The sequence below is a fragment of the Suncus etruscus genome, chromosome 14 (assembly GCF_024139225.1).
Source record: "Suncus etruscus isolate mSunEtr1 chromosome 14, mSunEtr1.pri.cur, whole genome shotgun sequence".
In the NCBI taxonomy this organism is placed as follows: Eukaryota; Metazoa; Chordata; class Mammalia; order Eulipotyphla; family Soricidae; genus Suncus; species Suncus etruscus.
Genome location: NC_064861.1, coordinates 62,792,244 through 63,058,723, shown reverse-complemented (window position 1 = coordinate 63,058,723; position 266,480 = coordinate 62,792,244). Strand labels below are relative to the sequence as shown.

The 266,480-nt window shown below is 47.4% G+C and overlaps 4 protein-coding genes and 1 non-coding gene across 5 annotated transcripts; 2 read left to right on the top strand and 3 right to left on the bottom strand.

The window, feature by feature from the left end:
• The first annotated feature begins 82,245 nt into the window (after positions 1–82,245).
• On the top strand, positions 82,246–160,756 carry SMPD3 (sphingomyelin phosphodiesterase 3). The gene is made up of 8 exons (XM_049786381.1): positions 82,246–82,406; positions 150,095–151,589; positions 155,577–155,652; positions 155,759–155,914; positions 157,152–157,241; positions 157,375–157,438; positions 159,779–159,941; positions 160,089–160,756. Exons 2-8 carry the CDS (start codon positions 150,282–150,284, stop codon positions 160,188–160,190), a joined length of 1,959 nt encoding a protein of 652 aa, XP_049642338.1. The 5' UTR covers positions 82,246–82,406; positions 150,095–150,281; the 3' UTR covers positions 160,191–160,756.
• Positions 160,757–163,287: 2,531 nt separating this feature from the next.
• Positions 163,288–205,097, bottom strand: PRMT7 (protein arginine methyltransferase 7). Its single transcript, XM_049786374.1, has 18 exons — positions 205,070–205,097; positions 196,552–196,743; positions 193,313–193,349; positions 186,364–186,513; positions 183,978–184,086; positions 180,511–180,623; positions 178,954–179,195; positions 178,018–178,198; positions 172,252–172,379; positions 171,402–171,537; positions 170,723–170,806; positions 170,227–170,274; positions 169,377–169,466; positions 166,826–166,987; positions 165,698–165,772; positions 164,213–164,373; positions 163,610–163,706; positions 163,288–163,510 (listed from the first exon to the last, which is right to left on the bottom strand). Exons 2-18 carry the CDS (start codon positions 196,644–196,646, stop codon positions 163,319–163,321), a joined length of 2,100 nt encoding a protein of 699 aa, XP_049642331.1. The 5' UTR covers positions 196,647–196,743; positions 205,070–205,097; the 3' UTR covers positions 163,288–163,318.
• Positions 205,098–205,204: 107 nt separating this feature from the next.
• SLC7A6OS (solute carrier family 7 member 6 opposite strand) lies at positions 205,205–213,969 on the top strand. Its single transcript, XM_049786497.1, has 6 exons — positions 205,205–205,428; positions 205,587–205,859; positions 206,454–206,468; positions 211,155–211,358; positions 212,812–212,926; positions 213,649–213,969. The coding sequence occupies exons 1-6, from the start codon at positions 205,231–205,233 to the stop codon at positions 213,747–213,749; spliced, it is 906 nt and encodes a 301-aa protein (XP_049642454.1). The 5' UTR covers positions 205,205–205,230; the 3' UTR covers positions 213,750–213,969.
• Positions 213,970–218,413: 4,444 nt separating this feature from the next.
• SLC7A6 (solute carrier family 7 member 6) lies at positions 218,414–265,321 on the bottom strand. Its single transcript, XM_049786401.1, has 11 exons — positions 265,250–265,321; positions 263,518–263,642; positions 245,758–246,311; positions 229,352–229,477; positions 225,786–225,930; positions 225,110–225,233; positions 224,618–224,721; positions 220,963–221,059; positions 219,524–219,673; positions 219,240–219,423; positions 218,414–218,723 (listed from the first exon to the last, which is right to left on the bottom strand). The coding sequence occupies exons 3-11, from the start codon at positions 246,275–246,277 to the stop codon at positions 218,626–218,628; spliced, it is 1,548 nt and encodes a 515-aa protein (XP_049642358.1). The 5' UTR covers positions 246,278–246,311; positions 263,518–263,642; positions 265,250–265,321; the 3' UTR covers positions 218,414–218,625.
• Positions 232,254–232,360, bottom strand: LOC126029109 (U6 spliceosomal RNA). The gene has a single exon (XR_007502762.1). It is a non-coding gene; the product is annotated as a U6 spliceosomal RNA (small nuclear RNA).
• Positions 265,322–266,480: the final 1,159 nt, after the last annotated feature.

The following is a 266,480-nucleotide window of genomic DNA, read 5'->3' as shown; positions in this document are numbered from 1 at the left end:
GCATACACAATAAATAGTGGAGCTACATGGTAAATTGCCTGTTTCAATCCTTGGTGATGCGTGGAAGAGGGGGGATAATATCTCCCCTGAGAATTTGGAACTACAACCTAGTGTCTATGAAAATTTGCAGCCTAAATTCCCAGTCCCTGGGTGCACTAAAGAGCCGTAAACTGAGATGTTAGTTTATCTTGATGCCAGGCTAATTGTGTTGTTTCTTGCAGAAACAAATCCTGCTTGGAGAAACCTACTTTCAACTCAGGCTTCAAAGAATTTCCCCAAATATGATCACACAATCAATATATGATCTCAGTCTTAAAACATAAGGGGGTTGGGGCACCCCTTTGGAAAAACGGGGCTGGGCAATAGTTTAGCAGTTAGGGTGTATGCTTAGCACGAATTGGGCCTAGGTTTGATTTTCAGCACCACATGGTCTTCTTGGCAGTGCTGACACTAGGGAACTGCTGGGTGTGGCTTTGGAGACCTCAAACACTGCCAGGGTGGCGAGGTTGAGGTGACAGAACCAGAGCAGCATCGCATCATCGGATCCCTATATTGAACCAACAGCCCAGTTGACCAAAATCACCAATAGCGCTCTTAAGCCTCATAAGTGTTCCCCCCCAAAAGATATAGGAAACAAGGAACTATGTATGACTATCAGAAAACCGAAGATTAAATTCATCAATTCAAATTAGGAAATTCTTAGAATTTATAATATGTCTAATATGTTTCAAACATTAAATAAGCTATAGTAAAATGGATAAAGAATTGGATTATAGTCAAATACAACTTGTTTGTTTTTAGGACACACGTTGTGGTGCTCAGGGCTTACCACTGACTCTGAGCTCAGCGATCACTCCTGGTGGGAACTGAGGTTCAGGGGACCACATGTGGTACCAGGGATAAAATCTGTGGTGGCCACATGCAAGACAAATGCCCTACTTGCTGTACTATTGCTCCAGTCCCCTCAAATATAACTTTTACAAGTTAAAAAGAAAACTATAGCGAGTTATAGCTTCACACAAAATTAATAGATTAAATATAGCTGAAGAGAAAATCAATGAATGGAAGACAAACCCGAGGAAATTATCCACAAAAGAAAAAGAGGAAAACATGAAGGAAGTAGAACTGGGTTCCTGAAGATGGGGACTGAGGGAATATTTGAAAGGATAAAAGCTGAGAAATTTAAAAATCAACCAAAGATATATTTATATTTGTAGATAATACACTGAGTTCCAAACCAGGTTAAAAATGACCACTGAATTTGAACCTCACCCCTTTCCCACCCACCCCCAAAATTATTTTACATGGAGGCCATTATAGTGAAACTACACACCAATTCCCCATTTTTTCAACATAAAGTAATGGAAAAATCTGTAAAGGAAAACAAAGGAACATTAACATAAAAAAGATTTCTAGGCAGAATCACTTTAAGCTCTCCGGTCTCCATGACAACCGTCAGGGCGTCAGTTATTGGCAGTGGAACAGATCAGCTCCAAGATCCTGTCCAGGTCTCCAGGACAGAGGGGTGGCCCAAAATTTCATCACGGATTATGGACAGGAGGCCCCCGTCCCCTCCGCCAGGGGCCACAGTGTTTCTCGTCCCAGTGTGGGCTGGGGACTCCTAGATCATGCAAAAGGCCCTCTCTGTGGCCTCTGTGTCTCTCCCATCCCCGTGGACTTGGCTTCTTCCCTCACGATGCAGATTCTGACCTATGACTCCTCTTTCGTTCAGCGGGGCTCCTGGTCTTCCCTGCAACACAAGAACAAGCACGTTCCAGTTACTTGCAACGTTCCTAAGACGTTCTCTTAGAGAACACAGGATCCTGTGACAGGCATTGGGCCCCACGAAAGTTGCTCACTGAGTCCCGATGCTCTGAATCCTCCAGCCACAAAATTCCGTTTCTGTAAAGACTCTTCCTAGTCGTCTGGGACTGGGAACAAGCGCCCTGCCTGGACAGCTTCGGTCCTCTCTTGAGACAGAGGCTGAGCTGCGAGTTTGACCCGGGAAGTAAATCGCATCCCGGGAAGTAAATCGCATTCCGGGTTACCTCGTTCCTACCTAAGGCCATGCATCACTGACTAGCAGCTTCTGGTGAAAGCAGAACTAGGGCTCTAATAACAGGAAGTATTCTGGGGTAGTTTTTTGTTTATGGCTCATGTCCAACATTTGCAACCCAGTTGAGAATTCAGGGTCCTAGGCTTGGATGCCCTCAGGTTGAGACCCTCAGAGCCCCAACTACAGAGACATCCAACTCCTAAGTAGTCTCTCCCACTCACAGATTCTCACATAGCCAATAATCCTGTGCCCAGTGTCAGGAGGAAGTCAGAGAAGGCTTTGGTTTATTAGAGAGTAATAGGTCTTGAGATCAAAATCAAACAAACAACAAAAACATGTTGATTTTGGGACACACCTGGCTATGATCAGGGGCTACTCCTGGAATTATTCCTGGTGGGCTTGGGGGACCATCTGGAATGCCAGGGATAGAACCTGGGTCAGCTCTGTACAAGGCAAGTCTCCTGCCAGCTGTACCATTTCTTCAGACTCAGCATTTTCATTTCATCGAGAAGACAGAAGCTGAGAGAGGCGAAGAAAAGAAAGGAAATGATAAAGGAAGAAAAAGATGCCTGTGATCTCCTGAAGAGAATTCTGAAGTTATAGCGTGTGTATACATATATATGTATACACACACACATATATACATATATATATATACACACATACATATATATATAACTACCTCAACAGGGGAAATTTGAGATTTAAACATTTTAACTTAAAATTTAAAATGACTAAGTCAAAAGAAGAAACAAGTGAAAAGTACTCCACCATTGCAGGCTCACTTTTTTTTTTTTTTGCGGGGGGTGGGGGTGGGGGGGAGAGTCACACCTGGCTGTGTTCAGAGGACCATATTAGATGCCAGGAATATCTGGGTTGGCCGCATGCAAGGTAAATGCTTTACTCACTGTACTATTGCTCTGGCCCCCAGATTCACTCTTTGATTGGTTGTCATCAGCTTCGTTGTCCATTGTTTTAGCTGTGTTTCCAGGACTACTGTTGCACTTGTATTCAACAATATACCCTTCCTGTTGTTTTTTTCCCCTGGGTTTTTTTTTTTTTTTTTGTGATTTTTGGGTCACACCCGGCAGTGCTCAGGGGTTATTCCTGGCTCCATACTCAGAAATTGCTCCTGGCAGGCACGGGGGACCATATGGGACACCGGGATTTGAACCGATGACCTTCTGCATGAAAGGCAAACGCCTTACCTCCATGCTATCTCTCCGGCCCCTTCCCCTGGGTTTTTAAAGGTAAAAGGAAAAATAGGTTTGATTCAATAAAAAGCCCCACATTTTATCCCCTTTCCCCAAACTATCAGGTGCTATTGGTGCAGAGGTGACCTGCTGGGAAGTGAGAAAATAGGAGAGTGAAAATCAATTTTGTTTTTGCCTAGACTGTTGCTTGCAGCTGTGGGCTACAGATACATCCCTCTTCGCATCCAGGATCCTGGGCATGGGGGTAGTTCAGCACTTGACCTCCATCTCCTAGACCTAGAGATTAAGAAACCGGCTCCTTGGTTACCATGGCGACCGCTGACTGATTTGGTCTCGGTTGCCCCCTACTGGATATCTAGGACACCTGCAGCTCTGTCTTTCTTGGAACTTCAGGCTACTGTCCTTGGTGGCTCCTCTGTTAGATCTGGTACAGGGACTTGACTTCCATGCCCCCCACCTCTCTTGCAGGTTCACTTTCTCTGGCTTTGTCCCAACCTCCCTAAACACCCATCCCTTACAGCTAGAGTCCTGATATCTTAAAAATGACTTTCACCCAGGGCACTTCCAGAATCTGGGGTGCAAATATCTGATGTAAAACCACCGGCCACCCCCTGCCTCAGTTTCTGAAGTCACTTCCCCAGATGGACCAGGACAGCCTGGTCAGAGTCCAGGGAAGCACTAGTGTGGGGTGCTATCTCCGGGCATCCCAGCTTCCATGAGGAGAGACAACAAGAAGGTGATAACAAGGCTGATGGAATGGGGTGCGCTCAGAACATAGTTGGGAAAAGGGGGTCACAAAGGAAGGCTTCCTGCTCATCAGGTAACTTCCTGTCCTCTGGTCTGTCTCCCCAGATGACTAGCCTCTTCTATGCAGGGAGCAAGCAGAAGCAAAGATATATCTTTTCTTTTCCCCCTTTTTTCCTTCCATGTTGTTGCTGTGAGGACAAGTCATAGGTGATAGGTTTGGTTATGGTGCTTACACACTTGATCAAGGTGCTTGCACACTTGGTCTTGGTGCTTGCACACTTGGTTGCAGGCTTGCCAAAGGCTGCATGCTTTTAATCACCAAGTTTGCACTTTCACCCTCAGGGGTCATTTTGGTGCTGACATGCTTGCTCATGGGCACGGGGAATGGTCCTGGCCCCATATCTGGGTTGTGGTGTTTAGCGGAGTTACCCCCTTCATAGTGGTGCTGGCACTCATCTGGCTGCAGGGCATGGGCATTGGTGCAGTCTGGCTCTTATACCATACCTGGGATGCGATTAATGGGTTCCTATTTGCAACGTAGGTGGTTTAAGTCACTAAATAGTCTCCCAGACTCTCTTGTTGTTTAATTTTTCAAGTCTTTTTTTGGGGTGAATCATAAATGGGGGCTGTGGGGGTGAGTCACACCTGGCAGTGTTTAGGGCTTTCTCCTGGCTCTATGCTCAGGGTTCTCTTCTGGTGGTGCTCAGAGGATTATATGTAGTGCTGGGGATCTAGCTGGAGTTGGCATATGTACATCAAGTGTATTAACCTGTACATTATGTCTTTGGTCACAATTCTCAAGCCTTAACATCATCTCTGAGTGTACAGGAGACAATATTAAGCACTGTACCACCCTAAAAAAAAAAAAACAACCAGAAACATTCCCTAGTTCAAAAGACTAGAATTCTCTGACTCCCAGTTCTGCCCCTGACACTGTCCCAGAGGAAAATGACCATATGTTATTCAAGAGAATTAAGATTTACTTTAGATAACCACAGACTCCCCCACTCCCCGGAGCTTGCCATGGCCAGATTATAGCTCCTCCAGGCACAGAAGTTTGACATTTCACTGCAAAGTCATTTTCTCTCATTTCCTTCTGTTGCTGAAATATTCTGTTTCTCTTCACTTCCCCTTGGTGTCCCCATTATTCACGTTTAGTTAAATTTATCTGTTGCCATTTAATCATTTCAGATTGGTTTGCTGGTGTGGACATTCCTAGGGCATTGCTTGGCCTTCGAGACCATATGTCTTCCTGGCTCACTCAGGACAGGACCCCAACTTCTTTTGCAGGACTTGCAGATGTGGCCTCCTCTAGGCAGGTCCAACTCAGCAGCCTCTCTTTTCTACATCTTTGACCTTCTCCCTCCTACTTTCTCCTCTTTTGTCTCCTGGTTTTGTTTTCATTCTGCCTCTCAGCCTAGCTCTTCCTTAGACCAGTGGAGTTTTCTGATGCTTTCCCCAGAAAGGGCTCCAGACATGAGAGCTAAATGGGGCTCTAAGGTCAATCTTAGAGCCCAATGGCTGAGAGAAGTAGGGGTTTGGACGATGAGCTGAAAATGACTGAGGCCTGTCCTGCTCGGGGAAGCATCACAAGAGAATTAGCTCAAGATTCATCTAGGAGTTGGGGGCTGGAGAGATAAAGACACTTGCCTTGTATGTAGCTTCTGGGCTGGTCAACAATCTAGCTCAAGTCCCACCCTTGAACAGTACCAGGGGTCACACTTTAGCACAGAGTCAGGATTAGAGTCCAAGTACTGGCCTCTCAAGAAAAGTTTATTCAGGGCTGGAGCAATAGCACAGTGGGTAAGGCATTTGCCTTGCACCTGGCCGACCTGGATTCAATCCCATCATTCCATATAATCTCCCAAGCCTGCCAGAAATGATTTTCTAGGCACAGACCCAGGAGTAACCTCTGAATGCCACTAGGTGTGACCCAAAACCCAAACAGGGAAATTTTATCTAGGGGCAAAATGTTCTCTGTAGAGAACATTTAAAGGACAAGGGCAGACAAAGACAAAGTGTGTAATAGTTCTATTTTATGAGTCATGTTTAGAGGGTTATGAATAAATTGCCTTATTAATTTTTTCCATAATGAAATGTACTTCATTATTTTGTAAATTCTAAACAGATTCATCTTTCTCCAATCAGATCACATCTCCAGTCCATGCTCATCCACACTTGCTGGGATCGCTAGTAGGATCTAGGTCAGGAAGATCTATTAGCATTTATTTCCCAAGGAGCTCCTGCTTCCTAACTCTTCTCTTACTCATTTGCACAACAAGCCTGGAAGGAAAATGCTTGTGGGCCTGGTCTAGGCTGGAAAATCAGACCTGGAGAAAGGGGCTCCTGGGCACATTTCATCAGATACCCACCAAGCCTAAAGGAAGTGGAGGGGTACAGATGGTGCCGAGGGGTGACTGGTGCCCTTCAGTGGCTTCCCCACAAATTTTAATTTCCTGTCCCATTCCTTTTGTTTTGTTTTTGTTTGTTGAAGGTCTCAGGGGCCTGGGTGGTGCCAGGGTCACAGCCATAATGGACATTGGGGACACTGAGGAAGGAGAATATCTTCCTTCCTGTACTATCTCTCCTCCCTTCTCCAAAGGTGTTTAGATTCCAGGTGGAGCTTCCTGACAGTCCTGTAGCAACCTATGACTTTGACAAGGTACATGGCACTCTTTGTCCCCACCCTACCCCTGGAAACGCCCACAAAGGTGCCAAAGGGAATCTCTCAAATACTAGGTCAGATGTCATGACTAGAAGCAATGACTGCAGGGCCATGCTGTGTGAGTTGGGAATTGGGGGAGTGTGTCTGTGAGGAGGGGGGCTTAGAGTTAGATATGGGAGAAGCTGCAGGGAGAGGTTGCCCGAGCTCAGACAGGTCCAAGTCCTGGAAGAAACTGACATTGGCTGCACTTCAGAATATCCTTGGGCCCCACAGGTATGTATTTCCCCAATAACCTGGGCTTTTATGGTTCTATTCTGATGTCCTGTCAACACGCCTCTGATGAAACTCCAAACTAACTAGAGTTCTGTAAAAATGGACGATTCCTCCATGCACTGGCCCTGGTCATATTCTTCTTTCCTATTTTCCTATTTTTTACTTTTGGGGGGTGAAATAGGGGTGAGGGGAGAAATACTAGGTAGTGCTTATGCTTGGTAACTACTTCTGGCTCTGTGTTTAGGGCACTGTGTTGTGCCAGGGATCGAACCTGGACTTTCTATATGCCAAGCCTGTGTTCCGCCTGCCAAGCTCCCTCTGTGGCCCAAGATTCTGCCTTCCTTCTATCACTTCTCATTGGTCCAAGAAGATCTGGGCCCTGCCTCATCTGTCAGCCTCCTCCCATCATTTTCCTCCTTCACTCCACTGGGAAAGTGGCCAGAAGCACATCGGCAGCCTCATGAAGACACAGGCTGCCACCTGCAGTGGCCAGAATGAATCTCTGTGGGGGGCCCTCAGTCCAATGACAGCTGCCCAGTGGTAGGAGAAGAAATCTGCCAGGGGACAGTCGAAGCCGACCTTGGAAGGTGTCCAAAAGAGTTTGGGTCTTATGTTGGCATTTTCTGGGACTTTACAGGCAATTAAAAGTGGTTCTGGGGGCTGGAGCTATATAGGGCATTTGCCTTCCATCTGGTTTGACCTGGGTTTAATTCCTGACATCCCATACGGTCCTCCAAATACCAGCAGGAGTGATTCCTGATTGAAGAGCCAGGAGTAAGTTAGGAGCATCACTGAGTGTGGCCCCAAAACAAAAACAAAACAAACAAAAAACAAAATAGAAGTGGTTCTGGAAGAGATGCATCATCGATGTCTGGTGTCATTTTCAATCAGCAGGGCCCCTCTTCCCTTTATCCCACCAAAAAGGTTTCAGCAGGATTGGGCAAGCCTCAGTGACAGAGCAGACACTGAGGTGACAGGGAATGTCTGCCAATTCTTCTGGCCTGACGCCTTTTCCTGGCCAGGACAACTGGAGCCCAGAATGACCATCAAAGACTGGATTGATGACTCCAGGGCTTCTGTCTCCAGCTCCCTTCAGCCTGAGGACTGAAGCAGAATGGGAGAACTCAGCCAAGGATTCATTCACCCCAGGCACGGGTGTGTGGTTGAGGGGATTGGTTTTGATTATGTTTGAAAAGCCCCGGAAAAATCACTTCCTCCTACTTTCCACCATGAGGCCACGAGGTGATTTATTAAGCATGAGTTGGGCCGGGCCAGTGCTTCTGGTCAGCTAAAATTGGCCTGAAAAATAAAGTAATCTCTGCCTGTCAGATCCTAAATTAAATGATTCAAATACTACTGTGGCTGATTAAAGGATTTTATTCAATTTCCTCTCGACCACATGCTCTTCTGTGAGGGCAAGAGAGAGACAGAGTTTCTGGAAGAAATGTGATATCCCAGCACCACTGATCTCACCAAATAAATGTGTTTATTAAAGATGGTCCTTCTTCCCCCCTTTTTAAATGAGAGGTGAAGCTAAAGAGGGAGGAGGAAATAGATTACTGTTCATCTCTAAAACCTCCCTGCATTAGGCCACGAACCTGAGGGATTTCTTGGGACCCTTGAAAGACACCCCACCCCCAAGGCATGCATGTCAAGGGTCAGCAAATGAAATTCAAGTGATACAAAGAGGAGAAATGGGAAGCTGGACCTGGTGCAGATAATCTCTGACCACTCATAGATGGACAAGCTCCTGCCAGTATCCTTCATGCCATCCCTTCTGGGCCTTGCTGATTGGGACAGGACATGACCCCAAGCAAGTCAATCCTGAGACAGATGCGATGCTAAGACAGAAAAAGCTAAGCAGGGGCTGGAGAGATATAGATAGTTTAGCGAGCAGGGCACTTGCTTAGCAAACAGCCAACCAAGCTATGATCCCCAACATCCAGGGCACCCAGGAGTAATTTCAGACTGCAGAGCCAGGAGTAACCTCTGAGCATGGCTAGGTATGATGCCCACCCCAAAATAAAACTAACAAAAAACTCAGCCAAGCAGCTTGGGGACTCTAGCTACAAAGCTGCAGTGTGGAGCTGGCACGAGGTTGCAGAGAGCAAAGGGAAAAGCCAGGCAATGCTCAGAGCAGCTGGATGTTCAGAGTCGAAGCAGCAGAGACTGTTGGGAAACAGGTCAAGAGGCAGTAAAGGGAAAAAAAGAAAAAGGCAGCAAAGGACACTCTGGGTGGAGGGGCAAGGCCATTGGTGGGTGGAGAAAATGCAAGTGATGGGGGGTAAGAGACCACTGGCCCTGGGGAGAGAGGAAGGAAGCTGGGGTCCCTGGGGTCCCTGAAGTGTCCTGACCATCTGGCGTGAGCTTCTGTTGCAGGTGTATCCTGTCCTGTGTTCAGTTTGTTTTTGAAAAACAAGCTCACTCCTTTGTAATAAGTAAGGTGGTGGCATAAAGAGACTTCAAGAGAGTCAAGGAGGCACCAGATGCAAGAGAGGCTTCTACCTTCCACACAGAACAAGGCAGTTCACCACAGGAAGCTAGTATGAGTCAGAGTTACTCATCTTTTCTCAAAAGGGAGTGAGGAAGGTCTAGAGCCACACTACATCCGTTGGGGTGCTTGCCTTGTATGCAGCCAACCCAGATTTGATCTCCGGCATCCCATATGGTCCTGATACCACCAGGAGTGATTTCTGAGAACAGAGCCAGGAGTAAACCTGAGCATTGTCAAGTGTGAGGCCACACCACCTTCCCCCTATGTTTTTTTTTCAAAAGGAGTGTGATAAGACTGAACGAGTGGGTTGGGAAATGGCCTATTGGCCACAACAAGTAGAATATCGGGCACTCGGAAAGAAACAGCTTTGCCTTTCCTTTCTGGATTCTCACTGGTCTGACTGTGGGCTTCTGTCTGGAGGAAACGTGGCCATGCAGATGACATTTGGGCCTGATTCTCATTCAACAGCTTACTGGACAGGAGTGCCCTGTGAGAACATTCTCAGTTACCAATGTGCCTGTAACATGCAGTGAGGTAGACATAGATGCTGAGAGAAAGCAGGTAGGAGAGGGGGGATGTGGCCCCCTCAGAGTCTTATATTCCCCTCAGGTAATCAAACCTCCCTCAATGCTTTGTAACTGGGCTGATTATTTTTTGGTGGGCAGGTCTAAGCAACATTTAGCGGTGTTTAGGGGTTATTCCTGGCTCTGTGCTCAGCAGTCAGCCCTGGAGGTGCTCAGGGGTCTGCAACATGCAAGGCAAGAAAGGGCCTTCTTCGCTGTTGTGCCTCACCAGCCCAGAAGCCTGGAGTCTGAGTTAGGGCCTGCCCTCCCATTTCCTCAGATCATCCCACCCACTGCTGAGACAACTCCGGGGCCAGTTGTCAAGGCAAACTAGTTGTAGGGGGTGTGAGGAAGTGTACAGGGCAAAGACAGGCACCATTCCCAAAGCAGTCAGCAGGCAAATGTGTCCTTGAATACACAATAGAGGCCTGAGCTTAGACAAGGAGCATACTGCCTCCAGCCCAGCCTGACAGCCTGCTCCCACCTGGCATGTCTGCCCACAGGGTCACAAGCCACTTCCCCTTAGGTGCTTTTGTTTTTAGCTCAGAGATCTGCCTGACCAGCTCGTTTCAGCTTTCCTGTGTCTGCTCAGCCTAATTAATGTTCCTTTAAGCCAGTGGTCCTCAAACTATGGCCCGCAGGCCACATATTGTATTTGTATCTGTTTTGTTTCTTCATTGCAAAATAAGATATATGCAGTGTGCATAAGAATTCGTTCATCCACTTGGCTGATCTCATGTGACTTGTTGCAGGCAGTGTGTACCTATGAAAATTGTTTGCTGCTGGTCCATTATTTTAAGTGTTCTCAGAGGAAGTAACTTTGTTTTGACTAAGTCTTTCTCTTTCTGGTAACACATGATGAATGTATAAGCAGTAGAAGTGAAAACTGAAAACCTTGTTTACTCTTTATGCTCCCCCCAAAAAAGAATTCGTTCATCCAAAAAAAAGGGGGGGGGGGCTTGGAGAGATAGCACAGCGGCGTTTGCCTTGCAAGCAGCCGATCCAGGACCAAAGGTGGTTGGTTCGAATCCCGGTGCCCCATATGGTCCCCCATGCCTACCAGGAGCTATTTCTGAGCAGACAGCCAGGAGTAACCCCTGAGCAACACTGAGTGTGGCCCAAAAACCAAAAACCAAAAAAGAAAGAAAGAATTTGTTCATAAGTTTTGTTTTTACTATAGTCAGACCCTCCAATGGTCTGGTCTGAGGGACAGTGAACTGGCCCCTTGTTTAAAAAGTTTGAGGACCCCTGCTTTCAGCACTTTTCATGCCTCCATAAGTCTGTCGCTCACATTTGTTTACTGACTGTATTTATATTTGTCCACGCCCAGCAGTGCTTAGAACTGTTTCCACATTCACTAGGGCTCCCTTCAGTGCCAGGGGACTGGACCGGGACTTTCATTTGCAAAGCAGCCCTAGTGCCACCACCCTGAATCTGAACATCTGGTTCTGTAGTGTGTGGCTCATAGGAATCCAACACACACATGTGGAATACATTCTTATTTTTAAAGATAAACTGATCCGGTTTACACTTTGGTTTTTAGTCCCAACATCTTTTTTCATAGGTCAAGAATCAGGCTTGGGGGGCCGAAGAGATAGCACATCGGTAAGGCGTTTGCCTTGCATGGAGGGTCTGTGGTTCGAATCCTGGCATCCCATATGGTCCCCCGAGCTTGCCGGGGGCAATTTCTGAGCGTGGAGCCAGGAGTAATCCTGAGTGCTGCCAGGTGTGAACCAAAAACCAAAACCAAAAGAAACAAACAAAAAAAAAATCAGGCTTGTGTGGTAAGGTAGGAAATGCTGGTACCCGACTGTGGGTTTGGATCCTAATTCTCTTATTGTGTGGTTGGCCCCCAAGGCCTGGGTCACTGCAGATCTCCCTAGCACCCGTCACCTCCCTAGCACCCGTCACCTTCCCTAGCAACCAGGATGAGAGATTTAGAAGAGTTGAGGCAACCAAGCCCTAGCAACAGCTAGCTGCCTATGTAAACATCGGTGTAATGTTTCATTGGTCATTTGTGCCTCTTTACAAATGTTTCTGTTCCTGGGGAATACAGGCACAGTGGATAGGATGCTGGCCTGATTCCTGGCACGTCATAGAGACATTCCATTCCTAAACCCCACTTAGGAGTGATCTCTGAGCTCGGAGCCCGGAGTAGTAAGCCCTGAGTACCACCGGGTGTTGTCCCCATTAAAACAAAAGCAAACAAACAAATAAAATGTTTCTGCTCCTGCCCTTTGCCGGGTTTTGCGGGCCCGCGCCCTCCTGGGATGGTGCTGTGGCCTACACGGCCTCCAGAGGGCGCCCGAGACCGCGAGCGAAGAGATGGGGAGCAAGGCCAGGGCCTTCTGGGCTGATCCTCAGGCCCGTCCCGCATCCTCATCCATCTCCATCTCAGGCCCTGGGGCGCCTGATAGCGGTCCCATGCGGATGGCGTGCACCGTACCTGGGAGCGTAGTCTCCCCGATGGGTCTTCGGCGCCTCCCACCATGGTATAGATATAGAACATCGAACATCAGTCCTCGTGTTAAACAGTTCCTGGAAATTTCCCTGCCTGCCCGCCCGCCCGCATCTCCTGGAAAATGACGTCCTGGTCCTTCATCCGGAGAGGCCACTTGTTCCAACGATCTCCCGGTCCCTCATTGATCCCTGCCTCTGGGTGGGGTTCCTGGCAGGTTGTCCTGGGCTCAGGGCAGGGGCAGGGACACTGGGCAGTGGCCCCCAACCCAGCCCAACCAGGCATGGGTCTGAGGAAGGGAGATGATGGGGTCCATTGGTGGAACATAAGGCAGAGAGAGGGATGATCCCGGGGTCCCAGGCAGAACCAGAGAGTCCTGGAGGTGGTGAGGGGCTAAGGATGAAGGAGACTTGGGGTGCTGGAGGCGACAGCAAGTGAAGTGGAGGGGCACCAAGGAAGCTGGTGATGCTGATGGAGCGGGGGATCTCCTTAGATTCCCCAAGGGCAGGACAGGTCTTAAAAGAGAGAGAGGTGGGCCAGGGTAGGGAAGGTGCAGAGGCAGGGATGGGTTTGTTTAAGGGCACAGGAACCTTGGGGGTTCAGGAGAATGTAGGACCCCACTCTCCAGAGCTGGGGAGGGTGTGGATAAACAAAGCACTAGGAAATGGCCCGGCTTATGAGGTGGGGAGATCAGCAGAAGGGGTACAGGCTGCATGAAGCAGGAGAGCCGGTGGGAGACCGGACAGGCCTAGGCCCAGACCACAGTGCAACCTCTCCTCCCATTAAGACGCCCCTGCAACCCCGCCAGCTTTTCCGAGGGAGTCGAGGGCTCTCGGCGGGAAGCAAGGGGCACACTGGAGAGCCAGTTCTGGAAGCATTAAGTGCTTTCCAAGTCGCGGCTTGGTGCTGCGGCCCTATTAGCAGGAGCATTTTATCCGGGCGAGACTCAGGTAGGGTGTTTGTGGTAATTGCTATCCGAGCCCATGGAGAAAATGCATCACAAACCCACCACAATTAAGTCAAGTGGTCACCTCCCCCACTTTTTTATTTTTCTGAGTTAGAGCTATTTAGAAATATTAGCAACTGACATTGCTTCTAGCTTTTTTTTTTTTTTTTCACCCTCGACAGAAACTTTTTCTTTTGATTCTCATAAAATATTCTAAGTGCGCCAAGGGGGGCGCGAGGAATGAAAAGATGTTTGCCTTTCCAGTTTTGCAGCCAACCACTGCTCAAATAATACCCTCTGTGCCTAACCTGGGAGTTTAATATCCTCAAATATTTATAATTAGACAGAAATAGCCCGAAGAAATGTTCCGCTTACTCACAGCCAGGTCGTTTTGGAATCCACCATCTACCACCTCAGAGCTGCCGCTCAGAATCTGGGGGAGGACATAGGGTCCCTGGAATGTGGAAGCCACCCCCAAGGGGCAGAGAGCTGGCAGGAGGGCCTCAACTCCCTGTCACAGCACATGGCAGGAATGGCCCTCTGAAGCCCCAGGGAAAGTTCAAATTGAAGTGCCCAGAACAGCCCACATTTCTGGCAAGGACAAGTGACCCTGTGCTAGGTACCCTACACAACTACAATCTGCGGTGTTCCATGGATTCCCAGATGCCCCCCACAAGCACACAAGGTGAGATGGGGCTAGACCCATCCCTATTATTGCTTGGGCTGCTACCCCCCCCCTAAACACCCTCTATTCAGATATTCCCTCTTTCTAGTCTCTCTCCTGTTGCTCCCTCAGCTCCACGCACATTCCCAGAAGAATATTGAGAAAAGTCTTTTCCCTGCATGATCACCGCCCCCTCCTTCATGCTTTTTTCCAGCTTTCAAGCGCAGCTGCATGGATTCCCAGAAGTTGCCCCATACTCTGCATTCAGCTGTCAGGTGGGGCTGCTCCAAGGGTGGAGAGAGGATGCAGTGGCCAGACACCCCCAGAAGTACAATCCCCACCCCTGGTTTCTCTATCCACAGGGTGGCTCCCTTCTTTTTTTTTTTTTTTTTTTTTTTTTTTTTTTTTTGGTTTTTGGGCCACACCCGGTGACGCTCAGGGGTTACTCCTGGCTATGTGCTCAGAAGTTGCTCCTGGCTTGGGGGACCATATGGGACACCGGGGGATCGAACCGCGGTCCGTCCAAGGCTAGGGCAGGCAAGGGAGGCACCTTACCTTTAGCGCCACCGCCCGGCCCCGGTGGCTCCCTTCTTATCTCTTCTTGCTGGGTGTGCAAAGCTGTCTTTCCTGAATGGGTCACCAAAAAATTGCCTGCCTGGTCCTCGCACCATGAACCCTCCTTCCCCTGAACCTAGATTTTGTTTTGTTTTGTTTTGTTTTGGTTTGGTTTCTGAACCTAAATTTTGACCTTACAAGAGATCTCCTCAATCTTGACCTTACCAGCTGACTGGAATCCCCTCTTTTTTGGGGGGGAAGATAGGCACATCTAGCAGTGCTCAGGCATTACTCCTGGCCGGCTCAGGGAGGCATATGGGGTGTCAAGGATTGAACTCTGGTAGGCTGTTACTCCACCCTGGATTTGCGTGTAGCGACCTGAGACCCACCCATTTCTGGGAGGGGTCTTGGGAACCCGATAATAGGTGTGACCTTAATTGCAAGACCCGGCCCATTCCTGGGAGGGGTCTTGGAATAGGGAGAAAAACCCGGAAGCCAAGGGATTAAGGGGCTTTTACCTTTTGGCCCTGCTGGGCTCTCTGAGGGAGATGGCTGAAAGAGGATAAGACGCAGGGCAAGCCTAGAATGGCTGTATGCTTGAAAGGTTATGAGTAGGCCACACACATGTGGTGGCTAGGGCCTAAATAAAGATGATTCTTCCTGAAGCCTGCCTGTGAGTGAGTGATTTCGCGTTTCACCTGGGCCTGAAACTCGCCGGTTCATGGGGTTGCTGAGCCACGTGGCCTGGGATGGCAAAAAGAAATCCATCGCCATCCACCGCCATCCAGCCTCATCTTTAATTATGTAATGCAAGAGTAGGCCACATACAAGACAAATGCTCTACCCACTGTGTTATCACACCAGTCTCTGGAATCTTCTCTTTAGGGATATTGGGCAGCAAGCTCTGAGTTGCAGCTTCTGGGAAAACCAACCAAACCAGTGCCAACTTTAAAGCAAGTGGTTTTTTGTGTCATTTTAGAGTCTGGGGGTGGTTGTGGTTCAGGCAGGGCATTGAGCTCGGTGTTCTCAAATTCTCTCCCTGGCCAGCCCAGCCCTGGCTCTTTGCTTCAGACCTAGGCTGTCCCACACTAGGCTAGAGATGCTTTAAATCTCTGTTCCAACCACTAATGACTTACCAGGCCTTTCTTCAGGTGGATGCGTTTAGCCGCCCAGCCCCATGTCTCCCTGGAGAGGGAAGGACCCTAGAACCATGCCCCTCTACAAGAACTGGCACCCATACCCTGCAAGGCCCTGGGGCCACTTGAAAAAACTTCCCTTCTACAGGGCTGAGTTCAGGGCAGTGACTCACAGAAGCCCCGTGAGGGTTGAGACACACATCAGTTCAGAAGCTAAGACCAGTTGGGTGTGGGGACTGCTGTAGAGGGTCCTGGAACACAGGTGTGGGTTCAAGCTAAGGAGCTTTGCCCCAGTGTCATTGAAAGGAAAAGCCCAAGTGCCAGAGGATGGTGGAGGGTTCTGACCAACACAGGAGGGCACTGGACACAGTTAGAGGGGTAGACACCCCCAGGGCAAGGATTTTGGGGGGAGACAAGTCTGGATCCAGGCCAGAGAGGTCTCACATGCAGCCTCTGCCCAGCCACCTGGCTAGTTCCGAGGCCAAGACGCCCCCTTCTCTGCCCCTTGTGGGGGGCACATGTGCCCAACTGCCATAGGGTCCTACTCCGGACAGAGCAGGGCTAGGGCTGGACTGGGCCGCAGGGGTTGGCACAGGACCAGGCTCAGTTCTAATGCTGCCCCTTAACCCATTGACCCTCATCCTGATCCCTGTATGAGTCACTGTAACTGTCCCTGTTCTACAGCTGAGTAAAGAGGACTAGAAATTAAGTTGTCCAAGGTGACACGCCTGGCCAGCCTGGGGCTTGAGTCCAGGTGCTTTGGATCAAGGGTCACTGCAGTGCACCTGCACTCATCTCTTCTGCTCACACTCTGGCCCTAGCTCTCAACATCCAAACACGCTCCCACTCCTTCCAGTGGAGGACCTGACAGGCTTCGTTTGGCCTTTGGCCATGACCTTAGGACTTGACTGAGCCTGGACCTCTAGACACACAACCTTGGCTCTTAGGACAACCTCTAGCTTCTGCACTAAGGTAGGAGTCTGGGATGGCCCTGCTATACCCACTTGGTAGTCCTTTGGGGGGTGGACAAGAGATGCCACAGGCACACTGACCCCAGGAGGTCAGATGAGGGGACAGCAGGGCCCATGGTGTCCCTCCCACCACAGCCTTGCCACACATATAGGCCACAGACCACAGTGGGAGAAGGCCTTGTCCCACCCTGCTTAAAATAAGCCAGTCTTGGTTAGCAGTAAGCGCCAGCTCACCCCAAACTGCTTGTGTGGCTGTGATGAGGTGACCCACTGGGGCCAGGCTGACTCCTGCCTCTTGGGACTGTCCCCATTCCAGACAGAACTGTCCTCAGCTTGGCCTGCTCACTTGGGCCTGCCCTACCTCCAGGTTAAGTGGGCACTACAGAGACTCCCTGGGCCCCCAGAACAAGGGCACAGGGGTTAGGACACTAGGGCCAGGACAGCTCCAGTATTAGACTCCCTACTCTTGCAGTCAAGCTGTCATTTATCACCTCCAAGAGGCTGTCCCAGGACTGTGCACAGTACAGCAGAAAGGGCACCTGCCCTGTGTGTGACTGACATGGGTTCACTCCCTGGCACCTCACATGGTCCCCCAGACAACCAGGTTAAATGTAGAGCCAGGAGTAACCCCTGAGCATTACCAGGGGGTGTCCAACAGCCCTCCAAAGTGCCTTCAGCCTATCAGAAAGTAGAACAAGCCTTTGTCCCACCTAAACAGTCAGACCAATGGGCCTGGAAAGACAGGACCAGCCCAGGAAGTTAGAGAACAAGTGGCAGCACCCTGTACCATGAGCACTCACAAAAAGACCCAGAAAAAAACCCCGGGACACCCCAGACAGACCACCAAGGCAGCAAACATGCATACAGCCTGCCAAGTCCTATGCCCCTCAGTTTTTCCTAACCACCCCACCGTGATTCCCCCCTTTCATTACTTTTTCCACACATCACATGGAGAGCACATAAAACCAGCATAATAAAAGAGCTTCCAAATTGGAGCTGCCCATAATGGCAGAGAAGCTAAACTATAAATAGAAAGTCTGATTGGGCAGGGGACCTTACCCCCTCATTAAGCAGTGCTACAGGGGGCACTGAGGTCAGGGGTGGGGTAGTCAGTGGTGCTGGGCACAATCACAGACATTTGGGGAGGGAATTCTGGTGGCCCATGGATGGAGTCACTGAAGCTGGAATCAGATGCTGGTTGCCTTCTCAGGACACTTCACCACAATGTTCAGGCATGACAGAAACAGCTAGTGTGGCTCCTAGCACTGGCAGTCCACCAGGATGGCACCCCTATGCCCGCTCACTCCATCACCACCACCTAACTGCCCACCTGACAGATGAAGCACAGAGGCTCCACTCTTCACCAGGGCCACACACTAGCCAGAGACGGGGACAGGCTCTGAACCCAGGAAGATCTCAGCAGTGCTTTTGAGTTCAGAGGCCCTGGGTGCTATACCTTAACAAAGGAAGAAGCTCCGTGACTCTCTGGAAGTGCCTGAATCTGCCAGGAAGCTGAACAGAAGTGAGTGAGGGACAGTGATGGTTGACATCAAGGAGAAGCTCAGGGTGCTCAGAGCTACCAGGCAGGACACAACTGTTCTGAAGGGTACTCAGAAGCAGGATCCAATGTGGGATAGAGGCTGGGTTGTGTCTAGGCTGCACATGTGTGGGGTACTCCCAAAAGGGATACTGGGGATGGTATTGTACCTACATACCAGATGGGGCCAGAGTCAGTAGGCCTTGGGGGCTCTGTGTCCTCTTCCAGGTTGAGGATGTACAGAGTCACAGGTCACTTGGGTTATCAATCTTCAAGTTCATGGGCCAGATCTGGATGCTTGTCTATCACACACTAATGAGCATGGGTTGACTTGGCTGACATGGTTGGCTAGGCAGAGATTTTTTTCACCCTCACCTCAAAGAAGATGGCCTTCCCTGAATTGAAACAGACATTTTTGGGGACGACAGTTATATGTGTAGCTGTGCTACCCCCACTAGCACCTCCAAATAAGCTCCCAAGTTCTTGGATCTTCAGCATCCCTAAGTTCAATGGTTACCAGTCTCAGAGCCCAGGTTCTGGCTTCCTTCTTCCTCTACCTTGCTGAGCAGAAAACCAGAGATTCAGAGAAACAAGAATCCAGAGGCTGAAGCTGTGGTCATGGAGCTGAAGGAAGCTGGGAAGGAGCCATAAGGCAGGAAAGATCCAAGCTAAGTCAGAGTGGGTAGTTCAGCACTCCTCTGGCCACATGGACAGAGGATGAAGCTGGAGTCTGATTCGAAGACCCAGGGAGCACAAATAAACAGCACCTGTGAGATGGCAGCACCTGCAAGAGGCCCTGAGGTTAGGCTTTCTATATGGTCCATCAAGCAGCTGGCCAGGAATCTCAGGGTGGAGCTTGAGATCTGGATGAGTTCAGAACACATGGTCCTGAGGAGTAAGCTCGAAAGCAAGAGAGGGGGCCACAAGTGAGTCTCAACCTCATCTGGGCTCCCAGGGACCAGCTCCAGGAAGCTCGGTAGGTGGTAGAAGGCGAGATTCTTTCTCACACATAAGCATAATGCACTGGGACTAATAAGGCCACTGCTGTGCAGATTTACAGAGCCTCTGATTTTGTAATCACCCAGGGCCTTGAAAGTATTAATTAAGGCTGAAAACCCCTGGAGCCTGGAGCGGATTCTCATTAACCTCGTTCTGCAGAGGCTAGACTGCTTCCCTCTGAGAGCCCCATGGATGTGGCAAGGTCTGGCGCCAAGAGCCAGGCTGGTAGAGCTCCTTCCCCACGTCACCGGATGGCCCCAGAGCTTCCAACACTCATGTCAGGAGCCGTATCAGAATGGACATACCACAAGTTTTGACAACAGTAGCCAACACTGAAAGGATTTCCCTCCTTTCAGCTTTGTTTTAATATTGGGCCACACCCGGCTGTGCTCAGGATGCTACACCTGGCTCACTGCTAAGGGAGTCACCCCTCCCCCCAATAGTGCATTGGGGACCATGCAGTATCAGGCTCTGCAGCAAATCATGCACTTCTGCCCTGTGAGCTGTCTCCTGGGTCTCCTCAGTACTGTTTTGTTTTGTTTAGTTTTGTGGCCACATCCAGTGACGCTCAGGGTCTCTCCTGGCTATGCGCTCAGAAATTGCTCTTGGCTCAGGGAACCATATGAGATGCCGGAGATTGAACCTAGGTCTATCTTGGGTCAACTGTGTGTAAGGGAAACACCCTACTGCTGTGCTATAGCTCCAGCCCTCCTCAGTGCTTTTTTACAGACACACCGAGATAAGTCAAATCCCTGAAGACTCTGATTCAAAAGGTTCTCAAATATCCAGAGCATGCAGCCGTAACTACAATCCCTTTAGAATACTGTCATCACCTCAAAAGAAAACTCTACACCCTTCAGCCATTACACCTCAGCCAGCTCTAGGAAATTAAGACACTATTTCCCTCTCCAAAGATTTGCCTATTCAGCTTGTTTTATTTATTTATTTATTTATTTATTTGGGGGGGGGTCACACCTGGCAGTGTTCAGGGGTTATTCCTGGCTCTACGCTCAGAAATCTCTCCTGGCAGGCTTGGGAGACCATATGGGATGCTGGGATTCGAACCACCATCATTCTGCATGCAAAGCAAACACCCGACCTCCATGCTATCTCTCCAGCCCCTTATTTACTTATTTATTTATTTATTTATTTATTTATTTTTGGGCCATACCCAGCAGTGGTTAGGGGTTATTCTTGACTCTGTGCTCAGAAATTATTCCTGTCAGGCTTGGTGGACCATATGGGATGCCAGAGATTGAACCCAGGTAAGCTGTGTGAAGGCAAGGCCTCTACTCCCTGTGCTATTGCTCCAGCCCTGTTTAATTTATTTTTAAATAAATCATGTAAATAATTCCCATGATTTACAATTTTGTTGATGACAGTGTGGCACACACAGAGACATTGTTCCCAACACCACACCCTCCACCAGTGTCCTGTTCCCTAATCTTGTTCTAACATCCATGGTAAGGTGGGCTCTGGGGACCAATTTTCAGGCTTTGTAGCCTTTGACCATTTGTTAATCCCTTACTATGTTCCTTTATATCCCACACGTGAGAGATTACTCTGCATCTGTCCCTCTCCTTCTCACTGATTTCTCTCAGCATGATACTCTCCGAATCTATTCATGTAGCAGCAAATTGCATGATTTCACCTTTTCTTATAGCCAAGTAGTATTCCATTGTGTATATAGACTAAAGTTCTTTATCCAGCCATCTGTTCTTGAACACTTGGGTTGTTTCCAGATTTTGGCTAATGTGAATAAAGCCATTTTAAATTTATTTTTATTGCCACTAATTTTTACCATTCTAATCTTTTTTTCTGGACAGGGGAGGGATTATTGGGTAACACCTTTTTTTTTTTTTTTTTTTTTTTTTGGTTTTTGGGCCACACCCGGTAACGCTCAGGGGTTACTCCTGGCTATGCGCTCAGAAGTCGCTCCTGGCTTGGGGGACCATATGGGATGCCGGGGGATCGAACCGCGGTCCGTCTCCTAGGCTAGCGCAGGTAAGGCAGGCACCTTACCTCCAGCGCCACCGCCCGGCCCCGGGTAACACCTTTTGTGTTCAGGGGCTTTTCCTAGTTTAGGAATCAGTGGTTGGTTTTAGCACAGTGCTCAAGGGACCATGCAGAACCAGGGACTGAGGGGGCCTCTGGCATGCAAACCTCACCCCACTGAGCTCTCTTCGGCATCTCTAACCACTGCTAAGTGTAGTTCAGTGGATTAAGTGCATTCATGTTATAAAGAATCATCATTACCGTCTACCTCACAAACATATCATCTTCCCAAATGGAAACTCTCACTCATTAGACAACAATCTTCCATCCTTCCCTTCCTCCTCCCCTTTATTCTAGAATCCACCATTCTACTCTATAAATTTCAAAGCTCATCTCAGTGAATTCAATGCTTGTCCTTTGTACTTGTTTTTTTTTTTTGAAGTTGGCTTACATTTCTCAGAGTTCATTCTGCCTATTGTTGTTGTTATTTTATTTTTGTGGTGCTGGGTCAAGTCCAAGACTGCTGAGCTACATTCTTGTTTGCTTTGTTTTATTTTGTTTTGAGGTCACACCTGGTAGTGCTCAAATAATACTCCTGGCTCAGGGATCACTCTTGGCAGTGCTCATGGGATCATCTGAGGTGCTGAGGATTGAATCTGGGTTGAGAGTGTGCAAGGCAAATGCCCTACCTGCTATACTATTACTCTAGCTATACTTTTTTGTTGCTTTTATTGGTTTTGTTTTTGAACACATTCAGTGGTGCTCAGGGTTCACTCCTGGCTCTGTGCTCAGAATATTACTCCTGATAGGCTTGGGGTACCATCTGAGATGCTGGGGATTGAAACCAGTCAACTGTGTGCAAGGTAAATACCTACCTGCTGTGCTATTGCTCTGGCAACTACATTCTTTTTGTTTGTCTTTGGGCCACACCCAACAATGCTAAGGGATTACTCCTGGCTCTGCATTCAGAAATTACTCCTGGTAGTGCTCAGAATTATATAAGATACCAAGGGAGTAAACCTGCTTTGGGCACATGTCAGGCAAGTGTCCTGCCCACTGTACTATTGTTCCAGCCCCCAAGCTACATCTTAACCCTCCAGCTTGTTTCTAATATGTGCGGGTGTTTGGGCACACCCAAGCAAGAGCTCAAGGCTTACTCCATGCTCAGGGGACCATATGCTGTGCCAGAGATCAAACTGAGGTCATCCATGTGCAAGGCAAGCACTTTAACCCCTGTACTATCTCTCTAGACCCTTGGGCTCGTTTTCAAATCATAAAATAATTAAACCAAAAGTACATGAAATAAGTGCCAAATAATCTTTTATTCATGCCTCTAATTTATTAAGCCTATTCGTTAGTTTTTGCCACATTTGCATTATTTTCATTTTTACTAATGCCTCCTCAGACCAAATATACTTCTGAGGTGAGTGGGTGTCTTTCTTGTTTATGTTTTTGTACTGTCTTACCTTTAGGTAATACCTGGCAGTGCTTAGGGACCACTCCAGGCAGTGCTCTAGGGGCTATGATGTGCTCAGAGTCAAAATAGGGGTTCCTTCACTTCAAGTGGTGAGATTCTGTATAGCCTATTTTCATGTCTTTAGGACACAAGTTCATAGCCATAACAATATATGGCTTGATCTTGTGTCTCTCAAATATAACTCGATAGTGTTGCATATTGCCCAGCCTATCCTTCATGTCTATGCCACACTGTTTTCAAGTGGATCATGTCGGGGCATTCTGCTCTGTCAGCGAGCCTGTGCTTGTGAAACCACTCTGGACTGATTTGGTGGGGAGGGATTTCCACACTTGGGTTCTCACCAGAGAAGCCAGAGCCACCCCCATCTGAGCTCAGCAGATGCAGAATACCCTAAGCAGAGAACAGTCACTTTGCAAGAAAACTGAACACTTATGTGGGCCCTGAGTGTTGAACTCCACCACAATCTAGGCTCCATGCTGAGCTAGGGAGACATGAGCAGACCCCTCCCAGGCAGTCACAATTCATCACCTTGGCCCCCTCATATTGCTCACAGATGCCTCTATGAGGCTGGCAAAGCAAGAAATTCTCCCCATGGAAATGTGCCCGCAGAGGACCCCTTCATGCTCGGCTCAACTTGGGCTCTGGCCAAAACTTCCTGCTATTGCTCTGCCCCACTCAGGGAGGTCACAGCTGGGAGGCCTTTGGGAGGATTAAGTGGACGTGGTGCTGCACCTGGTGCAGGTGTCAATAGATGCTTGCTGGATGAGTGAGCACATGAGGGGAGGGATGCGAGAGCACACAGTGTCCTGGCGCAGAGCCTGGTAGGTACCCAGAAATGGCAGCCATGATTAGTGTGTTTTCTCACAACCAGGTTTAATGAAGTATTCTTTGCATACAATAAACTCCACCCTTTGTAATCTATGCAACTCTACATAGCTTGCGAAGTGTTAGTCATGCAATCACTTCCACAAGAAGATGCAAAATACTTCCATCACTCCATCACTTCCATCACTCATCACTCTGGAAGGTCCTTGGGGCCACCTAATAGCCACTCCTCTGTTCATTTATAGACCCTGGAAACCTCTAATCTGTTTTCTACCCTTTTAGTTTTGCTGCTTCCAATAGGTAAATGGAATCAGTGGTACAGATTGGGTTTCTGGCTTCTTTCCTACATACATGGTGGACCCATATGTCTGATCAGCAATGGGTGTCTCTGACTCCTGAGCTCTAGGATGTGCCCTCACTGACTCACCTGGGTGCCAGCTGAAGGACACTTGGGTCATCTCTCCAGCTTGAGGTGATCATGAATCAGACCTCAATACATGTTCGAAGGCAGATTTTTATGTGAATTTAAGTTAATATATCTTGGGTAAATATCTCCAAGTGGAATTTCTGGGTAGCATTGTAAGCGTAGGCTTAACTTTGTAAGATGATGCCAAGTGGCTATGCCATTTTACGTTCCCTCCAGCATGGCTACGAGTTCCAGCTGCTTTGCATTCTGACCATCTGACCAGCAATTGATATTGCCCTTATTTTCTCTTTGGTTTTGGGCCACAGCCAGTTGTACTCAGGACTTAATTTTGGCTCTGCTTCAAGATTTACCCCTGGTGGTGTTCGGGCATGATATGTGGTGCCAGGGATAGATCCAAGGTTGATTATGTGTGAGACAAGTACTTAAATATCCGAACTATCTCTCTAGACCAAGTTTTGTCTTTAAAAAATTTTTTTTAATCATTTGAAAAGGTTGACTTTAATCTGAATTTCCTAATGACTAATGATATTGAATTGATGTGTTTTATTGCCAGTTGACAGGGTGACTTATGGTGTGTGGCTGACCAGGTCTCCAAAGCCTTGTTCAAGTCTATGCTCAAGACCCCATTTTGTCTCAAATGAGTGGGTGTCTTCTGACTAGCATGTTCAGTTCCTCCCCTCTGAGGGGTCCTGTAGGGCTGGGCAATGACTCAGGCTAGACTGTGACAAATGGGCTGAGAATACTAGGGTCAACCAAAGCCCTCCTAAGGTGCAGAGCCCAAGTGAAGGGTTCTGTGCTTGTCTCCTATGAGATCCCTCTCCAGGACTGTGGTGTCGCCCCGGCAAAGGGGCATGTCTTAAACAGGGGTGTCTATAGCACCCTAATGAGATCTTCAGTAACTTCTGCTCTTGCTCCATCTTTCTGCTCTACTTTCCACTCCTAAGGGATGCTGCAGTGGTGGGGCTAAGTCTTGGCCTCTAGACCAGAAGGCCCCAGCCTAGATTCAGACTCTCCCCAGCCTCCCATTCCTCCATTGACCCAACCCGACTGGCTGTTCTGGGCTGGTCCTCTCTGGAAGGCCCCACTGTCCATTGGCCCTATGCCTGACCCTTGCTGACAGATGCCAGATGCCATACAGATGAGCATCCCTCAGGCCTCCTTTCCCAGGAGCCCTGACAGTCTTCAGCTTCTCTCTGGACCCAAACTCAGCTGCAGATAAGCTGACCAGACTCTTCTCCAAAGTCACCACACCAGCTCCCCACCAGGCCTGAAGAAGTCAGAAGCAAGTCAAGACAAGACAGGAGATTTGCAAGGATGGTGTAGCAGGGGCTTCCTGACAGGGTTAGGGCTGAGCTAAACCAAGGTGCTGGAAAAGTTAGGAAGGGAAGAATAATCAAGAGACAGAAATAGGAGTGCTGCTGATGGTACAGGGTATGAAGGGAGAGTGTCTGCCTGCATTTGAGGGACCTGACTCTGTTCTTCAGGCCATACCCACTGGTACGCTGGGGCTACTGTTAGTTCAGTACTTGGGAACTGCTCCTGGTGGTGGTGGGTGGACCAACCAAAGCTGGGGATAGTATCTGTCTGCAGAACCAGCACCCAGTGTTGAAATTTGTCTGTCCCAGAAGGGCCTAGTTCTTGCTAGTAAAAGTGCTGGGTTGCCTTTGAGAAAACCAAGTTCAGGGGTTGGACAGCTGGTGCCAAGGGCTTTGCATGTTGGTTTGATCTCCCACCCCACAGAGATCTCTAAGCATTATAGGGAGCAGTCCCAAGCCCCAAGGGGTGGGGACCCCACAAATAAAGTCAAATTCAGAGGTTCCTCTAGCCTACGCATTTCTTTTTTGTTTTGTTTTGGGTCCTACCCAGCAGCACTCAGGGGTTACTCCTGGCTCTACGCTCAGAACTTGCCCCCAGCAGGCTCAGGGGACCATATGGGATGCTGGGTCTTGAACCACCATCCTTCTACATGCAAGGCAAATGCCTTACCACTGTGCTATCTCTCCAGCCCCTAGCCTACTCATTTCCTTTTTTTTAAAATATCTTTATTTAAACATAGTGATTACAAATATAATTGTAGTTGGATTTCAGTCATGTAAAGAACAACCTCCTTCACCAGTGCAACATTCCCATCACCAATGGCCTACTCATTTCTTACTACCATCTCCCCACCCAGACTTTCTGGAGCACTGAGCCCATGTCAGATGGAAAGTGGGGGATGAGGACCTCTCTCATCTGCCCTTCTCTCCCATCCTGACTCCTGATGGGGGGTGTTTCTCTCCCCTAGTAGGTAGTACATGAAGAAGAAAAGTGAAAAGCCAGTAGAGGCTGAGGGGGTGACCCATGCCTCAGGGCAGGGTACACCACTCTGGGCAGTGCACCCACATCTGCACCAGGAGGCTTGCTGGAGGTGTGTCTGTAGCATAAACACAGCCCATAGAGGCAGCCAGGCTCCTGACACACCCAATAAGCCCTTCCGCATTCCTCCTCACTCATCCAAGGCTGCAAAGTCACCCCAGGGGCCTCCCAGCACAGCTGCTGCGAATTTGGGGGTACTCCTCTGCTCCAGTGATCAGAAGTAGTGGCAGGAATTTATGCCCTGAGCCCAGAGATGGGCTGAGGCTGAGCAATCTTCACCCAGCCTCTTTCTCAGTGTTCCTCTGTGCCCCTGGTTGAGAAAAGGGTTGGCTCCCTCATCAGCATCATCTCCAGCGTCATCATTAGGCACTGGGCCTGCCCTGCCCCACCCCTTTAAACAGGGACCATCCTCCTAGTGTAGCTGCAGGACCCCTGTCATAGCCAGATGGGCCAGAAGGACAGGAAGTGTACATCCCTGGCTTGGCCTGACCAGGCAGGCTCTTTTCTCTCATGGCTCAATGAATAGGGCAAGAAGGACCTGTCCTGAAGCAGGGAAGATGGCCAGGATGGATCCAATCACACCACTGGGTGTCCTGCAGTGTGGCTTAGAATACTGAGCACTGGTATACCAGTAGGCCTCCTGAAGCCCACCTAAATGAGTATGGACATTTCTGCTAGGGCTTCAGTGGCTCTTCTGATTTCTTTGGGCCTGTTTCATTACAGGTCACACGAAGGATCCAGTGAATACCTTCAAGCACTTTCCCAGCTCTGACACTAAGGCTGAAACTCTAGCTGATTCAAAATCTAAAGACCCGTGAGCACAAGTAGGGTAGGAGCCAATAATAGACAAACCCTTCTTCATGACCAAATCAAATATGCCATATCTGGGGCTGGTGGGGAGGGAAGGGCCTCTGGTTTAGATGGTTAGGGCCTCATTCATGGCAAACCCTTGATGCCTAGTAGTCCCTAGGAACTGGCATCCTGTGACCTCTTTTTGGGTCACACACAGTAACAGCAGCATCCGGGCACATTCCTTTCACAGGTGACTTCAGAACAACATTTCTTCACATGACTGTGCAGTGGCAAGGGGAGAAGAGGGCTGGATTGGGTCTTGGGCAGAGCCACTGAATATGTGTGATGAGCAGAAAAGCATGACTGTGACTACTGGCTGGGCAGGGGAAGCCTGGAGGTCCAGGTACAAATCCCTAAAAATTTCTGCTGGGCCACCATGAATCTCTTTACCTGGGTGAGCAGACAAGGTCACTGATCATGGATGCTGCAAGTTGGAGTCAGGGTCTGAGTTTCCTCTGCCCTGCCCAGGCACAATAGCACAAGCTGCATTTAAGAAGATTTAATATGTTTACAGTGGTTGTCCCTGCTCAGTAGTCCTCTTCCACAACTGGGTGGAACTCTGATACAAGATGAAATAATTTATTTATGCAAGACACCAAAATTACATTTATGTGGAAATTGAGACATTCCCCTGGAACTTTAGCCTGTACTATCAAAATGAATTTTTTTAGTGCTGACCTAGAAGCACCCCTTGTTGACTTTCCTGGAGTCTGATTCCATTTTCCATCCTCTGGGACAGTAGCAATGCCAAATAAACATCCCAAGGTGATGTAAAGCTGGATTCCCAGGGACTGTTGCTTCTTCCTGACCTATAGCCAACAGGAGCCTGCTTTTGGGGCTGCTGGAGTCAAAGGGTACAGAGCCAATGGCCTCCTCAGTTCTAAAGGGTTGTCTTACCTTTTTTATTTTTGTTTTTGGATCATATCCTGCAGTGCTTAGAGGTTACTCTTGGCTCTGTGCTCAGAAATCACTCCTGGCAGGCTGGGAGACAGTATGGGATGTTGGGGATAGAACCCAGGTCAGTCTCGGATCAGTCACATGTAAGACAAATACCCTAGCTGCTATGCTATTGCTCTGGTCCACATTTTTTCTTTTCTTTTCTTTTCATTTTAGGGCCACACCCTGTGATGCTCAGGGGTTATTCCTGGCTATGTGCTCAGAAATCACTCCTGGCTTGGGGGATTATATGGGACACTGGGAATCGACCATGATTCGTCCTAGGTCAGTTGCATGCAAGGCAAACGCCTTACTGCTGCACCACTGCTCTGGCCCCACAAATTTTATTCTTAAATACACACGTACTTCATGTACTTCATGTATTCAGAATATTCCTTATTCTTATGTTATGTTTTGCATATACAGAATGTTTATTTTGTATTTTGCCCTTTCCCACACCCATACAAAGCTTTTTTTTACTCCTTAACTCTCTAACCCCCTCTCAAACATCACTAACCTACATTACTCTTTTTAACTTCAGTAGTGTACAATCTTAATCACAGTCCAAAGCTGTGCATTGTGTGTGACAACCCCAAACTGTTTCAAGATACATAAAATGGACATGTATTTCTTTAGAATATTTTGTTTTTTTTTCAGACAGCTATAATTCTTGCTGAATTTTGTCTTATACCGTGATGATTCTAACCACTTTTTATCTTCTCTTTTTGAGCTGTTTAACAAGGAATTCTGGTGGAAGAGTCCCCCAGTTTAATGCTTATGATTGAACCATGTCATGGGAATCATTGGAATTGTTCTTATGGCCCCCATATGCGCCAATAACACCACGTTGCATTGCTTCTTATTTGCATAGGCACATTAAAATGGGAAAATACTATACATACAAATAAGATCCTATCTAATAGAGATTGGAACACACAAATCTTGTAGTGCAGAGGGACCTTACACCCTGAACATTGACATAACGACCTGGCACAGACCTCAGAAGAAAGGGCATAATCCATTCTCCCCTGAACCAGGGAAGCCATCCACGAAACATCCAGGCTGGTCTATAACATTACCTGGAAGCAATCCTCTACCACGAAAGACCTACACTGCTCAGAATTTGACCTGCTTAAAAGAGACTTCCCTTAACACTGAGAAGACTTAACAACAACAACGACCTGCTTACAGGACAGGGCTCCTTGTATTGCCCTTTGATTGTGAGGTGAAAGGAGAGGATGCTCCACATCCTGACTTCAATGTAAGATATGCAGATTCCAGGATCTTTAATACAGAAACATGATACCAATAACAGAGACTGTGTGAAAAATAAAAGTGTGTTGGCACTACAGACAATGTATTGGACTGGACGATCTAGCTTGCCTGGAGCCTAGACTTGGTCTTGTGCCAGGAAACTTCAGGGGTCGGGTCTCTTTGTACTTAGGCCAAGGTTATTTCTTTCCATGTCCCTCATATTTTGGTGGGCCTATGCAAACAACAATTGCCACTCTAACACCATTTTTACTGTGCTCCTTTGACTCTAATCCTTAAAAAGAACTCACTTAAAATTTGAGGTTAACGTAAGCTAATATGCATGTATATGGAAATGTAAGAAAATACTATGCCTGTAATATTTAAGGAGTTACGTAAGTTTTATGGCTTTAGATTGCTTTGTGTACTGTTAAGAAATATTATAATGTGTTACAATCTGGGGACTTGAGGGACAAAGTAATTGTACATGGATTCTGTCTTATTTATCTTAATGTTCTTTGGCTGAAATTTCAAAGTTAAGATATCAGCAAGGGGACTTCTGAGAATTATGTTATGGGTGATTGTCCTTCCACTGTAACTTTACCTTGTCCTCTTTCTTTATACCCTTGTTCTCATAATTAAAAATAAAATAAGATAAAAAAAAGAAGGGAAAAAAGAAAAACATTACGAAAAGAGAACAGAAAAAGAACAACAACAACGACAACAAAACTCAGCAACTACAAAAAACACAATTTGTTCTGCCTTACAAATTGGGGGATGGGGGGAGAATGGATGGTACCAGGACCAAACAGTCATGTGAATATTGAGTAGAAATAAAAAATGATCAGACTTAAACACCAAACCCAAAGTCAATGACAACAAAATCGAAAACCAATCTACAACAAGCTATACACAGAGGGGACCGGTTATACTAGCAGCCCAGGGGCCAAAGGAGGGAGATATGGGATGCATGCTGAGATCAGGGGTGGAGGGAGGATAACACTGGTTGTGGGAATGATCCTGATTCATTGTCACTATGTACCTGAAATATTACTATGAAAGATTTGTAATTCACTTTGGTCACAATAAAAATTATTTAAAAAAAAATTGTTTTGGGCCCGGAGAGATAGCACAGCGGCGTTTGCCTTGCAAGCAGCCAATCCAGGACCAAAGGTGGTTGGTTCGAATCCCGGTGTCCCATATGGTCCCCTGTGCCTGCCAGGAGCTATTTCTGAGCAGACAGCCAGGAGTAACCCCTGAGCACTGCCGGGTGTGACCCAAAAACCAAAAAAATTGTTTTGAACTTCCCCACCAGAAAACCCAACAGCCTCCTCCGCCCACACCCTCTATCTTTCCAGCAGAAAGACAGTTCAGCTCCTCTATTAAGATCCAAAAGAAAACAGAGACCCCTGACTCTTCTCAGGTAGTCTGATTCTGTCTAAAACCTCTGGGGCCTTCTCAGAATCATGGGGACAGATTCCTCTTCCTGCCTGAATTCATAGTAGTCCACTGACATACCCAGTGCCTTCCAATAGAAATGGTCCAGCTCCTAACCTTACCAAAGTGTCAAGTCACCAAATTAATTTCAGATCTATAGCTCCTGAACCATGTGGCCACAAGTAGCCATAGGGCACTTGCAGAGCACTAGCACAATGTTAGGGTGTTTGCCTTGCAGGTGGCCAATCTGGGATGGACCTAGGTTTGATCCCTGATATCCCACATGGTCCCTGAGCCTGCCAGGAGCAATTTTTGAGCAGAGATCCAGGAGTAACCTCTGAGCACCACTGGGGGTGGCCAAAAACCAAATAAATAAATAAATAAAATAAATCGGGGGCTGGGCGGTGGCGTTAGAGGTAAGGTGCCTGCCTTGCCTGCACTAGCCTTGGACGGACCGAGGTTCGATCCCCCGGTGTCCCATATGGTCCCCCAAGCCAAGAGCAACTTCTGAGCGCATAGCCAGGAGTAACCCCTGAGCATTACCGGGTGTGGCCCAAAAACCAAAAAAATAAAATAAAAAATAAAATAAAATAAAATAAATCAAGGGGCCAGAGAGGTGGCAATAGCTGTAAGGTATCTGCCTTGCGCTCTAGACTAGGATGGACCACAGTTGATTCCCCCAGTGTCCCATATGGTCCCCCAAGCCAGGAGCGATTTCTGAGCACATAGCCAGGAGTAACCCCTGAGCATCACTGGGTGTGGCCGAAAAACCAAACCAAACAACCAAAATTTCATAGTAGTGTCAGCCTAGTTGGATCACAGCTAACCTGACAGAAAAATTACAGAGAAGACCACCAATTCAGTGAACCTTAAGAGTAAAACAGAGGGCCCGGAGAGATAGCATAGCGGTGTTTGCCTTGCAAGCAGCCGATCCAGGACCAAAGGTGGTTGGTTCGAATCCCGGTGTCCCATATGGTTCCCCGTGCCTGCCAGGAGCTATTTCTGAGCAGACAGCCGGAGTAACCTCTGAGCACCGCTGGGTGTGACACCCCCCCCCCAAAAAAAAAAGAGTAAAATAGAGGGCTGGAGAGCTAGCATGGAGGTAAGGCATTTGCCTTGCATCCAGAAGGACGGTGGTTCAAATCCCGGCATCCCATATGGTCCCCCAAGCCTGCCAAGCGATTTCTGAGCCTAGAGCCTGGAGTGACCCCTGAGTGCTTCTGGGTGTGACCCAAAAACCAAAAAATAAAAAAATAAATAAAAAAGTAAAACAGAAAGCTCAATTAGCATCAAGCATAGCTCAGTAAGTCCTTAGACAATGATTTCAGTAACATTACTCAGAGATATAACGATGATTTCAAATTGACCCTTATTGATCTAAAGTTTGATGATTACATTTGCCTTTGTATTGTAACAAACAATATAAAGTAAAATTTTTGTACCTGTGAGAGGGCAGGCTAGGGTGGTGGGTGGAAAATTGGGGACACTAGTGGGGGGAAGGTCATACTGATGGTGAACATTTAATGCCTCAACTAACTGAATTCTGAACAACTTGGTTAATCATATTGTTATAATAAAATTTTTTAAATTCCTTTTATTTTTTTTGTTTTCTTACTGTATCATAAAGTTATAGTCAATCAAGAATGGTTCAGCAGAAATAATTAATGAGTTCAGTAAAGTGGTAAGATGCAAAATCAATACACATAAATATATTGTATTTCTATACACAAGCAAAGAGTTGGAGGATAAGGAATTATTTTTTGGCCACACCCAGTAGTGTTCAAATCTTACTCCTGGCTCTGTACTCAGGAATCACTCCTGGCAGGCTCAGGGGAGCAGACAGAGTGCCAGATATCGAACGCAGGCCAGTTGCATGCACCACAAGTCTCCTATTGCTTATATTATCATTCGACCTTATGGAAAGCAAAATTTAAAAACAATTCCACTTGTGATTTCACCAAAAATGATAAAATACTTTTGTTAGGAAGTAAGCCTAATAAAGATAGTTAAAAACTTACACTGTGGGGGCCGGTGAGGTGGTGCTAGAGGTAAGGTGTCTGCCTTGCAAGCGCTAGCCAAGGAAGGACTGCGATTCAAGCCCCCATTGTCCCATATGGTCCCCCCAAGCCAGGGGCAATTTCTGAGCGCTTAGCCAGGAGTAACCCCTGAGCATCAAATGGGTGTGGCCAAAACCCCCCCCCAAAAAAAACAAAAACAAAAAAAAAACTTACACTGTAAAAACAGTAGACATTTACTATTTAAACTTTTACTATAATAAATAGAAGAAGGGAGGTATAGGGGAAAAAATAGAAGAAGGGAACTATAGTACAGTGGGTAGGGATTTGCCTTGCTCATGTCTGACTGGGGTTTGATCTCCAGTATCCCATATGGTCCCCTAATCCCACCAAGAATAATTCTTGAGTGCAGATTCAGGAATAACCCCTGAGCACTGCCAGGTGTGGCTCCCCTCAAAAAACCAAACAAACAGGGCTGGAGAGATAGCATGGAGGTAAGGCGTTTACCTTTTATGCAGGAGGTCATCGGTTCGAATCCCAAATCCCGAGTCCCATATGGTCCCCTGTGCCTGCCAGGAGCAATTTCTGAGCCTGAAGCCAGGAATAACTCCTGATCGCTGCTGGGTGTGACCCAAAAACCAAACCAAACCAAACCAAAACAAAACAAAACAAAACAAAAATAACAAATAGAAATTGGGACTAGAGAGATAGTATAGAGAGTTGCATTTGCCTTGCACAAAGTTGACTCAAGTTGTATCTAGGATTTATCCCTGAACATCAAGCCAGAAGTAATCTAAGAATACATCTAGGTCTGACCCAAAGACCAAAAATAAAAGCAGTAAAAGAAGTCATAAAAAAAATGGAAAGACTGGGGATGGAGAGATAGCATCGAGGTAAGGCATTTTGCCTTGCATGGAGAAGATTGGTAGTTCAATATGGTGTCCCATATGGTCCCCCAAGCCTGCCAGGAGTGATTTCTGAGCATAGAGCCGGAGTAAACCCTGAAAGAGAGAGAGAGAAAAAGAGAAAGAGAAAGAAAGAAAGAAAGAAAGAAAGAAAGAAAGAAAGAAAGAAAGAAAGAAAGAAAGAAAGAAAGAAAGAAAGAAAGAAAGAAAGAAAGAAAGAAAGAAAGAAAGAAAGAAAGAAAGAAAGAAAGAAAAAAGAAAGAAAGAAGAAAGAAAGAAAGAAAGAAAGAAAGAAAGAAAGAAAAGAAAAGAAAAGAAAAGAAAAGAAAAGAAAAGAAAAGAAAAGAAAAGAAAAGAAAAGAAAAGAAAAAAAGTCTCCTGGGTCAGCTCTAAGCACTTGTCTTGCATACATCTGACCCAGGAATGATCCCAGAGCATAGAACCAGGGTTAAGCCCAGAATATAGCTAGGTGTGACAAAATAAAAACTAAAAAGAAAGGGAAGTCAGAAAGAAATGAAAAGGCATAATGTGTTCATAGACTGGAAGACTAAGCATTATTAAAAAATACACATTAGAACAAACATTATTAAAATATTATTGAAAGCAATTTAAAGATTCAATGAAATCCCTGTTAAAATACCAGAAGATAATTCAACCATTAGGTTGCATGTCTAGCATGCAGCCGATCTTCAGAACCACATGGTCTCCAAGCATTACACTGTTGGGTGTGGCCCTGGAGGTTCCATAATACCAGCATTTTAGGGCCTGAGCAGCATCATATCCTTAGATCTCTGCATTGAACTGCCAGCCCAATTGGAAGAGAAGCACTGGTAGACCTCTGAGCCTTCTGAGCACTGCCTGGGGGCTATTTTAAAATCAAGGAGCCAGAGAGATATAGTACAGGAGTTAAGATGCACACCTGGCATTCAGCCAGCCCTAGTTTGTACCTTTGAATGATATACTCTCTGAGCACTGCTGGATGCAGCCCTGGAGACTCTCAGCACTACTAAGAGTGGTACTGGGGACTCCAAGCACACAGTGGTGGTCCAGGTCCCAACAATGCAGGCCCTCACAGTACCGAATCCCCAGGCCTCCACATGGAACTGTTGGTCTGTCTGGTCAAGAGTCCTTGTTAGGAACGCTGAGCCTCCTAAGCTCTATCAAGAAGGCCCCCAAAATATAAACACGAAAACAAATTGGTGGGAGTTTTCAAGGAAATGAAAAGGCAAGTCTAAAATTTGTAATGGAGTCGTATGACCCTGAAAATAAAAGAAGCGTTGAAAGAAAAGAAGGAAACTGAAGATTATATTCCCCGACTACAAACTTTGTTCCCAAGCATGGTAATTAAACAGTGTGGTACTGGAACAAAGTGAGGCACACAAAACAATGGAAGAAACATTCCAAAAATCCCCCAACACACTCTCGCACAAACATCTAATCTCTGATAAAAGAGCCAACATCATACAACAAAGAAAGAAAAGTCTCTTCAACAAATGGTACTGAGAAAACGACATACAAAATGTGATACTAGGCCACTATTTAACACAACACACAAAAAGTAAGTAATATGCATAAAAGATTTAGATATGAGACCCCAAACCCCAAACAAAATACATAGAAGAAAAACTATGCATCTATGTAGCCAAAGTAGGTAATATACTCCAGTCCCTCAACATCAGAAATGTGTTTAGAGACTCAACTCTAATGACAGTGAAGAGAGAAGCAAGAAAAAAACAAATGGGACTATACAAAATTAAAAGAGCTAGAATGAAGGCTCAAAGGGCTTGCACACATGCTCAGCAAGTGGAACCATCTGTGGGTTTCTTCCACACCACCACACAGATCCCTTCAGCACCATTAGGTTATAATGGGGCAGGAGCAATAATAGTTCAGTGGTTAGGGTGCTTGCCTTGAAGGTAGATGACCCAGGTTCAATCCCCAGAATCTCATGATACCCTGAGCCAGCCAGGAATGGTCTCTGAGCCACAGAGCCAGGAGTAACCGCTGAATACCACTGGTATGACCCAAAAATCAACCTCCCCAAAAAGAATATCATACCAGGATCAGCCCCTGGCCATAGCCAAGTATGATCGAAATAATTTACCCTCCCCTCTAAAATGAAATAAAAATAAACTACCAAAATTACTAAATCTAAAAACTGGGAAATGATATTTGTACATCATACTCTGACAAGGCATGAATACCAAAATAAAGAATTTACAAAACTAAACAACATAAAAGCATGCAAGAAGCCAATACATAAACAATGTTCAACTTGGGGCCAGAGAGATAGCACAGCAGTAGGGCGTTTGCCTTGCATGCAGAATGGTGGTTCGAATCCTGGCATCCCATATGTCCCCCGAGCCAGCTGGGGGCAATTTCTGAGCGAGCCTGCTGGGGGAAATTTCTGAGCATAGACCAGGAGTAGCCCCTGAGTGCTGCTGGGTGTGACCCAACCCGCCCAAAAATTCAACTAGTCCCCCAAGTCAGGAGTGGCTTCTGAGCTCATAACCAGGAGTAAACCCTGAGCATCACTGGGTGTGACCCAAAAACAAACAAACAAACAAACAAAAACAAAAGTTCAACTCAAGGGCTGGAGTCATAGCAAAGTAGGTAGGGTATTTGCTTTGTAGTTTGATCCTCCGCAGGGTTTAATTCCCAGCATCCCATATGGACCCCCAAGCTTGCCAGAATAATTTCTGAGCCTTGAGCCAGGAGTAACCCCGAGCTGGGTGTAGTCCAAAAACAATAACAATAAGGGCTGGAGAGATGGCGTTTGCCTTGCAAGCAGCCGATCCAGGACCTAAGGTGGTTGGTTCGAATCCTGGCATCCCATATGGTTCCCCATGCCTGCCAGGAGTTATTTCTGAGCAGATAGCCAGGAGTAACCCCTGAGTGCCGCCGGGTGTGGCCCAAAAACCAAATCAAAAACAATAGCAACAAAAGTTTAATTTATATCTCTTTCTCCAAAGGAGACAGATAGATAGCCCACAGACACATGAAGGTATCTTAGTCTGAGGGAAATTTACATAAAAACTGTTTCAGTCTAGGTATGATCAAGGCCAGTGTTCTGGGAGCTGCCTATGAGAACACTCCAAGACTAAGGCAAAGGAAGGCCTTAAGCTTCCCTTAAGTAATGTGGGCCGGAACATATGGATCCAACTGACTCTGAGATAAGTTGCACTTTATGCAGACATTCTGTATAGCTGACACTTTGTCTTCTTGCAACACGCAAACACCCATATCTTTGTTCCTGTTCATCTATGATCTTCAAGATTAACTTCCCTCTTGCCTCATGTGTAACTCCCCTTTTTGTTTAACTTCAACAGATTTACATGGGCTGGCCATCTAGACCAGACCAATAGAATATAAAAAAACAGAGCAATCCTACTAACATTTCTATTGACCATGAGTCGCTAGTTTGTCTCAGGCAACTGACTATCAATGAGCAGTTCATTTAATTCTTTTAACTCTCAAAACCCGGTACCCTTTTGCTGGTACAAAAACCACAGTAAGATATTACCTCATATTCATAAGAAGGGCACTGTCAAAATATTAAAAACAAGTATTGGCAAAGATATGGAGCAAAAGGAATACTGATACACTGTTGGTGTGTGTATGTGTGTGTGTGTGTGTGTGTGTGTATGTGCATACAGCCTCTATGAAAAATGGTACAAAAACACCTTTAAAAAAATAAAAATGGGGGCCAGAGAGATAGCATGGAGGTAAGATATTTGCCTTTTATGCATAAGGTCGGTGGTTTGAATCCCAGCATCCCATATGGTCCCCTGTGCCTGCCAGGGGCAACTTCTGAGCATAAAGCCAGGAGTAACCCCTGAGTACTGCAGGTGTGACCCAAAAACAAAAATAAATAAATAAATAAAATGGGGTTGAAGATATGGTTCAAACATGCTCTGCATGTGGAAGACCCACGTTCTATTCCTGCCACTGCCATTTCTGGGAGTAATCCTTGTGCACTGCTAAATGTGGCCCCCAACTCTAAAAGTGTCTTTTTGTGGGGGTACACACTCAGTGGTGCTTAGGGTTTACTCTGGGCTTGTTCAAAGATCACACCTTGTAGACTTAGGGGACCATATGTTGTACTGGAGATCTAAAAACCTGGGTCAGTCGCATACAAGGCACGTACCTTACCTGCTGTACTATCTCTCCAGCCCCATATAAAGATCTTTTTGGTGGTGGGATGGCACAGGAAGTTCATTGGTGGGTTTGGTGAGTCAAGCACCAATGAGGTGTGAAGCTAAATCCCCAAAAACTCTAAAATATTATAAATAAAAAATACTCAATAAAATAATGGTAAAACAAAATTTTAAAAAGAACCAAATGTGGGCCAGAGCAGTGATGCAAACAGTAGGGCATGTTTGCCTTGCACATGCTAACCTAGGACAGACTGTGGTTCGATTTCCGATTGTCCCATATGGTCCCCCAAGCCAGGAGCAATTTCTGAGCACAAAGCCAGGAGTAACCCCTGAGCATCACTGGGTGTAACCCAAAAAGCAAAAACAAACAAACAAACAAACCAAAAAAACCACACACACAACCAAATGTAAGAAGTAGAAAGGACAGAAGGCAGAGACCACAAGGAGAGGCAGATGGCTTTCCCAGATACATGGAAGGTGGTCTTGGCAGAGTTCAGCTGGGGCCTCAGAGTAGGAAGGGACTGAGTGGAGTGCACTCCCCTCTTCCCAGAAGGAGTCATGACAGAGAAGGACTGGCTCTGCACTCTCTACAGAGTGGGAAGTGGCTACAACCTCTGTTACAGGGTCATCAGGTGGGCATGGGCTCAAAGGACAACATGTCCTTTCTCTATACAACATGACGACCTAGGCCCCCTCATGCAGCTCCAATCTAAAATGAGTCGGTCTTTGTCCCAGGAGCCATGCAGGCAGATGAGAGCTCTCTCTAGGCCTACATCGATCAGGGAACAGTGCCCAGAACAGCAGGCCTGGGAGACAGCAGTCTTTGGGGATCAAATCTGGGAGGGCAAATACCCAGAAATGATGCACCACAGCTTCGAGCTTGCTAAGTAGAGACATAGACATGTGCTGGAGGCTTAGCATCCTTGTCCCTCATAGCACCATGTTGGGAAAGGAGGGACAGTTAAGAGCCAAAAGCACTGTCTGAGGAGTAACAAGTATGAGGCAGCAACGTCCAGTGATGATCAAACTGCTTCCTAACACCACAGACAGACAGCCATTTATGCAGGACTACTGTCAAACAGCACCACTCAGAACCATTGCTATTGAACTTGAGCAAAACCAATCATGAGCTGGTTGGTCTTTGGTCTCATCCTAGCTGGCTGAGTCGCTGGTTTCCCACTATGGGGCTCATTAGAGAAAAACACAGCCCCTCCTACAGATGCCCCATGACATCTCTCAGAGATGGACCCTCTAGGGAGACATTATTTAAAAAATTTTCAAACCCACACAGTTTCATTTAGTTATTAAGACTCAGCATTGCAGTACTTTCCAGTGTGAAAAGTCCACAAACCATCAGCCTTTCATTCTACAGGTAGAATTGGGGTAGCTGCTTTGGGGAAAAGAGGAAAATCCAAAATCATCAGCGCATAGTATGGTAATCATGGGACCCAAATGAAAATAAGCAAATTCAAAAAAAATCAGTTTGCTAAGGAGGTGAGATGGGAGTTTGGGAACCTTGCTGTTGACACTGATGGTGGGATTGGTGTTAGACCATAACAGAATACCAGAAGCTTTGTTCAAGAACTTTGTGACTAAATAAATAAAGCTCCTACTAGCTGAAGTCTTGCAACCATAATCCACAACTTGAAGCACCAGGTTTGGGGAAGGCCCCTGGGAAATAAGATTGAGTATGGGTTACTCAGCATTGTTTTCAAGGCAGTTACAGTACAGGGAAAATATTGAGGCAAAACAATTCAGAGACCTGCATGAGCTGAGCAAAGAATGTTTTAGGGATGGAGAGATAGTACAGCACTTAGTACACATTGTTTGTCTTACATGTAGCTGTGAACCTGGTTCAAATTCCTGGCACCACATATGGTCCCCTGAACACCACCAAGCATGTCCCTTGAGCACAGAACCAGGAGTAGCCCCAGAGTACAGCCAGGGGCCATCAAATCTCCTAGAATGTTCTAGAACAGGTATACTGGGAGGAAAGTAAGAACAGCACCTTCTAAAGTCCTCCCCATTCATAGTTCACTCTCCTGCTTAACTCTCTGGACTCTTTTGTGAGGTGACAAGGTAAGAGTTGCTTGAACAAACTCTGATGAAGACAAAGAGGTTTCCAGGGCACTTAAAGGGTAGAAGGGCAGCCCAGGGGCAAGGGAACAAATATCAGATAAATCTCTTCAGATATTAGGAAAGAAAAACACTAAAAGTACAAACTTTGTTATTTGAGTTCAAAGAATTCTGAGAAACTCTCAGACTTGAAAAAAGATGTAGTCATTCTTGCCTCTTGATTCAAGAATGTGTGCTTGAGTCTGGCACTAGTCTAGTTCTCTTCCCATTGCCTCTAGAGGGAATTTCTTGGAGACAGCTCATGCTAAAAGCCTTTAGTAATGTTTTCTTCTGAAGACACACTGATTCCCCACTGGATAATTAGGATGTAGCTGAATCTTTGGAGAATAGTCACCTTCCCTGAAGAGTATAAACTGTATCCACTGAGACCAACGTTCCATAACTGATATCTTTTATCTACATTTGAATTTCATTTTATATAATATAAGGATTTACACTTTTTTCTTTCCTCCTTCCTTTTAAAATATGTTAAAAGGTGGATGAGCTTGTTTTAAAAGTAATCTAGTGAAATTATGGAGATAGTTCAGAGTTTACTGTGCTTGTTTTGCATTCAGCTGAATCCAGTTTGATTCCCTATTACAACATGTGCCCTCCCACAAATATGAACCCAAAAACTAATGAAATAAAAAGTGATCTATTAGCTAGGGATATAGCTCAGTGGCAGAGCTCATTCTTTACATGTATAGGAATATGAATTAGTTCACCAATAAATAATAAAATAACTAGAAAATTGAGAGATTTTACAGGAGGTAAGGAGCTTTCCTTGCAGCATTTGGCCCTCCCCAATTTAAACACTTAGCACAACATCTAAATCTCTGAGCATGGTCAGGGTGTGCTGTTGAGCACTGCTAGGCATTGCCTCCCTTTATTTTATAAATTTAAAAAAAATAAAACCTCTATTTTATGTACTGCATAGTGGTGAAATTATAAAAGTACTGTGTCTGGGATGAGGCTTCATTCTCTAAAAAATTCTATAATTATTTAGGACATCCAACTCTTCTAGACCTGATTCACTCTCTAGCCAATGCAATGGTTTCCAGTGCTCTCTACTCCACCTAATTCTAAAATCTAGAAAGGTCTTTCTGGATGAGGCCCCTGGAATGCATGTATCAGAGTGAACATGGAGGTGAAGCTTCTTGGGAAACTGACATAAGTGCCATAAGCACAGAAATGATGAAAACTTGGGCCAGAATGATAGCACAGTGGTAGGGCATTTGCCTTGCATGTGGCTGACCCAGGACAGACCCTGGTTTGATTCCCAGCATCCCATATGGTCCCCCAGCCTGGCAGGAGTGATTTCTGAGTAGAGCCAGGAGTAACCCTTGAGCACTGATGGGTGTGGTCCAAAACCAAAAACAAACAAACAAAAAATACTGAAGCTACACTTGGGGAAGGATAGGAGGTTAGGTTTCCAACCAACACCAGCTTGGACCAAGAGGGCATTATACAGCAGTGCCATTCTACCCCAAATTTAGGCAACTCTCCTTGGGGAAGAAAATGCTATCAAGGGGCCAGAAAGGTGGCGCTAGAGGTAAGGTGTCTGCCTTGCAAGCGCTAGCGTAGGACGGACCGTGGTTCGATCCCCCTGCGTCCCATATGGTCGCCCCAAGCCAGGAGCAATTTCTGAGTGCATAGCCAGGAGTAACCCCCGAGCATCAAACAGGTGTGACCCAAAAACAAAACAAAAAAAAAAAAGAAAATGCTATCAACAGAAAGCATCTGATCTATTGTCTTAAAAACACAGTAAAGTCTTAGTCTTCTAGCACGAGGGAAATTGTAGGGTCCTGGAGTGAGGGCCAAGAGGGAGGGTTGTATGGTACAAAGAGGAACAGAAGAATCAGGATAGATTCTGGGAAAAGCTTCCAAAGCCAATATTTAAAAAGGAGAGAGAGATTGAGACATTTCCAGAATCAAAAGACACTCACAAATGTTATGAATCCCAAGCAATTCTAAGTAGTATTTAAAAAGTAGTAAAGAGTATCTAGAGATAGCTCCTATTGCTGGAATGTAGGCTTTGATGTAGGAGTCTGCCTTTGATCCCCTGGAACCTGAGGATCTCCTGAACTCTGCCAGGAGTGACCACAGAGCTGGGAGTAGTTTCTGAACTGTGCCAGGTATAAAACAAAGACACACACACACACACAACACACACACAGGTAATACAATAGGCTGCAAAAACACATACATAAAAGGGAGAAAGAGATGAGATGGAGGGATGGAAAGTCAGTGTACCTTCAACAAACAGCTCATTTAGCAAACGCAACAATAGAAGCTTAGGGCAGAAGGGATCTGACAACCCAGAATTCTTTACCCAGTGAAAATGTCTCTATGAATAAGTACAAAACAAACTTATATTCAGACAAACAAAACAGGATGTGCAACCAGAAAACCCTTACTAAAGGCTATTGTAAGGAAGGAATAGTAAGTAGAAAGAATATAACCCCAAGAGAAAAGCTGAGAGGCAGAAGGTGTGGGTAGCCACATCCCTTCCAATGTGGTAGAAACATAAAGCTGAATCAACACTGCCCATACAATAGAAAATAATTACAAGGTCTTGTGAGGTAACAAGACAGAATTAAGGTACAGACAATAAATAGAATTAAATACAATAGAATAAGAAAATAAATAGAATAGAATTCGAGTACATAACAAAACAAGATAGAATTAAAGCACATAACAAAAACATAAAAGTTAGCAGGTGGTAAACAGTAAAGATGAATTATAATTTGCATTATTATGAGAAAGATAAAGTGACTAATTTTATATTTTATAATTACATCAGTGATGGTTTCTCAGAAATCTAAAAGGAAAGGGAACAATATATAATTTCAATTCGTAGAAGAGAAAAAAAGAAGACAAGTAATAAAAAAAATGTCATCTGGGGGCCAGAGAGATAGCATAGAGGTAAGGCCTTGCATGCAGAAGGACGGTGGTTAGAATCCCGACATCCAATATGGTCCCCCAAGCATGCCGGGGGCAATTTCTGAGCGTAGAGCCAGGAGTAGCCAGCCCCTGAGCGCTGCCGGGTGTGACCCAAAACCAGAAAAAAAAAAAGTCATTTGGAAGAGAAAAAAATATGAAATAGATGAGAAAACTCAAAAGTAGACACAGAGGTGTGAATGGAAAATCAGAAATGAGTCTGTAATATGTGCTGGGTCTTGCTTGTAGTGCCACCAACCTGGGCAAGTCGCCTTCCCTCTCTGGAGCACTCAGGGCCTCCTGACATCACGACCATGCAACACCGCCTGACAGTTGACACTGTGAAAGCACCGCTGGACATGCCACATGCCTGCTTCATCTGCTGCCCACCCCCCAAGTGCTGAGTTGCATAGGCTGAGACAAACACACAGCAGCTGAGGAGAGGGTGGCTGCTACTATCCACCTGTGACATTCTCTAGAAACCTCTGTTTGGTTTGAAGTCTACACCTGGTGGTTTGCAGCTCAGGTAATTCTGAATTGCTCCTGCCTGTGCTTGGGGTAACCATGTGGTGATGGGGACTGAACCTGGGCCTCCTGCTTGCAAAAACTTAAATGTGAGCCCTCTGAGCAATTTCCCCAGCTCTCAAGGCATTGCTATTTTTGTCACAGCCACCTAAGCTGCAGATCTGACACATGCTTGCACTACTGGCACCTATCCCTGTCTCTCTGAACCCAGTTTGGCTAGTGCTGGGGTTCAGAAATAAGCTCTTCACTGCGTTTTGCAACAGCCTCGCTCCTGGACTTCCTGATGCACCTGACCTTTCACTCCACTCTTAGAAGCTATTGAGATTTCATTGCTCTCCTCTGAATCTACTCATCGCATATGAACGCCCTCAAAGTCCTCAACAATAATAGAACATGGATCATCTGTAGGCACTTACTGCCTGGATCCGCCCACTCTGCATGTCTCAGGACTACTGCTCTGCAGTGGCTCCTCATGCTACTCCACAAGGTGGTGTGAACATCATGTCAGTGGGGGGAGTTAAGGAGAACACAAGCAGATGTCTGCCAAAGCTCTGCACACAGAGACCTTGAGGCGGACAGGCCTGGCAGCACTGACAAAGCCAACCGGAAACTTTTTATTCCTGACACTCCCCAAAAATTCCCATATGCTCTTTTCTTAATAACTCATAACAAGTTCACTTTACCAATGGCTGTTATGTCTTTTTGCCTTAAGTGGAACTCCTGGGAGAAATGCTAAGAGTTCACATGCACACAAGCTTTTGTTAAGAGTGCAATGAAAGGGGCCTGGAGAGATAGCACAGCGGCGTTTGCCTTGCAAGCAGCAGATCCAGGACCTAAGGTGGTTGGTTTGAATCCAGTGTCCCAGATGGTCCCCCATGCCTGCCAGGAGCTACTTCTGAGCAGACAGCCAGGAGTAACCCCTGAGCACCGCCGGGTGTGGCCCAAAAACAAAAACAAAAAAGAGAGTGCAATGAAAGAGCTGGGAAGAGGCAGCTTGAAGCTTCAGACCTGAGGTGATCTGTAGCCTTCAACTTTTCCAGAATAATCTCATTCTCTCACGTGAGTCTTCTAGTACCCACGCACTACAACATTCATAGTATTACTAATGACAAAGCTGGGCTTTGAGAAATGAACGAAGTTGCCCAAGGTCACCCATCCATGAAGCAACAAAACCAGGTTTACTAGTCTGACTCAACGCTGTGGCCTTAAATACTAAGCTGGCTTTCAAGGATTCTAATTGTGGTAAAATTCACACAACACAATATTACTGTTTAATATTTTTATTTTTATTTTTTAGCGTCAGCTCAGTGATACTAAGTACGGTTGCACCGTGAAGCAATCATAACCACCAGCCATTTCTAGAACTCTGTTTTGGGAGCTGGAGAGAGGAGGTGACTTTGAGTGTAGGAGCTCCAGGTTTTATCTTCATTATCACACAGTTCCTCAAGCATCATCAGGTGCTTCCCTTGAGCACTATGCCAGGAGTAGCACTCATGCTACCATTTGGTGTGGCCCCAAACCAAAAACACAAACCCAAAATAAACTAAAAATACTTTGTCCTCACTTTATAAAGTGGACATTCCGGACTCCATGAAGCAACTTTCCATACCTCTTATTCTTCCTCCAAGTCCCTGACGCTACCATTCTATCTTCTGTCTCAGGACTTATTAAAGACTGGTTACCAGCTAATGTGTTGATCTGGGCTCTGAGCAAACTCTGTGTGAGCCTGACTGCTTGCTTTGCTCATACTGACACCTCCTGCAACCTCTTCTATCCCTACCCTTCCGGATGCCTCATTCTAAATGCCTCCTCCCAAGGAAAGAGCTTCTGTCTTTAGTGATCGATGGGGGCTTGCATCATGCCCAATTGATGTGTCAACTGTTCTTTTAGGTAGCAAGTTTGCCAAGAGCCCAACCAACCTGCTTCTGCCTCTAGCATGCAGCAGTACCTTCTGCAGCGCATAGCATCCATGCTTTGTGTCCTTGAATCCAGTTCAAACAGATATGTAGAAACAGCACACAAACGGGTTAAGCGGGTCTCTTCCCAAACAGCATAGGGGTGTGTGTGTGTGTGTGTGTGTGTGTGTGTGTGTGTGTGTGTGTGCAAATGCATACACCTGGGAGATATAAGGACAGTTCTGAGCTCAGAACTTCTCACCTATGCTTCAGAGATAAGGCCCGACCTCTATTACACCCAAAGCCTCCAGCCTAAGAACAGCAATGCATTTCTTTGCAGTGTTCAGAGGGAAGCTATTAACTGCAGCTGGCAACCCTCGCACCTGCCTGCCAAGGCCTAGTCTCAGACAAATCAAATCAAAGAGATCAGCAGAGATCTGGGAAAGCAGGATGATGCTGTGTGCTGAGGAGATAAGATGGAATAAGCAAGATCTTACCTACTTACTGTGGGGGATAAGATACAAGGGAAAGCTGCGGAGAGGGAAAATGAATGTGGCCTAGTGACCAGGTTCAAGGCCATTTAGGGAAGAGCTTTGGTGAGACTAACTTAGGATGTCTGAGAGTGCTGGGGCCTCCAGCAGGTCTATTCAGTTTTCAGACAATGGGACCCAAAGAATTCCCAAAAGACATAGGAAGAGGCAAAGTTGAGGCAGGGGTTGGTGTATAGCAGATAAAGGGTATGGGTGTTTTTCTGAGGCCATCAATATGAATGGGTGGACAATGAATGAAAGAACAGAGAAGAGTCTTGGGTTTGGAAATGAACCAGCTGAGAAACCAGGGCCTTGTAGGCACAGTGAGGCGTAATGCTGGGTTCAACTCAGTCAGACTGGAGGGAACTTCACAGAACTTGCAGCCCTCCCCTTCTCTTCTTGACAGCCTTAGTGCTGTGAGCTATCTCATGGACCCTGAGAAACCTCCTTTTTAGACCTAACAAAAGAAAAAAGAAAAATAAAATTTGGATCCATTTGTTAAAGGGAGAAGGAAAAAAAAATAGCCTTTCTTAATTCTAGTTATCTGGCTTTTACCAAGACAAAACACATCCTTTGAAACTCCTCACTCTCTGAAGCTGCTTTTCTCTGAAAGTGCAAAAGAATGAGTTTGTCTTGCTAGCAGGAAAATTCCACTTGCAACTTGCAGCATTTATAGGTGGGAACTGCTGGCCTGAGAATAGAAAACCGAAAACTGCATCCTCTCTGGATCCAAGGGATCCAATTTTCTAAGTCAGCTACTCTGTGACATGTCAGTTAGAAAAAGCATGGCAGTGTATTTTTGTTTTGTTTTGTTTTTAATTTAAACTTCTGGGTTTGGAGAGATAGTAGTGTGGGCAAGGCACAGCCAACCTGGGTTTGATCCCTATTCAATCCCCTGTGTCCTGTCAGACGTGATTCCTGAGTTCAAAGCCAGGAGCAAATCCTGAACACCATCAAGTGAGGGCCAAAACTCAAAAGCAAATAAATTTTTTTTTCTAAAGCAAAATTTTATCTGCCTATGAACAAGTCTTTCCACTCCTGGATCTTTACTTGAGAGAATTAAAAGCATATATTCGTACACATACTTGTACATAAATGCAGCTTTGATTCTAGTAGCTGCACAAACTAGAAGCAACTCAAATATTCATATGAATGGATAAAAATTAGTATATATAAATGGATAAAACTACTATAAACATACAATAAATATTCAATAATTCAAAGTAACCAACTTCATATATGTAATGCTAGTGAGGAATAATGACATTGGGGGGCCAACGAGGTGGCGCTAGAGGTAAGGTGTCTGCCTTGCAAGCGCTAGCCAAGGAAGGACCACAGTTTGATTCCCCAGCGTCCCATATGGTCCCCTCAAGCCAGGGGCAATTTCTGAGTGCTTAGCCAGGAGTAACCCCTGAGCATCAAATGGATGTGGACCCCAAAAAACAAAAAAATAAAAAATAAAAAAAAATAATGACATTGGGTGAAGCAGACACAAAAAGTACAAAAACTGGGGCCAGAGACATAGCATGGAGGTAGGGTGTTTGCCTTGTATGCAGAAGGATAGTGGTTCAAATCCCGGCATCCCATATGGTCCCCCAAACCTGCCAGGAGTGATTTCTGAGTGTAGATCCAGGAGTAACCCCTGAGTACTGCTGGGTGTGACCCAACCCCCCCCCCAAATAGTATAAAAAGTATATACACCACCTGATTCCATAAGAATACAATTCTAGAACACATAAATTGCTCTGTAGTGAGTAGGAGTAGGTCAGTAATTGGCTGAGTGGGGCAGGAGGTACAAGAAGAAGAGATTTTGTTGGGAACTGACTTGTTTGAGGACATTTTGCGGTTCTTTCTGCCATAGCCCAGCTTTTCACCTAAAAGCAATATGCAGTCTTGCTGCAAATTTTTGAGCTAAGAGAAAAGAATGTGCAGCTGCAGGACATAATTTAGCTCTAAGCCCGGAGGAGAGTAAAAACTGCCTGGTACAGTTATCAGAAACTAGGCCCCATTCCTTAAGACCACATTCCGGAGTGAATTAGGCTGTTTTCAATAAGTATATGCTACATTGTCTGTTCAAGATCACTGAGACAAGCACAACTTGCACCATTTCCTGATAGTCAAGCAATTAGGAATGCAGCTAGAAGGACACTAAAAGTTTCCATTGAAACAGCACGTTCAGCATAGCTTGAAGGTCATCCAGCCCCCTAGCCCACTGTCCATTTCGCGCCAAAAGTATGATTGACAGCACCTTTGTACTGCCCCCTTCTCCTTCACTATAAAAGAAGGAGTTGTATTTCAATAAACGCCTTTGAGCAGTGAGATATTGCCTTAGATCTTTATTATTAACCTCTCTCAGATTTTTTACAGGTGTGGTTGTTCTTCTACTCAGCAAAATAGGAGTGCGGTTGTCTGAGAAGCCTTCCCAGCTAATTCCTGCTGGCCGGGCCCCCCTGGGGGGCTTCTGGACCCCGCATTTTGGCGCCCAACGCTGGGCTCGAAGACCACCGCCACACCCCGAACGACTATAGGTCGGCGAGTCCGGAGCTGTTTCATAAATCGCAGGAAATACCTCATCAGGGTAAGCGTTGAAACGAGTTAGCCTTAATCAAAAATTTAAACTGCAGTTTTTTCAGTCGTTCTGATCGCCGCCCCTGATTGGCTTTTGGGGCTTCACCCATAGGATACGCTACCATGGGTGTTTTCGTTGAGTACTGAACTTAAATTCATTAAATATATACAGTCTGAGTTGAAAGCCAGACATATAGAGGTTACCAAAAAAGATATTTGTAATTTTTTAATGTTTGTTCATGATGTTTGCCAGAAATCTAGTGTTCCTGGGCTCCCTCTCGCTCTGACTCTTGTCTCTCAGTTTCCTTCCTCTTCTGACCCTTCATCTTTACTTCTGCCGCTGCACCCTCTGTGCAAAATCCTAAACAGCCCTTCACTTCCCTAGTCTCAGCTCCGTCCCTGTTCCACCAAAACCTTTACTCCCCTCACCACCCTCCCCTCCTTAGCCAGCAATTGCAACAATACAAAGCCTTTAATTAAAAAAGCCACACAGCTGTTTCAAGCCGTGTGACCCCAGCCCCTTACACGCTCTCCTGCTTGAAATCTATTGGGGGCGGCGCTGTCTCCCCCGCTGAAAAGCTGAACTCTTGCAAAGTTAACTTTTTCTCCGTAGTAAAATCTTTCCTTCCAGCAAGCAAGCACACATTCTAATCTCTGAGCTCATCGCTGGCTTCACCTTAAAGGGACAGCGCCCATTTTCCAAATCCCAGCTTAAACCCGGTTCCACACGTGGCAACAAACTTTTGCTACTCCCCCCCCCCCCTCTTGGCCATGCGGCAGCTTCAGCAAAATTCAGCGAGCAGGGCGAAAACCTCCCATCCCTTACTATACAAATGCCTATCTTCCCTCAGGCTTTTATAATTGTCTCTCTGGTGCTACAAATGTTCCTTTTTTCCTGAGTTGGGATGCCTAAGTTGAAATGTTTTTCTAAATATAAAGGCCACAGTTGGTAAAATTAAAAAGTCTTAAATGTGTTACAAAATGTCATAAAAAGTTCTTTAACCTATGCAAAGGTCACGTATGTGTGGCAATACTTTGTACCTGTTTTTAAAACTGTAAGTTTCTCTGTACCTAAGTGCAAAACATAAAAAAAAAAAAAAAAACTTAAACCAAATAGTCTAAACCTTAAAGGCAATTAAATAGTTCAAACAGTGGCATAAAAGCCATTTTAAAAACAAAAACAGTGTAATAACTAACTAAATAAATCTGTTCATAAATTAATGTTCATAAAATTAAACCTTAAGTAGCTTTGTCCTTTTTCTTAATTTCAAGCTTAATTTTAAACTCAGAGGTAAGTACAAATAATTTTGCATTTTCCAAGTTTAATCTTAAGTTGTCTCTGTTCATGTTGTGGTTAGCCCTTTTTAAAATAATATTGTTAATTAGTATCATAAAAGTAACTAAATTTTATAAGCAAATTAACAAGTATTAAAAATAATTTTGGTCTTAAGCTCTAGGTGTGTAAATGCATCAAATGTCTTTAACTATATTTTATAATGTCTAAACATTTTGTTAATTTGGTATCTAATATTTTTTACAAATTATTCACTTTAAGTCTTCAAAGTAAAAACAGTTGTTTTTTAAAGTCAGTTTTTTATACCTTTAATAATCATAGTTCATGCTCTTGTGTTTAATCATAAAAATTTTAACACTTTATTACAGCTGTTTTACTATTCTACTGTAAAACCAATTTATAACAAACCTGTTCCTTTACAGCAAATGATATCATACTTCAAAGTAAAAACTCCTTCTACAGCGCTCATTTTTTAACTGCTAACATTTTCCTTCATGATTTAAACTTCAAATTAAAATTGTTTTAAAAATGTTTTGTGTTAAAGCTAAACCTTAAAATTTATTTTCAGCAGTTCCACTCCAGCTACGTTAACAATTTTTTACAAACATGCCGGCTAAATATTTAAAAGCGCTTGTCAATTTTTCCAATGCAAATTTTGAATAAGTCCTCTTGTCTGTTCATGTGTGTGTGTTATGCGTGAAAGTGGCCACAATGTTGTGTTTCGTGTTTGTTCTGTCTGTCTATTTGTTATTTTTGCATTTCATATAAATACAATTTTTAAAGCCTTATCCATTTTTAAAATTTCAATTAATTTTTTTACCTGGCTTAGTCTCATCATCTATAAACTGTGAAATCCTGCCAAAAATCCTGTGCTCAGCTAGCTTTGTTCTATCAGCATGGCAAAAAAGGTAGGGGATGGTAAACCCCAAAAATTTCTCAAATGGCCATCAGGAATAACTTTTTCCTGGAGAATTTCTGGACTTTGCAATCCCCAGTTTTTCTGCTGTGTGTAGTTAAGGCCAATACTATAAGGCCAAATGTGGCTAGAAAAAGAAGCATCTAGCTTTAAAATAATAACTAAGAAGTTTAAAAGAAATCATTTAAGTTCAGTTTAAAGGTTTCAAAATGCATTCCTGTGGCATTCAAAAATAATCATTTTACCTCCTGCCAAGTTGTTTTCTTATAGACCTCCTACAGCTTCCTGCAGTCCTATCTTCACCCACTTCAAAACAGCCTGTCACCCCCTGCTAGCCCACCATTCCTGCCGGACCTGTTTCTAACTGACTCTGCCTAAAGAAAATGCTGAAATTGGTACTCTGCCTGGCTGTCCTTGATGCCCACTGCCACCAACCACCCCCTTCGCACCAAGGCTTCATTAATTTGTTTGCTCCACTTCACTCTCCCTTGCAAGACGATGACAACACCTCTGGTTCCTTCTCTTCACCCTTTGCTGCCCATGCTGTCCTCCGGACCCCCCTCCTCTTCTCAGCTCATCCTTGTCATGATCAACGCTTCCGCCCTCCGTCCAAACGCAGACGCCTTCGGTACCTGCTATTCACCCACCTCGAACCTCATCTTGCAGATGGCCAACGCCTCCACCATCACTGACCCTGCCTATCTGCTATTCATCTCAACCGCCCTTCTGCTTTGGTAACCCCCTGCCTGTCTCTGACCCCTTCGCTCTGCAATCCAGCCCCAAGCCTCACTTCAGCATCACCTTCAAACAGGTGGTGAAACTTGAACTTTGCCTTTTGGTACCCAATATAATTCCCCCTATTGAAAATTGTAATCAAATTCTTGTCATTAATTCCTCCTTTCAGTTCATAATTGCCCCCAATTTAACGTTTCTTGCCTGTTTCACTGGTTTATCTCCCCCATTGTTTCACATTTGTTTTTTCAGTCCTAAAACTACTGTGTTTTCATTGTTTTAATGCCTAACTTACCTGTCAAACCTGCTCTCACCCTAGCCTTAATCATAGGCCTGGGTGCTACCGCTGTAAGCACAATAATTTATTCATTGGTTCATACTCTAAAATCTGTCAATGCCTTAAGTATAACTGTTGTTAATAATGTTTACAAACTTAAACTAAGTTTACAACACTTAAAGCACATTGTTAAATCCCTAGCAAAGATAGTGCAGCAAAACCACCATGCTTTAATTTGGTTTCCTTTTTTTTGAAGAAAGGGGGAGTCTGTGTAGCCCTTAAGGAACAATGTTGTATTTTTAAAGACAAAACAGGTTTAGTTAGAGATAGCGTTCAACATATTGGTGATGGTATAAAAGATTTTGAAAAACATTTCGATGAAGAACAAGGTTGGTACCAGGATTGGTTTTTCTCTTCCCCTTGGTTCCACACAATCTTGTCCACCGTTGTGGGCCCTCTTATTAGCCTCATGCTGCTCTTTTCTCTTGGCCCATGGATTTTCCGCAAAATTACTGCCTTTATTAAAAACCAGGTAGATGAAAAGGCAAAAACCTCTATTCAGGTTAACTACCAGCGTCTAACCCCGCGTGACTCCTGTGAAAACTTGGCTTTAGTCACCAAGCCGCCTTTCCAGCCACTAAGTTTCCAGGAGATAGAGCGCATAGCTAACAGACGGAGCTCGCTCCGGCACTTGTGCTCTCGGCTGTGGAGACACCTACGACGGGATTAGCAAGGTCCCAGTTAGGGCACGGCCCTAAAAGGCTACAACGCATAATTCGGATCTCTGCGCACACCCACGGCGTTTGTAGCCACCTTTTAAATGCGGCTTTGGCCGTGTCCGACCTGGTCAAACCTTGTATGCCTAAGACACGGTTCTTCCACCCGCTCACGACTTTCCTTCTTTTATTAGAAGAGAAAGGGGGAGATGTTGGGAACTGACTTGTTTGAGGACATTTTGCGGTTCTTTCTGCCATAGCCCAGCTTTTCACCTAAAAGCAATATGCAGTCTTGCTGCAAATTTTTGAGCTAAGAGAAAAGAATGTGCAGCTGCAGGACATAATTTAGCTCTAAGCCCGGAGGAGAGTAAAAACTGCCTGGTACAGTTATCAGAAACTAGGCCCCATTCCTTAAGACCACATTCCGGAGTGAATTAGGCTGTTTTCAATAAGTATATGCTACATTGTCTGTTCAAGATCACTGAGACAAGCACATCTTGCACCATTTCCTGATAGTCAAGCAATTAGGAATGCAGCTAGAAGGACACTAAAAGTTTCCATTGAAACAGCACGTTCAGCATAGCTTGAAGGTCATCCAGCCCCCTAGCCCACTGTCCATTTCGCGCCAAAAGTATGATTGACAGCACCTTTGTACTGCCCCCTTCTCCTTCACTATAAAAGAAGGAGTTGTATTTCAATAAACGCCTTTGAGCAGTGAGATATTGCCTTAGGTCTTTATTATTAACCTCTCTCAGATTTTTTACAGGTGTGGTTGTTCTTCTACTCAGCAAAATAGGAGTGCGGTTGTCTGAGAAGCCTTCCCAGCTAATTCCTGCTGGCCGGGCCCCCCCTGGGGGGCTTCTGGACCCCGCAAGATTTCCAAAGGATACGAGGTTAAAAAATATGTTCATTGTCAAAAAAAAAATTGAACTCTACCATTTCTTTTTTTGTTTTTGTTTTTGGGCCATACCCAGTGGCACTCAGAGTTTACTCCTGGCTCTGCTCTCAGAAATTGCCCCTGGCAGGCTTGGAGGATCATACAGGATGCCAGAAATCTAACCCAGGTCCATCTTGGGTCCTCCACATGCAAGGCAAACACCCTATCACTGTGCTATCACTTTCAGTTATCTGGATTTTACCTAAGACCCTGAGCTCTATCATTTCTTAACCCTGTTGTACCTGAATTTCCTTGCTTCAGGCCTTCATTGCTGTCTCTTATTCCTGCCCCCAACTTCCTATGCCTTTACTTCTCCCTATACTTGGGACCTTTTCTGTCAGAGGATGTCGGGTGTGGCTGTGGGCTGCTGTTCCTTCAAGCAGAAAGCTGCCTGGCCCCATTCCAATAAGGCCTCTGAGTTGCCCATCTGAGAAGAGTTGGCAGCCATTATTTTCTTTTGAAGTTGAGAAGTAATTCCCAATATTTTTATATGTGCGATTCTCACTGGTATCTCATTGTTGTCTTGATTTGGGTTTTCTTCATAAGTGATGATGAAATTTTTTTCATGGACTTGTTGGCCACCCATGGGTCTTCCCCAGAGAAATCCCTGCTCCTCTCCTCATTTTGTTTTGTATTGTGTTGTTTTTGGGCCACACTCCTCTGCACTCAGGTGTTACTCCTGTCTCTCCGTTCAGAAATCACTCCTGGCAGGCACAGGGGACCATATGAGATACCGGGATTCGAACCACCATTGGTCCTGGGTCAGCACTTGCAAGGCAAATGCCCTACCACTGTGTTATCTCCCCATTTTTGATTAAGTTTTTGAATTTTTGATCTTTGTGAATATTTTAATATATCCTAGATATCATCTTATTTGACTTATTGGCTCCTAATATCTTCTCCCATTTAAATAGCTGTCTTTTAGATTTATCCTGTGTTTCTTTTGCATGTAGAATTTTTTTAATTTTATGTAGTCCCATTTGCTTATTTAAAAATACCTTTGAAGTACAGATCTTGAAACATTCTGTCTATATTTTCCTCAAAGTATTTTATATATTTTGGTTTGATCTCAAGGTCTTTGATTCACTTTGAATTGACTTTTGTACAAGGTGTGAGATCCATATTCAGCTTTTATTTTTTACATGTGATTATCTAGCTTAGCACATATTTGTTGAAGAGACTGTCTTTACTCCATTTCATGTTTTCAACAATTTTGTAAAAAAAAATGAGCTGACCATAGTTTTTCCTTAGATATTCTACTCTGACCCATTGCCACAATTGTAGAGACATTTTCATAGGTACAGGCAGATGTGAAAATTCATTAAAGTATATATTTTAAATACATATTTTGCTATATATAAATCAATTTTATTAATAATAGAAGGAGGTAGAGGGAAAGGTGGCTTTCCTTGAATCCTTGGTTGAAATTTGTTATTTTTTAGCTCTCCCGGTTAGGGAATGGGGTGTGATTTGTCTACAAAATTGCCCTTTCCTCTGCCATCCAAATATTTTTCACCTGCTGATTTATACTTACCTCACTTGTTTCAGGAGCTTTGAGGACAGTGTCTTCTGGGGCAACCTCATATTGAGAAAGAGACTGACAATGTCAGAGCAGCTGCCTCAAGGTTGGCCTGTCCCCAAAAGAATCCACCCCACCACGGAGCACATGGGTCACTGATTTGTTTGGAATGTGCTTTGATTCACTCCAGGAATACTCACAACTTTGCAGCAGAGCTTACTAAAGCAGAGATGAGATGCTGAGCCACACAAGGTGCTGTACCACTGGGCCTCACCCTTCAAGTCCACCCTTCAGGTCAGGGCTGTCAGACAAGATGGTCATTATGTAACCTGCCATGAATTGTGAAATTCTTGAACAAGGAAACCAATGTCATGTACAAGCTATTCCTCTAGTAATTGACTGAACCTAGATACCAGCCTTTGTCATACTGACCTGATTCAAGACTCTGGTTCAGTGGCTGGATCACTGTTTTGGCTCAGGCACTCAGAGGCACTTGATTGCTAAGGTAAATCAAGATCTCTCTTCTATTTGGAAGCCGTAAGTCCTGCAAGCCTGCATGTCACCAAATCTTGACTCTGAGGGTTAAAAACTACTGCAAGGAGTTCATTTCTATTATATTTAAGATGACAAGGCTCTTCAGTGGCAAGGGGATGATAGATTGGTTAAACCAAGGAAAGGATTAGGCTAAAAATGCAATCCTCTGTCCTGTTGTAAATCCTGCCTGCCTACATCTTATGATTTTCTTCCAGCCATAAATTTTCTCTGATAACTTTATCTTACTAAAGGAAGCTTAATTCAAAACACCAACCACAAAAGTACTACTAACATAGTTCAAAGAAAAGCTGTTTCCTCCACTCACAGCACCCTTGACACAAATGTAATTAACAATATTGTAACTCACAGTATCTCAATCAATAATAAAGTAAAAAATAAAATAAAGAGTATGCCTTCTACTCTTACTGAACAGAATATAAATGCATTTTTCTATTCTAATAATATTTGTTAAGAAATATGGAGCCAGAGCAGTGGTGCAGCGGTAGGGCGTCTGCCTTGCAAGAGCCTGACATAGGAGAGACCACAGTTCAATCTCCCAGCATCCCATATGGTCCCCCAAGTCAGGAGCAATTTCTGAGCACATAGCCAGGAGTAACTCCCAAGCATCACCAGGTGTGGCCCAAAAAGAAAAAAAAAAGAAAAGGAAATAATCTCACATGCGGCTGGAGCAATATAGTATAGCAGATAGGGCATTTGCTTTACACATGGGTTCAATCCTCAGCATCCTATATGGACCCCTGAGCACCACCAGGGGTGATCCCTAAGCATAAAGCCAGCAGTAAAACCTAAGTACTTTAGGTATGGCCCCAGAATTACAAAATAATAAATTCAATATATTATAACAAAATTATTCATAAACATTTAAAAACCAGATTTCCTGCTATTCCTTCATATTAATATTTTGTACAATTTTTATTAGTGAAAATGTTATTTGACATTTTATTGCTGATTATCAGACTAATTTTGAATTTCATTAGAACAAAGATAGACCCATGCCTTAAGATTAGCCAAACAGGGCCCGGAGAGATAGCACAGCGGTGTTTGCCTTGCAAGCAGCTGATCCAGGACCAAAGGTGGTTGGTTCAAATCCCGGTGTCCCATATGGTCCCCCGTGCCTGCCAGGAGCTATTTCTGAGCAGACAGCCAGGAGTCACCCCTGAGCACCGCCGGGTGTGGCCCAAAAAACAAAACAAAACAAAACAAAACAAAAAAATTAGCCAAACAGAGATTTAGCAGATTTTGTCTCTGGAGGAAATTTTTACACTTTTCCACTGAAATGTTTTGCTTTTTGTTTTGAGCCACACCCAGCAGAGGCCAAGGACCCTCCTGGTTCTGTGTTCAGTAGTTGTTCCTGGAAGTGCTCAGGAGACCATTCAATGCCACGGATCAAGCCTAGGTCTTAGTCATGAGAAGTATGTGTTCCAGCTTACTATCATCTTGCTGACCCCAGGAACAATATTTAAAAAAACTTTTTAAGGGGCCACCTTCAACAAAACCCAGATCTCACCAATGGTACGGGCATGAGAGTTCAGTGCAGACCTGTGATGGGCTGACAGGGATACACTTGAGAAGTATTCAGAAAGGCACTAGGGGCTGGGGACCAAATCCAGAGCCTTTCACAGTGCCAGACAAAGTAGTCTCCTTCTTAAGATATTTCCTTTGTCCTTCACTGAATAATTCTGGCACCTGAAGTCATTAATGAGAGACTATAACTACAGTCCAAAAATGTTGTTATAGAGAAAGAGAAGAAAGAATCAGAATAAATGGGGGCTGGAGAGGTAGCATGGAGGTAAAGCATTTGCCTTGCATGCAGAAGGATGGTGGTTTGAATCCCAGCATCCCAAATGGTCCCCTGAGCCTGCCAGGAGCAATTTCTGAGCATAGAGCCAGGAGTAACTCCTGAGCACTGCCAAATGACCCAACAAAAACCAACCCCCCACCTACCAAAAAAAAAGAATCAGAATAAATGTCTGAAATCATTGAGAGAAAAAGAATGACCAAAAATGAGAAAATTTAGGGTTCTTTATGCCACTATAACTCAGTGCTTCATACAAGGGTTCTCCAGTTGGCTCTGACTATGACTGGTATTATGGTCTTGAGCCTGGAGTCAGCTTCTTGGAGAGTTCCAGTACAACTGCACTAATATAGGTATCAAATAATCTACAGACACCATGTTACAATCTTAATAATTATGGGGGCCTCCCCAGCAATGGTCAGGGGCCATTTGTGATAACTGGCCTGAACAATTCAATGCTTCTTGGCTGGGCAACACTCAGGGGTCACCAGGACCACACCCAGCAGCACTCTAGGTCTTGGGAGGCCACCAGGGACTATGCCACTGAACTAGGCTAATCCTTGTGCTTGAGAAAACACAACCTTAAATATTAAATAGAATTTAAAGTATTATAATTTGAGCAATTGTGAGCAACTTATTGGGGGGGGGGATGGAGGAGCACACTCAGTGGTGCTCAGTTCTTACTCTTTGTTGTTGTTGTTGTTGTTGTTTTGGGCCACACCCGGCAGCACTCAAGGGTCACTCCTGGCTCTGCACTCAGAAATAGCCCCTGGCTTGGCATATGAGATGCCAGGGACCAAACCCACGTCTGTCCTGGGTAAACTGCATGCAAGGCAAACATCCTACCATTGTGCTACCACTCTGGCCCACAGTACTTATTCTTGGTTCTGCACTCGGGGATCACTCCTGGTGCGACTCAGGGGATGTGATTGAATCTGGATCAACAACATGCAAGGCAAACTCTACCCAATGTGTAATCATTTTAACACCTGATTTTTGGATAAGGGTTCCCGTATCCCCAAAATGATATAGTTGGCCCTAGCAGCAGGCACTGACAGGAAAAAGTTCCAGGAGCCAGAGTGATAGCACAGTGGTAGGGTATTTGCCTTGCACAAGGAAAACCCAGGACGGACCCAGGTTCAATTATGAGAACAAAAGATGCAAAGAAAGAGGACAAGGTAAAGTTACAGTGGAAGGACAATCACCCATAACATAATTCTCAGAAGAAGTCCCCTTGCTGATATCTTAACTTTGAACTTTCAGCCAAAGAACGTTAAGATAAATAAAACAGAATCCATGTACAATTACTTTGTCCTTCAAGTCCCCAGATTGTAACACATTATAATATTTCTTAACAAGGAGTGATTTCTAAACACAGAGCCAGGAGTAATCCCTGAGCACCACTGGGTGTGACTCAAAAACTTAAAAAAAAAAAATGGAAAAAGTTTCAGTCCTGCTCAAATTAGACATATCCTTACTGTGGAGTATGGGGACGCCTCTCAGCAGAGCTCAGGCAAATAGTGCTAATAAGGAACTAGATGAGGCAAGAATGCAGACACTGAGGATGGAACAAGTTTGAAAAGACTTTTGACATTCAATACTATAGGAGAATTTAAAAGTCACACAGGAATAGAGTTAATTGTCTAGAATGTCTAGAGTTAATTTTCTTATCTGGTTCTCAGCCAACTCTAAGTCGATCCCTGGTACTAAATATGGACCCCCATGCACTATCAGGAGTGATCATGAACACAGAATCAAGAGTCAGCCCTGAGCACTGTCAGGTGTGGCCAACCTTTATTCCCTTTCAAATATACAAACTCCCTGTTGTCATACACATGTAAAATCACTTTATTTTTTTCTTTCACCTTTTTTAAGTTAATTAGCACAAGTATCCTTAATTATGTCAACCTGACCCTCAGGTGATTTATGTTAAACTGTTGACAAAAAAAAGTGGCAGGGGAAAGGAGCAGAGTGATAAGCTTGGCTGACTCTGTAAGATCCAAGATCAACAACCCAGGCCAAAAATGCAATTTTGGCTGTCTGATTTCTTGTGTAAAACCGCAAGCTGAGATTCCACAGAATTACCCCTATAAAAACCCCTACAGAAATTCCACATTTGTGTAAAGAAGACAAGAGTATTATAGTAGCATTTAAAAAAAAATACAGAAACACAGCCAGAGAGATGGTATAGATAGAATTTGGCTTATACATAGCCAAACTGGGTTTGATCCCTGGCATCCCATATGGCCCCCTGAGCACTTCCAGGAGTAATTCCTGAATGCATATCCAGGAGTAAGCACTTTTGAGTGTAACCCCAAAACAAAACAAAAAAATAAATAATAGTGAGAATTTTTTTAAAAAATAAGAAACCATTAGTAATATTTATAAAACAACAAAGTAACATGAATTAGTGGTACTTGGGCTAAAAAGGAATATTATGGAATGTAACACAGAAGAAGATTGAAAGTACACATCCTTCTCAAGCCAAGTCTCTGTGTTCCTCCTCTTGGTTTAGTCCTTGAGTAAAGGTAAAGGAATGGTCTTTTAGGGAAGAACACAAGAGCCACCTATAAGATCTGCCTGTATCCATTCTAACAAGAATTCAACACTTAAATTTCATAATTAGAAATATATTTCCTGAGGCTGGAGAGATGGAGGTAAGGCATTTGCCTTGCATGCAGAACGACGGTGGTTCGAATCCCGGCATCCCATATGGTCCCCTGAGCCTGCCAGGAGCGATTTCTGAGCGTAGAGTCAGGAGTAACCCCTGAGCACTGCCAGGTGTGACCCAAAAACAAACACACAAATAAAAGAAAAGTGTTTCCTTGGACTATGGTTCTGTTCTGTGTAGGATATAAAATGAGATACTACGAGTTCTGGACTGTGTTGAATAGTCACTGAACACCTTCTTACTAAAAAGCTCATGGAAGAAAGAAGTAAAAAGGCCAACAACTGTGGACAAGGACACACAAGTTTCCAATGTTGGGGCACACCAGTATTTGAGAATTAGGCAGATGGAGCAGAAGCAATAGAACAGAGGGTAAGGCATTTGCCTTGCATGTGGCCAACCAGGGTTTGATCCTCAACATCCCATATGGTCCCCTGAGCATGCCAGGAGTAATTTCTGAGTGCAGAGCCAAGAGTAACTCCTGAGCAATGCTGGGTGTGCCCCCCCTCAAAAAAAAAAAAAAGAATTGGGCAGATGAAGAGAAGTAAGAAGTAGCAACTGGAAAGCATCAGGAGGTAAGAAATGATAATTAAATCATTACCATATACCAGAAATGTACAACAGGACTATTTTTCCCTTTTAGGCAAGGCAAGCACGCTATCATTCCAGTCCACTACAACAGTTTTCAGGTGAAAAGATACCATTGAAGAGTTTGACAAAGAAGTCACCAGTGACCTGGGAAAAGGTACTTTGGTAGATTGATGTGGTAGATTCTAGATTTAGTGAGGATTAAAAGAAACACAAAATGTGGACCCTTTTTAGAAAGTTTGTTTAGAAAGGGAAGGGTGAGGACTGCAGGGGAACAGAGAATGAAGGCAAGGTTTTAAAGAACTGTAAAGAATTTTGCTTGGAGATGAAGGAAAGGAACCAGTCACAAGGGATTTAGCAGATCAAAAGAGGATGGTAATTTACTAAACTGCATCTTTCAGGAGGGAGCCTCTGGGAAGAAGGTCAGTTAGTTTTGGAAATGTCATGCTAGAAGAACCTGATGGATTTTTCTCTCCTGGCACTAAAAAGTAAGGTCACAGAGGAGCACACACATAGGAGAAGATAAACAGGAAGTAGCCACTATGGGGAATGGTGCCCAGGCAGGTGTAAAAACAGGAACTGGCAAAAAGCTGCTTTTTTTTTTTTCCAGTCCCAGTAGAACCTGACAGCTCTGATGTCCCACAAGGGAAAATGGAAGGCCTGAGGGGTCCAGGTTGGGGTAGGCAGAGAGCTGTACTTGGGCTTAGCAGCTCTGGGAACAGCTGGGGTTTGCAGACTAACAATTCATCCAGCTTTCTCTCTCTCTCTCTCTCTCTCTCTCTCTCTCTCTCTCTCTCTCTCTCTCTCTCTCTCTCTCTCTCTCTCTCTCTCTCTCTCTCTCTCTCTCCTCTCTCTCTCTCCTCTCTCTCTCTCTCCTCTCTCTCTCTCTCTCTCCTCTCTCTCTCTCTCTCTCTCTCTCTCTCTCTCTCTCTCTCTCTCTCCAGCTGGGGTTTGCAGACTAACAACTCATCCAGCTTTTCTTTCTCTCTCTCTCTCAACAGCTGGGGTTTGCAGACTAACAACTCATCCAGCTTTTCTTTCTCTCTCTCTCTCTTTTTTTTTTTTTTTTTTTTTTTTTTGGTTTTTGGGTCACACCCAGCGGTGCTCAGGGGTTACTCCTGGCTGTCTGCTCAGAAATAGCTCCTGGCAGGCACAGGGGACCATATGGGACACCGGGATTCGAACCAACCACCTTTGGTCCTGGATCGGCTGCTTGCAAGGCAAACGCCGCTGTACTATCTCTCCGGGCCCTTATTTTTTTCCTTTTTTTTTTCTTCAGCTTTTCTCTTTTTATCTTATTTTTATTATTATTATTTTTTTTAATTTTTTTGTTTTTGGGCCACACCTGGCGGCGCTCAGGGGTTATCCCTGGCTGTCTGCTCAGAAATAGCTCCTGGCAGGCACGAGGGACCATATGGGACACCGGGATTCGAACCAACCACCTTAGGTCCTGGGTCAGCTGCTTGCAAGGCAAACACCGCTGTGCTATCTATCTGGCCCCAGCTTTCTCTTTTTAAAGGACATAATAGTTGGTTAGAACTTAAAAGAAAAGTTGTTCAAATGACTAGAGTCGATGCCAGCACCCCAATTTGTTTCTGAGGATAGATCTAGAAAAGTAACTTCTATGGGTACATGACCTTGTCAGCCAATGACTCTTGGCATGGTGTCCAGCCCAGAAACTCAGCAGCGACAAACAGGATGTGGCTATTCTTTTTACTTCTCATTCTAATCTCCATGCAGATGACCAGTGGCAAAGATAACCTGAACAGAGATCACACAATTTTCTAAAGTTACTAGGAAAGAGTGCTGGATTAAAACCAGTATGCTTACCCATTGCTTTTAGAAATAAAAGAAGTCTACTAAACTGCAGCAATTTTATAACTTTCTTGTGAATCTCTAAGCAATTCTTCTGTTTTCAGAATTTAGAAATGGTTTTTGTTTGTTTGTTTGTTTGTTTTTGCTTTACAATTTGCTTATTTGGGGTCCATCCTCAGCCGTGTTTCTGGCTTATTCTTATTCTGGCTCTGTGCTCAGAGATCACGCCTGGTGGTGCTCTGGGTAGATCATAGGTTGTACCGGGGATTGAATTAGGGTTACTATATCTCTTCCCCTTACTTTATAACTTATAACTTATCCCAACCCCAGTTTTTTAATTCTTTTCAGTCAATTTTTATTTTATACTTTTGTACTTATAAAGGAAAAATACCTAAATATTCAACTATCAAATTTATTCATAGTTTTCTTATTTCTTATTAGAAAAACAATGCATGTTAATGACAAAAAAAATGAAAAAACAAAGGCTTCAGAAATAGTACAGGAGTCAAGGTACTTGTCTTGCACAAGGCCAACCTGGGTTCAATCCCTGACATCCTAAGGTCCTCTAAATATCAGTGGTCCCAAAACAAAACAATATGAAAAACAGAAACATGAAAAAATGCAATAAGCAAAAGAGATGTCAGAAGATGGCTTCCAGATCCTTTTCAAAGCCTGTATATAATAAGCTCACATCATACTTGCTTTTTGGCAACTTAGAATTGCTTTAAAGAATCTAGCTTTCCAGGCCAGAGCAATAGTACAGCAGGAAGGACATTCGCTTTACATGTGGCCAATCTAGGTTTGTTCTCTGCCATCTCATATGGTTCCTGTGCATGCCAGGAGTAATGATTGAGCACAAAGCCTGAGTACAGCCACAAGTAGCCCTAACCCCCATTTCCTCCAAAGAATAACAAGCCTTCTAGGTTATTCAAATCTCCCCCTCACACCTACCTGCTGCTCTGTGTTCTGAAAAGAAGTTTAGGGAACAAAAATGTAGGGTGTCATAAGCTAATCTGAGGAGGGAAAAGCCATCACAGGCTCCCCTTGAAAGGAGAAGTGGCCACATCATCTTCTGGTACTGTGATGCCTCATGAATAGTCATGTTAACCTCCCTGGGCCATCTGTGAATAATCTGAAACCTTGTAATTTGTGCTTTTGGAGAGAACAGCAAAACCATGGTGGGCCCTTGAGTCAGGGACACTCAACTCGAGGCTAAGTGGAGAACTAGAAGCTTGAATCGGAGCCAAAACATACTAGGCAGGAAGCTCAAGATTAAATGATCTAGAAATTCTAACAATCATCTTGAATGATCATTATCCTGATCATTAGCTCCTGACCACACAGCTCCCTTTTTCCCATTGGAGCAGCACCCAGTGTGCCTTTGCAGCAGGCTGAGGAATGACGAGATGGGCCATGCTCCAAAATCCCCTGTGATTTCTCCTCTCTCAGATCCCATGCAGGAAGACAGCTTGAGGCCAGTTTCTTTCATTGTTCTCCTAGGGCCACATGATTGGTAGAGGTCAAGGCAGACCAGGCTTTTCCTCTTGATTCTACCCTATCCAGACCTTGAGAAAGTCACCTACTTTCTCGGGTTCTCCAATTACCTGTCTATAAAATGGGATCTTTGTAGGGCTGAGAGGATTAAACTGAGGCTATATAGACAAAACACATGGCTTCTTGCCTGGCATATAGGTAATGCCTGTTGATTATTAATTTAGTTCCCAGTTCCATGTTACCATCATGCCTCTCAGAGATTTTCTGTAACTTGAACAAGGGTGTTCTGGAGATTAGGTAAACATAATTCACTCATTCAATCAACAATTACACAAAATGCTAATATAACTGGCATCCAGGCACATCAACTCCATTTAAAAGATCTTAAAATATTTTAATATTATAAAGAATGAAAAATCTGCATAGATTTGAAAGGAAAATGAGTCAGTTGATACATGTCTCAGACTCCCAAGGGATCCCATATGCTGCAGCTTGAATATGCTTAGATGCCCAATAATAGGACCTCAGGCTCTATTCATACTCATGTCTTCCTGCAGGGAGTCATAAAATTGAAATGACATGATACTTTCCTAAGAAATCAAGGTGCAAGAGAAATGGTCTGAAAAACACACCAGCCGGTGACAGCACATGTGCTTTGTGTTATCTTACAGGCTTCCCCAGAGCCCTATTTGTCCATTTTTTCTTAATGACTTCAAAGTCAAGTTGGGGCCAACATTTTAAAGATTATCTCACTTTCAGTTCTCAGGAAAAACACTCCCATTTCCAGGAAAATAAACTTTGCTTTTATTTCCCCCACTCAATGTGGGACATTCAGCCAGATCAAAACTATTTCTCTGATTTCCATTTCAACCCCCTCCCACTTTGAGAGTCACTCTCCAAACTCAGATTCTGGAACATGTATGATATGGAGATGAGCTTATCCATTTGTTACCTGTGTTTTGCTGTTTTCAGGTCTGGGGGCTTCTCAGAGCACAGGTAGAGCTGGGCTGGGAATCAGATCTCCCATGTTCACTTTCTCATTAGAAAATTATAGCTCTTTCCCCAAATCAATCAGCATGTGAGTTAATTTCAGTGTAAACAGAGAATGGCAACAGTGACTATCTCTGAGCAGTGGAATGTAAGTGATTTCTGTTTTTATCATTTGTGCCTTACTCATTTCTCATTTCTAACAACCAATAGGTATTATTATTTATGTACAAACAATGGGGGAAATGTAGACACTAACATTCATCTCATTTAGTTCTTTCTGAAAGATTTGACACAGGGTTATTTACCCAATGCAGTTTACATATGATTAAGGCTTTCTACTTATGCATCAAAATCAAAATAAGACTAGAGAAAAAGTTGAGATCACATAGAAAAAGATATCTGAAGCCTGAAAGAGCAAACTGAAGGTTGAAAAAACTGGTGCACCAACCTCCTAAAGAAATGACACCAAAAGTAGATGTGGGGCCGGAATGGTGGTGCAAGCAGTAAGGCACCTGCCTTGTCCGCACTAGCCTAGGACGAACTGTGATTTGATCTCCCAGTGTCCCATAGGGTCCCCCAAGTCAGGAGCCATTTCTGAGCAGATAGCCAGGAGTAATCCCTAAGCCCCCTGGGCATCACCGGGTGTGCCCCCCACAAAAAAGTGGATGTGGCCTCTCAATGCATTTGAAAAATATTTACTATGTTCCAAACATTGTTCTAGGCCTTGGAGATATAGTAGTAAACAAAATTAGCAAATATTTCTGAACTTGTGAAGCCTACAGTCAGTTGGAGACAGAAAATACCCACTCAGCAATAATATATTTTGCATAGTATTCATGCTATTTTTGATATTTTCCTACCATTGTTCCTTTGGAAAAGGGAATTTCCTACCAAGTCCTTTCCAAGTCCAAAGCTTATGGCTAGCTCAATTATTTTTTGTCATTCCTCTTCCAGAGTCGGACAGAATAATGTCAGTACCTTTGGAGTCCAAGTGAACTGAATGAAGCTCTATCCTGACATGAGTTTCTTGTGGCAACTGTCCTGAGGAATTTGGTAACACACAATGGCTCTGATGGACCTGGGGGTCTGACTAAGTGGTACAGTGACTGTGGTTGCAAATTCAATCTCCAGCACCAATCTACATAGTTACAAAAAGTCAACTTCCCACCGTGCAGCAACCAATGCGTATAAGAACCACAACCAAATGCGTGACCCTTGGGATACTGCAACAATAGCCACAATAGCAAAGGGAAGAAAAGAAAGCAAGAAAATGACCTTAATGCTACACAGGAAAGAAGCTAAAGTACTTCAAGCACAAATGGAGTGCAGACTGAACAGAAAGTCTAGAAAACCAGGAGTTACCAGTTAGTTATAGGGAAACATAGAAACAGGAAAGAGAATGGCAGAGAAATGAGAGTTTAGAGCCACATATGAGAAAGAACAGGGACCAGAGTGATAGTACAGTGGATGTTTGCCTTGCACACAGTCAACCTGAGTTCATTCCCAGGTATGACCCCTCGAGTCAGACAAGAGAAGTTTCTGAGTGCAGAGCCAGGAGTGACCCCTAAGCACCAAAAACAAATGAGAGAGAGAACAAAGTTGCTTCAGATTAAAATGGATTAATGGAAGACCACACTAGGGATAGAGACCAGTCAGCTCTTCTACTTACTGGTTATGGGTCCTTGGGTTAGTCCTCTAATCTATCTGAGCTTCACTATAGTCTGTAAAATGAAAATTATAAAGTGTCAAGTTCATAGTAAGAGAAATCTTTGCCAGACACAGTAACATAGACACTGAAAGATTAGAAAAATCAAGTATTTAAAGATCATCTGTTCTACTTTTTTTTTGTTTGGTTTTTGGGCCATATCCGGTGGTGCTCATGGGTTACTCCTGGCTCTGCACTCAGAAATTGCTACTGGTAGGCTCAGATGACCATATGAGATACCAAGAATTGAACCAGGTCCATCCTGAGTCAGCTGCATGCCAGGCAAACGCCCTACCTTTGTGCTATCACTCCGGTCCCTGTTCTACATTTTTAATGGATTTTGTATAGTTACATTTGTCAAAATACTTTTGTTTTGTTTTTGGGCCACATATAGCAGCACTCAGGGGTTACTCGTGGCTCTGTGCTCAGAAATCGCCCTTGGCAGGCTCAGGGACCATATGGGATGCCAGGAATCAAACCCAGGTCCATTCTGGGTCAGCTGCATGCAAGGCAAACAGCTTACCTCTGTGCCTTCACTCTTGCCCCTGCCAAAAGATTAAAATCCTATAAATGGACTGGAGAAATAATATAAGGGTAAAACATTAGCCTTGCATGTAGCTAGCCCTAGTTCCTCATATGGTCCCCTGAGCATCACCAGGAGTAATCCCTGAGAACTGAGGTGGATATGCCTTGAGTACTTCCAGGTATGATCCCAAGACTATAAATTATGTAATAAAAACCTTACAGTTCTGATCCCAATACACACACACACACACACACACACACACACACACACACACACAAAGAGCTTATGGGGACCAAAGTGGTAGCATAGCGGTAGGGCGTTTGCCTTGCATGTGATTGACCTAGGACGGACCACAGTTCAATCCCCCGGCATCCCATAATGTCCCCCAAGCTAGAAGCAATTTCTGTGTGTATAGCTAGGAGTAATCCCTGAATGTCACCAGGTATGCCCCCCCCCCCAAAAAAAAAGAGCTTATGGCAGAAATAGCACAAACAATTCCCTATTAGGATACCTCCAAACCATGCTATGATCTCAACAGTCTCTTGGTGAATTTGGACACATCATGGTAGCTGGAAAAGACAGTAAAGAGACTGACACCAATGTTCTGTGTATACTTGGGTCAGACAATGCCCTAAAGAAGGAATACGCTCAAATAGTCACACCAGCTGAACCTGTGTGATGAGGTTCTAGAGCAGCAGTTCCAGAGGGGCTGTCTCACCTCACAGAGATTCTCTGGGCTATAAATGACCAGAGCAGCAGTGCAAGCTTGATCCCACCATGTGACAGACACCAGGGTAGAAGAACTCAGAGGGAAGGCCAAAGAGACACACATGAGCCCAAGAGCAGTTCCAGGAGCCAAGGCCATATCCAGACATGGTTTTCTCTCCCACGCTGTGAGGACTCTCCACAACAGTTGCACAGTCCCAGGTAACCTGCTTTATGGCTCAATACCCCTTCTAGTCCTGGCTGTTAACAATAGTACCAAGGAAGGAAAGTGCAAATAGCCAATTTCTTCCAGTGTCCTGCAAGTGTTCCGGCCACAGCAACTAAGCCAACTGCTTTAGTATAATCAGCGGCTGGTCTTTACCTGGAAACTGAGCAAGAACCCCTCAAATCAAAAAGTGGGCCCTTCTTTACTGTCACTGGCTTCCAGTTCAAAGTCAGTGAGGTACAGCTGTGGGGAATTTGGAAACAGGGACTGGGGGAGCTTGTCTGACTGAAGAAGGCTGAGCCTCAGGAGGCTTGGAATTCCTCCAGCACAGGAAAAAGGATCAGCTGCCAGGCAACCAAAAGGTGTGATAAAAGTCCAGCCCTGCATCTCATTCAGTCATTACACAAATGCATAAAGTTGTCCAAATGGCTATTATCTCTGTTTTAGACAAACTGAAGTACAACCAGGGAAGTTTCTCTACCGACACATAAATCAAACAGAGAAAAGCAAGTCTAGCTTTCAAGCTGACAAAGATCCATTGCAGAAAAGTAGGAAAAGAAAACTCAGTTTGGTTTGAAGTCACATCAAGCAAGTCTGAGAATCTCAGATTACCGTAAGCTTTATATATGAACATCATTAAAGAGGCTGCTGCTATGGTCATAAAAGAGAATTGTGAGTAGAAAATTGTGCTTTGACCTTCTGGCCTTCCAGATTTAGCAGTGGTTGACCGAGCTAGTCTGGCCACATATTTGTAGATCTGGGCAGCCAAGGACAGAAGAGTCTGTAATGCCTAGTACAGGGGCCCTTTTCCTTCAGAGAACAGATCTGTAGTCACACAGAATCATAGAGACCAGATCAACACCCATAGAACATGGAGAAAAAATTAAAGGTTTCCTTGTGAAATGGTGAGACTTCCATTAAAAGAGGTTGCAAGCAGAGGATGGAAAGTTTCTACTTGAAATTGTAGTTGACCTAGATGATGAATATAGTCCCTCTCAACTTCAACATGTGTCTACTATGTAGAAAACATTGGGCAAGATCTACAAAGCAAAGTAATGGTGCTCTAAGATCTTCCTGGGGACATACTAACCAATGACAAAACATACTCTTATGAAACACAGTTTATATGAAAAAAATAAGAGAAAAGGGTTTTATGCTTTAAAAATGATGAACAGCGGGGCCGGAGAGATAGCATGGAGGTAAGGCATTTGCCTTACATGCAGAAGGTCAGTGGTTCAAATCCCGGCATCCCATATGGTTCCCTGTGCCTGCCAGGAGCGGTTTCTGAGCATAGAGCCAGGTGTGACCCCTCCAAAAAAATGATGAACAGCAAAAAATAAATAAATAAAATAAAGTAATGAATAGCAATTTATCATTGCCTCCTAAATAATCCTTTCAAAGGGGATTTGGGGGCCAGAGTGATAGCACAGCGGGTAGGGTATTTGCCTTGCACGTGGCCAACTCAGGTTTGATCCCCAGCATCTCATATGGTCCCCCGAGCCTGCCAGAAGTTATTTCTGAGTATAGAGCCAGGAGAAACCCCAGAGTGTGGCCTTTAAGAAAATAAAAGGGGGGGCCTGGAGAGATAGCACAGCGGCGTTTGCCTTGCAAGCAGCCGATCCAGGACCTAAGGTGGTTGGTTTGAATCCCAGTGTCCCATATGGTCCCCCATGCCTGCCAGGAGTTATTTCTGAGCAGACAGCCAGGATTAACCCCTGAGCATCGCCGGGTGTGGCCCAAAAACCAAAAGAAAAAAAAAAAAGAAAAAAAAAGAAAAGAAAGGGGGGGGGCAGAGAGATAGCATGGAAGTAGGGTGTTTGCCTTGCATGCAGAGGGATGGTGGTTCGAATCCCGGCATCCCACATGGTCCCCCCGAGCCTACTGGGAGCGATTTTTGAGCATAGAGCCAGGAGTAACTCCTGAGCACTGCCGGGTGTGACCCCCCCAAAAAAGGGGGGTTCTCTCAGAACTTTCAGTTGTACTAAGGTTCTTAAACTGTTAACATGCATATGTAAAAAGGGAGTCCCAAATAACAATTTAGATTGTGTCTATAGGAGATAAATTTGACCAGTTGGGTTTTTTTGTTTGGTTTGGTTTGGTTTGGTTTGGTTTTTGGGTCACACCCGGCAGTGCTCAGGGGTTACTCCTGGCTCTATGCTCAGAAATCACCCCTGGCAGGCACAGGGGACCATATGGGATGCCGGGATTGGAACCACCATCCTTCTGCATGAAAGGCAAATGCCTTACCTCCATGCTATCTCTCCGGCCCCTGACCAATTGTTTTTAATAAAACTAAACTGAAAGCAATATATAATGCCAGAAAGTAATGATGAAGCAGGAGCATCCATGCTATGATTGGGTAATATAGGTACCACCCTTTTAAAAATCAATGTGGCAGGTGGTATTGAAAACCAGAACCATGCTAATCTTTCAACCTAATTACTGTTTGCTTGGGAAGTTACTTGAAAGAATAATTTGTTTATCCAGTGATAAATGACTGGATAAATACATTGTGGCATATAAATACAATGTATAAAACTCAGCTATAGGAAAAGATGAAATCTTATTTTTTATTATAACTTGAATGGAACTAGAGGATGTCATATTAAATAATATAAGTGAGAGAGAGGAACATATGTTTTCACTTATATGTGGTATAGAAAGAAATAAAGCAAGGGAATGAATGTTCTCCAATAAAAACAAATCCTTGGACTCTAACAACTGAAGTTAACAAGGATGGTGTGGTAAGGGGCTAGGGGAGGAAAAGACAGACCAAAAGGAGCCGGTGAGGTGGCGCTAGAGGTAAGGTGTCTGCCTTGCAAGCGCTAGCCAAGGAAGGACCGCGGTTCGATACCCCGGTGTCCCATGTGGTCTCCCCAAGCCAGGGGCAATCTCTGAGTGCTTAGCCAGGAGTAACCCCTGAGCATCAAACGGGTGTGGCCGGAAAAAAAAAAAAAAGAACAGACCAAAATTTACACAGACAGTGGTGGATGGTCTTTGGCACTCTAGTGGTGGTAGAGGTGGAGTAAGGACACCAAAAGCCAAAATAAATAAATATATAATTTGGGGTCAGAGCAGTGGCGCAAGCAATAGGGCATTTGCCTTGCGCACGCTAACCTAGGATGAACCGTGGTTCGATTCCCTGGTGTCCCATATGGTCCCTTAAACCAGGAACAATTTCTGAGTGCATAGCCAGGAGTAACCCCTGAGCATCACTGGGTGTGGCCCAGAAACAAAAAAAAACTATAAATAATTTATAAACTTGAAGATATTTATTACATCTTATTAATTTAAAAAGATTATATAAATATAGGATGATTGTGAATAAAATATTAGGCCATCATTACAGAGTCTTCAAGTCATGCACCCTATTTTACCACTGTAGTTCCAGCACAGTATGGCATATAGAAACTCTTCATTACATGCTTGTTAAATGAAGAAGCCAGAGAGATAGTACATTTGCCTTGCAGGTAGCTAACATGGGCTTATTCCCTGGCATCACATAAGGTCCCCAAAACACTAGTAGGAGTGATCCCTGAGAACCAGAAATAAGCCCTGGGCACCACCAGTATAGTCCCTCAAAACCAAATTAAACATTTATTGAATGATAACTAAATGAACAGGAAAACAAATGGATTTGTATAAGCAAGAAGAGAAAATGCTATTTTACATATTTTGTTTGATTTGTTTTGGGTTTATACCCAGCTGTGCTTGGGGGCTTTTCCCCAAAGTACATGGGGGACCACAAGGTGCTGAGCATTGAATCTGGGCTTCCTAAATGTAAAGCATATGCCCCCTTCCTTTGAACTTTCTTCCTGGCCCACATGTTATTGGAGGAGGGGGGAGGTAATTGGGCAACACCATTGGTGATCAGGGCTTACTGCTAGCTAAGAGATAAGTTTAAAGCAATACAGATTTATATCAGAAAACAAGAAAATGGCTAAATTAATAATCCAAACTTACATCTTGAGAAACTAGCAACAGAACAAATAAAAGCCAAAGTAAGTAGAAGGATGAAATAATTAAAATCATAGTAGAAATAAGTGACATATAAGTTAATAAAACAATACGAAAGGTCAAAACCAGGACCTGTTTTTTAACAAAGAAGAAACAAGAATAATAAACCCTTAGTTATATTCATGTGGGAAAAATTATTTGGATAAATCAAAGCTGAGATGAAAGGGAAGAAGTTATAAGAAACACTCAAGAGGCACAAACAATTCTAAGTGCTTACTACAAACAAGTAAAGGCCATTAAGTTGGAGAACCTAGACAAAATGGACACATTTTTAGAATCATATGCTCTCCCAAGACTGAATTACAAGGAAGTAGAAAATCTGAACAGATCATTGCAAGGACATTGAAGCACTAATTTAAAATCTCTCCCTAAACAAAAGCTCATGTCCAAATGTATTCACTAGTGAATTCTACCAAACCTTCAAAGATTTATTACTTACATTACTCAAATTCTCAAAAAAAAAATCCACAAACAACAAAGCAAATAACCCTTCTTAAGAACTTCTATGAAGCCAATATTATCTTAAAACTAATAGCAGACAGAGATACTACTAAAAAAAAAATAAAGAAAATTACAGACCAATATGCCTGATGAATATAGATCCAAAGATCTTCAATAAAATATTAGTGAACCAAATTCAAAAATGTGTCCAAAGGATCATACATCATGATTAATATACTCCAGGCACAGAGATGGATTAATATGCAAATAAACATGATATTCCATATCAATAAATATTTTAATCATATGATATCAATAGATCTAGAGAAAGCTTCTGACAATATTCAACACTCATTAGTGACCAATAAAATCTTAACAAAATAGTAATAAGAGAATCTTAAATCAAGATATTAAGGTTCATAATCAACACACATACATCACTCTAAATGGTGGAAAACTTTCTTCTAAAATCAGGAACAAAGCAATGTTGTCAACTTTCACTATTATCCAACATAGTACTGGAAATACTAGCCACAGCAATCAGGCAAAAAACAGATGGTATAGTATACCATAGTATGGAGCCTAAAAATTTCACCAAATTCTATTAGAAACAATAAACCAATAGAGCAAAATATCAGGTTACAAAATTGAAAAAAATATCATTTTGGGGGCCAGAGCTATATATATACACAGTGGGTAGAGTGTTTGCCTTGCATGCGATTGAACCGGGTTTGATCCCCAGCATTCCATTTAGTCCCCTGAGCCTGCCAGAAGTGATTTCTGAGTACAAAGCCAGGAGTAACCTGAGCGCCACTGGGTGTGGTTCAAAAACAAAAGGAAAAAAAAAAACCTTTTTTGGGGTGGGGGGATCGCACCTGGCAGTGCTCACTGGTTACACCTGGCTCTGTGCTCAGAAATCACTCCTGGCTGGCTCGGGGGACCATATGAGATACTGGAAATTGAACCACCATTCATCCTGGGTTGACTATGTGCAAGGCAAATGCCCTACTTCTGTACTATCTCTCCAGCACCCAAAACACTTTTTGAGGGGCTGAGGAGACACTACAGTGAGTAGGGCATTTGCCCTGCACCTGGTCAACCTGGGTGCAATCCCTGTTATCCCATATGGTTCCCCAAGCCCACCAGGAGTAATTCCAAAGCACAGAGAGCCAGGACTAAGCTCTGAGCATCATTGGTATGGCCCCCCAAATCAACAATAAAGTATTAATATATTTGACCTGAATCCACACCCCAAAAAATGAGTTTAGAAATTATAGGCAGAACTTTCCATGATATTAATGCCAGAGGTGTCTTTAATGGTTTAACTTCATAGGAAGGGAGGGAGGGAGGGAGGAAGGAAGAAGGGAGGAAGGGAGGGAAGAAAAAAAGAAAATGAGAAACAAGACATCAAAACTCAAATATTTTTAGTTTGTGAAATAAATTTTGGATAAAATAAAAAGACACCTTACCAAACAGGATAAAATATCTTCATACCATACATCTAACAAAAAGCTAATATTCAGGATATATAAAGCACTCACAAAGTTTAGCAACAACAAACAGACAGAAGATGAAAGATACTTCATCAAAGAAAACATACGGGTGGCCAATAGACATACAGAAAGGTGCCCATTACCACTTAATATTAAGGAAATAAAATTAAAAAGATCAAGAAACATGACGTCACATAAGTGATGATGTCCTCTCTCAAAAGAAATGAGACAACTAGTGTTAATGGGGATATTGTGGGAAAAGAAACCTTAAATTACTATTGAGAAGATAGTCTGATTCAGACTATGAAAAATAGTACAGAGTCTTTTAAAAAAATTAAAAATAGGATTTCTTATGACCTTTGTGATACCAATCTCTGACATCTATCCTATGAAATAAAAAACATCAATGAAGAAAAAATGTATAAACCTCTGTTCATTTCAGTGCTACTTTCAATAGTTAAGATCAGGAAACAAACCAAATATTCAACAACAGATGAATAAAGAAACTGATATATAGGCAAGAGACAGATGAGAGATAAGGGAGGCAGGGGTCAGGGGCCTCAAGCCAGGTGGTGTAAAGGTAGAGCATATTTATGTACCTAAATCACAGAGCCAATAGCATTGTAAGCAGGAGACCCAAACTACAGTAACAAAACTTAAAAATGTACCTGCTAAGGAAGCAGACTGGGTGGGAGTGGGGGGAAGCAGTGAGAGAAAAACTGAGGAGTACTGGTGGAGGTAAATTGATTGGGTGTGGGATTTGTTTTGTTTTGTTTTGTTTTTGGGTCACACCCGGCAGTGCTCAAGGGCTGCTCCTGGCTCTACGCTCAGAAATCGCCCCCAGCAGGCTCGGGGGACCAAATGGGATGCTGGGATTCGAACCACCGTCCTTCTTCATGCAAGGTAAATGTCTTACCTCCATGCTATCTCTCCAGCCCCTGGGTGAGGGATTTTTATTGGAACATTACCTCAAATTCTATTATGAGCAACTTCGTCAATCACTATGCCTTAATAAATAAATGTTAAAAAGAAGTTGTGTTTTACATAAAAGTACTTCTCAGCTACTAAAAAAAAAAAATCTTGCCTTTACTACAGCATGAGTGAAATTAGAAGGGGTTAATGTAAATTAAGTAAATCAGAGGTAAAAGGACAGATTTCAGATGATCTCACTCATATGTGGTATATAAAGAGACAAAGCAGGGGATGGACTGTAGCCAATGATAACAAGCCCTTTGGACTTTTAACTACAGACCGGAGGTTACCAAGCAGAGAGTGAAGAGTTATTGGGAGTGAGAAAGGAAGAAGCAAACTATAAATGTCATGAAGAAAGTAGAAGAAAGTCTTTGGCACTTTGGTGGTGGAAGCTCCGTAACTACACACCAAAAACATAAATATTAACACTATTATAACTATACTACTTCAATTACAGAAAGATATTTTGTGAAAGTTAAAAAGGAAAATGTTATTATTGTTTTAGGGCCACTGCTTGCTGTGCATTCAGTGATCACATTTGGTGGTGCTCAGGGAGATACAGGGTGTTGGAGACCAAACCTGGGTTGTCTGTGTACAAAGAAGGCTAACCTCAGGAGGTATATCTCAGCCACCAAAAGAAGAAATCTGGGGGACCTACACCCAATTGTGCTCAAGGCTTTATACTCAGGGATCACTCTTGATGGGCTCAGGGAGCCATAAAGGGTGCTTGGGATCAAAGGCAGCTTGGCCAAATGCAAAGCAAAAGCATTACTCATGGTACTAATCTCTCCGGTCTCCAAAAGGATGAATTTTAAACAAAGGGGAGATTATATTACTCATAAATTGATTCACAAAATATTTTCTGAATACCCACTGTTTTAAGGAGCTTTTTTTTTTGCCCACTGTTTTAAGAGCTGTTTTGAATAGCAGAGCTATTTCAAGATTACAGACATATTCACACCACAAACATATTTTTAAATAGAATTTTTTGAGAGATTGTTCAAAGCAATGACTGATTATGTTCCTCCATTTTTGTTAGAAATTAAGGGGGTCGTTTTTCTCAATTAACATTTAGATGTATATCTCATATTCGATACTACTCCTATTCTTTATGTTGCAGATCCTATTCCATAATTATAAATTATACATCTTGGGAAATCCTAAAATTGGCTACTTACTCGATTAATCTCAAACATTTTATGTATCACACTTCTGCAACATCACTCACAATCTAACATTACTGACAGAAGACCCTTGTGGGAAGTCAGTAAGTGCTGGCAAGACTATCTAAAAAACTAATAAAATCCTTGTAATCCTTTTCAAGGATGCAGAAAGGAAAATGGCTGCATTTCAAATTCATGGCATTTCAAAGGCATGAATTAAACTCTAAGCTCTACATTTGAAAAAAAATCAACACACATTCTCTAATTTATATTCTACACCAAGAAAACAAATCGTTGCTAAGAAATGAAGTTTGCAAAATTCTTAAGCACATTTTATAGTTTATATGCACATACTTACAGCTAAAAACTATACCAAAATATCAATTACAGGAATCACTATCTTTGATCTCAGTTGATACAACTCCACTGTGAAATCTGGACTTTCTCTTTGATTTAGTTGCTTACAACTCTTAAGACATTTTGCCTTTTAGGTGTGTGTAAAATCGATCATTTGTACATTATATAATGAAAATAGTTCTGAGAAAAATTTACATAAAGCATATCACCATTTTTAGTTTTTTGGGGGCCACACCTGGTGACGCTCAGGGGTTACTCCTGGCTACGCGCTCAGAAATCGCTCCTGGTTTGGGGGACCACCAGGACGCGGGGTGGGAGGATCAAATCGCCGTCCGTCCTAAACTAGCGCCGGCAAGGCAAAAGTCTTATTGCTCTGGCCCCAGCATATCACTTCTTATCCTCCTTCCCTTAAAAGCCCTGGATAAAAGTATTTAAGTTCCTAACATCTTTTTTTTTAAATAAAATTTTATTGTGACCAACGTGCATTACAAATCTTTACAAAATTATTTACGGTATATAGTGACAATGAAAGAGGGGCATTCCCACCACCAGATATTCCTAACATCTTGATTGTGGGGCCACTCATATCAGAGGGCTCTGTACCCTTCTCTCCTCCTTCCATTGTCTGCTACTTTTGACTCACCATCCCAATTGGCATATTGCTATCAGAGTTTCTCCTTTGAAGCAGCCATCTTACTGAACTTTCCAATCAATGACCATCCAACAAATTTGCCTTTTAATCCCATTTCATCCAGCCACAATATCCAGCTCTCTGACTAGAGTTCCTCTATCTCTGACAAGCCCTGCTTGTTTTTTTTTCTCCCTTTATCCTCTATTAGTTTTCCCCAGATTTTTTATGTCCTAATATCCCCAACCTAAAGCAAAATTGTCTCTCAACTCTATGTTCTTTCTTTCTGGTTTTCTCCCTTCCTTCCCTTCAAAACCAATCTAACTCCAAGAATTATCTCCATCTAGGGGTCAGAGCAATAGTAGAGTAGGTAGAATGCTTGCTTTGCACATGGCCAACCTGGGTTCAATCCCTGGAACCCCATATGGTCCCCAAGTCCCATCAGGATTTATCCCTGAGCCAAGGGATTTATCCCACCAAGATTTATCCCTGAGTCAAAAGTAAGCCTAGAACATCACTGGGAATGGCCCCCAAAGCAAACAAACAAAAATTCTCCATCTACTTTTCATGTACTCAGACTTCTCTCCCATGTTACTCCACTGAACCTATACTCTCCAAGTCACCAATGTTCTCTTTGCTGTCCAATGTGATAATAACTTTTTCAGACTTAGGCTTACTTTACCTTTATGGATTGTGTCATCTATCTTCTGCCATTTTACTTCTGTCACACCATTCCTTGAATTTCCTACAATTGCAAATGTTCTCTCCTTTCCTTCAAGGCTCATCATCCTTGACCAGTTCTAAAATGTTAGTGTGTTCTCTGGATTGTGGTTTTTCTCTCTGATATTCTCGATGGAAAACTTTAATCTATTTCAACAGCATCAATTATGATCAATATGTCAATAACTTATAACTTAAAATTCTCTTTCATGGGCTCCAAATTATTCACCAAACATCTCACCAGGACATCTCCTATTCATCTCCTCCTCCTCCTCCTTATGCCTAAATATGTTCCTTTGTTATTCCACACCTTGGAGTAAAGTATCACCCATTCATCTAGTTATCCAAGGCAGTCATCAAGTCATCATTCTTGACTTACCTTTTCCTCCATACCTCAGCTCACATTCATAGAGTCCTTTGAGTATGTACCTCTTTGTTGGATCTTAGATCCACCTACTCATTTCCACCTTCATAGATGCTGTGCTGGATCATTGCAGCAGTGTCTGACCCACACCCCAGCCTTATCTTCTTGTGTCCATTTTCCAGGAAGCTCTTATATCTTTTTAAAACACACATCTGCTTTTTTTCTTTTCTCTCATCTCTTTCCCCACACTTTTAAAAATTGTTTTTGGGAAACACCCAGTGGTGCACAGGGCTTTCTTCTGTCTCTATGCTCAGGGATCATTCCTAGCAGAGCTCAGAGTACTATTTGGGGTACCAGGGATCAAACTTGGGTCAGTTGCATGCAAGGTAAGCATCTTACCCACTGTCCTATCACTACATCCCCTAAAACACACAATTTCTTTTAAAGATAAAACATCATTATTTTCAGGTTACATATATTCATCAGCCTAGAATGCTTTTTAGGATCCAATTCAGTTAACTATTCCAACACGGTGTCTAAGAGTCAGCATTCTACTTATTCATGCCAATCAGAATTAATCCAAATTAACCTTCATGAGACTTGTGGAACTTCACTGAGATGTTTTGCCCCTATAGGAAGGAAGAAGGAAGGAAGGAAGGAAGGAAGGAAGGAAGGAAGGAAGGAAGGAAGGAAGGAAGGAAGGAAGGAAGGAAGGAAGTTAAACAAGTGTTCTCCTAGAATCCTTTTAACTTCTAGCTTCTAAATACCCAGATTCCCATTTTTTAATGTTTTTCTGCTCTAAAGTCACTCCTAAGAATTACAAAACACAGAGGATATGTACCTTACTAAATCATACAACTAGTGGGAGAGAATGGGGGAAATTAACTCAAAATATCAAAACATTAATTCCTATTGATTTACTTACAACCAATTTCTGATAATCAAAGTATGTGGAAACAGAATAACATTTGTTTGATTAAGAAAAGAGGCTGGGGGGCCGGGTAGGTGGCGCTGGAGGTAAGGTGTCTGCCTTGCAAGCGCTAGCCAAGGAAGGACCGCGGTTCGATCCCCCGGCGTCCCATATGGTCCCCCCATGCCAGGGGCGATTTCTGAGCACATAGCCAGGAGTAACCCCTGAGCGTCAAACGGGTGTGGCCCAAAAACCAAAAAAAAAAAAAAAAAAGAAAAGAGGCTGGAGGGGTAGCGCAAGTGGTAAGGCATCTGCCTTGCGCACTAGCCTAGGACGGACCACGGTTTGATCCCCTGGCGTCTCATATAGTCCCCCAAGCCAGGAGTGATTTCTGAGTGCATAGCCAGGAGTAACCCCTGACCATCACTGGTGTGGCCAAAGAACAAACAAAAAAAAAAATTAAGAAAAGCTTTACATAAGGCATTTACCCTACCCATTACATTTCCAAAAAATCAAACTGCATATTTGAGAAGTTTTTTTGTGCAAGATCTCACAGCTAGTAAATATGTTTGGATTCCACCCCCTTCACCTTACTAACTGCTTCCTAACACTAATAAACAATATTTACAAGTGAAGAAATAGGTTCAGCCTAGGGTCATATATCTAATCAGAGGCAAGTCAGAATCCGAGTGGAGAGTCCTGACTCTAATTGGCTAGTCTGAAGTTTGTGTAGTCCCTGCTTTCTCAGAAATAATTTTCTGTCCCTAACTTCCCCTCCTTGTAATAATTTCCTGAAAACCAGCATTACTGCTATGAGCTAAGCTGACCTCCAAAGAGTTCCAGCTGTGGCTCCAGGTAAAGTTCATTGGTAACTCCCTGCTAACACCTCACGGAGGCCCACCACAGGCTCCTGCTTTTCCAGAAGCATCTGCTCTGACTGCATTCACAGAATTTGGCATTCAGTCAGCACAAATCCTACCGCTCTGTCTCCTTTGTGCTGAGATCCCACCTGTTCACTCAGATCCAGTGCCCTTCCCTTATGGTTTGGCCAGGATCAAAGGCCTGACTGCCTCTTAAAAGTGCTGTTAAAAGCAAGGGAACCCATTTTACTCATCTCTCTTCTAAGCCTTTCCTACCTAGATGTTATTAGCCCAAGAATGACAGGATGGCTTTTTCACAGGTTCTGGTTTTTGTTGTTATTGTTTGAATTAGGGTCAGGATAATTGTCCCCTGATTAGTAAGGACAAGCCCTGAATTAATTTTTCCCATCAGGCATTCTCTCAAGAATATTTCAGTGAAAATATACCCAAAATATCTAGATGGAATGATATATGAAGCATATATCATGTGGTATTGAGCCATCTGGCCAACATCAGGGCACTGAGTGGGGAAAGATTCAGAAAAGATACTACCTAGCACGGTGCAGCATCACACCACCAGAGCCCTGATGTGCTGAGTTGAGGGCTGAAAAGGGAGGGGTGTCAGACTGTTTCTGTTCATTACCAAGGGAGATCTTCCCAGGAAGAGAGTGGGAGGCAGGGCACAGAAAGGAAGAAGGGCCAACAGCTAGAAATAGAAGAACATGAAGAACCGATGACATTTAGGAGAGAATTAACAGGATTTCCAAGGACTAGGCATGAATAATAGGCATTAATCCCTAGCATCAGAGGATGGAAAGGAACTTCAGAGCATTCAGATGAAATTCCAATTCACTGTACAAATGGCATAAAACCTTTCGTCGAGGGGGTGGTGTTCCTCTACGGAATAGTTCCAGCAATGGGAAAATGGCCATCCATAGGAAGTGGAGGTTTTTGTCAGTGTAAGTGAATTTCAGTGACAAAGCAGTTTTCTTTTTCTAGTTTGTGGGCCACATCTGGCGGTACTCAGGGGCTGCTCCAGACTGTGAGATATCCAATCTGGGCCTTCTGCAGGTAAGCCTGAGCTCGGTTTCTCGTACACAAGGAGAACCTACTATATATGTGTGAGACACGATAGGCACTGAGCCGTGAGTAGGAAGAGCATAGATGTGGCCCTGGAGCAAGTCTGGTTTTTTTTTTTTTCTTAATTGATTTTTGGGCCTCACCCGGCTGCACTCAGTGATTATATTCCTGGCTCTGCTCTCAGAAATCTTACTCCAGGCTCAGGAGAACCATATGGGGTGCCTGGAGTCGAACCCTGGAGGAGTCTTAAAAAGGAAAGTGGCTATGTGTGAGGAGGCCACTCAATCACAGTGTGGGGTCACGACACAGAGCCCAGCATCCAGGGAGACAGTTTGGGCGGGGGCTTGGAGACTGTATGCAGGGTGGAGTGAAAGCAAATGGGTGCTTAAGGCTTTCTGCTTCCAAAGTTCAGAGTGCTGCAAGGAGAAATTGGGGTTCAACCTTCGCAAGAGTCTTGCCAGCTGTGTGGAAGAGTCTAGGCTTAATTTCGAGGGCAGTGGCTTCTTGATGGGGTTCAGGCAGACAAGCGCCCTCTAGCTACGATGGGGGGAGATGCTGTGGAATCTTGGGGTGTTGTGAAGGCGGCCCAAACCCATGATGGGATGACCCAAGGGCTATGAACAAAAGCAAAGCGTTCTCCTATGACAAGGTCGAGACGAAAAAAGAGAGAGAGAGAGTTGAGGACGTGAAAAGGTTCACTCTGTCCTCTCACCTTTGCCACCTAAGAGTGTGGGCGGGGTGGGTAGAAGGGGTGGGGGAATAAAGGGGTGCCTCTTCCCAAAGAGGAAACAGAGGCCTTCCAAGGTGAGGCCTCAAAAGAGAAAAGGATCAAAACGGTCTCTCAAGTGACTGCCCGAAGTCACGCACTTCGATTCCTCGAGGGTCCCTTGGCCTGTCCCATTTCTCCGTCAGCCCTGCCCGACCAGCCAGCCAGCCGCCTTTGCCATGGAAACAAGTCCTCCCTTTCCTGAGCCAACTCGAGCTGGTTGACTACACCCTGGGAAATGTAGTTCATCTTGGGTCAGCCTCCCGCCCACATCACTCTAGAACGCGTTCCAAAAGAACTACAAGACCCGGAAAGCATTGCGCGAACACCGGTGGGCCTCTGGGGGATGTGGTCTTCACCGAGAGATCGATGAACCAGTGGGCGGGGCCAGAGGATGATGTCGGGAGGACACGCCCCTAATAGGCTGTCCTGTATTTCCATTGGCTACGGCGGCGCAGAGGAGGCGGGGCCGGCGGAATGAGGCGCGGAGCTGTTCTCTGCTCCAGGTGCTGAGTCTGGGACGCGAGAGCCACAGCCGCCGCCGCCGCCACCAGCACAGCCCGGGAGGGCAGTTGCCTCCGGGAAGGAAGCCGGGGCCGGGAGAGAGAAAGAAGCCCGCCCGGAGGAGCTGGGTTGTAAGACGCTGGCTCCGAGACGCTTGCAAGACGCTGACCAGCCCTCCCGCCTCTCTGAGGTCGGTGCTACAAGATTTGCTTTTGTTTGATTTGGGGAGGCAAGGATTTGGGGAGGTGCGGTGGGGTGGGGGGCCCGGGAGTTGAGGGGACCCTCTCCTCAATCTCCCGCAAGCCCATCTGTCCCGGGGTCCTTGCAGCTTGGCTTAGTTTCTGGCTTCTGGAGGAGGGAGCTGTCGAGGGTGACGGGCGAGGGCTGGAGCATCCTTTCTCCCGAGCGCTGCTGAGAGCTGGCAGCCTCCCTCCGCCTGTGCCTGAAGCCGAGGCTGCCCGGATTGCTGGGCATTGGGGAAGGGAGTGTTCTGGGGTGCAAGATTTCGGGCACAGGGACCCTTTTCTCTTTCTCTCTCTCTCCCGGGCACCTCTGGTTTGCTTGAGATTACAAAGCGGTTCTGGGTGTGATGAACGAGATCGTGGGGGGTCTCCTCCTCTGCTCCCACAGCCAGAGGAGTGGTGTCTGGGGAAGGGCTTTTTGGGGGGTCCCCTGAGCCCACCCGTCTCTCAAGGCTTACGGTTTTGTGGGCGGTGGCAAAGTATATGGGGGCCTGGGGGGGGGCTTCATTCCCTATACCCTGCAGTGGACCCGCCTGGGATATATGGATGGAGGGGGCAAGAGGGAGGGCAGATTGATGGGGTGCGAGGAGCGCAGGAGGGAGACCCCCCACCCTATTCTGCTCTGAGACCCACGAACGCTGATGGATGGATGGATGTTGGGGTCCTCCGCGGTTGGGAACACTCGCCCAAGAGGTCGGAGTTTCTGAGGGTGGGGTGTGCAGCAGGGGGAAAGTAAAAGGGAATGGGGGTTCTACTCCTCTTCTCTGCACCCCGGCTTTCTTTATCTGGATCCAGGCACGGGGCTCTAAGTCGAAACGATCCTTCTGCCCCGCCCCACCCCACCCCGCCCCGGGGATCCGGGCCCAGGAATCGAACCCACACCCGATGGGTACTTGCGGGGCAGGAGGTGGAGGGTCGGTTGCCGCCAGCTCGGAGCTCCAAGGCAGACACCCCCTCTAACCCCCCCTCGTACCCCCCATGTCCCCCCGCTCGGAGCCAGGCGCGCCCCAGATCCGGCCGAGTTCTGCGCCCAAGGTACGCGGTGGCCGCCCGGGCACGGGGCTTTCCCGCCCCATCCATCGCGGCGGCATCTGCGGGAGGACAAAGCGGTGGTGGCCGCACGGGCGTGCCTGCACCACGGGCTGGGCTGGGCTGGGCTGGGGGCGCGGCCGTGGGAGCGTGGGGAGTGGGGGGGGTCTTCGGTGGGAACGTGCCAGGAGACCGGCGGGAGACAAAGCGCGCTCGCTCCTCGCTCCTCGCGGGCCCGCGCGAGCCGGGGTGGAAAATCCCGAGGGAGGAGGCGGCTGCGCCCGGGTAGGCACCATGCCCCGCACCCCGTCTACCCGCCAGCCCAACCCTGATGCGATGCTCTGTGTGCGGGAATGGGAAACTGGGTCTCTGACTGGGCGCGTTCAAAGACTGTGACCATGAGAATGCGGACAGCCTCACATCTGGGGAGGGTCCACAGAACACAGCTGGCAAGAGTCAGGCAGGTCCAAGGGGACACACATCTATACACATACACACACACACACACACACAGAGTTGATCAGGTCCCAGAGAGACAGACACACACACACACACACACACACACACACATATCAGCCATATTAAATAATCCCCCATTTAATCGCATTGGTGTGTCACAGGAGTGTTTGCAAATGGGTATGCAAATATGTGCACAGTTGAAGGTGCCTCCACGTGCACCAGTTCATGTGTGTGGGTGTGTGTCTTAGTAAGCTTGTGTATGTAGCTGAGTGGGGAGCACCCCCAGATTTCCAGAGTGAACACAGGGTAGACATCCCACCCACTATTCAGCCACAGCAGTGACTAGTGGTGTTCCAAGGGGCTCTCCTCATCTGGTGTGGCCCAAACAGTGGGGCCCCTCACAAGTTCGTACAACCCTCTTCATCTCTTCTGAGGGTCTCCCACCTTTTCCTACATCCTCACAGTGTTCTGCTCTTCCTATCCCTGAGAAACTTTACCCTGTTGTAAAGGGCTGCCCTGGGGGACAAAAATCTTGGTAGGGGGAGCCCTACCAACTCTGGGTGTTAACTGGGTCTCAGGTAATGCACCAACAGAGTCCTTTATTATAGGGGTATAGTAGTGTCAAGACACCTTCGAGCACTTTGGCCTCTATTCTAGGAGAGCCATTGGGCTGAGACTTCTGGCTGGTGATAAGTGGCCTCTCATTTATGCCAGGTATACTCGGAGAGAGGACACAAGGGTGATACAAAGGTACAGCTATGGTAGATACCTCTAGTGCAGCTATTCTCAACCAGACCCCTGAGAGCTTCCAGTTATGTTCTAAGGGGTTACAAGTGATATTGCATAAACAGGGCCCATGACACCTGACTTGGGGGGGGGCGGTCCAGAGAGGACCTGAGAAGGAAACATAGAAGAGGATCCAGTCAAGAAAAAAGTTTGGAAGCACTGTTCTGGTGGTGAGGGGACTGGGGTATAACCCTCCCAGAAAGGCCAGTTCAAGCAAGTGAGCTCACTTTGACTGTACTCCCCACCAAGACCCCCAGCCCATAGGGTATGAGTCAGTGGAACAAGAAGAACAGTGACTAGTCACAGGAGTCCCCATCCAGTCCAGCTGCAAGGATCCACTACCAGTGTCCACAGTGACCTCTGCTGGGTAGAAGTTAAACCAAGATGTAGTCTAGTAACATGTTAATTCCATGCCCTCATGGTGTAAATGTTCAGGTACTTTTAAGTAAAAATCACTTTAAAACATTTGTTTTGGGGGGGTCACCAGAATGACAGTCCAGTAGCTAAGGTGCTTGCCTGTCTTGCATGAGGCCAACCCAGGTTCAATCCCCAGCATTAAATGTGGTCTCCCAAGTCCTGTCAAGAGTGACTCCTGAGCACTGAGCCAAAAGTAAGCCCTAAGCACAGTCTGGTGTGGCCCAAAAAACAAACAAACTTATACTTGGGGAATCCCCATCTACCACTGCAGTCCTTGTTATCTACTGTTCAAGCTTAGTTCAAACAGTGGAACTGCCACTTTCCTCACCCAGAAAGAAATAATTACAGGGTGCCCAAAAGGTCTCTGTTCAGACTTTTGCCCAGTTAGGGATGGGTGTTAAAGTCAGTTATGAGGACAATGAGGGGGAAATATTTATCAAACTCAAGGAAGTTTGGGTGTTCTTCCTTTCCCTTTACTATCAGGGGAAAACACACCCTGAGGTGTTTAAGGGCCACCTCTAGCTAGTGCTCAGGGACCATGTGGTAGACAGGGATCATGCTTGTGTTCCAGCCCAGTGGCCAAATGAATCATCTCTTTGGCTCTTTCCTACATTTTTTTCCTATTTCACATTTATCCTGGTCTCGTCCTTATTATTAAATTAGCCAATAATTTTTGTTGTGTTTTGGGAGGCACACCTGGCAGTGCTCAGGGCTTACTCTTGGCTCTGTGCTCAGGGATCACACCTGGTGGTGCTTTGGGGACCATATGGGGTGCTGAGGATTGAACTGGAGTTGACTGTGTGCAAGGCAAGCACCTTACTTGTACTTTCTCTGGGCCCAGAAAGCCATTGTTAATGCAAACAGATGAAGAAGGTTGGCTCTTCCAGACCTAATGATGGGAGTAAGGGATGTGGATCTGACCATCTCAAGGCTGAAAGGGACATGTCTCTTCTAGAGTTACTCTTAAGGGGTCTTGTGCAGCCACAAAATCATCAGAGATCCTCAAGGGAAAGGAGGGGTGTAAGTACCTAGTATTGTTCTTACTTTGGCATCCATGTGATTGCATTGAATTATGTGACTCAGTAGCATAAAGTAAAAATAGAACTCATCTCTTCCTTGCCTGTTCATAAGAAAGTGGCTGCATACATGTGTTGTGTTCCGTATCGAGAGAATGAAAAGCTAAATTATCTCATAACGGAACCACCTGCTTGTCCTGGTTAGAGCATAGTTCTTAACATCACCTACAGGCAATAACGTACTTGATGTTTCTTTTAATTCATGCCTAGATCTCTTTGTCTTATAAAACCTCTTCTTCATGCTCATACATTTTTACTTTTACTTGGAGTTAATCAAGCATGTTTAATTCTTGTAATGAAACCAAAAAAAATATTAAGTATCAGCAGATACAGGAAGATTTGGGAGGTGTTTCTGTTCAGAGGCTCAAAAAGGATCTTCATTTTATTTATTTTAGGGTGGTTTTTCATTTGTTTTTGCTTTTGGGCCACACTCGGCTCAAAAATTATTCCTGGAATTGCTCAGGGGACCTTTTGAGGTGATGGTGATCGAACCCGGGTTGGCTGTTTGCAAAGCAAATGCCCTCCCCCCTATGCTATTGCTCTGCTCCCCCCAAATGCTTTCATTTTAAAGGGGAACAGGTCTGAAAATTGTATGCATCCTATGGGTGGTGTTCATATTTCTGAAGAGAGGTTCCATAGAATTTTCAAGAATGGCTGGTTACACTGGAGAATCTGAGTGTTCATGAAGTGGCTTGCAGCCCGGAAGTGAGACTGCATCCCTTGTGATCAGTATGTCCCCACACTTAGCTCTCTGGGCAAATTCCCAAGTTCCTCCTGCTCCCTCAAGACGCGAAGAAGTGGAGCTGTCCAGGGTTCTGGAGCCTCGGCCCTGTCCTGCCTAGGCTCGTGCCATCTTTGCAGTATGGATCTGTGAGGATTTCCCCAAAGCTCATCACAGGGCAAAGTAGGCGGCAGCAGTGCTGTGGCAGCTTTTACTGCATCACTTCAAACGAACCCCTCACAATCCCTATTTAAAGAATCACATGCTAATAATAAGAGGAAACAGTTCTAAGTCAGGATCTTCACATGTACTAATGTATTTAATTCTCCCAGTCTTATTAGAGAAGTGGTGGTGTTATTCCCACTTTCAAGAGGAGGAAATAAAATGCTCAGAGAAAAGGGATTTGTGTACGTTCACCCAGATCAGAAGAGGCCAAGTTTAGGCTCCAACCTTGCTTTTTTTCTTTTTTTTGGTTTTTGGGCCACACCCAGTGGTGCTCAGGGGTTACTCCTGGCTATCTGCTCAGAAATAGCTCCTGGCAGACATGGGGGACCATATGGGACACCGGGATTCGAACCAATCACCTTTGGTCCTGGATCAGCTGCTTGCAAGGCAAACGCCGCTGTGCTATCTTTCCGGGCCCCCAACCTTGCTATTTTAAACTCCACAGCATCCTCCTTCTCAGTGAGTTTTCCTATGGCTAACGTAGAGGCCACACTGAAGTACTAAGTGCTCAGATTCAATCCAAATTAAAGACTGGAATTGGAGGCTGACTAAGATACACAAAAGCACATAGTTCTTCCAAATTCAGCAAGGACAATATCACATACTTTACATGCTGTGCCAACAAAAGGTTTGTTGCCTGAACTTGATTACCAAAGAAGGGGTAGAAGAAGCTTATTCATGCTCATGACCAATGATCCTGAATTTAATTTTTAGGGAAAGTCACACCCAGTAGTGCTCAGGGCTTACTCCTGGCTCTTGGGTTCTACCCTGGTGGGCTTAGGGAAACTTATGGGGGACCAGGTTTTGAACCTGGGTCAGCTGCATGCAATGCCCTATGCACTGTATTTTTGCTCTGGTCCCTGAATTTTCTTTAAGCAGCAGAGCAGTGGGGCAGGAATGTGGCTAGCAGGAGCACATGCCTAACATGTTTGAGGATCAGGGTTTGATCTCAGCACGGGAAAAGTAAAAGCAAACTATTCCATTAAGTAAGTAATGGAACAATTTCACAGGAAGTCAGACCTGGATGACTACAAAATGTGTTTTAATAATCTGTAAGAATGGTCTGTTATTATTTGACAAAGTACATATAGAGAGTAAAGAAACAAGGCTTATCTTTATTTGCTAGCATCCTGTTCCAATCTTGAGGACTCTTAGATATCAAGAGGCTCCTTCTACCCAGTCCCACTCACATTTTCAGAAAAAAAATGAAAAGCCTCTAACTCAAAAACATGTTTTCCATTGCTGTGAGCTTCAGTTAATCTCACAGATGCAGTGCTTTCTGCCCTCATCTCTTCAGCTATGTTCTCTCACTGTGGCTGCAGGACTCCTGAAAGTGGGCGGGTTTCGGCTTGAAGGTTTCTGGCCATATTTTCTTCTGATTCTCCCAGGGAGTAGTGCCAAGTGGCCCAATCTTACCACTCACACACATAATAGACTTGATCCAGAGAATCCCCTGATCAGCAGCTATAGGTTTTTGTCTCTGAAGAGTTCAGATAAAGATACTTAGGCTTTTTTCTGCCCTCTCTGGACTTCAGTTACTCAGTACCTAGACAGGGGTCCAGTCTTTTTTAAAAAGGCGTTACATAGAGCTGGGTCTCAATCCATTTTGAATAATTTCTTCCCTTTCTAGGCTTGGACTTTGCAGGGCTCTGACGCAAGGAGCAAAGGCTCCTATTGCTTTTTTTTCTGAGGGCACTCGGAGGCCAAAGACCCGGCTCCCCATCTGGGTCTGCTCTGACTCATATGACTGCAGACAGATTTGATTGTTTTCTTATTTAGAGTCATTAATTAACTCTCCTCAGCATCAGAACAGCATGTAATAAGAGGGAGGCCATTTGTGGGGGTCTCTAGGCAGCCATGCCTACAGCTGAGAACCATCTCTTTTGCTAACAAAATAGGATATGGCTCTAATCCTGGCTTTAATCCTTCAGAAAGCTTAAAATTGTTAAGACTTCAGGCCAATATGAGAGAGGAAATAAAAGTGTAATGAATTGCTAAGGCTGCTATAGTTATTTTGCCAAAATTGGGAGGCCCACAGGTCCCTCAAACAATTGGATTTTCTTTTTTTTTTTCTTTTCTTTTTTTTTTAAACAATTGGATTTTCATCATGCAACAAATACTTCTTGTTTCTGCAAGGTGCCTGGCAGAGATTTGGGCACAGAAAATACAAAGCAACATGGGAAAAAGCCTTGTCATATAGAATATTGAATCAAAAGAGAAAACAGATATAGAGATCCTGAGAAGGGTGGATACTGTAAGCAGAGTGCTTTTAGAAATGGAAAAAAACCTTAGTGATCATAAATCACCATCTCTTAGCATGAGGAAAGAAGCTGAGGGAAACTGACAATTGCTACAGGCCATAGTCTGAGTTACTAGCCAAGACAGTGATTAGAATCCAGGTTTTATAACTCTTAAAGCATGTACTCTTCACTCTCTGAAATTTCTGTTCTATTTTTTAAATTATATAAAGAGTGTATTTCCATTAACATAGCCTGTGATCCAATCCTAAAATGAACCCTAAATTTAAAGTTGAAATAGAGGGGCCGGAGCAGTGGCGCAAGCAGTAAGGTGTTTGCCTTGCACGCGCTAACCTAGGATAAACCGTAGTTCTATCCCCCAGCATCCCATATGGTCCCCCAAGCCAGGAGTGATTTCTGAGCACATATCCAGGAGTAACTCCTGAGCATCACCGGGTGTGGCCCAAAAAGCAAAAAAAAAAAATAAAATAAAGTTGAAATAGAAACAAAAAAGATATAGCATGGAAAGGAGAATGTTCACTGATACCCACTTTATCCATAATAGTAGCCACATCTGGCCAGTTCAAAGGGATTATACAATTATAATACACTAGGCTTTGAAAAAATATGCAGTAGCTTAGTAGTAACATTTATATTGAGAACTGGAGAGACAGTACAGTGGATGGGCACTTACCTTGCACACAGCCAACTTGGGTTCTATATCCAACAACACATATGGTTACCCAAGCCCAGCCAGGAGTGATGCTGGGCTAGGATTAAGCCCTGAACACCAAAATGTTTGTTTTGGGTGTGGCCCCCCAAAAAAACAAAACTGAATTTCACTACAAAATTATAATACGGGGGCCAGAGAGATAGCATGAAGGTAAAGCGTTTGCCTTGCATGCAGAAGGTCAGTGGTTCAAATCTCAGCATCCCATATGGTCCCCTGAGCCTGCCAGGAGCGATTTCTGAGCACAGAGCCAGGAGTAACCCATGAGCACTGCTGGGTGTGACCCAAAAACCAAATAAATAAATAAATAAAATTATAATATGGATATACTTGGTTAAAGAATATGCATTATTATTAAAGGTAGTTGTTTCTGTTTATGCTGACAGAAAACACATATGTGGTTTGCATTTTTTTTGTTGTGTGGCCACACTGGAAGCTACTCAAGGTCTACTCCTGACTCTACACTCAGGAATGACTCCTGGTAGTAGTGTACAAGGGAGCATGTAAGATTCTGGAAATAAAAACCAGGTCCGCTGCATGCAAGGCGAGTGCCCTACCCATTGTACTATTGCTCTAACCCCAATGAATTGCTTTTTAAATTATCATCATATTTCTTCTGGACAGCATTGTTCTAGGTACTTACACTTAGAGGGAAATTTTCTTTGTAAACTGAGGCATTTAGCAAAGCAGACTCTATAGTCAATCTGCCTGAGATGAATCTTGGCTCTACCATTTGGGCTGTATAATTCTGAGCAAGCTGTTCTCTTCGCATTTGTTTCCCCATCAGTAAAATGAAGATAATAGATCATACCTCCTCACTCATGTTAAATCACTTAGTACACTGACTGGCACATCGTGAGTGTTAATTAATATGAGCTGTTTTTATTACCAGAAGGGGCTTATAGACTCACAAGACAGGAGTAGACGAAAGGATGACAAACAATTTTCAGATAAACCAAGCAAAAGATTTACTAGTTAAAACACAATTGAAAATGCTTGCTAAATATAAGTTCATGAGTTTCCTTGATGTGGTCCCAATTTTCTGGTACAGAAGAAAGATTTCAATCTATTTATATAAGCATACAGTGCATAAACAGATTAGCTAACTGTATTACACACAGGTCTTGACCTCTGGTAATGAGTTGAGGAAGACAATGATTAGAAGGTACTTGTAACAGATGACCCTGGAACTGTAAGTGCTTAGATTTCAAAATTGGGGGGGGGGGGAACGACAAAGAGACAAAAACAGAGAAAGAAAGTGCTCTAAGTAAATGATCTTCCAGAGAAGTCAGATGCTTTTGAAGTCTATGTTTCTCTATTACCCACTGGCCTTCATTACACAGTTTTCTTGGCAAAATGGTGCTAGTAGATATGGTGAGGATGGAATTAAACCATGCAAATGAGTATCTAGCACATAGTAGGCACTCAAACATGGTAATTTAGATTGAATGGATGGAGCTTAAGATGTTCAGGACTGTGGTCAGGACTTACTCCCAGTTCAGGGATAAGGAGACTGTATTTGGTGCCAGATCTCTAACTGGTGTCAGCTACATGAAAGGCAAGTGCTTAAGCCCCTGTTGTTTTTGTTTGTTTGTTTGTTTTTGGCTTTTTGGGACACACCCGACAGCGCTCAAGGGTTACTCTTGGCTCTGCACTCAGAAATCCTCCTGGCAAGCTCAGGGGACCATATGGGATGCTGGGAATCTTACCCTGGCCCATCCCAGGTCAGCTGCATGTAAGGCAAATGCCCTGCAGCTGTGATTTCTCTCCAGCCCCAAGACCCAGTACTTTTTTATCCAATTCCTTGGGTGTTCTTTAGTGCAAGTTATTTTTAAGATTTCCAGTGTTTTTATTGTTTGTTTTGTTTTTTAAAATTCCACTGTTAAATCCCTCATCCTTGCCCTGTCCCTGAGGAGGTTGAAAGTTCAGTTTCATCTGATTATATCTACACCAAATTGTAGGGTCTCAGTAACTTTGGGCATGTCAATCTTTCATGTTATTTTTAGTTCCAATAACACATGCGGTTTTATCCCTGGAATGAGGCAACCGGCAAAATGGTCATTATTTTCCATCATATTTATCCTGAAGTCCTGATGTTTTGACAGTGTTTAGAGCACTTTAGATCCAGCTTTACTTTAAAAATAAAGCAGAACCAGGGTGTTGCCCAGTGGTAAATTGCCTTGCATCTATGAGGCTCTTAATCCCCAGAACGCCAACAAAATGAGTCTTTTGAGACTGGAAAGGTAACTAACTCAAAGGGATGAAGCACACATCTGGCATGCAGAGGCCCCAGGTTCAATTCCTGGCACTGCAGGATCCCTGAGCACTGCCAGAGTGGCCCTGAATGCAAAGTCAGGAGTAAGTGCTGAGCACTAATGAATGTGGCTCAAAAACCAAAATTATATAAAAGGTGGGGAGCATAAATCTGGAAGCCACTACCCCAGAAGAAGGCCCCTACCACTGGCCTCTATGAAGCATGGTTCTGAGGGAGCACAGTACTACACCCTGACTGCTCACAAGTTTGTTTTCAGAACCAAGACACACATATTAAGCCCAGTGAAGATATTAATAGATGTGTAGGACTCAAAACATACTCAGACAAGTCCCAGAAGTAAAGGAGTACACAAAGTGTTTAGGTGGGCGCAACATGGTCTTGAGTCCCAGCATGGAGAGGAAGAGTTTAACAGCAATCACAATCCAGAAACTTCCAAAGAACAAAGTACCAGGACTGTTGTGGGAGAGGATGTGTTGATGGTCACCTCTGCACCCCCCCATTCATTCATTCATTCATTCATTCATATGCTGAATGGGAAACAACAGGAATGGAGCATTTGAATCTGCCCTGCTCTGAAGGAGTCCAGTGCCCGGCTGGGAAAGCCACCCACCCTGGTACAGAGTTATTCTGGACTCTTGGGTACCAAGGCACAGAGAAAAAGGGGCCCAGGCAGGCTAATAGGAAGGGCAGGCTTTGCCCCTGGGGAACTAGACTTGAGCCTGAAGCTCAGCTTCATCATTAGCTGTATAGTTAGGCATATGCTTTAAGCTATCTGAGCTTCATTTTTCCTCATCTGGGGCAATATAGTCTGCTTTTTCCTGGACTGTTATAGTTATTATATGGCAATACATAAGAACATTCTTCAGGTATTAATTAATCCTTTTAATGTCTACAGGGCATCAGACATTGTGCTCAGTACCTTAAATTACAGGGTTGCCATTATCCATATTGTGTAGCTCTAGACAAATCTCTGGAACTATAAACTCTTCCAAGTTCATGTGGAAATTAAGAAGAGGGACCAGGGGCCAGAGCAATGGCACAGCAGGTAGGGCATTTTCCTTGCATGTAACCAATTTGAATTTGATCCCTGGCATCTCATGTGGTCTCCCTAAGAACCACCAGGAATGACCCTTGAGCACGGACTAATCCCTGAGCACTGCCAGAGTGAACCCTCAGAAAAAAAAATGGGGGGCCCAGAGAGATAGCACAGTGGCGTTTGCCTTGCAAGCAGCCGATCCAGGACCAAAGATGGTTGGTTCGAATCCCGGTGTCCCATATGGTCCCCAGTGCCTGCCAGGAGCTATTTCTGAGCAGACAGCCAGGAGTAACCCCTGAGCACCGCCAGGTGTGGCCCAAAACCAAAAAAAAAAAAAAAAATTAAAAAAAATTAAAAAATTAGAAAAAAAAATGGGACAAAGGCTCTGAACCTGGCAAGCTAATTGCCAGGCCTACTCCTACTGACTGTGATCCCTGTCTTCCTGGTACAAGCTCAGCAGGACTCTGGTAACTTACTTTGAATGATAACAGGATAAGTTTGCTGTAGCTAGTGAAAAGCTCTTCTTTTCAGGGTGTATATATAATATAGAGCAGCTCTCAAAGGGAGGCAGGGTAGGGGGTGAATTAGGTGAACACAGTTGGGAATGCCAATGGGGTGTCCTGGGTACCCTACAATGGAGAGGATGATGCCACTAGGAAAAAGACATTCAAGAAGGCCCGATTCTTTCTGTGTAACTCTGCAAGATGGGAGTGGGCAGGAGGGGCCCCCTGAGACAATGGTGGAGGGCGTGGTGTGGGAACAAGGCATGAAGCTATCCTTAACAATACTATAAATCATGGTGCTTCAAGAGAAAGATTTGCTCTCAATGAAGGCAGGGATGTGAAATCTGAAAACCCCATAGGGAGCACCTCACAGGATTTGGACACACTTCTCCTCTAGCGTATGGAGAACAAAGTGCTTGGAGGTAAGGCAGATGGCACCATGGCCCAGCATACCCATCAGTCTCTGCTTTTCTAAGGATGGCCACACATTTTTCTGATACTTGGTCTTCACAAAAGTTAAGGCAATAAAGAGTAAATGACCAGAGAAGAGAGACAGACACAAGTTCAAACCCTGGCACCTTTTGACCCCACTACACATAGCAAGGAAGCCCCTGAACACCAAATAGTATGGCCTTGTGGCCTGCAGCACTGCAGGTTCTGAGCACAGAACCATTGGATCAACTAGTTGAGTATCCCCAAGATGGCTCTGGGCCCCCTGAGGACCATTTGGGAAGCTGAAAGAAAAGAATGGAATGTCTGTCATAAGGAAGGTATAGGGGTTATCCTGAAGTCCAGGAATCAAGTGCAGCAGTTCCCAAAGCTCAGCATGGACTCCCACCTTTTAGTCCATGAGATCCAGTGACACCCTTCAGTCTCTCCCTCCTAGACTGATGTGAGTGCATGAGTTCAGGGTCACTACAGACCCCACAGCTTTCATGGATGCAGAAAACCATCAGCAATGGCCCTCTCCCATACAGAGGGCTCATTTCATGGTAGGAGATTTTTCTGGATTTACCATCTTGAATTTAAGTCTACAAATGTCTTTGCAAACTGCAGGGACTGGTGAACAGACCCCATTCTCCTCAGTCTGGTTAGAAGGAAAATCTGTTTTCTAATGGGTATCATCACAGCTGACCAGCCGGTTTCTCTCCCTGGCTATGTGCCTAGAAACAACAGGAAACACAGGCAGGGAGGGAGAAGGCCGGAGGTGGCTTCTTCCAGGAGCACCTGCAGTTCTGTGGAGGACAGGAGGTAGTGAAGAGGCAGCTTTCCCGGCCAGCAGAGCATCTCTTAAACAATAAAGGAGTTTTGAAGTGCAAGATGTTAGATGAAAGAGATCATGGGACTGTGTTTCTTTTGCTTTTCTGTTTGTTTTTGTTTATGTTTGGGGCGGGGCACCAGTGATTCTCAGCCAGCAGGGTCATCTGTTTAGTGCAAGAAAGATCCCAAGGCTGTTATGGTGTCGGGGCCCCATGGTGATAGAACATGTGGGTCATCCCTGCAGTGTTAGAGGTGTCTGGCACCCAGCAGTATTTGAGTGGCCTATAGGGCTGCACTCAGCCATGCTTTGTATAGTGCATGGAGAACCTGGGTTGGGTGCAAGTATGATTTCCAGGCTCAAGGACTGTGTTTTCTCTGGAAAGTCATCTGAGGATTTCTAAGGCCCTCCACAGTTCTGGGAGGATAATACACAGATAACACACCAGAAAAAAATTGACAGGCTGTCCAGGAAAAAGTCCCTAGTAATCATAGACACAGCACTCATGATAAAGGAAAAATCTTTGATAATAAAATGTTAAGGGTGTATATGATCATTGACCCCTGGAATAACTAATCTGCACCAGCACACACTGAGCAGTGAAATGGTGATTTCTGAGGCTCCAAATCAAATTGGGAGGACTGGAGAGATAGGACAGGAGGTAAAGCAATTACCTCGAAAGCAGCCAACCCAAATTAGAATTCCTAGTATCACATAGTTCTGAGTTCCATTAGGGGTGACTCCTGAGCAGAGAGAGCCAGAGACAACATCTGAGCAACATCATGTGTGACCCCCAAACCTGCTAAAATGATAAAATGTAAAGTAAGATCAGGAAACGTAAACACTTAACGACAAAGGCCTGGGTATTTAGGATGATGAGTGCCATCAAGTAAAGCTGTCGTTAGTGTAGAGCAATGTCACCCTTCAGGTGCCTTTTCCTTGATCACTCAGACACCCCAACGTGCTCCCCTGTAGTTCTCAGAAAGTCCTGAGGTCAGCCCTCAGCACAGGGCCTAGCACACAGCAGGCTGCCCAGCAGGTATTCACCACTTGCTCAGGTCTCTGGTACCCACTGTGTCAGGTCTGATGTCCAGCACTGAAGAAGAGAATGAGATCAAGCCCCCAGTTTTAGGGAGCTAGTCTACACCCTAAACTGAACACAGCATGTGTGGCAGGAAAAGTGCAACTTTTCAGGAGTGAACATGGCCACCTCCTGATGATGACACTTGGTGCTTCCCAACTTCCTCTAGAACAGTGGTGGGCAACCTTTATTTTCAACTGAGCCAAATCTCGCCAAAAACCACGATTGAAATTTATTTTGAGAGCCACACAGGGCGCGCACTGACAGAGGCTAGGAGCGGAGTCCTGACTCCTGGAGCAGCCACCTAGCACACAGAAGAGCCTGATTAAAAAAGTGTAAAGAGCCACATGTGGCTCGTGAGCCATGGCTTGCCGACCACTGCTCTAGAATAATGTAGCTCTGCTGGCGGGTCAAATTAGGGTCCCAGACTCTCAGCCTTATCACAAGTTAGGTCTGAGGAGGTTCAACTATGGAATCTGGAGTAGGAGTGTGAAAGTGGGCAAAAGCTGGTGAATTTCAGCAAAGTGCTGCATATATTCAGAAGAAATGTTCTTTTATATTGAAAGACCCTCTCGTGAGACCCTGTGCCTGCAGAACGAACTAGTTGCAATAGGGTTGCCAGTAAGTGTGTGGTGCAAATGCCAGGTTTTCCACAGGCATTGTCAGTTAAGCAAAGGGGTTTTCAGTAACACCTTCAGAAGAACATGGCTCTAAATTAATTGATCATAAGGGGTAACCTATTTAGTAAGACCAAATCAGTGTAGCCTATGGGCCCAGTTTTAACAGTGAGTCACAGCGTAAACACCAATACACATAGAAAGAGAAACGGAAATGGTTGGGAACTGTCAAGATCCTCTAGTGAACTGGAATTGGCCTGCTGATTGACTCTAAATGTATTATCCGTATCTCCAGTCCTCAGTTTCCTCATCTGGGGCTCTGAGGGCTTGGTAGTGGCTAGAGTCTTTGGGCCTGGAGCAGCCTGGAGATTTGAATGATGATCTTGATCTCCAATGCCCAGGTCTGGCTCATGGCAGTCCTGGGACTCCTCTGCACCTGCCTGTCTAGCCCAGGAGGATGCTAAGCCTCTGTGCCCCAAAGGATCAGCCAAATGCTGGGACCAGAGGGACTTATTTAGGAGGTATCAGCTTTGGGTGTCTGGTGGAAATGGTTTAGTGCTTAAAAATCACTACTTGGCTTCACCATGCTCCCCAGTAGTCTGGCAGTTCATCTGAAGTCAAAGATGTGGGATCGTCCACTGACTTGCCAGCAGACCTGACCTCAGGCTATTCTCTGGCTGGATGACCTGGCCCTGCAAACAAAGGATCCCTGGTGGCACATCAGCCCAATGCTTCCTCAGCCTCCAGAAAATGAAGCCTGGCAGTAACCATTTAACAATATGTATGTGTGTCACTGGTGGGCAGTCAGCCTGTTGTATGTCAGTCATTATCTCAGTGAAGATAACAGAAAAGGGCAGGAATCTGGCTTAGCCCACCTGGCCTGTGTCTCAGGAGACCTTCTGGAGCTCTGATGCTCCATCTTCCCCAGCAGCCCTAACCAGCCTTTCTGGGCCCTGGCTCTCCCCAGTGTCTATGCACAGGGCAGTGCCCTCCCAGAACTGGGCCCTCTTGTGTTACAGGAGATAGAGAAGTAAATGGCTTGCATAAATGAAAAGGAGTGTTTAAGTTTAAACAAATTGTTTAAAGCAGTTAATTACCCTATAGAGAGAGTTTTAATATCTAATACATTAGAGCAATACCTGGCTAATAGAGAAGACAAATGGAGGCACTAAAAAAGCCTCTGTTTACAAGTCCTTAAAAAAAGGCACATTTAAAAATCATTCATGTGGGTCCAGAAATCTCACAATTGAACCCCATGTCTAGGCTGAAGTCAGACTTCACCAGCTAAGCTTCCCTGTACCCACCTACCCCCTCACCTCTGAAACCAGCTTTCTGCAGAGATCACCCCTGATAGCTATGACCTGATGACCCAGTCTACTTTACTAAACCAAGAACCAGTAGGAGCCAATTCCTGGGGATGCCCAGGCAGCATTGAGGACACTTTCCTTCCCATCACCAAATACAACCCCCTCTGAACAGGGCTTTCACCTCACAGGAAGCACTGAGGCAACTATCAGGAGTAGCAAACAAAGAAAAATCCACAGCAGTCTTGTGAAATTTGTCTGCAGCTCATATCACCTCCACCAACAGAGATGAGAAGGACCAGCCTGGGTGGGATAAGCAAGGCTGCTTTAAAACCAAACACAGACACAAATGAACGCATTTGTTGAAGGCAATAGGAGGGCAAAGCAGTGGAGTGAGAAACAAGATGTCTCCCTTCCAAATCACTGCAAACAATAAAAAGAAATAATCAGCTATGGCTCAGAAACCAAGAAAGAAAGGAAATGCAGAAAACAGGATCCAGAGGATAGGGGGGCCACTGCAAATGGTGATGACAATAGATATAAGCATTGAACAGTTCTCCATTAAAGGACAAAGGCTCCCTGATTAAATTATTGCAAGAGGCTGACCTAAAATAAAAACGACTCCAAGGTTGGCAAAGCTATACCAGGTAAATGCAAACAATAGAAAAAGCGTGAGTGGCTCTACCAGACAAAGCACAATTGAAGACAGTAAGCAACATCAGGCAGGATTAAAAGGGTAATTTTATATTCATAGGAGTAATTGTGAAAGCAGAACTGTTCTGAACATTTGTACACTCAGTATTTTAGCATCAAAATACTCGAGGCAAAACCTGTTACCATTAGAAATGCAAGAGGAAGACAGTTGTGTAAATAAATTTACACACTACTCCCAGCTGCTGCCATCAAGTAACTAAAGGAGGAATAGTCTAGAAGACTAAAGTAATGAATTATCTCTGACACCACACACACACACAAAGAGTTTTAAACCTTAAATAAGAGGTATGTGTTCTGAATTTTTTGCCAGTCTGATGTTTGCCTTGTTGTAAACACACACACACACACACACAGACACTCACACACACACACACACACACACACACACACACATTATAAGGCAGGAGCTATGACTCAGTGATAAAGCTCTGAATTTGATCTGTGAAGACCTGGGTTTGACTCTAGTACCACCCATACAAATTTAATAAGAAAACCATTATAGACTAATATCTGCAAGATAAATGTTAAATTGTGTACAAATATAGATACACACACAAGACTGTAATTAGTTTTTAAAATCCTAAGCCACGGAAAATGCATTTAAAACCATTGAAAGACATACCAAATGTTAGCATTTACAAGAGACTGTTTACAAGAGACTGGAATTTAGGCATTAATTTCTTTCTTTTTTTTGGGGGGGTGTCACACCTGCAGCGCTCAGGGGTTACTCCTGGCTCTGCACTCAGAAATTGCCCCCGGCAGGCTCGGGGGACCATATGGGATGCCGGGATTCAAACCACTGTCCTTCTCATGCAAGGCAAATGCCCTACCTTCATGCTATCTCTCCAGCCCCCCATTAATTTCTTTCTTCCAAACATTCCTTAATGGTCAGGTCATATTCTATGATTTTTTTGTGTGTATAGATGTGGGGCAGCCAAAAGGTCTTACTCCTGACTCTATGCTCAAGGATACCTGCTGTTAAGGCTTGTGATACTATATGGGATGCTGGGGATTGAACCTGGGTCAGCCACATGCAAGGGAAGCACCCTACTTGCTGTGCTATCTCTTCAGCCCTCTATGATTTTATTTTTGTCTTCTTTTTCTTTTCTGTAAAGAGACACAGCAACTCCATGGTCTTATAATTTCCCCCCTTGAATTAATCGTTTCTAAAGTTTGGGTAAAAAAAAATTAGGGGCCCGGAGAGATAGCACAGTGGCGTTTGCCTTGCAAGAAACCGATCTAGGACCAAAGGTGGTTGGTTCGAATCCCGGTGTCCCATATGGTCCCCCGTGCCTGCCAGGAGCTATTTCTGAGCAGACAGCCAGGAGTAGCCCCTGAGCACCGCCGGGTGTGGCCCAAAAACAAAAACAAAAACAAAAAATTAGGGGGCACCTGCAGGACTGGGACAATGAGATTTCTGTACTGCTCAGGGGATATGTGACACCAGGGATCAAGCTCAGGACCTCGCACCAGCTAGCTTGTGCTCTACCACTTGAGCATCTCCCCAGTTCCATATCTGGGACACATTTAACAAAACAAAACAAAAACAAAAACAAAACCAGCAGACAGAAATGCCAGCAGGCCCTCTTCTGGAACTCAGACTAGTGATGTTTTCTGCATGTTTTCCCAACTCAGCTCCCATCTCGTCCTTCACTTCTGCATTTTTGTTCCTATCTGACCTACCCTTCCTCATAGGATGGTGACTCCCAAAGCTGATCCACAGTACAGAACTCATCACAGAGTTTCAAGGACTCTCACCTAGGATTGGAGCAGTAGTCTTTTTTTTTTTTTCCCTTTTTGGAGCAGTAGTCTTATAGATTACTGCTCCAACATCAGTCATACTGTAAAAACCCAGCACAGGCTTCTCTGATCCAGAAAACACTTATCCCAGGTCCCTCACATTTCTCTCCTGCCCATCCCACCACCCCCACTTCTAGCTGCCAGACCATGGAAGTCCCCGCTGAGCTGGGAGGGGGGGTGTTACATTGTGAGGTGGCTATGGTTTCCGGTCAAAGCATCCTGCTTTTCAAGCCAAAGTAGAAAGTCTGTAAATACTCCCAAGTCTATAATTTACTAGCAAAAAAAAAAAAAAAAAAAAAAGTAAGGATGAGATCAGGGTTTTAGATCACTGATGTGGTTTGTTAATTTAAAGGTAACGTTTCTTTTGGAAAATGACAAAAATAAACTTAAGTACTAACTCAAAACATATATTCTTATCAATTTCAGCTAAAGTACATACTCTCATTGTAAAGTAAATTGCTTTAAGAGAGTCTTTTAAAAGTATTACATATAATTTCTCTTGCATTCCCAGGTCTGGATTGCTACCCAGTTACCATTTTATTTTGAAAGGCAAAAAAGAGGCATGAGACTCTTTGGAAAAATGGGTTTCTTGAAATACTTTGCAGCTATTTGGTTTTGAAGAAGAGAGATTACCTAAGTAACCTCTAGCAAATCACTCCTTGATTTGCAAACTGCTCTTCTTAAAAGTGAAGAAAAGAAATGCAACAATAAATTACTGCTGTAAAGAAGCCCATGTATGTCTTCTTATATAAAGTGCCACTCTAGTATCTATCTACCTTGCAGCACAAGCTCGGTAAACACAACAGATAGTGTTATTCTCCTGCCTGTGCACATGATAGATGGGAGTCTATGCAGAAGAAAAACATCATCTACAGGTTTCCACTCATCCAGCTGCTCTGTCCTTACATTCTCCTCCCATCAGAAGGCAGGGAAATGGCAGAGAAGTAAGTGGTCAGAGGAAAAGCTCCTAGAATCTCTAGAAGCAAACATAACTTATTGGCTCCTGGCTCCATGCTCATGGATCACTCCTACAGGTGCTCAAGGGACCATATTTAGTGCCAAGGGATTATCAGACCAGAGTCAGCTGCTTTTGAGACTAGCTCTCGCTCATTGTACTTGCTTTCTGCTTTGTTTTGGTTTGGTTTGGTTTTTGGGTCACACCCGGCGGCGCTCAGGAGTTACTCCTGGCTCTGCACTCAGAAGTCGCTCCTGGCAGGCTTGGGGGACCATATGGGGTGCTGGGATTCAAACTGGGGTCTGTCCTGTATTGGCCGCATGCAAGACAAATGCCTTACCACTGTGCTATCTCTCCAGCCCCTGTACTTACTTTCTGAGTTTGGAATATGTCATTTAGGGGGCCGGAGAGGTGGCACTAGAGGTAAGGTGTCTGCCTTGCAAGCACTAGCCAAGGAAGGACCGCTGTTCGATCCCCCGGCATCCCATATGGTCCCCCCAAGCCAGGGGCGATTTCTGAGCGCTTAGCCAGGAGTAACCCCTGAGCATCAAATGGGTGTGGCCCAAAACAAAACAAAAGAATATGTCATTTGGTAAATTAAGTCTCCAACTTTAATACCTATTATCAAATAAAGGAGAGATACTAATGTCTAAAACACAAGTTCCAATCAGTTGAAAAAAATCTATTTTCTCATTGCCAGACACATCATAACTTCCCTTGTGACCAGGAGCTCTGACATCTCCCTCATTGTATAAGCCTTGGGCCTATTTCTGAGCCTCAGCAAAACTCAAAGTATCTGGTAACTAAGAACACATTTTGGGGGTATAAGACACCACATCTGGTGGTGCTCAGGGATTACTCCTGGCTCTGCACTTGGGGACCATATGGAGTGCTGGGAGTCAAACCCAACTCAGCCATATGCAAGACAAGTATGCTGGACTGTCTCTCCAGCTCCAGGCCACACTTTCTTACTCTCTCTATCCTCTCCCTATTAGAGTGTCTTGCATGTAGTGGGCATTTAACATGTATTTCACAAATAAATGCAGTTGAATTCTGCCCCTGCCCCTTTTGTAACTCCATGGACTGAAATGGCAAATACGCATTTTGCTCCAAAACTGGGTCAGGTGACTTGGCTTCAGCAATAACTGCACAGAAGGCAAATGATTAAATAATGTGTGTCTATCCACTCGACATGACATTCTGCAGCCACTATAAATGATGCTCTTGAAGACTCAAAGGCCACACAGAGACATATCTAACATTAATTGCCTAAACAGACTATAAAGTGAGTTCCTAGCTCAGTCATCACACAGGGTCCCAAGGAAGTTCCAGGGCCCAATAACATTTGATTCTTCCCAGCGTATTTCCAAATGCTCTTCTATAGAGTGTGTGTGTGTGTGTGTGTGTATGTGTGTGTGTGTGTGTTTTAACAAAGAACATAGGTATGTTGGGGGGGAAAGGTTTCTAAAACAGAAAATCAGCTTATGGTATCCTCACACTCAGTGAGGATAAGCCAAACTCAGTGTGCTGAACACAGAATGAAAGCATAGGAGGGCTGGGGCTAGGCTTAGCTGTAAGAGCACATTTCCTGCACATATGGGGTTCTCGGTACCATCTTGGGCATGGGAGGAAAGGATGGGAGAGGAATAAGAAAGAAGGAAAAAAGGTGAGTGGGAAATGAGGTAGGGAATGGAGTGAGGGGAAAAAATTAGAGATGGAGTCAGGGTGATAGTACAGCAGGTGGGGAGGGCATTTGCCTTGCATACAGTTGACCCAGATTCAATCCCTGGTGTCCCATATGATGCCTGGAGCCCATCAAGAGTGATTCCTTAGTTCAGAACCAGGATTAAGCATGAGCACCACCAGGTATGGCCCAAAACCAAACCAAAAAAAAAAAAAAAAGGATCAGAGGCTTACCAGGGAAAGGCTGGGTAAGTCAGAATACATTCAAAGTTAAATATGGTCTTGACCCAAAATAGCTGTCATGCTCAGCCTCAGAGTCCAAATTAGTCCTCCTCTTAGTTCACTGACATCTATGAAATTGATTCTTGCCATGGAACAACAATTCGTGGCCCTGGAATTGCAATGGATAAAAAGCATGACTGGGAGGCAGCAGAAAGCATCTGCATTGGATATTCGCACCAACCTAAGTGCTGTCTCTGGAAAATATGTTTCTGCATTTGGGCCAGAGTGGAGGGAGGGAGAGAAGGAAGGAGGGGGGAATAGGGGCCCATGCAGGGGAATGAGAGGAGAGGACCAACTTCTGCACTGACATGAGTATAGTCCTCTCCAAGTGCTCATGCCCCACTATGAACTCCCGTCCTCACTGGGAAGTTAGACAGACTCTCCTCCCCTCTCACATCACTAAATCTGCTGCTTTGATCTGGGAAGCTTCCACTCCTGGTCCTCACTTTCTTTGCTTGGAAAAGGAACAGGAAAGATTTAATGAGCTTAATAAGATTCCAAAGGGCTTTTAAGCATCTTGCTGCTGATAAGGACAATGGACAGGTCACTAGGCCTGTCCAACTCAACACCACACCAGAGTCAGGGTGGAGGATCCACAGGAACTGTCCTGCAAAACCCCAATCTCCTTTTTTCTTCTGGGATATCATGGTTCTCCTGGAATAAGTGCAGTAGCTTTGAGGCCAATTCCTCCCCCCATCTTCTCCCCTCTCCCCAGATCTTCTTGGAAAATCCAGCCCAGCACATGTGTCTTGCCAGGAAGAGTTTCTAGGATACGGCTCATTGAGTTTTTCAGAACAAACATGCTCAAGCAGACTACCAACCAGCCCCCTGGCAGGCCCATCAACTCAAGTCCAGCGTCCTGCCCAAATGGAGCCATTGTGGCAGCAGGAAGGCAGGCAGGAACTGGGTTGGCCCACACTGAAGCCCAGATCTCTGGTCATGCAGCCCTGAAAGTGTCGGGGGAAGCTTGGGCAGAGCTGAGCCTTATCCATGGCATTAAATGTGCCCACTTCAGAAAGGGGTTATCTCCACCGAGGCAGCCTGCTTTGGTGACATCACTGAGGTTCTCCCCTGGCATGATCAGACATGACTAGTGGCTCAAAACAGCCATTGCTGCCTGATGTGACTGTGGATCTGCTTACAGGCTCCTCTGAGGGCTCTGCACTCACCACCCTGCCAGCCTCTGTCCCTGTCGGCCTTACTCTTTCCAATAGTCTCACCCACCCCAACCCTCAGCCTAGGCCCAGGCACAGAGGGTGGCTCTGTGATATGAGGACCTGGGGGACTGCCTCTTGACAACCCCCAAGTTCACCCTTTCATCTCTGTCTGCAATTAGGCACAGAAAATTATTTAGGCCTTTAGCTGCTGTATCTAGTCGCTAACGCCGGGATAGTGGCTAGAGATAGTCAGTACTCCAGAGGCAGAGTGGCCGCTGAGGGTTTTTCTGTGTGACTGTTCTGTCTGAGTGTGTCATCCATGCAGCTGTCTGATGACCAGTCTTGGGTCTTTCTGAACTCACACTCCTGGCTGTCCTCTGCTTCCTTTCCTTGAGAAGCTGGCCAGAGCTTCTCAAGAGATGCTCACAAAAGCCAAAGGGCCTTCGAGCTGGAAAATCACGGGCTGTTAGCCACTTTAAGCAGAGTCAAGTGAGTTTGTCTCCACGGTGATGTTTATCTCCCTGCTCATAGGATGAGGCACAAGCTGCTCCAAAGCAAACAAAGGAACAGGGAGCAGACAAAGGAAGATATAAGTGCACCAGCCTAGAGTACAGATGGAAGGACAGGACACTGCTTCCTCAGAGGAGGCCCATTAACTGGCATTAAGAGCTTCCCTCCATGAAGGCCTGGTCTTTTCCTTGCCTTTCTGGGGTTTTAGCGAAAGGAAACAGGGACTAGGTGCTCAGGTAAACATGTCTTGTACCAGCCCCTACTTTCCAGGCCCCTCATCTCCTCTCTGCCCTGCCTACACCATACCTTCCTTTTCTCTAGTTTAATGTGACTGTCAGCTCCCACATCTAGAGGTAACTGCAATTGCCTCACCCACTTGTTTACAGCATGACAGGGCCCTAGACATTTTTAAATCCCCATCCCAATCCTGTAACCCAAGTGCAAAATGTTATACCCCAAATCACCCTGATGGCTTTTGCCTCTGTCACTAGGTCCCAGTACAGCAAGCAGTAGCCACATTTCAACTATTCTATAGCCAGTGTGGCTAGTGGTTACCATATGGGAAGAGCAGCTACAGAACAATCTCGTCAATGCAGGAAGTGCTACTTCCAGCTACCATGCTGCCTCAAACTTGAAAATAGTTTAGGTCGGGGCCAGATTGATAGCACAGCGATATGTGAATGACCCAGGACGGACCTGGGTTCAATACCCAGCATTCCATTTGGTCCACTGAGCCTGCCAGAGGTGATTTCTGAGCACAGAGCCAGGAGTAACCCCTGAACGCCACCGGGTGTGACCAAAAACAAGTAAACAAAAAATTTAGGGTCCTGATTCTTTCACTGAATGCATCCCTCTCTTCTACTCTTCTTTTTATCTCAAGTCAGATGGCAGTAGGAAGTAGGAAGACCATCTTTTAAAAAAAATTATATAAACTTAAAATTTCTGATCTGGGCCAAAGTGATAGGACAGCAGGTGGGTGTTGCCTTGCAAGTAACAAGGTTCGATTCCCAGCTCCCATGTGGTCCCCTGAGCGCCACCTGAAGTAAGATTTAAGAGTAAGCCATGAGCACCACTGTGGCCTAAAAACCAAACTAATAATAATAAAGAAATAATAACTAAAATCTCCGATCTGGAGCGGGAGGGATTACACATTAGTGGGGTGTTTGCCTTGCATGCAGCTGACTTCGAACGGACCTGGGTTCAATCTCTGGCATCCCATATGGTCCCCCGAGCCAAGAGTAATTTCTGAGCACATAGCCAGAAGTAACCCCTGAGCATCACCAGGTGTGGCCCCAAAACAAACAAAATAATGTCCGATCTGAAAACTGCAATCTGCATGAGTCTTGGAAGTTTCAACCTCCTTTATAAAATAATAATAATCATATTTCTCCAAGTGGGCTTAGGGGAGGATTACAGGAGAAATTCTAAAGATCTGGCAGAGAAAAGCTGTCCAGAAGTGAAGTTGTCCTTGTTATTAAAAACTATGGTTGAGACCCAGGGGCCAAGTGATTTCAGGAGCTCTGAGTGAGAAAAAAAAAAAAAAAAAGGCCAGATCTAAATGCTCAAGCCAAAGTCAATTAACAATAGAATCAAGAGACCTGGGGCCGGGCGGTGGCGCTAGAGGTAAGGTGCCTGCCTTGCCTGCGCTAGCCTAGGACGGACCGCGGTTCGATCCCCCGGCGTCCCATATGGTCCCCCAAGCCAGGAGCGACTTCTGACCGCATAGCCAGGAGTAACCCCTGAGCGTCACCGGGCGTGGCCCAAAAACCAAAAAAAAAAAAAAAAAGAATCAAGAGACCCAAACTTTGGGCTAGAGCGATAGCACAGTGGTAGAGTATTCACCTTGCATGTAGCAGATCCAGGATAGACCAAGATTTGATCCCCAGTGTCCCATATGGTGTCCTGAGCCAGGAGCAATTTCTGAGCACATAGACAAGCATAACCCCTGAGTATCACAGGGTGTGGCCTAAAAAAAAAAAAGAGAAAGAGAGAGAGAGAGAGAGAGAGACCTAAACTATAACAAGCTATACACAAAAGGAACTAAGAGAGGCTAAAGTTAGAGGTATAGGATGCATGTGGGGAAACTATGATGGAGGGAGGTCAACACTGGTGGTGGGAATGGCCCTAATTCACTCTCTATATACCTAAAGTACAACTGTGAAAGACTTGTAACTAACAATGGTCTCAATAAGTCAGAGGGAGAGAGAGAGAGAGATGCAGAATAGTCTCACTCATCTATGGGTTTTAAGAAAAATAAAAGTCATTTTTGCAACAATCCTCAGAGACAATGAGAGGAGGGCTGGAACTTCCAGCTCACTTCATGATGCTCACCACAAAGAGTGGTGAGTGCAGTTATAGAAATAACTACACAGAGAACTACCATAATCATGTGAATGAATGAGGGAACTGGAAAGCCTGTTTGGAGTACAGGTGGGGGTGGGGTGGGATGGAGGGAGATTTGGGACATTGGTGGTGGGAATGTTGCACTGGTGAAGGAGGTGTTCTTTACATGACTGAAACCTAATCACAATCATATATGTAATCAAGATGTTTAAATAAAGAAAAGAAGTTTATTTAAAAATAAATAAATAAATAAATTTATTTAAAAATAAATAAATAAATAAATAAATAAATACATAAAAACTATAGAACAGTACAAGTCTATCCAAGGGTGTTAAATAAACACATGTGCATAGTCAGGACTAAAAAGAAGTGCAATGAAGAACATAGATCTGTCCCTTGGCCTGAGGGACACTTCTTATAGGGAGAGTAGTTTCCTTGCCATATTGATTTTAAATCAGTTGTTAAGAGCTTTTCATCGTTTCACAGTTTTCTGAAGTCTGTCTCTCCTTATTCAGCAGTTACCTCTGGCAACTTCTATCAATAAGTGACTTTTCATTTTGCTTTGCTTTGTTTGTTTTGAGATCACACCCAGCTGTACTCAGGGCTTACTCCTGGCTCTCCACTCAGGGATCATTCCTGGCAGGCTCAGAGGACCTTATGGAGTGCCATGGATGGAACCTGAGTCATCTGCATTCAAGGCAAGCGCCCTACCCACCATGCAATCACTTAGACCACTCAAAGAGTCACTTCTATAGGGCCTAGGCAGTAGGCATGAGCTGATGACAATCAGCATAATGTTATCATGGGAGGCAACAGGAACTTGTTGGTATAATCATGAACTATCAGTATGACCCTGGCCAATGCACTCACCACTTTTGATTTCCTCTTCTTCCAGTGTTCACTCCCATAATAATATTGTGCGTGGCAGTGCCAAAGATCAGATGCAGCTATGAAATCAACACTTCCCTGTGTGTGCACCTGTAGCTGCCACCCAGAGGGCCTGGTCCTGTGCTAAACCTTAGCAGACACATGCCCAACATGTTGACCAAGTGCCTGACCTAGACTTCTGTTCAGAAGGATGCAGCGCACTTTGCAAAAGTGGGGCAGGATTATTAATAGTGCAATAGATGACTTGGCCTAAAATAGAGCTACTTTATTTTCACCTTTGTTTTACTCTCTGAAGTTTATTTTCTTATGGAAAAATATGGTCCATGGCCATCACCAGGGCTCCCGGTTTCCTTTCTGGTCAAATCCAAACATTCATTGTCCCCTAAGCACCCTGTACTTGCTAGGCTTTGTGCAGGATAAAGCAGAAACTTTGGGAATACAAGACTTTTCATGCAGCAGGCAGGTCAGCTCCCCTAAGGGGAGGAATTAAAGCATTTGATGTTTCTGTGGGCCTCAGAGTCTCCTGGTTTGGAGGCTTCCTGCTACCCCTTCTAGGCTTTCCTTTCCCTACAGGCCTACCATCAATGACTTATGAAGGCTGTCATGAGCCTGTCATGGTTTTCAGGGGAACCTGCTCCTACTCTTGCTCTAGGACTCAGGAACCAAGGACATTCTGTTTTAGTTTTGGGTCACACCTAGCAATACTCAGGGATTAACCTTTTGGTGCTCAAGAGACTATATGGGATGTCAGAGATCAAACCCAGGCCAGCCACATGCAAGGCAAGCACCATACCTATACTGTCTCTCCAGAACCCTGAGGACATTACTGGGCAAGAAGGAAACTTTGTCTTCCATAGTTTCCTGCTCTTTCTTTCTTTGCCTCTTTCTGTGGACTCTGCACCTAGCTGGGGAGCTCCTCCAGGCATGAAGCTCTTCCACAAAATCCTTTACCCAAGCCACCTCTTCAGTGGTCTCCCTTCATCACCACTGTCCAGCCTTGACTCCAAAGCACCTCCAGAGAGACCTGAGTTTCACACAGAAAACTACCAACCCCACACCAGATGGCAGAGGTTGGGAGTCTGGCCTGAGGCAGCCTCACTCGCTAACAATGTGGGATATGGTATCTTCTAGTTAGCTGAGGTCCAGACTTCTCTCTACCTTCCAGTGAGGTTCCTGCATGTTTTATTAGGGACCATTTCCTTAATAATGTTTCCTTCATTTACAATAGCTTTGCAGGCCAAGCTACTGTGCATGTGGGGGGCAGGCATGGAGCTGTGATTTGCGTGTGGCTTTTTCCTCTTCCTTTCAGCTACACCGGGCTGTGGCTTCTCTGCCTGCCTCTACTGGAGGCTGTATATAGCAGGAAGTCACTTTACTGGGGTCACAGGGAACCTAGCCCAGCTGCTTCACAGACCCCTGGCCCACAGCACTGATGCTCTGGACAGCCTCAAGGATCTTTGGTAATGTTTCTCTCTCAAGCCCCCATAATACCATGTTTTTATGGGAAAGTCTCAGGATTCAAAGCCCCGGGTAGCATCTGTAGAATAAATGAAGACACTAAATACTCCTGGGTGAAGAAGACCAGGAAGGGGGAAGAAGAGGGAAGAAGCCAAGACAGGGAGGCTGGGCAGTACTAACCCTAGGCCCTGGCATGACTGTCTGTGCTGGCCACACCCAGCCCCCACCACAGGCTGGAACCATAATGGCCTCAGCCAGAACTCTGCTGTCTCCTCTAAATGCAATGAGAGGAGCTAGTGAGGTAGGCAACACCCAGAAAGTCTGTCTTTATGCAGGGACGACATGGTCTACACATTCTCCCCAACCCTAGTTCCAGCAACCCTGGACCTCTTATCCTCTCTTTAGATCACCTGCACCTCCACCACCCTTGTGACCAGCCCAGTTCCTCTGGGGCCTCCATATTCCCTCTCTGCCATGCTGCTCTGCTGGATGTCAACACTCCAGTGACTTCTGCAGCACCCCCTCTACCAGTGTGGAACTCCAGAGCCACCCACGCAAGCCTCCGTAACTTGCTTCATCTATGTCAGTCTGTTCCCTAGAGATCCCCGCAGAGCCTACAATGATGCCTGGCTTGGGTTGTTCTTGGTGGTGGATAAAAAGTGGGGTGAACCAAGACCCCACATCCAGGCCTGAAGCAGAGATGAGGTGGGCAGGGATCAGATCTGGCCAGTTTGCTGGCAACTCCCAGTATTGTTCCAAGTATAGTTTTTTGCCTCACATAGGGAAGGTACAGAATAGGGTTGAACTGGACGACCAAACACTCCCTCTGTGCTAGCAGTCTAAGAAGTCTAAGTTGCGCTACCACCCAACTGAAACCAACCACATTCCTGCTCAGAACACCCATTTCCACGGGAAAATGGGGTGAGATCAGTACTTGCCTCCTAGGTGGCCATGACGATGAATGAGCCTGTGACCTTGATAGTAAATGAATGTGCTGCGATAGACACACATAAACACACACACACACACACACACAACTGTGTGGCCGTGAACTATAACTGTGAAAGGTCCGGGCGGGACCTTATATACATGCAAAGATTAAGGGAACATTCCTTTCACAGAGAACCCAACACTGTAGTCTGAAATGCTCCTCAGAGAGTCTATCTCCAACCCTTTTCTTTTTTTTTTTTTTTGGTTTTTGGGCCACACCCGGTAACGCTCAGGGGTTACTCCTGGCTATGCGCTCAGAAGTCGCTCCTGGCTTGGGGGACCATATGGGACACCGGGGGATCGAACCGCGGTCCGTCTCCTAGGCTAGCGCAGGTAAGGCAGGCACCTTACCTCCAGCGCCACCGCCCGGCCCCCAACCCTTTTCTTTTAACAAGGGAACAGGGGTGGCTGTGACAGGATCCCCAGGAAGGAGCCCAAGGAATGGGAGGTGGGGTTCACAGCAGCTCCTTGGAGTTTAGAAAGATGCTTGCACAGGAAGCAATTTGTAGTCATCTCAGCTCTGGATATCTGGGTATCAGCTAAGGGGGAATTCTCTCCCCATCTTCCCCAAACCCTCAGAAAGCCTCTGCACTTGACAGAAATTCTTGCCACCAGTTGTCTCTATTCAAACCTGTGCTTCTAGGACAACAAACTGTTGCTTGTGTTCCTGCCTCTGCCCCTGCAATCAGGCTTCTCTCTAGGAATCACCCTTGGTCTCACCCAAGTACCTGCTTGAGGTCCCTAATGCAGGCCGGACCCAGTGTCTCTGGTTTCCCTGTGACCCCATAGAGAGGCTGATTTTTGCTTCTCCTACCTAGGATTTCTGCAGTGCCCCATAATGCTGAGAAACTCATGGTCTTGCTATTTGGGGGGTGGGGGTCAGAAGTTCAAAATAAGTTTCACTGAGCTAAAACCAAAGTGTTGGCTGCTGCTGTTCCCTCTGGAAGCACCAGGGGACCTATCCCCCTTGTCCTTCCTAGAGTATGCAGGTCCTTCTGCTCCCTGCCTGTGGCCACCTGGCTGGGACATCATGCCCACCTGCTTCTGTAGTGTGCTGGTACATCCACAATTATATGGGGCCCTCCTGGACCATCTGGGATGGTCCCTCTACAGGAAAGCTCCAGCCTAATCACTCCTACAGGTTTTTTTGTCACCAGTACAAGGTAATAGTCACAGGTCTCAGCCAGAAAGGGTGGCTCCTGCTTGTGAGTCAAAGAGTGGGGTTTAGGTGTAGTTTTTTGACCTCACAGGGCCTTTTCTGACATGGCCCACTGGGTCACAAGTTTCATAAGCCTAATAGATAACAGAAGCTGCTACTGCCCTCAGGGTAGATGGAAGAGTCTGGGTTCTAGTTATGGCTCTTCCTTTTCTCTCCTGCCTGCCTCCAGCTAGTAAATGCTAGCTCCTCCTTGCTACCCTGCTATCATTGCCAACTCCAGCCCCATCCATGCTCCCCTGGTTCATGGCTTCTGGCCTCCCTACTCACCTATACCATGTCCCCATGAATGTGGATCCCTGAGCATCAATCTAGTTGTGCCCCTCCTACATATGCTGGAAACCTCAAGTCTGCCTGGCCTTTCTTTCCTTTGATGGAAGGCCCGCACCTTACTTAGAATGGTTGGTCTCATCTGGCCTCTCCACAAACACGGTGTCCGAGATACACAGAAAGCTGGTGGCAGGTGTCAAAGGGCAGAGCTGGGGGAGAAGAGGGGTCTGTGAGCCAGAGTGATAGTATAGAGGGGAGGTCACTTGCCTTAAACATGGCTGGCCTGGGTTCTACCTCTGATACTCCATACAGTCCTCTGAGCACCTCCAGGAGTGATCCCTGAGTGCAGAGCCATGAGTAAGTCCTCAGCATCACTGGGTGTGGCCCCTCACCAAAACTTTTTTTCAAAAGATTAAGGGCCCCATGAGGTTGGTCTCACAGGGACAGGTCAGACCCCAAAAGTCACAGGTACAGGAGCTCTAGGCTCTGGCATGTTGGTAGGGCCCAGACTGTGAGCTACATGAGCCTTAGGGTGCTGCTGAGGGGTACCAGGTAGGGGCTGGCCATGGCATTTTTTGTCCCAGTACTCAGGGCTGGCTATTCTCCACATGTCTGGAAGGACAACCAAGGAAGTCTTTTCTCTGCAAATTATTTGGGCAGAACTATTGGAATGGAGAACGCCCTACTGGGGGGCCAATCAGGTGGAATGAGGGACTGACCTGCCCAATTCCTGCATCATCGAAAGAAAAAGTAGATCTTGGGCCCCCACCACCTGAGCCACTGCCCTGAAGCTTAATTAATGCTTACAAAGTGCTCTGAGGTCTCAGCTGAGAGGACTTGGATGCTCACAGAAGATCCTTATTAATCATCGCCACAGCACCAAGTGGGGTGGCCTGTGGGCCAACTGCCTTGTGCACAGAACAATGGATGCAGCCAGGCAGTTAACTGTGATTTGATTTGAAGAGCAGTCCTGATCTGTGGCTTCCAAAGCGGCTGCGCTGGAGCAGGCAGGCCTGCTTGGGCACCACGGCTCTCCCCTCACTGTCACCTCTCATGCATCATTAGTGAAGACAGCGCCTCTGCCCTGCCAGGTAGTGCAGCCGTCACCCACTTCATCCTGAGTGGCTGCACTGGTCAACCCTTCTGGGCTTAGCCAGGCAGAGGGGGCAGCAGGCTCCAGTTGGAGCTGGGTATCAAGGGGCCAGTCTCTTCACCTCTCTGAGCCCCATTTTTTTTTATCTTCCAAGCAGGGTAACTATGTGAGAACTGAGATTCAAATTATTTAACTGCACAAAAGGCTTGTCTACAGTTAAGAATATTCAAAATGGGGGCCAGAGCAATAGCCCAGCAGTCAGGTTATTTGCCTTGCATGTGGCCATTTTGATCCTCAACAACCCATATGGTTCCCCAACTCTGCTAAGAGTAATTTCTTAATATGGAACCAGGAGTAAACCCTGAGTACCATTGGATGTGGCCTCAAAACAAACAAATAAAAAAAATAGAATATTGGAAGTAAGAAGGAAAAAAACAAAACAAAACAGGAGAAGTGGGAGTTAGCTCGGTGGCAGAACACATGCCTCATGTAAACTGGGCCTTGGATTTTTATCCCAGGTATCACAGAAACACCTAACAACAGTCACAGTCAGTAAGATCCTTACCCTGTGCCACACTCTCATGTAAGGGTGGTCCAGTAACTAGCTACCCTCAGCCCCATTTTCCAGAGGGGAGAGCCCTGATACCCAGAAACCAAGTGGCTCCATGTCTCCACTGAAGGGGGGGGGCGGGTACAAGCCCAGAAAATGTGGCCCTAAAGTCCACTCCCTTCCCTACTCCAGATTCCCTACACCGGCTTAAGGATTGCCATGAGGCTCCTCTCAGGAAGGGGCTGGACTTCTTTATGACTGTCACTATTACCCAAGTGAACATGCCAGCCAGTACTGAAGATGGGCACCTGGCAGCGCTGGCCATGACAGAGGAGCCCAGTCAGCTCTGACTCTGTGTGCTCCTAGGGAGGGCCAGAAACATGCTGTTCTCAAGACAGGCGCAGAACACGTGGGCTATCTCACTGAGTTTTCACACACAGCTGGGCGTGGCCCCAAAACAAAACAAACCAACCTCGAGAGGTACGAGAAGACATATGGGGAACAGACCTTTGGGGGGAATCAATCAGTTGCTGTTAGGGAAATGAAGCCCCACTCTGCCTCCCTTCTCAGGCCATGCAGGAAGGAAGATGCTGTCTCCAAAAGAAGACAAAAATGCTTCCTGTGGGTGTTAAGGCAAAAGGTTCCCCAGGCACTGACTATACCCCTCACAGTGGCTGAGCCCCCAATGCAAGTTCCGGCGGGATCACCCCGACTCCAAGACTCAGGTCTGGCCCCGGAACATCAGTCAGTGCCTGACTCAAGGGCCTTCCACTGGAGCCTCTCCCTGTCTCGATGGTGGCAGCAGTAGTTTCCTCCAGGACAGGCCTACACCAGCCCCATAGATTGACTGGCTCTGACCTTTGGTTCACCTCTTGTTCCCACAGAAGCCCCCTGCCCCAATCAGGAAAGCTCTTCTAGACTTCACATGGGTAGGTTCCCTGCTCTAGTTTCCTTATCCCCAAAAAAGACACTGAATCCCAGTTGACACCACCTTTGAGTGAGCTCAAGCCTCAGGTCCCTGTGCCAGCGGCCACTAACATGGGACAGTCAGGGACTGATTCCAAACTGATCTGCAGGACAGTGCAGGCAGAGGGAGGTGCTGGAGGCACCGAACTGCCAGGAGGGGTGTGTGATACAGACTCGAGGTCACTCTTTGTTGTCCCCACTTGCCTTTTGGGGAGCATGTCCCCATCAGGAAAGTGAAGTCTCTCACCCTAGGAAAGATCTTGGCTTTAAAAATTTAGTGCAAGTCTTTTTATATCAGATGGTTATATTTAGATTTACATCGGCTTGGTTAAATTACTCATCACCAATCTCTCATCTACAACTTTTTTCATCTTCTGAAGCTCAGTTTATACAGTTTTATTTTTAGTTTTCCTCCAGCCAAGTGGGCGCTCACTGTGGGGACACTGGGTGGGCTTGTCTCGCTGACAAGCCACAGGGCACCAGCAGGCCAGCAAGGCAGCTGTGGGGAGGCGGCTGGAGCGAGCAGCGGGACACTGCAGACTGCGGGTCACTGCACACTCCCCGGCCCTGCTTACTGGCTCAGGCCAGCTTCCTGGGTGAAGAAGCTGGTTTAGGGAAGTTGATTTGGCAAGTGTCCCTGAGCTGGCACCAGACAGCCGGGTCTGTCTGACAACTCCACCCCACCTCCACTATGCAGAGGGTGGTGGTGTGCATTTCTCATTCACAGGGACTTGGGGTTCTAGGAGGGAGTCATGGGTGCAGCCAACATCCCAGATAACAGCAATGAGGAAGGGACAGTGTGAGAACTCAGAAGGCCCTGGGGTTCTTCCAACATATGGACTCCAAGCTCCCTGGCAACTAACCCTAGTCTCCTCCCCAATTAGAAAGTAAAACAGAGACAGAAGCACCACCCGCTGCACTGTTGTTGGTCCAAAGTTCAAGTCCATAAACCGGCACCACCCTGGTCACCTCCTATGTATGGAGCCTCCCATGAGTGTCACAAACATCAAAAGAGGGACTGAGAGACCTCCAGCAGTTCAGCCAATGGCCCAAATAGCTCTGGAAAGGGCAAAGAGCTGGAGTCAGCCCCACTCGCTGTGGCTGGTGGCTGCTTGGCGTGGCCACTGTCTTAGCTGGTCCCAAGACTGTGTGCAGGTTTGGTGGCAAGAGAAGGAAAGAAAGGTGAGACAGAGGGAAACACTGCTTAGATGTGGTTACAACAGGGCCCCAGAAGTTTACAGGAACCCCAGTCCTGAGAAGCTTCCTGGGTAAAGCACCAGGGAAGCCAAGGAGCTCATCTTTGTGTCCACCACTCACCCCTCAACACACACAGAGTTATAGGCCGCCTCCTAGAAGGGTATTAACTAGAGCAAGACCGTCCCCTCAGCTAAACCAGTCTTACGGGCTTTGCTGTTTAAATGGTGGGTCTATGGGATCATGTAACTGAGTGCTGGGGAGTCATGTAAAAATTTCTCAGGCAAAAAGTGTTTACCAGAGGCCGAAGAGGTGGCACTAGAGGTAAGGCATCTGCCTTGCAAGTGCTAACCTAGGACAGCAGACTAAGGTTTGATCCCCCAGCGTCCCATATGGTCCCCCCAAGCCAGGGGCGATTTCTGAGCACATATCCAGGAGTAACCCCTGAGTGTCAAAGGGGTGTGCCCCCCCAAAAAAAGTGTTTACCAGTGGCATAAGTTTAAGCATAAGTTTAACTATGTTCTAAGTTTTTCAACAGTGGGTCACAATACCCCACATATCAAATCAACATGTATTTATAATAAAATCCCTAGGAATTTATTGTATAATAGTTTTCACAATCCCCACATTCATTTATGATCCACATGACATCACAACCAGTCAAGAAGCTAGTATCTGGGCTAAAGATATAAGGCAGCCTATAAACTTGCCTTCTAAAAGGCCAACCTAGCTTCAATCACAACACTCCATACGGTCCTCAGAGCCCTGCCAGAAATGGTTCCTGAGTGCAGAGCCAGGAGTAAACCCTGAGCACTGCCAGCTGCAGCCCTGTAAACAAACAAAAAGAGGAGATAGTGTGGGGCTGAGCAGTAATACAATGAGTAGGACACTTTCCTTACACATGGTAGACCCAGGTTCAATCCCCCGAATTCTTGAGCACCACAAGGAGTGATTCCTGAGTGCAGAACCAGGAATAATTTCTGAATACAGCTGGGTGTGACTCAAAAACTAAAATAAAAAGCAGCAGAGTAGTAGTTGGCCTCAAGCGGGTGGATGTGGCGGCACTAAAGACAGGATCTGGGCGAAACCACAGCAGCCACGATGAACCGCATCTGTGACTGGGCATCTTAGCAATCTGTGGGCTCATCCCAACCACAGAGCTCTTGTGGGGACTGAGACACAGCCACCCTAAGGACACAAGTCTCCCCACTGGACTTGGAGGAGAAGGCCGGCCTAGGAGCAGTCAAGATGTCCCTGCAACAGCCAACACCAGTTCCTCTCCCCTCCCCACCCTTCCAAGGCCCAGCCAGAAATTGCTGACACGCTCCTGCAGGCTCACCTACCCCTGCACATGGTCAACACCAAAGGGCCGTCATGCACCTGGCTCTGGCAATCTTACTTCCTGGTGAGCCTGCCAAGGCAAACTGTTTGCTAAGTCTACAGGGAGGAGGCAAGCTATCAAGGGGATGAGTTGGGGTGGTGAGGGGGGTGGGGGGTTAATAGGAAGAGGGGCATATTAACAGCAAAGCTGCCAGTGTTAGAAGGTGACAGAGGCCTTTGACTTTGCAGTTGCTGGTGACAGGCTGGATAAGAGGGTCAGAAAGGGGGCTGGACTGATAGCACAGTGGGGAGGGCAATTACTTTGCACACGCTGACTCAGGTTCAATCTCCAGCATTCTATAAGGTCTCCTGAGTCTGCCAGGAGTAATTTCTCAGCAATGAGCCAGGAGTAACTCCTGAGCACTGCTGGGTATAGTCCCAAAACAAAAACAAAAACAAGAAACAATCAGAGACTTGGGAAAGACCCAGGATGGGTAAGGGTGGGGTCCAAGGCCTACTGGGGCTGCTGCAATGATTTAAGCAGCAAAGCACAAGATGGATCAAACACGGACTTGAGATAGTTCAAGTGCATAGCCTAGGGCAGGGGATGGGGGGTGGTATCGATGCTGGGAAGGGCTGGCAGATTGCAACAGGAGGAAGAATGAGGCCAAGCAAGAGCCAGGGAAAGGCTCAGTCCTGAGCTACAGTGCCCGAGAGAGCCGAGAGAGCCACTGGCAACTGCTGGCAGGAGCCTAAGCCTCCGGCGTGGTGACAATAGCAACCTGCTCCTTTCATTAACAGAGTCCAAAGGGACGGGGACTCCAGGTCAGCAGAACCCACAGCTCCATTCGGACGCAGCTGGCTCTGCCCAGCCTCACCCCGTGCCTCGCAGCAAGGATGTTGTCAGTTTTGATCTAATGTGATGAAGCTTTTAAATAGCTACGCTAATAGATAATCAATCATTTCAGAGCCTTAATACTAAATCAGGCCTATTGGACACACTGGGGGGGGGGGGGCAATGCTGCGGTCTCCAAGCCCCAAATGGTCCTTTCCCACCTACGCCTCGAAGCAGAGCATGTCACATTACACACCTAATGGCCTAAGACAGGTTTCTGTGACCTGCGAAGAGAAAGAAGGCTGGAGAGTTGGACGCTCAAAATTACCTGCAAAATTACCTATGTAATTTGTACATCTTTTGAAATTAGGTCCCTGATTTGAAGAACGAAACAGAATCTCATGTTAACATTTAAAGTGAGTGTTGGCTATAAATAGTTGAAAGTCAAGATTAACATAATATAAACACAGTTGCCCTGGTTATACATTTGAGGTTACCTAAATTTAAAAGGTCCTGGAAGGGGGAACTGAGGACATGGGGTAAAATATCCACGAGCCTGCCCCCACCCCAACCCCGTGCCTATTGTGAACCTTCTGTCCAGGAAATTTTCTTCCCATCTGCAAGCATGCATGAACTTGAGTACTGCTAAAGGGGCTGAATCTCCGTCAATACAACATGCACCCAGCCACCTCCCCACTGCCCCAGCTTCTGCAGGCTTGAGTCCCCTAACTCCCCACTTTTCCAATCTCTTCCCCCACTCCTCAGGCTTCTCTGCAGGGCTTGAAACTTCAGATTTGAATTCCTATGGCTCCTGGAACTGCTTCTAGCCTTCTCGGTCTCTTTCCCTTCACAATGCTGCTACCCACAGAGGCTCCATACTTTCCTCTCTCAGATGTGACTCCCCTAAGCAGACACTCTGCCACCTCAAGCCCTCATGAACCGGTCCACCTGCACATCCCTCAAGCACCACAAAATCATAGGACCAGTGAACTACACAAATGATAGTTGCCTAATTGTTTCATGCCACCCCCATCCATCTCACACAGTGGCCTCACCATCCACCAGAATGCAGACCCCCAGACCCCAAGAACCACACCCCCCCAACACACATACCAGCTCACCCATCACTGGTTCTCTCACATTTCACCTCTTGCATCCCCACTACCTTATCCTGAGGCCACTGAGGCCCCTTCAACAGTGCCCCTGTCTGAGCCATTCCACTCCCAACCTCATGGCACCTCTATAGTCTCCTGCTCAATCCTGCTGGCTTGTGATATCCCCAATGGGAGCTTTCCAGGATGGAATCTACACACACCTTTCCTTCTCTCTCTCTACCTATACAAACCAGGAAAGAGAGAGAGAGAAAGAGAGAGAGAGAGAGAGAGAGAGAGAGAGAGAGAAAGGAGGAAGAAGGGGAGGAGGAGGAGGAGGTTAAGGCATTGCACGCAGCCTGCCCCAGTTCAAATCCCCAGTACTATACACAGTTCCCCAATTCCCATTCTTATCCAGGAACAAGACTTAGTGACAGAGAATTTGCCTGTGTGAGGCCTGGATTCAAGCCCTGGTATAGCAGAACCAAGAAAATAGCCAGTTCTCCAGAATGGGGTGGGGAGCTTCCAGACCAGGCCCTACCACCTCTGGCCCTGACTCCATCCCACATTTCCTCCAGCACTGGGCTTGGCTGTACAAAGCTGAGCATCCAAAAGGGACCCAGCCATCTCTGTGTCCCCAGGCTCCCCCAATGTTTCTCCATGTTTTTGTTTGGTTGGTTGGTTAGTTGGTTCGTTGGTTGGTTTTTGGGTCACTCCCAGCTGTGCTTAGAATTTACTCCTATCTCTGCGCTTAGGGATCATTCTTGTCTGGGTTCTGGGAATCGAACCTGGGTCAGCTGTGAACACAGCAAGCACACCACCCTCTGTCTCTTTTAGTCTTTCTAGTCTCTGTTGTCTCTTTTCCTTAAGTCAGTTAATGAGCAGGAAAGAGGATTTTATTCACTGGCTGTCTTCAGAATACTCATCCTACTCCCATCGTCTGCTCAGCTTCACAGAAGCAGCTACATTACTAGTGCCCTTTTCAATTTTTCTCCTAAAGAGAATCTCAAACCTACTTGTTTATTTTCCAGTACAAGGACCTCACACGTCACCTGGGTCCTAACAAAGCTGGGGTGGTCCATGGCCAGAACAGGGGCTTCTCCAGCTGTGGGCAAGACACTAGCAAGCCCACCTCTAGACACATCTTAGGTGGAAGTCATGGGGGTGCTCTGTCCTGGTCTGGCAGCACACCAGGCCTTCCAGAAAGCTCCAAGACAGGGTTATTTCCCATCCTGGAAAAGGGAACTGAGGCCCAGGGAGAGGACAGGGTCCACTTGGGGCTTCTCATTTGGTGTGGAGGTGTGGGTGGGACCCAGAACCCTTGTCTGTACCACCAAGCTCTACCCACTGAAAGTCCTTAAACAGAAAAGCTAGAATCTAGCACTCATTTAAGTGCATGCATTTAGGGGCTTATTCTGAAGCTGTTTCCCAAGGAGGATTAAATCTGTTTTTGGATTCCTTTTAACAAACACGCCACCCCACGTTTTCTCGAGCAGCCCAGCTTACTCTGAGTCCACTTCTCTTTTTATAGTTTGACCTTTACACAGGAGAAACTTCAATGATGTTTCACTGTTTTGGATAAGCTGAAATGGATGTAGTTTTCTGAATGATTCGAGAACAAAAACAGCCTGTCACCTGCTGAGTCCCTGAGAAATGGAGGCTTTTTCCTGGCACATTTGGGGGCGACTTTCTCCATATTGTTCACTCATGTTCAGCGGCAAGATCCTCTGCTCCTGGTTTGCCCTGGACTCAGAGGCAAGAGTGGGGCTAGTTCCTCTCCCCTTTCAAAATGGCCAGATCTTGGGGCCGGAGAGATAGCATGGAGGTAAGGTGTTTGCCTTTCATGCAGAAAGACAGTGGTTCAAATCCCGGCATCCCACATGGTCCCCTGTGCCTGCCAGGGACGATTTCTGAGCATAAAGCCAGGAGTAAACCATGTGCGCTGCCGGATGTGACCCAAAAACCAAAAAAAAAAAAATCCCCCTAAAACAAAACAAAATGGCCAGATCTTTGGAGGCAAAGGCAGAAACACTGAGCCCTAGAGAGAGACCTGTGGACAGCGAGGTTATCTTCACACCTCATGTTGTCCCTGTAGGTACATCTTCTTGGGAAGACACACACACACACACACACACACACACACACACACACACACCAAGTGCACTGAACTGCAGGGAAGCAAAGTGAGGGGCAGAAGGTAGTGAGAGCTGGACAAGGCACATCAGCTCTCCCCATTTCTGTAAAGTGGGGACGAAAAGGGCTGGTAAGATCACAAGTGGTTATGAAATAAGGTAAACATACATAATAGATGCTCAATAAACATGTTTCCTTTCCCTCTTTAAGCACCTGCAGTTCTAAAGCACAGTTCCTTGGCATAATACTTGGCTCTGCCTTAAGCAACAAACAAGCTGTATTATGTCACAACTCAACAATCTTCCTAACTTGGGGATCTGTTTTTCCAAAGTATAAGAATCAAAATCAGTCTTGAGCAGACACTGGGGACCCATCCGTGCCAGTTCCTCACCGTGATGATCTTGCATACATGGGGCTTGCCAGAACCTTCCACCTTGTACCTCATCTCTTGGGTTTAATATTTTGAAGACAGAAAGAAAGAAAGCAGCACTTGTCAAAACTATGAGTTAAATAAAAGTAGGCAGGCCCTGACAAGGGCCCTTGGCCTCTCCTTGCAGAGGCAAGGTGGTTGTGGGTGCCAACTGGATTGTTCTGAGAGGCTTGCTGTTTATCTCTGGGTTTGCACCTATGTTTGGGGGAACAGTTGCATCTGGAAATCTTCACATTTACTAAATTTTCTGATCCTGACCTTTTATTTCAGTATTCAGCAAACTGGTCACTTGTGGGATTCACTGCTGTCATTCTAGCTGTGGGCTTTCTTCCTGCTCACCCCACCCCCCCCCAGGGCCATATCTGGCAGTGAAAAATGGCCATATCTCTTGGCACTAGGTCCTAGAACTACTGGCACTTACAGTTCTCAATAGGCTGCTATGGAGATGACATTTAATAAAACTTAGTTTATTATAAAACTTAGATATAATATAGCAGGTAGAATCTTTGTCTTGAACATAGCTGACCCAAGTTCGATCTACGGCATCCATATTGTTTCACCAGCACTGCCAGAAGTATTTCCTGAGCGCAAAGCCAAGAGGAACCCAAGCACTGCCCTACCCCACCCCACCCCACTCCCCAAAAAACTCAGTGTCTTGGGATTGGGGTTTTGTTTATTTGGTTTTTGAGTCACACCCAGCAGTGCTTAGGAGTTACTACTGGCTCCACGCTCAGAAATCACCCCCAGCAGGCACTGGGGACCATATGGGATGCCAGGATTCAAACCACCGTCCTTCTCCATGCATGGCAAAACACCTTCCCACTGTGCTATCTCTCCGGCCCCGGGGTTTTTATTTTTTAATTACTTCTTTTCTTTCATGGTCCTGAGTATTATACAGAGCCTCAAAGTTGCAAGGCAAGGGACACTATCCAAGGCACCAAGGCAATGAAATTTCCTTCTGTGTCTTTGCCATCCATTCATTCCTCATAATGTGTACCTCATCCCTTCTCTCATTTCCCTATCCCTTGATCTAGATGCGGACCCTCCCCACAGCATCCTCTCTGGCTGGTTTCTCTTCCTTAGCTGCTCACATACTTCCTAGCACTACTGCCCCCCCCCCAGCCTCCTGCCTCTGCGGTGCTCCAGGTCCCAGCCCACGTTTCCAGCTGCCTGCCACCTTCTCAAACTCATTAAATCACAAAACACATTTACTTCCCCCACGCTCTCATTTCTGCTCAAGGCACTCTGGCCTCCCCACCCCACCTTGACTCAAAGCCTGAGGATTCTAGACTTTCTGAATTGCTGGTACCATTCAATTCCATTCCTCAAACTCAACTCCCAACTCCTTTTAGTCCTCTGTGCATCTCAATGACCATCCCATTGCCCTGGGTTCCCTCAGAGTATTGCAGCCACTTTTGGTGCTGTCAGGGTGGAGCAGGGCACTCATGAGGAGCCATTTTACAGATTTGAAGACCTGGTAAAGTCAAGCACAGCGCTGTGTGAGCAACCTAGCAGCTGGTTTTACAAGGCGGCATCTGGGCGCGGTGCATCCTCTCTGATGTGGTCCCTCACTGCCCCTGCCCCTGCTAAGTGTCTGTGTCATCAACTCATCCAAGTCCTCTCCCTCTCCCTTCTCCAGTCATGCCTGGGGGCAGGGAGGATCCCCAGGAGAGACAGAAGACAGGGGCTTGTCTGGGCACTAGCAAGCCAGGTTCCCCACCCTACACTGCCCTAGTCACTGGGACAGATGGAGGGTATCAGGGAGTAGATCTCAGACCCCAATTCTGACCCCATCTGGCCAGAGTGACCCCAATAACTGGAATTCCTTCACTGAACATTGCAGCTGTACCCAAGTACCAAGAGCAAAAGGAAGTTGTGTTTATCTCTGACCACTGGGCTTACAGTGATCTTAACAGAACAGGCAGAACCTGGGGTCTGGGGTTAAGTCTGGATCTGCACACCACATGGTTCTGCCCGTTCAAAGCATTCTGGTCCCAGTTCTGTCCAGTCACTTAGTCTCTTCTTGCTGCCATCTGCCCCCTTACCTCACATCCTAATGCAGAACCACAGTCCCCCTAACTCTCCACTCTCCCATAGTGGCAGCCTGGGGTGCCAGCCAATTCCTCACTGGGATAGGACATGCCCACGCCCATTGCCAAGTCCAAGCCATTCCTGAAGCCATTTTGGCAGCTGCAGCTCTGCCCTCAGAAATCTGCACTGCCTGAATCCTCTGCACCAGCCATGAGTCATGACTCATTTGTCCTGCGGGCTGCAAGTATCTCTCTAGTCTTCGTTTTACCTCAACTATTTGTTACAGGAGGATTTTGGTTCTTTCAAACTGGCTTTCAGGACCCAGTGCAGTCGGACCCCAGCACACAAGCCAGACCAGGAGGGTTGCAGGGCCAGTGGAGGGCGGCAGACTTACCTGGAGCCTCTGGCCAGACATGGAACCCCAAATAGCACTGCTGCTCCAGCCCATAGTGAGGTCAAGGTGGGCCCCTCATGGATGCAGAGCGGCAGGCTCAGCTCTGCGAGTCCCGCCAAGACCTGATGCACCATTGCCTACGCAATTGCACGTGCATGCAGACACGCCCAGAGATGTTTTCACACTTTGGCATCCCACAAGAGGAGTTCGAGACTTTGGCCACTGGGGCTGGAGCTACATTCTGCTCCAGGATAGGGACTTTAGTACACTAGGCCTCCATGCAAAATGGAGACCCTCAAAGGCTCTTTCTAGCACTGCCACCTGCCCGCAGGAACGGAAGAAGCCGTGAACCACAGACACTGAGGAGCCTCACGCCACTGTCAGTGAACCCATCACATGGGCCATGGCAGTGCCTTGGAAGAAAGTCCCCCATCATAGCCGCCTGCCCACCCATCTCCTCACTGCTAGCCTGCACCTGGCACATCAGCCCCTACCTGCAGATTTGATTCGTTCTGGGGACCCTCCAAAGTGCTCTCACTAGGTTGCCGATGGTTCTTTTTTTTTCCTGTCCTTTAGTTTAGGAACTATCAACCTCGACACTAAATGAGTCACTGCTGGTTGCAGGCAGACACTCCCAGGCTCGGGGACCACAGCTGCCCCCTCAGAGATCTTGGGGCCTGGAGCCAGCCACAGTTGAGTTCTCAGCACTTAGAGCGCGTTCCAGGGACACAGAACAGAGAGTCTTCTGGAGGGCAGCCCAGACCCTGCTGCTCCCAGGTCCTGCTCATGGCTTTGGCTCGCATCACAGGAAGTGATTCATTCAGCAAAAAGCTGATCAAATCGAAAACCACCTCAAGTTCACCCAGATCTCAGCGCTTGGGCCTGTCATTGTTTCCTAAACTTGGCTTAGTGCAAAACAAAACTTTTAAAGTCCAACTTACCCTTTATAAATAGTTTTAAATTATCTACCACATTTCCCCAGATATTTCCTCTGCCTCTTCTACAAATTCACATTTTGTTAATACCCCTTAATGTCCATACTTGTTCATGCTCATGGTAGCTGACTATATAATTTTGTCTTCTGTCTACCTGGGTTCTAGGAAGCTCAGAAATTAGAACTCGGGCCGGGTAGGTGGCGCTGGAGGTAAGGTGTCTGCCTTGCAAGCGCTAGCCAAGGAAGGACCACGGTTCGATCCCCCGGCGTCCCATATGGTCCCCCCAAGCCAGGGGCGATTTCTGAGCACATAGCCAGGAGTAACCCCTGAGCATCAAACGGGTGTGGCCCAAAAACCAAAAAAAAAAAAAAAAAAAAAGAAATTAGAACTCAGCCACAGAAGTAAGGTTGGCTATGAGAGAAAGTTTGTATTCTTTCAGGGCTAGAGAGATAGTACAATGAATAGGGCAATTGCCTTGCATACAGCTGACCTCTGTTTAATTCCTCCTAGAGTAATCCCAAAACAATTTCTATGCTCTTTTCTGCCTGGGTTTTAATTGTCCAATTCTATTTTAATAAGTTTACTAACATATATTTTATTATTTTGTCTCGAGAAGTCCTTTAATTTTCTATAAGAACATATATTTTTATTATTTAAAAATATACTTCAGAGTATTTTTTTTCTTTCTTTCTTTTTTTTTTTTTTTTTTTTTTTTTTTTTTGGTTTTTGGATCACACCCCGGGAGCACTCAGGGGTTACTCCTGACTCTATGCTCAGAAATCGCTCCTGGCAGGCCCGGGGACCATATGGGATGCCAGGATGCGAATCACCAACCTTCCGCATGCAAGGCAAACGCCCTACCTCCATACAATTTCTCCGGCCCCTCAAAGTATTTTTTCAAAAGAGGTTAATGACCAATAAATTTTCTTTCCAAAGAAGAGAGCTTTAAATTTTGCCTGTGAGCAGACTCTTTGTATGTCCAAATTGTTGTCACAGACAGGAATTCAGTAAATTGATGGGAACAGTTCTCCTTCCTCCGCCTTTTGTTTTCCCAAAATGCCCTTAGCAACCTATATGTAAATCAGTGTATCTTGCCAAGCTGCATTTATGATGACGCAATAATTATAATGTGCCTGGACCTACTTCTCAAGCGTTCACTTTAAGTAGGATCTGTATCCCCTTAAATCTCCTGATAAAGTTTCTGTCCTTGTCTGGTGTCCACACCCTCCTCAGGCTGAGAAGACTGAATAATGATCAAACAGTTGAAACTCAGATTAGCTAATTCCCTCACTCAAGCATCCAGTCCCCTGCCTCCTCCCAGACTCTGCCTCCATCCACCACACACACACACACACACACACACACACACACACACACACACACACACACACACACACACACAGGAGGCCGGAAGTGAATGACTTTCATAACCTTCCAGCTGAAGGTACTCAGCAAGTTTGTAAATGTCTGTGGCTTTATCTTGTCCACATTACAGTGTGTGCTTCCACCCCTTGGACCTGTGTTTTCCGAGTTTTTTGTGTCTCCTAATGGTGCCTGGAACATTTTGCATATGATATGGGACTCAAACAAAATGAACAATAACTTGTCCCAACCAGCGGGAGCTTTCTCTGAGACTCAATGAAAACAGTGAGTTTGATACAGGCAGACATCTGGATACGCCGGTGCCAGATGTCCAATTATGTGCCGGCCAATGAATGAGCTTAAAATTATGTAGGACTCAGAGTGTCACTCAGCTGGACCTACTGCTATGAAATCCTAGTGTCTCCTCCTGCCCTCACTCCTGACCCAGAGATGTCACCCACCAGCTGAGGCCCTCTCAGTGCACAGCCATCACCCAGGGGCTGTGTGGCTCTGTCTCCAGAGGAGGACCGGGTTAAATGTGTTTTCTCAATGGCTTTCTTATTTCACCCAAATACCATCTTTTCTAGTTGAAAGTGTTAATTATACCATAGGCGCCGTCAAATGGTACTAAGTAATAACTAGATGTTCGGGAGGTTGATGCATAATATTGTTTCGAGGAGCTCTGTGATTTATTATCTAATTTAGAGAAACGGCAAATAGTGATAGCATAATAGCCCCCTTTTATTTTGGTTTATGCCTCATTGTCTCTGGTTAGGGACAAAGAAATGAATCATCAAACGGGCCCCCGGGGGAGCCCGGTAGGTGGGCTCAGCTCTAGGGCTTTGTCTGCTGACCAGGCCTGCTCCTCCTACAGGCTAGGACAGAGAACTGTATCTGCCTCAGGATGACCCCTTGGGGTGTGTGTGTGTGTGTGTGTGTGTGTGTGTGTGTGTGTGTGTGTGTGTGTGAAGATGATTGGATTTGCATACTGGGAGGTGAGACCCTGTGGGGAAGAGGCCTCTGAGCAAGAGGATGTGTTTTCCGGAGGCATCTGTGTGCCCAAGGGGATGGGGCTTTCTGGCCACCCATTTTGCCCACAGTCCCTATTTGCATCAGGGTGGAAAAACCTATAAGAATGATTCTGCACCACTTTCTTAACAGAATCTTCAGGCTGTCAGCAGAGTTGAATGGAATAGGCCAGACCAAGGGCAGACCAAAGAGGCTGGGACCCTCAAACCCTCAACCAAACACCTGCCTCTAGAGAAAGACTATCTCCCAGTTTCAGTGTCTCAAAACCTGGCCTCCTCCCAAAGCCAGAGAGCCCTCAAGTGATTGATCCCCGAACATAAAACTCAAATCAGTAGAAGTGGAAAACCTCATTTTCCAAAAGTGACTAAATTTCTGGGTAGAGGCCATGTTCTAGAACATCTGGGCCCTCAGGACTGGGCAGGTATGAACCTGTGAGGCTGGGGTGACAAAGAGGAGACTCAAAGCTGTCCTGCTCTGGTGTTGTCACCAACAGTCTCCCCCAGAAAGCTCCATGTCACTGGTGTAATGGCCAAGTAGTGTAAAGCTTTCTTCTCTGATGATGATATTGGAAACAGCATTTCAGGCCACTATGACGGATGACTCAGATCTGGTCCCAGGCTGGGTGACAATAGGTGAGTGTCTTAGTGACCTGGGAGGTGGCACCCCCTTTCCCTGAGGGCATTGCCCCTGCTGAAGATCCATGCTACCAAACCTTTCTGGCACTCTATCCAAGCACACCCTGTGACCGTGGTTTGACTCCAGGATACAAACTAGGTGGGAGATCCCAACCAGGAGAGCCCTGAGTGCCCAGCAAAAACAGTGCCTGGGCTATGCCCAAACTCTGCCTCCAAGGCTTGTCCTCCACTGTTGTATTCACTCAATGGTCGTTCCCCTGCATGAACACAAAGGGGAACCCTGTACAGACTGATGCCCAGGCTAACCCTGCTTTGGAAAGAAGCCAGGGCCAGCTACCCAGCAGGCAATCCCAAATCAGCAAATACATTCACTTAAAGCTTTTGTTTTCCATAAAGGATTAGGCTAGGAAAGAATTTAATCACTCCCAAATCCACTTCTAAAATGGTTTCAGATCCCGTGATCAAGAATAGTGATGAGAAGAAAAAGATACCCCCTCAAAAAAAATACCCCAAATCCCTGGCTATTAAGAGCATCCCACCTGGGAACTGGAAGCGATAGTACAACAGGGAAGGCACTTGCCTTGATCCTGGATATCTCATATGGCCCCCAAGTACCACCAGGAATGATTCCTGAGTGCAAAGCCAGGTATAAGCTCTGAGCATCGCCAGATGTGGCCCAAAAACAAAATGCCAAAAAAGAACACATGATTGAAACTCAATTGATTAAATCAGGCCTCCTAGCACCAAGAAATAGATTTCCTGCAGGCACAGGCTGCTGTGGTCAATGCTCGAAAGTATGGATGTAGCCCGAGGAAGGACTGAGGTCAGTACACTTGGTTTCTTTCCTCCTTTGCATTTTTCCCCCTTTGGTGGTACCAAGGGTCAAACCCAATCTCACCCATGCAAGGCAAGTGCTCTCCTATCAAGCCACATCTCTGGCCAAGTAGTTTTCTTTCTAACTGTGACAGTGACCATGTGTATCTGCTAAGAGCCTGTTCTAGAAGAACATTGCAGGTCTGACCCCACAATCCCCATCACATGGGGCTTTACTGACTCCACTCAGGGAGGGAGAAACACGATATGCTGAGGCCAGAGAGATAGCACAGTGGGTAGGGACACTTGCTTTGCTCACAGCTGACCTGGGTTTGATCTCTGCCCCCCCTCATTCCCATAATGTCCCCCTGAATCTACCAGAGCCAAAAATTAGCCCTTGAGCACCGCTGGGATTAGGGAAAAAAAAAGACATGCATAATGTGTAACTTGTCAGTTTTCTAGCAGTGAAGATGTAGCAAGCTCACAGGTTTTGAGGGGTTGGAAGAGACCTTATTTTGTTTTGCGACCCAGACAGGGAGTAACCTTTTGAGGGGGAAGTTGAGTGAGGAGGAGTGAGCCATCTAGGGGAGACAGGGTCACATGGGCCTGCACCCACTGAGGTCTCAGCTCTTTGCACAGTGCAGCAGACAATGGTATGCTGGCAAGAGTCTTGGGGTGGAGGTCAGGGGACTGCAAGGGCTGTTAGCTCATCTGCTCTGTAGCCAGCACTGCCACAAGCAGAAGAGACTTGGCAGGGGCCGGGCGGTGGCGCTGGAGGTAAGGTGCCTGCCTTGCCTGCGCTAGCCTAGGACGGACCGCGGTTCGATCCCCCGGCGTCCCATATGGTCCCCCAAGAAGCCAGGAGCAACTTCTGAGCGCATAGCCAGGAGTAACCCCTGAGCGTCACAGGGTGTGGCCCAAAAACCAAAAAAAAAAAAAAAAAAAAAAAAAAAAGAAGAGACTTGGCAAATTTGGGTCTAGGGGCACCAGGACATGTAAAGAGCTCAGAACTGGAACACGGAACTGATTATTTCAGACCTGCTGCTCTGCTCTACCCACCATCCCCTCCCTCCTTTTCTCTTCCCCAAGACCCTGCTTCTGTGCCTCTGAACTCCTCTTCTGGTGGAGCAGTCCCACATGCCCTGCCCTCCTCCCCGTGGGTAGTGTCTGGCAGGGCTGACAGTGGGGCAGGGAAAGAGGGTTCTATCAAGAGTTTTTCCATTCCATGGATAGAAATAGGAATTTATTAACATGAAATTTATTGATTCACAAGGATTGCTGCCTTGCATGCAGCCAAGCTGGGTTCAAGCCCCAGTAACACATCAGAAGTCATTCCTGAGTGCCGAGCCATGAATGTGCCCTGAGTATTGCTGTGTGTGGGCCAAAAGCAAAAACAACAGGTCCTGACCAGAAACAGCACCTGGTTTATATGTGACCAATCTGAGTTCTACCCCCACCATCGAATACGGTCTCTGAGTATTGCCAGGAGAGATCCCTGAGCGCCACTGGGTTGATTCCATCACTGCAATAAGACCCTCAAATAACAGGTTCATCATAATCATCCAACAAGCGAAAGTCTAGGGGACCCCCAGAGCATTGGTTAGAGAAAATTTTTGCCCTGTGTCCCGGAGTTCTGCAGCTGCTTATGCAGTTCTCCGACATAGAGGGGGATCAAAGGCAGCTCCGCCCAGCCCATCCTCCAAACCAGGATCTGCTGGTTTGCAAAGGAGGCGAGTTCCAGGTGTCAGCACCTGTCTGAGTTAATAAGTTCCAGGTGTGCACACACCAATGTGACAATGCACTGGCTGTGTCTGGAACCCAGCATGCACTTTCCTATAATGGATGCGCCTGCCTTCATGCTTTCCTGCCTTTCCTCCTGCCTTCCTCCCTTTCATCCTGCATTCCTTCCTACTTTCCTCCCTACTTTCATTCTTTCTTTCCTTCCTTTCTTCCTTCCTCCTGTCCTCCCTCCCTTCCTTCCTCCCTACTTTCTTTCCTTCCTTTCTTCCTCCCTTCCTTCCTTCTTTCCTCCCTTTCTTCCTTCCTTTCCTTCATTCTTACCTCCCTCCCTTCCTCCCTTCCTTCCTTCTTTCCTTCCTTTCTTCCTTCCTCACTTTCTTCCTTCCTCCTTTCCTTCATTCTTACCTCCATCCCTTCCTTCCTTCTTTCCTCCCTTTCTTCCTTCCTCACTTTCTTCCTTTCTCCTTTCCTTCCTTCTTACCTCCCTCCCTCCCTTTCTTCCTCACTTCCTTCCTTCCTTCCTCCCTTCCTTCCTTTCTTCCATCTTCTTTCTCCCTCCACTCCCTCCCTATAGGGTACCAGGTATTGAAGTCTGAGCTCTTGCATACAAGTCCTTTGGGCCTCCCCTAGTGCCTTTCTTTGTTTCTTCCTCCACTTAAGTTCTTTGAACTGTAAGAAAGTGATGGTCAGTTCTTCTCACCTGAGTCTAGTGTGGGTATCATTAGACCAATTGGTGGTCTTTGGTCAATGTAACTAGGAAGCACCATTATAGGAGCAGGTTATAGTGGTTGTATCCTGTGACTGAGCCAGTTCCATTTGCTGGGACCAGATGGAAAGGGCTGAGGATACTGCACTGATCTCTGAAATTGCAGCCAAATGGGTCGTGTTTTCCCGATCCCCTGTCAGAAGTGGTCTAGTCTTGGCAATTTAAACCTCATGGTTCTGACTGTACCAAGCACCCTACCCCTCTGCCACATGTGTTTAAAGCTGGTTCTTCAAATACATGTTTTAGAGGGTCTCCAAAGCAGTGCTTAGGTGGTCTAAGGGCCTCTCACTGGAATTCTGGGCTAATGGCTTAGTGCTAATGGGTGCTGTGTGGACCCAGCAATGAGGGGAGTGACCCAGGCTGCCCTAGTAAGATTTGAGGGTCCCTAGGACTGCAAGGTTTGTGCCTCAGCCCCAACCACTCTCCAGCCCTCATCATAGCAGGGACTAGGAGCTGGAGGCTCTGGGCAGGGAGGCTGGAGGAGAACATTAGTTTCAAAATTAGGTGCTACATTCAGATCTCGGCTCCCCCCTACCCCAACCCCACCCCCATGATCCTTGAGCATATACTTTAACCTTTCTGGGCCTCATTTTCCCCTTCTGTAAACACATCCCCTTTGTTGTGGTATACCTGAAAAGTATCAGGAACTCGCTCTCAACCCTCTGAGAGCGCATAGGGGTCCTTGTATGTGGGTGCTCCTAAGGTGGAAGAGATAGCATATTGACCTTCTGGGCCCAAAGGATGAGAAAGGACGCTCCATTCCCCCAGACTCTCCATCTCAGGTAGCAGTTGTGTGGGGGTCAGGAAAGTCTGCAAGTTCCAGGCCTGACATTCGGAAATGGAACAAAGGAGTGGCACAGGCTGTGGTATCAGTCCACAGGGCAGGACCAGTGTTTGGGGGACCCTCCGACACCACCTTCTCCACACAGAGCTCCATTTGGCCTCAAGAATCCCTTGGAGAAAGTAAAACCTAGCTAGCAGCCCAGGGTGATTTGAATCCTGAGGTGACCTGGGCCCCCCAACCCTGAGAGAGGGTTTTCTTCCCTCAGTGTTTGGGGAACCGAGAGCCCAGCACAGACCTCGCCCTGGCAGCTGGGGAGGCCTCAAGAATTTGCTCTCTTTGTTTGGCGCCAACAGCTACATGCTATGTCTAAAAATGTTTGAATCAACAGAGAGTCTGTTGATCGATACCTTAAAAAAGAAGTGTAATTAGGGGCGAGTGAAGCCCCAGAGCTCCTGGTCTCAGATGTCAGAGGTTTCCTTGATTGGGAATAGGAGGAAAAGGGGGGCAACTGTTGGGCCACACACCCCTGCAGGGCTCAAGAAGACTTTTTGGCTCATGCAATGGGGTTTCTCTTTCCTAGGCAGTTTCTCTTTCTAAACTGGGGGACAGAAACATTCTATTTTAAGAATATTCATTACTGGCCAATTTTAAGTTAACTAATGCACATTTAAAAAAAAAAAAAGAGGAAAACAACTTTGAACTGAGGGGGAGAAAATACAAAAGTAAATTCTAGGGGAATTCTGTGCCTGCCTCCAGAGGAGAATGTTCGTCTAAGGTGTTCATGCCTGTGGTTGCCATGAATGGTTGCTTTCTGGAGGCTGAGGCTGGAGCTGGACACGGGGGCCAGGCCGCCTCAGGCCAGCGTCCCCCCTTGAGCCCAAGGAGGGAGTGTCAGGAAGGTAAAAATAGAGTGTGGAACTCGGCAACAGCCTTGCCACATGGTTTTCTCATCGCGGGACTGCCACGTCGAGTGCTCCTTTCCAGCTATTCTGAGGGAAAGAGTAAAAAAGGACGATTCTCTGAGAACTAAATAAAAACAGTGCGAGCTTTGAGCCGCTCCTGCCTCCTTCCACCTTCGTCCAGGTGCTCTTTTTGGCTCCTTTCTCCTCACCAGGCCAAAAATGGGAGATGAGCCCCAAGGTTCTCCTTGACCTTTTTTTTTTCCCCACCCACCCTCCTTGCAGACAAGTGTTCATGATGGGGGGCACTGCCCCAGGGTCTGCATCCATTACAGAATCCCCTTCTCTCTGGACAGTCTCTTGTCTCTGTTAGGTGCCAGCACCCCCAGAAACAGACTGGGCGTCTCTCTCTAGATCTGGGACTGTGCTGGGCCTGAGGAGGGCCCCCTGAGGAGGTCCAAAGGCTAAGTGCATGGGGAGGAGGGCAGGTAGGGGATTCCAGGCCAAGGAGACAACAGGAGAAAAGGTACACCCCAGAAAGACTCCGGAGTGGGAGGGAACATGAGGGCTTGGAGTATAAATACTGAGGGGGGACAGGACAGGGTGAAGGTAAAGGGTGAATAGAAGGGACAGGGACAAGCATGGGGATGGGAAAGGGAGAGAGATGGGGGTGGGGATGAACAGGGAATGGGGCTGGGGGTCAGGGACTGGCAGCAGATGAGGTGTGTTTTGATTCTGGGGTGATTTTTTTTTTTTTGGTTTTTGGGCCACACCAGTCAGTGCTCAGGGGTTCCTCCTGGCTATCTGCTCAGAAATAGCTCCTGGCAGGCATGGGGGATCATATGGGATGCAGGGATTCGAACCAACCACCTTGCATCCTGGATTGGCTGCTTGCAAGGCAAAGACTGCTGTGCTATCTCTCTGGCCCCAATCCTAAGGTGATTTAAGTCCTGATGTCAGAGAGTTCCCAGCCCTGCACTCACCCCGGCCTCTGTGTGGAGAAACAACAATGGCAGCTGAAGAACCCCCTGAGAGATGGGATCTCCCAGCAATAGTTGTGCCTCCCCTTGCAGGCCCCGAAGGCCTCTCCCTGTGACAAGGCCTGCCGGGAGGGATACAGGCTGGCTGCATGTTTCCTGAGCTGGGATGTTCCCCTCACCAGAGGCACCTCCTAAGCAGGAGGGAGTGGCCAGGGCTATGGGTAAGCCTGCTCTTCCTCCTGCTCTTCATCCACTCCTTGTTTCTTGGTTTCCCCCTCTGGAGAAACACCAGCACTTTCTTTTCATTCTGCAACCTGAGTAGGGTGACACCAGGTGCCTGCATCTGTCTCAGGCCACCAGGCAGCCCCCTCTTGTGGACACAAAGCCCTTCTGAGCCAGCAGCCCCCCAAGACCAGGCAGCCTAAAAGACATGCTGCCCCCAATCTTTGGGGTTGGTTGTGCTTGTATGCCACCTGCTCTGCACAGAGTGAAGGGAACTTCTGGGACTGACATTCTGTTCTGAGGCAGAGCTCTACTCAGTGTTGGGGGTGGGTGGTGACAGCCAGAGTGGAAGGGGGATGCCAGGAGGGAGCTGTGGCACCCAAGACTGTGTGTGAAGGCATGGGGGCGTGAAGGAGCGGGGTATATTCCCAGAAACATGGAAATAGGGGGCTGGAGAGATCTCACCTGGAGTCTACAGGCCAGGCTGAGGAGCAGGGTTTGTTTTCCACTAAGAAACGAAGGTCTAGGGACTGGAGCAATAGCACAGCAGATAGGGCATTTGCCTTGCACACAACTGACCTAGGTTTGATCCCCAGCATCCCATATGGTCCCCTGAGCACTGCCAGGAGTGACCCTGAGTGCAGAGCCAGGAGTAACCCATGAGCACTAATGAGTATGGCCCCAAACAAAACAAGACCCAAAAAAAAAAAAACCAGAAGTCTGGGAGTGTCCAGTTGAACCCCACCTCAGAGAGGCTGATGTGAGATCCCAGCATGGGCATGGAGTAGGCTGGAGGGGGCTCAAACAGGCCCTGTGTGATGGGGAGCTAGGAGCAGGGGTGGGGAGTGGGGGTGTCTGGCTGGAGTGACAGGACAGGGTGCAAGATGTGCCCTGCCGGGTGTGCTGGGAGAGCAAGGCCAGGAGTGCTCAGAGCTTCCCATTGTCCTACCCCCACTTCCCTCTGCTCTCACATTCTCCTGCTTTCTCTCTTCCTAAACTACCACCAAGAGGAAACCAAAAACCAAATGCATTTTAATTGTTAAATTACTTCTTGCATTTAATCTGAAAAAAAAAAAAAGGAATAAGGAGAAAATTTTCTATTTCCTCCTCAAACAGAAAGGCAGACTCTCATATGTATGACTATCTCGACTTTCCTTTCCTTTGATCAATTAAGGAGAGAGAGAGAGAGAGAGAGAGAGAGAGAGAGAGAGAGAGAGAGAGAGAGAGAGAGAGAGAGAATTTGTGCACCCTGACACCAGCCTGTGCTCTGCGGGGCCTGGGCTGAGGAGCCCCAGTGGGCTTGGGGGTTCTGTCCTTTCCCTGTATGGAACCCAAAGGTCTCCCCTCAATGCCAGAAAGATCTTTCTGAAAGCTCAGGATGGTGACATTTTGATAAAGTTTTTAAAACCAATTTCACTTTGCAAGACAAACAGCTAATAAAATAGATTCTTTTTTGGTAACCACCCCTACAGCAATCAATCTGTCAGTGTTTCCTGAGAGGTGTGAAATGAGGCCACTCTGGAGTTCTGAGGGAACAGAGAGGCCCAAGAAGCCTTCCACCTGCCACCCCAAAAACAGGGAGCTGGTCACAACCAAGCACAGGAAATCTACTGCTAACAGGGTACCCCATCAACTGGGGGACTTGGCAATAGGCCAAACCCTCCTCACATGTGTTTGGGCTTCTTTCATCCCTTGCCATCCTGAGGTTGAAAATGTTTCCCCCAGGGGGCTACAGAGTGAGGCCACTGAAATCTCACCTGCACCTCCCAGGTCTACAACTCAAACCATCCCATAGGACCACCCACAAAAATACAAAGAATAAGCCTCAATCCTCAAAGATGTGCCCTCTGTGCTCTTCTGAGACCCCAAACAGAATTAGAGAACCCCTGGGGCTGGAGCAATAGCACAGAGGGTAGGGCTTTTGCTTTGTACAGGGCCCACATGAATTCGATCTCCAGCATCCCATATGGTCCTCTGAGCACCATCAGGAGTGATTCCTGAGTGCAGAACCAGGAGGAAACCCTGAGCATTGCTGAGTGTGGCCCAAACACCAAATTAGTAATAATAATTAAGAACCCCCCCTTCGGGGCCGGGCAGTGGCGCTAAAGGTAAGGTGCCTGCCTTACCTGCGCTAGCCTAGGAAGGACCGCGGTTCGATCCCCCGGCGTCCCATATGGTCCCCCAAGCCAGGAGCGACTTCTGAGCGAATAGCCAGGAGTAACCCCTGAGCGTCACCGGGTGTGGCCCAAAAAAAAAAAAAAGAACCCCCCCTTCACTCTTATTTGCTACTTTGGGGTGGGGTTCTATCTTTATTCCCCTCGGTGCTAATTCCTTCACAGCTTTAAAAACAAACAAGCAAAGGGGCCTTATTGCCTTGTACCTAGAACAAAGTTTAAATCATCTTAGACTATTTTTTGGAATAAGCTAGAGTAAATCTTAGTTCCTCAGAACCTCCCTTAAAGTAGATCTGAGGGGAGAAGGAGAATTCAGGGATAGGACTACGCTCAGTAGGCCTCATCATTACATTTCTTTTTTTTTTTTTTTTTTTTTTTTTTTTTTGGTTTTTGGGCCACACCCAGTGACGCTCAGGGGTTACTCCTGGCTATGCGCTCAGAAGTCGCTCCTGGCTTGGGGGACCATATGGGACGCCGGGGGATCGAACCGCGGTCCGTCCAAGGCTAGCGCAGGTAAGGCAGGCACCTTACCTCCAGCGCCACCACCCGGCCCCTCATCATTACATTTCTGTGTCCTGGTTCTTGTAGGTACAAATAGCATGAACTAGGTAGTAGCTACCTTGAAGGAAATAAAATGACAAAATTATGACTGCCAGGAACAGATTAAAACAAATAGCTCAACTCTTCAAGCCTGTGTTCTCCCTTGAACACGTACCTCATTTGCTTGTCTCTGATTCCTTACTAATTTATTTCCACTCTGGAGAAGTCTATATTCTCTCTTGAACATGTACTCTTTCTCTTTCTCTTCCCTCTTATCTTTTTAAATAAGTTTTAATTATAAACCACCTTTCTTCACACACACACAAATATATATTACATAATGAAAACCACCAAGGAATTGAAAAAATGTCTGGAAGGAGTAGTTGGCATAACTGAATCACTAGAATGCAGAAATCAGTGACACTGAGGATAAAATACTAAATCAGAATTCTAGGCAAGAAAAATAAAGGTGAAAATAACTGATTTGGAAAACGGGAAATGGTGTCACAGCCCTAAAAATAGAAGAGAGAGGATTGGGGTGAGGCACACAGAGAGGGAAACATCAGGGAAGAAAGAGAAGAGAGGTTCTCTGGGGTGAAAAACAGCTCGGCTGGAAGGAACTAGTACACACTGGGCCTTTTCAGTTTAATGCTGGGGGAAAGAAACAAACATTTACTGGTTTAAAATTTGAATAATAAATTATCAGCAAGCAGAAGTGAAGAGTGAAGGGATAAAACTCAATGGACTGAGTGTGAACGAACTCCCAGAATCCATCCCTGGCACCATATACATGCCAAGCATGACTCCTGAACACAGAACCAGGAGCAGGCAGGCCTCAGACTATTGCTAGGTGTGGCCCCAAATCCTACAGAATAACTAAATTAAAGGGTCAGAGAGAGAGAGAAAGAAATAGAAAGAGAGAGAGAGAGAACACAGGGGGGTAAGACACTTGCCTTGGACATAGTCGACCTCAATTGATCCTGACACCACATATGACCCCCAGACCACCTGAGCACCACCACTAGTGTCCCCCAAAAACAAACAAAAAAATCACAAAAGAACCTAAATCACAAATATAATGACAAGCTGAGCCTCTAAACACCCACTTGCACTCTAACCACACACTAGCATGGTCCTCAATGAAACTGACTCCAGAAACAGAAGAAAACAGGGTAATTTTAAGTTTCGAAGAATTTGGGCACAGTTAGACTTGTTAAAAGCAAAGGAGGGGCCCGGAGAGATAGCACAGCGTCGTTTGCCTTGCAAGTAGCCGATCCAGGACCAAAGGTGGTTGGTTCAAATCCCGGTGTCCCATATGGCCCCCCGTGCCTGCCAGGAGCTATTTCTGAGCAGACAGCCATGAGTAACTCCTGAGCACCGCCGGGTGTGGCCCAAAAACCAAAAAAAAAAAAAAAAAAAAGCAAAGGAGAAAGGGCCAGAGCAATTGTAGGGTGTCTGCCAGATTCAATCGCTGGCATCCTATATGGTCCCCCAAGTCCACCAGGAGTGATTCCTGAATTCAGACCCAGGAGTAATCCCCGACCACTATTGAGTGTAGCCCAAAAAGAAAACAATAACAAAAAGCAAAGGAAAATGTCACACTTGATGCAAAAGTATAAGACAAAATTGATATAGCAAGACATTGGTATTATTAGAACAAATGATAGGGAATGAAAGGAAGAATAAGTGAGTTGACAAAATGTTACCATTCAGGGCCAGGGAGATAGCATGAGGTAGACATTTGCCTTTCGTGCAGAAGGATGGTGGCTCGAATCCCAGCATCCCATATGGTCCCCAGAGCCTGCCAGGAGGGATTTCTGAGCCTAGAGTCAGGAGTAACCCCTGAATGCCACTGGGTATGACCCAAAAACCAAAATAAAATAAAATGTTACCATTCCTTTTTCCCCCTACCCCCAATGTTACCATTCTTAAGATTTCATCTACAACTAATAATTCCAAAATCCTGTTTAAGTCCAATTCTCTGAGTTCTCAGTCTGAATCTCTCACTGCTATTTGGTCATGTCCATGCAAATGTCCTTAAGTCCCACCATCCTTCCCTTACTCCTCCTCACCCAGTTACTGAATGAATTCAGTCACCTGGACTGTGGACCCCTGAATTCATTCCTGGTCATTCATTACTATGCTCCCGTCTATCTTGGATCCCTCCCCTTGTATTAGTTTGTCAGGGCAGCCATATCCTATAGGCTCTCAGTTCTGGGCAACTCAACAGGAGAAATAAGCTTCCTTGAGAAGACAAGTCCAAGATCCAGGTGCCAGGATTTCGGGTGCTTGTAAGCTGTCTTTTCCTGGCTGCAGTTCTCAAAGGGCATTTTCTGGGTGCACAGAAATGGGGTATCAGTGGGGAATGAATCTTCTTAGAAAGGCCCTAATCTGGGGCCGTCGAGGTGGCGATAGAGGTAAGGTGTCTGCCTTGCAAGCGCTAGCCAAGGAAGGACTGCGGTTCGATCCCCCGGTGTCCCATATGGTCCCCCCCAAGCCAGGGGCAATTTCTGAGCGCTTAGCCAGGAGTAACCCCTGAGCATCAAACGTGTGTGGCCCAAAAAAAAAAAAAAAAAAAAAAAAGAAAGGCCCTAATCATCTGGGGTCAGTGCCCCAGCCATGATCTCATTCAACCTTGAGTACTTCTTGAGAGACTCCACATTCAAATACAGTTATGCTGCAGAGGGGGGTTTCTTTGGAAAGGGGACATGGGAGAGCAAAATATTGAGTCCATAAAGCATCCTACCCTGCTAGATGTTCGTATGGATATGACTTTCTCTGATGTCACAGCCTCAGCCCTGCCACCTCCTCTCTAGCTGTCACACCGGCCTTTCCTGGGTGCTTACTGCATAATTATCTTTCCAAATCAGACAAGTCCAGCTTGAGGTTTTCACCAATATCAGATGCTTTAATTCTAACATCCCTCCAAATGGTAGGAACCCAACGCTTTAATAGATTAGTCCAGAACTCTGATCTCCAGCCAGAGCTTAGTTACCACTGAGCAAAGAGAAGGTCTGATTCCTGCTTCCAAATTTACAGCAAGCAGATTTCTCCCTTCCAGCTTCAACTGTTGAGCTCCTGGCCCTCTGGTTTTCTGTCTCTATGTTGAATGAGGAGCCAACATCTGACTCCTAGAAACGAAAATGTGCTCTTCCTGTAACTTCACATTTTGGGGGTTGGGGTAGGGATATAGTCAGTGAAGCACTCCTGGCTCTGAGCTCAGGAATCACTCCTGGCAGTACTTGAGGGATGCTGGAGATGGAACCCGGGTCAGTCACAAGCTAGGCAAAAGCCTTGCCTGCTTGTATCACTCTGGTCTCTGACTTCAATTCCCAATGAGCACATTTCTGCACATTCCCAGGAGCAGAACTTTGACAAGCATGAAGTGGCAAATGAACTTTGCCCCTGTTTCCTGTGAGCCAATGCCCTACTTTTGTCCAGTGGAACTAGCCAGGTGAGATGCTCACTCAATGCCATACCTGATCCTCCTCTCATCTTGACCTCCAAGATGTTTTGAGGTTTTAAGGGGTGGAGGGGGAAGCTTCTCTCTAGTCATCCCTGAGAGTAACTCTATGGTACTCTGCACCCACTGAAGAAATGCACAGTCTATGGGAGAATGCCGGGTCAACCATGCCTCTTCCTGGATCTAGGGGCTGAGGTAACTGTCACCACAGTTTAATTGAAACCACTCCCCCAAACCAACAACTGCTCTGCACCCTTTGTCCTCCACACAGAGCTGATTCTGCCAGCCCAACCTGATGTGGGGTCTGCCCAAGACTCTCCTGTCTACACCAGTTGGGCCTTGTCAAAGGTTCCAGCCTCGCATCACCATGTGGATAAATAAACCACTCTCCACAACTGGCTCAGCTGCCCAGGCTGTCTCAGAGCAGCACAGGCACCTGGAGTCTGTGTCACACTAGACACTAAGCCGTTGCAGGGCACCCCTAGGCTCTGGGATCAGGCCAGGTGCTGTCTGTGGTCTCTGGGTCTGTGGGCTTGAGGCTCGGGCTGGGGTGGCGCCTGCGTGCTCAGGACCACTGGCAGTTCAGACACTGCCTGGCTGTGTTGGGTGAAAGGCCCTTCTCCAGGCCCGCCTGCTCCCCCCACCCAGCCTATTTAAACAAGACGCCCCAACTCCACTCCACTCTCAGCACAGACACCCCAGCTTCCGGAGCTACAAGAGCAGCTGAAAAGTCTCTCTGTATCAAGTTTCCTGCCGGTGGGTTCTGCATGGGGTGCCTGGCGCGTGTGGATGGAGGGCCCCCAACCCAACCCTCCCCAGTCCCTCCCTCCCTAGCCCCCTGAACTGGCTCAAGCTCATTTTCCAGAGGTGGGAAAGGCTGGCACCTTGAGAGAGTTGGGGAGCCTCTTACTTCATAAGGTCAGGCTCCTAATCTCACTGATCTGATGCGGTTTGCTTTATTTTTGAGAAAAGAAAAAAGCTGTCACTTCAAGGGTGAGATTCACTTCCTCTCAGGAAACCCCCACCCCAATAGTCAGTTCCTACCATTAAATTCTCATGGGGGTTGCGGGAATGCAAAGGAGTTAGTTTTGTGGGGTACAGTATGGTGAACTGTCTGAGCACCAAGACCCCTGAGACAAACTCCTCTGGGGAGATGTGAGTGTCCTGCACCGGCACTCCAAGAGCGGGGCGGCAGTTGTGGGTGTGCGGGGATCCAGAATGAGGGTGACAGTGACCATGGCAGAGGGAAGAGCACGGTTGTTCAGGGACACACACATCACTGGTGTTCTGGCCACCGCCCAAACTCTGGCTTCCTTCTCTGAATGATCGGGCCGCCCCAGGTGTCGGTGCGCATCTGGCTGAGCTCAGTGGGCGCCACGCAAAACCCAGGAGGGGGGGGTGGACAATAGCCACCCACCCCCAATATTATAGAAGAAGAAACAGGAGGTTCAGAGGTAAAAGACATGCCCAAGGTCAGGGAGCTGATGGGTGGAGCCCCCGCACCCCACCCGGGGACATCTCCAGAGGGTTCCTGCTGTGGAAGGGAAGCCCGGACACCAGTGGCCTGCAGAGGGAGGGCAGGAGCGCCTGGGAGGCAGGTTCCAGATTCCTGGAGCGAGCTTGCAAATGTAGAGCTTTGCAAAATCTCTAGAAAGGACGGGAGATTGCGGGGCGCGGGGCGTGGGGGGGTCTCCCGAGTCGGGGGGCTCAACTTCCTGGGCCCGAGTGGGGACGGAGGCGTGGTCAGAACTCGGGGTTCCGCGAACGAGCCTGGGGCGGGGCGGCGGGGAGGGACGAAGGAGACCAAAGGGGCCGGACGGACGCCGCCGCGGCTCCCGGACAGAGGTCAGCGGGGCTGGCACCCGCGGCCCGGGGCGGGGCGAGGCGAGAAGGTGGCCCTTGCGCTTTTCTCCTCCACCTGCTCGGGGGGGAGGGGGTTTCGCACCCACCCCCCTCGCTTTGGGTTCAGCACCCCGAAGCCCAGGTATCTATCTAGCCACCGAGTGTCCGTCCCACTCCCTCCCGGGAGAGAGAGCTCGGGTGGTTCTAGCTTTCTCCTATCAGATCAAACCCTGACCCGGAGGCTCCAGCTCGCCCCACACCCTACCCGGGTCGCTAAACACGTGCTGCTGTCACCCCTGCCACTTGCCCCCCACCCCGTGTCAGCCCGGGATGGTACGCGAACCCCCGCCCCACCCACCCCCGGGCTGCACTTCGTCCGTCAGCCGTGGGCATAGCCGGGCCCACACCCCCTGCCTGGCGACGTGGAGGGTGTGGCGCGGGCACAGGGGGGCCCCTGGGGCTCTGTACCGGGCTCTCACCTGGAGCGTTGGGATCGGGGGTGCGTCTGGAGCGGTGCATCTCCTGACTGCAGCCCTGAGTCCAAGAGGGTGGTCGTCGTGGCCCTGCAGGTAAGACCCCGACGTCGGGAAGCAGGGTGGGGGTGGCCCTTTATTTATTTATTTATTTATTTATTTATTTATTTATTTATTTATTACCGTTCGATATCAAGAATCTTGTACCGGGTTGTTTAAGAAAGGGTTCGGGACATTGAAAAGGTTAAAAGCATCAGGGGGTGAGGGGTGGGCAGTCTGCACCTTCCTGGAGGTTTGGGGAGCGGGTGGGGGGAATGTCTGATAGAACCAAGAGGAAAGGGCTCTGTCAATCCCGAGAAGGGTCAGACCACCCTCACCAGTGCACAAAGGGGCGAGGTCGGCCCACCTGGGCTCCACCCTGTTCCTTAACCTGAGCAGGTGGAGTCTTGGGAGGGGGTTGGGGGGGGCAGCACTAGCAGGATGGTCCGGGTAATCCCCGAACTACAGGGCCCAAGCAGCACCCAATGTTTGGTGCCACTGAATAGCAGAGGATCACTGGCCTCTCTGAGCACCAATTGGGGGCACCCCCCCCCCAACACACTCACTAAGCAAGAGGGCCAGACCAATAGTACAGCGGGGAGGCACTCGCTTTGCACAGCACCATATATGGTCCCCCGAGCCCTACCAGGAGTGACTGATGAGCCAGGAATAAGCCCTGAGCACCTCTAGATGGGCACAGAAACTAAAGAGAGATAAAAGTACTTACAAAGGGGGGCCAGAGCGCAAGTGGTAAAGCGTTTGCCTTGCCTGCGCTAGCCTAGGATGGACCTCGATTCAATCCCCCCGCATCCCATATAGTCCCCCAAGCCAGGAGCGATTTCTGAGTGCATAGCCAGGAGTAACCCCTGAGTGTCACCAGGTGTGACCCAAAACCAAAAACAAATAAAAGTAGTTACAAAGGAGCCAGAGTGATAGCACAGCAGTAGGGGGTTTGTCTTGCATGTGGCTGACCTGGGATCTACCAGGTTGATTCCCAGCAACTCATATGGTCCCCCTAGCCTACCAGGAGCAATTTCTGAGCACAGAGCCAGGAGTAACCTCTGAGCACTGCCAGATGTGGCCCACCTCGCCAATAGTTATAAAGATCCCACCAGCTACCAGGTGATCTGGTGGAGAAAGCTGAGAAGCAGCTGCAGGGGTCCCCAGTGGCAGCTCTGGCTGTGACAAGCAGGAATGGATCTCACTGCCTGGGACAGAGACTCAGGGCTCCTGGTCTTTGCCTGTCCCTGATGAGGATCCATGGGGAAGTGGGGACAGTGGCACTGGCTGGTGGGAATGTGTCAGGAACTGGCAGTCGGCCACTCGAGGCAGTGAGGTGACCTGCTAGAGGGCCCCAGGACTTCTGCTTCTGGCAGTTTGTGTGGCCCCACCCAGGAGGCCCAGACCTTGACTCCAGCAGGTTCCAGAGGGCAGCTCTGCTCCATGGCCCCTGCAGTGACCTGCCTGCAGGTAGCCCACAGCAGAGAGGCAAGATCTTAAAAGCTCTTGTGATGGGGCCCAGGATGAGGGCGGCAGCTCCCGGTCACTGTGCAGAACCAGGGGGAGCCTGGAATGGGGGCGCCACCTCCCAGCAGACTTAATGGGGCTAGAGGTGAGCCTGTGCCTGATCTGAGACCACCTCATGTGCTCCAAGTGCCCATGGAAAGTTTCTACTGAACACTTGATGGTTCCTTTGTCTGCACCAAAACCACATGCAGAGAGGCCTGTTGCAGGGGCTTGCTGAAGCCCCTCCTTCCAGCAGATCAGCAGATGTAGCTCGAGCAGCCCTTGCATTGCTCTAGCCCCTCTTTGGCAAAAAGCAGCACAAGGAGAAAAGTGCAGGCTGTCGCTCAGAAAGGAACTGTGGGGTTAAGGAAACAAAACTGGAGAAGTGGAAGACACTGAATGGTGGCCGCTTCCTCCCACACCCAGAAGCTGTTATCCCCACACCTGACAGCAGGCAGGGTCGGGAGATGGCTCCAGGGGCTGGAATGAGGCTTTGCATAGGGGACCACTTACTTCTCTGAGCTCTGCTGGGAGTAACCCCTAAGCAACATAATGGAAGAAGTCTCTGAACACAAATGTCAATGACCTCCCAACAAATAGCTGGGGAAAACCGAAGCTCAGAGAATCCCCTAAGATACATGTCTGATGAGGCCAGCAGAGTGGTGGTGCAGACAGCAAGGCATTTGCCTTGCTCATGACTAACCTAGGACGGACTGCAGTTCAATCCATTGGTGTCCCATATGGCCCCCCAAATCAGGAGCGTTTTCTGAGCGCATAGCCAGGAGTAACTCTTGAGCATCACTGGGTATAGCCCAAAAACCAAAAAAAAAAAAAAAAAAAAAAAAAAGATTCATGTCTGAGACCCAACATGTCCATGCAGAGTACGTGGCCCATCACCCTCCTCCCTACACATTCCGAGGGATGCCCTTGGCCACAAGCCTGGGAGGAGCTGCTTGGTCTCAGGAGGGCCCCTACCTCCTGCTCCCACACAGGAGGGAACTGAAAAGGATTCTGATTTTTGAAAGATTGATTTGCTGATGTAAGTTAGAGTAGGTGCTTTGGGTGGCAAGTGACAAAAAGCCAAGTGATAAGGCCTGGATGAGGGTGGCTAAGGGACAATTGAGGGTGACACCTGGGGCACTGTGACAGCACAAGGCTTTGGTCTCTCTCCTTCCAGACCCAACTTTCTTGGAACAGAATCCAAGCCTCAAGGAGCTCTCAAAGTTTCTGGGGTTTTTTTTGGGGGGGGCATGGGGAGGGCCCACACCCATCAGTGCTCAGGGGTTACTTCTGGCTCTGTGCTCAGCAACTATTCTTGGCAGTAGTTGGGGCATCATATGGGATGCCCAGGATCAAACTTGAGTTGACTGCATGCAAGGCAAACACCTTACCATATGTGTTCTTGCTCCTGCACTACCACCACCCCCAAGCTTCTGGTTTTTATCCTGGAGAAGCAGGTCACTTTCTTGAGACCATAGGAGACCATAGGACAGCTCAGGGCCTGAGACCTTTCTGCCTGTGTGTGTGCATGGTTGGGGGGGGGGGTTCCAGGGTCCCCCAGTGTCCTGGCAGGGCTCACTGCCTTCCTCTGGGTCTGGTGCACACATGTCTGCTCAGCTGAGAAGTACAGGGTAGAACTAGAAGGGGGTCCGGGCTGACCTTGAATGCAGACACAGTGGCTGACTCAAAAGGCACCCATGGCCACTGGCTCAGCAAGGAGCATTGTCACTTCACATGTGCTTGCATTGGACTTGACCTCAGAGGGGACTAACTCTGGGAGACTGGCAGAGCTGGTCAGGCAGACACCCCCTCACCCCGAAAAGGTGCTTTCTCAGTCTTTCTTTCCATGTCCTCCCAGACACGTGCCGACGTCGCATTTTGGCAGCTCAGCGCTCCTGTTGCCATGCCAACCCCTTCAGCAGGCATCTAGGCAGAGGTTGGGGGGGGGTGTACATGCACCCCAGGTAATTGGATCAGAGTGAGCTCTGGGCCTCCTGTTCTGATGCAAGCTGCAGGCAGAGATGAGGGAGCAGGTGTCCTGGTGCCAGAACTCCTGGCTCGGCAAGAGGGTCAGAGAGGAGCCCCAGGGTGGGCACAGATCCCAGCTGGCTCCCAGCAGTTTCTGAGCTTCCCTGTGATGACTCTTGACCCTGATCGGCAGGTCATGTGGGATTCCAGCTCAGCTCCAGAGACCATGGTTCTGGAGTATGTCCCTGGAGCCACACACTGGGCTTGCGAAGGACTGGGACCTGGGATGACAGCTGTCCAAGCACAGGATCCCAAGGAGGAATGGCCCAGGTCTGAGGGACCCTCACTCAGGCCATCAAAGAAGCATGCAGCAGATCCACTAGGCTTGGGTATTAGAGCTAGGCAGGATGCAAGTGCTGTTTGATGGAACTTGGTGTCCAGGGAGCTCTGCAGTACCTCCTGCTGATGCAGGGAGCAGGTTAGATGAAGGGTCCAAACAAGGGGAGGTGCTGGCCTCCCCTCTGGCAGGTCCAGCCCTTCTAGGCTTGAGGCTCAGAGAAGCTGCAGCCTCCACCCTGCGCTCGGAGCTCCACATTCTAGGGAGGTGTAGCCCAGACTAATTAGCATGTTGTTGTTTGTTTACCTCCTTTCATTTCACCAAGACAAAATAATTAAGCAGCGCCTCAGAGTCCTACTCCTTTGGTGGCAGTCCCTCCCACGTCAACTGCGTCACAACTCTGGTGCACAGTAGGGAGGGTGTGTGTGGAGGGAAGGGGTATATGGAAGCATGTGTGGATGGCAGGGCTCTGTAAGAGCCAGGCCAATGGGCAGTGCCTGGCAGCTCCTGTCTGGGCACTACATGAGGAGGTGAGGAGCCTGCCAGTAGCTGTGCCAGGCCAGTTTGTCAGAAGGGAAGGGTGAGGCTCGCATCACGTTCCCCCCCCCCCCCCGCCGGTGAGCCCCTGGGGGAAGCATAAGCTCTCCTAGGATGCAGGGGTGGGGACTGGCTATTCATGGCCACTGTGCACAAGGGTTGGACAGAGCATGCTCCAAAGTTCTTGGGACCACGACAGGAGTGAGGGGGCTCCAGTACAGATGAGGGACTGACCCAACTAATAACAGATCCAGGCCCTGAGATGCTGTGTTATACGAGAGTTCAGGTGAGAGCCCAGCTCTGCCCAGCTCTCTCTACAACTGTCCCCACAACTGGCACCTCTGTTCCCTTGCCTCCCCCACACACAAACAAATACAGTTAGGCCTCCTTGTCCCTCCTTCCATCCAGCAAACCTGCCTGCCACACCCTGACTCAGCCAACATCACGACTCAGATCCTGGGATCACAGTTCAGTCATCTGGGGCTGGCAGCCTCTAGTTCCTGGCAGGATGACAGCATAATGTACGGGCTTGGGGTCACCGCCCTCTGGGGCAAGATCAAGAGAGACTCTCCCCAGATGGGCATCTAAGAAGAAACCATGTCCTGGGACATGCAGCATCTCCAAATTTCCAAATTCCCAGCCCATGCTCCTCCCTTCCCGGGTGCACCCTGTCCAGCAACCTCCTCTGAGGGGAAGATTCCTGCAGGATCCTTATCCCACATTTACCAGAATAGTCTTGGGCCCAGGTGAGCACCAGCCTGCCACTCCATCCTGGCAATGGTGGTTCTGGGCACACACAGACACCCTCAGAACAAACAGATAGCCCCTTCCACCTGCTGAGGTCTGCTGGGGAGATATAACCCATAAGCATGCCCCACTCTAGGGCTTGCTCACTCCTCCACAGGGCCAGCTGGAGGGGACAACCTGGCCAGGCTCACATTGCCCTTTTTTCCATTGTTGGTCCCCACTGGGCTGCCCATACACACCTGGCCATGCTGAGCCTGAGACCACACATGGCACTAGGTCCTCCTCAGGGGCAGTAGGGTGGGCACCTCTCATCTGACCCAAAAGCGCACTAGCCACAGGAACATGAGAACCAAAGATCCCAGACCCAATATAAGGGGCGGGGAATCAGAACTCCACTTCCAACCTCTGAGGTTCTTAAGTCCCTGGGTGGATGTTTGGCTGACAAAGGGTCCTCTTTGATAAGGGAAGTCCCAACTTGGCACTTCAAGGCCAAGGACAGAGGGTAAGGAATTAATGGTAGGACGCAGGACCCACAGACAGAAGAGGTGATTCCCTGGGCAGGGAGCAGGTGTGAGGATGTGGTGGTGAATGGTCTGAGAGAGGTGGATGGGGAGGGGTGAGGCAGTCCTGACTGGCACATAGACTCGGGGGTGCCAGGGTAGGGACTGGCAGGACCTGGGATGAGCAAGAGACACTGAGACATCCAGGCCCCTGCTCATGACCAAGGATGCAGGAGGAAGAGTGTGGGGACATGGGGGGGGGCAGGGCAGTTGCTGGATTGGTGAAGGATATGGATGCGCCTTCGCGTGCGCGCGCGCGCGCGCGCGCACACACACACACACACACACACACACACACACACACACACACACACACACACACACACACACCATGCAGGCTATTCAGGGAAATGCTGGATCGGGCTGCTCCCGGCTTCTCCAATGACCAACCAACTCCCTCGAGGCTGGGTAAACACTCCAGCACTCTCTCTATTGATTTTACATTCAGAGCAATAAACGCACCTGTCTCTCTGGGGCCCATCGTTCCCCTGTGCACGGGTGGGGACCGGGCCAGAACCCAAGCTGGTGGCTGGGCCCAGGGGAGAGGCCCAATGCTCAGGCCAGGCCTCTCAGCTCCAGGGAGCCTCCCAGAGCTACACGGAAGTGGGTGGAGGCTCTGCTGGGCCTGTGTCTTCATGGAAGACTAGAAGGGGGTACAGTTTAGCTGGGTGTCCTCGAACCTCCTCCCCTCCTATCCATCCAACCACTAACTAGCCCCTGGGCCCAGGTGACTTCTCCTGCAGTCTGTCCCCTCTCTGTCCTCACCCCTGGGCTCTTGGGGACAGTCTGCTGGGCCAACAGTCTTCCCTATCCCTCATCCTTTCTCTGAGGGGGCGGGGGACACAGCCCATGGTGTTCTGAGACCAGGGCTGGGTGGTGCTGGGTGGTGCGAGCAGTGCTGAGATTGAGGCCAGGTCCCCATTGGTAAAGCACAGCCCTCTGCACCCCTTCTAAGCAGACCCTAGTTCCCCAGGAACATCAGGCATTTCTGGGAGCACGAGCACCTGCAAAGGGTACCCTTCCAAGCCCGGCCTATCCTTCAAGCAGCTAGGCCATGAGGTAGAGGTAGAGAAGCTGTCCTGTGGTGCCCATCAGGAACCAAACACATGGACAGAAGGCCACTCTGGGCCATTATGTCCCTGCCTGAGGGAGCAGGAACTGGGGGGGGGGGTGTATTTCCAGCCCATTTTCCCTGAATGTGAATCAAGCCCTCCCTCTTGCACTGCAGGTGGCCCAATATGGCCCACTGAGGTGAACCATGACCAACTGGCCGCCACTCACCACTGACCATCCGGAGTTGCATCCCGGCCGGAGGTGACCCTCCTCCAGCGGCCTTCTGCCCACCCCACCGAGGACTGTGCCCGCCTGCCACGGACACCATGTAGAGGGGCTGCCGCGGCGCCCAGGGAGCTGCGATGGTTTTGTACACGACCCCCTTTCCCAACAGCTGTCTGTCGGCCCTGCACTCTGTGTCCTGGGCACTCATCTTCCCGTGCTTCTGGCTGGTGGACCGGCTCCTGGCCTCCTTCAAGCCCACCACCTACGAGAAGCGCCAGCGGGCAGACGACCCATGCTACCTCCAGCTGTTCTGCACCGTGCTCTTCACACCTGTCTACCTGGCCCTGCTGGTGGCCTCGCTGCCCTTCGCCTTCCTGGGCTTCCTCCTCTGGTGGCCCCTGCAGTCTGCCCGCCGGCCCTACATCTACTCCCGGCTCGAGGACAAGGGCCCCGGTGGCGGGGCGGCCCTGCTCAGTGAATGGAAGGGGACTGGCCCTGGCAAAAGCTTCTGCTTTGCCTCTGCCAACCTCTGCCTCCTGCCTGACTCGCTGGCCAGGTACAACAACCTCTTCAACACCCAGGCGCGGGCCAAGGAGATCGGGCAGAGGATCCGCAACGGTGCCAGCCGGCCTCAGATCAAAATCTACATCGACTCGCCCACCAACACTTCCATCAGCGCGGCCAGCTTCAGCAGCCTGGTGTCCCCGCAGGGTGGTGATGGCATGGCCCGGGCTGTCCCCGGGAGCATTAAGAGGACAGCCTCGGTGGAGTACAAAGGCGATGGTGTGCGGCACCCCAACGACGAGGCTGCCAATGGCCCGGCCTCCGGGGAACCGATGGACGGGGTTGGCCTGGAGGACACCTGCATTGTGCGCATCAGTGGCGATGAGGGGGGCCGGCTGCCAGAAGCTGAGGACACCCCCAAAGGGACCCAGGCCCAGAATGGTGCCGGTGGGGCCCCGAGAGGCCAAACACCCAACCACAGTCAGCGTGACGGGGACTCGGGGAGCCTGGGCAGCCCCTCGGCCTCCCGGGAGTCGCTGGTGAAGGCTCGGGACCGAGGGGATCCCGGCGCCACCAACAGCAAGCCCCCCACCAAGGCCACGGTGGCCAAGAAGGTGGCAGCGCGCCAGCGGCGACACCCCGACGAGGCCTTCGACCATGAGGTCTCGGCCTTCTTCCCAGCCAACCTGGACTTCCTATGCCTGCAGGAGGTGTTCGACAAGCGTGCGGCCGCCAAGTTGAAAGATCGGCTGCATGGCTACTTCGAGCACGTCCTGTACGACGTGGGCCTCTACGGCTGCCGCGGCTGCTGCAGCTTCAAGTTTCTCAACAGCGGCCTCTTCTTCGCCAGCCGCTACCCCATCATGGACGTGGCCTATCACTGTTACCCCAATGGGAGAGGCAGCGACGGGCTGGCCTCCAAGGGAGCACTGTTTCTCAAGGTAGGGGCCCTAGGAGGGAGGGATCCCCCTTTTCATAGAGCTCCCAAGCCGGAGGGCAAAGGGATTTGGAGTGCAGAGGGTAAGCCCAGATTCTGGGGGCAGAGCAGCCTAGCTAAGTCCCCTGGGGTCATTCCTGGTGGTGCTGGGGGCCGAATGGGATGCTGGGGATTGAACCCTTGTTGGCCATGTGCGAAGCAAACACCTTACCACTTTGCTATTGCTCCTGTCCCAATCCCCACAATTTCTGAGTTGGGTGGCGGCAGTGGTGAGGCGTCAGAAGGCTGTGGCAGATACAGCAGCTGGAGAGAGCAGGCCTTATTTTATAGAGTGGAGCCAGCCGGAGGCCAGGAGATGTGGGGAGGCTGGTGAGACTCAGAGGGTGCTCAATATACGCAGGCTCCCAGCCTCCCCGGCCGTCACGCAGCTGCCATACCCGGCACTCTGCCCACCAGCCCATGGCTTCGCTTCCACAGTCACTAATTAAAGTGAATCACAATTATTTCTGCTAATTTGAATGCAATTGGAGGAGTTTTTAGACCATGGTAATTTGGTCATTACAAATTATCTTCTGCTGAGCCTGACATGCCAAGGGCTGACTTCCTGTTCCGTGTCCAAAAGCTGCTCGTGGCGCTTCCAGAGTTTTCTGATGCATTACTAGGATGCTGAAGCAGGGTATAATATGCCAGGGGTGGGGTTTTCTTCCCGAAAGTGAGATCCGTGTCCTGGAGGTGGGGTCCCCCCAGGAGCTGGGGTGCTGACATGGCCACCACAGAAGCCCAGGTGTGAAGAGACTGCTTTCCTCTATGTGTATACCCTGACACCATGCCCCACCTGTCCCAGAGGGTGTCATGCACCCCAGGACCTGAGCCCTGACTCTCCATGCATCCAGCGTGGGGTCCCTGGCTCCCCGCATTTTGCTAAGGTGCTCAGGTGAGATGAGCTCTTACCTGAGAGCCGCCTTCACAGTGTGTTTCATGCAGTGCTTCACCACCTGGTCCCACACCAGTATCAGTCGGGGGAAGAAAAGGAAGGCACTGTCAGGCTCAGGGTGAAAAGACCAACCTCTGATCTACCAATTGCCCTCTTGTTTTAGATTCTGGGTCATACTCAGACTTACTCAAGGCTTACATCTCTCTCTGTGCTCAGGGATTACTCCTGGCACACTCGAGAGAACATATAAAGTACCAGAGATAGAACCTGGGTTGGCCCTGTGCAAATCTCTCCACCTGATCTCTCTGGCCTCTTACAGACACCCACAAGCCCTCTCCCTGAAGGCCGTCAGTGGGTCAGCAGCATGGCAGCTGTGAACATGTACCACTAGTACATGTTCTGTGTAGAACAGCAGTAGCTAAGACTCAAGTTCCTCAGAAGCTGGAGTGCACGCTTGAGTGGAAGCCCCCAGTTCCATCCCAACACTTCGAGTTCCCCATGCATAACAGAACACACATGGGGGATGGGGAAGACAGACCCCAGACACTGCTGGGTGTAGTTCCCAGCTCCAAATCAATGTTTCACCCACAACACATCTGCTGCCCACCTCTAGAGGGTCCTGGCCTATTGTGTGCCTGGCTCTGGGTCCCCGCAATGAGGTCACCCCATTCTAGTGACCTTTAACACTTGCCCCTAGCCCAGTGTCCTGTGCAGTGTCACACATGCAGTTCCAGAATGTGGCATCACTGCCTCTCACTGTGCATTGCCAGGGTCACCCCTGAGCTCCCCATGCCCCTTACTTGGTCCCAAAGTGAGTGCATTATTGGCCAGTAGAAGCCATGTGAGTCAGTTTCCAGAGCCTGTCTGGTGGCCCGACACAGGCCAGCATTCCCTCAGAGGAGTCCCTGGTGGTTGTGCCAGGAGTACGGGCTCTTTTGTCCCAACAGAGCTGGGTAAGCTGGATCTGCCTAGAAGGCCGAACACTGGCTCCTCTCTGCAGGCCCCAGATAAAGGGCTGCAGAGACCAGGGGCTAGCTAGCCCAGAAATGGGCCGGGGTGCTAAGCAAATGCTGCTTTTACTCCAAGGGGATCCCCAGGCAGACCATCCTCAAAGCATCCTCTGCCACCTCCCTCCCTGAGCCTGAGCAGAGAGGCTGCGCTGGAGGCGCTGTGGGGAGGGCTGAATCCTGCTCACTCGCTCTCTGCTGGCAGTCTATGCCCAGCAGGAAGGAAAGGCACAGTCTCTCGGTGTGATTGTTTGTTTTTGCAAGAGAAACACAAGCCTCTGCAGCTCCTGAGCACTCGCAGGATCAATCAATAAGTTCCAGCACATGATAAAGCGCATCCGGGAGCACTCATTGTGGACTGACAGAACTGCTGGGGAGGCGTAAGGAGAGTCCCTTTCTCCACCTCCACCCAGCTCCCTACTCTGCCTCCCTCACCTGTCCCTGCCAGTCCTGGTTTCAGCATGCTCAGGTGACAGAGTATAAGGGAGTGAGACACTGAAGTGCCGCCAGACGGGCAGCCTGGCTGTCACCCCCAGATCACAGAGGAGCATCAGAGGCTAAGGGGTTTGGCAGGGGCAAACAGATCCAATGTGACGCAGCCTTGGGCACTGAAGCCACATGACCCTGACCAGTGATGGGGCCATTTGAGTATAATCGTCATTGTCATAGCCTCCAGCAAGGCAAGTCCATGAAATTCTAAGCCTGAGTGCTTGTGATCCAAATAGTTACTAATGCAGGGCTGACCCTTGGCCCAAGAGACTGTACGAGAGGGTGTGATGGCGCCCCCGTGTGGCCTTTGGGCATGATGTCGGTTTGCAAACTGCAACAGGGCACACCAGCATTACGGTACCATTAGGCCCAGGTGTGGACTAGGGGCAAGAAGTGAAACATAAGCTACACCTGGCGTTTCCAAGCAGCCCCCAAATCCACTACACACACCTGTTCTCAGGTAACCAGACTCACACCTCTGGGGTGGGGCTAGGAAAGGGGACATAGATGCAAGACACTGGGAGGTTTGATCGCACACATGGGGGGGGGCTACTTTGGGAGCAAAAAGTGGCTGTGAGAGCAGAGGCACAGGGACTCAATCATGAGCTGGGGTAGGGTCATCTTGGCCCCAACATTGTCCCTGCCTAGGGAATCTCAGGGCTCAGGGTCTCACCAGAGAATGGATTTGCATTTGGAAGAACAGTTGAGGCTTGGGCAGGACATGAAAGTGCTAGCCAAGACTGCTGGGGAGAATTCATGGGAAACCCCAGGTGTGTGTCCAGTCCCCTCAGGGGTCCATTGTCAACTCCCACCCACACCCAAGTACTCAGGCTTACACAGGGTGTAAGCTTCCCATGGGTTGGAACATTCCATATTTTCTCCGAAGTGCTTGTTTGCATTACATTAGTAGTTCTCAAACTACAGTCCAGGGGCCACATATTGCATTTGTTCCCATTTTGTTTCTTCACTCAAAATAAGATAATATGTGGTGTGCATAGGAATTTGTTCATAATTTTTGTTTTTACTATAGTCTGGCCTTCCAATGCTCTGAGGGACAGTGAACTGGCCCTCGGTTTAAAAAGTTTGAGGACCCCTCATTACACTGACCTTTGGAAATGGGTGCCAGGATGTGGGCGTGTTCCCCGGCTACTCCTCACCATGAAGGAAGTGAGCTATGAAGTAAGGGATTAGTTCAAGGGGAGGTCCACACTGGCAACAGAAGCAGAGCAGGGGCTGGATTCAGCCTCTGTAACAGAGGCCATCATACTGCCACTCAGAATGAAGGGCCAGATGCATGGTAGGAGTGCAGTGAGGGTTCTATCAGCTGGACCCGGCATCCTGGGGACTACTGCTTGGCTCTGGGAAGGACTGAACCAACTGTAACTCTCAGTGCCACAGGATGCTTCTCAATGCATCTGCCTCTGGCTTGGACTCAGACACTTCTAGATTCAGATGCTTTAGTACCTGGGCTTGGGCCCAGGTCTGGTAGGAGCTGGGATTTGAGATGTGGCTCGTGTCTTTGTCCTCTACCTTTGTCACAAACTCTACCACTACTGCGCAGGTGCAGGTGGGAAGCACACCTCAGGACCAAAGAATCGTCGGGTACATCACCTGCACACACCTGCATGCCCTGCCAGGTAGGCAGCCTGAGTGCCTTGTGGGTGGAGCGCGGGACGGGCTGTGGGGGCCAGGCTGCAGCTCCCACCCCCATTCTCGATGACTCTCTCCCCCATCTTCCCCCAGAGGACAGTGCTATCCGCTGTGAGCAGCTGGACATGCTTCAGGACTGGCTGGCTGAATTCCGAAAATCTACCTCCTCGTCCAGCACAGCCAACCCCGAGGAGTTGGTGGCATTCGATGTCATCTGTGGAGACCTGAATTTTGACAACTGCTCCTCGGGTGAGGTCCCGCCCTGCTCCGGTGGGCTCCTGGGAGAAGGCTGCCTGGCCTCTGAGGCAGCCTGAAGAACTTCCTGCTCCTCTCGAGTTTGTGGGCGGGATATTAGCAAGACTGTGATTTCTCTGCCCCCTTAGAAATCCTAGAACGGGAGAGCCCACGCTCTGCCTAGAAAGCTCTGGGGCCTCCTTGCTAGAGACAGAGACTCTCTCAAAAAGAATCACTGCAGGGAGGCCTGGGCCCCCAAACTCAGATGAGGGGTTCACTGATAGTGCTCCTGCTTCTTCAGATCACCCTAGGCACCAGCATTATTCTGTGGACGTCCAATGCTCCGTTCTTTGCCTCCCAGCCCTCCCAGCAGAAGGAAGCTGAGATAGACAGTAATGAGTCCAGGGTCGCACGGCCAGGAAGGCCTTCAGCTGGGATTTTAAACTCTAGAAATTAGCCCTTAAACCATGAGACAGAAAGACCTGGAGTTCATGCTGGGTGAAAGCTTGCATGGTTGGCTTACGCTGCTCTTGTGTGAAAACACCCCCTACACACACACACACACACACACACACACACACACACAAACACACGCCACAGATCCTTGGTAAAGTGAGGCTGTGTGGAACCTGAGACAAGGAAGGAAAGGGTATTGGGTGAGAAGTGCTCTCAACTTCCCTCAGTCCTCTTCAGGTGAATCTCAAAAGGTCCTTCTGGGGGCCAGAGCAATAGCACAGTGAGTAGTGTTTGCCTTGCACACAGCCAACCTAGAATCGAACCCCGGCATCCCATATGGTCCCTTGACTCTGCCAGGAGTAATTTCTAAGCACAGAGCCAGGAGCAACTTGAGTGCCACTAGGTGCCACTGAGTGTGGCCCAACAACGAGAGAGAGAGAGAGAGAGAGAGAGAGAGAGAGAGAGAGAGAGAGAGAGAGAGAGAGAGAGAGAGAGAGAGAGACAGAGACAGAGAGACAGAGACAGAGACAGAGACAGAGAGAGATTCTTCTGGCCTCTGTGAGGTCCCACTTCTTCCTCAATTCAGGCAACATGTGGGTTTTCTACAGAACCTGCAAAGGTCCAGGAGGGCCATGAGCAGTCTCCACCAGCAGGAAGGCTGAGACTGGACTGTGGGTGGGGAGGGGTGCAGTGACCCCCATGCAACTCCCTTAGGGGCATGGTCCTGGTGGGACTTGGTAGCCTATGGTCACAGGACAGGACTGAGGTTACAGCACCTCCTCACCTCTCCCTGCAGATGACAAGCTGGAGCAGCAACATTCCCTGTTTACACGCTACAAGGACCCCTGCCGCTTGGGGCCTGGGGAGGAGAAGCCCTGGGTCATCGGTGAGCCTGAGAAGACGGGACAGGGGCTGGGGCAGGGGGTAGGGTCAGTATGATGGGGGGTCTGCAGGAGTTCTTGCACTCTTGAAGACTGGTGGGACCGTTCCTGTGCCCACACACTTTCCCTAAACACCAGGCACCCTGCTGGACCAGGATGGTCTCTACGACGAGGATGTGGCCAGCCCTGACAATCTGCAAAAGTAAGTGCCTGACACCCCCACCCACCCATTCCAAAGTGCAGCCCCTAGGGATGAGTAAGGCCCTGACCCAGGGTTAGAAGTGGGGTAAGCACAATGCTGTGAGAATACCTGGGAGCCAGGGATCAAGGGCCAAAGCACAAACTCCTGCACCTGGGAACCCCTAGTTTGGTCCCATCACCACACAATTCCCTCATCCCTCCCACTCCAGCCACCTCTGAGCACTGAGGATTATAGTCCCTAAAGCAAAACAAAATATAGGGACAGGCATAGAAGTTGCAGTGACTCTCACACACCCCAAGGTGGCCAGGAGGAGAAAGTGGGGAGTTGGGGCGAGGAGATCCTAGACAGAAGCTGGGCCTGCTCAAGCACTACCTGCTTTGGAGGACAGGTGCCTGGGTCAGAACCTCTCAGAAGACGCTGGAGTGATAGCACAGCAGTAAGGCTTTTACTTTGCATGCACCAACCCCGAATAGACTCTGGTTCAATACCCGGCATCTCATATGGTCCTCTGAGCCTGCCAGGAGCAATTTCTGAGTGCAGAGCAATGAGTAACCACTGAGCACCACCAGGTGTGACCCAAAAGCAAAGCAAAACAAAACAAAATCCCAGAAGCGATGGGGGCTTCCCAAGCCTTTATAGCAGAGCTCTAGGTTGGCTTCGTAGCTGGCAGCCCCCAACTGAAAGATATCATCAGGCAAAGCACAGCTCAGAGGCAGCGGCATTCAGCAAAGGTGCATTTGCAGAGAAGAAGCAATTCAAGTCATTGTCTTTACAGCAGCTTCAGATTCAACAGAGCATGCTGCTGAGACCCCAGGCAGCCCTGCTCTGTAACTCACAGCCCAGACAGCACTGCGCTGGGCACCAGCTTGGGAAGCTAATTCTAGCCAATTAATCAGATTATAGACTAAATGGAAACATCAGCCTATGCCAAGAAAATGGTCTTTTTATGAGATGATGATTAAGAACTGACTATCAATAACTCCCGGATCATTGATGCTGGAATTAACTATCAAAGGCGAGAGCGGTGGTGGATGGTCACTGGTGCTGAGCAAAGCCCTGCGTGTCACCAGCCTGCTCATCTCCAGGCAGATGCAGCTCTGGTAGAGACCTAGGCTGACAGCTGGCCCAATGTCCTGCCTCTTGTGCCATCAGCAGCACCCCTGGTGGCAACACCTCCTATCGAAGCACTGGCCAGCAACTGCTTTGTATCTGCCCCCAGAACTCATTAGTGCTCAGGCCCTGTAGGAAAGAAGCCAGGTAAGATTAGGAATAGCACATGCCTTGTATGTGGCTGACCCAGGTTTGTTCCCCAGCATCCCATATCCCTCAAGCCTGCCAGGAGTGATTCCTGAGCACAGAGCCAGGAGGTGTGGCCTAAAAACAACACCAAACAAACAAACAAACAAACAAAAAAAAAACAACCAGGAGCTGTAGCAATAGCACAGTAGGGCATTTGCCTAGCATATGGTTCGTTCCCTGGCATCCCACATGCCCTATCCACCCCCTACCCACCACCCACCCCCGAGCTCAGAGCCAGGAATAATCCAAGCACCACTGGATGTGACTCAAAATTAAAAATAAATAAAAAGATCGGGGGTGATGCCCTGTCTAAACACCTGCCTCCTTCTAGAATCACCCCTGGTGCTGATGTATGTGGGTTTCCTTGCTCAGATCAAAGGCCAGCAGCTGCACCCCATGTTGCCTAAAACATGGCAGGTCAAGGGAGGGATCGGGGGAATCTAAGAGAGGAAAGGCATCCCCAAAGTCCAAGTGTCCTCTCTGTACACAGGTCCCACTGGCACGGGAATCGAACCCATTTCTGGAGGAGGGTTGGGAAAATCCCCAGTTCAGCTGCAGGCTCTGAGCAGAGCCAGGCCCACACTACAGCCACAGCCATGAACCCTCCCACAGGGAAGGTGAGGGGGCCAGAATCCAGCAGGGAGGGCACTTGCTTTGTGCACGGTTGATCAGGTTCATTCCCCAGCATCCTATACAGTCCCCTGAGCATACCAGGGAATATCCCTGAACATTTCTAGGTGGGGCCCCAAAGCAAAAATGAAAGAAGGAGGCCAGAGTGATAGCATTTGCCTTGCACATGGCCAACCCAGGATGAACCCAATTTCAATTTCCAACATCCCATATGGTCTCCCGAGCCTGCCAGGGTTGATTTCTGAGCACAGAGACAGGAGTGACCCCTGAGTGCCACCGGGGGTGGCCCAAAAGCAAAAGCAAAAACACAAAAGAGAAGTGAGGACAGAAAGCCCCGGGGCCCCGGGGAAGGTGGGGAGCATGGGGAACATAGGAGCACAGAAGTCATGTCCTTGTTTTGCACCAACACAGGGTTTTGGAAAGCGAGGAGGGCCGTCGTGAGTACCTGGCCTTCCCTACCAGCAAGAGCCCAGGGGGAGGACAGAAAGGGCGCAAGGACCTGCTAAAGGGCAACGGGCGTCGCATCGACTACCTGCTGCACGGCGAGGAGGGGCTGGCCCCAGACTGGAAAGCCGTGAGTCAGGCTGGGCAGCTGGGCTGGGGTGGGGGTGGGGGCGGGGGCAGAAGCAGGGCCTGTGTCATGGATGTCCAGGGGCCCCTCCAAGAACCACTTCCACTGAAAGATGCGCTCTGGACCTGACAGATGCTTCTGTCCCCACAGGAGGTGGAAGAGTTCGTTTTCGTCACCCAGCTGGCAGGCCTGACTGACCACCTTCCAGTGGCCATGCGACTAATGGTGTCTTCGGGAGAGGAGGAAGCTTAGCGCAGCCACGTCACCGGGAGGAGTGGGCTCTGTGGCCCTCAGAGCTTGTGGGGGGGGCTCCCATCCAGGGCCACCTCCTTTCTGGACAGCAGTGGCTCCCAGTGCCAGGAGAGCCGGGGAAGCCACAGCCAGTCCCCACGTTCTGGATGCCGCTGCCCTGCACCTCTGTGCTCTTGCCTCGGACAGGAGGAGGCAGGCCCGCCCGGGGCCAAGCTGCCCAACCAGTGCCATTCTCTTTCACAACGAGATTTTCTACGATTCTACAGCACAACCTAGTTTGTAAGAGGTGGGCCAGTATAAGAACCGGGTTTCCATACTCTTTGTATCTCAAGCTTCTCCAGGGTTCATCATTTCTCGTCTGCTGCCATGTTGTCTCGCATGCCCGCACCCTCGCATGCCTGCTGTCCGCATGCCATGTGCCACGCCGTTAGCCACACATACCCCTCACACGGGCCTCACCCAAGACGAAACTCCAAACACAATCAGAACCAGCCAAAGAAGCACTTCAGGGCCATGGGGCTGCCAGCCGGCTCCCTGCCAGCCTACCATACACCAGGCAGGGACCCAGGCCTCCCAGTGTCAGGCACTCAAGGGCGATCACAACTTCACAGGAAAAGTAGAGTGTGGCTTAACCACCACCCTTCAGAAGGATGCTGATCTTGCTGAAATGGGTAGGCCCTGCACCCCAGTGGGCTGAGGTGGAAAGACCGAGGGTGTCGCTTTTAAACAGGAAGAACTCGTGTTGGGTTGGGGAGTCCTGATTTGGAAAGTGAGATCTGGAGCTGCTTCTCTTCCATCAGAACCAATACATCCTTCTCCCAGCCTGGGCCTGTGTCCCTTCCACACCTTCGGATTAGACCAATCCGTCTCCAGGGATGGCCCTACACACACACAACACACACACACACACACACACACACACAACCAATCCCTCTCCAGGGATGGCCCTACACACACAACACACACAACACACACACACACACACACACACACACACACACACACGTTGGCTGAGCTCAGGAACCTTCTGCCCATCTCTGGGCGGGTCCCCCTGTCCTCTCACACCCCCTAACTGCCACTACAGGGTTTGCTGTCCCTTGCCCCTTGGGACAGGTCAGGGTGGCCGGGGCAGAGCCCACTGCTTGCCCAGAGCAGGCGAGGGACTGACTGGCACCCAGGCACACTGATGGCCACTATCGTACCAGGGTAGCTCTAGTCCTGCAGCAAAGACCCCTAACCCCTTGTCCACAGACACACCTGTTTTGGGTACGAGGCTTCTCCTGCAAGACTGTTCTTGGCCATCCCTGCTAGCACCCTCCCCATCCCTGACCTTGTGTCCAGCCCAGCTGGGGAATGCCTGCTGGTGCCAGGCGCCAATGCTGTGCCTTGTCCCCGATGTGATGTATGGGACCACGAGCAGTCCTGATCAGCAGGACAGGCATTTCTGGGGTCCACTGCCTGAGTCAGCGCCAGTCTGCCCTCACCTACCTGGCTTGGCCAGTGCTGTATTGAGGATCCACAGCAGGAGACTCCTTGTCCAGCCCAGCCCTACACTGATGTCAAGGGGCTGCTCACCGTGACCTGGGCTGTGCTAGGTCATAGCAAGACTTTGTGGGGCCACAGGGCCCCTACAAGGTGGAGCTCAGGATATGGGCCCAGAAGAGCAGAGACAGAGGCTGGGATCCTAAAGCAGGATAATCCCAGAAAACATCCTTCCCTCGGACAGCAGCATCTGGCAGGCCATTCTGCGGGGCACCAGGCCTAGGTCCGTGCTTGTCCCCCTAACTCACAGGGTGGCCCTAGGCAAGTCACACCTCCTGGTGCCTGGCCAGTCAGCTCCTGTCCTTGTGAGGTCGCCTATGCCCCTGGCCTGACCTTGAGAGCAGGCCATCCCTCCCCACCTTCGGCTGCTGCACGAGCTGCCTTTGCTCACACATACACAGTCCTCTAGGCCCATGGACGCCTGGGGGTGTGCAAGAAGCCAGACCTTTTCCATTTTGATTTTTTAAAAAGCAGAAAGATCTATGGCCTCTAGGCCCAGAGGGGCAGGACCCACATCCCAGAGCCCCTGGCATGCACCGAGGCCCCTCAGCTGTCTCCTTGGGAGAGGCCGGGAGATGGGGTCAGTCTCGAAGGAAACGGCCACGTTCATTTGTCCAACCACCCTGAGTTTTAAGTATAAATATTAACCTGATGCTTTTTAACTATTGTATTAACTTGCTGAAATTTAGAAATACTGTTTTAAAAAAAGAAAAAAAAAACACTTTTTTAATTTCTGTATTTTTTTCTGTATTGTATTCTCATGGGACATTAGGGGTTTTATATGGTAAGCACACCCAAGGTTTTGGTAAAAACATTATCAACTATCTATCTACACGATTCTTCCCTAGAAGAAATATCTTTACACCTGATAAAAATATTTTGGAAAGAGAGGTGTTTTTTCCTTTACTGGTGCTGAAAGGAAGGATGGATATCGAGGACAAAACAAAATAAAACTGTGAGGCTCAAGGCTGGTGCTGTCCACTTATTCCTATCAAACTGGGGTGCAGCTATCCTGACAGGATGGTTACGATCCAGATCTGCTTTGAACGCCAACAGGAAGTCAGGCTGCTAAGGTTCTTTCACTTAGGGTTGGCGGGGGTGGGGTGGGGGTCCATTTCCCCTCTTCCCTGGAGAAATGGGAGTGACCAGCACAAGGCCCCTGAGTTTGGGGAGACCAGGCTAGGGTGCTCTTGCCTTCCCTTCCCAGATGCCCAAAGATAGCACCTTTCCTCAGGAGCAGCACAAAGGAGGCACAAAGGGCTTTCTCCCCAGACCTCAGGGCTTAGCTGGTACTGCCCATGGGGCAGGATGGGCCATGAGCTTGGTGACTTTCCAGGAGCAGAGGGGGGAGACCCTACATCAACCTGTCACATGGGGGCCTGCAGGTGCTGCTGACATCTGTGGCAACCCTGGGGACTCTGCTCCCTCCTACAAAGGGTTCCTCGGACCCAGTGCAGATTAGGTGTCCCCTGAAATGAGGTTTTCCCCTCTCCTCAGTTAGGAGTCCTTGAGACTGGCACTAGAGTCTCATGGCCCTCCAAAGAAAGCCACACAGTTCCGCCCAGAGCCCTCGGACACTTTATTTCTCACAAGCCAGAGTTGGCGCCCAGTTCTGGGGTACCCAAGAGCGAGAAGTCCATAGTGACATTGCCAGTGTCAGGGTGAAACTCCACTGAGTAGCTGATGGTTCGGGAGCTGCCTGGCAGCACTGTAGAGTCCAGGGTAGGGCTGAAGAAGTACACGGCCTGCTTGCAGTGAGGGTTCCAGCAACAGTCCCCCTGCAGGAGGAGCAATGAGCAATGGGCAAGGGGCCCCAACTCCCCCACTCCACTGCAGGGGCCCCCTCCAGCTCTGAGGGGCTGGCACCCTCATACTACCTGGTCCTCCAGGGGCTTCAGGAGGCCGGTGCTGACGGTGCTGCTGGGGGTCAGGTTGTACTCCATCCACAGCACTGCGCCATGGCTCCTCCCGGGCCTGGAGCAGCGAGTGGACAGAACTATCAGCACATGGGCCTGGCCCCTCCATGCTCCCTTCCATGCTCCCCACTCATGGAGGCCATGCTTCCAAGTGCAGAGTGAGGGCCCAGAGCTAGCTGAGCACTCAGGTCTGCTCAGCCTAAGCTCACAGAAATGTGGGTACAGGAGGCTGGGAAGGATGTGACTGTAAGAATAAGACAGAGAGCTACCCTGTCCCCTGGTCCCAGGAATCAGCCACAACCAGTTCAAGGGAGCTGGGGATGGACAGGGCTAGAAGGGATGTCACCTCTGATGGCGCTGCAGCTCCCAAGAGGATCAGACAGGGGCCGTAGGTAACCAGGGCAACCCCGCATTTGAGCTTTGCAGCTCTGATCCACGGGGCAATGGATTTTCAAGTACAGGGACCAGCAGAGCCCACTGCAGCACTCCCTGCCACTCCAGCTCAGGTTAAGACAGGAGACCCTGTGCTAGCCCTGCACCACCCAGTCCAGGAGCCAAGCTCACCTCCTCAGCTCAATGGAGCCCCGAGCACATATAGACTGCTTGGGGACAGGCTGGCAGAAGTCGAAGATGAGGATGCGATGGGGGTCGGAGAGGCTTCGGCAGGGGTACTCCCAAAGGGGGTGCGGCTCTGCCTCCTTGCTCTCCCGGAAGTCCAAGGCTTGCTGAAGGGGGACAGGGAGCTGTATGTGCTCATGGCTGTGGATGCCTTGCTGGCTATGTCTGTGGTTCCTCAGGGCACCTGCCTCAGCCAAGTGGCACCAAGTCCTTACAGAAAAAGACCCCACTCAAACCTGGGCTTCTCCCCTTCCTTCCAGTCATCTTGGTAAATGGCCTTATACCAAACTTCAAAGGTGACAATTCCACCCAGCTCACAGGCTGCTCTGAAGACTAAAAACTTTTACTTGGGGGGCCGGAGAGATAGCATGGAGGTAAGGCGTTTGCCTTTCATGCAGGAGGTCATCGGTTCGAATCCCGGCGCCCCATATGGTCCCCTGTGCCTGCCAGGAGCAATTTCTGAGCCTGGAGCCAGGAATAACCCCTGAGCACTGCCAGGTGTGACCCAAAAACCAAAAAAAAAAAAAAAAAAAAAAAATTTTACTTGGAACTTTTTTTTTTTTTTTTTTTTTGGTTTTTGGGCCACACCCGGTAACGCTCAGGGGTTACTCCTGGCTATGCGCTCAGAAGTCGCTCCTGGCTTGGGGGACCATATGGGACGCCGGGGGATCGAACCGCGGTCCGTCCAAGGCTAGCGCAGGCAAGGCAGGCACCTTACCTCTTTGCGCCACCGCCCGGCCCCTTACTTGGAACTTATACAAGCAGCCACATCCACTGTGGAATAATGTGAGCAGAGAGCAAAGCACAAAGACAAATGACTTCCCCATTCAGTCTCACTCCATCCCTGACACTCCTCCTATATGTATGGTGCCCTTCACCCATACCCAGCCTGTTCTCATTGCATCCTGCTCCCGAAACTGCCCTAGTATGGGCACGAGGCTGCCTCACCCTCACATAGATATGGGAATGCATCACTTTCACATAGGCATGGGGCTGCCTCACTCCCACTATGGCCACAATGGTGGGGTTCTCCATGGCTATGAACAACAGCCCCACAGGACCCTCCTTCCACGCCCTCCCGAGCTTCATACCCTTCCCTGAAGCAGGGCCCAGAAATGACACTGAGGCACTCGGGGCATATGCTGCCTTCTCAGATGGTTCTGACCAACAAACTGTCAGCACTGGTGGGAGCAGTTCCAGTGGCTGGTGCTGATGGCACCAAGATTGTCCTGGTAACAGTAGCAGCACAACTGGGTACAAACTCTGGGCATAGCACCAGGGTCCTGCTCACAAGGAAGCAAATGAAAAGGCAGCACCTGCCCACACTGCCCCGAAGAGAAGCCTGTTTTCCACAGCTTCCTTCCATGAGAGCAACATGTGCCAGTCAGAGCCTGTGGCCACGTGGATAGGGTGAGGGTGCTACCACGCTACCTTGATCATGTCATCCATAATGTGAACATCGAAGCCTTCGCAGTTGACACAGGGGCTCCTGATCCGCCACAAGTCCTGTGAGGAAGGTAGGACCCTGTCAAACTCCTGGCAGGGTAGGGAAATGGCAGAAGTGCAGGACAGCACCCAGGGCCACAGAGAATCAGGGAGACAAGGCCAGGAAAAGGCCACTGAGCTGGAGCCAGGAGCAGCTCTCATCCCTAACCTGGGAAAAAGTCACACGTTCCAGAACCCTTGAAAGAGAACCAGGAGGCTGGAGTGACTTGGAGACATCAAACATACAGGATCTTAAACACTGCAGGCCATAAGCCCAAGACCCAGAGCAGGTTCCTACATTCCCTGTCTAAATCTCCTGAACACGCTTCTCAGGAGAGAATATTCTGATCCAGGATATGGAGGGAGGAAACTCATGGGTACTTGGTCACAAAGCCCTGAGGCCAGGAAAACCGCCTAAGAATATGTGCTGCTCTGCATCCCCATTCAGCAATGACAACAGTGTCAGTACAATCTGTGGCAATCTGGTCAGGTAAATCATTTTCACAGAAAAAATACCCAGAAAATAAGCACCAACACCAGGCGACTCGGAGGAGAAAGACATTTCTTACAAAGAAACACCAAATGAAGTTCACTCCGCATTTTATGTTAAAAGCATTTAAAAAGGCTTTTAATAATAAAAAAAAAATTTAAAGTGCCTTTCCCAAAATGACTGTGCTACTTTGATGAGAAAATTAAAACGATGCTTTTCAATTCTGTCTTGCAGAAAGAAAAGAGGCTGACTCTGATCTTAGAATGCTTTTCACAGCAACAGCCTCAACTCTCACAAGCAGAGCAAGCTGCACAGCTCTTAATTTCTATCTTTTAATTATTCTGATAAGCCATAATTGTCAAATGACAACACAGTCATTTCCATTTCAAATGTCAAATTACTGTTTTTTGAAAAAAGGCGAGTCTCTCCAATCCAACGGTGTTGAGCCGAGACAGACCAACACAAAAGACCCAACCTTGAGGCCTGAGTCACTCCCCCAGCGCCCAAGGCCTTTGCAAGAAAACAAGCTGCCCAGCACCACCCTCTCCCTGCCACCCTTCTGCCCAACCCTCTGGGTGACCTACCCTGAACTCCACGACCATCATGTGCAACGAGGCTGCCAGGGGCATCACAGTGGCCCCAGGCTCTAGGAGCTCTACCAAGGCAGTCCGCACATACCAGAAGTAGAGGTTGTGCCATGGCAGCAGGCTGGTGGTGAAGAATGGCTCACCCAGGAGGAGAGAGATCTGGAAAGGAGTGAGGCAGGCTAGGAAGTCAGAGGATCCAGCAAAGGACAGTACTTGGGTTTCAGAGGACTCAAGTTCTGGGCCACTCCCTCTCTCACAAGCCACGTATGCCAAATCTGCTCCTGAGTGTGACATATGTCACTGGTCCTGCCCTCAGGGGCACAGTGACCAAGAAGAAAACAAGGAAGAGGTTGGGAAGGTTCAGTAAAAAGTATCGGGAAGGGCTGTATTGAGAAAATCCTACCAAACTCTACCTTGTTAGTTTATGGCCAGGGTGCATCTGGTGACCTCTTCACTGAACTCTGAAGCAGGGGGTGGACATTGGCAGCAATGTATCGTCAGTACCCAGCAAAGTACTTGACCCAGAGCAAATGGGTGGGAGACTGGGTGACAGGAATGGCTGCAAATGAGACTGTGCAGTGGCAATTTTTTGTGTTGTCTTTGGTGTTCTGTGGTGCTAGGACCACACTATCAGCAGGGGACACTTCTGACACTATGGACAATGCCAGGGCTGGAACACACATGCCAAGCACGGGCTCTACCAATTAAGCCAGACCCCAACTCTAGTACAGCTCCTTCAATTTACCAAAAATCCAAGCTCATGTACATACCAGAGCAGTAGGTGGACAACTGCTGGGCACATACATTTCCTGTCCACCAAAAAGTTACTAGCTACCATTAACTGAGTCTGCAGATGTCAAAGACTGGAGCCTACTGCAGAGGGACACATGCCCTGCAGATGTAAGGTGCTGGGTTTGATTCCTGACACTACGTGGTCCCCAGGCACTGCTAGGGTCAGAAAAACAAGAAAGATAGCAACTCCCTCTACTAGATTAAGATAAAAAACAGCAATTATCACAAGCAGACTTTTATTGATTTACTTTCTAGCAATTCCATATGCCATTTCTTTAAGTTTTGTTGGAGAAAAAATTTGTGATATGCTTACCAAGGGGACAGGCTGAAGGTGTGTATGTAACATGGAACTTCAGAACACTGATGGAGTTCAGTTATGCCTGAACAACTCTATTTTGAACAACTTTGTAAATCATCATGTCTTTAAAATTAAAAATAAAGATTAACAACATTTAGGCTTGGAGAAATGGTACAGCAGGCAGTGTGCTTGTCTGGCACATAGCTAACCTGGGTTCAATCTCTGGTGTGGCCCCATCCTCCCTTCTTCCTGTGTAACCTGATCTCACCTGCAAGACCCCGCCCATTTTGGGGAGGGGTCTTGGAAAGGGTAGGTAAGGCTTTGACGGGAGAGGATTAAGGCTTTTGGTCTTTGCCAGCATGGAGGTCAGAGGGAAGATGGCTGAAAGGAGTTAAGATGCAGGGCAAGCTAAGAATGGCATGCGTGGGGCCGGGCGGTGGCGCTGGAGGTAAGGTGCCTGCCTTGCCTGCGCTAGCCTAGGACGGACCGAGGTTCGATCCCCCGGCATCCCATATGGTCCCCCAAGAAGCCAGGAGCAACTTCTGAGCGCATAGCCAGGAGTAACCCCTGAGCGTCACAGGGTGTGGCCCAATTAAAAAAAAAAAAAAAAAAAAAGAATGGCATGCGTAAATGGTTAGCAGCCGCATCTGTTGGCTAGGGCTGAATAAAGATGTTATCTCTCTGGAAGCCTGCCTGTGAGTGAGTTCAATACCCATCGCTTTTCTGGACCCAGACCCACCGGTTAATGGGGGATAGAGCCACGTGGCCTCCATCCACCATCCAAGTCCATCCTAAGGGCTTAATGCAACACTTGGTACCCCATAAAGTTCTCTAAGCCACATCAGGAGTCATCCCTGAGCACAGAGGTGGGAGTAAACCCTAAGCACTGTGGGGTGTGGCCCCCAAACCATATAGAAATAAAGTTCACAGAGCTGTGTGCTTGGAATGGGTTCATTTTTATGGGCATGAAATCATGTCACAATACCATCATGCGAGGCTAGAGAAGGCAGTTGTGAACGGGACAGCTGCAGCCCTCATGCAGAAAGGGGTGTCCCAGGAGAAGGAAATGTGAGCAGCAGGACACCCAGATGTCACCTTTAAGAAGGGAGATCCAGGAAGAGCAAGAAGTAGCAGGTGGAGACGAGAGAAAAGGGACAGATGTGAGGTGGACAGAGGAGGGAGTCGATCAGGAGACGGTTTACACAGTGCTCAGTCACTCAAACCCACAGGGGCCTGGAGCCCACCTATGTAGGAAGAAGTAGATGATGGGGACTATGTGAGGGAAACAGGAGGCACCCTTCGCCCTGTGTTTACCTGCAGGGACAGAGACTACTGCTGGCAATGCCTACTGTGCATCTCTGCACCTGCCTCACCCTACATGGTGGAGAGGGCCCAGGGGCAGGGTGGTAGGGGCCAGCTTAGAGGTTTGTCAGCCACAAACGCAGTCTACCAACTCACCTTTTTGCCTTCCAAGTCAGCCAATGTGAGTAATTCGGCCCGTTTCTCTATGATATTAATTTTATCTTCCAAGTGGTTAGCTCTGAAGATCTTAGAGAGAAATAAGAAGAAATAAAAAGCATTGGTTTTGTTCAGGGGGCAAAAAAGCTCAAAGGTGCTTTTTCTGCTTGCAGTTTTCCAGTGAAATAGTTGCAGAATACTTTCAACTATTTGGGGGCATTCTCTCTTCTCATCCCAAAGATCAGAGGGTCCCAAACTTACTGATGCCTGCCATCCCTTTTCAGAAGAGTGGTCACTCAGCACTCCCTGGAAAGGTCTTCTTTAAGCCAACAGAAAGTACCCCTCATTTATGAGGCTACATCCCCAATCCCAGAGACCCTCCCCTGTCCCCTGGGAAGGGTCACCCTTATAGATACAGAGAATAAGACCCTACAGAATGGGAAGCTGTGGTTACATAGGGGAAGTGGTCCTGGGAGGTGGGGGGGGGGGGCCAAACAAACAAACAAAAAAAAAAAAACCCTATCCCTCTTACCCAATCACCAAAACTAATCATCAGCAGGGACAGGGATCAGGTCACAGAACCAGTCAGATAAGCCTGGTATCCCAGAAACAAACCATCAATCAGTTCCAGCACCAATGGGAGTTCATGAGTGAGGGGAAAAAGCCAGCATATCTTGCACCAGTGAACCAGGGAGGGAACTGAACCCAGATTTAGTCCCCAGAGGACACGGCTCTTCCCCCAACCCCACTGTCTTAGCAAGAGCTCACTGTTAGCAGCTATTGCAAGGCCATGATCCCAGACTCGGGCCACTCAAGGGTCCCCAGTGTTTCAGTACCAATTACCACTTACTTTTGCCATCAGTCTATGCGAGGCCGCTGAACTCTCTATTGTAAATACCTAAAGAGACAACAGGTGATTAATGGGAGTAAGAAGTCCAGAAAATGATAGCACAGCAGTAGGGACTTTGCCTTGCATACAGGCAAGACAGGACAGACCCAGGTTCAAATCCCAGCATCCCATATAGTCCCTGGAACCTGCCAGGAGCGACTTCTGAGCACAGAGCCAGGTATAACCCCTAAGCACAGCCAGGTATGACCCCCCCCCCAAAAAAAAAAAAGTACCCAACCTGTGCGTTCCACAGGACAGACCTCCAGCCCTCATCCAGAGGACAGACTGACCTCCTTCCCACCCTCACCCATGCAAGGAACTCCTGCCTGTGGAAGAAGAAACAATTCCCCAAATCCCGGGACTGGGGCCTGGTAAGGCCTCTAAGATCACAGAACTGGGGCCACACACCACCCTGACTCAGGCTGTGCTTGGGAGGTAGAGAAGGTCCCATGAGTACCTGCTTGGCACCTAGATGATGGGCCAGCACAGCGAGCAGGCTGCCATCACTGACACATAGGCAGGTACTGCCTGGCTTCAGCACCTGCAGGAAGAACAGCCCCTTAGCACCAGAGACACTCTACTAGGACCTTCTCCCACTCACCCTATTACCCCAGGGAAGACCCTCCTCAGGCTGGCAGGCTAGCTGCGGGCCTGTGGGGTCACTCACCAGAGTCTGGGAGCTGGTCCCAGGGTAAGTCAGGACACTTTGGCCTCTACCTCCCCTTTTTGTCCCCACCTATGCACATGAGCCCTTTATATGTGAACCCATGGCTGAGATACCCCACTACAAGACAATAAGGAGCAAAGGTTTCCAGGCAAAGTTAGATGATCAGATCTACACTTCAGAAAATTTGAAAAGAAAACAGTAAATAAATGGTCCAACAAGGCAGCTGAGTCCACTAGAATAGCATCCAGAATTGCAGCAACACATGGAGCAGGGAGTGGAGGATTCCCAGCTACAGCCTCTCCCAGGAGAGCAGAGAATAAGCCCAAGAATAGGCACTCCCTGTTCCCTCCCACCCTGCCTAATTGCCTATCCAGAGACGAGAAAGCCCAGAAAAGTAGCAAATCACAGGCCAGCATCAATCTGAGGTCCCTGTCCTGCTCCACAGAGGCCCCTGGGGGCAGGAACTCACAGTCCTTAGGGCCTGGATGTACTGGTCCGTTCTGTCCTGATCGTTGATCTCTCCAAAGCGAGGCCGGTTCCAGAGAATATGAGCCTGGCAGTCACACACAGGGCGCACTACAGTGGCTCTTATGTTCTTCTGGGGGCTAGGCCAGGGAGGAAGTGTTAGGGGGTACTGAGCAGCAGTGCCTAGCCCTGGACCTGCCCTAGGGGCCTGGGTGCACGTTATAGCACTCCAGACCTTGGCTTCTCACCATCTCCAACTGAGGCCCCTTCTGACCTTGCTTCTACTCGGCAGCCACCCTGGCCTACTGGTCAGACCCCTCACCTCAATGCAGTAACTCCACAATTTATATGATATCCACCTGTGGCTCCCCTGGCATCTCCAGGGAGTCCATATGGGCCCCAGTTGAGAAATGCTGCTTAGGGGGCACAAGGCATGGCTCAAGCTGTCAAGCCAGCATGGGGACCAAAGAACATTTGATTCCAAAGTTTGTGAACACGTACTCCACGGGTCCCTCTCCTGAGCACAATGGCAGGACTTAGGTAGTCCCAAACTTCTTTTTTGGAGGAGTGGGAGAGGTGGAGGAGGTGAGAGAACCAAGCAAACTGAGCAGTACTTAGGGTTTACTCCTGCCTCTGTACTTATCGAGACATATGCTATACAGAGGGTAGAACCCAGGTAGGTTGTGTACAAAGCAAGTGTCCTACCCGCTAACTGCATTCTCTGTCCCTACCAACCTTGGCTCACAGTCAGCCAAGTCTTTTTGCTTTTCTGTCTGGGTAAAAAGGTGACCACGGGGCCTACATTTATAACTGCACTAGTGCAACAGATCCCATTCACGAGACTTGGGACACACCTGGTCCTCTGAAGGCTGTACCAGATACAGTAGTCGTCATGGTGGGCTGTCAGGCAGAGGGACGAGCCTGGGGTCACGGGCTCCTCTTGCGGTAGGAAGTACACACACTGCATCCAATGGTCGCGCCACTGAAACAGCAGAGAACTGTTCACAAAATGTAGCAAGGGCACCCACTTCAGAGCGTGAAGCCAAAATAGGGAGTGAACAAGAGAGCTGTTGTGCCAAGGAGATAAAGAAGAACATTCTCAAAGCTAGAGTAATAGCGCAGCAGGTAGGGAGTTTGCCTTGCATGCAGCCAACCTGGGTTCCAGAGAGATAGCACAGCAGTAGGGCTTTTTTGGCCTTGCATGAAGCTGGCTGACCCAGGATGGACCCAGGTTCGATTCTTAGCATCCCAAATGATCCCCTGAGCCTGCTAGGAGCGATTTCTGAGCGCAGAGTCAAGAGTACCTCCTGAGCACCGCTGGGTGTGGCCCCAAAACAAAAACAAAACAAAACAAAATAAATCTGGAGAAAATAAAGAAAAGTTTTGTTTATTCCTCTTCTTGATTTTTGATTCTTGTTTTGGGACCACATCTTTAGTGCTCATTTCTGAGATTCGGACTTCCCTACTTCCATGCTCAATTGTGTACTGGGCCCGCTCCACCTTTATTTAAAGAAGCCCATGTTCTCTCTTGAGAACATTAACTCTTTCCCTTTTTTATTTTCTCCCTCCCTTACCTCACTACCTTCTAGTAAAGCCCATTTTTACTTAAAATAAAAAAATAAAAAAGATGTGGCCATGTGGCAATAGGGACAATATGTGATAATGGAGATCAAACTGCGATTAGCTGCAGACAAAGGAAGGCAGATAAGTCCTATGTCTCTACTTCCTATACTATCTCTACAGATCCTTAAGTCATTTGCAATCAACTAGAGTACTTGAAAACTGCAAACATAGTTTTTACAATGTTCAAAAGTCAAAAGACAAGTCTCTTGAATGCAGGCAGGGGGTGGGGGAAGAGGATGATGGGGGGCATTGGTGGCGGAAAGGTTGTACTGGGGAAGGGGCTGTTCTTTTTTTATAACTGAAACCTAATTATAAACATGTTTGTAATCATGGTGCTTAAATAAAAGTATCATAAAGAAAAAAGTCAACTTTTGGGAGCCAGAGCAATAGCACAGCAGGTAGGGCGTTTGCCCTGTATGCGGCTGATCTGAATTCGATCCCCAGCATCCAATATGGTCCACCAAGCCTGCTAAGAATAATTTCTGAGCACAAAGCCAGGAGAAACCCTGAGCACTGCCAAGTGTGACCCAAAAACAAAAAACAAACAAACAATAAAAGAGGGGTGTAGAGCGATAGCACAGCAGTAAGGCATTTGCCTTGAAGCAGCCACAGAGGACAGACCTCGGTTCAAATCCCGGCATCCCATATGGTCCTGAGCCTGCCAGGAGTGATTTCTGAGTGCAGAGCCAGGAGTTAATTCCTGAGCAAGGTCAGGTGTGACCCAAAAATCAAAACAAACAAACAAAAAAAGTCAGCCTTTGGTAAGCTGTCTTTATACTTTTTGATAGTACAAAGCTAAAACACAGGATTCTATCCAAAGGGGGGGAAAATCGCACGCACACACACACACACACACACACACACACACACACAAATGGGGCCAGAGAAGACTGTACCAGAGTTAAGGCATTTGTACTTGCCTAATGCATGGCTGTGCAGGCTTGAGATTCAAATTTTCAGCATCATGTATGAGCCCTGAGCACAACCAGGGACCATTTCTGAGCACCACTGGGTGGGGTCCCAATACCCCCCAATACCCAGAAAAATGAAGCTATATTCCCATAAGTACATATATCACAAAATTATTTATGCTAGAGAAAAAATTAAACCTGGAAACAAACCAAAATGCCCAGCAGTTCAGAAATGAAACTAAATCATTATCCAGGACACTCAGACACTTGAAATGCTGACACTGAAGGTTACAGTACAGCATGGAACAGAGTCAGCACTGACAGTGCCCTGCAGGGGAAGAGACCAAAGAAGCAGAGCTTGGAGGAGAGGAGGACTCACTTTTGATTAATTTTTGTTTTATTTTATATACCAAGACTCATAACCTCCTGCTTTAAAATAAAGACCTGGGGCTAGAGCCATAGTACTGTGTGTAGGGCACTTGCCTTACATGCAGCTGCCATGGTCCAGTCACCCTATATCAGTGATGGCTAACCTTTTTGAGCCCGAGTGCCCAAACTGCCTCACAAAACCAAAGGATTTCCTCAAAAGTGCCAGCACGTCAATTAAACCTTAATAACATGATTTTAGTATCTAAAAACTATGTGGCACGTGCCCCATATCTTAATGGCGGACCTTCCCACGTGCCAGCTGCAAGGCCTACAAGTGCCACTGCTGGCACGCTTGCCATAGGTTCGCCATCGCGGCCCTATATGGTTCCGCAAACCCCACCAGGGGTGATTCCTGAGTACAGAGCCAGTAGTAAATCTTAGGCCTTGCCAGGTGTGGTGCCAAAAAACAAATCAAAATAAAGATCTGAGACTTGCCCTCAGAAACTGGGCTACTGGGGCCAGAGCGATAGCACAGTGGTAGGGTGTTTGCCTTGCATACAGCTGACCCAGGACGGACCTGGGTTTGATCCCTGGAATCCCACATGGTCTCCCAAGCCAGGAGCGATTTCTGAGTACATAGCCAGGAATAACCCCTGAGCGTCACTGGGTGTGGCCCAAAACCGAAAAAAAAGAAAAAGAAAACTGGGCTACCTAGCTTAATTCCGGCAAGGCTGGGGTGCCATCACTGGCAGGAACTAGGAAAAGGTGGCCCCATCTCACAGGGATCAAGGATCTGGTCCTGTCTGGTGGGGCACTCAAGTCACTCTCTCCACTGGTCTTGAATCCAGCTGAAGGGTGGGAGAGAGACAGTCTCACACATCTAACATGTCTACAGAGAATACACGCTAAGAGATGAAAATGTAACCAGTTATGTTCTGGGGGTAAAAAAAAGACAAGGTGGACCAACCAGGGTCTCTCAAAGCTGCTCTTCATCCCTCAGATGCAGACCCCTGCACATTCCTTGGTGCCCATCATTGTGCCCTCCCCACACGCCAGCCACTGTCAGAGTTAAGATAGGCTGAGAACATTCTAGGCCTCAAGCAGCACAGTGAAGCCCAGTCACTAGGGGCTCTTCCAACTCCCAGCAGCCCAAAAGTCAGGAAGGACACAGGATATCCCTGCCCCTGTCAGGAGACATGTCCCCACCACTCACTGACCCTCACATGAGTCCCTGCACCAACCACAAAGAAAAAATATACACAGTAGCATATTGAAGATATGCAAATGAAAGTTAATGAACATTTTTCATCCTATTCTTATGCTAATTAAATTTGCACTCCAGGAGAAAAAGCACTCAACTCTGGAGAATTCTAACCTGTGAAAGCCCCTAAGACAAGCACACATACTTATTAAGTACACACATTCAGGCACACTGCATAGATGCAAATTCACCCAAACACACATAGACTCACACACTCAGGGTATACATACACAAGCACATGCGCGCGCGCACACACACACACACACATACACACACACACTTACCCTAATATGCACAAGTACCAATTGGACACAACCCCTCCACTGTCCCTATTAGGCCTCCCTCGAGTCTATGTCGAGATCCAGCAGGCCAATAACCAGCCTGCAAGTGAGAGAGGCCAAGAACACAGAAAAAGGAGACTTGATGGTACCAGGGGCTCTCAAAACAGGGAGATCTGATTCCCTCAGCCTGAAGCTGTTTTCTCACTTTCCCCCTTTGAGTTTGTGCAGAGGGATATGTAAAACATGCACATAATTAAAAAGTTCTAAGAACGTTTGTAGAATGAAAAAAAAATCTCCCTGTCTACCTCTAATTTCTAGCTCCCTGCCCAGAAGCAACCATTTTCATCAATTTCTCTTATTCACTTATATATTATACAATATGTAATGTTATATTATATAAATATTTTATATGTGTGTTAAATATTATAGGTTACATAACATAAAGTATAATGTATAAATATATTTTATATATTCTATAATGTATGTGATTATGTTATATATTATGTATAATTGTATGATACATAAAATAATATATATTACAATATATGTCTTTATTCACTTATATTATACTCATTCATATTTTACATATATATGAAACAATACAAACATGAAAACAACAGAGAGAAAGCAAAGTGAGTGACTCCTATTCAGTCCGGTAGAAGCACAAGGTAAAGTTGTTGTTGTTTTTTTTTCTGCTTTTTGGGCCAAACCCAGCAGTGCTCAGGGGTTACTCCTGGCTGTCTGCTCAGAAATAGCTCCTGGCAGGCACGGGGGACCATATGGGACACCGGGATTCGAACCAACCACCTTTGGTCCTGGATCGGCTGCTTGCAAGGCAAACGCCGCTGTGCGATCTCTCCGGGCCCGTGACGAGGTAAAGTTTTTCTTTAACCTGCATTTTAATCTATTTCTGTGAATCCTTCCAAAGATGCTCCCATACACACACACCCACCCATTGGGTAACACTCACATTGCCACGCCCCATTCTGCTCTGCATCTGTTTCTGCTTTACTCATGCTGGGACGGTTCCCTGCTGAACTGAGCTTTAGCTCTTCATTCAAGGAATAGACTAGTGGTGAGAGACTGCCTCTGGGCCACACAGTCTGTTCCTGCAGAGTTGACAAGACTCTCTTGGCAGGTATGTACACATGTGAAAACCCAAACAGAGCTTCAGAGCATAGACGTGGTATCAACACCCATGTGACAGTGCCACAGGCTCACTGCACTATGGATCCCTTATGATGTTTTTCCTCTTGTCCCCCACCCTCCACCAACATTGCACTGTCAAGCTGTGAACATTTTCTTTGGGGGAAGGGGACACACCTGGCAGCACTCAGGAGTTACTCCTGGCTCTACACTCAGAAATCGCTCCTGGCAAGTTCGGGGGACCATATGGGATGCCGGGATTCAAACCACCGTCCTCCTGTTTGTAAGGCAAACGCCCTAAGAGGTTCCCATTCTAAGTGCGTCTGAGAATCCTTGTGATTCCTGTGGGGTACCAGGACTTAAGATGGTCAGTGTATAGAAATCCCTATGGCACTCTATGCAGTGGAGCCAAATGGTGACTCAGCCTGTTAATGTTAAGTTCATTTTACTGTAGCTAACCTTGTGGGGTTGTATTTTTGGTTTGTTTTGAAGTCACACCTGATAATGCTCAGGTGTTACTCCTGGCTCTACTATCAGGGATCACTCCTGGTTTTTGTTTTTGTGACATTTTAGGGCCACAGGGCCATATGTAGCAGAGCTCTGGGGCAACTCCCAACTCTGGGCCCAGGAATCACACCTGAAGGTGCCTGAGGAACCAAGTAGTGCAAGGGAATAAAACCAGGTCTCCAGCATATGTGTACTTTAGCCTGCTAACCTACCTTTCTGGCGCATAGGTTTTGAAAAAATACTTTCCTTGGATCAGAGAGTTTGCTCAAGGGTCTGACTATATAGGAGGAACCTTAGGGTCATTCTCTGGTGCCCATGGCTCTGGAGGGCTGATACATCAGTGGTCCACAAGCAACACTGAGTGTAGCCCAAAAACAAACTCTTCTTTGACAATGATTCTCACATCCTCTCTTCTGTCTCCAAATTCTTGGAACTCTTAAGATTCAACGTGTGACATGGCTACAACCAAAACTGGGTACATTTCCTAACTGACATGAACCACGCTAGATTCCCACCTCTTACCTGGAGCTCCTCTGGGTCTGAGTGTGCCCAGAAAGGGGCCATGGTACACTTGATCTTCCCCTCAGGGTCCATTTCGATGTCCCACCAGGAGAGCACCACCTGGGCTTGGCCAGATGTCAGCGGTTCAAACTGTCTGCTGTGGCAGGTTGTGGAACTACTGACCTGCTTGCTGAAGTCCACACTGTGAAAGAACATTTGAGAACTGAAGCTCCATCTTTACTTTTTTTTAATTTATATTTGGTTTTGGGGCCACACCCTGTGGCACTCAGGGATTACTCCTGGTTCTGTGCTCAGAAGTCACTCCTGGCAGGCTCAGGGGACTATAGGGGATGCCTCGATTCAAACCACTGTCCATCCTTGGTTCGCTGCATGCAAGGCAAATGCCCTACCCCTCTGCTATCTCTTCGGCCCCTGAAGCTCCATCTTTAAACCATCATGGTGACTTCATCAGTCACAAGTCTTGACAGCAATGGACAATGCCTGTCTTCCAAGACAGATGCCATCAGCCAGCATCCTTCCCGCTCAACAAGAACTTCCATGAGTCTAGAGCACAGCTATAGGATAGCAGGTGTACTTTTGCCTTGCAGGCAGTCAACAGCACCCTATATGGTTCCTTGAGCCCTGCAGGAGTGACTTCTGAGTGCAGAGTCTTGACAGGTATGACCCAAAAAACAAAAAACAAAACAAAAAAAAAAAAAAAAAAGGCCGGGCGGTGGCGCTAAAGGTAAGGTGCCTGCCTTGCTGCGCTAGCCTTGGACGGACCGTGGTTCGATCCCCCGGTGTCCCATATGGTCCCCCAAGCCAGGAGCAACTTCTGAGCGCATAGCCAGGAGTAACCCCTGAACGTTACCGGGTGTGGCCCAAAAATCAAAAAAAAAAAGATGAATTCCCCAAAACCCCAATCTTACTTAATGTCTCAATGAGCTTCTCTGGTACCTGAACATAGGCAGCACGTCGCTGAGAACCGTGAAGTCAGTGGGCAACACCTGGTTCAGCTGAATGTCGTAGACAGAGGGGGCTCCAGGGCACCTCTCCAGTTCCACAGGGGGGACGATGACTTGCTTCCCATGGCTGGTCTCCACATGGATAGGAAAAAGCTTGTTCCATGACCACATCTTTCTGGACTCTACTAGCTGTGCGTACACAGTGGCCTTGTGGGGCACTGCCTCACAATTTTCCTACATTTATATTCAAAAACAAAAGCACAATACCATTTTGCTGTAACCCTACATAACCCATAGAAATTCCCATCAGTGGGAACAGCTTTATTTTTTCCTTTGGGAAAAATCTGAGGTGCTCGGAGTGGCCCCGGGAGGTGCTGGAGTGCTGTGGATTGAAGTGGAGTTGACTGTGTGTAAGGCAGACAATTGCCTTAACCCCTGTACCACCTCTTCAGTCCCTGACAAAAGAGCTTATTCCTTAACATTGCCTGGTTCAGTAATATCTACCACATTAGCAGGGTGAAACAGTTAACTCTTTTCAGTCTATATCCTTGGAAAATGAAAAAATTTTTTTTCTTTTTCCAAAAGAACATGCACTATGCCAACAATGACTTATGTCAGGTAAATTCCCAGCTACCTGACACTCTTAAATACTTCAAAAATAAACCTTAATTGTCATGAAGCCATTAAACTCCCACACTGATTTGGGAAGAAAAAAAAAAAAAAAAGAGTCCAAGCTTTATTGCTTTGCAATAATTCTAGCACCAGAGCTCCCCTCTAGAGCAGCTCTAGTCCAGACTCCAAATCCTTCTTATTCCACAGCCCAGTGGAGAAATGTCCCACACCTGGCCCAACTTTCTGGACCTCTCATTTTTCTCTGCCACTCCCCAGATGGCCTCGATCACTCCCTCTTCACAGCCTAAAAACCACATTTCCGAAAAATTCTAAGGTCTCTCAGTTTTTCCTACTCACATGGCCCCAAATAGCTCAAGCTTCTTGTCTGCACTGCCAAAAGGAGTCAGATCTGTGAGCACTCCTATGACAACACAGAGAATAAACAACAACTGCACAGAGGGGTCAGAGAGAGCACATCATATAAAGCACAGGCCTTGCATACAGCTAGGGCCTGTATTATCTGGTCCCCAGTGAACTGTCAGGAGTAACCACTAGTGTGGTCCAAAAACAAAACAAAAACAAAAACAAAAAAAAGAAAAGAAAAGAAAAAAAGCAAGACCTATACTTCTATACTTCAAGCTCACATTTCCATCATGTTTCTCCCTTAAAAATTCTGCCAAATAGGGTCCAGAGAGATAGCATGGAGGTAGGACATTTGCCTTGCATGCAGAAGGATGGTGGTTCACCATCACACCCAGGGAATGTCTCTTGAATGACAAGACCTCAGAAGAGTGTCTGGTCCATCAAACGCACCCAACCAAAGCAGAAGGCTGGAGGCACAGAAGTCAGAACCAAGGAAACTAATCTTGCAGGGCCTTGAGGGATGTCCTGAGATAAATGGAGAAATCAGGGTCTCAGGTTGTGGGTGGGAGCCCACCTGCATGAGGTGCCGGTGTGCATGCTCGTAGGAGGGCAACGCACCCTCCCCGATCAGCTCTGTATCAAAGAGCTCCGTTATCAGGATGTTGGCGCGACAGGGCAGGTCACCATCTGTGGAATACAGGAACAGTCAGAGGCAAGCAGTAGATCAGAAGCAACAAACTAGAAATACTTAAAACAAACAAGCCAGAAGGAAAAAGTTACTTGGTCATTCGATTTAAAATACATGTGGGCCCGGAGAAAGAGCACAGCGGTGGCGTTTGCCTTGCAAGCAGCCGATCCAGGACCTAAGGTGGTTGGTTCAAATCCCGGTGTCCCATATGGTTCCCCGTGCCTGCCGGGAGCTATTTCTGAGCAGACAGCCAGGAGTAACTCCTGAGCACTGCTGGGTGTGGCCCAAAAACCAAAAAAAAAAAAAAAAAAAAAAAAAAAAAATATATATATATATATATATATATATAGGAATGCCATTATGTCTACAACTGACTTTCGATGTTTCAAGAATAAAACAAAAACCACAACCGTTGGGATACATATAAGATAATTGCAAATATATAAGCTAACTATTGGCATCAATCTGTTACAACTTAGAAAAATATCAAGAGGGGTCAGAGAGATAGCACAGTAGTAGGGCATTTATTTGCCTTGCACGCAGCCGAAGCAGCATGGACAATGAATCAAATCCTAGCATCCCCAGAATTTCTGGGCACAGAACCAGGAGCAAACCCTGAGTGCTACCAGGTGTGACTCAAAAACAAAAACAAATGAAAAAAAAATCAAGAAAAGCAAAAAACACCCCTGCCCCAAAACAGACTTAAGTATAAGCACCTGAAAACAGAAAGACAGCAATCAAATATACAGAATTATTTTCCATCCTTCTATTTTTGTTGTGTTTTGGGGACAAGACAGACAGAAATCAGGGACTACTCCTGACTTGATGGTCAGGTCCAGTGGTGCTAGGAGACCAACCATACAGTGCTGGGTCTCCCACATGCAAAGTGTGTGCTCTAGTCTTTTGAGTTATCTTCTAGTTACAAAATTTTTCATTCTGATTACTAGAGAGAAATAAACAAACTACTAACAATTACATTAGTAATAAATTATTTTAATAGCAAAACTAAGCACTAATATTTCAGATGTGTTAATGATGCAGAAAAAGATAAAAAGCTAACGCAAGGGACAATCACAAAGGTAAAACAAGAAGGATGAGAGAGATAATCAAGAGACAATCTGATGGTCTACCAGTTACCATGAGTTCAGCCAATTTCACTGAAACCCAAAGATACCAAGACCCAGGACTCAAAATCTGCAGTTCTCTATGTGAAATTCTCCTTAACTAAGTTCACTTCTTGCTACCAAATAATGCCCCTAATAACTGTTGTCTTAGACTAATGGGATGGCAGAGTCTATTTTCTAACCTTCTATAATTGTATTATAATGTTACTTCTACAATTACAATTTCTAATGAGCCAAGAGACAAAATTGACTTTGGAAGGGGCAATTCATCATAAAGGACTAACTGTAAACACTCCTAATGGCCCATGAGTTGCAATCTGACAGCACCCACCCATCTTCCCTCCACACAAGTGTCAGGGAGGCAGGAAAAGAGAAGCACCGAGGAAGAAGATGTAGGAAAGAAAGATGAAACCTTGAGTCACAGAGACCTGGACCTGAAACCTACTTCCTAGCTTTCAACACTTGGTGCTGACCATCAGTGGCATCACTGGGAAAGCCAAGGAGAAACCATGGACTTCCCCTGAGGTGTTTAATGGTGATCTAAAGTGTCCAGAGGTGGAGGAAAACTCTATCTCCTGGCCCAGACAGCATCCTCCTGAGCTGGGCTGTCTCTACAAAATGCTCAACTCCAGCTGGAATATGCTGTCTCCACTGTACCTGCCAATGAAAGCGGTCCCAGAAGCCTGAGCTCCAGTTCCTGCTCCAGGAGAGTTGCAGTCCTGGCTGGCCTGCCCAACACTGTCTCCAGGGCCTCCAACAGATGTTAACTCAAGCTTGTCACCCTCCATCCAGTCAGCCCTGCCAATTCTATCCCCTGAATACTTTTTTATGTCACTGAATATTATTTACTGTTCAATTTGCTTTAAATAAATAAAGCTTTCTAAGCCAGTGAATTTCAACAAACCCTGCCCATGATTGTGGGTGGAGGGGTATGACATGGGATGCAGAAGCCTGAGAACAGCAGTTACTTCTGAGGGTCCTCCTGAGTCTTCATGAAATGACCACCCAGGGGTGGACAGACACTGCACCCCCAGTCAGATGTCACTGAGCAAGCGACCTCTCAGACAGGCACATTTTCAAGAACTTATAACTTAAAACAGAACCTGGGAAAAGACATAGTTGAGAAGAGGAAAGGGGCAAAGGAGAACCAAGATTTGGAGAGACTGTGGAAGCCAAGGAAGTTTCCAGAAGGAAGCATGAGGGAAGACCACTGACCTTGGCAAAGAGGAAGCAACTAGTCAGTCTGAGGGCATAGAAACAAGAGGCTAAGCAATGTCAATGTCTATTCACTCAGCAGGTATTACTGAATTCTCTCAGGGCCAGGCCTGTGCAAAGTTAGTGAGAAACAATTCATGGCCTTACAAAGCCTCAGCTGTGGGGGAGCCAGACATTAGATGCCAACGTACATAAACTGTTTCATGACCGCAGAGATGGGGACTACTAAGGACAAGCACTGAATATATATGGGACCAGGTCAAAGGTACAGGGTGGGTATGGGACACAGAATCAGAAAGCGGTATGGTCAAGGCTGGTCTGCAAAACACCCAACCTCTACAAAATAGGGGTCTCAAAGATAGCTCAATGGGCATAGGAGGCCTGGGTCTGATCCCCAGCACTGCATGGGCCACCCAGCACAACCACGAGTGACTCCCAAGATTGCAAAACATGTACCGTATTTTCCGGCGTATAAGACGACTTTTGAAACAAAAAAAAAAAGTCAACTGAAAATCGGGGGTCGTCTTATATGCCGAGTATATCCCAAAAAATGTTTCAATATGCCGCTAAATGAAAATTGTCTGAATATTGCCACAAAACGAATTTTCCAACTTGATCCTGCACCAATCACTGCAAGGCTGCTCGGACCGCCTCTCTAACTCAGCCAATCCAAGCAGACTTTTTATGCATACAAATTAGACAATGTTCTGGACCCGAATCTACACTGTAAAAAGCCTGCTCAGATTGGCCAGAGTCAGAGAGGAAGTCTATTACAGTATAACCTTTGAACCTTTGCTTGTTGTGATTGGCTCACTGTGGTACATAAGCACAGGAAAACATGCAGCACAGGAACATTTTGTCTGATACAGAGAATATAGGCCTAAACCTATTTTAACTGCAAAATTAGGGTGTTGTCTTATACGCCGGCAAATATGGTACTACAGTTGCTGGAATACACATATTACTCTCTCCTACAAAGGCAAATAAAGTTTTCAACACTGGACATGATCCTACCTGGCCCTACAGTCACCTCAGTGGAATGCTTATTGATAACCTTAATCTTATCACTGAAGCCATTTTTCTCCACAATCTTCACAGCAGCATCAGCCATCGGCTTGAAAACCTAGAAATGAAGAATAAACCCAAGTGTAAATGAACAATACTTTAAATAAGGGGGTCGAAGAGATAGCATGGAGGTAAGGCATTTGCCTTGCATGCCAAAGGACGGTGGTTCAAATCCTGGCATCTCCTATGGTTCCCTGAGCCTGCCAGGGGTGATTTCTGAGAGTGGAGCCAGGAATAACTCCTGAGCACTGTCGGGTGTGACCCAAAACCAAAAAAAAAAAAAAAAAAAAACCCTTAAATAACACCCAGATACCATAGGTTAGCAACTTGTGCCTTGATACTGGTCCTAAGATTTGAAATGACAGAGACCACCACCACGCAATTTCCTCCTAAATATATAGGCAAGATACTTATTTGGGCTGCTTCAATTCAAAAAAGACTTCATCTGCCTACCTTAAATCCTTATTCTTGCTGGGCTGGTTTAACAATACAGCAGGTAGGACACTTGCCTTGTAAATAGTGACTTGGGTTTAATCCCAGAACCCCATAAAATCCCCCAAATCACATCAGGAGTGATTTGAGTGCAGAGCCAGAAATAAGTCCTGACACAGTCAGTTGTGATCCAAAAATTCAAACAAAACCTTTATTCTTGGGCCAAAGAGATAAGAAGTTGGTGGGTACTTGCCTTGCATGCAGCCAACCCAGGTTCAATCCCTGATACCCTTGACAGTCCCCTGAGCACTAACAGAAGTTAGTGCTTGGGGGACTCCTGGCTTGGGGGACCATATGGGACACCAGGGATCTAACCTTGGTCCTTCCTAGGTTAGTGTGTGCAAAGCAGATAGCCAACCGCTTGCGCCACCGCTCCGGCCCAGAACTTTATTCTTTTTTTTTTTTTTGGTTTTTGGTTTTTGGGCCACACCCGTTGACACTCAGGGGTTACTCCTGGCTATGCGCTCAGAAGTTGCTCCTGGCTTGGGGGACCATATGGGACGCCGGGGGATCGAACCGTGGTCCGTCCAAGGCTAGCGCAGGCAAGGCAGGCACCTTACCTCTAGCGCCACCGCCCGGCCCCAGAACTTTATTCTTAAAGATAATGAATTCCGGGCCCGGAGAGATAGCACAGCGGTGGCGTTTGCCTTGCAAGCAGCCGATCCAGGACCTAAGGTGGTTGGTTCAAATCCCGGTGTCCCATATGGTCCCCCGTGCCTGCCAGGAGCTATTTCTGAGCAGACAGCCAGGAGTAACTCCTGAGCACTGCTGGGTGTGGCCCAAAAACCAAAAAAAAAAAAAAAAAGATAATGAAAGATAATGAATTCCAGCTCAGCTGGCATGGCTATTGGCCCAGAGTTCCCACATGTGTCAGGCACAGTGGGCTGTTGGGGATCCCAAAGAGATGACAACCCTATAGAGATGGCAAGTGTCAGTGAATATAGGAGACAGCCAGGAAGAAAATGGCTGTGAGTCAGGACAGGACTTGTACTGTGCTCTCTGCCGGAAATAAGATATTTCTGCGCTCAATGTAAATGTCAGAAAGTCACCTCCTGCTGGAAACTGTTCCAAGTCCCCTGCTGCCAGCATGGTCCACTGCACACACCCTGGGGCAGGCCTGCCTGCAGCCCGGCTGCCCAGTAAACTTGCTCTCCAGCTAGTACAACTCCCCAGCAGGTTTTCCTGAGCCCTCACACCCGCCTCTCCAGGGGATGCCTTGGGTTGTACACCTGCATCTCAGCCACACCAAGATCAGGTTTTGTACAAATGTTGCTTAGATTCATCCCTATTCCACGTTGCCTGCATAGGATACATGCCAAAATCTTAACAATGATTAACTTCACATTAACACATTTTTATTTCATATTTACCAAATTTCCATAATGATATGTATTATTTTACAATACCAGAAAAACAGCATATGTCTAATGCCTTATTGTATATTTAAAGCTTTATTAAAGTGAGTTATGGCAGATTGCCCAATAATCAGTAAACACAGTATAGCAGCTGGATCCGCAGGATAGTAGAGCTGAGCACGGGCATGGGTGTGCCCAGGAAAGCGGTAAGTCCAATTGCCCAATGCCAAGGCCACACAATAAAATAATGAGGTCTAACTCCTGATGGGGGGTGGGGGGAAACCAGGTCCCAGAGTTTGTTGAAAGCTCCGTAGAGATTCTGAGGAACCACCAAGGGGGGAAGCCGAGTGCTCAGAGGAGACAAAAATGGTCTGGGGGGGGGGGGGGCGGTGCTAGCACTGTGCTGGGGCAAAGTAAGCCCTCAGAGACATCTGTGAAGAGTGGCAGGGACTCGAGACCCAGTACCCACACCTAAGGGAGGGACTCACCTCAATGGCAAAGCAGAAGTCGGCGCCTGCGGTGGCCGCCATCATTGACAGGAGCCCCGTGCCCGTGCCAATGTCAAGAACCAAGGCTTTCTCTCCTCTGTCCTTCACCCTGCTCACCGCAGCCCGGATGCCCTGGTAGTACTTCATATTCTAGAGATAGGAGAGATCATTGTCAGTCACAGCAGGGACAATACGGAAGTGGGAAGGTACTCACTAAAGTTGTGGGATGAGGTTTGGCAGCAATGGGCATAACTCCAAGACCTTTCTGGCACCCCAAGGAACATAACTGGCTGAACGGGGCAGGCCATGTGGGACTCTGATAGCAAGGGCTGAACTCCTGGCCTTTATAAGTGAGGGTCTCCTCCCTACCTTACTGCTCAGTGAGGCTGAGCTGGGCTCCGCATATCCCCCACCCCACCAGCATCAAGTGCCAACATGGGGAGCCAGTGGGTATCAGGGGGCAGGAGAGAGAAAATCCCTCCCTGAGCTAGGTATGCACACATGGACACACACAGATAAATGAACACACATAGACGAACACACATACACACACACACATACACACACACACACACTTGTGCGCGCTCCAAAGAACCTTCTCTCCTCATGCTTCTAGAATCTGGGGACCACAATCATTCGTTTCACTGCCCAAGCACCCCTGGGAGTGGCCTTGGTACAAGAAGAGATCCAAGAGACTTCTCTAGAAGGATGAAATGATACACAGCTAATGATCTGGCCTTTTCCTTAAAAGAAAATTCAGACAATTTGGGATAAAGAAAGATCTGGGGCCAGATCTTTTGCTTTGCATATGGCCAAGCTGGGTTCAGTATACCATCCAGTACACCAAGCACTGCCAGAAGTGATTCCTGAATGCAGAGTCAGAAGTTAACTCCTGGGGCCAGAGAGATAGCACAGTGGCTTTGCCTTGCAAGCAGCAGATCCAGGACCTAAGGTAATTGGTTGGAATCCCGGTGTCCCAGTGCCTGCGAGGAGCTATTTCTGAGCAGATAGCCAGGAGTGACCCCTGAGCACTGCGGGTGTGGCCCCAAAAAAAAAAGTTAACCCCTAAGCACTACTGGGTGTAGCCCAAAAACAAAAACAAAAACAAAGAAAGAACTGTGCATAGAAGAGGAGTATGAAGTCCAGGATGTGGTTCTGTGAAAAGCACAGCCTCACATCTTTCAAACCCTGAGATTGAGTCCCAGCACCATAAAATAAAAAAAGGGAAAAAGAAAATTATTTCATCTTACTTTTTTTTCATATTAAATTACTAACATGGAGCTAAGAGCTAACCTTTTGACCCGAGTGCCCAAACTGCTGCACAAAACCAAAGAATTTCCTCAAAAGTGCCAGCATGTCAATTAAGCCTTAATAACAAGATTTTAGTATCTAAAAACTATGCAGCACATGCCGCATATCTTAATTGAGGACCTTCCCGAGTGCCAGCTGCAAGGCTTTCACGTGCTACCACTGGCACGCATGCCATAGGTTCGCCATCACAGAGCTAGAGCCATGGTACAGGGGACTGAGCATTTGCCTTGCACATAGCTGAACCGGGATCAACCCCCGGCATCCCACACAGTTCCCTGGGCACTGCCAGGAATAACTGCTGAGCACAAAGCCAGGAGTAACCCCTAAATATCACTAGGTATGGCCCTAAACAAAATACAAAGAAAGAAAATTAACAAAATTATGCAAGAAAGGGGGCCGGAGAGATAGCAAAGCAGTAGGGCATTAGCCTTGCACACAGCTAATCCAGGATGGACAGTGGTTCGAATCCCGGCATCCCATATTGTGCCCCCTCCATGCCTGCCAGGAGCAATTTCTGAGAGCAGAGCTAGGAGTAACTCCTGAGCGCTGGCGGGTGTGACTCAAAAACAAAACAAAACAAACAAACCAAAAATAAATAAATTATGCAAGAAAGGAAAGTAACTAGGGTTCCGCCCAGCTCAACTGTGAGAGTGCTTATGCAGCACCCGTGAGGAGTGACTGTCTAAGTGCTTCCCTGATAACAACTTGCTTTAAGAGCAAGTAGGATTGTCATCCCAGTTTTACAGATGAGAAAACAAAGAGATGAAGAGGCTTGTCTACTAAAACTGGTGATTTTGGTAAAAAGTATCATGCTAAAAGGAGAAGCGAACAAGTCAGGAGAAACTGAGGAAAACCAAATTCTCAGCTGTTAGTGAGACACCAAGTCAGCAAGGATCTGAAGACAAGAGTCGGCTTCCAGAGAACCGGAGGCTGACAAAGGCCTCCTCAAGATGCCGCACCCGGGATGCTATTTCTACACAGAGAGCTTTCACTCTTCTTTGCTTTTTTGGGTTATACCCCACGGTGCTCAGGGCTTACTCATAGCTCTGCACTCAGGGCTCACTCCTAGGAGGGGTGGGGGATGACATGGGGACTATATGGGGCTGTTGGGGCTTCTGCCCAAGTCAGCCTCATGCAAGGTAAGAGCCTACCCACTGTACTATCGCTCTTTCTGGCCAGAGATTTCACTTGTACAGTGGATGCATTCATGACCTAGAGAAATCAGCATACTTTTAAATCACAATCCTAACTCACTGTTTTTTTTTAAATCAGTTTTACTGTTTTAGCATCTGTCACACTATGAAGCTGAACAACCAATATTCTCTACTTCTAGCAAGCAGAGGTGCTGTTTGCTCTAGTGGTGGTAGCTGTGTCTGAGGGTAACAAGAAAAATGGGAGTTCAGAATAACCATGAGCTGATAAGCTAAGAAGCAAGATTGGCAGCATCTTCAACAGGGAGCAGCAAAGGATACGCATATTTTTTACACTAATGGCATTCAAATTAGCTACCATCTTTTAATTGCTCGGTTTTGAAGGCACTATAATAAAAAATGGAACCCTCTTAAAAGGAAAATTGTAGGGAAGGAGCGATAAATCAGGCAAAAAGGATCATTGTTTGGTGAAACATGAAAGTACTTTTAGTGGCTAACATAATAAAGAGACACTGACTTAAAATGACGTACACCTGAAGTCTATACGTTATAGCCTACAAGTTATAAACCAACGTTTACAACAATAAGAAAAAGATAATGTAAATCGACTTACAAACAAAAGACAAACTGTCAGTTGTTTTTTTGGGTTTTTTGTTTTTTGTTTGGTTTTTTTTGGTTTTTGGGTCACACCTGGCAGCGCTCAGGGGTTATTCTTGGCAGGCTCATTTGAACCACAGACCTTCTGCATGAAAGGCAAACGCATTACCTCCATGCTATCTCTCTGGCCCCAAATTGTCAGTGTTTATTGAAAGTCATAGAGTTGAGAAAGAATAGTGGGTAGGGCAGTTAGTTGCCTTGCATAGAGCCAACCCCTATAGGAGGTCGGGATTGATCCTTGAATACAGAGCCGGGAGTAAGTCGTGAGCAAAGCTGAGTATGAATCGAATAAAAAAAAAAAAAAAGTAGGGGCCGGGCGGTGGCGCTGGAGGTAAGGTGCCTGCCTTACCTGCGCTAGCCTAGGAGACGGACCGCGGTTCGATCCCCCGGCGTCCCATATGGTCCCCCAAGCCAGGAGCGACTTCTGAGCGCATAGCCAGGAGTAACCCCTGAGCGTTACCGGGTGTGGCCCAAAAACCAAAAAAAAAAAAAAAAAAAAAAAAAGTAGAATCAGGGCCAGAGAGATAGCAGAGTGGTAGGGCATTTGCCTTGCATGCAGCTGACCCAGGGCAGATGGTGGTTCAAATCCTGGCATTCCATAAGGTTCCTCAAGCCGACCAGGAGCAATTTCTGAGCACAGAGTCAGGAATAACCCTTGAGCGCCACCACCAGGTATGACCCAAAAACCAAAAATTAAAAACAAAACAAAACAAAAAAAAAAAACTGTGAGATAGGGTGTGAGTCAAATAACCAAAAAAAAAAAGGCAAATCAAATCAAGCATTTTTGCCTTGCACAAGACAGACCCTGGTATGATCTCTGGCACCCCACATGGTCCCTTCAAACCTGCTAAGAATGATCACTGAGCATAGAGCCAAGAATAAGTCCTGAGCACTGCCAGGTATGGACCTAAAATAACCAACCAAAAAAAATAAGTTTTATTTCGAGGCAGAAAGTGATAGTTAAGATACTTAGATGGCCAACCCAGGTTTGACCCCTAGCACCCTTAGCCTTGCTAGAAGTGATCCTTAAACTCAGAGCCAGAACTAGTAAGCATGTGCATGGAACTAGATAAATGTACTTTGCCCTCAATGTTTAAAGAGTTACATAAGTCTAATATCTTTAGATTATATGGTGTGCTGCTAAGAAACAATATGTACTACAACTGGGGATTTGAGGGACAAAGTAATTGTATTGTACATGGGTTCAGTTTTGTTTTTCTTAATGTTCTTTGGCTGAAAGTTCAAGGCTGGGATATCATCGATGGAACTACTGAGAATCCTGTTTATGGGTGATTGGGCTTCCACTGTAACTTTACCCTGTCCTCTTTCTTTGCATCTTTGTTGTCATAATTAAAATAATAAAAAAAATAATTAATAAAAAAAAAAAGAAAAAAAGAAAAAAAAAAAAACTCAGAGCCAGGAGTAAGCCAGGTACACCCACACAATCACACAATATATAGCAGACAGTAAGTCGTGAGCAAAGCTGGGTGTAAGTTGAATAAATAAAAAAAGTTATGAGTCAGAGCCAGAGAGATAGCAGAGTGGTTTGCCTTGTACACAGCCGACCCAGGATGGATGGTGATTCGAATTCCGTCATTCCATATGGTCCCCCAAGCCTGCAGGAGACCAAAGTAGAACTCCACATGGTCCCTAGTGCACTGCCAAGAGTTACACTCCTACCTCCAGGTCCCCAGACAGCACTGAGTTGCTGTAAATAGTCCCTGAGCACCAGTATGTATGTCCCAAATAAAGTCCTACCTGGGTGTGGGTCTGATCATTAGTAGATAAAATTTATAGACATGAGGCCTCAAGTTCAATCCCTGGCACTCAGTATCATTCCCCATGGCAAGTGTCATGCCAGTTGTGATAGCATTTATGACCTCTGGGTACATTATAGCCAAGTGTGAGCACTACCACTAAGATGTGCAGATACCACAGCTGAGTGTGGGACCCCTGAAACCAAGGTGTGTGACCCCATCACTGCTAAATTACCCAGAGCAGTGATGGGAAGAATCAGACCTAGGCTCCTAGGCCTACACTGCACCAAGAAAGCCATTCCCTCAGGTGGCAGGAGCCTAGGAAAAGACAACCGACATCATCAGCAAGTGGAAAACTCATCTGAGCCCTCTTGTATCCACTAGAACTGAACTCCATCCCCGGCACCACACAACCTCAGTGCCAGAGCTGTCCTGTTGGACCTGGACACAAGCTATAGACTGTTGGGCCCACACCACTAGGCCATGAGCCAAGATGAGTGACCCCCAGATCTCCCAAACTGCTAAGAGGCCCCATAGAATTAGACAAAATTAAGGTTCAAGTGCTGGCACTGTACAATGCCCTAAGCACTACTTTCTGTGGCCCAAAAACAAACAAGCAAGACCGTTAACATGGCACCTTCAAGAACAAGAGAAGCCGAGGTCAAGCAGGGCTAGATGAAGGAAACATTGAGAGCAGAACCAACTACATTAACTGTGGCTCTCTCCCACTCTGAACTAATCAGGTACTATTTGGATCTTGTTCTGTCCTTTGGTTCTGTGGGCACAACAGTAACTCTCTGCCAACAGGGTTACTCAAAGGGCTAAGTTTCCTGTTCAGGCCCTCCAGTGTCAGGGATACCTAGGCCACCCCAGTGGGGCTAGGGGCTCCGGAGCCACATCCACTTTTGCTCAAGAAACCACGTGGAGATAGGAATGGAACCTGGTCCGGGAACCAGGCACAATCCCTGCTGTACGATGTCCCCATACGGGTCTGTGTTTCAGCTTGATTCATCATCTTTCTCAATTTATATCCAGGCAGAAAAGGCCCCGCTGATGGACTGTGAAGCTCTAGGTTGCTGAGCATTGCTCAGACACAGATCAATGCTTGTGTACAACACAAATAGGAAAAGAAATCTCAAGTCACAGAGCAGAGAGGAAATCTGAAATGTAATTCAACAAAATTCAAATGTGCTTCCTAAAAGTGGCTGCAGTGACACCTAGAGATTTTATTTTAGAATTACAAGCTGACTATACAGAGAAGCATATAATAAAAGAATCAATCTAGAGCTGGAGAGACTACTAGTACATCAGGGAGGGTGCTTGCCTTGCACATGGCCGACCCAGGTTCAGTCCTGACATCCCATATGGTTTCTGGAGCTCTGTGAGAATTGATACCTGAACAGAGCCAGGAGTAACATTGAGTATCACTGATTTAGTCCAAAAACAAACAAAAAAAGAACTTTAATCTAGATCTAGCCCAAAGAGCAAAAAAAAAATTTTTTTGTTTTTTTGTTTTTGTCTTTTTGGTTTTTGGGTCACACCCAGCAGCGCTCAGGGGTTACTCCTTGCTCCACGCTCAGAAATCGCTCCTGGCAGGCTCAGGGGACCATATGGGACACCAGGATTCGAACCAATGACCTTCTGCATGAAAGGCAAACACCTTACCTCCATGCTATCTCGCCGGCCCCAGAAAGCAAAAAATTTTATTCTGACTAGAGGGCTAGTATAGTATGTAGTTTGCTTGCCTTGCATGCAGCACAGGCAGGCTCTATCCCAGGCATCACATCTGATATCCAGAATACAGCCAGGGGTGATGCCTAAGTGCAGAGCCAGAAATAAACCTAGAACACTACTGAATGTGGCCCACACCTGAAAAATAAAATAAATCTAATACCAATAAAGAAGGTCCACTGAGATCCTAAGTTTTCTGCATCAGGCTACACTCAGACCAACAGTACACACTTCCTCTATATGCCATTCTAACACCAGCCTCCAGAGGGGGCTCTCCACCCACTAATAATAGAAGTTTCAAAAAACCTTAAGACCATAATTTCAAAGTAAATTCACACTTACTCTGTCTTTGTCATGCAGCATATCAGCATAGGACGATCTAAAATACAAAAGATAGGTCAGAAACCTCTGCAAAAGGGGTACTTTAGCACACATGGAAACACATTCCTAGTTAGATGGAATAGACATCCAGGTTAATTGAATTCAGCAGGGAACACCTGACCTGGAAACTTCAAGTCAGCCACTAACCTGTACATCAGACATGTCTTTTCTTGGCTAGAATCGAAATTCTGCATAATTTTGTACACATTTTTACCCTTACAAAGATATAACATAGATAGAGCCAGAGCGGTGGCACAGCGGTAGAGCGTTTGTCTTGCATGCGGCTAACCTAGGACGGACAGTGGTTCGATCCCCCGGCATCCCATACGGTCCCCACAAGCCAGGAGCAATTTCTGGGTGCATAGCCAGGAGTAACCCATGAGTGTCACAGGGTGTGGCCCCAAAACAGAAAACCCTTTTAAAAAAAACAAAGATATAACATAGAAACTGGAAAGGATATGTACCTAAAATATTGTCAATGATATGTAAGCCACTATGATTAAAATAAAAATTATATTTAAAAAAAGGAAATTGGAATGGGAAAGAAGAAAAGTACGTACCTGCTGTAGATGTGAGAGGTACTGACATGGCACTTAGGGGGTGACTTGGGTGAGAAAAGGAGCCTTGAAAATAGGATTCCAGAGCGATAGTAAGGTGGATAGATAGGGTGTTTGCCTTGAATGCGGCTGACGTGGGTTCATTTCTAGCATCCCTATGGTCCCCCCAAGCTTGCCAGGAGTAACCCCTAAGCGCAGATTTCTGAGCACACAGCCAGAAGTAATACCTAAGTGCTGCTAAGAATGACATCCACCCCCCAAAAAAAGAAAAGAAAAAAAGAGCCTCTCTGCTCACTGGGAGGGTTGGAACCAGCTATGACTGCCTTGAACACTCTACCATGCTACGGTGCATAGGTTCCCTGGCCACACCACTAGACAGCCATTAGGCTGCATCTTAAGTCTACCTGATCTCTATGTTGCAGAAACTGGTCCCCAAGGCTCTGTAAACTTAGGCTGAAGTGAGGAATTGCTCTTTGCAGGAAAAGGAAAGTCAGTCCTAATCAGTACACAGGTTTCTCAGGTGTTCCAACTTCATCGTCTTCCCTCCAAGAAAAGAATTCAAGGTGGAGAGAAGCAGTGAAGAAAGATAATTTCATTTTAGGGGCCAGAGCAATGGCACAGTGGCAGAGCATTAGCCTTGCATGCTGCCAACCAGGGACAGACCCAGGTTCAATCCCTGGTCATTCCATATGGTCCCCTGAGCCTGCCAGGAGCGATTTCTTTTTTTTTTTTTTTTTTTTTTTTGGTTTTTGGTTTTTGGGTCACACCCAGCCGTGCTCAGGGATTACTCCTGGCTGTCTACTCAGAAATAGCTCCTGGCAGGCACAGGGGACCATATGGGATGCCAGGATTCTAACCAACCACCTTAGGTCCTGAGTTGGCTGCTAGCCAGGCAAACACCACCGTGCTATCTCTCCAGCCCCTCGAGGAGCGATTTCTGAGCACAGAGCCAGGAGTAACCCCTGAGGGCCAGTGGGTGTGGCCCAAAAAACAAGAAAAAAAAGTTTTATAAAGGGCCCGGAGAGATAGCACACCGGTGTTTGCCTTGCAAGCAGCTGATCCAGGACCAAAGGTGGTTGGTTCGAATCCCGGTGTCCCATATGGTCCCCCGTGCCTGCCAGGAGCTATTTCTGAGCAGACAGCCAGGAGTAAACCCTGAGCATCACCGGGTGTGGCCTAAAAACCAAAAAAAAGTTTTATAAGGAAGAGTGGGAGAGAGTGAATTGTGTGTTTAAATAAGAACACAGGCTTTGGGGCTGGGCGGTGGCGCTAAAGGTAAGGTGCCTGCCTTGCCTGTACTAGCCTTGGACGGACCGTGGTTCGATCCCCCGGCATCCCATATGGTCCCCCAAGCCAGGAGCAACTTCTGAGCGCATAGCCAGGAGTAACCCCTGAGCATTACCGGGTGTGGCCCAAAAACCAAAAAAAAAAAAAAAAGAACACAGGCTTCACAGTAGGAGCAAACATCACAGATTGAGACACGGGTCAATCTCCAAGAAAGGGATGTACTGTCTGGGGTCGGAGCAATAGAGCAGCAGGCAGAGCACTTGCCTTGCACATGGTCACCCTGAGTTTATCATACATGGTGGTGCCTTGAGCTCACCAGGACTGATTCCTGAGTGCAGAGCCTGGTGTATAAGCCTGAGCACTGCCGTGTGTGGTCCAGAAACAAAGGGAGAATTCCCTATCCTCACTTGACAGAAGAGGCTTTGCTCATAGGGTGTGGCCTTGGACCAGGAAAGATCTTTTCCATTTGTTCTTCTAGAAGCTTCTTCTTGGAGGAATTCCACCATTCTCCGAGTGCCTTTGGCTGCTTTAAGGCTCATGACTTGGCCACTTCTTTAAAGCATATCTTGGCTATTATTACTTCTTGAAAAACTCATAACCAAAGACCCCTCCTTGTCTATTTACCTGCAACAGAACCATGGACCCAAAGAGATTCAGGGAAAAAGAACTAGTTCCCACATGTACAGATTAAGTGCATCTCAGGGGCAGCTTCACAGTTGCCTTCATGGAGCTGCAGGACCAGGGTGTTCATACAGGCAGAGCTCCTACCACCATCTCCTTCCTCTTCCCTCTCCACTGGCCCTGATCTACCCGGACATCATTTCACCCCCACCCAAAAAAAACAACAGTACTTCGCAGCAAGCTGTGAGTTAATCAAACTATGTTCAAGACAGATGAGGGGATTACACTCATTTTACCCTGCAGTAATTCAACAGAAAAAGCCCCCAGTAAGGAGCGGCATTCAGCAGGCCTGGGCTCAGGTTCCTTCTGGGTTCTCAGGCAGTTTGTCTGAGGTGTTCTCTGAGGCAGGACTCTCAGATCCGCTTCGGAGCCAGGATCACAGAAGAGCTCATTCTTTTGGGTTTTTTGGGGGAGGCCATACCCAGCTGTGCTCAGAGGTCACTCATTGCAGGGTTGGGGTGCCAAGGATCAAATCCAAATTAGCCTCATGAAAGGTGAGAGCTCTCCTCACTGTGCTATCATAGCTCTGGCCCAGGAAGAGCTTATTTTCAAGGCAGCTGCAGGGAGGCACAAGAGACCCCAGTCAGGAAGGCTGAGCTGAGCTCATGAGATCTACAGGAGGCACCGCTCAGACAGAGACCTACCCAGGGACAGCTGAGGGTAAACCCTCCCTACCTTGCAATCTCCTGGTGGTAATCATAGTGCTCGTCCTCCTCCAGCCACTCCACAGACCCTGTGGTGGGGTTGGCTCGCCCGCAGAAAACCTTCATAGCACCACTCCGCACGTCAGTTTTAGTGTGGAAAATTAGCCGTACCAGCTTACTTCTGTGGACAGGCCTTCTTGTCAAAACCCCTACATCACAATGCCTAAACAGAGAAAAAAAGACCATAAAGACAAAACAAAAATCAAGAGGTTGAGGGCCAGAGTGTCTAGATAGCACAAGGGCTAAGGCATTTGCCTTGCTTGGAGTGACCAGAGTTCAATGCTGGGTACCACACACAGATCCCCTCAACACCTCTAGAATTAATCTAAGTGCAGAGCCAGGAGTAAGCCCTGAGCACCACCAGGTGTGGTCAATTCCCCTCCCACTCACACCCCCTGCCAACATATTTTGGGGGAAGGGGTTTGAGCCACACCTGGCAGTGGCGCTCAGGGGTTACTCCTGATTCTGTGCTCAGAAATCGCTCCTGACTAGGAGGAGTGTATGGGATGCCGGGAATTGAACCTGAATCCGTCCTGGGTCAGCCACGTGTAAGGCAAACACCTTACCACTGTGCTACCACTCTGGCCCTATAACATAAATTAAAGTCAGAAAATAGGCATGGGGCAGGATGGAACTCTGATTTGATTTCCGTGCAGATGGGCCAACAAAACAACACTACCAGGCACTGCCCAGCAAGTATCACTGGCAGGGGGCCGGGCGGTGGCGCTAGAGGTAAGGTGCCTGCCTTGCCTGCGCTAGCCTAGGACGGACCGTGGTTCGATCCCCCGGCATCCCATATGGTCCCCCAAGCCAGGAGCGACTTCTGAGCGCATAGCCAGGAGTAACCCCTGAGCGTCACCGGGTGTGGCCCAAAACCAAAAAAAAAAAAAAGTATCACTGGCAGGACCCCCAAGCTCCTGAGCACCGCTTGGGAGAGCCCAAAAAATAAAAACAAGAAATAAAAATTCTGTGATACATAAATTTATAGAACCATTCTGCTCAGTGATTCTTGGAGAGCTAAATTAGTCTCACAGGTGCATCAAGCAGCAACAGTTGCGGGGAAGAGAAAAACAATCACTTCGGGGTATCAATCTGTTTAGTCCCAGGGATGGGGCTCAAGTGTTAGGAAACAGGAGGCTGTGTTTTCAATGACCCCCTCACTCCACCCCCAGACAGCCAGACTGGAGCTGTTGGCTTCTGATATTTCTCATACATAAAAACATTAGGTTTAAGGAAAAAGACAAAAAGTTCAGAAACCTGCATCTAACAAATGAATCACTGTTGTATGCAAATGTAGATAATATAATCCCAGGAATATACTTAGTCAAAACATAAGGAAATCACAGAAGACGAATTATATTACATTTAAATAAAATGCAGAAGTATGCAAGACAGAACAATGCAGTCTTCACCCTGAGAGCAGAGCCAAGAATCAGAATGGTAGTTGGCTCTGATGGGAAGTCACCAAGAATGTTGCTAGAGAACTTCAAAGTCAACAGCCCTGGGAAGAAGGCTCAGAGGGCACAGCACAGGCTTTGCATTGGGGGAGCTCCAGGTCCAATCACCAGCACTTTGATTCTCCAACACCACTGGGCACAACCTACAGACCACTTCACCAGGGACTAGGCTCCAGGTACTATTCAATATATTCCTTTCTCCCCCCAAAAAAGGAACAGTATTTTTTCCTTAGGAGCATCCTAGAGCACTGTTCTGGGCCATATCCAGACCTATACCCAAAAGTACTCAGCTCTACTTCCTAGCTTCACACTAACAGCACTGTTGCCTGAAATACCAAGTGTCCCATACCTGCCTTCATTTTTTGTTAAACAATGATCCGTCTTCAGGAACCTTACACAGAATGTGACTTCAGAAGCTGAAGAGATAGTACAGCAAGTAAGGAGCTTGCATTGCACCCAAGTTCAATTCCTGGCACCATATATGGCCCCCTGAGCTCTAGTAGAAGTGATTTCTGAGCACAGAACCAGGAGTAAGCACTAAACACTGATGGGTGTGCCCTCACAAAAGAATGGAGACTCATAGATGACTAAAATTAAACACTCCTGAGGCCAGAGAGAAAGCATGGTGGTAAGGCGTTTGCTTCGCATGCAGGTCAGTGGTTCAAATCTCGGCATCCATATGGTCCCCTGAGCCTGCCAGGAGCAATTTCTGAACATAGAGCCAGGAATAACCCCAGAGCACTGCCAGATATGACCCAAAAATCAAAAAAAAAAAATTTAAACATTCCTAAGGTTTATTTTTTTTTGAGCTAATGTGTTCATAAAGGATAATGGATCCGGGCCGGGAAGGTGGCGCTAGAGGTAAGGTGTCTGCCTTGCAAGCGCTAGCGTAGGACGGACCCGACCGCGGTTCGATCCCCCGGCATCCCATATGGTCCCCCCAAGCCAGGGGCGATTTCTGAGCTCATAGCCAGGAGTAACCCCTGAGCATCAAACGGGTGAAGGCCCAAAAACCAAAAAAAAAAAAAAAAAAAAAAAAAAAGGATAATGGATCCAAAAGAGACCCAGATATTTCCATATACAAAACACCAGCTCTAGGGGCTAGATAGTACAAAGGACAGGGTGTTTGCCTGGCATGTGGAAGATGTGAGTTCAATTCCTGAGTGCAGAGCATCACCAGTGTGGCCCAAAAACCACATTAAAAGAAAAAAAAAAAATGTCAGGGGCCAGAGCCATGGCAAAGTGGTAGGGTGTTTGCCTTGCATGTGGCCGAACCAAGACGGACCTGAGTTTGATCTCTGGCATCTCATATGGTTCCCCAAGCTTGCCGGGAGCAATTTCTGAGCACAAAGCCAGGAGTAACCTATGAATGCATGCTGGGTGTGACCCAAAATAAACTTTAAGGGCCCAGAGAGATAGCATAGCAGTAAGGTGTTTGCCTTGCATGTGGCCGAATCAGGATAGACCTGGAATGGACCTGGATTTGATCTCCAGCATCCCATATGGTCCCCCAGCCTACCTGGGGCAATTTCTGAGTGCAAACCCAGGAGTGACACCTGAACGCTGCTGGATGTGGCCCAAAAACCAATCAATCAAGTTAAAAAAAAAAAAAAAGTAAAATAGGGGCCAGAGCGGTGGCACTAGAAGTAAGCATGCAAGCACTAGCCTAGGACGGACCTCGGTTTGATCCCCAACGTCCCATATGGTTCCCCCAAGCCAGGAGGGATTTCTGAGTGCATAGGAGTAATCCAAGCGTCACTGGGTGTGGCCCAAAAGCCAAAAATAAATAAATGAAACAAAATAAATAAAACCAAAAAAAAAAAAAATGGCCAGAGCAATAGTACAGCAGGTAGGGAGTTTGTCTTTGTTTTGTTTTGTTTTGTTTTTTGGGGTCACACCAGCCGCACTTAGGAGTTACTCCTAGCTCTATGCTCAGAAATCGCTCCTGGCAGGCTCAGGGGACCATATGAGATGCCGGGATTTGAACCACTGACCTTTTGCATACAAGGCAAATGCCTTACCTCCATGCTATCTCTCCGGCCCCAACTTTTTTTTTTTGTTTTTTGTTTTTTTGTTTTTTGGGCCACACCCGGTGTGCTCAGGGGTTACTCCTGGCTGTCTGCTCAGAAATAGCTCCTGGCAGGCACAGGGGACCATATGGGACACCGGGATCCAAGCCAACAACTTAGGTCCTGGATCGGCTGCTTGCAAGGCAAACACCGCTATGCTATCTCTCCAGGCCCAACCAACATTTTTTTTTATTTGTTTTTGTTTTTGATTTTTTTGGGTCATAACTGTCAGTGCTCAGGGGTTACTCCTAGCAGGCTCAGAAATTGCTTCTAGCAGGCTCAGGAGACCATATGGGATGCCTGGATTCAAACCAATGACCTTCTGCATGAAAGGCAAATGCCTTACCTCCATGCATCTCTCTGGCCCCCTGAGTTTGTCTTTGTTAAAGTGAAATAAATGTTAAAAAGAGGGGTCGGAGAGATAGCATCGAAGTAAGGCGTTAGCCTTGCATGCAGAAGGACAGTGGTTCGAATCTCGGCATCCCATATAGTCCCCCGAGCCTGCCAGCAGCGATTTCTGAGCATAGAGCCAGGAGTAACCCCTGAGTGCTGCCAGGTGTGACCCAAAACCCAAAAACAAAAACAAATACATTTAAAGAGAAATATAATAAAGTGGCTTTAAATTAACATGGCTCTAGCTCCTGTTTGGGGCTTGCTTAGGGGCTGTGAACTAACAGATGACATCAGCCCAGCCATGACAGGCTTGGGTATGTAAAAATAGCACCTATGAGACAATCTGGTATGTAGGATGGGCAGGCAACTGAATGAAACGATTATGAAACTTGATGAAAACAAGACATATCTGCCCCTGACCTAGGCCTCTTCCAGGATGCAGGGCTATGGGATTGATGCAAACAGGATGCCTATTTTCGGTTAGAGTTTTTACTCAAGGCCTGGATGAACCTGTAGTTGCTAATGTGTGGATGCCATTTTAAGAATATTTGTAATGGGCCCAGAGAGATAGAACAGCGGTGTTTGCCTTGCAAGCAGCCGATCCAGGACCTAAGGTGGTTGGTTCGAATCCAGTGTCCCATATGGTCTCCCGTGCCTGCCAGGTACTATTTCTGAGCAGACAGCCAGGAGTAACTCCTGAGCACTGCCGGGTGTGGCCCAAAAACAAAAACAAAACAAAACAAAACAAAAAAGAGTATTTGTAATGTCATGATGATGGATTGGTCTCATCCCTCAACCTTATATAAGCCTTAAACTTCGGGGGCTAAGGATCTGCAGAGTAAACCTGCTGTGCCAGGAGACTGTGGACCCCAAGTGCTCTGGTAATAAATCCCATGTGTCATTGCATTGCTAGTTGGCTGCTTTGTCTCTCTTTCTGGAGTTTTGGGGCAGTAGGCTAATTTTGAACTCTTAACACCTTGTACACCAATAACTCCTGGTTCTATCCCTGGCATATACGGTTCCTGATTCCACCAGTAATTTCTCAGCGCAGTCAGGAGTAACCAGAGTGCTGCTGGATGTGGTCCAAAAACAAAGGCATGAGCTCCAGTTCCTTGAGCTACTCCCAGCCCCCACCCCAGCCCTCCTAAGACTTTTTTTTTTTTTTTTTTTTTTGGTTTTTCGGGCCACACACATTTAATGCTCAGGGGTTACTCCTGGCTAAGGCTCAGAAATTGCCCCTGGCTTGGAGGGACCATATGGGACGCCGGGGGATCGAACCACGGTCCTGATCCTTGGCTAGCGCTTGCAAGGCAGACACCTTACCTCTAGCGCCACCTCGCCAGCCCCAATACTATTTTTTTAAAGCAAAACAGATTTTATTGGAGATTTTGAGGAAGGGGAGGGAGAGGATAAGAGACAGTAACATGTTCAAGAGGGTGGGCTTCTCCAATGGTGGAAGTAGCCCCAGTACACCTCTCAGAGTTCAAATAGGAAAGTCCACATCTCAAGAGGTGAGATGTGGGAAACATGCGCAGGCACATCAGACCAAGGCAAAACATGTGCCTCTCCTGAGACCTTTTATTGGTCACTTATTGGGTGATTTTTTTTTGTCACCAGAGTAGAAAAACATCAACAGAGGACAGCAAATAATCTTTTCTGGAACACACACACAACCACCCAAGGAACACACACACACACCACCACCACCACCACCACCACCACCACCACCACCCAAAAGAAATATATTTTAGAGGAATACACACACACACACACACACACACAACACCCGAGGAAGAAATATATTTTAGATTTAAGGGACCAGAGAGAATACGGAGGAAGAAATCCTCCACCTCCACCACCACCTCCACCTCCACCACCACCATCACCATCACCACGACCACCACCCACCCACCCCTACCCACCCCCACCCCACCCCACCCCTGAGGAAGAAATATATTTTAGATTTAAGGGATTTAAGGGACCAGAGAAAATACCGAGGAAGAAATACACCACCACCACCACCACCACCCCCAACACCCCCACCCCCACCCCCGAGGAAGAAATATATTTTAGATTTAAGGGACCAGAGAGAATAAAGAGGAACCCACCACCACCACCACCACCACCCCCACCCCCGAGGAAGAAATATATTTTAGATTTAAGGAACCAGAGAGAATAAAGAGGAACCCACCACCACCCCCACCCCACCCCCACCACCACCCCCGAGGAAGAAATATATTTTAGATTTAAGGAACCAGAGAGAATAAAGAGGAACCCACCACCACCACCACCACCACCACCCCCACCACCACCCCCGAGGAAGAAATATATTTTAGATTTAAGGAACCAGAGAGAATAAAGAGGAACCCACCACCACCACCACCACCCCCGAGGAAGAAATATATTTTAGATTTAAGGGACCAGAGAGAATATAGATAAGGTGCTTAGGAAAAGTATAAAAGATGTGTAGGGACTGAGGGGGTAAAGTGAATGGCTTTACACCTTACATGCATGAGACCTGGATTTGACATGATGTTCAAAAAATATAAGGATGTAGGAAATATATGAAAGGTGAGGACACTGCACCAATGTTTTGCAACCTTTTGACAGTGTCGTCGTGTCCCCCCCCCCCCCCCCCGTTTCCTCATGACCTCATGGACTGGCCCCCTCTCCAGCCATATCCACCCATAGCCAGCCACCTAATCTCTCGCTGTGGATCCCTCCCATTGCGTGATTTTTCACATTTCAGTCCCTGGAACACCCACCCTGCTTATAGAGGGCTTAGTGAATAAATATGGAGAGTGCTAAAGAGAATAAAAAGGTAGGATCTGAAGAAATAGTACAGCGTTTAGGGCGTTTGTCTGGGGTTTGATCCTGGGCATCCCATAAGATTCCCAGAGCCTACCAGGAATGTCCTCTGAGCAGAGCCAAGAGCTAGCTGAGTTTGGCCCACAAGCAAAAATATATTTTTTTTTTTGAAAAAAAAAAAAAAACTATGGGGCTGGAGCAGAGGCGCAAGTTGTAGGGCATTTGCCTTGCATGCAAAGATCGGTGGTTCGATCCCCCACGTTCTATATGGCCCCCCAAGCCAGGAGCGATTTCTGAGCACATAGCCAGGGGTAAACCCTGAGCGTCACTGGTGTGACCCAAAAACAAAACAAACAAAAAAACTGGGAAAAAGCCAATGCTGAGCCACTTTGCATGCAGGAGCCCCAGACTCAACCTAGGCACTGCATGGTCCTCCAAAAACTGCACCCCAGTGTAGAGCCTCATGTAAGTAGCCCGTAGCTCTGCTGGGTGTGCCTCCCCCATAAAAACCCGAGTTAAGAGGATAATTTCAGGGTTAGAGAAATTAGCACAGCAGTAGAACATTTGCCTTGCATGCAGCCGACCCAGATGAACCCAGGTTTGATCCCCAGCATCCCATGTGGGTTCCCCAGAGCCTGCCAGGAGCGATTTCTAAGCACAGAGCCAGGAGTAACCCCTGAACGCCGCCCGGTGTGGCCCATTAAAAGAGGATAATTTCAGAAATCCTACTCAACTTTTTCCCAAAAGTAAACAAGAGGCGCAAAAGCAACTCTGACAACGACTGCCCGCGTGAGTGAAGAAACGACAGGGAGGGGAGTGGGGGGCCACGTCGGCTGCAGAAAGCTATTTGGGTTTCATTGCGAACGTACGAGGGGCCGTTCCAGGGTTTTTAGGGTCCCAGGGCAGGGCTTAGTCTAAGCCAGTGCTTCTCAATTATGTTCTGTCATGCCCCCCTAGAAAGAAGAAAACATTTTTCAAGCCCCTCCCCCCGCGCACGACTGTAAATAGTATCTTTATGGCTGGTCCAATGGCAGTGGTTTATCAGAACTTATTAACAAAAGTTGGTATATAAACCCCCCCCACTGCTCAATTTGACTGGCTTAAAAAAAATACCTTTATTAAAAAAAAAAAACTTTAACCTGCAAAGCAAAATATATATAAAATAGTCTGAGCTGATCTTTTAATCAGAGACGATGTCTGGATGAATGGCTGCAATGAGCACGTTCTGCAAGGCAGAGCTTTGCAATGCAAGCGGGGTTGGCAGCAGGACTTCCAACAGCAACTCTCCAACAGCTCCAGAGACATAGACACATAAACACGGGGCTGAGCTTCTCATGACAGTGTTTGCCGAGGTCAAACGCGCTCCCCTTGACAGAGCCTTGAGCCCCTACTTGAGAAGCCTTGGGGTAAGCACACTTGCTAGAGGGCCGCCCCTTCCAGCGTGTGAATGAATGGGTCGCTGGAAGACAGGGAGAGAGAGGACGGCGGGGATTCCCGCAGCTCCGGGAATCGAGTTCCACGACCTGTCGCCACTGCAGGGAGGCGTCGGGTCCCCCCAGGATCCAGACCCCCAAAAGGGCCCCCAAAAGCCAGCACGCCGCACCTGAGCCGGGATTGGCGGGGACTCAATCCGCTCTCCCCCTTTCCCGCCCGGCTTCCGAGCCCGCCGTCCCCCCCGAGGAAGCCCCTCTGCCAGAGCTCGAGGGACCGAGGACGGGATGCTGAGTTCCCGGGCACCGTGCCACCCTGTCGCCAGCCTCACCTGCCGCAGCAGGACCCGCTCCGCTGACTTCCGCCACCACCGACAGCGTGCGGGGGGCGGGACTTCCGGGGTCAAGGGGGCGTGTCGGCGCGCCTGCCCCGGAAGCGGAAGTGAAAACCCGGGTCACTCCCGGGGACTCGCTCAGAGTCGGCGCCGACGCGATGGAGAGCGGTTGCACCGCCGTGCTGCGCGTGAAGCGAAAGCGGAGCGCCGAGCCCGCCGAAGCCTTGGTGCTCGCTTATAAGCGCCTTCGAGGCGGGGAGGAACCCTCTGAGACCCAGAAGGACCTCCCGCTTAGGCAGCTAGAGGATGCGGTGGAGAAGAATGTCTTCCAGTTGGTGGCCACCGTGCGCTCCCAGGTAGAGGAAATTAACTAACGGATGTTGACAGGCCGCGGCAAGGGTGATCGTTGGAGCTGGGGTGCGTGTGTCAGACGGGCCCCGACCCCCCCACCCCGTCGCGAGTTCCGCCTGATGGTCGACTGACTCTCCGCTCTTCCTTCCCTTCCTGCCCGCAGGAGGAGCCTTTCCAGCCGCTCGTCCGGGCCGCCTTGCGCCCAGCGCGGAGCAGCGAGCAGCGCATCCGCCGCGGTCTCCGCGCGTCGGCTCAGAAGATGAGGCTGGAGGGGCGCTACCGGGTGGTCTCCAGCCACCGTTCCCTGGGGTCGTGCTCGGGTCGCCTGGAGCCGCCCCAGGAGGGCCGGGGAGAGCCAGACGCCGCTACTACGGAGGACCCCGGCTTCCAGCTGTTTGACCTGATCCACGAGGAAGGAGACGCAAAGGAAACTGATGTCAAGGAAGGAGATTTGGCAAAGGAAGGAGACGCACGGGAGGCAGATGTCAAGGAAGGAGACTTGGCAGAGGAAGGAGGCGCCGCCACCGCGGTGCCCGGCAGGGTCAGTACCTTGGAGACGGGCTGGCTTTTTCGCGGAATTTGGTTATGTTCGTGACTTCAGTGTCTGGTTGAGCGCTCCCAATGGGGGCCTGGCACCCAGGGCCTCGTGACAGGGACAGGGAGAAAAAGTTGGGTGCCGAAAGGAAAGCAACAGAAAAGCAGTAAGCCGTATGTTGTCGGCGGTAATGTGTGGGTCACGGCTCTTAGGAAGGGAGGGAATGGTAGGGTGTGGGGATGGTTGCCTACTGGACCATAAGTGATGGGATGAGATATGCCTGGCAGGTTGTGAGCAAGGTAAGAAAATGCATCTCACTGAGCCTGAAAGTTGATCCTGGGGGATTGAGGCAAATGTAGACCTAGACTACTGTTCTTAGTTTGATTTCCACGGATTACACGTACTAAGATTTCTCCCTTACGTCACAATGATTACATGCAGTAAAATCAAGGAAATAGGAGATGGTATCCATAGAAGGGGCCTCAGGAACTGAAGGGTGGGAGTGATAAAGTGATGCTTACTTGCTAGAGCCCTGTGTTAGATCTGGGGCACCAAAAAGAGTAGTCTCTAAGCACCACCAGATGGCGCCAAAGTAAAGGGGAGAAATGGATGAGGACACATGCTGATCAAGCAAAAAATACTCAGGGGCCGGAGAGATAGCATGGAGGTAGGGCATTTGCCTTGCATGCAGAAGGACAGTGGTTCAAATCCCGGCATCCCATATGGTCCCCCTAGCCTGCCAGGAGTAACCCCTGAGCGCTGCCGGGTGAGACCCCTCCCCCCCCCCCAAAAAAAATATTCAATACTAGTTTAGTTTGTTTTCTTGGCCACACCTGCCATGCTGAAGGCTTATTTCTGGATCTATGTTCAGGGGACCATGTGGTGCTTGAGATCAAACCCGGGTCAGCAGTTTGCAAGACAAGCATCTTATCCATCTTATCCAGCCCCCAATACTAGTTCCGCATGAGTAGTAATTTAGGCATGATATCCATAGATACATCTTTCATCAAAGCTAAATTAAGACAAATTCAAAAGTTAAGAAAATGTAAAAGTAAATGTTGAGTGGAATCAAGTCATTAAATAGCAATATAGGAGAAATAGTAGATAAATTGATGGAGAACATAATAGGTTTTCCCAGAAACATAATGCAAACTAGGAACACCATAAAAATAATGTGCGGGGCCGGGCAGTGGTGCTAAAGGTAAGGTGCCTGCCTTGCCTGCTCTAGCCTTGGACGGACCGCGGTTCAATCCCCCGGTGTCCCATATGGTCCCCCAAGCCAGGAGCAACTTCTGAGCATATAGCCAAGAGTAACCCCTGAGCGTTACCGGATGTGGCCCAAAAACCAAAAAAAAAAAAAATAATAATAATAATAATAATGTGCATGGAATCCAGGGAAAGTTCAGTGCAAGCATGGGTTTGATCCCCAGCATGTATTGAAGCTTGAATCCACCCAGGTCGTGTCCCTTTTAAGATCGCAGTACAAAAATGCATTTTCAGGCCCGGAGAGATAGCACAGCGGTGTTTGCCTTGCAAGCAGCCAATCCAGGACCAAAGGTGGTTGGTTCGAATCCCGGTGTCCCATATGGTCCCCCGTGCCTGCCGGGAGCTATTTCTGAGCAGCCAGGAGTAACCCCTGGACACCGCCGGGTGTGACCCAAAAACCAAAAAAAAAAAAAATGCATTTTCTTTTTTTTGGTTTTTGGTCACACCAGTGGTGCTCAGGGAGTAACTCTGGCTCTACACTCAGAAATCACTCCTGGCAGGCTCAGGGGACCATATGGGATGCCAGGATTTGAACCACCGTCCTTATGTATGCAAGGCAAACGCCTTACCTCCATGCTATTTCTCCAGTTTCACAAATGCATTTTTTTATTTTTTTTTATTTTTTTTGTGGTTTTTGGGTCACACCCGGCAGCGCTCAGGGGTTATTTCTGGCTCCAGGCTCAGAAATTGCTCCTGGCAGGCACAGGGGGACCATATGGGGCACCAGGATTTGAACCAATGACCTCCTGCATGAAAGGCAAACGCCTTACCTCCATGCTATATCTCCGGCCCCAGAAATGCATTTTCTAATGCTCATAACCAAGCATGAGGAACAGCTGGTCATTGCAAGGGAAATTTTAAAAAAACGTTTCTATTAAATCAGTTTAGAAAAACAAATTCAGAGAATTGTATAGTTTCAAGGGCTGAGACATATCAGGGTCTGAACTTACATTTGACCATGTGATTTCCCCAAGCCTAACTAAAAGTGTGTGCGCGCAACCTGACAACCTGAGTTTTTTTGTTTGGTTGATTTTTGGGTCACACCTATTGGCGTTTAGAAGTTACTCCTGGCAGGCTCAAGGGACCATTTGGGATGCCATCAATCTAACTTGGATTGACTGAATGCAAGGCAAAAATACCCTACCCACTATGTATCAATTTGGCCCCAAAACTTGTGGTTTTATGTGCAGTAAGCATCAGGCTGCTGGCAAGATCATAATTAAAATGGCAAATGACTATAGTGCTTCAAATTGATGAGACTACTGGAGTTGATAGTATAGCAGGTAGCATGTGGTTGACCTGGGTTCGATCCCTGGCATCCCATCTGGTCCCCCAAGCTGGCCAGGAATGATTCCTGAGTATCACGGGATGTGACACAAAACCAAAACAAAACAAAAAAACCATGAAGGTCTAGGGAGAACAGCATGGCTTTATATATTGGAAATTATAATAGCTCAGGCTCTTCTGGGACCATACCTGGTAGGGTATGTGATCTTTTTGTTTGTTTTTGGGTCACACAGGGGACCATATGGGATGCCAGGATTCGAACCTCCATCGGTCCTGGATAGGCTGCATGCAAGACAAACGCCTTGCCACTGTGCTCTCTGGCCCCTGGTAGCATGTGATTTTTGCCTGGCTGTGGTGTCACTGCTCATCATTGCAGAATTAGCAACCACCAGGGGAAGGGATTAAAAACAAAATGGGGGGTGGAGCCAGAGAGATAGCCTGGAGGTAAGGCGTCTGCCTTGCACACTCTAACCTAGGACCGACTGTAGTTTGATCCCAGGCATCCCATATCGTTCCCCCAAGCCAGGAGCAATTTCTGAGCCCAGTCAGGAGTAACCCCTGAGCATCATCAGGTGTGGCCCAAGAATCAAAATAACTACAGAATAATGACTTGGGAGTATGTATACCCAGCTTTGCTCTGGGGCTATTCCCAACTGCACTTAGTAATTACTTCTGGCAATACTCAGGAAACCATACCGGATGCCGGATGGGACAAGCACAAGAAAAGAATAATCCTTATTAGAGTGAGAACCTCCAAAATAAATAATTTGGGGATAGGAAGATAATATAACAGGTAGGGTGCTTTGCTTTGTCAGTTTGATCCCTAACATTCCATATGGGCTTCCAAGCACTGTCAGGAATAATTCCTGACTGCAGAGCCAGGAATGAAACTTCTACCTTCTGAATATCACTTGGTGTGACCTAAAAATTCTGGGATGGGAAGGAATTATAAGGGATTCTATTCCTAATTTATTTTTTGGTTTATTTATGGACCATACCTGGCAGTGCTCAGGGGTTACTTATGACTATGTACTCAGAAGTCACTCCTGGAAGCCTCGGGGTACCAGATGGGATGCTGGGAATAGAACCCAGGTCCAGCCGCAAGCAAGGCAAATGTCTTACTGATGTGCTATTTCTCTGGCCCCTATTCCTAATTGTTTGGTTGGTTTTTGGTTCTTGGGTCATACTCAGCAGTGCTCAGGGGTTACTCCTGGCTCTACACTCAGAAATTGCTCCTGACAGGCTCGGAGGACCATAGGGGATGTCAGGATTTGAACCACCATCCTTCTGCATGTAAGGCAAACACCCTACCTCCATGCTTTTAATTAAGTGGTCAGTAATAATGGATGATGCTAGTTACCAGACTTCAGGAATTATCCTTAGATGATTATGCCCTTAGATCATGCCCACTTGGGATCAGCCAGACAGAAAAGCTGCTTTGGTCTGCATATCTCTGTATTAAAAACGTTCTAGCAAAGACTCAGACTGAAAGCAAGAGCAATGAGTTCTGCTAGACCTCATGGGTCCTGGATCTGACCCATACTGCCCTGTCAGCCATCAGAGCAGCAGGCTAGCATAACATGCTAGTTCTTATCTCAGAAGAACTACACATTAATTTTGATAGATCTTTTATTTATTTACTTATTTGGGGTTGTTAGGCCATACTGGCAGCGCTCAGGGGTTATCCCTGGCTCTGAGCTCAGAAATTGCTCCTGGCAGTCTCGGGACCATATGGGATGCCAGGAAACGAACTCTGGTCCATCCCAGAGTCCACCCCGCACACCCTACTGCTATCTCTCCGGTCCTTGATAGATCTCTTTTTTGGAGGGGGGGGCACACCCAGTGACACTCAGAAGTTACTCCTGGCTATGTGCTCAGAAATCGCTCCTGCCTTAGAGGACCATGTGGAATATCAAGGATTGAACTGAGGTTTGTCCTGGATCAGCCATGGGAAAGGCAAATGCCCTACTACTGCACTATTGCTCTGACCCCAACTTGACAGATTTCTTAAGTCTTTATTTTATAGTCATTTGAGAGCAGTAGGCCATAGAACTTAGAATCTGGGATCTGGGCCAGAAAAAGAGCTCAGGGAGTAGGAGCCAGAGAGATAGCACAGCTATAGAACATTTGCCTTACATGCAGCCACCCCAAGACCGACTTGGGTTGATTCCCTGCATCCCATGTGGCCAGGAGTAATCCCTTAGTCAGGTGTGATCTAAAACACACACACACTCTACCCACCCACACTCCTGTCAACCCACCCTTGGCGCTCCAGAACTGCATCGTTCCCCCAAGCATCACCAGGAACTTCTCCTAAGCAACTTGGGGTATGGTATCAAAAAACAAACCCCCAGGAATCAGAGCGTTGGCACAGCGGCAAGATGTTTGCCTTGCACACGACTGACCTAGGATGGACCGAGGTTCGATCCCTCGTGTCCCATGTGGTCCTCCAAGCGAGGAGCTATTTCTGATCACATAGCCAGGAGTAACCCCTGAGAGTCACTGGGTGTGGCCCAAAAACAAAGAAAACAAATATTCAATCAGATATAGTTATTTGGGAAGCTTCCTTTATAACACTTACAATTCCCTTCTTGGGACAGTCATGTTTTAATTCTCACTTAGATCTGCAATTTTTCCTTACAGCCCTCCAACCCAGATGTGATCCTCTGTAATTCCATAGAACTGATCCGGGAGCAGTTGACAATATCAGAAGATGTTCCCAGAGTTGGGCCACAGGAGGAGCAGAAAGACGACTATGTGTATGACATTTACTACCTGGAAAAAAACATTCCTGGGTGGATTGAGAATGTCCTCTCTGTGCAGCCTTACAGAGAGGAGTGGGAGCTGGTAAGAGGCCGGTGAGGACATAGGGCAGTCCTTGCAGATTTTTTCTGCAGGTGATTTGCTTTCCTGTCTGCCATTCCTATCCACACTAACCATAGTTCTTGTTATTTGCTCAAAACTCCATTCTAGGGGCCGGAGAGATAGCATGAGGTAAGGCGCTTGCCTTGCAAGCAGAAACACGGTGGTTCGAGTCTCGGCATCCCGTATGGTCCCCCAAGTCTGCCAGCAGCGATTTCTGAGCTTAGGGCCAGGAGTAACCCTTGAGCACTGGCTGGATGTGACCCAAAAACAAACAAACAAAACAAACTACATTTTAGGGCCCAGAGCAAAAAGTCAAAAAGCTGATGCTCATGCTTTGCCTGTGAAGTCCCTAAATTCAGTCCCTGGCACCACATGATTCTCTGAGCACATTGTAAACCTTCAGGCCCACTTAATCAAGAAGACCTGGAGTATTATAGGATTGCCCCTCCTCCTAAAGAAAAAAAATAGTATTTTTAAAGTCCTAAAAAAGACCACAACCGGGCCCGGAGAGATAGCACAGCGGCGTTTGCCTTGCAAGCAGCCGATCCAGGACCCAAGGTGGTTGGTTCAAATCCCGGTGTCCCATATGGTCCCCCGTGCCTGCCAGGAGCGGTTTCTGAGCAAACAGCCAGGAGTAACCCCTGAGCATCCGCCGGGTGTGCCCCCCCCCCAAAAAAAGACCACAACCAAAGAAACACCAAAACTAATTTTGGTTTTTTTTCTAATTTCTTAGGACACATTCTAGAGTGGTTGATGAAAAATGTGATGCTTATTATTGTACTGTGAGAGGAGTGATTTGGCTTTTGACCTTTGGCATCACTCAAGCAACTTCCTCTCCAGTCCTGCTGCATTCCCTTCTGGTAGAGGGCTGGGGCTACACCAGCAGTCCTTGAGGTTTATTGCTAACTCTGCAGGGATTAATCCTGGTGGAACTCTGGAGACTATTTGGGATGTCAAACCCAGGTCAGCCACATGCAAAGCAAATGCATAGCCCCATCTGTACTAGCACTCTGACCCCCCTTTTTGTTGGAGTTTATGCCATCCCAACAGGACTGGTCCTCAGCTGGACTCCAATTATTCTTTTTTTTTTTAACTTTATTGATTGATTGGTTGATTGGTTTCTGGGCCACACCCAGCAGAGCTCAGGGATCCTCCTGGCTCTGCACTCAGACCTTATGGGATGCCAGAAATTGAACCAGGTCCCTCCTGGGTCAGCCGTGTGCAAGGCAAACACCCTACCGCTGTGCTCTCTCCGGCCCCAGACTCCGATTATTCCTACTGTCTCACTCTTGAAGCCTGAGTGCTGCAACCGCATGCAGCAGTTCTCCTAGGCTGCTCTTCCATCACAGCTTTCCAATTGGCCACTAAAGCTTTCCCCATAGCATTATGTTAGAGCTTCTGTTGATTATACTCATGTTTGCATTGATGTGTATAGGTGAATAACGATGAACCTTCAGAGGACATTTATGAGGATGAGGATGATGAAAACAGTGAAAATAACTGGCGCAATGAGTACCCAGATGAGGACAACAGTGAAGCTGATTCCAGAGGTGATGTGGTCACAGATCTAGTGGGATCTGTGAATGGTGTGAACATGCAGGGCAGGTCCACCTTCAAAGGAAAGGGAACCTTTGGGCCTAGTGAGGTAGTACAGCGGGTAAGGTGCTTGCTTGCACACATATGGCCCAAGTTTGATCCTAGCACGTCATATGGTCTCCCAAGTCCCGCCAGAAGTGATATCTCAGCATAGAAACAGGAGTAAACCCTTGAGCACTGTCAGATATAACTCAAAAACAGCCTTCCTTCCCTGCCACTGAGCTCTAGCAGGTCATCTTTGAGCTGCTGGAGTAGGAGACCCTTGGACCAGTGTTGCCAGGGGGACTATTTGAGGAGAGATGATGTCCATCAGGCTTGGGTTCAGATTCTGGCAGTACTCTGGGGGTGGGGGTGGTTGCCATATAGAGGTATGGTCGGCTGCATGCAAGGCAAACCTGCTATACTATAATTGCTCCAGCCTCCATTACCAACTAAGTATTTTATAATAGAAAACAAAACCAGACCTGTTTGAAAGATAAAGGACTTTCAGTCTTTGGGGGTGGGGGTGGGGGTGGGGGCCATATAGAGGTATGGTCGGCTGCATGCAAGGCAAACCTGCTATACTATAATTGCTCCAGCCTCCATTACCAACTAAGTATTTTATAATAGAAAACAAAACCAGACCTGTTTGAAAGATAAAAGACAATTCAGTCTTATACCTTTTCTCTCATTCCAGACTCATGTGATTTTGACAACATCAGCTTTAGTGACGATGAATTCTCTTTATCTCTGTATTTTGGGGATAGACAGAAAATGTATCACTCTGATGATGACTAGCTGGATTCTAACTCTGGGCCTTGTGGTAGCCATGAGGACTGTGACTGCACAGCTCTGTGACTTCAGCCATCCGAGCAACTTTCTCTGGTTTCCTCATCAGCTTGTCGAAGGAAAATGCCTAACCAGCAGTACATTCCACCACAGTGAGACTTCTGTGGGAGTGCATTTTAAGATATGATTTTCCACCTATCTCCAGGAAAAGCCTTTTAGTTCTGATAAAGGAAAAGTCAAGGGCTTTGGTGGGTTCCTTATCTTCTGCCTTATCATGGCCCACAGTTGAGAAAGTAGAATCTGTCTGAACAGATTCTGCAAGGTAGTGCCTCCCTTGTTCTGGTGATGTTACAGTGCTGTCTGCCTTTTGCAGTGATGCCAAGAAGCAGGACATGTATGAATGATACTGTTTAATAAAAAGTAACTTTGGGGGCCAGAGAGATAGCATGGAGGTAAGGTGTTTGCCTTGCATGCAGAAGGTCGGTGGTTCGAATCCCAGCATCCCTGTGGTCCCCTGAGCCTGCCAGGAGTGATTTCTGAGCGTAGAGCCAGGAGTAACCCAAGTGGTGCCGGTGTGATCCAAAAACCAAAAATAAATAAATAAATAAATAAAAGTAACTTTGATAGGGCCAGAGAGCTAGCACAGCACTAGGGCGTTTGCCTTGCACGCAGCTGATCCAAGAGAGACAGTAGTTCGAATCCTGGCATCCCATATGGTTCCCTTCTCCCTGCCAGGAGTGATTTCTGAGTGCAGAGCCAGAAGTAACCTCTGAGCACTGCTGGGTGTGACCTGTTCTTCCCCAAAGTAACTTTGAACACCAGTATAGGTATTAAAGCTGTTTATTTATAAAGTCTCCAGTTTTTCTATACCCTTCTCCTGCTAGAGAAAAGGGAAGGCAGGGTAAAAAGTATCTTGGACTTTGCTTTCTTTTGAGAAATAAACTACAGTATTTAACAAAAATCTATTTGTAACTAGATTATTTGAGGGAGGTGAGGGGTTTAGGGCCTGTGAGCCCCAAATTGTGGAAGCTGCAGGAGGAGCTTTTTGGACAGTGCCACACGAAAATAAATGCTAACCACAAGGTTTCATTAGGAGAGACAATATTCCTATAAGAGATCAACGTTCTGGGCCGGGTAGGTGGCGCTGGAGGTAAGGTGTCTGCCTTGCAAGCGCCAGCCAAGGAAGGACCGCGGTTCGATCCCCCGGCGTCCCATATGGCCCCCCCAAGCCAGGGGCGATTTCTGAGCACATAGCCAGGAGTAACCCCTGAGCGTCAAACGGGTGGTGCCCAAAAAAAGAAAAAAAAAAAAAAGAGATCAACGTTCTGCTCACAGGCCAGAGAACGCAAAAGGCCACACTACATGCTTTACGATCGCAGCTTCCACTAAAGGATTATTGTACTAAACTTTGGGGTTTTTTTGGATTTTTTTTTTTTTTGCTTTTTTGGGCCACACCTGGCGGTGCTCAGGGGTTATTCCTGGCTGTCTGCTCAGAAATAGCTCCTGGCAGGCACAGGGGACCATATGGGACACCGGGATTCGAACCAACCACCTTAGGTCCTGGATTGGCTGCTTGCAAGGCAAACGCCGCTGTGCTATCTCTCCGGGCCCTAAATTTTAGTTTTAACTTAAACAGCTACATGTAGCTGGTAGCAAATGTACCATACAGTGTAGGTATAGGGAAACAACATCATAAATTGAAACATGTACCCTCTGGCTTGTAGTATAGATCACTCAAGTAGGAAGGAAGATTAATAACAAAGGCAGATATTTGTCTTCTATCTCAAGATTTCATAACGGGGCAGTGAATGTAGGCAGGATTAAGGTGCTTTTTTGCGCCAACCTTAGTTCCAGTAATGTCTATCACCACTACTTATGGTTCCTTGAGTACCACCAGGGGTCACTCAAGTACAAAGATAGGAATAGCTATGCCTCTGAGCATGATAAAGTGGGTCCCACTCCCCCACATTATTTTTCCATAAAAACCTACTTTTCTAGGGGCCAGAGAGATAGCACAGTCCTAGAGTGTTTGCCTTGCAAGCAGCTGATCCAGGACGGATGGTGTCCCTGTGCCCGTCAGGAGTGATTCCTGAGCCTGCACAGAGCCAGGAGTAGCCCAAGTGCTGTCGGGTGTGACCCAAAATCCCCTTCCCTCTCCCAGAAAACCTACTTTACTATCCTACCTACACCCAATTCACTTTATGTTAAAAACAAAAAATTAAGACTATGTTCCTATCTACATGGAATGATTAAGCACCTCCCAAGAACCATATCTCCCAGAGTAATTAAATTCCATATACATTTGTTCTCGGGCCTGAAAGAAAACTAAGCCAACGAAAGTTCATCCTAACTCCACAAAGGTACAATTCAGAGTTGCAAGTGACAAGCAGCAGCTTACATTAGACTTAGAAATAAGAAATCACTCAGTACCATTATGTGCTCAGTACTATTTATATACTCAGGTTTGCCAACATTAAAGACCAACAACTTCCATTGCAAAAAGGTTAAATACAGGAGGATTGAGAACAAAACAACAAATCATCCCAGTGAAATTAATTTTACCATGATACTACTCAAGCTTGAGTAGCTGTGGGGTGTTAATGACTTCCCTTCTATAGGAGAACTGGGAAGTCATCCAGCAGAGGCAAGACAGCATCTAGTGATGAGGTTGACAGTGTGGCTCAGTCAACAAGTAGGAGGATAACTTGAGATGCAAACAAGGTCCTTGCTCTCCCAGGAGCCACTGTGGGCGAGCAAGTTCCTGGGAATTGCTGGTCACTGACTTCAGTGGAGATCTCGAACCTGCTGCAGATGATCCCTGGGATAGGTGCCAGTGTGGCCCAGACAACAATTGTGTTTACAGAGTTTAGGCAAGTCAGTCTTTTGAACAGGACTCCGGGTAGTCAGGAATTAACTATGAAAATCCCCAAACTATGACAACAGGTCCTTTCCATGGTCTCACAGATGTATGCCCTAAATCAAAAGCAACTATGATTGTGCTTCCCTCTAAACTGTCTTAAGGTAGGCCAGGGTGACTGTGCAGAGGCATCAGTTACACAATTCAGAACAGTCACCCGGCACAAAAGGGAACATCACCTATCCAAAACTACTGCTCTGCTTTAGGCTGCCCTGAGCAGATACCAAAGCAGAACCCACACACCCTATTTGTTTCCAATCTTGCCATCTGCCAAGGAGTCAGGTCAAAGCTGAAGCGGCTTTTTCCCCAGTCATCCCTACTCTATAGGGAGAAAACGCAAATCCCTAGTCCCAAGCTCTTCCTGAGACTGCAGCAGAGCTCATGGACAGGAGAGGCAGGCAGAAAGGAGTATCCTAGCCAGACATTCACACCAAGGCAATTCCAAATGTAAACAAAGCCTGGAGTGAAGGATAGAAGAGGTGAGTGCAGAAAAAAAGAAAATGACTACTTCTAGCACCAAGAAGGGCTTGAATGGGTTTGCAAAGACTCCCTTCACTCAAGCCCTTATGAACTGGACAAGCTATTTGGTATTTGGGGAGGAGTCATTGGCTAAAAGAACTGAGTTGATTCACCTGGATTCCAGGCAAGCTTCTGCCTTCATATGAAGTTTGTATCAGAAACCAAGTGACTGGGGCCGGAGTGATAGAACATTTACCTTGCATGCAGCTGACCTAGGTTTGATCCCTGGTATCTGGTCTGGTGCCCTGAGCACCAGGAGTAATTCCTGAGTGCAGAGCCTGGAGTAACCCCTGGATACAGCCAGGTGTGGCTCCAAAACCAAAAAGAAAATAAAACAAAAAAGGGATTTACTTTATCAACTAGGACAATATAAGATCTTAATTAAAAATAAAGGATTATTTATCAAATGGTCAAGTTTCTAACTCAAGAATTTGTTCATTTTGGGCCAGAGCGGAGGCGAGAGCCCTAAGGCGTCTGCCTTGTGCACATTAACTTAGGACAGACCGCAGTTCGATCTCCTGGTGTCCCATATGGTCCCCCAAGCCAAGAGCGATTTCTGAACGCATAGCCAGGGGTAACCCCTGAACATCACCGGGTGTGGCCCCAAAACTAAAAAATAATAATTTGTTCATTTTGTCATTACAAGCTTGTGCTTGTATATACAACTGAAGATTTTGCTGAAACTGAGACAAAAAAAAAAAAAAAACCTGATCAGTGTCTAACCTACTGCCACACAGAGATACTTCTGTGAAAAACTCAGCTTTGAGTTCCTACCTTTAACACACAACCATTAGGAGCCAGAGAGTTCAGCATGTAAAGCACTTATTTGCCTTGCACACGGCAGTCCCCCGAGCACTGCCTGGAGTGACCCCTGAGCATAGTTACATGTAGCCCAAAATCAAACAAAACAATTATCAGCCATTGCATTCTAGAGATGAACAAACACCAATGCTTTGCTAGAATTGGTTTTCTGCATTAAAAAATCAATAAATACGGGATACAACCCTCTTTCCCAGGAAGGATTCTGAGTAGCATCTCAGGTTCCTAAGGTCAAGTGCTTGGACCTTGTTAGAGAAACCCTCTCTGGAAGTCAGTTTCTCTGTAGAAAGTCAGACTTCCAGGATCAGAAACACCAGCCCCATCTCCTACCCTGACTGCAGCTCAGCAAGAAGGACCACATCTACCCACCAGAATAACTCAGCAGCCAAGCCCATCACCACCCTCCTAAGACCCTACCATCCAGCTGGCCCCACACCATCTTCTAGCAGCCTACCAAGGAGAATGACCACCAAGCAGGTCCTCAGCCCTGAGCTCCCTTACATAAACATGGGCAATCAGGCTCTTTCAGTATAACAGGGTAGGCCAACACGATCTTGTCATTGAATTCTGGTGGCTGCGGTCACTGCAGCCAGCCTGCCAGTTCCTGGGGCATCACAGCACCTCTGCCAGCTAGTCAGTTTTCCTCTCAACCTTTCTGTCCTCTTCACCTGTATCTAGGTCTGTCAGGACACAAAAACAAAGCTTCTGTATGACTCTGGTGACCGTCGCTAGATGAAAATAGAGAAGAGGAGAATTTAGCAAACTGAAAAAGATGGGTTAAAGCACATGTGTGACACCCCTGCCTCCCCAACCTGTCTCATAGGAACCCCAAGCCAGACTTGGCCCTTACAAGTTTCACTCCTACTTTACCCCCACACTCCACCATATTCCCAATGGGCTGAACTTTTAAAAGGCAACATTTTAACACCAAAATAGGACTCAAATTAGAGCTGAATGATCATGTCATCAATTAAATGACCACAGCAAATACCAAAATCACTCAATAAACCATCTTCCAAAAATGAAGGGAGGCATGTTAAAGCAGCCTAGCCTCATGGCCTCCAGCACGTCACTAATCTAGGGAATATGTAGCTGCCATCTCCACGAGCATTGGGTTCGAATGCATGCACATGAGCACACATAGACACGTACTCTCTCTCCTCTCCAACTCTACATGCATTGTGTGCGCGCACGCATGCACACACACGCGCGCACGCACACACCAGGCAAAAACCAAAGCTCACCCAAGACATTCCGAATTATGAGTGGCCTCCGGGACTCTGGCAGGTAAACACCCAAGAAGTAGCAAGGGATCCCAGAAAGGGCAATCGCGATGCCAATGAGAGAATTGATGGTGTCACTGAAGAGAGGCACAATCACCAGGAACACGGAACACATGCAGAACACGATGGGAAAAAATAGGCTGAGCTGAAAGGGGTGGAAAGTCACATGAGGTGGAGCAGTGGCACCTAGGGAGAAGTGCACAAGGAAGCTGGCCCACCCTCTCAGCATGCTCAGAACTTCTCACCTTCAGAGGCCGAGGCCGCTCAGGCTCCTTCCAGCGTAGATAGAGTTGTCCAAAGATAGACAGGCCCACAAAGAACCAGTAGCTGAAGCTGAAGTAGTTGATGAGCAAGAAAACGTCTTCCACAGTGAGGTAGATGAGCGTCATAGCGCACTGCCAGGGAAGGAGAACAGAGGCCATGGGGGGAGTGTCAGTACCAGGTATCCCAGGCACTCCATTATACAGCAACAATCCTCAAGGTGGAAGCTTACTCTTTTGGGATCCTTCCTACATGCATTTTCTACCTCATCCTGCAAACCCTTCAAAGAAAGCAGATGCCTTTTTAGCATGAATCACACTCTGCCTGTGGGACACCATTACACTTGGTTTCCCATCACCCAGCATAAAAATGGGGGAATTAGGGCTCTATGCTCAGAAATCACCCCTGGCTCAGGGGACCACATAGGATATCAGGGATCGAACCTGTGTCCATCCTGGGTCAGCCGCAAGCAAGGCAAATGTCTTACTAATGTGCTCCCAATCCGGCCCCTCATAACTTATTTATATTAGATTAACTGGATTTTGGGGGGCCGGAGAGATAGCATGGAAGAAAGATGTTTGCTTTGCATGCAGAAAGATGGTTGTTCAAATTCAGGCATCCATATGGTCCCCCAGGCCTGCCAGGAGTGATTTCTGAGTGTAGAAGCCTGAGCGCTGCCAGGTATGACCCAGGTATGACCCAAAAACAAAAATGAAAACAAAAAAATAAGATTAACTGGATTTTGTTCTGTTTTGGTTTTGGGGCCACATCCAGATGTGCTCAGGGATCACTCCTTGTGGTGCTCAGGGGACCATATGGGATGCCAGGGATCAAACCCAGGTCAATCAAGTACAAGGCAAATACCCTCATTGATGTCCTATTGCTCCAGCCCCTTAACTGGATTTATGTTTACTGCCATCTTCTGTATGTAAATTGATGTCTGTGTCAGATATAAAAATCCCAAGGGTAAATGATGTCTAATTGACATGACTTTTTAATATGAATTATTTAATTAAAGAGGAAAAAAGAGCATCTGGAATGAGAAAACGCCAGTAAAATAAAATATGATTAAATTAGGCTAAAGAGTTCCTATAAGGGGGGCCGGAGCAGTGGCGCAATCAGTAAGGTGTTTGCCTTGCACACGCTAATCTAGGACAGACAACGGTTTGATCCCTCCAGCATTCCATATGGTCCCCCACAAGCCAGGAGCGATTTCTGAGCCCATAGCCAGGAGTAACCCCTGAGCATCACTGGGTGTGGACCAAAAAAGTAAAAAAAAAAAAAAAAAAAGAGTTACATAGGGAAGGGAAAAGAGAAAGAACACTCCGGGGCTCACAGGAGTAGGCTCCAGAAACCTTCTCGTTAATCAGCTGGGGGTAATTGATAGATAAACCCAATGCCCACAGTCCCCAGCAGAACTCACATTGAATAGTAAAGCAGGAATAGGTGTGAAGCGCTCCACATTGATCATGGACAGAAGGTCTGGGAGGTGGCCTTCACGGGAGCCCACAAAGAACAACCTGGAAGGATGAGAAATAAGTCAGCGGAATCATTTCTCTCCACATGCAGCCTTCCTTCTCACTCAGACAAGTGAAGCCTGGACTCCCAGACACAAAGCTGGGCTAATGGCTCAGGCATCCCATGTTCTTTAACATGGCTGGCCCACCTCTCCAGCATGGCAGGACCATCCCTTACATCTCCCTCTCAATCAGGACAACTCCCTGTGATCCATGAATGCCCTAGCTACAGAACATTCTATCATCCACAGACACCCACTTCCTCATTGTCACCCAAAGGATGTTTCACCCAGCCATTTCTCTCTGGCTCCCATCTAGTTCCCCAAGGGCATCTCTGACTATACTACCCCAAAATTGCATTTGTAACACAGTAGCTTTAAAAACCTAAAAAGTGTAGGGCCGGAGTGGTGGCACAGCAGTAGAGCGTTTGCCTTGCATATGGCTGACCTAGGACGGATCACAGTTCGATCTCCTGGCGTCCCATAGGGCCCCCCAAGCCAGGAGCAATTTCTGAGTGCATAGCCAGGAGTAGCCTCTGGGTGTCACTAGGTATGGCCCCAAAACAAACAAACAAACAAAAATCAACTAAAATGTGTGGGGCCAGAGCGATAGCACAGTGGTAGGGTGTTTGCCTTGCATGCAGCTGACCGAGAACAGACCTACGTTCAATCCCCCGGCGTCCTACATGGCCCGAGCCAGAAGCAATTTCTGAGCACATAGCCAAGAGTAACCCCTGAGCATCACTGGGTATGGCCCAAGCTCCCCCTCTCAAAAAAAAAAAAAAAAAAAAAAAACTATAAAGTGCAATGAGTCTTGTTCTATGCCCTCTCCCTTGTCTTTCCTGAGACCCTAATACATTTGGTAGGAAAGAAGAAGAAAGTACACAATCCAGACTTCCTTTCTGCAACTAAAGAACCTGCTAGAAGGTAGCAGCAGAGAAATAATGTGTCCAGGCTAGTCAGCAAGTCCAGAGTACAAAGCACTCACCTCTCTGGAGCAACAAGGAGCTACTCACAGAAGACGAGAGCTGTCAGAGCAGTTGGCAGAATTTGCCAGAGGTGAGTGGCTTGGGAGGGAGTACTAGCATGACAAACCCAAAAGAGACTCAGAGGGGTGAAAGGCTAATCAAGAATGCCTGTAGTGAGGTTGTGAGGGGTGTGAGGAAAAAGTCATGAAACCTTAAATAACAGGAGAAGCTTTGGGGATTAGAGCAATAGCATAGCAGCAGGACATTTGCCTTGCACACGGCTGACCTAGGACAGACCCGGATTCAATCCCCAGCATCCCATATGGTCCCATAAACACTACCAGAAGTGATTTCTAAGGGCAGAGCCAGAAATAACTCCTGAGCACCACAAGGTATGCCCCCCTCAAAAAAGAAACAATATCAACAACAAAAAAAAATTAGAGGAGAGCCAACTGTGGAGTCAGGGCCTGGCAGAATTTGATGCAGAGACTGGGGATATTATGGAGGCTACTCTAGGGCAGGGAGAGACTAGGATGCCAGGAGGAAGGCAAATAAGAGATGCCCATGACAACAGTCCAGAAAAGGGGCCTGAAGGTCTTAAGACCTTGGCTGGACAAATAACCTCAATAAAATTAAATTAAACACATGCAGGGGCTGGAGAAATAGCATGAAGGTAGGGCATTTGCCTTGCATGCAGAAGGACGGTGGTTTGAATCCCAGCACCCCACATGGTCCCCGAGCCTGCCAAGAGTGATGTCTGAGCATAGAGCCAGGAGTAACCCCTGAGCACTGCCGGGTGTGACCCAAACAACAACAACAAAAAAAAAAAAAAATGTACACATGCAAACTGACACATCAGAGCAAAGAAAAGCAGATATAGAGCCAAAAGGCACTATATACAGCTTGGAGGTAGGACACCTGCCTTGCATGTGAGACCCTGGGCTCAATCCTTGGCACTGCCCTCAAAATAAATACATACAAACATACATACATAAATAAGCAGCTGGACATCAGGAAAAATCTAGATGCCAAGCAAAAGACAGGTAGACAGGGGCCGGAGAGATAGCACAGTGGCGTTTGCCTTGCAAGCAGCCGATCCAGGACCTAAGGTGGTTGGCTTGAATCCCGGAATCCCACGTGGTCCCCCGTGCCTGCCAGGAGCTATTTCTGAGCAGACAGCCAGGAGTAACCCCTGAGCATCGCTGGGTGTGGCCCCCCCCCCCCAAAAAAAAGACAGGTAGACAACAATATACAACTGGAGACAAAAAGTGTGTGTCAGGTTTGGGCATCTGGTGAACCACCTGATGGAGTGGAGACATGGAAATTGAGATCAATTTGAAAGGAAAAGTAGATGGAAAGGTAGATTGGAGAGGTAGATGCTAGAGTTGGCTCACAGGTTAATAATTTGTACCTGGGGCCGGGCAGTGGCGCAAGAGGTAAGGTGCCTGCCTTGCCTTGGACGGACCGAGGTTCGATCCCCCGGTGTCCCATATGGTCCCCCAAGCCAGGAGCAACTTCTGAGCGCATAGCCAGGAGTAACCCCTGAGCGTCAACGGGTGTGGCCCAAAAACAAAAAAAATAATAATAATAATTTGTACCTGAGGTGGGAGGCTGAAGCAGTAGTATATATTTTTAATCAGAAAGACAGCTCAAAGGACTGAGGTCATGCTTTGACTCCAGCACCACACTACCCGGAGTAACCCCCAAGCACAGAGTCAAGAGTATCCCCCAAACACTATAAGGTAAGTCCAAACATGTTTGTCTCCCCTACCACAACAAAGGGCATTTTTAGGAATAAGTCAAAATAGAATGGGTAGAAAAGTAATAAGAACCAAATGCAATATCCTCAAGAACTAAACCCATTTAAGGGGAAATGGGAAAAGGACTCTCAGAACTTCTCTAAATGTCTCTACTTAGAAGTTTGAGAGATGGGGCCAGAGAGATAGCATGGAGGTAAGATATTTTTCTTGCATGCAGAAGAAAGGTGGTTCGAATCCCAGCATCCCATATGGTCCCCCGAACCTGCCAGGAGCGATTTCTGAGTGTGGAGCCAGGAGTAACCCAAGTGCTGTCAGGTATGACCCCCAAAAAAAAAAAAAAAAAACCAAATTAAACAAACACACACACACACACACACACACACAAAGAAGTTTGAGAGAAGCTAGTATAAAACTGGGGGCTGAAGAGATAGTACAGTGAGTAGGGCATCTGCCTTGCAAGCCCAATCCAGGTTTGATCCCTGGCATCCAATATGGTCCCCTGAGCACCACCAGGAGTGATTTCTGAGTGCAGATCCAGGAGTGCCATCGGATGTGGCCAATCAAAATAGAGGTGAGGAGAAGGCCAGGAGTAAAGCTCAGAAGGAAAGCATTTGCCTTGCATGTGTGAGACCCTGGGTTTGATTCCCAGAGGAGAGAGTACAGGAAGTAAGGTGTCCTTTGGTTCCATCCCTGAACCTACCACCAGGGCTGACTCCTGAATACTACTGAATATGCCACATGACTGCATTTCCCAGAGAGGGAGAAGAAAAAAGAAGGGCATAATTGGGTGTGCCTCCAACTTGACACTGTAGGGTGTTGGCTAAACCACAATACCTTGATGAAGCAAAGATAGACGCGTTGAGGCCCCCAAAGCAGGACAGAGCCACAGCAATGGGAATGGTCCAGCTGAAGATGCCAAATGTCTTGTCTGCAAAAGTCTGGGCAGGGAGGAAGCACAGGAGAGCACTCAGAAAAGAGCACAGGGTTTCATGAGCCCTGCCTCTCTATTATAAGGACAAACATAATCACTGCTGAGCAGCCCATTCCAGCCCTAGACCTCTTCCCTCCTGGCAGTCAGAGGGGTTGCAGAGAGAGAGAGAGTTGAAGGCATTAGAATCGTAAGATGACAGGGCCAGAACCATAGTGCAGTGAGTAGAGTTCTTGCCCTGCACGGGTCGATCCAGGTTCAATCCCCAGAGACCCTTATGGTCCTCAAGCCTATCAGGATTAATTCCTGAACACAGAGCTAGGAGTAAGCCCTGAGCACCAGAGGGTGTGCCCCTCTACCCCAAATAAAGGACAGCTAGATGGGATCCCAAGACTCACCACAGCCACTGCATCGCTGTCAAGGACTTCTGACATGTTCAGCACCGCGTAATAAGCCACATTAGTCAGGATGTAGATGAAAGTCACAATTGGCATAGAGATCCCAATAGCCAGGGGCAGGTTTCTGTTGAGATGATGAGACAGGATTCCCTGGCACCAAATGCTCCTGAGGCCTGAGTTTACCCCAGAATTTTTTCTCACACTTAACAGTTCCTTGGCTTTTGAGCCTGTTAAGCTAGCTCCAGGTCCCCATGGGGCTTTTCCCCTGGGCAGGAGAGAGGGAGACCCCTGCTCCTTGAAGACAGTTCAAGGACATGTTTGACCATGGGATCAGGGGTCCCACTGAGGAAGGGGCAGGTCTCTTAGGGATTTCTGTTCAGAATAAGCTTCTGTGTCCCCAGGACTCAGAGTGCTGGTGGCCACTGCTCTCTGTAGGATTTCTCCTCCATGTGACCTTGGGGTATGCCAGGGGACAGGGAAGGGTCTAGTAAGTGGCCCTCCCTCTCACTCCTTTCCAACCCTGAGCCTCTCTGAGCAGAGTAGGGCAGCAGGGAGAAGGGAGCAGGGCAGCAGGGAGAAGGGGCGAGAGGCAGGAAGAGAAAGAAGAGGACATGCCCACTAGTAGCAGAAGTTCCAGCCAAAGTGGGGGGTGGTGACCATGTAATCCCGCTTTTACCTTTCTGGGTTTTTGATTTCTTCTGTTACAAAATTAAGGGTGTCCCAACCTGAGTAAGAGAACAGGGCGGAGTAGAGAGAGAGGGAGACGTTTCCTAAGTTCCAGGAGGAGCCCTCAAAGGCATTGTGAAAGTGCTCGGTCTCTCCTGCAGTGGCAAAGGAAAGAGGAAAGGGGTGGAGGAGGCAGGGGGGGAAGGGGGGAAAGATGGAAGAAAAGAGAGGATGAGGAGGGGCAGTACAAAAGCAGATGAGAAGATCAGAAGAAAAGGAAAACGGGAAAAGGAAGGAAGGAAGCAGCAAGAGGGCAGGGGAAAGAAAAAAAATACATGCATAATTTAATACCAAAATACCACCACTGCCCTGTACTTCACCACCCACCCAACCCCAACAGATTTTCACAGGGCTGGAATGAAAGTATAACTTCGGGTAGGGTGCTTGCCTTGCACACAACCCACCTGAATTCAATCCCCAGCACCCCATATGGTCCCCTGGGTCCCCCTAGGAGTAATCCCTAAATACAGAGCTCTTACTCTGTCTCTCTTTGTCTCTCTCTGTCTCTCTTTCTCTGTCTCTCACTGTCTCTGTGTGTGTGTCTCTCTCTCTCTGTCCCCCCCACTAGTGCAAAAAGCTACATAAGACAGGAAACCACAGGCTAAGCAGGAAGTGGGCTTGTTTCCTAACTCTCCCTGGAGCCAGGGTAGGTTTGGATCACTTTAACTCTTGGAGCCCAAGAACTTGGCACTCTCCTGAGATACCCGACTTAAATACAGTTCAAGGGACCAAAGCAATACCCAGATTCCAAACCCAGCATCCCATATAGTTCCTGAGCACAGTCAGAAGTAATTCCTGGGGCCGGAGAGATAGGATAGAGGTAGGGCGTTTGCTTTGTATGCAGAAAGACGGTGGTTCGAATTCCAGCATCCCATATGGTCCCCTAAGACTCCCGGGAGTGATTTCTGAGCATAGAGCCAGGGGTAATCCCTGAGTGCTGCCAGGTGTGACCCAAAAAAACAAACAAACAAAAAAGAAGTCACATGTGCAAAACAAAAAGTAGCCTCTGACCATTGCCTGGAGAGGGCCCCTTTCGCCCCAGAAAAAAACAACTAAAGGAGGGACCAGAGATCAACTTCAGTAGTGCAGATGCTTTGTAGGTACAAGGCTCCCAGGGTCTATCCCCACCAAAAAATAATTATTTTTTAAAAAACTCAGAATAGGGGCCGGAGAGGCAGCATGGAGGTAAGGCGTTTGCCTTTCATGCAGAAGGTAGGTGGTTCAAATCCCGGCATACCATATGGTGCCCTGAGCCTGCCAGGAGTGATTTCTGAGCATAGAGCCAGGAGTGACTCCTGAGCGCGACCGGGTGTGACCCAAAAACAAAAACAAACAAACAAAAAAAGCTGAGAATATCTCCTAGCTGCCTAGTACAGAAAATTCTTAACAAAATAAAGACTTTTATAGGGCTGGAGACGATAGGACAGGGGTTAGGGAGGCTTCTTGTATGGAACCAATCTTGGTTAATGCTTGGCACCACATGGTCCCCCAAGCATTACTAGGAGGCCACTAAGCATCACAGTGCCCAAACAATGTCATTTCCTCAAGCCCTTGTACTGAACTGTTGACCAGACTGACTGACCATCACTCAAGCCTCCCTTGAGTAACACCTGTAAGGCCCCCTCCAAAAATAAAACAAGGCCAACAGGGCCGGAGAGACAGCACAGCAGTAGGGTATTTGCCTTGCAAGAGGTGAACCCAGGACGGACCCAGGTTAGAATCCCAGCATCCCATGGTTCCCCGAACCTGCCAGAAGCGATTGCTGAGTGTAGAGCCAGGAGTAACTCCTTAGTACCACTGGGTGTGACCCAAAAACCAAAATAAATTAATAAATAAAACAGACACAGGATTGAGAGATAGTACAGTGGATAAGGTGCTTGCCTTGCATGCAGCAGACCTAGATTCAATCACCAGCACCCTATAAAGGTCCACTGAGCATTACCAGGAGTGATATCCAAGCACAGAGGCAGGAATAAGTGCTGAACTGGATATGGCCCCAAATAAAAAAGAAAAAAAAAACAAAAAACAAAAAAACAGGGGCTGGAGATATAGCACAACAGTAGGGCATTTGTCTTGCATGCACCCAATCCAGAATAAATGGTGGTTCAAATCCCAGCATCCTATATGGGCTCCTGAGCCAGCCAGGAGTGATATCTGAGCAAAGAGCCAGGAGTAACCTCTGAGTGCAGCTGGGTGTGACCCAAACTCCAATAAAAGAAGAAAAAGAAAAGTCTAGGCCTACCGTCAATGAAACAAATAGGGTTGGATAAGAGACCAAAGAAGTGAAAGAGACTCCTGCCTTGACACCTAAGGGTGTCATTCCTTGTAAACCCAACAAGTTCTCTAAGACAGAATGCTTTTGTGAAGTGCTCATGTCCTGGAACACTTGGGACACCCAGACAGCTGGCTGTACTAACTTGGTGGACCAGCTGCTCAGAATTATTCTGGGAACTTTTTTTCTTTAAAGCAATATCTTGGGTCTGGAGCGACAGGACAGTGAATGAAGCATTTGCCTTGCAGACAGCCAACCTGTATTTGATCCCAACATCCCATGTGGTCTCCTAAGCCTGCCAGGAGTAATTTAAATGCAGAGCCAGGAATAATCCCTAAGCACCGCTAGATGTGGTCCAAAAAAATAAATAAATAAATAAAATAAAATAAAATAAAATCATAAAAACAACATATTGGGGTTGGAGCAATAGCACAGCGTGTAAGTAGGGCATTTGCCTTGCACACAGCCAACCCAAGACTGACCCAGGTTTACTCCCTGGTATCCCAGATGGTCCCCGGAGCCTGCTAGGAGTGATTTCTGAGTACAGAGCCATAAGTAACCTGAGTGCCACTAGGTGTAGCCCCAAAAGCAATATAAACAAATAAAAGTAATATCTTATTTAAAAAATAATAAAATAAGGCCAGAGTGATAGCACAGCGGGAGAGCATTTTTCTTGCATGTGGTTAAACTGAGTTTTTTTAAACCAGTTTGATCCCCAATATCCTATTTGGTCCCCCAAGCCTGCCAGGAGTAATTTCTTAGCATAGAGCCAGGAATAACCCTTGAGTATCATAGGGTATAGCCCCCCAAAAATAAAATAAAATAAAATAATAACAAATAAATAAAAACAATAGCTTTTGGAGGCCAGAGAGATAGTACAGAGATTAAGGTACTTGCCTTATACACAAACCAAAATGGTTTGATTCCTGGCACCATATATGGTCCCCAAAGCACTGACAGGAGTAATCCCTGAGCACAGAACAGGAATAAAGTCCTGAGCACAGCCTGATGTGGCCCAAAAGATTAAAAAAAAAACACACACACACCACAAATAAACTATTTAATCCAAACCAATTAGAATTTGAGCCCATAGGTTTGGGTTGTATAGGTGACTGTAAATTCAAACCCTCCCTAATAGACTAGCATGAACCATCAAGCTAAAGGATCCCCCCCCCACCATCATCCTCTGAGACCCCAGAAGTCCTGGAGTTACCCTCCCTCTTTCCACCCAGGGCCCTTCTTACCCTGGCACAGTTTGACAATGCCCATGATAATGATGGCAATGAGCGCTAGGACCTTGGCGTAAGTGAACGTGTCTTGAACCCTCGTGCCCCACTTGACATAGGCACAGTTCACGAATGTCAGCAGACCTAGGAGGAAAACCATAAAGTCACTGGCAGGCTTCAGCTAGGCACACAGTGGCCAACCACCCTTCTGGAAGATGTTCTTTCTGCTGAGGGCAAAGGGGCATAGGACCAGGAGAAAGGATGCGAACAAGATACATGTAATCATCCTCATCCTTCTGGACAGTCACTACCACTTGTGGAAATTCCCCCTAAGCCCAGGCATGATGGATTCATTCATTCTCCCCTAATCAGAACCCCCATGTTCCAAAACAGACAAGAGCCAAAAACGCTTCATAGCCACATGAAAGAGGATGAGAAATAGTCACAGATAAGTAAGGTATATTTAAAAAAAAATTTTTTTTCTTTTGTGGTTTTTGGGTCACACCCGGCAGTGCTCAGGGGTTATTTCTGGCTCCAGGCTCAGAAATTGCTCCTGGCAGGCACAGGGGACCATATGGGGCACCGGGATTCGAACCGATGACCTCCTGCATGAAAGGCAAACGCCTTACCTCCATGCTATCTCTCCGGCCCCAAGTAAGGTATATTTGACCACAGCTGACAGGAATTAGAATGGCAGTTAAGTAGAATAAAAGGGGAGTAAAATAAAAGGGGAATAAAAGTAAAATAAAAGAATTAAGTAGAGGTGCTGGAGAGATAGCACAGCGGTAGAGTGTTTGTCTTGCATGCAGAAGGAGTGGTTCGAATCCCAGCATCCCATATGGTCCCCCAAGCCTGCCGGGGTCAATTTCTGAGTGTAGAGCCAGGAGTAACCCCTGAGCACTGCTGGGTGTGACCCCCAAAAAAAACAAACAAAATTTACAATTTCAGATATTCTCATAGATAATTCTTTTTTGGTGAAGGGCATACCTGGCAATGCTCAGAAATTACTCTTGGAGGGTTCAGAGGACCATAAGGGATACCAGGGATCAAACCCCAGTTGGCTGTGTGCAAAGCAAATGCCCTCCCCGCTGTACTATCTCTTTGGACCCTCATAAATTATTCTTTTTTTTTTTGGGCCACACCCGGCGACGCTCAGGGGTTACTTCCTGGCTATGCGCTCTGAAGTCGCTCCTGGCTTGGGGGACCATATGGGATGCCGGGGGATCGAACCGAGGTCCGTCCTAGGCTAGCGCAGGCAAGGCAGGCACCTTACCTCTAGCGCCACCGCCCGGCCCCATAAATTATTATTTTAACCACCATCTATCCCAATTCTGTACATGAGGAAACAGAATGAAGGAGTCTAAATACAATTCTTGGGCACACAAGGACTCTACTCCTAATCAAACCTCATTACTCAATGACTCCCACCCCCCACTCTTATCCAAACCTCAATTCTTGACAAGACCACAGAGGGGCATTGCTCAGACAGACACCAGGCTCCCTCTCCAGATCCTCACAGCCCAAGGAACCTCTGGGCCTGTTGAGCAACTTTTCTTGGGTGCAGTAACAGGGACAAAACTCAAGATCTTTTTTTTTTTTTTTTTTTTTGGTTTTTGGGTCACACCCGGCGGTGCTCAAGGTTACTCCTGGCTGTCTGCTCAGAAATAGCTCCTGGCAGGCACGGGGGATCATATGGGACACCTGGATTCGAACCAACCACCTTTGGTCCTGGATCGGCTACTTGCAAGGCAAACGCCAATGTGCTATCTCTCCGGGCCCCAAACTCAAGATCTTATACCTCCTTGATACATTCTTGATCACTTAAGTCCTCCCCAGGGTCCAATATCATACGTATCTTACTAAACACAAGCTCCAAGCACAGAGAGAGAGAACTAAGAACTAAAGGGTTCCAAGGGCAGGAACAATAGCTCTGTAGGTAGGGAGCTTGTCTTGCATGTAGCCAACCTACGTTCGATTTCTAGCACCAAATATGGATTCCTAAGCCCTACCAGGAGTAACTCCTAAACAAAGAATCAGGATTAAATCCTGAGCATAGGTTGATGTGACCCCAAAACCAAAAACCAGCCAAATAAACAAACAAACAAAAAAACTAAAGGATTACACAGTGATTCCTCTGATTTTCAAAATAGTATTAGGGGGCTGGAGAGATAGCACAGCAGTAGGGTGTTTGCTTTGCACACAGCCAACCTGGGACAGACCAAGATTTTATTCCTGGCATCTCATATGATTCCCTGAGCCTGCCAGGAGCAAATTCTGAGCGCAGAGCTAGAAGTAACCTCTGAACACTGCCGATGTGCACCTCCCCAAAAAATATTTTATGTGAATCTCAAATGTGGACCTGAGCAATATAGCACAGCGGTAGGGCATTTGCTTTGCACGCGGCCAACCCCGATAGACCAAGATTTGATTCCTGGCATCCCACATGGTCACCAGGCCTGCTAGGAGTGATTTCTGAGTGCAGAGCCAGATGTGACCCAAAACCAAAAAAAAAAAGAAAGAAATCAAATGTTCTTACTAATCTTCTTGCCTCCTTCTTCAGGTCCCCTCTACCTACTCCTGTTTGTTCTTATCCCTTCACTCACTCTCAGTAGTGCCAGGTAGACACATAAACAAAATGGCCTCCCTTCCCCCTCAGCCCAGGCAACTCCATTCCCCAAACTGTAGCCTGCCCTCCAGTTCCTCCACAGATATGCCTGCAGCCCCTCACTGAGCTCTCCTGGCTTTCCTGGGAGCTCTGTGCATCTATCTTTGCTTCCCAGCTCAGCTGAGAACCTCTTGTTGCCATCACCAATGCTTTCCCAGATGCTTCCCCTAGAGGGCACAGATTCCCTGAGGGAGACAAAAACATTGTTCACTTATGCCAACACTATGTTTTTCCTTTTTTTCTTTTTCTTTTTTTTTAAATATGAAACGCTTCACGAATTTGCGCGTCATCCTTGAGCAGGGACCATGCTAATCTTCTCTATATCGTTCCAATTTTAGTACATGTGCTGCTGAAACGAGCACAACACTATGTTTTCAAACCATATATATCATTGTCAATCGAAGATGGGAACTGAAGTTTGGGAAGAAGGTGTTGATGACGTTCATGGAAGCAATACAACTGTGGGAAACTCTCATTATGCTCCAGGCAAATGGAAGCATGCCTAGGAAGTACAGCAAGACATGGGCGGCCCAACTGTCTACAGAACACTTCAGAAACTATCACGGAGTGAGGGGGGGAGGAGAGGTCTTACTTTGCCTTGCACAACCCCAGCATCCCATATGGTCCCCCAAACACCCCAGGTGGTCCTGCAAGCACCTCCAGGAGTAATTCCTAAATGTAGAGCCAAGAATAATCCCTGAGCATTGCCGGGTGTGAGCCACACCACCCAAAAAGAACTATCACTCAGTACAGTGGCGCATGAGCCAGTATTTACTAGTCAGTCATGGAAGGTGGGGGGCGAAGGGAGGGGGCAACAACCCTTCTTCCAATAAAGATCAAGGCAGAAAGGAAGCAAAAGGTATACTGTAGGGCCCGGAGAGATAGCACAGCGGCGTTTGCCTTGCAAGCAGCCAATCCAGGACCAAAGGTGGTTGGTTCGAATCCTGGTGTCCCATATGCCCCCCTCCCCCCCCCCCCCCCCCCCCGTGCCTGCCAGGAGCTATTTCTGAGCAGACAGCCAGGAGTAACCCCTGAGCATCGCCAGGTGTGGCCCAAAAACCACAAAATAAAATAAAATAAAATAAAATAAAATAAAATAAAGGTATACTGTAGCTGGCAGGTAACCTTGATGTCCTTGTTAAACCAAGTTCTTCATGCGGCTCTAAGCCCAGATTCCCCATATATACGCATATATGTATGCATAGATATATGGTTACTTGGTTTATAATAGCTAATAACCCACAGTTATATTGAGGACAGTGCCGTAGCATGAGAGGGGTTGAATGCTAGATCCCGCCTCAGGAACTGCTCACTTCCCCTCTCACAGGCTCATCTGTCCAGGCCACATCAGCTATTCCATTTTCCCACTGAAACACAGTCAGGAGAGCAAGACACTGGCTCTACTTAAGAGCAGCAAAACTGGGGCCGGAGAGATAGCATGGAAGCAGGGCGTTTGCCTAGCATCCAGAAGGATGGTGGTTCGAATCTCGGCATTCTATATGGTCCCCCGAGCCTGCCAGGAGCAAACCCTGAGTGCTGCTGGGTTTGACCCAAAAACCAAAAAAAAAAAAAAAGCAGCAAAACTGGGGCTGGGACAGGTCAAAGCCTTCTGCACATTTCTGTACTAAGGAACCAAAAACAAGACAGCAAAGGAAGGAAGCACTACTCCAAAAAAGCAGAAGTAAGAGGCTCTGCTATTTGTGAGAAAAAAAAAGAAACTGATGGAGAAATAAGACCACTTGTGTGGCCCCTAAACACAAAAACAAAAGAGAGACAAAGAGGTGGACCCAGTAAGCAGAGAGAAAATCTGTCTGGCAAATGCTCCTGAACTTCTGTCTGTAGCACTGAGGAGCAACTGCAAATAGGGAAGAAGAATGGGTGCTCCCCAACCCTCTTCACCTTCTCTACCCCCACCACAGCCACAACTCCCCACCCCCCAGTTTTGCTTCCCTGCGCAGGCACAGAGAGTGAACACTGAACACCGTGGGAATTGTATGACGAAAGGCAGCTTTGTTGGTGCCTGAAGATCCCCTTTCCCAAGATCAGCCAGAGAAGCCAGCAGTAGGACAGGCATTTGCCTTGTATGGGTGATCCCTGGGACCACTCACATCACCCCATGTAACTGGATCCCAAGGGGAAGAGGTCAGCAGATTGAGCACCTACTTTGCATACAGGAGGCCCAGGTTTGGTACCTAATACAGCAGGGTTCCCCAAGTCACTAGGAGTGACCTCTGAGCACTGCTGGGTGTAACCCCCAAACAAAACAAGAACCAGCAAAAGAAATAAATTAAATTAAGGGCCAGAGAGATAGCACAATAGTAGGGCATTAGCCTTGCATGCTGTCAATCCGGGACAGACCCGGGTTCAATTCCCAGCATCCCATATGGTCCCCTGAGCCTGCCATTTCTGAGTGATTTCTGAGTACAAAGCCAGGAGTAACCTGAGTGCCACCAAGTGTGGCCTAAAAACCAATAATAATAATGATGATGAATAGGAGCCGGAGAGATAGCACAGTGGTAGGGTGTTTGTTTTGCATGCAGCCGATCCAGGACAAATGGTGGTTCAAATCCGAGCATCCCATATGATCCCCTGAGCCTGCCAGGAGTGATTTCTGAGTACAGACCCAGAAGTGGTCCCCTGAGCCTGCCAGTAGTGATTTCTGAGTACAGACCCAGAAGTGGCCCCCTGAGCACTGCCAGGTGTGACCCAAAAACCAAATAACAAAAACAAACAAAAATAAATAAATAAGGGGCCGGCTAAATAGCATGGAGGTAAGGTGTTTGCCTTCCATGCAGAAGGACAGTGGTTCGAATCCCGGGATCCCATATGGTCCCCCGAGCCTGCCAGGGGCAATTTCTGAGCGTAGAGCCAGGAGTAACCCCTGAGCACTGCTGGGTGTGACCCAAAAACCAAAATAATAATAATAATAATTATAATAATAATTATAATTAATATTTAGTGATGGGGCCAGAGCAGTGGCACTAGCATTGAGGTATCTGCCTAGCAAGCGCTAACCTAGGATGAAACTCGTTTCGATTACCCCATGTCCCATATGGTCCCCCAAGCCAGTAGCGATTTCTGAGCACATATCCAGGAGTAACCCCTGAGTGTCACTGGGTGTCACCGAAAAAAAAAAATTAGTGTCACCGAAAAAAAAATTAGTGGTTAGCCACCAGCAGGAGAGCCAGAGGTAGAGTAAGGTGAGGGAAGTGCTTGGGGCACAGAATTTTTCTTTTTTTCTTTTTTTCTTTTTTGTTTTTGGATCATACCCAGCAGCGTTCAGGGGTTACTTCTGGCTCTGTGCTCAAAAATCACTCCTGGCAGGCTCTGAGAAACATATGGGATGCCGGGAATAGAACCGTGGTCCATCCTGTGTTGGCCATGTGCAAGGCAAACATCCTACCACTACACTATTGCTCTGGCCCCTGGGGCACAGAATTTCAGGCTCTTGGCCCAGCTGGCTTGGTAGAACAAGCACCTCCCTAAAAACTGGCCCAAGAGACTTGCTTGCTTCATCTTATTCTCCTCCCTGCCAAAGAACAGAGAGCTTTGAAAACAGCCTACACCAAGGAGAAGCCAAATCCCCGGACCATTTGCTTGATTCTAATTAAGAAACACCATTTCACCATTTGCTCTCTGCCCTCCCTACCTCTCAGGACTCCTGACCCCATTTTGCTCACCACAGGTTCAGTGCACAAAACCAAGCCAGCATGGCTGGGCTGGGTGGCCAGGGTCCTTGCCTTCACCACCAACACTGAAAACACCTGAGCTAGAAACCAGAGCGATAGCCACAGCAGTAGGGCATTTGCCTTGCACATGGCGACCCGGGACGGACCCAAATTCAATCCCTGGCATCCTATATGGTTCCCTTAAGTTTGCCAAGAGTGATTTCTAAGCACAGAGCCAGAAGTAACCCCTGAGCACCACCAAGTGTGGCTCAAAAACAAACATTCAAAAAAGAAAACACCCCTGGGGCCAGAGAGATAGCACAGAGGTGTTTGCCTTGCAAGCAGCCAATCCAGGACCCAAGGTGGTTGAATCCTGGCATCCCATATGGTCCCCCATCCCTGCCAGGAGCTATTTCTGAGCAGATAGCCAGGAGTAACCCCTGAGCACCGTCGGGTGTGGCCCAAAAACCAAAAAAAGCAAAAAGAAAACACCCAAACTGGCCTCTAGAGATGCTGCCCTTTTTCCCTGCTCTCATGTCGGGTGTGGCCCAAAAACCAAAAAAAAAAAAAAAAGAAAAAAGAAAACACCCAAACTGGCCTCTAGAGATGCTGCCCTTTTTCCCTGCTCTCATTTCACTAATGAAAGTTCTGCAACTATGACTCTATAAGAGGCCTTCAAGGCTTATGTGGAAAGGTTTTGCTGAGAAAAGCAAACTCAGAAGATCCAAAAGCAGGGCTGGAGATCCAGTACAGTGGGTAAGGCATTTTCTTTGCACAGAGCCAACCCAAGTTTATCCCAAGCCTGTCAGAAGATAGCATGGAGGTAAGGCGCTTGCCTTTTATGCAGAAGGACGGTGGCTCGAATCCCAGCATCTCATATGGTCCTCTGTGCCTGCCAGGGGCAATTTCTGAGCATAGATAGAGCCAGGAGTTGTAACCCGAGTACTGCCATGTGTGACCCAAAAACCAAAAAAAAAAAAAGTGCAGAGCCAGGAGTAAGTTCTGAGCATCGCCAGGTATGGCCCCAAAACCAAACTAAAAATCTAGAACCAGACCCATTACCAAAGCAAAAGCAAAGCCCCAAAGTTCTCTGTGGCAAGTTCTCATCTAATATCAGTTCTCAGGGCCAGGGAGATAGCATGAAGGCAGAGTAACCCCTGAGCACTGCTTGGTGTGACCCAAAAACAAACCAAAAAAAAATATTCTACAACAGTTCAAGAGAAGTAGAGAAGTTATGACAAGGAATGTAAATGAAGATGGAATATAAATAAATAAAATAAAATAATATCAGTTCTCCCATTTTTCCTTAGCAATAAAAATTTTAGGGGCCAGAGAAATAGTACGATGGGGGGCTGGAGAGATAGCATGGAGGTAAGGCGTTTGCCTTTCATGCAGGAGGTCATCGGTTGGAATCCCAGCATCCCATATGGTCCCCCGTGCCTGCCAGGAGCAATTTCTGAGCCTGGAGCCAGGAATAACCCCTGAGCACTGCCGGGTGTGGCCCAAAAACCACAAAAAAAAAAAAAAAAAAAAAAAAAAAAGAAATAGTACGATGGATAGGGTGCTTTCCTTGCACACAGTCAACCCAGGTTTGATCCTAAGCACTTCATATTGTCCCCAAAGCCCACCCCTCAAGGAGTGATCCCTAGCACTGTTAGGGTCCAAAATCAAAGGACGAGAAGATCACACAATTAAAATAAAGCAAAGCAGGGGCCAGAGAGATAGCATGGAGGGAGGGCTTTGCCTTGCATGCAGAAGGACGGTGGTTCAAATCCCGGAATCCCATATGGTCCCACAGCCTGCCAGGAGCGATTTTTTTTTTCAGGCCACACCCATTTGATGCTCAGGGGTTACTCCTGGCTAAGAGCTCAGAAATTGCCCCTAGCTTGGGGGGACCATATGGGACGCCGGGGAATCAAACCACGATCCTTCCTTGGCTAGCGCTTGCAAGCCAGACACCTTACCTCTAGCGCCACCTCACCAGCCCCAGGAGCGATTTCTGAGCGTACAGCCAGGAGTAACCCCTAAGCACTGCCAGGTGTGACCCCCCAAAAAAAAATAAATAAAGCAAGGCAAAGCTTTATTCTGTCTATCAACAAGTCACAAACTGATTAATTAGGGTCACTTCCTGCAGGACAACCCTGCCCAGGGGTCACAAACCAGGTTATATAGGACTAACAGCAGTAAGTCTTGACCTTTGATTGGTTGTTCTCTAGGGTGTTTCATCATAAAACATATCCTTTGATGGCTAGATATATAGGGTGGTATATAGTGGTTTATAGGGCCTTGGGGTCTGAGTCATTGTTGCGACAGTAACTTAGCCTTTAGGGGCTGGAGCAATAGCATATCGGTAAGGCATTTGCCTTGCACAAAGCCGACCCAGGATTTGATTCCTGTCATTCCATATGGTCCCCCTGAGTCAGCCAGGAGCGATTTCTGAATGCAGAGCCAGGAGTAATTCCTGAACGCCACCGGTGTAGCCCAAAACCAAAAAGCCAAAAAAAAAAAAAAAAAAAAAAAAGAAAGAAAGAAAGAAAGAAAAGAAATAGCCTTTAAGTGGAAACAGAGCATTGGTTTGAGAAAATGGAGTCCCTTCTGCTCCAGGCTTCACAGCACTGAACCAGGAGTACATCCTAAGCACTACTGGTTGTGGTCCCCCAAAAAAGTCCAAAAATAAAATCTTAAAGTCATGGCTAATAAAGTTACCATTTCCCAGTGACTAGGGAAAGAGCTAAAAGGACCACTGCACAGACAAAGCAAGAGGAACATACCCCACTCATCTCCCTGGTATTTGATCCCCAACATAGCTTGGTTCCCTGTAAGACCTGCTGCAGAGTAGCTCCAGAGCATTAAGTTAGGAGTAGCCCCTGAACAATGTCAGGTATGGCCAAAATCCAAAAAGATTAAAAAGAAAAAGTCTCCTTATAGGTAATAAGCAGAAAGAAACCTAGCTCCCTGATAAACAGGAAATCATCACTCCAGTCCCCCACTTTTACTTTGACACGGGAAATGTCAACGAGTTTGAGTCACATTGCTCTTGGCTCTCAGATGCTTGAAAACCAAACTAACCATGAATAATACATCTGCTCTCAGACAGAACTTCACCTCTCATACTCCTGCTGAGGCTGAGTGGCTGGCTGCTGGGTAAGGAAACCTGAAACTGGAGTTTAGCTCTGCCCAGTGCCACTGTCCCTCTCCCATCATAGCACAGCACAGCACACAGGGAGGCGAGGAAGTCCTTCCAATCCTTACACAAATAGGCTATAGGTTACTAACGGGTCATTCAAGGACATTGGCTCGCAATTTGTAGTAAAGAACAACAAGAAGGGCAGAGATAAAAACAAGGAGAAGTGTATTAGGAGAAAAACATTTTATAAAGTCAGGGTGTAGCTCAGTGGAAGAGAATTTGCCTTGCAAGTCTGTGGTCCTGAGTTTAATCCCTGGCACTGGGTGAGGGTTGGGAAAGAGATAAAAAATATTCTACAACAGTTCAAGAGAAGTTGAGGAGTTATGACAAGGAATGTAAATGAAGATATGATATAAATACCTTTTTTGAAAAAGCCCTTTGTGGGCCAGAGAGATCATATAGCAGGTAGGGCACTTGCCTGCCCAGGAACCCAAAAAGTCTCCAAAACTCACCAGGAGTGATTCCTGAGCACAGAGTAAGCCCTGAGCACTGCTGGGTGTAGCCCCCCAATTTATTTTTAATAACAAAATAAAGCATTTTTGTTCTCAACTACATATATTTAGTCCTATTATAAAAATTCCCAAACTGGGACCAGAGTGATAGCATAGTGGTAGGTAGGGTGTTTGTTTTGCACGCGGCTGACCCAGGACAGACTTGGGTTCCATCCCCAGCATCCCATATGGTTCCCCCAAGCTAGGGAGTAACCCCTGAGCATCACCGGGTGTGGCCCAAAAACAAAAACAAATCCCAAACTATATAAAGTCTGCAGAGTTTGGGCAACTGTGGCCAAAACCCTGTTCTCCTTAGGAGATATCAATGTCAGAACAAGAAATCTTCCTAGGGGCTAATGGGAAGTAGGGTGCTTGACTTGCATGTCTGGTTAGTGTTGATCCCTAGGACCCCATATGGTTCTCAGAACCCATCAGGAGTAATAGCTGATCACTGTAGGGAATGGCCCCCAAACAAAACAAAAATAAATAAACAACAACAAAAACAGAAACAAAAGCTGTCTATCCATAGCAACAATTAATCAAAACAGGGGAGTGTATGGGCCAGAGCAGTGGTGCAAGCGGTAGGGCATCTGCCTTGCACACGCTGTCCTAGGATGGACCCGGTTTGATCCCCCGATATCCCATATGGTCCCCGAGCCAGGAGCGATTTCTGAGCGCAGAGCCAGGAATAACCCCTGAGCGTCACTGGGTGTAGCCCAAAAAACAAAACAACAACAACAACAACAACAACAACAACAACAACAATAATAATAATAATAAAAACAGGGGAGTGTAGCCTTCCTTTTCAGATCCCTACCCAATACTAAATCAAACTGTGTTTCTCCACTTCAGACTCCTCTTGGCAGCCTCCCTCCTCCCCGCTTTTACATCTTCCCCATAGCTTCACCAAATAAGCCCTCAAGAGAGGGGATTCAGAGTCTCAACTGGGAATGGGCCTCGGATTAAATGTTTGTTTGGGGGGCACACCCAACGGTGACTCAGGGGTTATTTCCCACTCTGTACATTCCTGGTTCCTGGCAGTTTTCAATGGTGATGCAAGACTGAAAATTTAACCCAGACCTTCTCCATACAAAGCCCACTAAGCTATCTCTCCAGCGCAGGTCTCCACATTTAAACCTTTGTGAAACATACTTTGAAAGGGTGTGTGTGCGTGCGATAGTGTGTGTGTGTGTGTGTGTGTGTGTGTGTGTGTGTGTGTGTGTGTGTGACACAATGGGCAGGATCCACAGGCAAAAATAGGTTGACGTTGGGAGCCAGAGCAATCCTACAGCAGATAGGGTGACTGCCTTGCACGTGGCTGACCCAGCTTTTATCCAACATACCCAATATGGTACCCCAGTACTACCAGGAATAATTTTTGAGTGCAGAGCCAGGAGTAACCCCTGAGCACCACCAAATGTGGCCCCAAAGCAAAATATACAAACAGGGATGGAGCACAGCACGTAGGGCATCTGCCTTGCAAGCAGCAGACCTGGGTCCGATCCCTAGCATCCCATATAGTCCCCTGAACACCATAAAAAATGACACCTAAGCAGAGAGACAGGAGTAACCCTTGAGCACCACTAAGTGTGACAAAAACAAAACAAATAAACTAAAAGAGAAAAAAAAGAGGCTGATAACATCAAGCCAGAAATACCCAAAGCAAGGACTCCCACAGTGCCAGGAACTTGTGCCTGAGAGAATTGTTGAGCTCCTGGCCTGTGAACCTCAAGAACGAACCTTTTGGGGCTGGGGTTTTGGGGCTGGGGAAGAAGCTCAAAAGAGCAGGTTCCATCCCTGACACTCATGACTGTCTGCATCACCAGGAGCCACCCTGGAGCAGTCTACAAGAGGGAGCATCCCCTTAGCAACACTGTGCACCCACAGCCTCCAAAGTACAAACATGAGAAAGAGCCACTAATCTTACTGAGCTCACTCCACAAGCTTAGGTCCGACCTATCACAAAAGAGTCTAAGATTCTCGGACAGAAAGAAGCAGAATACACTTTAGGTGGATTTCCAATTGCAATGCCTTTCACACTGGGGACCAGATAAGTCTTTGTTGCACACATGGAGGATTTTCATCAGCACCCATGGGCTTTTCCCACTCGATGCCAGTAGTACTACCTCCAACAGGTTTGTTGGGGCCGGAGAGATAGAACAGCAGTAGGGCATTTATCTTGCATGCAACTGATTCTGGACGATTGGTGGCATCCCATATGGTCCCCCGAACCTGCCAAGGGAGATTTCTGGGCATAGAGCCAGGAGTAATCCCTGAGCGCTGCCGGATGTGATCCACAAACCAAAACCAAAACAAAAAATTGTATATGTTCTCGTGGCCGGAGAGCTAGCACAGCGGTAGGGCATTAGCCTTGCATGCAGAGGAACAGTGGTTCGAATCCCGGCATCCCACACAGTCCCCCGAGCCTGCCAGGAGCGATTTCTGAGCATAGAGCCAGGAGTGACCCCTGAGCCGGGTGTGACCCAAAAACTAAAAGCAAACCAAAAAAAAAATGTATATGTTCTATACACAGAAATCCCTTGGGGTTGGAGAGATGGGCTAAAAGGCTGAGTCAGGAGGCCCCAACCCATCCCTGGCACTACCTGGTCCCCACAGAATCCCAGAGAATCACGAGGAGTGATCTCTAAACACAGAACAAGGAACAGCCCCTGAGCACTGTTGGATGTGGCCCAAGAACAAACAAAAGCTATGATTGACAGAGTTTACAGAGATAGCTCAATGGGCTAGAGCTCAGGTTTTATATGCAAAGGACACAAGTTTGTTTGTTTTTTTTTTAATTTGGGGAAGGGAGGTGTTGAAATGTACCCTGTAGTGCTCAGGGTTTACTCCTTGCTCTGTGCTCAGGGATCACATCTGACTGTGCTCAGGAGGACTTCAGGGATCAAACCTGGGTCAGGGGCCCGAGAGATAGCATGGAGATAAGGCATTTGCCTTGTATGCAGAAGGACGATGGTTTGAATCCCAGCATCCCATATGGTCCCCCGTGCCTGCCAAGGGCAATTTCTGAGCATAGAGCCAGGAGTAACCCCTGAGTGCTGCCGGGTGTGACCCAAAAACCAAAAACCAAAAAAAAAAAAAAAAAAAGCAACCCTGGGTCAGCTGTGTACAAAGCAAATAAAAATGCCCAGTTTTTGGGGGCCGGAGAGGTGGCGCTAGAGGTAAGGTGTCTGCCTTGCAAGCATTAGCCAAGGAAAGGACCACGGTTCGATCCCCCGGCGTCCCATATGGTCTCCCCAAGCCAGGGGCAATTTCTGAGCACGTAGCCAGGAGTAACCCCTGAGCATCAAATGGCCCGAAAAACCAAAAAAAAAAAAAAAAAATGCCCAGTTTTGACAGTTGGCACTGTACAGTGCCCTACTCACCACATGGAGTGATCCTAGAAAACTGTCGAAGTGCAACCCCAAAATAAAGAAAATAAATTAAAAACAGCATGGGGGGGCAGAGAGATAGCACAGCAGTAGGGCATTTGCCTTGCTTGCGGAGGCCAACTTGGGAAGGACTGGGTTCGATTCCCAGCAACCCATGTGGTTCCCCAAGCCTGACAGGAGCAATTTTTTTGGAGGGGGGGCCACACCCATTTGACGCTCAGGGGTTACTTCAGGCTATGCACTCAGAAATCACCATTCGCTTGGGGGAACCATATAGGGCGCCAGGGGATCGAACCGGAACCTCAGTTTGTCCTAGGCTAGCGCTTGCAAGGCAGGCGCCTTACCTCTAGCACCACCTCTCCGACCCCCAAGAGTGATTTCTGAGCACAGAGCCAGGAGTAACTCCTGAGCACTGCAGGTGTGCCCCCCCAAAAATAAATATTAAAAAATAAAGAAAGAAAATAGCAGGGTTCGTTTCCCGGCCAATGCACGTGATTACTTTTGGGGCCGGGAAGGTGGCGCTAGAGGTAAGGTGTCTGCCTTACAAGCGCTAGCCAAGGAACGGACCGTGGTTCGATCCCCCGGCATCCCATATGGTCCCCCCAAGCCAGGGGTGATTTCTGAGCACATAGCCAGGAGTAACCCCTGAGCGTCAAACGGGTGTGGCCCAAAAACAAAACAAAACAAAAAAAAAAAAAAGAAAATAGCAATTTTTTCAAATATATTACCTTAGTAATAAACAAACAATATTTCATTTCCTATAGTGCCAGAGATTGAATCTAGGGCCTCACACATGAAGAAACACTATCTTAAAAACTGTTTCTTGGGGCCAGAGGGATAGCATGGAGGCAAGGCATTTGCCTTGCAATCAGAAGATCGGTGGTTTGAATCCCAGCATCCCATGTGGTCCCCTGAGCCTGCCAGGAGCAATTTCTGAGCATAGAGTCAGGAGTAACCCCTGAACTCTGCTGGGTGTGACCCAAAAACAAACAAAAAAAAGTTATCAAAACTGTTTCTTTGGGGGCCAGAGATAGCATGTAGGTAGGGCTTTTGCCTTGCATGCAGAAGGACGGTGGTTCAGGTCCCGGCATCCCATATGGTCCCCTGTGCCTGCCAGGAGTGATTTCTGAGCAGATAGTCAGGAGTAACCCCTGAGCGCTGCTGGGTGTGACCCAAAAACCAAAAAAATAAAATAGTCAAATTGAGTTCGATTTTTGACATCACATATGGTCACGAGAGCTCACCAGGGATGATTACAGAGCTAGGAGTAACCTCTGAGCACCACCAGGTATAGTTTCCGAAAACAGGAAGAAAATTTAAAAGTAAGAAAGGTACTCCCTTTTTGGGTCCCAGGGATGGTACAGTGGGTAAAGCTCTCATCTTGCACATGGACAACCCAGGATTGATCCCCTGTATCACATAAGCTCCCAACACCACCACAGAAATGAGTCCTAGGTACAGAGCCAGGAGCATCGCCAGGTGTTGCCCACCCCCCCCAAAAAAGGTAATTCCCTCTTTTCAGTCAGACCAGTGGTCCCTTGATTAAACCCTCCCAGATATGAGGCTTCTTTTCCCCTCCCAGTGGGGTTTATAAAGATTTGTCTTCAACAAATCGTTAAAGTCAGAGATACAATGCTAACTACAAGGCACGTTGTGTCTATTTTTTTTTGTGTGTGTGGTTTTTGGGTCACACCCGGCAGTGCTCAGGGGTTACTCCTGGCTTCATGCTCAGAAATTGCTCCTGGCAGGCACGGGGGACCATATGGGACGCCGGGATTTGAACCGATGACCTTCTGCATGAAAGGCAAATGCCTTACCTCCATGCTATCTCTCCAGCCCACGTTGTGTCTATTTTTAACACTGGATAAACTACAGAAACTGCCAAAGCTTTTGCAAGCCGAGATATGGAGAGAACAGAGTATAATTAAGTGCTTCTGGCAACAGAGCTAAGGAACACAAAATTCTGGGCCTCTCCTCAGTTAAAATGCTAGCTCTACAGACTGAGCAAATTCACAGCAATCCCTCTCTTCCATAACTGCCCACTGGAAAGAACAAGGGAAAAAAATGAGATTCACCGGATCTCTCAGGATCTATTTCAGAACCCTGAATTTGGAGCAGAAGCCATTTTCTCTCACTGGCCAAAGGCCAAATTTGTTATTAGTCTATGTAAAGTAGCTAAAACATCAATGGGGGAAAAAGCCACTGTTGGTGTGGTGCCACTGCTGAGAGCAGCAGGAAAGAATTGGTGAGGAGCCTACAGGCTTGAGGGATGATCCTTGGGACGCCCACTCTAGAGAAGGCCATTTCCTCACTGATGGGTTTCAGATAAAAAGCCCTAGGGCCAGAGTGGATGGCACAGTGAATAGTTTGCTTTGCATGCAGTTGACCCAGAGATGATCACCAGCATCCCATATGGTCCCTGTAGTCTACCAGGAGTAATTTCTTTTTTTTGTTTGTTTTTTTTGGAGGGGTCACACCCAGCAGTGTTCAGGGTTACTCTTGGCTCCGTGCTCAGAAATCGCCCCTGGCCGGGATTTGAGCCGTCCTTCTGCATGAAAGGCAAACAACTTACCTCCATGCTATCTCTCCGGCCCCCAGGAATTATTTCTGAACACAGAGCCAGGAGTAACCCCTGAGCGCTGTCAAAGTGTGGACCACACCCCCCAGTTAATAAATAAAAATAAACCTATTTTTTTTTAAAAATAGCTGGAAAGTGTGACAATTTTTCTTTATTTTTATTATTTTGGTTTTGGGGGTCACAACCAGCAGGATATCGGGAGGGAATCAGGAGGTATTATTGAGGCTCGAATCCAAGGTTCCCACATACAAAACATGTGCTCTAATTCTCTGAACTATCCCTGTGGTCCTGGTGAAATTATTTTCTGAAAAGCTTCCTCCCCCACCGTAGTAAAAGAGGAAAGAATTCTATTCACGTATGTTACCATTAGCATTACTAAAGTAGCCACACACACACACACACACACACACACGTGCGTGCGCGAACACACAAGGCCCCTAACTTACATATGCAGGTAGCAGCGAGGAATCGGCAGGCCAGGTACGGGGGATCGCAGGTGGGGAAGATGGGCTGGATGATGTAGTTGGCAAAGGTGATGGCGATAATGGCCTGACTGGTCGGCTCAATGATTAGTAGTGAAGTCCAGAGACGGATGAAGGCAATGAAGCCCCCAAAGGCCTCTAGAATATAAGCATAGCTGGCCCCTGATTTGGTGATGGTGGTGCCCAGCTCTGCATAGCAAAGGGCACCCACAACAGAGAAAACCCCGCCAATAGCCCATACGATCAGGGACAGCCCATAGGAGGTGGTATAGGCCAGCACCCCCTTGGGGGAGACAAAGATCCCTGAGCCAATCATGTTGCCCACCACCAGGCTGATTCCACTCAGCAGAGAGATCTCCTTCTTCAACTGCATCGTGGTGGTGGTCTCTTCCGATGCCATCCTGACACCTTCCTTTTGTTTCTCGTTGGCCTCGGGAATGAGGTGGTTGGTGGGCGTGGGGCTCTCCAGCTCCCCAACTTCCATGGCAAATGATTCCTTCACACTTGTTTACTGTAGCCTGGGGAAAGAAAAGATAAAATGTCAGTCAGGGCATGAAGCTAGTGAGACTTTGTTTTCTCACCCATCTCTTGTAAAGGGTCAGTGTGCCTCACACACAGACCTGAGCACAATTAGCCTGTCTCAGTTCCTAGCATAGGATCTTGCTGCTTCAGGTTGGCATTATGGTTATCTATGACACAATTCTCCCTGAGGTGAGAATCTTGCTGGCGTGAGAGCACAGCAGTGGGGTGTTTGTCTTGCAAGCTGCCAGCTAACCCAGGACATACCAGGTTCAATCCCTGGCATCCCATACGGTTCCCCGAGCATGCCACGAGTGATTTCTGAGTGCAGAGCCAGTTATAACCCCTGAGCACCTCCAGGTGTGGCTCCCCCCCCCCAAAAAAAATTAGACAAAACAAAAACAAAAAAAAAATTGTTTGGGCCGGAGCAATAGCACAGCGGTAAGGAGTTTGCCTTGCACACAGGCCAATACAGATGCTATTTATCATCTTTAGACTAAAGTCAGGCCAGTCCAGAAACCTTGCAGAAGCTGAATTTCACACTAAACCACCAGTCAAAGACCCAGAATCTGTTAAAAGAAGACAAGCACCTTGAATTGTACCCAGAACTGCCTTCTCCCTCCCTCAATCCTATGGAAACCTTCCATTCCCACTTCATACAGAGAAAAATAATGTGTAAAGGAGATTCCTGTTGAGGGGTCAATCTTTGAAGGCCAAAGAGATACTTCAGGGGATAAGAATGGGATCAGCACTAGAGATAGACAGTACAAAGGTTAGGGAGCCTACCTAGGTGCAGTGGCAACAATCAGCTTAAACCCCAGCACCACTAGCCCCTGAGCACTGCCAGGTATGCGCCCGCCCCCTAAAATGAGATCAGGGCCAAGTGACAATACAGAAAGTAGGGCATTTGCCTTGCACATAGCAGACCCTGTATTCAATCCTCAGTATCCCTGAGCCCCACCAAGAGCAATCCCTGAATATAGAGCCAAGAATAAGTCCTGAGCACCTCTGGATGTGACCCAAAAAACAAAAACAAAATAGTGGGATCATATCCTGGGTTTCAGCACCAAAATAAAATGGATTCAGGCAGGATTATGGTTCAGAGGCAAAGCACATACCTTGCTTGCATTGAGACCTGGGCTTCATTCCACCAAATCTCCAATGAGCTGCAATGGAGGCTTTATATGTGGGAGGCCTGGGTTTGATACCCACGACCACATGATCCCTGAGCAGTGCTAGGAAGTAGCTCCTGAACATCACCAGTAGTAGCCCCTTTGAAAAACAGTGAGGAGGGACCTGAAGTGGTCCCTTTGCCTTGCACACAGCTAACACAGGTTTAATCCCCAGCACTCTGATTGTCCTGGCGCACTGCCAGGAGTTATCCCTGAGTATCCCTGAGTTATCCCTGAGTCAGGAATAATCCTGAGGACTGCTAGGTGGAACCCCAAAATATAATAATAATTGATTAAATTCAAAAACTGGGGGCTGAAAAAAAACTGGGGGCTGGTGCGATAGCACAGCTGTCGGGCATTTGCTTTGCATGCAGCTGATCCAGAATGGACCTGGGTTTGATCCCCGAAGTCCTTATGGTCCCCTGAACCAGGAGCAATTTCTGAGCACATAGCCAGGAGTAACCCATGAGCAACACCAGATGTGGCCCAAAAACCTAAAAAAAAAAAAAAAACAAAAAATTAAAAAATACCACACAAAACTGAGCCCAAGCCACAGTATAGAGGATAGGGCACTTGCATTGCATGTAGCTGACCTGGGTTCAACCTTTGTACCACATATGGGCCCCCTTGTCCTTTCAGGAGTGATCCCAAAGTAAAGAACAAGGAGTAAGCCCTGAGCAACATTGAGCAATACTTGGCATGACCTCTCCCCAAGAAAATAACAAACAAACAAATAAGCCAAAATAACCAAAACTTTTGACTTCACTAAGGAAAAAAAATTCCAGGAGCTTAGGGCAGTCAGGTCTCTTTCTCTCTCTCTTTTTTTTTTTTTTTGATTTTTTGTTTATTGTTTTTGGGTCACACCCAGCAGTAGTCAGGGGTTACTCCTGCCTCTATGCTCAGAAATCACTCCTGGCAGGCTCGGGGAACCATATGGGATGCCGGGATTTGAAATGATGACCTTCTGCATGCAAGGCAAATGCCTTACCTCCAATGCTATCTCTCCAGCCCCAGGTCTCTCTCTTACCAAGCAAATTTCCAGCCCAGATTCTGCCCTGAGCACCATATGACCTGCAAAGCATCACCAGAAGTGGCTATAGTGTTCCCTGGGCAGCACCACATCCAAAATCCTGGCATAGAACCACCATAGAACCACCAGCCTATATATCACCAAGAGAGTTCACACACACACACACACACACACACACACACACACACACACACACACACACACACACACACACGCACACACACACACACTTCACTGCGTCCTGGGTTCACTCCAGAATCTGGGCTTTATCCCAAGAGAAAAAGGTCCTGTAAGGCATTAATAAGGCCCCATGCATTGGAACAGAGATGGCCAGCCTACCTCAGTTACACGGCACCCGCCTGCAAGGCAACACCTCTGTGCCATTCCCTCCCACAACAAGCCAGGCAGGTTTCCCTTTGCAGACACAGGGGAAATATTTGCTTTCACAGGCCTGTCAGGTGAGCCCAGAGAATCCAGGAAACAACTGTGCCTCTAACTCACGGAAGAATGGGAAGCAGAGACACCAGGTTTGCCTTTCTCACCAAGTAACTTCAGCAGAGGAACTCGACCAGTGACTACTTCAGTGCTCTCAGTTCCATCAGCTCCTAACTGTGGTTGGGGCCTGGGGCTACCAGGTATTCTTTTGGACTTCTGACACCAGATGGGAGGAGTTTGCTGTACAACAAACAAGTCTGAGATACCAGCTAGTGAATGACAATATAACTCAATCCAGACATTGTTCACCTGGAGATATCAGTCCCAAAGTTTAAAAGGCTCAGGCCTTCAAAACTGCATCACTTCACGTCAGACCCCACTGCAAGTGCAATTTGTTTCTGATACTTCTGACTGGCTTTAAATGAAGGGTTTCCCTCCATCAAAAAATAAGCAGAAGAGATGGGGTGGAGGGTGGAGAAATGGGCAGAAGAGATGAACAAAAACTTCTTCAAGGGGCCGAAGAGATAGCACAGCGGCATTTGTCTTGCAAGCAGCTGATTCAGGACCCGAGGTGGTTGGTTCGAATTCCAGCGTTCCATAGGGCCCAAAAACAAAAACAAAAACAAACAAAAAAAACCTTCAAAAAAGAAATACAGATGGCCAAAAGGCACCTGAAAATGCTCTACATCATTACTCATCAGGGAGATGCAAATCAAAACATCTCACCCCTGAGACTGGCACACATCACAAAGAACAAAAACAACCAATGTTGGTATAGATGCGGGGAAAAGGACTCTCATTCACTGCTGGAGAGAATGTAGATTGGTCCAACCTTTTTTGAAAAACAATATGAACATAGCTCAAAAAACTAGAAATTGAGCTTATACGACCCAATACAGCTCATGGAAATATACTTTAGGGGCCCAAAAACATAAAAAAAAAAAAAAAAAAAAAAAGCAGATATAGGCCTATGATCACTGAAGCAATATTCACAATTGACAGAATCTTGAAACCTCCCAAGTGCCTGAGAACAGACGATTGGATAAAGAAATAATGATATATCTACATAAAACATCTATGCAACTGTTAGAAAAATGAAGTAATGAAATTTGAATATTCAAAGAGAGTACAGACATAGAGGGTACCATGATGAGTAAACTGAGTCAAAGGGACAGATATAGGCCAGAAAGCTAGCACAACAGTAGGGCATTTGTCTTGCACGCAGCCGATCCAGGATGGATGGTGGTTCAAATCCTGGCATCCCATATTGTTGGAGGCTGTTAGAGCTAGAGAGCAAAATGGAGTCTCTGATACCTGAGAAACCAAAGGCCTGTGTACCTGACAGGCTGTTGCTGTGGCATTTACCCCCTGGACCTAAAAGAAATGTTAACCAGGGGCCGGGAAGGTGGCGCTAGAGGTGAGGTGTCTGCCTTACAAGCGCTAGCCAAGGAACGGACCGCGGTTCGATCCCCCGGCGTCCCATATGGTCCCCCCAAGCCAGGGGCGATTTCTGAGCACATAGCCAGGAGTAACCCCTGAGCGTCAAACGGGTGTGGCCCAAAAAAAAAAAAAAAAAAAAAAAAAAAAAAGAAATGTTAACCAAACAAGTCACAAGATGCTCCAGTAAACCGCTAAGAGTTGCTAAGATAAGATCACATCCTGTTAAACTACCATTGTGAAAGAATGTCTGTGCGATATAAGTCTATGCGATAAGGGTATGTTGTAAAACTAGAAAGTCCATCCTGCACGACCCCCCTACTTTTCTATACCATGGAAAAGTACTGAAAGCTACTTCCTTATGCTGTAGAACAGGGGTCTTCAAACTATGGCCCGCGAGCCACATGCAGCCCACAGAGGAGTCTGATCCGGCCTGCCAGCAGTGAGCACTGTTTGGTTGCAAAGATACCTGCCAGCATATACACTCAGTGTATATCCAAATATCAGGAACCATGCACTCAAAATGGTAACCATCTTTGATAGCACTTATGCCTGTGAACAGACTTTTTCAAGAATGAAACATCTGAAATCTCCAACCAGATCAAGATTAACTGATGCCCACTTGCATCACTTGTTACGGCTGGCAGTGACAAATATGGAACTGGACATTGAGCATCTCATTAGCCAAAAGCAGGCCCACAGTTCCCATTGAAATACTGGTGCGTGATCTGTTTATTTATAAATGGTTTTCATTTTATTTATATAAGATATGTGCAGTGTGAGTAGGAATTAGTAGCTCATATAGTCCGGCCCTCCAGCTCTCTAAGGGTCTGTAATCCGGCCCTCCAGCTCTCTAAGGGACTATAATCCGGCCCTCCAGCTCTCTAAGGGACCGTAATCTGGCCCCCACTTTAAAAAGTTTGAAGAACTCTGCTGTAAACTATATAAGCTTGTCTTGCTTTAATAAACCTTAGCTCTTGATCAGCCAGCTTGACTTGAGCTCATTTCTTTCTCAGCCTCTTTCCTCCTTTTTAGGTCAGATCCCGCTCATGACCCATGAATTACTTCGTGATTCTCAGTCCACCCTGCGGGCAGGGTCCTAGGGGGTCCACCATATGGTCCTCTGTGCCTGCCAGGAATGATTTTTTGGGGGGAGGGGGGGTTTACACCCATTGATGCTCAGGGATTACTCCTGGCTATGCACTCAGAATGGCTCCTGGCTTGAGGGGATCCAACCATGGTCACTCCTAGGCTAGAGCTTGCAAGGCAGATGCCTTACCTCTAGCACCACTGCCAGGAGCAATTTCTGAGCTCAGAGCCAGGAGTAACCCCTGAGCCCCGCTGGGTGTGACCCAAAAACAAAACAAAACAAAACAAAAACCCACAAAAGGGGCCGAAGAAATAGCATGGAGGTAGGGTGTTTGCCTTGCATGCAGAAGGACGGTGGTTCGAATCCTGGCATTCCATATGGTCCCTTGAACCTGCCAGGAGTGATTCCTGAGCGTAGAGTCAGGAGTAACCCCTGAGCGCTGCTGGGTGTGACCCAAAAAAACAAAAGACAAACAAACAAACAAATACCCATAAAGGGACAGATATAGAATGATCACACGTTTATGGGATATTTTTTTAAAAACAATATGAGAATAATATCCAAAGACAATAGAAATAGACCAGGAGTACTGGTCTGTAGTAGACATTTACCACAAAGGAAGCTAGGGAATGTAGTTTCTACAGAGAAGGGGACTACTATGACAATGATAGTTGGAAATTATCATTCTGGACAAAAATTGGGTGCTGGGGCTGGAGAGTTAGCATGGAGTAAGGCATTTGCCTTTCATGCAGAAGGTCTGTGGTTCAAATCCCGGCATCCCATATGGTCCCCCGAGCATGCCAGGTGCAATTCCAGGAGCAATTTCTGAGCATAGAGCCAGGAGTAACCCCTAAGTACTGCTGGATGTGACCCAAAAAAAAAAAAATTGGGTGCTGAAGAAGATGAAGTGATAAGGATATGCATCATACCCTCTCAATAATACTGCAAACCACGGTGACTAAAAGTAAAAGGTGGGGGCCGGTGAGGTGGCGCTAGAGGTTAAGGTGTCTGCCTTGCAAGTGCTAGCCAAGGAACGGACCACGGTTCGATCCCCTGGTGTCCCATATGGTCCCCTCAAACCAGAGGCGATTTCTGAGCACTTAGCCAGGAGTAACCCCTGAGCATCAAACGGGTGTGGCCCGAAAAACCAAAAAAAAAAAAAAAAAAGTAAAAGATGGGAGAAGATGAGAGAAAAAAACTGGCACTGAGGAACACTGGAGGGAGGGATAGGAGAGAATTTGGGTGGGGACAATGGTAACAGGATTGAACACTGGTGAAGGGATAGGTGTTAGAACACTGTATGAAACTCAATCATCAGCAACTTTTTAACTCTATCTCACAATGATTCAATAAAATGGGGAGCATCTCACTACTGTCATCCCCCTATGTTCCCTAACCTTAAAGATCCTCCTACCCCATCACTTTGAAATTTTTAATGAGGGGGGGGGTGCCCAGAGCAATAGCACAATAGAGTTTGCCTTGCATTGGCCAATTTGGGTTCAATCTCCAGCATCCCATATGGTTTCCCCAGAACCTACCAGGAGTGATTCTGAGCACAGAGTCAGGAGTAACCCCTGAGCACCTCCAGGTGTGGCCCAAAAACAAAAATAGAAGCAAAAAAAGACATTTTTAATGGACACTTCATACAAATACAAGGCTGATTAAATCACTGCTCACCAGTAACTGGTTCAGCTTCCAGCCTTTGATCTCCCCAGAGGTCAGGACTAGACCGGCTAATCCAACCTGCTAATCAAAGGATTGAATCCCCTAGCAACCAGCCCCTGCCGCCTATCCTTGGAGGATCTACATGTTTTTTCAACTACTATGGAGTTGAAAGGGCCTTAAAATAAAATAAAAAATATCTATTCCCCCACTTTTGTTGGTTTGTTTGTTTGGGGGATATATCCTGTGGTGTTCAGAGTTAAATATGACTTCATGCTCAGAGATCACTCCTGGCAGATTCTGGTGACCATATGGGATGCCGGAAATTGAACCCAGGTCTGCAGGGCAAGTGCCTGACCTACTGTACTATCTCTCCAGCCCCCACTCCTTTTATTGCTCCAGGGACTTGGAATAAATTAAATATTTAAGTTGAATCCAGCTCTGCAATTTGTGTTAGTTAAGCCATATTAAAGTGTAAGCCACCAAACCATTCTTGAGCCAGTCAGTGTGAGATGATGTATTAATCAAAGATAGGGCCAAAGCGATGGTGCAAGCTATGTACACGCTAACCAAGGATGGACCACGGTTTGATCCCCCAGCGTCCCATATGGTCCCCCAAGCCAGGAGCAATTTCTAAACGCATAGCCAGGAGTAACCCCTGAGCGTCACTGGGTATGACCAAAAAAAACAAAAAAAAAAAAGAAAAAGAAAAAGAAAAGAAAAAAAGATATGCCTCTATAGTCAGATATAGGAAATCACCTTCTTCTTCCTACATGACTCATATATGCAGTGGATGGAGATTAAATATATATTTAATCACAGTACTATAGGAAGGGAAAATATGAGAGGTTAGCACATTTCACTGGAAAATTAAAATAATATAAAATGATAATTCCTTGACTTTTAATTTCCTTTCAGGACACAGAAAGCTGTGTAAAACACCACTCAGATGACAAAGAGAATATTGAATAATCTACAGTTTTACCTTTTCTCCCCCAAGGCCGGATCCTGCCTCAGGGCTGTGAGAAATGAAGAGATTAAGTCACAGACTCACACCTGTCCTGGGCACCTTCTACCCCAAATGATACCTTTTATTTAAGCCATCAGTGAGCTGAAGTAAAAAGCAAGCAATTTGGCTGCAAATACAGCTCAACCTGCCAGAGTTCATGCTTTGCATGCAAGAGGCCTAGGTTTAATCCACTGCTTCTTCTGAGTACTGTAGGGAGTGACTCCCATGAGCTGGGGAACTGCCTGCCCCTGAGCACTGCCAGATATGCTCTCCCCTCATAAAACAAAGCAATCTGTTGGATGGAGATATAAAGAAAAACAGTTCTTCTCAACACAGGAGATCAGGCTCCCCTGTGGCAGAGAATGATCTACTCTCCAGACAGAAAGATAAGAATTTATCTGTCTGATAAGAATTTATAGCTCAGGGCCCGGAGAAATAGCACAGCCGCGTTTGACTTGCAAGCAGCCGATCCAGGACCAAAGGTAGTTGGTTCGAATCCCGGTGTCCCATATGGTCCCCCATGCCTGCCAGGAGCTATTTCTGAGCAGACAGCCAGGAGTAACCCCTGAGCACTGCTGGGTGTGACCCAAAAACCAAAAAAAAAAAAAAAAAAAAAAGAATTTATAGCTCAGTGGTAAGGCATTTGCCTTGCACATGGCTGACTCAGGACAAACTTCGGATTCCCTGTGTCTGCATCCCATATGGTCCACAAAGCCTGTAGCGATTTCTGAGTGCAGAGCCAGGAGTAACCTTGGGTCACCAAATGTGGCCCAAAAACCAAAAAGAGAAAAATAAAAAAAAAATTTTAGTACTTATTTGGTATTTTTTTGGTTTTGGGGTCACACCCGGCAGTGCTCTGGGATTATTCATGGCTCTGAGCTCAGAAATCCCTCCTGGCAGTCTCGAGGGACCTTATGGGATGCCGGGAATCGAACTGAGTCTGTCCTGGGTTGCTGTAAGCAAGGCAAACGTCCTACCGCTGTGCTCTCTCTCTGGCCCAGTACAATTTTTTATTTTATTTTATATTTGGTTTTTGGGTCACACATAGCGGCACTCAGGGGTTACATCTGGCTCTATGATCAGAAATCACTCCTGGCAGGCTCTGGAGACCATACGGGATGCCGGGAATCGAACTGGGTCTGTCCTGGGTTGGCTGTAAGCAAGACAAACGTCCTACTGCCGTGCTAACGCTCCTGCCCCCAGTATGATTTTTTTTTTTTTTTTTTTTTGGTTTTTGGGCCACACCCGGTGACGCTCAGGGGTTACTCCTGGCTATGCGCTCAGAAGTCGCTCCTGGCTTGGGGGACCATATGGGACGCCGGGGGATCAAACTGCGGTCCATCCGAGGCTAGCGCAGGCAAGGCAGGCACCTTACCTTTAGCGCCACCGCCCGGCACCCAGTATGATTTTTTTGTTGTTTTTTTTTGGGGGGGGTCATACCCGGTAACGCTCAGGAGTTACTCCTGGCAGGCTTGAGGACCATATAGGATGCCGGAATTTGAACCGAGTTCTGTCCTTTATCGGCAGCATGCAAGGCAAACACCTTACCACTGCACTATCGCTCTGACCCCAGTACGATTTTTTTTTTTTTGGGCCACACCCAGCGGTGCTCAGGGGTTACTCCTGGCTGTCTGCTCAGAAATAGCTCCTGGCAGGCACGGGGGACCATATGGGACACCGGGATTCGAACCAACCACCTTTGGTCCTGGATTGGCTGCTTGCAAGGCAAACGCTGCTGTGCTATCTCTTCGGGCCCCAGTACGATATTTTTAATGAATTACTAAATTACCAGGCAAGGGACAGAGAAAGCACGCAGCAGTGCCGACCTGGAGGAGGAACTAAGTCATTGCTGTGTGTGTGGGGGGGGGGGAGACAAAGGTACACCTGTTCAACAATAAAAATCTTAAATCCTTGGGAAAAGGGTGGCAAACTATTATTTACAAAGCACACAGGGCAAAATAAGAAAAAAAATATTAACCCTCTATGCTGGGGGAGGGCTAAGAACCACTGATCCAGACCAGATCTATATAGGCTCACACAGAAACACACACACACACACACACACACACACACACACACACACACACACACACCACCTGCCTAAAACTGAAGCTAAACCAAGACAACAAAACCGTTCAGCTTCAGTTCCCCACCACCAGGTTACCAAGCAGTAGACAATAAGTTTGTGGTAGACAAACTCTGAGGCACAGAAACACCAATTGCTAAAGCTGAAAGCATAATTTAAACACGCAGTGTAACATAAACCTGCTTTCCAAAAAACCAATCCTGAGGATCAGAGAACACCTAGGAATGTGAAGCCACTGGCTTACCTGAGATGATGATGGCAAGAACAAAAGCCAAACCTAGTTCATTTCCTTCACTAACAGAGCAAAGCAAAAGCAGCAGATGCCGTTTTCCCAGAATAAATGCACATACCTGAGTTTCTACTCTTCTGCATTCTACATCTTGCAGCAACAAATTGTAAGCAATACATAAAAAAAAAAAAAAAAAAAAAAAAAAACAGAGACTCGAGCAATAACACAGTGGGGAGGGCATTTTCTTTGCATGCAACCAACCCGAATTCAATCTCCAGCATCCCATATGTCCCCCAAGCAAGGGCAGGAATGATTTCTGAGCGCAGAGACAGGAGTAACCCCTGAGTGTCGCTGGTTGTGGCCCCAAAACAGTGAGAGAGAAAGAGAGAGAGAGAGAGAGATGAAAACAACCCACTGTCAAGAATCAGTCAATAGGGCTAGAGTACAGCGGCTAGGACACTCACCATGATAATGACACAGCTGACCTAGATACAATTTCTGGCATCAAATAGGATCATCCAGGCCCCACCAGGAGTGATCCTTGAGCAGAGAGCCAGGAGGAAGCCCTGAGCACATGGGTATGGTCCAAAAATTAACCAAAAATAAATAAATAAAAAGAATCTATCAATAAGTTAAGACTTAGAGATGACCCAGATACTAGAACCATCAGATAGGAAAAATAAATATAAGATGATGGGGAGGGAGGCCGGAGAGATAGCATGGAAGTGGGCGTTTGCCTTACATACAGAAGGACGGTGGTTCAAATCCCAGCATCCTATATGGTCCCCCAAGCCTGCTGGGGGCGATTTCTGAGCGTAGAGCTAGAAGTGACCACTGAGTGCTGCCAGGTGTGACCCAAAAACCAAAAAAAAAAAAAAAAAGATGATAGGGAGGATGTTGAGTGATAGTACAGCAGTTAAGGTACTTGCCTTGCACTCAGTCAACCTGGGTTCAATCCCTGGTACCACATACGATCCCCCAGAAGTGATCCCTCAGTGAAGAGCCATGAATAAACTCCGAGCATAAAAGGATGCAGCCATGGGGTTGGAGCTATAGCACAGTGGTAAGGCGTTTGCCTTGCACGCGGCCAACATAGGACGAACCCCAGTTCAATCCTGACATCCCATATGGTCCCCCGAGCCTGCCAAGAGTGACTTCTGAGCTCAGAGTAAGGAGCAACCTCTGAGTACTGCCGGGTGTAACCCCTCCAAAAAAAAAAATAATAATAAAATAACACACAAAAGGACATGGCCAGGGCCAGTGAGGTGGCGCTAGAGGTAAGGTGTCTGCCTTGCAAGCGCTAGCCAAGGAAGGAATGCGGTTCGATCCCCCAGAGTCCCATATGGTCCCCCACAAGCCAGGGGCAATTTCTGAGCGCTTAGCCAGGAGTAACCCCTGAGCATCAAACGGGTGTGGCCTGAAAATAATGGGGTGATAAGATAATGCACTGAACTGAGCACATGCTTTGAATACTGGAGGTCTGGGTTCAATCTCCAGCACCTCATGGTCTCCCAAGCACTGATAGGATTGGGCTATCCACCTGCTCTTGCCCCCAGAAGTAGCCAGATGCAATGCTGAATATGGCCCAAAAAACACACACAAAATTAAAATGGTTAATATTAATATTAAAATTAATGATTACGGGGCCGGGTGGTGGCGCTGGAGGTAAGGTGCCTGCCTTGCCTGCGCTAGCCTAGGACAGACCACGGTTCGATCCCCCGGCGTCCCATATGGTCCCCTAAGAAGCCAGGAGCAACTTCTGAGCGCATAGCCAGGAGTAACCCCTGAGCGTCACAGGGTGTGGCCCAAAAACCAAAAAAAAAAAAAAAAAATTAATTATTACAATGATTAGTATAAAATGATATATATATTAAGTGAAAAATGGAAAAGCCTTTAGGTACAAAGGTATTATTTCATCAAAAAGATGGAAACAGTGAGTCAAATGCATAAAAATGAGAAAAATAGAACAGTGCCTCTAAGAGGTAAAGGGTAACATCAAATTGGCTTAGAATAAAATTGACTAAATAAATAGTAGCAATGTACAATGAATATGTACCATATGTAAAGATAAAATGAATGACAATAGCACAAAGAAAGGAAGAACTAGGAATTATGCTGTTTTTTTTTTTGTTTTTTTTTTTGTGGTTTTTGGGTCACACCCGGCAGTGCTCAGGGGTTATTCCTGGCTCCAGGCTCAGAAATTGCTCCTGGCAGGCACGGGAGGACCATATATGGGACGCCGGGATTCGAACCGATGACCTCCTGCATGAGAGGCAAACGCCTTACCTCCATGCTATCTCTCCGGCCCCAGGAATTATGCTGTTAATAAGATTTCTGACATATGGGGCCAGAAAGATAGCATGGAGGTAAGGCGTTTGTTTGCCTTGCATGCAGAAGGACAGTGGTTCGAATCCCGGCATCCCATAGGGTCCTCCGAGCCTGCCAGGAGCGATTTCTGAGCATAGAGCCAGAAGTAACCTCTGACTGCCGCCAGGTGTGACCCCAAAAAAAAATAAATAAATAAAAGATTTCTGACATATGCAATGGTATTAATTTAAGACAGACCATGATAATTAAAGTCATACATTATAAAACTGAAGCAACTACTAAAAACTTACAGGAACCAGTATAAGTTACAAGTCAACACAATTGTAATCAAAAAATTTATAAAGTGGGGCCAAAGAGATAGCACAACAGTAGGGCATTTGCCTTGGAAGTGCCAACCCAGAACCAATGGTGGTTAGAATTCCCGGCATCCCATATGCTTCCCGTGCCTGTCAGGAGCAATTTCTAAGCAGAGAGGTAGAAGTAACCCCTGAGTGCCACCAGGTGTGGCCCAACCCCCCCCCCCCAAATTATAAAGGGGCCAGAGCAGTGGCACAAGCAGAGTAGGGTGTTTGCCTTGCATGTGCTAACCTAGGAGAGACTGTGGTTCAACCCCCAGCGTCTCATATGGTGCCCAAGCCAGGAGCGATTTCTGAGTGCAGAGCCAGGAGAAATCCCTGAGCACTGCTGGGTGTGACCCAATAACAAAGCAAAACAAAACAAAAATACTTATTCCAAAAGTTGGCAGAAAAAAGAAGAAAAAGATATGTGGAACAAATATAAAGCAAAGAAACAGGGGCCAAAGAGATAGTACAGTGGGTAGGGTACTTTCCTTGCATGTAGCCAATCCTAGTTCAGTCCACTATATCATCCATTCTATTTTGTACCCTGAACACTATCTCTGAGCATATGGCCAGGAGTAAGCCCTGGGTATAGCCAGGTGTGGCATAAAAACAAGCAAAAGATAAGAAAATAAGAGATTGTAAATCAAATTTAGAAAGACAAGAGGTTGTAATCCAAATATATTAATAATAACATTAAATATAAATAACCTAAACATAATGACAGATCCAATTAGATAAAAACAAAGATCTGGGCTGAAGATACAGCTCAACACAACTTTGGCATTTAGGTAATTTCAGATTTCATTCTCAGCATTTCATGGTCCTCTAAATACCACAGGGAGTGCTGAGCACTACTCTGTCTATTTCTATGGGTAAAACCCAATATGCAATCTGTAAGAAACATACTTGGAAAATAGAAACAGACCAGAAAGGTAGTAGAGCAGATAGGACGCTTGCTTTACATGTGGCCAATTTAAATTTAATCTCTAGCACCGCATATGGTTTCTGAGTTCTGTAAGGAGTAATCATTCACCAGAGCCAGGAAAAAGCCCTGAGCACAGCCAGGTGTGGCCCCAAAACAAACACACACATAAAACTGGTGCCAGTAATATGGCTGAAGGGGTAGGGCATATGCCTTGCATGTACAAAGTCCTAAGTTCAATTCTTAGCTCCTCGTGGGTCCTGAGCTCCACCAAGAGTGGTCTTGGTAGTCCCTTCAACTAACAACAACAAAATATTGTTGGAGTCAGAGATATGACTCAAAGAACTAGAATGCATAAGAATCCCAAGTTCGGGGGCCGGGCGGTGGCACTAAAGGTAAGGTGCCTGCCTTGCCTGGCTAGCCTTGGACGGACCGCGGTTCGATCCCCCGGTGTCCCATATGGTCCCCCAAGCCAGGAGCAACTTCTGAGCACATAGCCAGGAGTAACCCCTGAGCGTCACCGGGTGTGGCCCAAAAACCAAAAAAAAAAAAAAAAAAAAAAAAAGAATCCCAAGTTCGGGGCCAGGAAGGTGGCGCTAGAGGTAAGGTATCTGCCTTGCAAGCACTAGCGTAGGATGGACCGCGGTTCGATCCCCCAGTGTCCCATATGGTCCCCCCAAGCCAAGAGCGATTTCTGAGCGCATAGCCAGGAGTAACCCCTGAGTGTCAAATGGGTGTGGCCCAAAAACCAAAAAAAAAAAAAGAATCCCAAATTCGGGGCAGGAGAGATAGCATGGAGGTAGGGCATTTGCCTTGCACGCAGAAAGACGATGGTTCGAATCCCGGCATCCCATATGGTCCCCTGAGCCTACCAGGAGCGATTTCTTTTTTTTTTTTTTTTTTTTTTTGGTTTTTGGGCCACACCCTGTGACGCTCAGGGGTTACTCCTGGCTATGCGCTCAGAAGTTGCTCCTGGCTTCTTGGGGGACCATATGGGGCGCCGGGGGATCGAACCGCGGTCCGTCCTAGGCTAGCGCAGGCAAGGCAGGCACCTTACCTCCAGCGCCACCGCCCGGCCCCCCAGGAGCGATTTCTGAGCCTGGAGCTAAGAGTGACCCCTGAGCGCTGCTGGGTGAGACCCAAAAACCAAAAAATAAATAATAATAATAATAATAATCCCAAGTTCAAACTCCAGCATCTCATGGTTGTCTGAATAACACCAGAAGCCATCCATGAGTACCAAACTGGGAATAGCATTCTAGGACTGCCAAGTTTAGTCCAAGAAAAAACAAACACAAACAAAAACTGTAACACTGAAGAACTATTGCTGGGAAAAAAGTGGGACATTTACCGGATTTACCTAAGTGGGATTTACCTAAATGTGGATTCCTCCAATGACATAGCTTCATTCTTTTTTTGTTTGTTTTTGTTTTTATTTGGGTCACACCCAGCAGCGCTCAGGGGTTACTCCTGGTTCTACTCTCAGAAATTGCTCCTGGCAGGCTCTGGGGACCATATGAGATGCCGGGATGCGAACCACCGTCCTTCAGCATGCAAGGCAAACACCCTACCTCTCTGTTACCTCTCCTGCCCCACTACATAGCTTTAATTCCACCACTGATTCAATCACACTGATTACTTGCAGTTTCCAGAATATGGAGTAGATAAGAGATTTCCAGAGACCATACATCAAACCAACATATCTTTGCTCTTGCTGAGTATTCTGCTTCTAAAACCCTTCTTCCAACCAGCTGCCATAAACCGCATGATTCCTTAAGCCCCCAAGGCAGTCTTCTGCCTCAGCAATCACTTCATTCTATTGTTATCTACCACCCTCAATCTCGCCCAACTAATCTGTGAGCTCCAGTTTTAGCAGTACTCAGAGCTAAGTACAGGATCAGTACTAAATTTCATAAATATCTATCTATATAAAGTCTATGAGAATATAAATATACCAAGGGCAAAATTAGAACACCACAAACTCAAGTGAAAGTTCATCACCTTGAACCTCTTGCTCCCTAGAACAGTGTTTCTCAAACTTTCTCCCACTGAGGCCCCTTTCTGACCCTGTTTCCTTCCTGTGACTCCCCTGGCCTACTTGCTGCCCCCTAGTACTGTGTCACGGTTCCCTCATTTATGCAATTTTTTTACCCTTGGAATATCCTGGCTTTCATACGGCCCTGGGTTGAGAAATCAGCCCTAGCACAGCAGCAACAAAGGCTTAACTAGAGAATCCAGCCAGAAACTGGCGCCACAGTCCTTGTTCTCAGGACAGATGATGAGAGGGGGGAGAAAAATGACAAAAAGCTTCTAGGTCAACAAGAATGATATTAAATTCATTTGCTTTTAATTCATCAAAAGTTGCTATTCACGGGGCCAGAGAGATAGCAAGGAGGTAAGGCGTTTGCCTTTCATGTAAGAGGTCATCGGTTCATGTCCCATATGGTCCCCCGTGCCTGCCAGGAGCAATTCCTGAGCCTGGAGCCAGGAATAACCCCTGAGCACTGCCAGGTGTGACCCAAAAACCACCAAAAAAAAAAAAAAAAAAGAGTTGCTATTCACTAAGTTATCACACACGGCCGGCCAACACTCAGAGGTTACTCCTGACTGCTCAGAAATCGCTCTGGCAGGCTTGGGGGACCAAATGGGTTGCTGGGGATCGAACCCAGGTCTGTCCCGGGTTGGCCACATGTAAGGCAAATGCCCTGCCACTGTGATATCGTTCCGGCCCCAATAAACAATTTCTTTACATGATAAATTATAGGGTTATATATTGTTAATTATGTGTGAGCCACTTTCTAGTAGCCTTTACAAAATTTTCTTTTTAGTATCTTTTTTATCATTTCTTAGCCTTTGGGCCAAACTCAAGTATAGTATCTTTTTTCTTTTGTATATTATACAAATTAAAACTTATTGTTTGTTTGTTGGGGGGGGGTCACACCTGGAGGCACTCAGAAGTTACTCCTGGCTAGGCAAAACGCACTACCTTTCTTACCTGCTGTGCTATGGCTTTGGGCCATTTTTTTGTTTGTTTCTTTGTTATTTTTAATAGGGATGGGCCACATCCAGCTCAGGGTTTACTCCTGGCTATATCTATAATACTCCAGGTAGCCTGGGGGAACCAAATAGGATGCTGGGGGTCCAACACTGAGTGCAAGGGAAACACCCTATTCCCTGTGCTGTACTATCATCCCCCTACCTCTAAAACTCTACAAAACTCAAACAAAGATCAAGACAGAGGGGCCCGGAGATATAGCACATCGGTGTTTGCCTTGCAAGCAGCCAATCCAGGACCAAAGGTGGTTGGTTCGAATACCGGTGTCCCAAATGGTCCCCCGTGCCTGCCAGGAGCTATTTCTGAGCAGACAGCCAGGAGTAACCCCTGAGCACCGCCGGGTGTGGCCCAAAAACCAAAAACCAAAAAAAAAAAAAAAAAAAGATCAAGACAGAAAAATGATAGTCACCTGGGAGGAAATAAGCAAACATCACACTTTTCATCAGCCGCCTCCTCAGAAGGGGTGGGATACCGCAAACAGAAGGAAGTGTTCACAGCAAAGCCCAATTCCACTGGAGGGGGGTCAGGTCATCTCTGCAACAAAGAGGCAAATTACTTAAAAACAAAAAACAAAAAAACTCCTAAATAATTAGGCAGCAGGTTATTTCCCTTCCTCCAAGGCCAAGCGGAGCTAGCCATCAGTTCCTGACAGAACTCATCACACTCCACTGAGTTGTGTCCCTGTGAACTCCGACTCCACGTGTCAGAAACTAGCCTGGGCACCTGGGCTCCCCAGCAGCCGGCCAGCCCCAAGGACCTAAAAGGGATTTGCTTGTACTTGTACTTGGAGCCACATCCAGAAGACCACAGGAGGAAGCACCAGAGCTACAGAAAGAGGTCAGAAAATTTCCTGTAGCAAAGAACTGCCAGATGGGTGCCAAAATTTTACTTTCGGTCTGCAGTACAAAGAGGTCCACAGCCCTACAGAAAAAAAAAAGGGGGGGGGTGTTGTGGGGGATGAGTAAAAGGGAGAACATCATTTGGGAGCCAGTGAATTTCCTTTTATTACTCAGGGTGGGTGAATCATGCTGGAGAGAGAGAGACAGAGACACAAAAATAGAGACAGACAGACACAGACAGGTAGACAGAGAGAGACAGAGAGACACAGAGGGAGAGACACAGACAGACAGACAGACACACACACACACACACACACACACACAGAGACAGAGAGACAGAGACAGAAACAGACACAGAGGGACAGAGAGAGACAGAGACACAGAGACAGAGACAGAGAGAGACAGGAAGAGACAGACAGAGAGAGAGAAACTTGAACTGGGAAGCGAGAGCTGTCAGAACACAATGGGATCTTTGCAGCCGGGACTGCAAAAAAAATAAAAAATAAAAAAAGGGAGGGTGAAAATGATCTTGGAAGGCAGCACCCACACACACTCTTTCTCAAAGCCTGGACCTTTTGCAGACCCGCAAAATCAGGGTTCCCCTTGACTCCCTCACTCCGAAGAGATAAGCGCACCCCCCAACCCCGCTGGCATTTGTTGCCACCACGTGCTGGAAGGCGCCGGATTCTCGGGGCTCCCCTCACCCAGCTCCCCCCACCTCCGTTCACCCGCAGTTCAAACCCCGCCAGAGCCCAGGTTCTTTGGGGGGGGGGTGCTTATGGGCGCGATGGAGCGAGGACACAACCAAAAACTACTCGAGCGAGCGAGGCTTCAGCAAGAGGGGCGCAAGGACACAACGGGGGACCCCGCGCGTCTCCACGAGGTTCCAGAGCATGTGTCCTTCCATGCCTGGCCGGAGAAGATGTCTGGGGCAAGATGACAAGATAACGGGGTGCGCGGGCAGGCGGGGCACCCCCCTCCAGCCCGCCCAAGCGGGGTGAGGAGGCTCTGGGGGGGCTCTAGGAAAAGGGGGGAGTTGGCCTTCACTTCCCGGGCCCGTCTTGCATCTCCCACTGTCCTGCATCAGCCTCACCCCAACACACACACACACCGGGGTCCCCGTCGCCCCCAAGTCTCTCGCCCACTCGGGCTTGCTTGGCTCTGACCCTCGCGTCCTCTGCACCCTCGGGTTTTCTTGCGCGGGGTCGCGCCGGCTTGGGGGGGTCCGTGCCCCCGGTGCCCCCCACGTGCCCGCCCGCCTGCTGCGCCCCAGGCCCGGCCGGCCGTTAGCTAGCTAGCTACCTCTCCGGGATGCTCCGTCCGTGGCCGCCGCCGACGCCTCCGCCTGGCTCCGCCCCGCCACGTCACCGCCGCCCATCGCGCCCGTGCGCGGCGTCGGGACCAGCGCGGGCCCTCGGTGGCGGCGCTCGCTTCCGGCCGGAAGGGTCCCCCCCTCCCCGCAGCGCCCTGCACCCCGACTCTGCCCGCTAAGGAACACCCCCCCTCCCCAGCTTCCGCACCCCGCCCTCAGGTCCTGCCAGGCCGCCCTCCCAAATTCGGAGGCCCCTTAGAGTGACCCAGAACTTGGCCTCCCGGAGATCCCCTTGAGGGCCCCCCCAGATTTGCACCCTGGAGTCTACGCTAACCCCACTTGATTGACACTTCTTCTTTTTGGGGGGTCACACCTAGCAGCGCTCAGGGGTTCCTCCTGGCTCTAGGCTCAGAAATCGCTCCTGGCAGGCTCGGGGGACCATGTGGGATGCTGGGATTCGAACCACTGTCCTTTTGCATGAAAGGCAAACGCCCTACCTCCATGCGATCTCTCCAGCCCCTTGACTGTCACTTCTAGGTCACCTATTCTCCCCCACACCCTCCCCAAAATGCCTTCCCCTCTTCAGGCCCAGAGCCCCCTCACTCCCATCTCCATCCTTAGCTTCCTGTCCTCCTGCAGCCACTGTCCTGGGCCACAATTTATTTATTTATTTATTTATTTTGGTTTTTGGGTCACACCCGGTGACGCTCAGGGGTTACTCCTGGCTATGCGCTCAGAAGTCACTCCTGGCTTGGGGGGACCATATGGGACACCGGGGGGTCGAACCGCGGTCCGTCCTAGGCTAGCGCAGGCAAGGCAGAGACACCTTACCTCTAGTGGCACTGCGCCAGCCCCGGGCCACAAATTCTATCCTTGCCTCAAATTCACGTTCACAGTCATCCGCCTTCTGGTTCCAGACTGGCCACAGGCTCCAGCCAACACCCCCTGGCCCTGCATCACTTCTTTTTTTCTCTCCCCAGCCCTCTCCATTCGGACCCTGCTCTCTCATCTCCAGTTTGAGCTGAAAGATTGATCCTCCAAGTCCTGCTTTCTCTGGAGATTTTTCTCTGAATGGGAATGAACCTGTAAATCAGTGGAGTCCCCCATCTGGCCCTTTTCCCTCTGGGTCGGCTCCTTCTGCATCCTTGGATAGCAGAGGAGGGTTTCCGAATACTCCCATCACTCCTCAACAGTCAGAAACAGCCCTGTGCCGGGCCCAGC

Excerpts from the sequence above, each read along its gene's own strand:
- SMPD3 (XM_049786381.1), top strand. The coding sequence starts at position 150,282 with ATGGTTTTGTACACGACCCCCTTTCCCAACAGCTGTCTGTCGGCCCTG. Across the intron at positions 151,590-155,576 it reads AGGGAGCACTGTTTCTCAAG|GTGCAGGTGGGAAGCACACC; the intron begins GTAGGGGCCCTA and ends ACTACTGCGCAG. Across the intron at positions 155,915-157,151 it reads TTTTGACAACTGCTCCTCGG|ATGACAAGCTGGAGCAGCAA; the intron begins GTGAGGTCCCGC and ends CTCTCCCTGCAG.
- PRMT7 (XM_049786374.1), bottom strand. The coding sequence starts at position 196,646 with ATGAAGGTTTTCTGCGGGCGAGCCAACCCCACCACAGGGTCTGTGGAG. Across the intron at positions 179,196-180,510 it reads CACACCGGCACCTCATGCAG|GAAAATTGTGAGGCAGTGCC; the intron begins GTGGGCTCCCAC and ends ATATAAATGTAG. Across the intron at positions 172,380-178,017 it reads CAGACCCAGAGGAGCTCCAG|TGGCGCGACCATTGGATGCA; the intron begins GTAAGAGGTGGG and ends CTGCTGTTTCAG.
- SLC7A6OS (XM_049786497.1), top strand. The coding sequence starts at position 205,231 with ATGGAGAGCGGTTGCACCGCCGTGCTGCGCGTGAAGCGAAAGCGGAGC. Across the intron at positions 205,429-205,586 it reads TGGCCACCGTGCGCTCCCAG|GAGGAGCCTTTCCAGCCGCT; the intron begins GTAGAGGAAATT and ends TCCTGCCCGCAG. Across the intron at positions 212,927-213,648 it reads CAGTGAAGCTGATTCCAGAG|ACTCATGTGATTTTGACAAC; the intron begins GTGATGTGGTCA and ends CTCTCATTCCAG.
- SLC7A6 (XM_049786401.1), bottom strand. The coding sequence starts at position 246,277 with ATGGAAGTTGGGGAGCTGGAGAGCCCCACGCCCACCAACCACCTCATT. Across the intron at positions 221,060-224,617 it reads TCTATCTTTGCTTCATCAAG|GTTGTTCTTTGTGGGCTCCC; the intron begins GTATTGTGGTTT and ends TCATCCTTCCAG. Across the intron at positions 219,674-220,962 it reads TTCCTGCTTTACTATTCAAT|TGCGCTATGACGCTCATCTA; the intron begins GTGAGTTCTGCT and ends CTTCCCTGGCAG.